The 288,358-nt window shown below is 46.5% G+C and overlaps 1 protein-coding gene and 2 pseudogenes across 1 annotated transcript; all 3 read left to right on the forward strand.

Moving 5' to 3' along the window:
• Window positions 1–40,831: 40,831 nt before the first annotated feature.
• GSR (glutathione-disulfide reductase) lies at window positions 40,832–186,557 on the forward strand. Its single transcript, XM_085641083.1, has 13 exons — window positions 40,832–41,335; window positions 56,665–56,691; window positions 95,667–95,755; window positions 99,418–99,487; window positions 116,617–116,764; window positions 126,635–126,689; window positions 143,606–143,705; window positions 144,627–144,713; window positions 161,870–162,028; window positions 162,943–163,054; window positions 169,352–169,483; window positions 171,291–171,424; window positions 186,152–186,557. Exons 1-13 carry the CDS (start codon window positions 41,075–41,077, stop codon window positions 186,299–186,301), a joined length of 1,524 nt encoding a protein of 507 aa, XP_085497209.1. The 5' UTR covers window positions 40,832–41,074; the 3' UTR covers window positions 186,302–186,557.
• Window positions 186,558–217,325: 30,768 nt separating this feature from the next.
• On the forward strand, window positions 217,326–218,575 carry LOC146861908 (18S ribosomal RNA; annotated as a pseudogene).
• A 33,579-nt stretch (window positions 218,576–252,154) lies between these two features.
• On the forward strand, window positions 252,155–253,570 carry LOC146861909 (uncharacterized; annotated as a pseudogene).
• Window positions 253,571–288,358: the final 34,788 nt, after the last annotated feature.

Raw genomic sequence — 288,358 nt, forward strand, 5'->3', positions numbered from 1 at the left:
TGACTTGGCTACATCTGTCTTAAGCAATGAAGTGCCATAACAACTCAGCTTGTTTCATCATATCAGCTAATCCCACATGGATGGAATTGAGAGTTATTTCAGAATACAGCGAATGATCAAAACGATATGCAGTTAATAAAATCTTAATTGGTACCAGGCAGTAATGTAAAATAAGCAAGACAAAAATGCATCCCATAATCAATTTAATTTAGAGAAACAAACACATGAGGGGTTGAAAAGCCAAAATATGAACCACGTTAATGTTCCATGCTCTGTACTGCATATCACATCATAAAGGTCAAGATAATGTCACATTCTCAGTATAAATAACCCTGGCTGAGAGAGCACTTCCTCTTCTTCGACTGCGGCTCCATATGGCTATATTCAAAAGTGTCCAGTAACCACATAAAACAAAAAAGATGAACCACAAATCCAATCGTTTGTTAACTTCCTCTGAGTTCAGAAAAATGTGAACCCAGGGGCAAAATCTTAACATCTTCCCAAGAAGCCACCAACAGGGCTTTATTGAACCAGGATCAGAATCATAGCATTTTCCAAGTATCTTCCAACAAAGGCCTATTTACCTGCAAGAAAAAGAAAACACAGCAAATTAATTAAGGGAGAGGTAGGGAGGAATAATCTTCGCCTCTGTGTCTTTAACAGAATCTAAACTTCCTGTTACAACAATGGGGGAGATTTTACATTCTACTACAAGACTGGAGACTTGATTATGACGTGTTTAAAGCTTATCCACAAGGCAATTGTGAAGCTGAAAGAGGGAGGAACGTGGCAATCGAGTTCTCATAACTTTTCAAACATTGACACACACATAACTTTTCATAATCTAGAAAAGAAGGATAAAACTGAAGTGGACATAATTGTTAACGCTCTAATTAATAAATGAAGAGAGTCATTAACGGTAACAGGGACTATCTGAGTCTCTCATAGATTTCTCCAATGCTATTCATAAACTGCACATGACAAGATTCTTAAAGATATCACCTTGTGTGTTTATATACATAAAACAAATACAGAAGATAAGTAGTTAATACATTAAATAGATTAAGAAGCAGACTGACATAATGTCTCCAAAGGAAAGCTCAAAAAGCTCTCAGGGTAGAGCAATACATCTCAAGTCAAAGGTCTCAGACAAAGTAAATATATCTGCTTTTAAAGCCTCTAAGCCAAAGTCTGCAGCAAATGTTTGAAAGTCTGTAAGCAAAAATCCCACAGCAAAAGAAAAGTATCAGCAAAAAGTTTAAAAGTCTGGCTCATCTCCAAATAGTATGTTATTTTATAATGTTCAGAAACAAAAGGCACACATGCTTCATGACATGATATTTCGTAGAAGAAATATTTCAACCATAATAGACAAATAATTAGTTTCGGTCACATCCCTGCAATACCTACTTCCTATTAAAGCCTTTTTGTTAGGCCACTGCATAATTAAATAAGTATGTGAGCTCACAAATTAGGAAACATAGGACACTAGCTTATTTTAACTACGGTGCAGTTTGGCTGAGCAAACCCAAGAATTGCAACATCAGCCAATCAATTCTGACCATGGATTTTCATACCTTGCTCTAGTGGCCAGAGCTCACAAATTACTGATGACCGATAACGTTTCCTTCCATAGGCTGGGATATTTCAGGATTCCCTAAAACCTTCCAAGCCATCAGAGGAAGGTGTTCTTTTAACACCAACTTGTGTGGACTGCCTGAGGTACAGGAGAGAACAAGTAGTAACCATGAAAAAAGTCTGGGAAAATCTACCAAGAGCTCCATAGCTCTAGAAGCTGAGAGAACCCAACTTGAGCTGTCCAGAGTGGCATCACCAAGACCAGAGTGGCCTTGTCATTCCTGAGCTGGAACAACTATTGCAAACGGAGAAAATGTATACCAGGTGTCCTCTCCAGGCATTGGGGTGAGGGCCCATGATGAGTATCTCGGTTTTGTCCGTGTTGAGTTGAAGGCAGGTGTTCTTCATCCATCTGGCGACCGCTTCCATTCTGTTGTGAAAGTTGCGTTTGGTGATGTTGGGTTCGTTGGATAGGGAGAGGATGTTTTGGGTGTTGTCTGCGTGATTCCAGTCGTCGGGGAAGGAGACGGTCTCGAAGGAGCGGTTGATGATACGTTGAAGTTGGGGGGCGATGATGTCTGCGGCTTTGCGGTAGATATGGTGGGGGCCCCGGAGTGGGTGGTCTTCATTATCTTCAGTGTGTCTTCGATGCTGAGGGCGGTCCAGCTGTCAAGTGTCGGCTGCGTGCTTCTGGGAGTGGTGGGAGGGGGTTCCTTGTGGGGGTTGTTGTCATTAAGTTGTCGTAGATGGTCTTGATTTTGTGATGGAAAAGTGCTGAGTCTGTCACAGAGGTCCGGGGAGGGAGTGATGTCTGTGGACTCGCTGTTGGGTTGGGCGAACTCTTTGATGATGCTGATGAGCTCCTTGGTGTTGAGAGCATTGGTGGAGTTTCTGTCCTTCAGTGCTTTCTTCTTGGGGAGTCTGATGAGCTTGTGGTGGGCCGCGGTAGCTATTTTGAAGTTGTCGAGGTCAGTCGGGGTTTTGGAGTTCCTCCACAGTTTTTAGAGTCATCTGCAGGTGCGTCTGGAGTCTCGGAGTTCGGTGGAAAACCAGCTGACTTTCTTGGCATGAGGCTTGGAGGCTTTCTTGAGGGGGTCGATGGTGTTGGCACAGTCAGTGATCCAGTTGTGTAGAGTGTGGGCGTCAGTGGTGGGGTCCTTCTTGTTTGTGGTAGTGGGAGCGGAGCTGGCGAGGGCAGCGGCGAGTTGGTCATCGGAGATCTTGTTCCAATTCCTGCGTTGGAGCTGATGCAGGCATCTGTGGGAGATGTTGGATTTGAAGGTGAAGTGGACACAGCTGTGGTCTGACAATGGGAGTTCGGAGATGTGGCTGAAGGTGATGGAGTTCCCTGCTGTGAAAACGGGATCGAAGATGTGCCCAGCAGAGTGCATAGGTTTGGCTTCGATCTGCTTGAGACCAATGGTGTGGAGGTTGTCCAGGAGGGAGACGGAGTTGGGGTCCTGGAGGTTGTCGAGGTGGACGTTGAGGTCTCCTAGCAGCGTGAAATCAGTAGAGGTTATGGCATGCGGTGCGATGATGTAGCTGATGGATGCGGAGAAAGGAGTGTGGGGTCCGGGGGTCTGTAGATGAGGGTGCCTCGGAGAGTGGAGGATGGGTTGGTCTGGATCTTGAAATGGAGGTGTTCCATCAGGTCTGAGGGACCCTCGGTATAGGTGCTCAGTCAGAGATTGGCCTTGTGGGTGATGACAATGCCTCCTCCGGGGCGGTTGGGGCGATCCTTCCCGGGGAACTTGTATCCTTCCAGGATGGCGATCACGATGTCTGGGGATTTAACATTCGCATCTGACAGTTTCCAACGAAGTGTGGTTACATCAAGTAAGCAATATAACGTGTTTGTGACCAAGCTGCTCCACATACATTGACATTTTTCCATTACTATTAGCGTATGAATGTGCTTAATGAATAGCATCAACAATCATGTAGTATCTTAATGCATTAACTAGGGATTAACAGGGAGGGAAGAGGTGGGAGAGGGAGTGAGGGGGCAGGTGGATGGGCAGCGTGATCGTGTCTGGGGCCTTGATGGCTTGGACCTGGGGACTGCGCTGGGGGGCGATCATTGGTGCAATGTAGTGAGTCGGCCGTAGGGGGTGCAGGCGGGGGGATGCCCGCCTGGGGCTTGGGTCATAAGCCGTCCATGTGGGTGTCGATGTCTACAAGCTGGCGGGTGCAGGGGAATCTGTGCATGCTCAAGGGGGAGGCTATCATTCCCCATCAGCTGTTGGAAATGCGTGAAGAGGGTGGCCCATTGTGGCGATATGGGTAGCTTATGCAGGCCACAGACTTCCTCATAATGCAGAGCGTCTTCCTCTGCAGCGCCCCATTTACGCGCTGCTCCCTGCCATGTGGATTCGGGTGGAGCAGTGAGGGACCGCCAGTGCAGCGTGAGTGTGCATTTGGCAAGGAGGAGCGCCAGTTCTGCGAAGCGGGTTTGCACTTTTTGTTTGCTTTGTGTCTAAACAGTCCCAATGCGCATGCCTACCACGAGTAACTGTCTGTAAATTCTGTGACTTCGCGCAGGGTGGTATGGACTGAGTGTCTGTAACTTTGGATTGCTGGGCAGGACCATATCATGTGAATGAGGTCTGCGTCAGGGGTATGGCAACATGGGTAGCCTATGTGTGCCTCAGGGAAGTTGTGATTCAGTTGCACCAGGGATAAGTAAGCCCTCTGTAGGATATAGAACTGAATGTTCTTGAATCGAGACTTGCGGAAGACCTTCTGGGGGAACCCCAACGCCATGCTCCAGTCCTTATCATGAAATGCCCTCCCAAATTCTTCCTCCCATTTCTGGCTCACCACTGTCAGGAGGTCTGCTGCTGGCTCGTGAATGGCTCTATATAGCCAAGTTATGAGGTGACGACCATCGCCCATGTTAAGGATTGTATGAAGTACAGGGTGTATGATGGGTTCCTCAGTCCTTGTGTACAGAGGGCGTGTCAGGTGTGGCGCCGCTGCCTGTGTAGAAGGAATTGGCGTGGTGAGATGTTGTAGTCTTTAGTCAGCTGCTCCAGCAAGAGAAGGTGACGGTAGTCATAGAAGTCTCCAAGGGTCAGTACCATGCACTCCGTCCAGATCCTTAATTCTCTGGCTGTATAGAACCGTGGGGGCCAGGGTACCCTGACTAAGGGTAAACTCAGGTATATATCGGGGAGCCAAGTGAGAGGCGATAAACACGGGTCATGCACGTCCGTGCCACTGCCACCTGTATGGGCCAGGAGCAGGTGGGGCACCTTCAGAAGGAGCAGGCCGTGTACCGTTGGTGCTGGTATAGGACCTGGTCCATGCAGGCCTTTCCCATATAGCATCCCATGGTCCAGTGGGACATCCACTGGAGTTGGGTAGCCAGATAGCAGGCTTCAAATGATGGAGTGCCCAATCCTCACTGGTCTATGGGTAGTTGCAGCTTTGCAAGGGTGACTCGGCGTTGCTTGTTGCTCCATATAAGGCTGCTGAGAAGGCTGTCTAGTTCCTGAAAGAAGGAGTGTGGCAGGACTACTGGCTAGTTTGTGAAATAATACAGGAGGTGGGGCAGAATGATCATTTTTGCTAGGGCAATGTGCGAAAAGCGCATTTGCACTCTGACTCCTGCTGTAGCCTGTGGCGGATCCCATTATAGAGGTCTGAGGGGGTGTGGTAGACCTAAATCCCGAGGTATCGGGCCACTTGGTAATGCCAGTGAAGATTAACGCCCCCAAGCTGCACCTCGCACTGCAGTATTTCGTGCCATAGAAGGTGGACCGCCGAATTCCCCCAATTTACACGGAGGCCTGCTGTTGAGGCATATTCTGTTGAGATGTACCAGATGGTCGACAGGTAAGCTGTTATATCCTGTAGATACAGAAGCCCATCATCCGCATATAGGGACACCGTGTGGGTCCTGTTCATGAGAGGGATACCCTGCCCTCCTCACGTAAATATATGGCCAGAAGCTCCATTGCAAGCACGAAGAGTAGTGGGAGATGGGACATCCCTGTCACGTCCCACGGCCAACTGGGAAGGGAGCCGATATGTATGAACCCAGACAGATCTGGGAGATGGACTTAGAGTATAGGAGTCGGTATATGCTAAGTGTTTTGGCACTAGTCCCATGCGAGTAAGGAAGTCGAAGAGGTATTGCCAAGTCAGGGTGTTGAATGCCTTCTCCAACTCTAGGATAAGGCAGGCAGCTCGGGGAATTGGCCCCTGACCAAGTCCTGCACAAGGAAGAAGCACAGGAAATTCTGGGAGGTGCTGCGGCCCGGCGCAAAGCCATTCTGGTCGACATGGACGAGTTCAAGGAGCATTTGGGCATATTTGTTGGCTAGGATTTTGCCTAGGATTTTATTATCTGCCCGGAGGATGGTGATGGGCCTATAGGAAGTCACTTGCTTTGAGTCCCTATCCGGCTTAGGGAGGGAAACCCAAGAGGGACTCACTGAGGGAATGGAGAAGTTCACCAGATTTCAATGCAGCCTCATACATTTCTGCTAGGTGTGGTGCCAAGCTGGATGAAAAGGTGTGGTAATATTCTAGGGGAAGACCGTCTAGGCCCGGCATTTTTTTGAGAGCAAGGATCTGGATAACCTCTTTGACATTGGCAGGTGTTATTGTGGCATCAAGGGACCACCTGGTGGTGACTGAGATCCGCGGAAGGGTAATATTGGCTAGGAACGCATCAGGTTGGTACTTTGCAACTCCTGCATGGTGCAAGAGAGAATAGTATTCATGAAAGGCCTATAGGAGGTTGTTTTGGGTGTGAGCAGTGGTGCCTGAAAGCACAGCCACGTCAGTGAGAGGGCATGCAGATGTTTTCTGTCAGATCAGTCAAGCTAATAGTCTGCCAGACTTGCCCCCTTACCTGTGGACCCAAGCCACATATGCTGCGAAATTGTACCAGCATAGGCACTCGAGGAGGGCTGAGTGTGTGGTCCTTGCCTGCGCTAACTACGGGACGAGTGCGGGACTAGTGTCAGCTGCCTTACCCAATGCTGTGAGATTGCCCTTAGCTGCTGTGATATCTTTCTCTAAGGTCCTGCATGTCCCCATTATAGTTTTGATACATACTCCCCTTGTCACCACCTTGAAAGCATCCCACTCCAACATGCAGGTGGAGACTGTGTGCTGGTTTGCAGAGAAATACTGGTCAATATGTGACCTCTGTTCTTCATAAAACACCGGGTCCTCCAAGCATTCACGTGGGAGCCTCCAAGTGGGGATGGGTGGACGGGGGGCCGTCCATCTTAGGTCTAGGATGTGTGTGTTGTGGTCTGAAAGAACACGACCCAGATAACCAGAGTGTTGAAAGGATGGGACTAGGGATGCGGAGCATGGAAAGCAGTCTAGGCATACTCAGAGGTTGTGAGGTACTGAGTGGAATGAGTAAAGCTGAGTCGTGGGGTTCTGTTACCTCTAGACGTCAGTAGGTGCCCACTGGTCTGCCCATTTCCGAAAGCATGTTGCCTGCGCATATGACGGGGAGTGGGGCAGTGGGGGTTGAGATCTGTCCAAGTGGGGATCAAGGACGAAATTGCAGTCGCCTCCTATGACCTAGGGCTAGTTTGTTCTATGGGGTAGTGCGACTGAGAGAGCATCCCAAAAGGATACATGATCTGTATTGGGGGCATATATACTCCCCAGGAAAAGAGGCGTGCTGTTCAGGCAGCTCTCAAGCACCACATTGGTTTCCTTAAAAGGGAGTCCAGGATGGAACCATATCAGTGCCCCTCGGGCATTGGCAGAGTAGGTGGTGGCATAGATAGAACCCCTCCAACACCTGCGCAGCTGTTCCAGTCCACCCGCTATTATGTGCATTTCCTACAGTAAGATTATTTGCGCTTGCAGGCGCTTGACATATGAGTAAATTGCATAGCGCTTCCTAGCTGTGTGCATACCCCAGACATTCAGGGTAAGGGGGAGGGGTCTTAGATAGGGCCCACCTCGGGACATCACCAAGCCCATTGTATCGGAGCCTTGGGAGGGGTCGGTCTGCCTGAGTACGGTGTGAGTAAGGTAAGGAGAAAACTAGGACGTTGCATCATTCCGGGGTAATTACAATTCCAACTTTGTGAGTCTACCACAACAGGTGGTACGACCAAACTAAGCATAACCAGTATGCTTTAGCGTTACTAGGGGGTGTGGCTGGGCGTTTGGGTGCAATAAGGCAGCCAAGTTGTCCTGTGTAAATACATAACTGACTGTGTCAGCATCAGGAGGAGGCGTAGATGTTGAGCATAACTTTCCCTGGGTGTGGGAAGTGCCCTAAGTCTAATGAGAGATGCTTGGTGAGTTGCAAGGTGCAGGCAGAGGGAGGGCATGGTCAGTTGGGCACTGAGGACAGATGTTGTGTATAGGCAGCAGTGTTAGCCATGTTGACTACTGTGTATGACTCCCTACCACATTCGGTCACACAAACCACTCATCGCTGGTTTACCAATTCGGAGGTTGCAGAGTCCCATTGGTCAAAGTAGGTTGTCCACTGTCTGCGGAGTAACCCGAGGGAGAGTCTGTGAGTACCCTTAGGAGTTGTCGCGTGGGGAGAGTCGTCTTCAGTCATGTAGGAAGCTCGCTCTCTATATACTATACTAAAATGAGGTATAGTGTGCAGAGAGACCAGTGGATCCCCATAGGTTTTGCAGAGGCTAAAGTAGATCATACTAATGCTCTCTTTTGTGATAGTGTGGGGAGCAGTTAGTCTTATCAGAGGGCAGTATTAAGCATTTGTTGTACACACAGTGGCAATAAATGAGACACACTCAATGAATAAATCCCAGACCAATTCATAAAAATACTTGGTTATATTTATATTGTAGAACCACAGAGCTTCGTCATAAGTAAATACGTTTTTCAAAAGAAATACTTTCCAGTTTAAAAAATGGACCCTTAGAGCAATTTTCAGACTTGGCAATGTTAACCTATAGAAGGAAGAAAACATTCAGCAGAAATAGGGATAACATCGACTTACAAGACCAGTCTTCGTAAGTTAAACCAAGTATTGGGCAAGGTTCCGTTCAGCACCAACAGTGCAACACCAGCAGCACAGGGGCTGCCGGTGCTGGGTGCAAGTTCAAGGTTGGACACCCAATACAAATCAATGGGGATTAGGGGCAATCGGTCAAAGTCTGCTCACAGGTAAGTCGCAGCGGCTTGGGGCACCAGTCTCCCGGGGTTGAAGCAAACACTGGACGGAGCCCAAAGCAGCACCAGCACTGCACCACCAGCGGCACAGGGGCGGCCGGGTGCAGGGTGCCAACACAGCATCAGGGGCCCAATGTAAAGCAATAGAGAAAGCCAAAATCAGAAACAGGGTGAAGGCTCAGGCCAGAAGACCGGTTGGAGTAAACCTACAGCTGCAGAGGTAAGTTGCGATGCTCGGGGATGTAGGGACACCTTTTGTCCTCTTCACCAAGGCACAGGATGGACGGGTGCAGGGTTGTCTTTAGGCGATTTGTAAACAGCTTACCAGAGCAGGTCGTGATTGGGGGTTCTCTGGGCAGAGCCTGCCAGCAACTTTGAGGAGTCTAGGAGAGGTCACTTGGGCTCTGGAGCTCTAGTGAACCTTGCTGGTGGGCCACTTTGTCTTGGGCTGGAGGAGTCGTGTGTAGAGGTGGAACTTGGGCAGGCTTTGCCGTTCTTCAGGTCACAGAGTCCTTAATTTAAAGATGGATGCTGTCTTGCTTCACCTTTCAGATAATATAGAATCTCCACACGGTGGCTCAACACTAGGCGAGGCAGGTGACATTAACACAAAACAAACAACACCTTTAGAAAAGGGTTTTATTTTACAAAATGCAAAGACTCTCTTTTTAGAATAACGTTTGGGGTTTCATTTTACACAATGCTCTCTAACAGAAAGGCCTTCCCAGATGCCAAATGCAGAACATTCAAATACAAAAAGAGATATGTATGTTTATATGCAAGCAATAATAACACACTTGGTAAATAAAACAGTTAAATGCATGAATAATACCATGAATAAACAAGCAGCAAATAATATGAGATAACACTAAAGAAAATATAATATGCTGGACGTCCTGCAAGAGATCAGAATGATATATACACACTAGATACATCAAATGATTACTTTGGATGTGCACCTCACTCAGTCACACATCACAAAGAAAACACCTCAAATGATCAAAGCCACTGGCCACACATCACCATGGCAATAATCAAAACTTAAGCACCTCAAATGATCAAAGCCACTGGCCAAACATCACAATGGCAATAATCAAAACTCAACACTTCACCTGGTACAAGCACTGCATCTTAGCCCACTCCTGACCAGGGGATTAACACCCAAGATTAAGAGCCCCAGCAACCAGGGTTCCACTGAAGTAGACGCGTCTGTCCCCATTCGGATTCCAAAATCCCAGTCTCTAAGTCAACAACCCTCAGCTTTATAATATCAAAACACACTAGAGGGTTCAAGAGAAACCTTCCCCCCAGAGCCAAAGGAATCTTACCAGAACTGGCCAGCTTCAAAGCAAGCATTTCCTGGCAGGAAGGAGTTCCCACGTCCCCTCTCCAATCTTGCAGGTTCCAGCCTTTATCTTGCCGAAGCTCACAAAAGCCTTCCAGGGTACATTAAACAATCCCTCACAAAAACAATCCTTGAACGTGATTAACCCAAACAACTTACAAGCGCGCTGTGCACGCAGATAAAGCTCAAGCCAAGCTGAGTCAGAATTCTGGATGACATGAGGCCATGTCAAAGCCAATAGTAAGAACTTCATAATACTTCCAATGTACAACACAATGCACATTTGTGCATCACTGCTCACAACACTGCACTTCGAGACCAAAAAGTACATTCCACACCTCACTCTCTCTCTCATGCTTTCAAATGCACATCCACAACATTCTGTTCTTGACAAGGCTGTTCTACTCTGTGACAGCTCCCACTGAAAGACTGCAAGATTACAAGAAATAAACCTTAAACAGAAGCAAGGCATATGCAGGACATCATACATTCAGGCTAGGATAAAATAACACACCAAAGTCAATTAAAATAATGGTAGTCGAAGGTCATCACAGGGTGTTAGACCACAAGAGTGCCTCTAGCACTACCTTCCACCCCCTGACCTTTGACTATCATCACTTACATATATCAAAAACTGAACTTCTTCACTGAAAGCACAACTATGATTGAAGCACATGTTAAAACAGTAACATTATAGACATATGTGCTGAACAGAAAGCACAAATATAATTAAAACACACATTAAAACAGTGAAATCATAAAAGCATGTAATAATCATTTCAAAGCATGTAAAAATAGCTCATGCATATCTGAATTCTCAGCAAGAATAAATGTATGATGGATACACAAAATAAATTATGCAAATAAAATCAAGCATATGATCTCAGTAATGCTCCTAATGTCACAAATGGCTAATACTGGAACTTCTACTGTTGAAGCAGCTAAACTTATATATTTAGTGCTTGAAAATAAAGGCAACATCAACACCTTTAAACTAAAAAAACATCTTCTTCAATTTCAATTGCACAATTATTGTTGTTCTTTTTTATTAAACAAATAATGTCCTTCTGTGTGAAAGACACACAGCCTTCTTGCATTCAAAATGATAACTGTGAACATTTTACTTCAGGTTTACGATAACGGTTCATGATTCTTGGCTTAGTAAGTTCGTCTGGTGTGTTCAGCCAAAGGATGTCAGCTTGCACCGTCTGGTGATCACTCCAGGGTTGGGGGAGAGGGGTCCCACACAGGGCCAGTCAGACCAAGGCACCCACTCAAAGGACAGGGACATCAACACGTTGCAGTATGAAGACCTGGAAAAGAAACAACCATCACTCTTCTCTCAAAAAATATTTTTCAAAAAGCGCCCGTTTTCCTTTCTCTGTTTTGGGTCTGAAAGCACAATATTGTCATTCCTGTCTGCATGGTTTTCTGCTGGCTTTGGGGAATTATCTGAGAATTCTACCCACACTATGGCCTCTGAATTCTTGGTATTAGGATGAAACTCTCCTTTTCCCTGCACAGTAAGAAGGGCTGGGACAGTCTCCTTCCTGACTATTTTTCCACTCACTGCTGAATACGAGCAAGCTTTATCAATTGGCAGAAGCCCAAGGCAATCCAGCCACTCGTGTAATTTTCCTTTCTTCAACTCGCCTCTCACCTTCTGTGGGACTGGTCTGCGCTGTGCATACTGACACATAGGAATCACAGTTCTAAGTAAGTCTAGGGGGATATGCATCCCTTCATTCTCTGCCCACGTGTTTGTATGGTCTTTCTCTCCTAGGTGCTTGCACATAGTCATGCTCACCAAATCTGAATCGTGTGTCACCACCTCTGTCTCCAAGATTGTAGCATTTTCATCTGTAAGGGAATTAAAGGTTCTGTCTGGTGAATGTATAGGACCATGAGCATACACAGTAGCTGCGCTTTGCAATAAAATCTGCCACTTCACTGGAGAATCATGTGTTTCAGGCACCACCCCTGGACTTTCTATTGGGACCTGCACCAACGGTTCATGCAAAACTGCAGTTTATGTCTGTATTTGCCATTTAATCACATTTGCTTCTTCCCACTGCATTTGAGAAAATTCAAAAGTCAAAATCACATTATGTCTTATTGTCTTCTGCCCAGTGTCTGTCACAGGGCATGCAAAATATTCTCCAGCATTTGAAAATGTTTCAGTCCACAAGTCTAAAAGCATACTCTTCTTTCCTTGTTTTTTACAAATATTAAAAGTAGCACACTGCCCCTGAACTGGCACGTAAAATGTAATGTCACCTTCCTGAATTGACCACACATTTAAAACACACTGCGCAGTCTGTTGTACAGATTCAAACGCACATTGCTGCATTTCTTTTTTCAAAATAGCAGGTTTATTATTCACCGACATGCCTGATTTATAACAGCAACCACCGATCGCTAATTCTGAGAGACTGGTTTGTTTATCTTCCTGCACGTTCACATTTTATCGGTTCAAATTGATTTCTGGTGGAGCAACGTCCTAAAAAGAATTAATTAAAACCTCCGGTGAAACTTGCAGATTAACTGGCAACATCTCTAAGTTCACATTTTTCACGAATGACTCAATCTGGCTATCTGAACAGCCTGGCAAAACAAACAGCTTCGGTGCTTGGTACATGTGTAACTCTTTTTTCAAAGACTTGTTTTCAAACTGAGCGTCAGCTAACTCTCTTTTCAGCTCACTACATTCTTCTTCCAAATGTTCATATTTGAGAAACATGTTAAGCAATACATTCAAATTGGCACCACTATTTCTGTCTGAAATACCAAGTTGTTTTCCCTCTTTACGAGCGGCAATCTCCCTCTCAAATAACTCAGTTGGCATCTGGGACTCTGCAACTGAAAACATTAGCATTTTAGTGAGCATCTTCCCCTTTTAATTTTCTTTTTGTATCCTGACAAGTGACACAAAAAATGTCTTGCTTCACCTTTCAGATAATACAGAATCTCCACACGGTGGCTCAACACTCGGCGAGGCAGGAGACATTAACACAAAACAAACAACACCTTTAGAAAAGGGTTTTATTTTGCAAAATGCAAGGACTCTCTTTTTAGGATAAGGCTTGGGGTTTTATTTTACAAAATGCTCTCTAACAGAAAGGCTTTCCCAGATGCCAAATGCAGAACATTCAAATACACAAAGAGATATGTATGTTTATATGCAAGCAATAATAACACACTTGGTAAATGCAACAGTTAAATGCATGAATAATACCATGAATAAGCAAGCAGCACATAATATGAGATAACAGTCAAGAAAATATAATATGCTGGACGTCCTGCAAGAGATCAGAAAGATATATACACACTAGATACATCAAATGAATACTTCGGATGTGCACCTCACTCAGTCACACATCACAAAGAAAACACCTCAAATGATCAAAGCCACTGGCCACACATCAAAAGGGCAATAATCAAAACTCAAGCACCTCAAATGAGCAAAGCCACTGACCAAACATCACAATGGCAATAATCAAAACTCAACACTTCACCTGGTGCAAACACTGCATCTTAGCCCACTCCTGACCGGGGGATTATCAAACGTGGTTAAGAGCCTCAGCAACCAGGGTACCACGAAGTAGACGCATCCGTTCCCATTCGGATTCCAAAATCCTGGTCTCGAAGTCAACAACCCTCAGCTTTATAATCTCAAAACACACTAGAAGGTTCGAGAGAAACCTTCCCCCCTGAGCCAAAGGAATCTTACCAGAACTTGCCTGCTTCCAAGCAAGCATTCCCTGGCAGGAAGGAGTTATCACGTCCCCTTTCGAATCTTGCATGTTCCAACCTTTATGTTGACGAACCTCGAGAAAGCCTTCCAGGGTACATTAAACAATCTCTCACAAAAACAATCCTTGAACGTGATTAACCCAAACAACTTACAAGCGCGGCTGTGCATGCAGATAAAGCTCAAGCCAAGCAGAGTCAGAATTCAGGATGATATGCGGCCATGTCAAAGCCAATAGTAAGAACTTCATAATAATTCCAATGTACAACACAATGCACATTTGTACGTCACTGTTCACAACATTGCACTTCGAGACCAAAAAGTACATTCCACAACTCACTCTCTCATGCTTTCAAATGCACATCCACAACATTCTGTTCTTGGCAAGGCTGTTCTACTCCGTGACAGCTCCCACTGAAAGACTGCAAGATTACAAGAAATAAACCTTTAACAGAAGCAAGGCATATGCAGGACATCGTACATTCAGGCTAGGATAAAATAAAAGACCAAAGTCAATTAAAATAATGGTAGTCAAAGGTCATCACAGGGTGTCAGACCACATGAGTGCCTCTAGCACTACAGATGCATGGTGAACAGGTCCGCTGTTCTTGGAAGTCTTGATCTTTATTGAAGACAGTCAGTCCTCCCAGGGTTTTGGAGGTCGCTGGGCTGCAGGATGAGTCATCTTTTGGTGCAGGATCGTTGAGTGCTGAAGACGGGCCAGTAGGGCTGGGGACAAGTCAGTTGGTTTCTCCAGTCTTCTCCGCTGGTGCAACACTGTAGTGTCCAGCTCTTCTTAGTTAGTCAGGGAACTGAAGTTCAGGGCTCTGGGGGCCACCAAAATACTTCATTTAGGGGTGTTTAAAGGGAGTGCCAGGCATTTGCCATTGAGCTACTTCCTTTAAGGATGACTACACCCTCTAAATGCTCACCCCATGTGGCCGGTGGGCAAATCCCTGATCTTGATTGGAGGAGTCCCACAATTTTTAAGATGGTGTGCACTGAAACGTGTACTTCACCTCGCCTCCAGCACCTAAGGGGTGGAGTTGGCAGAGGGGGGCACAGTTCCTATTATTTCTACCTTTTCCGCCTGTCCTCCCACCAAAAAGGGGGTGAGGACAGGAAAGGGGCCTGCTTCCTCTAACAGGAGAGGCTGGGGTCGCATTACAAAGGTGCCAAGGCCTTTGAAGTTCCAGCCGCGGAGGGCTCTTCCTGACCAGGCGTATGTGTGAACACCTCCACCAAGGAAAATGCATTGTTCACAGTCTCAGAGTACACAGGCACTCTCTCCATGAGGTCAGAACACTGTCTGATGGTAGCAGGCTGATTCAGGCCAGTCGGTGACCAAATTAGGGATTGGTAGGTTTCATGGGACCCCTCTAAGGGGTCCTCTGTGGGCACATTTTAATAAATCTGACACTGGATTCAGTGCAGTTTTATTATGCTGAGATGTTTGGCACCAAACATCCTACACTTCAGTGAAGCCCTCATGGAGCTGGTGAACTCGTAATGACTTTTGTCCAGCCCATGCAGTTATTATGGCTTCCCTGATCACGTACAATATCAAGGAATCGATAAGGATATTACTGGGGCATATCTGCTCATGCGGAAATGCCCTCACAGGAGATATAGTATACCCTGTCTTAGGGCTGTCTGCGAGAGGGGTGTCTTACCTATATCTTGTGCAGAGTCAGTAGGCATGGCACACAGGGATGTGTGCCATGTCGAATCTTCAGTTTTGTCTGCACTAAGACACACAGGATGCAGTTGCAGTGTGTATGTGCTTGGTGAGGGGTCCCTTAGGGTGGCAAAATTTGTTCTGCAGCCCTTATGGACCCTCTTTAACCACATGGCCCTTGGTACCAGGAATACCTTTTACTAGGGACTTATATGTGAGCTAAAGTGGTGGCATTGTGGTATTGGTTTAGGAAAAGAACACTGGTACTGGGAACCTGATTACCAAGAACTCAGTACTCTAAAGTCAATATTGCATTAAAAGACAGGCAAAAATTGTGGGGTGGTACTGCAACCGAAACCCACTTCCTACAGGATGTGAAGAGGCGTGGGATCCGCAGGATGCCTTCCTCGTCCGTGGTTTACATGATTTTGGGAGGCCTGAGGTAGGCCTGTCTTGGGGATGGCCAGGGCCTCCTTGGTATTGGTCAGCCCAGTCCCAGGCGTCTTTGGGGTCTGTGGAAAAGATGGTGGTATATCCGGAGATTACCCTGAGTTGGGCTTGAAACAAGAGGAAGTACTATACCTTGAGCTGGCTGAGGCAGCGTTTGACCTCCATAATGGAGGATCACTGGCATTGTACTGCTCTGGTATAGTTGGGGAAGAGCATTATAGTCTTGTCCTCCACTCTTAAGTGAGCCCGCCTGCCTGGCCACCCGGAGGATTGCATTGCAGCCTTTAAAATGCAGCAGTTTGGCCAGCATGGGGTGATGAGGTGTGCCTGGTAAGGGTTGTCGGGCTGGGACTCTGTGTGCCCTCTCGAGCGAGGAAGAAGGGGGTGAGATTTGATGGTTGGGTGAAGGACTTGAACTTAGTCTCTAGGTAGGTCAGGGGATCTCAATCCTCAATCCCATCCGGAAGTCCCAAAATGTGAATGTTGCTTCTATGGGAGCGGTCCTCAGGTCTTCTGCCTTGTCTCCAAGTTGCTGCACCTGCGCTTGTACTCTCGGATTGGTTGTCTTTCACTAGGGGTTGGAGGGTTGCCAGTGTCTTTTTGCTGTCTGAGACCCTTCAGTGAGCCTACGCTGAGTATCGTGCAAGGAACCAAGCTCCGCAACCAGGGAGCCAAATCTTGCCTCCATAGAGATCTGGGAGTGTTATATTGCCTCCAGAACCTTGTTCAGGTTATCTGTTGTTGAGAGGGATAGCATATTGCCCCTTTGCAGGGAGTCTGGGATCGTGGCAGGCATGGTTGCTGGCGCGGTCTCTGTGGCTGTTGTAGTGGACCGTAACCTGCCCATCATGGTGGCCAGCCTGTAATCGGTGGAGGGTGCGTGGTTGATGGTTGAAGTGGTGTACCCTGCTGCGAATGCAGTGATGTCGGTGTCAAGGCTGTTGTGTGCCAGAGAGCCGTCACCACTCCGGGATGCTAGGTGTTGCAGGCCTACGAGGTGCCTCCCGGTGGCAGCGCCACTGCAAGGATGTCTGGGTGCACAAGAGAAGGGAGCCGCCAGTACCCATGCTGTTGCAGAGGGCATCCGGTAATGTTCCCCGATGTGGGGGGTTCTTCGATGCAGTCTGGCAGCAGCGGCATGTCACGGGGTGCCTGGTGAGTACCCAGCATGGTCCAACTAGTGAGGGTTAGTATGCACCCCGCTGGTGGTTCAGGGGTGCAACACCCGATCTCATGCTAAGCAGGTAAGGATGGGTCTAAAGGTCGTCGGGGAAATCCTCAGGGCATCTCAGTACTGCCTGTGGTCGATAGTCTCTGTAGTGGTCTTGGCACTCTGCAGATCCGGTAGGCCCCCGGTGTATTAGACTGGTTGTAGAGCGAGTGGTGGGGTCCCCGGGGATGCGTATGCAGCTCTGTTCAGAGGGTGGGGATCAGCACATGCCTCGATGGTGGCGCTGGTGTGCCACGGCCAGTCTCTGGCGAGTTGGGCTGTAGGTGAACAGTTGCCGCTGCAGGACAGCCCCCTGAACGCCTCAATTATTCCAGCTGTCGAGAGTCCCAGTAGCGGACGCAACCTCCTAATGATCTGAGGGCCTCTTCCGGTGCACTAGGCCAGGTGCAGGATGACAGAGTCCCAGGGACGCCCCTCTTTTTTTGATGGCTGGCATTATCGGTAGGGAGCATGGCACTGAGGTTGCATATGGCTTCTCAGGGGACCTACCTGGGGGACTCACCGGCAAGTGCGCTATCTGTAGGCTGTCAGGACGCATGAAGCTGCCTCTGCCTCTCTCCTCAGCACGGTGTTTCTGGAGTGCCACCCTCTTGCTCGAGTTCTTGGTCTTCAGGTCGGTTTGGGGGGGGGGGCGAGCCACTCCTGCCAGGTGAAGCTCCTGCAACAGGTTCAGGTGATCGGGGCCTGTTATTGATTTGGGTCGTTTTAGGCCGGTCCTCCGCCTTGTGTCCCCTCGCCCCAGCTGCTGGTCCCGGATTCACCAGACCTTGGCCCGATCACCGGCGTCAACGCCGCAGGGCAGTCGTCAGAGGCTCACTGAGGATGAGAAGGAGTAGACCCCCTCCCGCGCACCTCGATTATGGGGCCAGTGCAGGGGGAAGCAGCTTCGGGGCCCACTGTCAGTGGCAGCTTGATTCTTACTGCTGCCCTCGATGTACAAAGCTAGTCCATGTAGGGGTGCGAGGGGCCAGAGACTATGGGCCATGGGCCAACAGGGGTGAGCCCACCGGGCGGGCTCACTGTGCCGCAGAGGTCCCGCCCCCCCTTGGACTGCGAGTCAGGTCCCACGTGGGCACTCACTTATAGTAGTTGGGTGGACAACAGCAGACCCACTAAGCACGCACCGATTATGGCGCCGACGCGGGGGAGTGGTTGGCCCCGTCACTGTCTGTGGCAGTAAGCTTGGAGATAGGTATTTGCTGCGGCCCACGGCGTGTCTCAGCAGGCTCAGGTGGGGACACAGTGAGCTCCCCCTACTGGCAGCGGCGTAGGAGGCCACCTCTGCCACTTTGTGCCTCAGGAGTTGCGGGACAGAACCGGTTAGCACCCGAGTCGGGTCCTACCTATGGTCGCTGAATGGAAACGAGCTGGCCCCTTCCCATGTGCCTTGATTATGGCACCGACGTGGAGAGGGGCCAGATCAGGGGCCCGAAGTCGGTGAAGGCAGGTCAGGGCTTGACACTAGCCACGATCCTCGGAGTTACAGAGTAGGCCCGTATGGGGGCACAGAGTGTCCCCTTCCGGCTTCCACTGATGTAGGGAGCCTCCGCGGCTGCTCTGAGCCTTATGTAGAGTCAGAGGTTGTGATTTGGGTTACACAAGGGCGCTAAGAGACCTCCAAGCCAGTTCCTGGATGCCAATCGCCTCTCGGTATCATCAGGTCATCTTGACAGTTTGTATGCCTCCCCGATGCTGCGACCGGCTCATGGATTGTGAAAGATTAGGCGGCCGGTGGACAGAGATCCTAAGAATCACTTCAGCCATCTTGGCTGGCTCGGCCACAAGTGGATACCTTATACACAATTCAGTTCAACCTCGTCATGCTTACACTCCAAATTGTTCAGGAACTTCTCAGAGGTCTCCAACATCTTAACATTTGGCAGAGTTCCAAAAACATCTTTCTCTTTGGAACTAGGGATTAAGGACTGGGAAATCTCAGGAATCTTTCAGGACTACTCTAGGGATACCCTGATAAAAGTGGAGGAGCTCCAACGCAACCATCCTCAGCTACCAAAATTGTGGAAGTTGAACCCAAATTTTCTATTACACCCCAATATTTTAGATCACCCCAAAAATATAACCTCAGAGGTTCCACTCTAGCACCAGGCCCAACACAGATTTAGCAGAGTAATTAAATAACTGGGTCCACTCAATAACTGAATTTGATCTCAGGAGGAAAAGTAAAGAGTTTTATCACAAAAATCTCAAATTAAACATTACAGAGAAAATGCCATAAAGGCTCTGATACAGAGTACATAGTAAACAATCATAATTATTCTAAGTCCCAAATGAACAGCAAAAATCATAAACACCACCTATAATGGAAGGAAAGTCTCTAAATAAATTTACAGAGTCCCTAGTAATCGGACAGAGTCTTCTGAGTAAAATGAAGAGTCTCTGGTCACCCCCAAAACCAAGGTTTTTTATACACATTTTATGAATCGGTAATAAGCAAACATTGTTCTTTAAAATAATGAAATGTTTCTTCTTTTCTTATTTTATTAAAACAATAATCAAAACAAAAATTCTCAATTATCTTTTCAGTTTTATTTTGTTCATTACAAAAGTTCACTTCAGATTGATTTTCAATTCTCTTTGTTTAACAGCAATCTCAAAAATCTTCTCAAAAAGTCTCTTTATTCAAATCAAGGTGGTTCTTCTATTTCAAACTCAGTGTCTGATTCACTCTCAAACTTGTACTGACATTGATTTACCATTGTGTAGTCATCCAGCACAATTTAATCTTCTTCTTCTAAAATTGTAGCTAACTGTACTGATTCAGGAGAGGCAAATGTTTGATTTGTAACTCTTTCTTGTTGATCTCTTTTTCAATGGTGATTCACTCCCAGTAGATTCAGAATCTATTTGTCTCTCAGGCTTTTCTTCCAGTTCACAGTGTTTTCTTTTGCAAGTTCTCTTACTTGGAATAGCTTCCTCAACTTTTTCTCGATCTGTTTTTGTCAGAGTTTCTTTATTCTCCGAGGAACAATGGCTTGAGCTCAAACTCAACTTGAACTTAAACTTGAACTTTGATCAGCTTTGTCTTCATCTTCTCTCTTCACTGAGAACTTCTTTCCGTGGGGATCTTTGAAACTTTGATCTTCAACTGCAAATTTTCACTGCTTGGATCAGAGACTACTACTTCTTGCTACCACTCATGCCCTTGTCTTTTGCTCTGTAACAGCTCTCCACTCTGATATCTGTAATTAAACTGGATTTAAGGAATTTCAGGTTCTTTGTCAAAACATTCACTAAACTGCAACTTCACCACTACATTTTGCTCCTTCTCCTCACCAAAGTTTTTACCCTGTCTGGATTCAGGCTGTGAACTTGAGCTTGACTATGAGCTTGACTTTGCACTTGACTCTGTGTGCTCGACTGGACCAGATGATTCATCCACTGATTCAGCCATTCTCACTTTGTTTATGTCAGCAGTGTGGATCCACTGTGGCATGCCAGCACACTTTACAGCAGTGTTTGTCATTAATATTATCTGATAGGGTCCCCTCCAGTGCTCACAGCATCTCTTACTGACACGCTTTCGAATTGCAATCCAAACACCAGGGCTAAGGTTATGGCAGACAGTATCTTTAGATTCTTCAGTTGCCACATTCACCTTATGGGAGACAAATATTACCATAGTAGCCAGACCTTTGCAAGAATCTAGCACAATGACATCAGTTATTAAAATTAATGCAGCTGTAGAAACAAGTGCAAGCCTCAATGCTCTTCCGATGGTAACCTCATGGGGCAATAGACCAGTCTTTTTGTCAGGAGTACTTCTCATACTCATCAAAACAAGAGGAAGGGCATCAGGCCATTTTAAACCAGCTGAAACACAAACTTTTGCCAGTTTGTTCTTGAGAGTACCATTAGTTTGCCCCACAATTCCTGAAGAATGAAGTCGACAACAGAAATGAAAATTTGGAAGGCACCATTACTGTGAAATACTCCCTGCCAACTCATCATTCAAAATCAAGGGATTCTTGTGGTACCCTGCACTATAGAGCATCCTGTTCCTCATGTTTGCTGCTGCTCTGGAGCTAAAGACATTGACATTTGAAAATACTCTGTATACCCTGTTCAGAATTTTGAATATTCGGAACCATCACTTCATTTCACATTCCTCTGCATCTTATTAGGAACCTGACAACACTCCTGTTTCCAGTGCCTGATCTTCCAACTGATGTGACAAGCTGTATTTTTTTTCATCATTTCATCCTTCCTACTCATACCATCACCTCTAAAGAACATCGCCTTGGATAAATCATGCGTGTTTCGTCGTATTCTTGAAAAGAGGTCCAGATGGGCACATCTTGAATATTAGAAGCTATTGTAAACAGCATGACACCTTACATGTGGATTCATAAAAGCACCAACAAAGCATTTGAAATATTGGAATTACATGCAAATTTAAACAGGAGTAAAATGGACAAGCATTGATGCAGAAGCAGCACTAGCATATTTGCTGTGCGACTGGAATTAACCTAATATGCCTGCCAGATGACGCCTTAACCACCGGCGAGGCCAATAGCCACTGTACCGGTAGTTGCGGCCCTCTGAGGCCCCGCGGCGAAAGGGACTGCAGGTGAGCCTGAGGGCGGGGCAGCGCTTCTGCCCAGTGTATCGGTTCCTGGTTTTCAGGTGTCCGGATGGATTTTGAGGACCTGTGTTGCTGTGTGATCTGGCTCCACCTCGACTTTCGGCAGGTACAGGTGGTCTGCTCCGGTCCCGGGGCGTTATGTAATGTTGTACCCTGCTTGCCTGCGGATCCAGATAGATGTCCGTTAACATATCTTTGATTCGCCGGCAGATGCCGCCCTTTTCTGCAAACAGCCTGGCTTTGAAGCTAAAGCGTGTGATGGTTGCCCCTCCACCAAGTCCACCATCAACCAACTTGCAGACTAGTCCACCGTCCTGAAGGCATGTGGTCTCTGTAAACTTATTGACTGCACACTGCAGTGTGAGGTCAGCCGGGACTTGATTGACGGCTCCCTCCTGAACATGTACGCGACCCTGTGCTTCTGCCCGATGTCTGCCTGGGGCTCCCTCTGCACTGCCCTGTCGCGGGCCCTCTTGGTCTTTTCGGCCTCCCCCCTTGGTGTGTGCCTGTGAACCATCTGCCCTATTTTGTATAATACCTGGCGAAGTAGTTCCTTCTGGCTTGCCCAGCGGCACGCGTACGAGTGCCTTATCAACATTACTTACCGTAAGGGCCTGCCACGTGGATGTTTTAACCCTCTGGGTACAGATTCCGCCAGATCCCCCTATTGTTAAGCAAAACTAGACATTGCTTGGGAAGGTGGCTTATTTTTTTCTGTCAACTAATTTATTATTTTCTACTGCTAACTGCGCCCACTCTCTGGGCCAAGAGGGGGCTGGTTGGTGGCTGGACCTGTTGGTTGGAGCCTTATTGTACCTACCCAGCCTGGTTGGTGGCTGATTTGTTCCTGCTATTGTACCTTGGAGCTGGTACACCGTGCACTGTGTTGATTGCACCATATTCTGGCTATCCCTAATTCACTATTACAGCGCTGCAATGGGGCGAAGAGACCCTAAGCAGCGACAGATAAATGTTGTCTTGACCAGAAATACCCATCACCAGAACTCAAAGGACCCAACTGAGGGGGACACCGGCTCATCCACGGCCAGTGCCCCCCCTCCCCCCTTGATGGAGCAGCTGCAATAATGTCTGAGCTCCAATCTAGTTTCAAGTCCATAGACTCTCGGTTTGACACCCACTCCATGTTGCTAGATGGTATGCACGAGTGCATGGAGAGGCATGAGACTAGATTAGACGCGCTGAGCAGCGGATCTGTGATAAAGAGGATGGGGGCACTGCAATGAATAAATGACTGGAAAAGATGGAGCAGATCCTTAAAGTGATGGCTGCAAAGATGGAGAATTTGGAGGCCCGTTCCTGCCGGAACAATATTCGCATTGCGAGGGTGGCCGAGACCATCAACATTGGGCACATGAATACCTTTGTTGAGAACCTGTTAGTGGAACTCTTTGGTAGACTCTTTCATGGCTATATTTGTGGTAGAGAGGGCACACAGGACTCCCAGTCCACGATCTATACCAGGGGCAATGCCTCATCTTATCGTCGTCAGACTCCTCCAATACTGGGACCGTGATATTGACCTTCGCCTTGCCTGTGAGAAAGGCCACTGCACTATCAAGGTATGACTGTGTTGCTATACCCCGACTTTACATCACTGGTGCAGGAGGCACGCTGCAAATACCTTGATGTCAAGCATTTGTTCTGGAAATGCAATGTGCGTTATGCAATGTTGTACCCTGCTTGCCTGCGGATCCATATAGATGTCCGTTAACATATCTTTGATTCGCCGGCAGATGCCGCCCTTTTCTGCAAACAACCTGGCTTTGAAGCTAAAGCGTGTGATGGCTGCCCCTCCGCCGAGCCCACCATCAACCGACTTGCAGACTAGTCCACCGTCCTGAAGGCATATGGTCTCTGTAAACTTATTGACTGCACACTCTATTCTCTTTCCTCACATGATATTCAGTTTGCAGTAATGTGGCACTGTATATACTTCGTTCAATTTATGCATTTTTTTTCTCTCGACTGATTTAATCTCTGTTTCCCACTACTGTTTCATCACGGCATTCCTCCTCATGAGTGTTGCCATACCCCAAGAAGTACTCCACCTGATTTGATCTGTTGTTTTTTCTGAGTATTAATGGGTTTTGCCTGGGTTTTTTTATTTTACATTCCGGTGTTGTGTTGTTTCACAGTTGTGAAGCGTTGTTCTGTATCTATTCTCACAGAGTATGCCATGACATAGATTATCTCCTAGACATATTCACAGTAATTTCCGCATTCTACTGTGTATGGGACCAATGATTAAGAGTGCTGGGGCGCTGTCCCTTGTATGTATACCATGGAACATTAGAGGGTTGAATAATCCTCGGAAACAGAGGCAAATCCTCACCCTGTTGTCAAGGCATGGTGTTCAGCTGGCCTTTCTCCAAGAGATATACTGTGCACCAAATCCTGCAAATCCTTATTCTTCTGCCTGAGGAGCTAACTGTTTCTTTGCCAGGTCATATTCCAGAGGGGTTTGCATTTTAGTCCATAAATGTATTCCCTTCATTGCACAGGAAACGATTACTGATCCTAAAGGCCACTACTTTTTTATAAATCGTTTTATTGAAGCATACATTGGTAAACAATACAATGCAATGCAGAGGGCCGTGCAAGTTATACATTACAATACGCATGGGTGGAAGGATACACTGACTTCACCAAAGAGAGGAACATCATGGGGATACAGGGTTATCGTGTTCAATACTTCGAGGCGGTACACAGATCTCTCCTCTACAAACATTCCACGGATACCAAATACGAGACCATTTCCTAGGACATCCTCTTGCCAAGTACACAGTTTTTTCCCTAAACATACACCAATCAAGGTTCTTCTCCCAGGCTTCCAGAGTGGGCGGTTGCGCTGCCCCCCAAAGTTGGGCGATGTTTTGTTTGGCCAACATGAACTCCAGTGTGACCCATTGCGTCTGAGAAGTGTTCAAATCCGTGGGCTCCCAAATATTTAAAATACATCGTCTCGCCTCCGGGCAGAGAGAGACACGTAACACCTCATTAATTGTGTCGTGGATTTGGAGACAGTAAGAGCTAATATGTGCGCATTCCCAAATTATATGCATGAATGTTCCGGCGAGGCCGCAACCCCTTTTGCATTCGCCTGTGGCAGCCCACCCCATGTGCACTAACCAGGGCCCTGTTATGTAGATCCTATGAAGGATTTTAAGCTGAACCAGTCGCAAGCGTGCCGGAATAGCCACCTCTTTAGGGGAGGATACTGCAACTTGCCAATCCTCATCGTCCAGTTCTATCCCATCCTGTGTCCACTTATCCCGCAGTGTCCGCAGAGGGTCTGCCATGTGATTAATTAACTTTTTATATATTAATGAGATTGTTTTGTCAGGGAGGTGACCATCTAACACTCTGTCTTCCAGGGGAGAAGCCTCCGGGGGATCGGAACCCTTAGGCAACAATGATTGGAGTGAGTGTGAAACCTGTGCATAACGAAAATATTCAGTGTCTGCAAGCTCATAGTCTCTCTGAAGCGTACTGAAGGACTTGACCCCTCTTCCCCCCCAGATATCCTTGATAGCCGAAATACCAATCAGATCCCACCTATCGAAGCCCTTCGTTTTCCACAGATCGCCCAGCATCTCCGAGTCCCAAAGAGGGGAGGCCAAGGTCAATTTACGTCTCCAACCAAGTGAGTTGGTGGCGTTATGCCAAATTTGGACAGAATGTTTCGTGGGGCCCGTCAACACAAATCGTTTAGGTCGGGAATACAAAGCTCTACCGAAATTGCCCCCCGGAAGGAGCCACCTGTCCATGGCGTAGCCCGGGTCGTCCGCACGACCATACATACAATGATTGATGGCCGCCAGTTGGGATGCCCAATAATATTTCTTGATATCTGGGAGGCTAATGCCTCCGTAGTACCAATTGAGCGTTAGTTTGTTCAGGGCAATTCGGGGTCTGCTGTCCCATAATAAGTCCCTCTGCAGGCTCTCGATCTCCCCAAAGTAACGTGCTGGAACTAAATCTAAGGAGTTTTGTAGGGCATAGAGGAATCGTGGTAGGGCCATCATTTTGAATAGGGCGGCCCTGCCCAGGAGTGAGATGGGGAATGTTTTCCAATTAGCAATATCACTTTTGAGTCTTTGAAGAGGGGGAAGAAGAGTTTGGGCATAGCGGACCGAGGAGTCAAGTGAGATTAAAAATTCCCAGATATTTAAATCCGGCCTTGTTGATTTGTATTTGACAGTTCCGGGGCGGAACAGGGGGGTTCCCGCTCAATACAAATAGTAGGGATTTTCCACAATTGATGGAGAGTCCAGAGAATCTGCCAAAGATTGTAAGGATGTCTAGCACTACTGGAAGGGACTTCCTAGGAGAGGACAAATAGAGTAGTATGTTGTCTGCATATAAAGATATGCAGTCCTCCCATCCGGGGGACCACCGCAGCCCCCGTATCATCGGATCCCAACAGATCCAAGCAGCAAGGGGTTCCAAGGCCAAGGAGAAAAGGAGGGGGGACAGTGGGCAACCCTGACGAGTTCCCCGGCTAAGCGAAAAAGTGGCCGAAACTTTGTTATTTACCACCACTTGAGCCAGTGGCTTGGAATATAAAAGACGCACCCAGTGGATATATTTCGGACCAAAACGCAACTTCGCCAAGACTGCCCATAAATAGGGCCACTCAATTGTATCAAAGGCCATGGTCGCATCTAATGATACGATTACCGCTGGCTCACGAAGGGTGTGGGCTCTATCCAACACCCCATGAACTCTGCGTAGGTTGAGAGCTCTATTTCTATGGGGCATGAAGCCAGATTGATCTGGATGCACTAGGCCACTGATCACTTTCACCAGGCGGTTAGCTAATAATTTGGCTAATATCTTAGGTTCTGTGTTTAGAAGGGAGATGGGCCTATACGAGACACAGTCTGTTTTAGCCTTCCCTTCCTTATGAATAGTGACGATAGTAGCTATCCTCTGCTCCCGGGGCAGCACTCCCGCTTCCCTAGAATCCTCGAACATAGCTTTCAAATGGGGGGCAAGTTTATCCGGCTTAAGTTTGTAAAGTTCAATGGGAAGTCCGTTTGGGCCCAGAGCCTTACCTGAATTTAAAGAGCGGATCGCTTGCGCAATCTTGTCAGTTGTAAGAGGGCTGTCCATAAGGTCTCGCTCTTCCAGGAAAAGACAGGGGAGCTTAATATCCCATAGTAAGTCCTGAGAGTCTGCCTCTGTGTGGGAGTTCACCGATGTGTAGACCGTTTGAAAATGACCAGCAAACCTATCTACTATTTCCTGAGGCTCCGTGAATGAGATGCCACCCTCTACTATAAGCTCCGGGACCAGCCGGCTCGCCCATTCCTTCCTGTCCAGCCATGCTATGAGCTTCCTGGCCTTATCTCCCAGATTGTAAAGTCTACCCTGCTGTTCCCCGCTTAGGGCCTTGGCCCTATCGGAGGCTAGTGTTCTGTAGTCATGCTGTTTCAGGTTCAGCAGATGGAGCCTCTCCGGCGTCACCCCCACCTCTAGGTTCCTCTTTAACCTGTAAATATCAGCATCGAGCTCGAGTACTTCCTTCTGCTTGTCTCTTTTGGAGCCAGATATTAGTAACAGTGCCTGTCCCCGAGTCTTGAATGCTTCCCATAAGGTCTGGGAAGAGGACACAGACCCCACATTATCAGAGAAATATTCGTCAATGGTCTTGATAAGGTCTTTACTAATCTTAGGGTTGCGCAGATACCAAGCGTTAATGGGAGCCAACCTTCCCACCATACCCGGATTTATGTGCAGATGGACACAGAGGGGCGAGTGATCGGAGATACCCCTAGCTAAGTGTTTGATTTCGTTTATGTAGGTGGCTTGTGCCGCTGGAACAAGACAATAGTCTAAACGGGAGAGACTGTGGTATGCCCCAGAGTGAAAGGTGTGTTGTATCTGGTCTGGATGGTATACTCTCCATCCATCAACCAGCCCCATCGCCTCAAGAAAATCAGGCAACCAATGAGCCAATGGTCCCGGCTCCCGGGGGGGAAAACCTGTCCAATGTACCTGAGACCACTGTGTTAAAGTCACCCCCTATTACTAGGTGCCCCTCCGGAATGGTGAGCAGGACTGCACCCAAATCAGCGAACGTTGTGCCCTGCAAGCCTGGGGGTACATAGACTGACATGAAGATAATAATCCGGCCCTCCCACATCCCGGAGACACCAATGTATCTGCCTCAATCATCCGCCCATGTGGAATTCACCGCTAGTGGAAATGCATTTCTCGTCATGATGCCTACCCCCCTGGAACCCGAGGTGAACCCACATTGTGCAACCATCTTATATCCCCCTCTGTGCATCGCCTTGCATAGGTTTCCAACCAGATGCGTTTCCTGGAGCAGAACTACATCTGGAGCATGCCTCTTAATGTACTGGAGAACAACACTTTGTTTGATTTTGTCCCCTAACCCATTAACATTCCAGCTCAAGATTCTGACGTTTTTTATCCCCCATCACGCCTGTCCTGCAAAGCGCAAAGCCAAATACCCTCCACATTTACCCCACCAGTTGTTTTTCTGAGGATGTATTCATATACTGCACCGATGTGACAAAGATCTCACCAAACCAACAAACAAAACACCCCGACCCAACAACCCCCCAACCCGCTGCCCTGCACTCTGGGCTTAGAACTGCCCATAGAAAACTTGCAGAGTGCCTGTTGCCCTAGAGAAGAAAGAGGGGGCAATAGCATGCTCCGTGTCCCCGTCCCAAACCATGTTCATTGTAGTGCCCCTAATAGGCGGGCAGCTTAAGGCCATACACAATCCTCGGCCCCTGCAATCGGACACCTGTGCCCCACCCCCCCGGCCCACCCCACCTCCATGTTCCCAGTTACTCAGTTTCAGGCTGCCGTGTTCTGATTCTTTATCTCAAGGAGGTATGAGCGCTGACAATCAGAAACAAAGAAAGAAAAAAGACAACCCCCCCCTCCCAGGGCCACCCCCATTCAGGCCCCATTTACTTAGTTCAGGTGCCACCTCTGAGCGCGTCACCGTCTCAAGCTGGCCGACTGTCCGCACTGTCTCTGCCGCCATGATCACCAGGACTCACTGTTCCGCGGCGCTCGATCCATTCTGCCGCGGCTTCAGGATGTTCGAAAAACCATGCTCTTCCCTCCGCCTCAATCCGAAGACATGCCGGGAACAACATGGAGTATTTCAGACCCCGCTCCCTGAGGTCTCGCTTGACTGACATGAATGACCTCCTCTGACGCTGTACTCTCTGCGTGAAGTCCGGGTAAAAGGAAATATCTACATTTTCATACCGGAGGGGCACCCGCCCTAGAGTTCTGAAGGATGACATCTCTGTCGCGATAATTCAACACCCTTGCCAGCATGGGCCGCGGGGGAGCGCCCGGTTTGGGACAGCCGCCCGGGACCCTGTGGGCACGTTCGATAACAAAGAACTTACTGAGTCCTTTGGGCTGCAGGTGTTTAAGGATTAGTTCCTCGACAAAGAGATCAGGGGATTGTCCTTCCGATTTTTCCAGAACGCCCAGGATGCGGAGGTTGTTGCGCCGCAGGCGGCCCTCGTTGTCGTCCAGCTTGAGGTCAGTAAGCTTGCGAAAGTCCTGAAGGTCGCGGATTTCCCCCTTTAGCTGGGCAACGTCGCTGACGAGACTAGTAGTGGTAAGTTCCACCTGTTTGACCTTTTCATTCAGCTTTGACAGGTCTGCCCTAATGAGGTTAAAGTCAATCGCCACGGTGTCCAGGGAGGACTTGACACCGATGATGGTGTACATCACATCTTCAAGTGAGATCTCCTGCTCCTCCTCACCCAAGCCCCCTGGAGCCGCATCTCTGGACAATCTGGCCTGCTGTGCTTCTTTAGGCACGGTGTACCGGTCCAGTTCGTTTGTCTGCGTCACCTTCGGCCCATGGGCCCCTGCGGCCTTGTTGCGCTCCATGGCTTCACTCGTTGACCACTCACAGCTAGTTCGGGTGCACCCAGGCCACACCGCCACAGACCGCTCTCCGACAGTTTACTGGGTGGAGAGGGTGCCAGTGCTCAATTATGGAGATCCAAGTGGCTCGCTTCAGGCCTGCTTCCCACCAACAAAGATGTGCCACCTGTTCCAAGCATAAAAGCGATGAATACGCCCAAATTTGTCCCGGTTGCTATGGGACCCTACGCTGGCCACGCCCCCTGCATCCAGTTACGGGTCTTTTCCCCTCTACGGTGGTGGGCCTCTTCCCCCCTCCCCGCACTGCTGTAATAATGCAGCTGCCCGTCCGCGCACCCGAGGCAGCGGGGCACCGCGGGGGTAGTGCTAGCGCGGCCGGGGGTCCTTTGAAGGTCACGTGCAGCTGGCGCGGCCGTCAATCACCGTTGGCAGTGCGGGGGAGAAGGTGAAGCACTACGGGGTCCAGCAATGAAAGGCGCCGCTCACCGTACCCGCTCGCCGATCCTGCCCACCGTTAGAGGCACATGTGTGAGTTTGTCTGCTGCGACAGCCAATTCTTCACTGGTCCGGAAACAAGCATCCTGGGACCGGTTTCTGGGTAACACCCTTCATCAGCCAGGCTAGCTTGAATCCAGTGGCAAAGTGAGCAAGGAACCCACATCTGGGCATACCCTGCCAACTTGGTGCGAACATAGCAAACACAAGGGGATGATGGACGGAGTGCTGAAACTTTTCAGACACTCACCCCCAGTCACAGATCTGGGTTGAATCCATCATCATTCTTTAGGTCACTTTGCCACCCCAGTTCAGACACAGCTATATGCAACTCAGTCTTGACCCTGTGCCTCATGGGAACAGTCGAGCCCGAACTGCCAAGCCAAATCTTCACTGGACCGGAAACAAGCATCCTGAGACCGGTTTCTGGGTAACACCCTTCATCAGCCAGGCTAGCTTGAATCCAGTGGCAAAGTGAGCAAGGGACCCACGTCTGGGCATACCCTGCCAACTTAGGGCGAACACAGCAAACACAAGGGGATGATGGAAGGAGTGCTGAAACTTTTCAGACACTCACCCCCAGTCACAGATCTGGGTTGAATCCATCATCATGTAAGTGGGCACCTTGCACCAGTCCAGACAACCTATATGGTTATTTAAGGGGTCTTAGACAACCTTAGAAGCTCTCTAAGTGGTAGCTGTAGAGAGCAGCCTTCGACTTAGTCCAGAAGGAGTGTAAAGCAGCTTGTTTTACCACAATGCAATCTTATGGTATAGTTTAAGTGAAAGAACCACACAAAGTATTCATATAACACTCTCTAACACATAGAAATATCTCCTACCCGGAGATGTCCACAATGCACTCAATACTTTTGCAAAGAAACACAGTAAATAGCACGTAATACACAGTGGGCCCCAGGGGGTGAGGGGACCAAACCTTTTACTAAGAAAGTGGCATAAGAACCACAACTCAGGTCAAGACAATGTTGAGAGGACATAGAAGTACTGGGGACCCAAGGAACGACCCAGGTGAGTAGGTAGGGACCCTACAGAGAGCGTGTGCAGTGTGAGAACACGACTGTGTGCTCCGTACATCTCTACGGGTAAGCCGTGGTTGGATTTTAAAGATTAAGGACCCTTCCCAGTGGACCCCGAAGAAACCCTGTGGAAGACAAAACGTTGGAGAGCCACTCCACCCGTGTGTACCCTAGTACCCACATTACCTACACCACGGAAGCCGGGTGCATACGTATTAAATGGTGTCGGAAACCGCACTCGAACCCAATGGAAGACTTCAGAAAAGTGTCGCTGCTGGAAGGGGAGAGAGTGTCCGGTGGAATCCGAAGGTTGATTCAAAATGAGAGGTACCTTCAAGCAGAGGGGACAGAGTCTATGCGACTCAGGAATGACCAGTAGACTTGGAAGACGAATGCCCTCTGATGGCGGGTGTTGCAGGATGGATGACAATGACCTTGACTCTGCAGCTGTGAGGACCAGGGATGCTGAGAAGGACCAGGAGCCATGCACAAGCTGTTCCACGAAGGATGTCGAGTGCTGAGGGGGACGGTGTCCAGCGGGAGCACCAACAAGCCTTGGCAAATGCAACCAAAGCAGGATTTGAAAAAGGAGCAACTTTAGGACCAGCAAGGTCCAGGGGACTCACCAAATGCAGGGGAGTCAGCGCGGGCCAAGAGCAAACAGGGGAGCCCAAGAGAAGCAAATGGACCCACGGGACGGCGGCACTGGAGTCACGAGAGGACCTCAAGCAGCTCACTAAAAGATGCAGGCCACGATGCACACGTGCGGTGTGGCTGAAGATTCTAGTCACTGTAGGTGCTCGAGGTTGGGGCTACTTGGAGCCGAAAGGTCTTCTTGGAAGGACGCCAACAAGCCTTTGCAACTGCAATTTGACGCGGTGCACAGGGTTTCGGTTATTGCAACCCCGAGGGATACTGGCCTCAAACTTGGTGAGAGGGCAGGGCAGGCCTCAGGAGCTGTGGAAAACCACCAACTGTGTTGCAGAACCTTACGGAGTCCGGAGGAGCTCAGGATCAGCAGACCGGTCAACTTAGTTGCGGTGCCTGCGAATGCAGGGGAGTGACTCCTTCACTCCAAAGGAGATTCCTTTAGGTGTGTTTGATGCCCACAGGCCTTGGAAGGTTCCTGTATGGTGCACAGGCACAGACGATGCAGCAGAATGGAAGGGGGACAAAGTCAAGCCCAAATGAAGTCCAGCGCAGTCTAGAGTGCCCAGACGGTAGAAGAAGAAGTGGTGTCTGATCTGAATCTCATCCCATGACAAATCTAGGGACCTACACCCAGGTAAGCTCTTATGTACCCTAGGGAAAGGGTTGGGACAATTATGGGGAGGGTCTGGACAGGGGGGAGGTTACTCCGATGTCATTTTTCCAGTTTCCTGCCAGAGCGGGAGCCAACGGCTCCCAGGACTGGTTTGAACTGGGCTATTCACAGGGACACTAAATGTGCCCCTCATGCAGACCCAGTGGCGCTGGCAAGCGCACCCACCCGGTCCCAATACACTAAATCCTGTCTAAGAGGTGGTCACAGCTCCCTGTGACAGGATGCCTATTGTTCTGCCTTCCCCTTCTCGTGCTTGACTCAGCAGCAGGAGGGCAGAAATGTGTCTCTAGTCAGCAGCAACCATTTTGTGCTGTCCAGGTCTAGAAGGTTGGCACCGGGAACACTGAGAGCCTAACGGAGGGCTCTTCCAGTGCTTGGAATCATACCTCCCATACCGTTTACGTTTACGGTGTGGGGGCATGATTCCAACATGTTTGATTCCAAACATGATAGGATTCGTTGCAGCCGTTTTTGAGATGGTCTTTGCGTAATTACGTGGTGCCCCTTTATACAGTATGTGGCTGCTTCACTGACAACCCGGGAGAATGGACTCCGTGGATTGCAGGGATGTCCTGCTCATGCAGGGGCATCTTCTCACTTAGAACCACACACCCTGCCTTCAGGATTGCAAAGGCCTGCTATAGGGGGTGACATAGGTTTTAAGTGCAATGACCCTAGATATCGGAAACCTATATCTTTAGTAAGTGGTGCTAGCATCAGCTTACACAAGCTGCAATGGCAGACCTGTAGTTCCATTTTGAATGGACATGAATTGACCACTGATACCTTTCCCCTGAGGTCCTTCTATGGCTCACGGATACTGCCTATTACCCCTGCATGCTATCAGATCACTCCCCAGTGATGGTTTCTCTGCAGATTCCCTGCTCTGTCCCACATGTGACATCATGGAGGTTTCTGATTAGCGCACTACAAGGCAAAGTATTTCGTACAGAGATCCGTGATGCAACTATTGAATATTTTGAGCTGAACACAGGAACGTTTTTTAAACATTCCAGGTTATGGGAGGACTTTAAGGCATACATCAGGGAAGTCTGTATAGCTAAACATGCAAGTATTCTTCACTCCATTATGCAGGAGTTGGTGAATGTTGAGGGGAAACTGCGGGATCTCGACCTGCAGGGTATGTTGCCGGCGTCCCCCCATGCCATTGCATGCACGCTCCATTATATTACAAGGATTCTGCGATTTGGCAGCCTGTGAAGTGATGTATTTGGGAAAATATGCTAGGGCGTGCGTTTAAGGAGAGGGAGAGAGACCCGGGCGCTCGCTGGCTGACTGCTCCGCCCTACAAGTCAAGCCACCTATATTACTGCTCTACAACTTGAAGATGGTTCCATGGTCACTGATAACACCACTATTCTCACTGAATTTACCTAATATTACAAAAGTTTGTATATATATCTCATGGTACTGCGACGGACGATAAGCTAGTAGAATATCTGTCAGCAAATCCTGGCCTCTCCCATTTCCTGTGAGGAAATCTTGCAGGGATAGATGTCCTTAGTGGAACTCGCGGCCCTGGGTCGGACGGCTTCACGGGTGACTTTTATAAAACTTACAAAGCTGTATTGGTCCAACATTTACTTAAGGTCTACATGGAATCTCTTGAACAGGGCTTTCTTCCCCCCATGCTGCGAGAGGCGACTATAACACTCCTGCTTAAAGCAGGTAAACCCCGCAAAACTGTACCTCGTAGAGACCCCTATCATTACTTAATCATGATAACAACATTTTAGCTAAAGTCATCGCTGCACTCCTCTCCTTGTTAATAGATAGTATAATTTCTCCTCTGCAGTCAGGATTTGTCCCAAACATTCCACTTCTGTGAATCTCCATACTGTATTTGCCATTTTAACCAGTTCTCAACAGCAGCTGCTATATTGCAGGATGCAGAGAAGGCATTTGACTCTCTTGAGTGGCGATTCCTGCGTGCTACTCTGCTGAAACTTGGTATCCCCAAGGGTTTTAGAGATTTAGTCAAATTCCTCTATATGGCCCCGTTGGCACGCCTCAAGCTAAATGACGCTTTGACGGACCAATTCATATTGACTCTGGGCACCTGACAGGGATGCCCACTTTCACCTTTATTATTCATCATTGCCATGGATCTCCTAGTTCCGCACTTTCAGGAGCGCCAGTTGGATCGTGGGTTGAGTTATCAACGAGGCCCATTGTTAGATTCCTTATATGTGGACGACATGCTGTTGCTCGTTAGGGACCCTGAAAATAATATTCCCCCATTAATTTGGGAGGTAATCCGATTTGGAGCCTTTCCTGGCCTCTCCATTAATTGGAGTAAATCCAAGGTTTTTCCGCCGACAGACGGTACGGTCCCTTTCACTATCGAATTTCCCCTGCAATGGTGTATGAACTCTCCTAAATATCTTGGCATCTACCTCCACAGAGGTAATTGTAATTGAACATCTACCCACATTGCTTTGCTCCACTGCAATGATTGAGAGCCAAACTTTTTGATATGAGTAATTACTCCATTCTTTTCAATTACCGCAGAGCAAGACAAGTCAGCTATGTGGCCACAATGCACAGTCGATGCCTCTTCACACCTGATTTAAGTTGTTTGAAGAAATACTAGGTCACATTTAAGTCTACTACAATAATCTGTTATCTTTTTTGTATTTCACCAGGTGATTGAGATCCTCGGTGTTAAGTCATATCACTTTCAAGGAATATATAGTATATTTGTCAGTACTAATGGCAAGGGTATTGGTGATCTGAGAGTTTGGACGGCGGGTCATGGGTAAAAGGAGAGCTGTAGAGCAACAATGGTCCACATGATTGGGCAGGAAGGGCAGAAGAGGATGTCAGAGTGGGAGATGGAGTAATACACAATCAACAAAGGATAGCTTGACTCCAGTGGCATGGAGAGCACGGGACCCACGTCTGGGCATACCCGTTGCACTTGGGGTGACAAATGCAAAAAGAACACTTGATGGACAGAATGCAGAACAATGTCATACAATCACCCCAGTACAGAGATCTGGGCCTAAATCCATTATTTTTTTGCTCACCCTGCCATTCCAGTTTGAACCCAGACATATGCAAATCAGTCTTGACCCTGTACCTCATGGGAACAGTCCAGCCCGAACTGCCAGGCCAGGTCCTCCCTGGACTGGAAACAAGCATCCTAGGGCAGGTTTCAGGGTTTCACCCCTCATCAGCCAGGATAGCTTGATTCCAGTGGCATGGAGCGCACAGGACCTACGAATGGACATTCCCGTCCCACTCGGGGTGACAAATCCAAAAAGAACAGTTGATGGACAGAATGCAGAACAATGTCATACATTCACCACAGTACAGAGATCTGGGCCTAAATCCATAGCTTTTTTGCTCACCATGCCCTTCCAGTTTGAACCCAGCCACGTGCAAATCAGTCTTGACACTGTGCCTCATGGGAACAGTCCAGCCCGAACTGCCAGGCCAGGTCCTCCCTGAACTGAAAACACACATCCTAGGACCGGTTTCGGGGCTTCACCCCTCATCAGCCAGGATAGCTTGACTCCAGTGGCATGGAGAGCACGGGACCCACGAATGGGCATACCTGTCCCACTCTGGGTGACAAATGCAAAAAGAACAATTGATGGACAGAATGCAGAACAATGTCATACATTCACCCCAGTACAGAGATCTGGGCCTAAAGCCATCGTTTTATTTTTGCTCACCATACCATTCCAGTTTGAACCCAGCCATATGCAAATCAGTCTTGACCCTGTGCCTCATGGGAACAGTCCAGCTCGAACTGCCAGGCCAGGTCCTTCCTGGACTGGAAACAAGCATCCTAGGACAGGTTTCAGGGTTTCACCCCTCATCAGCCAGGATAGCTTGATTCCAGTGGCATGGAGAGCACGGGACCCACAAACGTACATACCCATCCCACTCGGGGTGACAAATTCAAAAAGAACAATTGATGGACAGAATGCAGAACAATGTCATACATTCACCCCAGTACAGAGATCTGGGCCTAAAGCCATCGTTCTTTTTGCTCACCATGCCATTCCAGTTTGAACCCAGCCATAGGCAAATCAGTCTTGACCCTGTGCCTCATGTGAACAGTCCAGCCCGAACTGCCTGGCCAGGTTCTCCCTGGACTGAAAACACGCATCCTAGGACCGGTTTCGGGGTTTCACCCCTCATCAGCCAGGATTGCTTCACTCCAGTGGCATGGAGAGCACGGGACCGATGTCTGGGCATACTCAGGGTGACAATGCATAAGGAACAATTGACGGACAGAATGCAGAACAATGTCATACATCCACTCCAGTACAGAGATCTGGGCCTAAATCCATTGTTTTTCTGCTCACCATGCCATTCCAATTTGAACCCAGCCATATGCAAATCAGTCTTAACCCTGTGCCTCATGGGAACAGTCCAGCCCGAGCTGCCAGGCCAGGTCCTCCCTGGACTGGAAACACGCATCCTAGGACCAGTTTCGGGGTTTCACACATCATCAGCCAGGATAGCTTGACTCCAGTGGCATGGGGAGCACGGGACCCACATCTGGGCATACCCGTCCCACTCGGGGTGACAAATTCAAAAAGAACTATTGATGGACAGAATGCAGAACAATGTCATACATTCACCCCAGTACAGAGATCTGGGCCTAAATCCATATTTTTTTTGCTCACCATGCCATTCCAGTTTGAACCCAGCCATATGCAAATCAGTCTTGGCTCTGTGCCTCATGGGAACAGTCCAGCCCGAACTGCTAGGTTGGTCCTTCCTGGACTGGTAACAAGCATCCTAGGACCGGTTTCGGGGTTTCACCCCTCATCAGCCAGGATAGCTTGACTCCAGTGGCATGGAGAGCACGGGACCCACGTCTGGGCATACTGGGGGGGACAAATGCATAAAGAACAATTGATGGACAGAATGCAGAACAATGTCATACATCCACTCCAGTACAGAGATCTGGGCCTAAATCCATTGTTTTTCTGCTCACCATGCCATTCCAGTTTGAACCCAGCCATATGCAAATCAGTCTTAACCCTGTGCTTCATGGGAACAGTCCAGCCCGAACTGCCAGACCAGGTCCTCCCTGGACTGGAAACAAGCATCCTAGGACCGGTTTCGGGGTTTCACCCTTCATCAGCCAGGATAGCTTGACTCCAGTGGCATGGAGAGCATGGGATCCACGTCTGGGCATACCCGTCCCACAAGGAACAGGGTCAAGACTGATTTGCATATGGCTGGGTCCAAACTGGGGTGGTGTGGTGAGCAAAAGAATGATAGATTTAACCCAGATCCTTGTGACTGGGGGGTAAATGTTTGCATTGTCCAGCATTCCGTCCATCAATTGTTTATTTTACATATGTCACTCTAAGTGGGAAGGGTATACCCAGATGTGGGTCCCGTGCTCGCTACACAACTGGATTCACGCTAGCCTGGCTGATGAAGGTTGATGCCCTGAAACTGGGCCCAGGACGCTTGTTTCTGGTCCAGGGAGGACCTGGCTTAGCAGTTGGAGCTGGACTGTTCCCACAAGGAACAGGGTCAAGGCTGATCTGCATATGGCTGGGTCCAAACTGGGGTGGTTTAGTGAGCAAAAGTATGATAGATTTAACCCAAATCCTTGTGACTGGGGGTGAATGTTTGCATTGTCCAGTAAGCAGTGTTTCGTGAGGACTCCGTTTTACCAGAATACAATCATTTTTGGATCTTCTGTGCAATTCATATCACAGTTGACATGTTGCTAGAATAAACCAACCCCTTCAATCAATTGCCTTGACCGCCCTTGAAATTCTAGGGCGACCTCTCCTCCTCCACAGTCCTGATGAAGACCCACTTGTGACACTCCACCAAGCGCCCATAGGGTTGAAACGTCGACGATCTATTTTGGCACAGATTGCAGGACGTAGTCGCTATCAACTATATAATTTGTTTAACGTACTTGTCAATGCCTCTTGAATTTGGCCCTCCAAAACAAACCGCATCCCCCCACTACCACCTCACTGCACTGTGTATCTATATCACCACTGAGCACTACTATCTCACCTTTGTGTATCACTGTATGAATTTTGAAGTGCAAAAATTCTGCAATGTATTTTTGTTGTATATAATTTGGCTCGCATAACGAATGCTATCAATTCTGATACATAAATTAATGAAAAACCCTTTTTCTGTGTTCTTGTTCCTTCCCCCATTTGCTCAAGAAATGTTCTGGCTTTCAGAAATGTATCATATGTTATGCTGAAGTAACTACGGCTAACCGCAATACGCATTGTTTCTACCCAAGGGAACCATTGTTCTTTATATATGTTTGCATTGTCCAGCATTCCGTCCATCAATTGTTTCTTTTGCATATGTCGCCCTAAGTGGGAAGGGTATGCCCAGATGTGGGTCCGTACTCACTACACCACTGGATTCAAGCTAGCTTGGCTGATGAAGGGTGATGCCCTGAAACCGGTTCCAGGACGCTTGTTTCTGGTCCAGGGAGGACCTGGCTTGGCAGTTCGGGCTGGACTGTTCCCACAGGGAGCAGGGTCCAGACTGATTTGCATATGGCTGGGTCCAAACTGGGATGGTGTGGTGCAGAAAAGAATGATGAATTTAACCCAGATCCTTGTAACTTGGGGTGAATGTTTGCATTGTCCAGCATTCCGTCCATCAATTGTTTCTTTTGCATTGAATATGTTTGGGGCGCTTCCGCCGCTAACCTAAGACTTGTGCGAGAAGTTCTGCTAGGGTTCAGCATCATTGGACACAAACTGGAGCGGCAGGGTCGGCAGACCTCGGTGGAGCGTCCTCATCTTACACAGAGCCCAAGCCATGAACCCCCCCATACTACAACTTTAACAGTATCTTGGAATTGTTCTTATCTTGCACATGAATCTATGAAGCAATTAAACATCTGATGCATTACGTCCTTTCTTGTAGCAACCAAATTGTCCCCCCCAAACCCTCATTTGGTCTTTCTCTTTTAGCTGCAATTGCTGCCTCCTAGTATCACGTTGTGGTAATTATATTCTGTTATTACTAAACACTTGGGAATTCCTTTTACTGTATGCTCAAGTTAACAAAACGTAATAATATATCATAATAGACCATTTCACAAAAAGCTGAAACATTAGATAATGCTCAGTCTTGTAGCACCTAAGTATGTTTTTTTATGGTGATACACGCCCTAAAAATATTTCTGAGTCACCCCTGACAAGTCTGCTTTTTAAAAACAAATTTACCTCAATTGTTCTTCAAACAAATCTCCTCGTAAACCAAGGCTCTTAGAAGGCCTTTCCTTACCTATCAAACGATCAGTGAAGGTACTGTTCCTATCAGAAATATAGAGAGAAAGACAAGACGGTGGACGAAATAAGGAGGGGGAATCCTCAGAATTCTATCTTGGTGCTATCACACATCCCTGGGGATGTCATGCTCCATCGAGCAATGCTACTCGTAGGGCTGGCGCTGCACTGCCCAACGGGCCCTGTGAATGGTCGCTTTGTCAGAGATCTTTTATTGTATTTGCTGTATGATGAGGGGTGCAAGTATGAGGACGTCCTAAAGGTGTAGGATGGAATGACTGTGTATTTAGGAGTGAGAAGAAATAGGATAAAACTGTCTAGGAGATACCAGAAAACATTTTAGGGTGATGGTTCTCCAGGCAGGATTGCTGGGATCGCATAACAAGTTGCATGGCCATTCTTAGTTGGTGGAGCGATTTGTCTAGTTAATTCCGATAACGAACTAGACTCCTCCATGCTAACTAGTTATGCGGCCCCCAACTACGTACACGGGCATAATACAATCTCTTCAAAACAAACAAATACAGGTCATAGCTTTCATTGGTACTGCAGGTGCTGTAGCACTGGGATCGAGGGGCCCACTGAACCCGGATTCTGGTGTCTGAGAACATGTGGGGCAGCTCCTTATGTTTAGGTGGAAGGCAGTGCTTTAAATGGGCCATTACTGAGTACCAGCACTCTTTTATATTGAGAGGGAGAGTACCTGCACTTCTCTAGAAAAATGTAATACTTTTATTTGGAGAGTACCGCCACTTCTCAGAAACAAGCAGGTACTCTGGTACGGAGTACCTGCACTTCTATTTTTCCATTTCATGCACTAGTGGAAGGGGTGGTGCTGTCAAGAACACTCCCAATTTTTGATAATTTTTCTTCAGCTCTTTTGAAAGTGAAATATGCTGTGTGCTCTGAATTTGACTTATCTGCTCAAATGCAACGAACGAACGAACTGAAGATTAGATTGAGTGTTTAGGTAACTTCATATACGTGGGGGCGCTGAAGTAGATGAAAGCCGAGGGCGGGGCCCCATACAAGATGAAGGTCTTGTACCGTGAAACCCCTGCCTTGAAAATGCCTCGCGGGTGTAGCGGGAAGACTTTTCCTGAGTTGAGGCGCCGTTCCCGGTGCAGGGTGCGGCCCGTGTCGGAACAGGCTCAGCGCTGCCTCGATTCACAGTGACTCAGCACGCTGGCAGGAACCTCCTCCCCGGGGCTCTCTCCAATAAAACCAGAGCCCCGCTTCCGCCTCGGCATGGCAGTGCGGCCGCCGCTCTTCTACAGAGGCCTAACCGCGCACCGGATCCTGAGCACCGGCCTCGCCCCTCTCGTCCGGCGCTGCCCACTGCCCCCGCGCCGAGCCATGGCTGCGGCTCCGCCACCCGCCGGCCGACCGCTGGCTTTCGACTACCTGGTGATAGGTGGCGGTTCCGGCGGGCTAGCCAGCGCCCGCCGTGCGGCCGAATACGGGGCGAGGACGGCGGTGGTGGAGAGCAACAAGCTGGGGGGCACCTGTGTGAGTATGAGCGCCCCCTCCTCCAGTCCTCCTCGGCCCAGCTTAGCTCTATGTACAGAGAATATCCGTAGCACATCCTCCCCGTAGCCACCACCCCCTTGCACAATGATTCGTGCTTCCAGCTAACGTAGTTGAGAGCAATACATGTTGTATCTGCCAGTCTATCTGCCAGTCAAACGCATAGATAGATACTCGTACACGTGTGCCATAGTGGGCAATGTAGTGTTATAAACGTTTTTACCGGAGAATAAACTGTTGCCAAATGCATATTCATACATTTATTTTTACCACTAAGATTGAAAGTGTGGCAAATCTTCCCTGGTGTTTCGCAGATGATGGAGATTAGGTTGGGAGGGTACGCCTATCAAAGCCCACAGACCTTTCCACATAATGTGACCTCCAAGGATGTAGCACTTAAGGTTAGCACTGTGAGCGGTAGGTAGCATTCTACTCCGTTTTGGAATGAGCGGGAGTGGCCTTATTGTACAACCATAAACAGTGGCTGGTTACCATGGAAACTTTAACGTAATGTGCTGCTTTTGCCTACTAATGTGGCATCATTTGTTGGCAACAGAACATACTACAATATACACAAAGCAAAATAACATGACACATCGACTTTTCTTTTCATACTACGTTACCAAACGGTGTTTGAGCAAGCGCTGTTTTGTGGTTTAACTTGTTGCTTTATAATGACATCAGCTGATGACTCGGACTAGAAATCTAGAATTAGAAGCCGTGGACAGAGAAGGCTTTGAACACCAGTGAAAGCATCCCGGTACTCCGGTGCTGAATTTCATTACTAATAAATCATCATTAACTGATTGGAGTCCTCATCTTGTATCATGTGTAGCAAAGTTAACAAGTGGCTAGAAGTTACCTGCACATGGGGCAGATCTTACCACCTCCACTCCTGAGGGCTTAATTTGTTGTTCGTTTATATTTTTTTTAAAAAATTCTTTTTAATATTTTCTCACAAAACAGTGCACATTTTATGCAAAATATATATGCAGGTAGACAATAGTACAACATAATTTCCTACTTTTTCTTTTTTTAAAGCAAATATAGTTCAGCTTACCAAATCTTAACCGAGCGATGGTTTACATACTACGAATTTACCCTATCCCCTCTCTCCATCTTGCAAGCGGTTCCCATATTCTTTTACCCAGAGCCTTCCCTACTCTCCCCTTTTTTGCATATATAGGTTTTTCCAAATTAAATGTCGCAATAAGTTTTGCTAGCCATACCTGCATTAAGGGAGGAGTTTTGTCTAGCCAGGCCCTAGCTATAATTAATCTGAATACCGCCATTGTCATAAATAGAAACTCCTTAACTTCATCACTAATTCCATCATGACCTATTCCAAGCAGAATCCAACCGGGAGAGAGGACTATCCGTATCCCAAATGCCCTATCCAAGAAATTCTCTATATCCCGAAGAAGGGTATGGAGTTGGGGGCAAGTAGCAAACATATGGATTATATCAGCCTCAGGTGCGTTGCAACGAGGGCAGTTTATCCCAGCACTGCCCCCCCATTTGGCGATTCTAGCAGGTGTATGGTAAAGCGAAAATAGAGTTTTGTAATGTTGGGATTGCAAAGGAGCAGAGCGTAGGATGGTACAGCCCAATTCAAGCGACTCCTGAAAGTCCTCCGTTTCTCCCCCAAGTTTCTCAGCCCACTTGCGACTATGTTTATCCAAGTCATCTGCTTTAGTTTTAATTAATAATGCATACGCTGACCTGATTGTATGTAGACCCCCATTAATTAATATCTCCATAAAATCATTGGTGTTATATCCTGCTATACCACCACGTTTGTCTCCAAGAAAACTTCTAACCTGTAGGTATTTAAAGAAGTCTTTTCTAGACAAGTCATGCTTATTTACAAGAACTTCAAACTGTACCACTCGCTCAGAATCTCTTAGATCCCCAATTTGTACAATTCCTTTTTGGTTCCATGAGGCCATAACTGAATCTGAAAAGATTTCTGAGGGAAGCATCTTATTATTATATAATCTGACATATCTATTAAATGGGCCAAGTCCCATCCGCTTCTGAAAAATCTTCCAGACATGTATAGCTGCATTAAGAGTCCTAAACTGTTTCCCTCTTAAATACGCAAGATCAGTGTAATATAAGAAGCAATTTTCTGTCTCTTGTCCTAATAAAATTGCATATATGTCTGTAGATGAGGAACTAGCTTTCTGAAGATGTCCCACTCCTCCGATTAACCCCTGCATATATTGAAGAGCAGATGCTACATAATATAGTCTGAAATCCGGGGCTCCCCATCCGCCTCTATCTCTTGGTAGAGTCATGAATCTGTAAGCCCTACGAGTTTTCCCATGGGACCATATAAATTTGTTAAATATGCCTTCCAAAATATTGAACCACTTAGTTTCAAAAATTAGCGGAATTGCTCTAAATAGATATAGAAATTTTGGTAAAATACTCATTTTAAGTACATTGGTGCATCCAACTAGCGAGAGATGTAGATTATTAATTCTCTCTAGGTCTAGTTTTACTTTCTCAACCAAAGGGCTTATATTTAACTCAACGAGAGTATCCAAGTTTGCAGTTATTACTATCCCAAGATAACTAGCGGAAAGGGCAACTCTAGTGTCAGTACAAAGAACGTGTTTATTCTTAACTATCTGGGTTTTAGACCTGTTCAACCTATAGCCCGAAAATTGCCCAAATATACCAGCTTCCCTTTCAACCTCGCCGATAGCTAAATCCAGATTCGAAGTGAGTATGGCGACGTCATCTGCGTATGCCAAGATTTTGATTACCCGGCCATTTAAAACCATTGGGGGGATTTTATTGTTTCTCTCCAACCTACGTAAAAAAGGCTCGAGAAATAGTGCGAAGAGCAGGGGAGATGAAGGACATCCCTGTCTCGTACCCCTAGAGATTACCACTGTGTCTGATTGGCCCCTGTTTACTCTAATTTTGGCCGTTGGACCTACGTACAGAGCTTGTAGAGCAGTTATAAAACCATCTCCAATACCACACCATTTCAGAACCGCCCACAAAAATCCCCAGGCGACCCTATCAAAGGCCTTTTCGGCATCTAAAAATAGTGCTGCGATAGGGTCACCCAGGGACCCTGCGGCGTCAAACATAGTTATGGCCGTCCTGACGTGCAAAGTGGTTCCCTTGCCTGGTATGAAACCATGCTGCGAGGAACTTACTAGCTGCTCTATGTTTCCTCCAAGCCTCGTCGCCAGCATTTTAGAGTACATTTTTATATCAGAATTCATAAGAGTAATGGGCCTATATGATCCTGGGAGTGTTGGGGGTTTACCCTTTTTAGGAATAACTATAATATCTGCCATTCCCCAGGACTCTGGGGGTGGCCCCCCCCCGCTGTGTATGAATCATAACATTAAGCATATCCACCGCTATAATATCCTGGAACAATTTATAAAATTCAACCGGGATTTGGTCTGGCCCAGCAGCTTTTCCCGAGGGCAGGCCGTCCAAAGATCCCTTAAGTTCCTCTAGATGAAATGGCACATCGAGCTCATCTCTGTCTTGTAGTGGCAAGAAAGGAGCTGTAATGTCCCTAAGATACCGATCCATTTCCATTTCTACTGACGTACTCCCCTCTTCCCCAGTGTAGAGATTAGCATAGAACTTCCGAAACTCCTCCCTAACAAGGACGGGATCAGTGACTAAGTTGCCCTGACTATCTTGGATTTCCTTAATGTCGGCCATAGCTATGCGCTGTCTAGTTCTGACAGCGAGGATGTGTCCAACTCTCTCACTCAGCTCGTATGAGTCTTGTTTATGCGCTAAGTACTTTTCCGCGGCTTTTGAGCTAATGCCTTCAGTGGCGTCCCATTTAAGGAAAGTAATACTAGCTAGATATGTCTCTAGAGGAAGCCCCTGTATTATAGCTCTAGCAAGATTATCTTCCGCTGTCAATAATCTAGCCCTTATATCCTCCATATATCTTCTTTCACTTTTCCGTTTAGTCAGCACATAGCTCAATGTTTCTCCTCTGATCCCAGCCTTAAAGCAATCCCAGACCACGCCAGGAGGGGCAGTATCTCTATTGATCTCCCAGTAGCTCGTTATCCATGATTCCATTCGCTTCTGATAAGCAACATCCCTTAGCAGTATACGCTCAAAAGTCCACTGAGTTTTTGTAACACTTATCTGTGTAGTATTTAATGTTAAAACTAGGGGGCTGTGGTCTGAGATAATTCTAGGTTGTTTCTCAATTTTTACCTGAGTGATTAAGGAATTAGAAACTAGAAAGTAATCCAGCCTGACCAATACTTTATGCGGGGCCAAAAAATAGGTGCTACCATCTTTAAGGGGATGCAGCTTTATCCATGGATCAGTAAGGGAGTTGTGTAGAATCATGTTAGAAAGGGCTTTAAATGTCTTCCTCTTTCTCCCTAAATACCGTCCCCCGGATTCTAAAAAAGAGCTATTTGGAGCATGGATATTAAAATCCCCACAGCATATAGCTGGTTCTGGCCACTGTGCGAGTTCGATGTCCAGAGATCAGGGTCATCTTCCGTAGAACCATATACTGTGGCTAACGTCATCCGTATCCCTTTGAAGCTCAGCTCTACCATCACCCACCTACCCCATTGGTCCTCTTTTTTCCGATGCACCACCAAATCCCTTTTCCTTCCTAATATTGCTACGCCCCTTGTTCTAGTCCCTTGCTTACTTGCTGCTAGTACTTCATACCCCAGCTGCTTTAACAAATACAACTGTGTAACTTCAATGTGGGTTTCCTGAAGACAAACCAAGTCCAGCTGCAAAGAACTCAGCAACCCTGCCACTTTCATTCTTTTCCCAGGATTATTCAGCCCACAGACATTTATTGAAGCAATCTTGCACGGCATTACAGGAGATCACTGAAGTTCCTACTCCTAGACCGCCATACTATTAACAACCAAAACATACATCGAGCTATCACCCCATGATACTGTCTCCTACACCCACTTTGTGAGTACCAAGCTACCCACAAGAGTGTGTTAAACATAGAAATGTATCTGTGCAGAAAAATGTGCATTATCAAACCATCAAAAATACAAAATTTCACCCAAAAAGGACCCCCCCCACCCAACCCCCCTCCCCTCCCTTCCCCCCCCCACCCTCCCCTGGACAGGCAAATAGGTCCGAGAGACCTATATGTAGCCGGTTCTGAGCGGCTGTAGTCGTACCCCTCTCCCCTCTCCAGCTCTAAACTAGTGCTAGTTCTAGCTAACTAATACCCCCCTGAGACTGTGAATAGTGATTCTAAACACCTCATCTTCCATTGAGAACCAACAAGTCAGGTAAAAATATTATGTACCCTATTTTTTCAGTTCGTCCATGAATTGCTGGGCTTTGACCTCAGAAAAGAACATCCTAACTCTACCTTGAGTAATTACTTTCAGCTTGGCCGGGAACAATAAATAAGCTTCTGAATGTAGCGCCTGGAAATTTGGGATCAACTGCCTCAGCCTCCACCTTCGTTCAACCGTCACGTGGCAAAAATCCGGCCTAGCAAAAAATGTGACGCCATCAAAAGATCTCTTATTATTAGGCCTTGCCTTTTCGATAACTTCCTGTCTAAGGAGAAAATTCCCAAAATAAACTAAAATAGCTCTTGGGTGACCCGACTTTCCTCCGCCATCTGCCGTATACCCCTTTTTTGGCGTAAGAGGAAACCTGTGCGCCCTCTGGACCTCTCTGTCCCACTGCCACTCAGACTCCGGGAACGCCCCTCTAAGTAGCTTCACCACAAAGCACATTATGTCTTGACCTTCGATCCCTTCAGCCACCCCCAGAATTCTGACATTGTTTCGCCTTTGGCGATTCTCAAAATCCTCCATTTTCCAATGCAAGTCCTCTGTCGCTTTTTCCTGAGCTGTCTTAAATGTCTGCCAGCTGCTACAGTCATCTTCAAGCTTGCTCGTACGCTCCTCCACCTCCGTAACTCTACCAACCAGCTCGCTATACAGCTTATTAGTCTTCCTCAATGAAGATTGGATCTTTTTTGCGTCTTGCCTCGCCTTGCGGCTAACGACTCTGGCTTCTGTTTGTATTTGTTTTAACATATTAAACAGGGTGTCGAAAGGTGCATTCTGTTTCAAAGGTTCATTAACATCTTCCTCCTGACCTGCCTGAGAAGTTCCTGAATAGTCCCACAGCAATCCTCTCTCGGCCCCCCCCCAGCAAGCCAGGGCGCTGGGTATTTGATTTTAACTTAACTTGTCTCTTCCTTGTAGTTGACTTATTACCCACGTTCTGGCCAGTATCGCCCCCAGAGGAGCTAGAGTCAGATACTGAGACCTCTTCTGGATCATCATCTTCGTCTTCCTCATCCTCCTCTGTTAGGTCTTCGCTCGGCAGGACCGAGTGTGAGTCCGAATCTTCGTTAAGGGAGAAAAACCTCTCGCCATCCCCCGACCCCGCGTCACCTTTTCCCTTCAACGATGTCAGCCCCTTGCCATCTTGCAGCCGTGCCTCTGGTGTGAGGCACAAAGAGTTTCCGCCGATGGGCAACGGCACCTTCATGGACTTCAAAGGGCCTTCCAAAGGATTAGTGGTCTTAGACTCTCTCAACTCTGTTTCGAGCATAGTGATTACCACCATCATTTCCTCATCAGCACTCCGTGCCCCCCCCAAAGCAGCTTTACCTGCCTGTGAGACCTCGATGTTCGGGGGAGAGGCCCTTGCCGGAACAGAGGCAGATGTAGAAGCAGGCTCTGTGCACGTATCCGACTGCTCCTGCGCTCCGTCAGTGATACTGAGCTGCTGGTTCTGCTGTTGCTGGGCAACTGGAGCGTCCGTACCTGACGCGCCTCCAGCGTCCTCGAGGACGCTCCCGAGCTCGCCGAGATCGCCGCTGTGTTTGGATCTGCTAGATTCGTTTAGCAACTGTATACCTGGTGCAGCGGACTGACCTGCGAATATTTCGGACAAGGTAGGTTGCCGGAGGGAAGTCTCTCTGTCTTTAGATTTAGTATTCCCTGATCCACTGCAGCTTCCTATCCCCTCGTCGAGTTTTCCTGCCCTCTGCAACTTTGTATCTAACAGGCTGCCGGGTTCAGACGGGATAATCATATCGGAAGTCTCAGTTTTTCTTGAGTCAGTCTTCTTAGAACGCTGTGAAGGCAATATCTTCCGAGTAGCCCCTAGCTCTCTGATATGTGCCGCCGTTTCCCCCGCTGCATCTTTTAGAAAGGGTGTCTGTACTTTTGTTTTCTCTCTCGCCTTGTCAGCTTTGGCAATCCGTGGAGGCATGCTGAATAAGTGTAGCTTCCGTAGTTTTAGCTTTAAACAGTACCTCCAACATGCACTCCTCAGCCTCACGAAGCTCTCCCTTAATCGAGTCAGTTCCGTTATGCTTGGCGCTTCGGTCAGAATCTGGACTGGAGAATGTGAATCTTTGTACCAAGTATAGAGAAAAGCCATCAGGGTCTGATTATATTAACCAGTGCATCATCATCATTTACTACGAGGAGAGGGGGTCAGTAGCGACTGCTCAGCTCAGCTCGCCCGCGGCCATCTTGCCCCTCCGTCCTTGCACACCTTGTTGTTCGTTTTATTTTTATCAGATTCTTGTTTTAGTCTTTTATGTGGGTGGATTGTTAATAGCTGCATATTTCTATACTATATATATATATATATATATATATATATATATATATATATATATATATATAATCTCCTGATGGGTAAACTACAACTCTGGCGTAGTTCTACAAGGTTTGTTTCCCACCCACAGGTGAACTTGGTTCAATGCACCAGCGCTGAATGTGAAAGACAAATGTTATTGTAGACCAGCTGAACCCCACCCAATACATAATTGAAATCGAGTTACTACTATTGGGTTACTAGGAATCCCTGCAACAGGATCAGGGGCATAGTGGCAACAGAAATAAACCTATTTCGTTATTCACAATATTAACACAGATTTCGCTAAAAAGAATAGACACTCTTAAACAAAAATCATTTATCACAACAAGGCTGTTTCTCAGCACATCTAAAATAACTACACATGATATCATAAAAACAGCTAAAAGACATGTTGTGAACAACAAGAATAAAATATACATTTCTAACATGGTTAAAATGTAATCTAAAACCTAACACACTAAAACTCACATCTGTGCACTACACTAGGAGAGCATGGAGATTGGAACAATTTGCAGTATTGAGTTTATTAGGGAGAAGCAATGCACTGCATACCTTGTTGAAAGCAAGAGCTGTCCTTATTTGCGGAGTTGTCAAGGCAGTGTTCCCTGCCAAGGGCAAACCTCTGCCGCGGTAGCGGCCTTCCTCCAGGACTCTGATTTATCACTATCAGGCGATATTTAGCATCATCAAAGTGCACTGGTGTTAAGTGAGAGCATCTCTAACAGAATCTGGTGCGATAATTAGGGCAGAGGACCTCTCCTGACAAGTGATCAAGTGACAGCCCTTATATACCAAATCTTATCAGAGATAGGAATTTCAGATTAGGAATGTTCGACTAAGATTATGTCCAGCAAAAAGAACAAGCTTGCTACCATAACATTCAACTGTCATTCTTGGTCAATTAACTGACGTCTCAGAAAAAACATTCGTTGAAAAAAAAAAAAAAAGAACTCTCTCCCACCAACCTAGTCGGTGGCATGCTTCATCATTGGGTTCCCACCTAAGATGCCGAGTGCATCTCAGATGTGGTGCGACGCCTGATTACAGTGGAGCTGGTTTATTTTCTTTGTGATGTAATGAATTTGTGAGTGAAATTTAAAACTACCTCCAGGATATCTGCCCTTGAGAGATACATTTTAATAATGGATTACTGAGGTAGGGTGAAAAACAGTAATGGATGTGCATTGAGAAATTAGTGGTCTCTCACATCCTACATGTTTCAGCCAATGGGTCGTGCTGGTTGAGTCACAGTGGCTTTCTTCAGGACCAAGGTGTTAGGGCAAAAAAGCGCTATGTAGTGAAAGCACACCCACTAAGGCATGCAATCAATCAATCAATCATAGCATTTGTAAAGCACACTACTCACCTGTGAGAGTCTCAAGGCGCTGGGGGGTGGGGAGTGCTGCTACTTTTCGAAAAGCCATGCATGTATGAGGTTGTTTAATGTGACTTTAGATATTCAATCAACTTCTTGTAGTCTTCATGTTACTACTACCTAGGGCAATATGGATCCCAGGAGAGGCAGTGCCTATAGTCACACTTTAGTGAAGGTCGCCTACATGCCTTCATACTTATTGTGGTCCTGCTTGGGATTCGGATATTGACATAGATTATCTGCATCAAATGTATGTCCCAGATGTTTCCTTGTGAACATATAAAGTGAAAGGACGTAAATTCAGACGGCACAATTTTGGCTATATTTCTGTGTTTGTTCTTATTTCACCTTGACATGGTCATAATTAGACACTTGTCTTATGCTGATGCCGTATCAGGTGTTATATCTACAGAGGTGTAGCTTGGTCGGTAAGATTTTTTTTGGGGGGGGGGTGAGCTACAGATTTCCCAACTATATAATGTTAAAATACATTATACGACTATCAGGGCTCATGAGAGGGTCTTATGGGGCAGTAGAAAGGGAGAGGAATGTGGTTTGGTAGGGGTGCTAAGTGAGAGAAATCACAAAATTGTGTAAAATAACCAACATTTTGGAGGACCTTAAAAACAGGGAGAGTGTATTTGCGTTTTTGTCGGTGTGTATGTATCAAGTCCTGGTGAAATATACTACTCGCCAAACCCTACTGAAAGCATCTCTAACCAGCTATTTACCATAAGAGATAAAGGTTGGTTGTGTACAGCATCGCTTCTGCAAGTAATTTTGAGGTTGGGCAGATGGTAGTGTATTATACAGCTGTGTACATGACACATTCACAGTTGATGGTCTATGCTTTGTCTTCACACCTGGATCTGTCCTCGGTTGTTCTTTGTGAAAAGTGTATCCGTTCCAAATGGGTTCTCTTTTTAACATTCCTACTACATAAAAATGATACAGGAAGAAAAAAGGCAAAACATTTAAACTTTGTTATTGGCTCTACTAAACAGAACAAGCATTGGCATAGCCAATAGGTCTCGCCTTTGGGACTTTATAAGTGTTTAGCAATGCAGTACCACCTCTCACCTTTCCCATTGTAGCTTGGAGTTTAGGTTAAGTCTGTACCTTAGCTTCTCCATTTCATGTCTTTTGGAGGGTATGTTTATCCAAGCCTGTATCCTCCATCAACCTTAACTAAAGTTTTTTGTTTCAGTGAACAAAAATTAGATAAAAGAAGGAGCAACACATTTGTTTAAAGACAATAGATGCCTTTATAATTGGTAGATGGCAACGAACAACTGAGCAGACACTTAAGAGGCACAGCGAGGTTCACTGCAGAGATCACTGGTGTCCTGCGGTCGACCCCTCCTAATGAGGAGCAAGTGACCTGCAGCAAAGAATACATTTACGCATTAAGAAACTGTAAAGGAAAATATATGGATTGGTAAATGGTTTTTAAATGATGGTGTTTTATGTAAACTACTTACTGACATTAAAGGGACTTTTTTTTTTTTTTTTAAACCTCCTCCTAATATGTTGGCTCTTAAGTGTGAGGCAGCGGAGTAATGTGCAATGTTGTCGTCCCCCCCCCCCCGGCTCCTCCCCCGCGCAGAATGGGATGAGGACACCCTGAGCTTCCCATATATTACAAATATTCATTGGCCTGCCTTGGGCTTCATCTGGCCCAGAGGGGTTAGGTGCCCTCCTCCAGTCTGGGAGGAATAACTAAAAAGCAAGAACTTCCCAAAACCATTTCCAGATTTGGACTTCTAAAACACCAGTCTCCACACTCTGTCACCAACCTTGGCATGAAGAGGAAAAATAACCTTCCAGCCAGTATGATAGATTTTGCCACCCAAGACCTGTTGTCCCACACCAGTGGCGACTGAGAAACTCCTTTGTGACCGAGGGTTGTATTCACTGAGCTCCACATTCGGGGAATGTGCCGCCCCCGCTCTCAGCCCATAGATGAAGGCCAAACAGCATTGGCTAAAAACAAAAGTAGAGTGGCAAGCTTGGCAGTGAGGGGACAGATATGAACCTGCAAGCTCTGCATTACATGCTACCCAGAAGTGACCCTGGGAACAGGCAGAAAACGAGGGAGGGAAACTGGGGGTTATCCCAAGAAACCGATCAGACCGGTTTCCTCCCTGTGGGCTATTGGCCCCCTTTGGTATTGACTGTATATCACGTCATGTAGTGCCTTTTCAAGAACCTAGCTAAGTATCCGACTACTAGTTTTCTCCTGCACCGTGATTCATGTCTAAGTACCTGTATTTTATTATTTCACCCTCTGAATTTCATATGTACAGTAGTTTTGTGATACAGATAATCTTTTTTTTTCTTTTTTTTTTTTTTCTTACAAGTAAAGGCATTGCCTGAGCCAGGCCATTGAATTATTGACTTATCACATGTTTCGTTACATTCTAAGTTTCACACCCTACTCCATCTCTCGGAGTAAGCTGTGGACTGTGGTCAAGACAGCATATGGTGTTTAAGCCTGATGTCTGCATATCTAACCCCAGTTACCGGCAGTGAAGAGAGAAACAGTAATGTGTGTCTTTTCACCCGGTGGTGCTGTTGTGGTGCCAGCACCCATCCACCTTTGGTGCCAATCGACCTCACTTAAATAAAAGTACAGAACTGATGTCAAAACACAAGCGCTTCGAGATAGTAAAAGGGCAGGTTTATCTATTATATAACCGCTTATCGAACTGTGAGCTGTGCCGTATTATGTTACTGGTGCAGGCCATTCAGGGTGCCAAGAGCTGGCTGGGCTGCTGCTAAGACATGTGCTGTCCATATAAAGCCCAGCCCACCACACTGTACAAGCAAGGCTCATATGTATGAATAGTGCACGCTGCCGCCTGGAGGGAGGCTCTGAGGTGAGATCGCTGATATTGTAACCAAGTGCAGACTCGTGGGAGAAGAGAGCTGACTTCGGATCCCAGCGTCCACGCTACACCAAACTGTGCAATCTTACGCAAACCGGTTTATTACCCAGTGCCTGCCTTTCCTTATCTGCCAACAGTTGTGAGCGACAAAGCATTGATTCTGCTCACAGTGTACAGCATAAAAGATACTCTTTAAAGGCGGCTCTTGCAGCATTGTCGGCCTTGTTACATTTAGTCTCTCCATACTCCGCAAGCCCCCTGGGCACAGTGCTTCGGTGCCCATTCAATACAGTGCCTCTCTACTGTGATTGGCGCGGAGGAAGGGAGAGCGGGATGGGTGGTGGTGTCTGGCGGAGTGTAGGAGAGAGCTGCACGAGGTAAACTACATTGTTTATAATCATAGAATAAGGCAGCGTTGCCGTGGATACACTGCACTTTGCATACCAAAATGCTTCTTGGCTGTGGCTCCTTGTGCTTATTTTTTTGTGAGATCGGGACAAACCACCTCCCGTGCTGAAAAAAAACCCAGCAGGAGGGTGGGAAGGGAGGCGGGCAGGGACTTTCAAGGTGGCTCTCGGAGCATTGTCGGCCTTACATTTAGTCTCTCCATGCTCCGCAAGCCCCCTGGGCATAGTGCTTCAGTGCCCAATCAATACAGTGCCCCTCTACTGTGATTGGCGCCAAGGAAGGGAGAGAAGGATGGGTGGTGGTTTCTGGGGAAGTGTGGGAGAGAGCTGCTTACAACAAAAACAAGCATTGGCCGCGCGGCCGTAAAAGTAACACGGCCGTGCAAGTGAAAGTGATCGTGATCGCGATCAAGCGCGGCGAGCGATGCGCTTAATGAGCATGACGAGGAAAGCCATATGGCGCCTCTGCTCGTAAGGGCGCGCCTGCGTACATGCACGCAAGCTGTAGGCCGGCCATGGTAGCATTTTTTGAAGCCCTTACTAGAAGTCTTGCCAGATCAGTGCATTCGCTGGGTCAGGCGAGACCTAAAAACTGCTGTTGGGAGTAATCCTTTCAGTTAAAAATGACAGTTGTAATAATATCAATGAATAAGCAGTTCATAGGATTCCTTTCCAGTGCATGGCACACATAGATGGAAGTATTAGATGTTTGCGCTTACGAATACGTTATGGTAATTTGAGCAAGTGATTATGGGAGTAAGGAGCATGTTTATCTCGCAGTGGTGATAAAATCATGGGAATAACAGTTACTGTATAAATCTTTGGTATGGAGAGGGGACCATGTCTCTGCAGCTTTTCGTCTCCATCTCCTTGGTGAACAGTGTGCTTTCATATAAGGCCAAGTGCCGCAGTAGATGACTTGCTTGTTCCTGGGAATAGAAAAAAAGCTCGCATCTGGACTTTAGCAGTTCTCTGGATCAGGCTCACTCCTATTCCTGCACCACCTTAACGACACTTATATGCATACTGCAGGTAACGTACCTTTGTCGATCTTCAATTTCTCATAGTTTCTGCTGTCACAGCTGACAGTTTTTTTGTCACTGAGGATTTTTTGTGGGTCACCTGTTCTCCAGATGAAGCAATGCCTGCAATGCGAACGCACTTCCTCTTTTAGTTTCTAAATCTACTTGTTTTGAAGATCTATTCATTGATCACTTTCAGGAAATGTTGAAATAAAGCTTTACAATGAGGAACTGTATATCCACCAAGCCGCTTTGGCCAGAAGTCTTCCTGACATATGCAAGAATTACGAAGTAACTTGACTAATGATTGCATAATGGCAAGGCAAATGAACGTTTGTAGTTTTCTCTTAAAAAAGAATAATGCAGACACAATGCGCACAAAACAGGAAGGAATAGGAGGTGCTTCCAAGCGCATAAAGATTTTGTGAGCAATTCTGAGATGTGCAGGCATGGAATTGACCATCCCTTTTTGCAGTTCAGTAGAACTCGTTTGTCTCAGAAGAGACCCTTCAGAAATGTACAGCCTTCCTCCTTTTAGCTTCATATAACGTTGATGTTGGTGCCGAAGAGATAGGCGAGCCGCTCCCTGCTCAGCTGTCAATCTGCACACAATTCTTCTTGGATTCTAATAAAACAAATCCTGAAAAACTATAAGAGGGAGTAATGGAATTAGAAAAGAAGAAATTTACTGAATTTCCTTGCTCCTAGTGTTGAGCTTAATGTGATTACACAAAGTTACAACTCTTTCTCCTTTGTATTTCTCACTTCCTGTTTATTTTTACTAGAGCCGGTCCCTCTGTCCATGATTGTCTCTCCTTGCCCCCTTTTTCCCCCGTATCATAGACGTTTCCCTGCTGTCCATCTTCAGCTCTGTGTGTGTTAGTTATACTTACTGTGCTCTTGTTTCGGATCTATAGGCGTACTATGTTGCTTACCTCTAGATTCCTGGTAGATGCAGCTCCCTCTTTCAGCACACTAGTTCTTCCACACTCCCACATGCTTTGGTTCTGTTTAAGCGTGCTTCTCTGCCTTTATTCCAGCTCTCAGGCCACATTGACTCTCATGTCACACCTGGGTATTGCTACTCTTTAGCTCTTCGCTGTACTTCTTACCCCTCTTGAAGGGGCTTAGTAACAAATTGTGAATTATCAACTACGGACATTAATATTTTGAGAGTCCCCCCTTCTTTTATCTGGTTTTGAAAAGGTGTTAAACCAATACCTTGAAACTGTATCGTAGCCTTCATGGACACAATAAGTAAATTAGGGCATGGCTTCAAGTGCTGCAGCCCGGTTTCTGTCCGCTGTTTTGGGATGGTGAGCTCTTCCACCATGATAGCGATGGAGTGGAAGCGGGGTTCTTGTGGAACATCTATCTGTGTTTGTTTTGGATGGCTGAATTATTGCCATTCTCTGACGTCCGAGGCCATCGGTCCCACAAGTCTTTGGCTATAATATGCTGCAGAGGTTTTCCAAGCGTATTAAGACATCACTCCTATATTTTAGTGCAAATGTATCTCTCTTTTCTTACTTGTCTTTCGTGGAGATAATTGATTTAAATGTTAGCTGACCAGCCTCCCTACATTTAGAAGTTGATCCTACCATTCTTGACAGAATTGCCTGCCAACTTTGACAGACTTTATGGTGGGGCCACATGAGTCTTTGAATGCTGAATGTTCGTCATTTAGGAAACTCTAAATATGGTGGTAAGCTTGTCAGAAGTGAAAACAGAGACTATGCTGTTTTATGGCATAGTTCCCAGTACCATTCCCCTCAAAAGTGTTTCTGATAATCGCATGGAGTTTAAACATGTTTTTTACACAGTGCCAGGAAGTGTAGAGGAGCAAAGTCCAACAATTAACCAGGAAAAACCTGCTTTCTCCTTAGGTGGCCGCAATTACTGCCCATATGCAAATGTTATGAAAATCGATTTTTGTTTAAATATTTTACACATTTTGATGTTTCTCATTTCTCATCTCTTCTAGGTAAATGTTGGTTGTGTGCCAAAAAAGGTAAGTTTTTCTTTTTTTTTAAATACATTTTTTTAGCACTGAAGCTTATTTGTATATGTTGGCAAAATATTGTATTACTTCTTTCCACGGCTCACTAGATTTTCAACAGGTTGAGAGCTAAAAAGGCTGATGTATAAAAGATAAATTGGAGCGTTTTCTTTAATGGCAATTCCATTTGAAGCTTCTAAGACTTTCTTCTGTTGACTGTATTTTGAGTTGTTTCGGCTCAGTGAAGGAGACAATATTCCTGATCCAGTTTGAACAGTTCTGTTATCTTACAGTGTGGACACTTTTGTTTGATTGTGACTTGTGAAATTATGAAAGGTACACGCCTGATAACTCACAGACGATAGCCTCACAATAGTAACTGTATTATCCACAGATTAGAAAACGTTAGCTTCTTGCTAATCACTGTAAGCCTTTGCACAAAAACACTTTCCAATCCGAAATAGACTGCTGTTTGTAGAGGCCAATACGAATGAAAATGCAAAGTTTACAAATTCTTTCAAATCGCTGGATAAGGAGTTGTCAATATTTTACAGCTCACACAGTGTGCTTGGCCTTGGCAAGGTTGGAAACAAATACTTGTATGCTCTCCCCAATGCCAGATTCAAATGGTGCCACTTGTAGCATTGTGACCCCTGGTCCAGTAGGACTGAATATTTGCAGTTCAGGCTCATAGCCAACTCTGCATTTAGATCTGCTCTTGCGTACAAGTCTCCTTCACAGCCTTTGCAACGGGTTGCAATGAATTGAAAGCTTGTTGCCATTTCATTATCATTATTTAGGTGAGTGATTTGTGCTTTATTGAGGTCAGACCCTTTGCCTGTGAGTGATCTGAAAACCCATCACAAATCGAAAGGTGAGTGTGGTCGCCAAGCAGTGGCATCAATTGAGCTGCGGCCAGACTCTGATCATCAGACCCAGTGCCTCATTTGAGCTGGTGGGGGCCACCAGCTCTCATTTTTGGGACTGGCACTTATCATCAGACATTGACCAAGAGCAAGAGAGGGAAAAAAACATGAGGCGGAAAGACGGAGGAGGAGAAAGATGGAAAACTGTCACAAAGGCAGAAAGCAGGAGCTTGCAAGAGTGAGATAAAGGGGAGGGCTGGTGTGGAATAAAGGCGCACGAGGTGGATAAAGACTACACAGCTTTGGTATTCAGCATGCCAACGTTTAATTGCACGGGCTGGGGGTTTCTGACGAGAGCTTTGGCACCAGCACTCATTCTTTTACAAATTGAGCAGAGATCAGACCCTCTCTTTTTTAGATCTCTGTATCAATTTATCAATCAAAAATTTTCTTAAGAAGAAATAAAATCATTAAATGCAATTATTTGTCATAAAAGACAGTGCATTGGATTTCTCTATACCAGTTATCAAAAAGTGCTCTACCTTACATTATGTTCTTCACATCTCCTTTTAAAAATGAGTGCAGTACCTTCCACAACTGTTTACTTCTTAAAAATATTAGAAATCTGAGGTCGAGCCAGAAGCTACCATATGTTACACTAATGTAAAACCCTTGCGAGTGAAGCCCTGGTGATCGTCTTAGATAAATCTGATATTACAGTCACCTTTACCTTGATAATTCCTCAACAGATTTTTGATAGTGGCTTAGAGGATGACGCTGTCCTGCCTCCTTATCGTTCATGGGTAAAAAGATCTATAAATTGAATTGCACGGCCTATCATCTGCCAATTTGTACCTGCCACACACAGTTGCATTGCTTCGTCATATCTGAAAAGTGACTTTTTCTATTTAACAAGTTCTGTGTTAAGATCCAGACAAATATAAATCAAACAAATATAAATCAGAAGTAATAACAAATCTAATTTCACTCCACACAGACAAGAACCACATTTCGAGGCTGTCTTGCTTTTCCATGCTGCCCATATTTCAGCTCTTGTTAACAATAACAATTTGAACCTCATGAATTTCTGCTTTTTTACAAAATCTGTCAATAGAATAGTCTGGCAGGGTTATGTAAGTTTTTTGTGTGCATAAAATACACTCCTGTTGGAGTACTGAATTTCTTTAAATCTCCTTGAAAGGAATGGGCTTTACATTTCTCCTGTATCACTTTTTTTTTTTAAACCTGCACTTGAAAAAGTATCCTTCTAATCCAAGATAGTACCTATTTTTTTTAACCACACTTCTTTTTTTAACACACACTGCACCTACCTCTGCACATGCTCTAAGTTTGTAATTATCTCACTCCACACTAAGTTCTTCAGAGAGCCATTACTAGTAATATGAAGTCCATAGCAATATTTAATGAATGCCACATATAGTGTGCATGGCAGTTTCAGGAATCCCAACTCTAGTTTCACTTGACTTGGTGAGCATGACTGCGATAGAGTGAGAAAATATTTAAGGTTTTTTCCATAAAGCTTTTTCAATTCAGAGCTCATCTCTTGCTCAAAAGTCAAAGCACCATAGAAAAGCAATTGCACCTACTTTGCTTTTGCCACAATGATGAGGGATAGTGAGGTATGTTTGAATAAAATTGCATCTCTATCCATATTTTTATTCTCTTAGGGCCCTCCTCATTTACACTGGAAATTAGCTTTACTTTTCCCACTAGTTCCAACCACAATACTCAAACTGCCTATGTGTGACATTTCCATGTTTCCAGTGAATGTATGAGTGACATGCTATTACATGGGCTCCACTCAGATACTACAGTGAAGGTCCGACATGGTAACCATGGGGATAAAACTCGGTCTATATTGTCCACAGAAGGCGTCTGACAAGGGTGTATCCTTGCCCCTTTTCTATTTCTCGTTTACATTAACAGGTTGGAGGCTTACCTGCTGGGGAAAAACCTTGTTTTTGTCCAGATTGGAAGTAATTTTATTGCATCACTTTTATATGCAGATGATGCTGTCCTTATAGCAAGGACAGCTAGTAGTCTCCAGAAATGTTTGGACGCCTGTGTAGGTTTTATGGCCCCTTTGGATCTTCAAGTAAATCATAAAAAGTCGTTTATAATGTTGTGTGGCCCGAAAATAACAAAATCTAAAGTTTTTGTGGGACAGGGGAATGAGATCTAGAAGGTCAATAATGTATCTTATATGGGAATCGTTTTTAATGCTCAACTATCTTGGGATTCACTATTAACCTTAAGAGTTTTGCAAACAATGAGAGTATTAGAGACACTGTTTAGATTTGCAGCACAGCTTGGCCAGAAGCCAGTGAAAGAGCTAATAACTATATGGGGCTAAGTGTTTAGTGATTGCCACTTCTGGAGCGGGAGTGTGGGGGCATGCTAATTGTGCTAAGCTCCAAAGAGTCGAGAATGATGGCCCCAATAGTTATTCAACACTCTTTTGTCATCTGGAACATGGGCTAGAGCCAGTGGAAGAACGTGTAGGTCTAACACTGTGGAGTTGGATTTCACTAGATCCTGCAAATTGGATTGCCGCGCACACTCCAATGTTCAAAGTATTCCATGGTTTAATTATCTCGACTTTTTTTTTTAAAGCTGGGTTTGAGCAAATTATTCAGTTACCCTACAAACATGTCCCATCAAGCCGAAGCTGTTGTAACAAATGTCTATGGTCTTTGGTCAAAAGCACGTCATTTGCAGGCACTGAATCAGTTGAAATCAGCGAGCCATTTAGATTTAGCTATTGGGTCCCATCATCCATTTTTTAAATTTTTTTTTTTTTTTTTTTTTTTTTTTTTTTACCTTATGCACTTCATGAATTGTCAACACAGATTTTATCTTACGAGACATTACCTTTCCCCGGTCCACTTTTTGGTGACTTTTCCACAGCAAAGTACTCGGTCGAATAATTTATGTCCCTACTCATGTGACAACCTTACAGCACTGAGCACCTGGCACTTTATACTTTTGTGTCTATTATACAAATCTGTTAGAGTTGAACACCTATTACCAATTTTAAAACCTTTACAACTTAGTTCTTTTATTGAAGGTTATAGGTCTTTACTTTCTTGGGATTCAATGGCCATCTGCTGTGCAGTTTTAAACTTTATAAAAGCATCAATTGTAGTTCGAAAGAAATATGATTAATGGGGTAGGTGTCCTACCATGTCTTGTTTGACTTTAAAATGAAAGTGAAGGTTGTTAATTTAAAATGTAATTCTGAAAATTCTCTGTTTTAATGTTCTTTGAGATGAATTTTTGTATTTTGTGCTTTTATGATTTGTCTAAATCGAATAAAGTTTGATTGACAGTGACAAAGTGAGGTGCTACTGCCAAAAATGTGACACGTTGAGTGAGGTTTCTTGTGAGTAAAACCAAGCATAGAAGTCCATTTAAAGAGATAAATATCTGAGCAATGAAAACCTCTAAAACTGCTTTGAAACTGGCAATGCAAAACCCCTGAAATGTGAGGTCACTAACCTACTCCCCCTTCTATGGTGATCATACTGTGAACAATTGTGGCCCCATAATATGACATTTAATAAAGTCTTTGGAGGCAGTAATTTATTAAAGATGTATGGACATATATAATCACGTACAGTTATCCACAAAAGCCCACCTACCTATGACAGATACTTGCATTATAAAATAAGCAAGGTACAATTAAACTCAGTACATACATTCATTAAATGCTTAGACTGAGGACCACAGTCAGCTTAGAGCATTTAGTGTTAAGGTAAAAGTAGCAGAGTGCAGTGCCCTGTCACTTACAATACACTATATAAGAGTTTTTGTCTCCATAAATCTGAGATGAGACCACATTTTAATAAAATAATATGCAAGGCTAACATTTTATTTTGTTCTTCTATGTAACATTTTGTACTCCCGAGTCACAGTTCTGGCCTTCTTTTTGCTGTTTTCCATTAGAGAAGATCTAGAACATGCTTCACAATGAGGCCTGTTTATTTTAATATCCGTATATAAGACTGGGTTCTATTCAGTGATAAATTAGGGCAGAATTTGGTTTTAATGCCTCTGATATTTGCTTGAAATAAGGAAGAATTTACATCTCTGACTGACAACAACAGTCAATTCTACCTCAAGGGAATGCCAGATTACATTCATCTTGTAAGACACAACCTCAACAGTACCATAGTTAATTTTTTTTGCCACACTTTCTCTGGCCTTTCTAGATTTGTCCTCAAAATAAGTTACTTGGCATTATGCAAATTTATCTTCTAAGAAACTAAATCATGGTTGGTAAACTTTATTTAGGTCGCAAACCATTAACCTGAAAACAGCACGCTATCAAAACCATGTTTTTGTTTCTCAGAAAGGTTGGAAGACCCGTGCATGCTCGATTACATCACCTTAAAATGAAGGTCTTTCAGGGCATACTTTGCTCCATTCTCATGAAAACTGTGCACGCCTTCACAGAAAGCACTCTGGCTTCCTGGATCAAGATATTAACTTTCAAGCATACTCCTCAACTTCCCACACACAGGGATTCCAACACATAGATTTGAAACGGGAAAATGGCATTATTCAGATGTAGATGTAAGATCTCGTAAATTGTTAAAATGATTGGTTCACAGCAACATGAAACACTACTAAAGAGCACAACAATAGGATTGAACATGGCATCAAACATAATGAATGACCGGGTCATCCCTTTGGAGCAAGAAGTTAAAATAAACATACACAGGTAATTCAGTCTGAAAGAATAGTCATTGGGTTTGAGAGGAATTACTCTCACTTGTTGTCAAACTGAAGAATCAATCTATTTAAACATGTGGCCATTCCATGCTACCTCACAGAAATTCACTTCAGTGTCCAGTAATATTCTGAATCGACAAATTGACAAAATGCAGCATATACTTACGCTTTGAAGACTATTCTGATCTACAATAGACACCTACAAGCAATTCTTGTACATCAATGTCTTTACAAATGGAGCAGAAATCAGAAGCAGCAAGGGGTGCTGGATTTTGTGCCATATGAAATGGAGAAGCCATGAATTAGACCTTAGGATTCAAAGACAGTACTCTAGTTTTGATGAAGGTATGTCTTCCTTCATTCACTGAGGCACTATCTACACAAAAACCAACACATTTTTTAATGGAATTATTTTCTGGAACATCAGACACCACAGTGCATATACCTTCAGCTATACTTTTCTTGCTTAAGCACAGGTCAAGTAATCTGTAGCCTGCCAAACCCTGTTCCAAATAAAATATGTACAATTATGGGATCCATTTTTAAGTGCCTTGCTCATTGCTACCAACGACACACAGATATAAGGCAGAAACTGACATATCAGCCTCTAAGTCAGCAACTATCATGCAATTGCAACATTTAAAACGCAGGTTCTAGCACAAGCATAAGCCTACCCACTCTTCGCGTCTCAGTAACCGGCCTCTACAAGGCTGTCTAAATTATGTGCAGCAGCATAGGGCACAATGTATTTAGCCAAAAATCCAGTGAAATGTTTTCTTCTTCTCTGGCAGAAATTCTTACTGGAGTTTTTCCTTGTCAGGTGGCCTTAGATGGGTTTCATTTTCGTTGCACCCTGAAGGATTGTATGAACTTTACCAGTAATATAGTATTTCAGATAAAATCTTCCTTGATGTCCACAATAGAAATTCTACTCACAAATGAAGCAGCAGAAAGCTTTTTTAAAAAAAGATTTTATTTTATTGTATTTTAACAGACAGTACATTGCAACATCTGTACCTTCAATGTTTCGTATAAAACATAGCCATCCTTCCACATGTGCCACACAACATCAGGTAATCCATACAAGGAGGGTAATCAAGGCAAAGACATCACTATATATAGTAACCATGTTCCAAGTTTTTTCTTCCCGATTATCCCTCCCGCCTCCCATGAGTAAGAGAATAGTGTCATCAGGCTCCAGTGAGGGGTCCTCGTGCCCCTCCCCTGCTTCTTCAAATCCTGTAAGGATTAGGCCCCAAGTTCGTCAATCATCTGCCGCCTTCTTGTCCATCTTACACTGACTAAGACTTATTTCCTCTGCTGCCCCCATTCTTTAACATCCTTTGTCCAACTCCGTTCCCTAGGACCCAAGGGTCCCAGCCACGAAATGGCAACCCTTCTTTTTTCCAATAGGAGGACCAGTTGCATAGCATTCCATTTTCCTATCCTTTCGTTTCTTAATGCTTCCCAGGAGACACTTGGTCGGGGCTGCGGTCAGCGTCAAACCCTCAATATACCCCAGTCTTCGAACAACTTGGTCGCAGAACTTGTGCCAAGGGGCAGTATCAGGCCAAATTAAGGAAGGTAGCAGTGCCTTCTCGGTACAGGGGACACTTGTCCATCTTAGTAGGGTCTATTCGGTGCAACTGGACCGGAGTGATAAATGTACAGTCTGTGGAGTTGAAACGTACAATTTAAACCTTGCATTACAGGTCCCTTGTTTAACTATCGCACAAATGCCCTTCCACTGCGCTTCCTCCCGTGAGGCTCCAAGTTCCTCCTTCCAGGCCAATTTACCCCTAGGTATGGTCCTTAGCTTGTCAGCAACCTTTGCCCTATATAGGTGGGATATCAAGTATCTGCCTCCACCAAACTCCAGCAGTGCCCATAACCTGTTGGAGGGAGGAGGGACTGCGGGATAAGTCTGCCAAATTTCCCGTAGTATGTCCACGAAACTCTTGTATAGTAAGAACTGACCCTGATCGACATCAAAGGTTTCCCGAGCTGCTTCAAATGTAATGAAAGTGGTCTCCCAACGCAACGGCAAAACTGGGAGTGTATTAGGATCCAGTGTTGCAATTCCACCCAAAGGAAACGCAAGGGACAAAGCAGTGGAAGGCTTAACAGGAACACTGATCCCTATGAGCTTCAAAGAATTTACAAAATACTGATTGTCCGATATGACATTTTGGAAGATAATTAGCGCTCAGTGACTGTTCATAGGCACCCACTCTTTAATGGAGGCTGCAATAGAACAAGTCAAAATCTATGCAGATTTACTGTGCTCAATGTTTTTCATGACCTTTGTTGAGGGTTGAACCAGAAACTGTTTAGTAACAGACACCATGCTTTGAATTGAGCTTTCCAGTGTCCTTCTCTACAAATGTAAAATATAGAAGTCCAGTTCATGTTACAGTGTTTGTAAGTACTCCCACATTTGACTGAAAAGTGAACAGTACACAGGGATAAAGTGAAATGCACTAGAGCTCAATGTAGTCAAGTGTTGGGAGACCTTACTAAAATATTTTTTATCACTAAAGTCCCTATGTTCATAGTATAAAATTTGGCACATCTCTTCCTAAATAGTGTGGGAAACTAAAATTTGTAAAAACAGTTCTTCGTTGTTTTGCACTTACTCAAAAAGCATATACATCAACTGATGGCAGCATAATGATAATGCAATGAATAACATACAATAAAATTACAATACTTTTATTTGTCATCAAACTTTAAAGTACATAACCTGATTCAACTATCTTTGTATTGTTCCGTTTGTATCCAGACCAGGTCAAATTTACTTTGATAGTACTGTGGCCTAGATTTCTTCTCTCCTTCTGACTCCTAACTATTATGGCCTAGTGCTTCTCAGCGGGAGTTTCATTTGTCTCAAAGTTCCCTCAATTCTTGTGCACTGAAAATATCTGTCACTCGTTAGAATCACTCTTTAGAAGGCGCACGATGGTACACCGATCTACTGGAAAAAATAAAACATTACATTTTAAGACGTGCTGCCTATCTGGGAAGAAAAGCCATTCTGCTTTACAGTCAGCAGTGACTGTTGTGGTTCGCTGCGCTGCGAGGTTGAGCTCAAATGTCCCCCAAAAAATAATCAAAACACATGCACTTGAATTTTCTCTTTCAGAAATAATTACGGGTTTAAACTTAATGAAAGGGTGCATGATGTGATCATACTCAGTGTAGCATAATGAAGAATGCACGCCCAGCAATTCAAAATAAAATTTCAACGTGCGTTGTCAGCAAAGGGAGATTGTAGCAGACATTGTAGAAAGAGTGGAAAAAACACTGGGTAGTAAGAAAATGAAAAACTAAAAGTCTGAGGCATATTGTGAATCATGCACATGGTACCCACTGTCCCCTCCTCGTCACCCCGGGTGCCAGGGCTGGGCAGCACTACACAAAGGTAGAGACATTAAAAAAAGCAGTTAGTATTGCACAGGCAGAGAATTAACACCCACAGTACAATTGCAGTTCAGCCTGTGTGCACAGTAAATTACCCCTTGTGCTTAGTAAGTCCTTGCAGGCATTGCACGATTTCCTGTGTTAGTAAAGCGCTGAGCATGCGTAATTCCGTCACCTAGTACTACTGTTTTGTTTAGCCAAAGGCATATTACATTCTGGGACTTGTCGTTTTGTTTTTTATTGGCAAACATTTGTTGAATTTGTCTGTATCATAGTCTTCTCAGCATAAACAAGCTAGTAATAATCTGAAACGTTAAGCCACTGAGCTAGGGTGACCAGAAGATACCCAGATATTTTAATAGTTTGTGTATTCCCAATGCAGAGGTGCTTTATATACCTATACTAGCACCATCTTCTCACAAGTCAGCATTTTGGGGAAACTTTCTAATGTACTTTTAGCCAACAAACTCATGCATACTACATTTTTCTACAACAAACACATAACCTGGACAAGTTATCAAGGGTACTTTATAATTGCAGTGGCATAATAGCTCGTAGTGTGAACCACTGCCTCAGGACACAATCACAGGACAGCCATGACAGTATAGTTCACAGTAGCATATGCTTGTTGCAGGTGAGGTAGTCTGGGGGCAGATACAGGCAACAACAACCGTGTACATGTTTGACATCTCATTGTGTCACTGGTTGTAACAGGTGAAACATTGCCCAGGGCAGAGAGGCAACAACATAGTCTGCACCATGCTAATATGTTCGGCATGTCATCTGGTCAGTCTGCAGCTGGTTAAATAGAGCTTGGCCACCACATTAGTTCCACTGTGCACAGGAATTTGACAGCTCATCATGTTAGCTTTTAGAAGAACAAGCGAATGTCCTTGGGACACAACAAGGAATTTGATGGTATTTTCAGGTGAACGAGAGTAAAAATAATGAAAATATTTATAAACTCATAATTTTCCCCTTAAAACGCAAAGAAATTACTTGAAAAGCTATTTAAGATGTCACACTACAAATGAATAATTATTAAAGCATTAACATGTAATTGCAATGTTAATAAATGAATCGGTTTTCGACATTTTACCCGACAACGAGCACCTGGCCCTTCCAGAAGCTCAAAACATGAACAAATGGCCGGTATGTTTGCCTGAGAAATGTGGCAGCCACATTCAAGGTAGCCTACAGCAGCGTTCATGAATCATACGAAGTTACAGAACTTGGAGTACAAAATGGAAATAAAGAATGACAAGCTACAACAATTGTACATTAGAGTGATTTGATTACACAGTCCAACCCAAAAGATACCCTCCACAATTACCCTTTCCATTCTTCCTCCCCTCTGCCACTCACCCTACATTTTCGTCTCCTTTCCTTTTTTTCCAGCTTTAGTTTTCCCTCTTCCCAAAGATTAGCCAGCTAATCCCTCTGTTTAAGCTAGTGATGCATGTGCACGAACACTGCTTAGAAATGTATGGACTCTTAATGAAGACTGTAAGTGTAGTGACTGTGTCCACTAAGGCTTGAGACCACTTGTGCTCTGTGATGTTTGTGTCAGCTAGCGAGCTCGACTGACCAATAGCACTCAAGGAAGCTGCTCTTTGAATGGTGCAGTGGTCAGAGCTGCTGCTTTTAAGCCCATGCCCACCAGGCCTGCTCCACAAGGGACCAAGTGAGTCCTATGTGACGCATGGTCATGGCAGAGGTCTCTCTGACTGACTATCCTCATCTGCAATCTGGGAGATCCAGGGACATACCGCCCTAACCCACTGTCTGGCCACACATATCCTCAGCAAGAGCTGCAACATCTTGCCTGTGCATTACGAGAATATATGCTGCAATCATCCAATTCATTGCCAGGGCCCAGTGGTGCCTTTCTGTCTGGCCGGCAGCAGGAAGCGATTGTCAGAGCTTCCTACGGTGCCACACTACCCAGTCAGAGCACAGCCAGTGCTTAATTTGAGCTGGTGGTTTCCGGTGCTCATCATTAGCACTTATTCATCAACACTGGCGCTTTTCATAAGCACCAGTTAAAAAGACACATTCATTTATGGTAGGCACAGGGAGATTAAGCGATTTGCCCAGAATCACAGGATGTTGAGCTGATGCCGAGGCGTGAACCTGTTTCCCCAGCTCCGAAGTCAGCTGCTCTGACCATTACTCCACATCCTTTCCCCAATTTCATGGTTAGTAGTTGGTTCTGTTTGAGACGGCACTAACAGGAGAAATGAGCTGGGGTGCAAGCTGCCTACTGACGAGATGCCCGCCACGTATTTGTTTTTACAAATTAACCACTGGAGCACCCTGCCCTGGCGGGATGGATGCTATTTGAGAGGAGACTAAGGCCTCCTGAGGCAGTCCTCTTCCTCTGTGTTATGATGCAACACATTAAGTGTGTGTGTGTGTGGCAGTGAGCACCAGACATTAATTAAAACTGCCAGAGCCCAGGCTGAGAGCGCTACTCTATCAGTAGTAAACTGTCCCCTTTCCTCGACCTCGCTCACACTGGACTTATTGCCTGGACCAGTACAGCAGTGAGCGGGCTGTGCCAACACCATTCTGGTGCACTGCCTTGTCACGGACTCTGCAGTTAATGTGTGACATTGCATTTTTAGTGCAGAAATACAGAAGACTAACTGGTGATGTGTGGAACTTGGCAGGGTTGCAAATTGATGGATGAAAAAGAGGACTATGAAGCAACAGATCAAATCAGTGGGTCACAAATCCACTCCAGTAAAGCAGTCCCAAGACAGAAACCTGCCTTGCACTACGCCTATTAGGATTTGTCACAGGTCTCGATATTTACACTGGATTTGTGGGGTAATAGGTGTGTTTAAATGTGAAATATTAATCATATAACATTGCCTCCTCTTTGACTATGGTTAGTGATAGCTCAAGGAAAAAACATTCTTTAGGTTCTGTATTTGACTTATGGCCTTCTTATGTATCCCACACTTTATAGAGAAGAACACTCTCCTGTTGGAAAAGGCCTCTCATAGATGACCTCATTTATAAGCATTACTGCTCAGAAGTAATTTCACTGCATTGTTTGCTTACAAAATTATTGTTCAGAATAAATACCCCAGGGGTAATTATTGCTGGGAGGTTAGAAAACGCAGCTCTCTAAGTAACATTTTCTGCATGTTTAGCAATTAAATACGTTGAGCAGTAACTCTTGCCACTTGGCAGTAAAAGAGCCACCCACAAAATATCTGTAATTGTCAAAGGCAGCGATGGGTCTCATGGAGGATAAAAATACTTGGATAATTGCCGGAATATTTTTTTTAAATCTGTTTTTGGAGTTTATCATTTTTATGTAACAGTACAAGATATTAGTCTTCTAAAAGTACTTCTTCTTTAGGTCAGTTACGCATAGTATATAAATACTTTGTAGGTTGATGGCTCCAATATATTGCAGCAGCCTAAGACCGATGTAGGTATCAAGAGCTGATTGGCATCTAATCAGATTTAACAGTCACATGTAACAATTCAAAACAAAAACAACAACTTTTTGTGATTTCTAAGTATTACACTATTGTACTGGGTACTCAAGGCTCGCTTAGTTGTTAGTTAAATGGAAAATTGACAGTAGTTGAGCTCCTATGAACACTGTTTCTGTACCCCTGACTATTCTTGTTAGTTCGTAGAGGAGGAAACCGTCTTCTATGGAGTCCTCTTCTCTCCTCCTCATGTAATGACCGACTTTAGGATTTTGGCCCACCTACAATAGTCACATCGCCATTTATCTATTGATGGGTGCGGTCTGGCCTTCCAGTTCATTGCTATGTGTCAATTGGCTAAAATAAATCCAAAGCCTATGAATCATATACCCTCTTTCTGTGGTGCGGGTTTTGGGAACAATCCCAGCAAGCAATAATTGTTGTGAATAATCTCTTTTTACCCAGAGAAGACTCCATCTGCTCCACGACACCCCTCTGGCATGCTTGTATTTTGCAACCAGTCCAGACCCTGTGATAAAAGCCAGCATTACAACAGCCACATCTAGGACAAATAATATCCTCTGTGCCCATCTCCAAGGTAATTCACTTAGCAGACAAAAAGGCTATATGTAGCTTATTGAATTGGATATATTTACTTCTCATTCTCCTAGATTCATTTGAATTAAATTCTAAGGCTCTTTTCCCTTCTTTGCTTCTGAACTCTCTGTCTAACTTGGCCATCCAGTTAACCAACATATGTAAGATTTAGTCACTTCTAACAGGGAGCAATAGAACCCGATCAACCATTTACAGCTGTCATCCATTGTAAACGGGAGTTGCAAAACCTCACGTGTGTTCAGCTCACCATGACTAGATTTCCGCTTATTCTTGATCGTTTCTATTGATTCTTATTTCAGAAATTGAGAAGATAGACTCACCTCATCCTCCAGGATAGCGTGGGAAAACTATTCACCACCCTGGAATAAATCACCAATTGGGTCAGGCCTTCCTCTTCCAATCGTTTAACACTGAAGTTCTAAATCAGTCTCTTTTGGTTTGTCCCATTTGGGGTATGGTAGCAGTATAAAGTTGGCTAGACGCCATTTTTTCGTACACAGTGCACACAACATCTTAGCCCCAATCTCTGTCAGGATGTTAACCATGTTCAATTTTTTCTGCAGGCCCAGGATCCTTACTACAAACTCACCTCCTGCTATTGTTGCTCCCATTTGACCTAGGTCTCGTGTGAGGCTACTGTCCAACCATCTAGCCATCCACTGAATCTGGGCTGCCGAATAATACATTTCAGGATGGGAAACCCCAGTCCACCCTGCGACACTGGTACTTTTAGGGTTCTTAATGCCACAATGTCATCCTCCAGCCCAAATTAAGTTCCCCAGGGTCATTTGTATCTCTCTAAACCAAGGCACCAGTATGCATATTAGCAAATTACTAAAGTAATCTAGCAGTTTTTGGAGTGACCGCATTTTAATCTAGGGAGTCCGTGGTTGATAGTGGCGGTCATGATCTATCCAAGTCCACATCTAAAACACAATTAGTGTGCAAGTAGCAAATGAGTCTGGGGCCAGCTATCCAATTTTGCAGAGACCCTACCCACTTTGGGCATTTTCAAGAGTGCGGAAGTCTTTGGTCTCACTAAACTTCGGCTCTAAGTGTGTTTGTGTGTGTGTTTTGTTTATAGCAGTCTTCTCCAGCGAGTAGCTGTCTTATTTGCAACCCAGCCTACTAAATTTAGAAACTTTTCCTTGGTTGGATTAATATAGGCGTACCAAAATTGAGAGAGTATGTTAGAGACAAAAATGTGTCTATTTTCAGAACTCATAAGGTGCTATTTGGAGAAAAATGGCCGAATTTCCTAAATATATTTAAAGCTGATATTTTTGTGATAAGCATGTGACATTGGGCAGACATTTTAGAAATGATAATACCTTGGTGCTTGAGACATTACAGCTACGGCTGTTGTGTTCTCATATAGAGTCAGTCCATATTGTCAAAACCTTTTTTACATTCCTGCTGGCAACCATGCCTGATAAGCTAAGCAGATTGCTGATATAATCTTGCATTAAAACATTAATGATATTAGTAGCTCTAAATCGAGTTTCATTTAACATAATTAGCTGTTATTATGGAAAGTGTTGGAGACCTCTGGTGTGTAGAGTGTATTATGGTAATCCTAGTGTCCTTCCACAGCTAGCACTAAAATCTAGTTTGGGACAGTCATTGCACCCCGATTAAACACAGAAGCAGAAGTTTGGTAGGACAAACCAGGGTTTTCCAGCAACCAGACAGCGAATTCACAAGAATTATTTTGGCATCCTGCATCCTGTCCTTTTGAGTGTGTACCTCAGTGTTATATGTAAACCCCTGTCAAGCAAGATTTGATATGCCAGCAGGATTTAACACTTTTTTTGTCAAAGAGGCCCGCAGTGTTTGTAGCCTGCTTGGTTGGGGGTGGGGGGAGACCAAGGAAAGACCCTGCCCAGATGACTGGTAACATTTGTTTGTGATTGGTGATTCCTCTTTGAAGTTAATCCAGTTCCTGAGCTCAGTGCCATCGATCATCATGTCAGGGGAACAACCACACCTCCCCACACCCAGGCCTCTGTTGCCTGCTCTGGGGGCAATTTTCATACCCCTTTAAATACTAATTATTGGCTCGCGGCAGAAGTGATAGAACAAATGCAAATGGGCTTCAGGAGGCATTAAGCATGGAAAAAGTAACTTTCTAATTGTACCTTTTTCTTAATATTTTAAAAAAATCTGACATCACCATTGAATTGTATTTTTAATAACTATGAACAGTCATTTAATTATTTTTCTAGCTGTTTCCCAACCAACATTAAAATTATTGAATGTGATAATGTTATCAAGTATTTTCTTATGTAACACCCACTTTGCTACACTGAAAATAAGTTTTGGGGCTTTTTCACTGTAAGGACATGCTTAACATTACATTCCTATATGTCCTGCTTCTAAATACCATGCACCTTGCCTTATGGGCAATAAGGCCTAGAAAGTGGTGACTTAAAATGGTTTTGACTTCACAAAAAGGCTTATTTAGACAGGCTAAATTTGCAGTTTGAAACAGAAACAACCAGGCTAAATAATGTAGGCCTGCAATGATGGATGCATGACATTGTAGTGAATGCCACAATGGGTGCTGCAGTCCACTATCAAATCAAATCAAAACTTTCTTTATTCGGCCTTCCGAAGAGAGGTCATAAAAGATACAAGTAAAAATACCTAGTAAAATATCAGATAAAAATCCCATCATTTAAAATTCAACACAGACAAGAGTGCTCACCGTGATTTCATTCGCAAGCTTAAAGTGACAATGCATTCAGAGTATCTGGGTGAAGAGCATCAATTTGATCTTTAACAGTCAATTTTGACAATAAAATCAGATGAATAAAGTCAACCTAAGTTTGGTCTATGTCGCATGATGTTCTGTAGGAAATTAGAAACAATATAGACCAGCCCCTCCCCCTCCAGTGACTGTAAGAAGAGTAGAGCTGGGCGACAGGTACGAAAGCCCAAACGTTTTAACAAGGGGATAAGTAATTTTCTCCGTTGATCCATATAATATTTACAAAAAAGAATAGTATGGATTGTAGACTGGGAGGAACTCCCGTCACAAGGGCAAGGTGATCGTATTTTAGCCCAATTGTTTCTCAACGGAAAAACTACTAGACGGTGGAAAAGATTCAGTCTAAACCTAACTAAAAGAAACAATTCATAAGAAGTAATACCATAAGTTAGGTAAGGCTGAATCCCAAATACCGTCTGGACTGTTAGACTGTGCCTGACTGTTTGCTTCATAACCTCTGAGTTAAGTTGTAGGTCTTCAAGGTGATTAAGACATAGTTTATAGAAAACCTTCCTCGTTAACTCCTGTATCAGAGTAGGGTCATGGTAATATTTTACTAACCCTAGGTCACTTACATTTTTTTTGACATAGACTAACCACCTAGATCTGTGTGCATTATCAAGGGCCTTACAGTCTTGGATGATTTTTTGGGTAAAGACTGTTCTTTCTGACGACCAAATTCGGTGCCACAATAGCAGTGGCTGGATTCTCGCCAGGTCTGTCACGTACGGAAGACCCAGTTCCAGATGGCAGGAATAATTAGCGGCTGTACTTGGTAATGCGAGAAGGTATCTCAAGAAACCATTCTCTACTGCCTGAATGGGGCCCACAGCTGCATGGCCCCATACACCTGCTCCATATAAAGCCACTGAAATACATTTGGCTTTATAAATTTTGACCCTTTCCACAGGTGCTTTTCTCCCTAGTGTCCTAGAGAAATTAACAAGTGCGGAAGTGGTTCTTGTAAATTGGAGTTGTCTCACTTCAACTGCCGGTTTCCAGCTTAATTTTTGGTCGATCATGACACCCAAATAAGGGTATTTGTCAGTGGTCGATAGTCTTTCCTTATTCAAATAAATGGACCTGATTTTATTTTTCTTGCCAACGCCTGCCTTCATAACAAAAGTTTTCCCAATATTGACTTTAAGATCCAGGCTGGCCATAAAAAGTGCATAGCTACTTAGGGCCCTCTGGAGTTCGTTTGGGGTACGAGCCAATATCACCGCATCATCTGCATACAAAAGAGCCTGTACGCGGCGATTGGCCACCATAGGAAGGTCCTGGGCACCTCTCAACATCTCCCTCTCCAAACCATTAGTGTAAAGGGTGAATAGAAAAGGAGCCAGGACACATCCTTGTCTAACGCCCTTCTCCACCCCAAACGAGACAGTGAGTTCTCCACTGGTCCCAAATCTCACCCTGGCAGTTGCGTCGGCATAAAGTTCCCTCATATAGGTAACTGCAGTCCGATCCATCCCTAGATCTAATAAGATGGACCAGAGTTTAGAATGACTAACGCAGTCAAACGCAGCTGACAGGTCTACATAAACCATGTAGAGAGCTCCAGCCTTGATGTTTACATATTTATCAATCCAGAGTGATAGGTTCAAGGCTTGATCTATGGTCCCCAGACCTTCACGAAACCCATATTGTAGGTCGGATAAGATGTTATTTTCCTCTGCCCATTCCTGCAGACGGTCAAGAATTATTCGTCCCATCATTTTCCCCGTGGAGTCCAATAGGGAGATAGGGCGGTAGCAGGAAACTGAGCTCCTGTCCCCTTTCTTGAAGATCGGGACTAGTATAGATTTTTTCCAGGATTCCGGAATGCCGATGGTACACAATGCATTGAGGACCCTGGTCAAAAGAAGAATCCAAAGCTCAGTATGGGTTTTAAAGAAGTCTATTGGTACCCCGTCGGGGCCCGGGGCCTTCCCTTTCTTGCTTGCATTTAGAGCCCGGGTAACCTGGTCAAGTGAGATGGATAAGTCAATAGGAAAAGGCGAAGGCTGTTGACAGTAAAAATCATTCTCCCTGACGTTAATTGATAATGGGTTAATCATAAAATTTTTTAGAGAAATGCTCTACCCAGTCCCTTTCATCTATAGCAACCTCTACTTTTGGGAAGCCACCCCTATCAATCAAAAAAGGTGATTTTACCACTTTCCAAAAGGCAGCACTATTTTTACTGAAACAACTCTCATGTAGTTGGCCCCAGAGTTGTGTTTTTTAACTCCGATTTTCTTTCCTTTATAGCGAAGTTATAGGCCCTCCTCAGTTCGGATATTTCTGCGGGGACCCTGACTGTCTTACGTAAAGCAGATTTAAATTTAGAATACGCTGCTGTGCACGTGTGATTGAACCAGCCCTGTCTGTTCCTTGCGGAGTGGTTCTTTTTTGCCGTTAGGGCTTTTTTTACGGCCTGAATCACAGTGCCAAAATTAGGAATGACGTCAGCATCTGTGGTAGTCAAGTCCAGACATTTCATAATGGACGAATATACGTCCGTAACCAAAGTGTTAACAATTTCAGTGGGATCAACTAGGGCCCAATTAAGAGAGTAGCCATTAAGTCTGGATAGTTCTAAATTATTTTGATCCAGAAGACTGGAGGTTTTAGGGTTGGGCCTGTCGAAAAAATAAAAAGTAATACTAAGAGGATAATGGTCACTCAATACGATCTGGTGGGTGTTGAAGATGGTATCCCTTTTTATAGCTCCATTTGACATTAAAATGAAGTCAATGGTGGAATTACATCCTCTCCCGTGATAAGTAGGGGCCAGCACCGTATTTGAATCGTCTAGGTTATTGGTGATTCCCAGATCTAACTTAAACATAGTTTCGTTTAGGGAACTGCCTAGAGTCGAATGGGTGAAATGAGAAATAGGATTATCATCCTCGTCATTTAGACCACATAAAAAATGATTAGAAAAGCGACAGGAAGTCTGGTTAAAATCACCACCCCATATAATAGTCACCTCTCTGACTGATTTCTTTATAGTAGATAATATTAAAGAAGAAATGGAATTGACTATTTCCACTGCTTCTAGGTCAGAAAGATTGTTATAATAATTGACCAGGAGGAAAGAGTTCTTCGCATTTAGGCTAAAGCTGAAAGCTAGGGTCAAGTTTTATGACCCTTATCTCATCCATCTTGATCAAATTTGATATGTAGGTAGTTAAGCCACCCTTAGCCCTGCCAGACTTAGAAGGTTGGGCAGGTGAGAAGTATGTTCTGTAACCATCGAGATGAGTCACTGTTGTCAGCCACGTCTCCTGTAAACACAAAATGTTAAAATTTGAGATAAAGTTAATCCAAACGTCGTTCCCTAATTTGGAGCGTAGACCAGCTACGTTCCAAAATACAACCGCTATTTTTGATTTGCTGATCTCTTGATCATACGTGGTTATGGGATTTAATAGAGGTATTGAAGGTGTCAATGGTTCATCCGTCGGTTGAGGGTCAGTGCTTAGTGCCAAAAACAGTGGGTGGTTATTATCGGGTACAATATAAGTTAAAGGAGGAAAACAGAGATCCCTGTTTACTTGTACCTTCAATGCACCATCAGGAGGGACCCGGGTATAATCTCCAATATAAAGTCACTCGACGTCCTCTAACCCTCTAAGAGGAGAAAAACGATTGGAAATAGGAATATTAAAATTAGAGCACCCTAATTGGGGCCGTAAATAAGTACTGGGCTGTGTTGAGTTCTTAAGTAATATCTGTGGATAAAAATAGGTCCGGTCATGGGTTCTAATGACCCTCTGCTCTTGACCTTGAAACCAATAATTATGTGCCTAATTGCCCTGCGATCTCTGAAATTGACAATAATCACGTCACCTTGAATTTCCTTCGGCCAAGAGCCAACCCAACCAAGTCTGCGGACATTTAGGATTTCGCCATTGATGTTAGGGGGTAAGGGTCTATTCTGTCCCAGCCAATGTATGACCTTATTTTTTAGGTCATAATAGCCCTCTTTTTTTCCCTGTTTCTAATGTTGGAACTCCTGTCAAGACTACAACGTAAGGGACCGCCTCCGGGGGCAAATCTATATGATGCCAATTTGCACAGTCGATTTTTCCGGGAGCAATGGCAGCAAATACATTGCGTGTTTTGGAGTCGGGCCCATTAACTTGGGAGTTGGGAATTGTCTGACCACAGTCTAGCTCAATATTATTCTTTCGATTAGGTAACAGATTATTTGAGCTTGATGAAGATGGTAGAATTTTATTTGGCTCTAGGTTAAGTTGTCTGTCACCTATCGTTGAGGATGGTTTAGAATGAGTGGGACTATTTGAAGATACCAATCTGTTAGATGATCGCTCTTTTAATTGATCAGTGTTATTTAAAATCAGCTTCTCCATTAGCCCAAGTTGTTTTGACATTCCCTTCATTCTTTCGAAGAGTGGAAGAAGAAGTGATTTAACAAGTAACTCCAATCGACCCGTAATTTCATTCATCAATGAGTCATAATTATGGAGGTCCGAGTGGGTTACAGAGCCTTGTGTTTGTTTAACAGCTGGGGGAGCATGAGTCGCAGTGTTCTCCACTTGGTTGCACTTGTTATTACCAAGTGGATTGATTTTATTATGTTTCTTCCCTCCCCTCTTTCTTTCTTTTTTTCGGAGAAGGGCCTGCGTTAATAGTTCCCCTGCCCTTCTTTTGCTGAGGACTAACAACAATGGCCCTGGGAGACGGTAAATCCAGTGTTATACAATCAGAGGAAAGATCAGAAGGGGAGTTCGAAACAGACGATGTTAAATGGGTGTGAGGTTTTAACAGGAGGTTAGAGTCTCGTGTGGGCGAAGGAGGTCTGGCAGCACTCTGAGAGTCATTCATTAAACAGGGAACAGGTGGTGCAGGCGCCGGTGAAATAGCCGTCTGAATAGGTCCGAGCGAGGAGCGTTTGCTCTGTAAATGTTCAGCCAATAGGCGTCGCTCCACCAGGGCAATCTCCTTAAGAACAGAAGCGGCCCTAGTAATAAAATTATCCAATGTACCTCGCACTGAGCCTCCCAGCAATGAGGATCTACTTTTAGGAGTGCGTGTCGACATCATAGTAGTTAGATGGCGTAGCTCTAAACAGCTCTGTGGGAAGAGATTGTCAATATCCAGTTCGTGCGGAATAGACAATCATAAGCAAAATAAAAAATGCGGGGTGTAACAGTCACAAAGAGGAATTTACAAACAGTACCTTTTGTGGCAGTATACAGGTCTCAGAGAGTGGGCCCAGCCCTGCCTCCTCCTGCCCCGAACGGCCACAGACGGCCCGCCCTTTGCCCGGTCTTAGCACGCGCGCGGTCCCGCGACGCGGGGGCTGCTGCGATGTTTTATGCGCCTCCTGGCGCGGAAATCGGCGTCGGCGGCTCTCCTGCCGCTGGGGCTGCTGGGATGTGTAGTCCCCGTCTCCACTCCGCGGCCGCGATAGGTGGTGACGCGGCGGAGGGAGACGGGAACAAACTGAGAGCAAGTGCGATGTGGGGTCCGCAGTCCGCGAGACAAAGGCACTGGCAAGTGAAAAGAGAAGCCCGCTCTGCCGGGGCTGCTGCGATGTTTTATGCGCCTCCTGGCGCGAAAATCGGCGTCGGCGGCTCTCCTGCCGCTGGGGCTGCTGGGATGTGTAGTCCCCGTCTCCACTCCGCAGCCGCGATAGGTGGTGACGCGGCGGCGGGAGACGGGAACAAACTGAGAGCAAGTGCGATGTGGGGTCCGCAGTCCGCGAGACAAAGGCACTGGCAAGTGAAAAATGCAGTCCACTAGTTACATTTAACTTACAGGCCCTGGGTACCCTCTGTGCCATATACTAGGGACTTCAGGCAAGTTAAACATGCCAATCAGGGGTATGCCAATTTCACCATGGTAAAAGAGGGAGCACAGGCACTATGTCACAGGTTAGCTGCAGTAAAGTGCACAGAGTTCTACAGCCAGCAGCAATATAGGGTCTGGTGAAAGGTGAAAATTTCCTACACCCTCATTCAAGACTGATAGGTACTGATAGGTCCTTTTGCTGCTGATCAGTAGAAACTAATCAAGCTTCAGCAAATGCAGTCTACTGTCAATCACAGGTAATCAGTAGTCTGCTGCGTCTCAGTTGGCATGGCATCGCTCTCACCTTCATTATTGTCTTTATTTGAGCCTTCTTCACCATCACTAGTTGCAGATAACAGTTTACTTTTGGCGCCTTTCTCACTCTGGATCATCCTAAGCAATGCTGTCCCCTGTGCACTCGCCTGCTTCTCTGTAAGGTATTTCATAGTTCTCTGCTCTGATTGCACTTTTCGTCTCTTTGTGCATTGCTGTTTAGTCCCCTGCCAAGTACTACTACCCTTACCAGCATTGCATGTCTGGTTTTGTGAAAAATAATTTTATACCTTCAATCATTATCTTCGCTTGAGCAGGAAAGAAAGTAGCAGTGTTTGTGAGATCCCTGCTTCTTTCAAGGATTTTTTGACCTCCAAGAAAGAAGCTTATTTAAACTGGACAACAGGTATATAATCTGGAAAAATTAGAACTGTTCAGTTTTCATTTTTAAAAGTGCCAGTTCTGGCTTTTTTTACGATCACGCCCCTGTCTTGATAGTGCAGCAGCCTAGCGATTACAGAACTGTGAGGGGCCCACGTTATGGACTTCTGCACGAAACTCTATGGGCTCTGTCAAAAGCGAAAACTTTGAAAGTCCTGAAGGAGTCACTGTCTCAGTTATCCAGTTTTCCAGGTATGCTACCACGCCTGCCTTTGTGTAGCCCCACAGTTCTAATGTTTCTATGATGTAGCCCTCTGAGTCTTCTGCCGTGTGTTCTAAAAATCTCTCGCACTGTCCGATCCTCAATCTTCATCTGAATGGAGACTGCAGTTGGACATACCTCACCAAAAGCATCTTCTCCTAGTAGTCTCATATCCGTAGCAACTGTGTTGATCTTGGCCTCCAGTGCTTCAAAAGCGACTTTAATTGCCGCCAGGGTTTTTTCTAGTTTGTCTGAGGGTCCAGCCTCTGGTGCCACGTTAGGAGGGTTATTTGAAGTCCTCTGAGTATGAGGCCCTCTTAGTCTACAGGGTTAGTCTAGCCCTGGGCCTGCTGTTTCGTTGGCCCCTTGGTGGCTCCCCATGTTTATCTCTGTTTTGTTGTAGGGTCTAAATGTCTAGCTGATATCAATTCAGTCCCTTCGCTGACTCCAGGCCAATGGCCGGGATTCTATGTGGCCGACATAATTACTCAAACCCCCTTCCTGAGTTGTGAATTGTCTTCAAGTTGCACAGGTCTCAGCACTCAAGAGATCAATGTCTCAGATATAATCCAGCTATTACTTTTGCCCATCTAGACACTATATGGAATTACTAGCGCTCTTTCCCGTACCTGCAGGTCTCTCTCTGCAACAGAGCCCCTCAGTTGTATATCTCTCACAAGGCCCTCAGGACCATAATAATCCAATCCACAGAAAAGGAGCATTGTCTCCTTATCAACAGTTCATCTACTTATTGGCTGCCCCTCACACATGCAGGTCCACCTCAGGCAGGATCACCTTCCGTGTCTTTAAAGCGGCTGCCTCCGCTCACTCGGATGCGCCATCAGATCACAGGGCCAGGGAGCCATCAAAACATCTGCATTGTGCACCAGCTCTTCTTTCGGATCCACACTGTGTCTCCAGTTGGCCTAGGGAGATTTCCACATCTGCAGGGGCTGGTAGTGGAATAACTGCTCCCCTGTATTTAATTGGGCCCAACTGGGACCCAGTAGCAGACACAGGCTTTCTCTTTCAGTCTGACCCAAAGGGGCCTCCACCCCAGGTCCCCAGGGCTTGGTGCACGGATGGAGCACTCTCAGTGAGTGCAGGTCCCCAGCCCCTGTGGAATCATGAACTCTAAGGTGCGAGAGCCAAACAGGGGGCATTTACATCTCTCTTATTCCCAAAATGCCAGGGTTGAAGATACACAGCAGCCAAAGGCCTCTCTGCTCCGCCTGATCTAGTGAGGCCGCCACCATACGCTGTCAGAGCCTGTCGCTCCGTTGGAGCTTTCCCATAAGTCGCAAGACCTCTGCAGCCCTTATCAACCTCCTCCATGTGGGGATCGTCTGTTGCTCCTCTGATTGATCTTTGGTGGGGTGTGTGGAGCTCAAGTGGCCAGCGATGCAGCGGGATGAATGCCTTCTTTTCAGGAACTGGTAAAAACTTGCCCTACTCCATGGGCTGTTAACTGCATCCTCCAAGTGCCGGAATATATTTGACTACCGTGATTCAAACTGGGGGAGCTAGTAATGGGACCTACCCATTTTAAAACTATCCGATAGCCGATCTTACTTTTTCCAGTAAATCTAGTAATTTTGGGTACTTTTTTCTTTGTAACCACTATTGAAATTAGTAATGCAGTTATCACTAGCTGTAATGCATTCAACCCAAAGAGAGAATTGTATCCCTTTGGCAATGATACAGTTTAGGGACTTTCAAGCCAGTCTCCATTTTCTGTTTCTGTAATCGGTACCATTTGCTGTCAGTAGGCATAACAAATTGCTAATCATGATAGTCCTACCACCTGTTGCGGTAACATGACCTTCTCTGCTATACACTTCTAAACAATTTATGTAGTTGTGCTATAGGTTACACAGGTGGCCAAAGGTTCCCTTCATGTTTAATGGTGCACTGAACAGAGTATAAAAGCTAGAACCCCTTGTGAGCTTGTGATGGGCAGATCATACTCTTGAAGCTAAAGTAGGATATTGCTATCTGCCACAATTCATTCAGCATACTTCAGAAATCATCTTGATTTATTTGTCTTTTCTCCTACTTAAAAATTTGTTCAAACACATGCCCAGCTAATTTAGCTGTGAAAGATATACTTTACAGGAATGTGAAGACTGGTCCACCAAAACAGCTAAGCTGCTGCCTCCTCTGTGGCTGAGGATGAAGGCTATGAGCTTCATGGCCTTGGATAAAGATGTTCACTGTGATATCTTTCTGTGATAATGCTATGATTAATTTAGTACTCATAGTGATGGCCTTCCTTGACACAGGCTGTATCACATGCAGCTGAGTCCTCACCTAGGAGACAGACACTGTTATTGCTTCAACCGACACTGTGTCCTTGTAGACTCTTCTTCCTACATAACCTTGACCTTAGTCTTTTCCTTCTATGCTATTAGCTGCTGCCTCTTAATGACTGTAAAACCTCTGCCACAGTATGGCCTATGAATACCAAACCTTGGATTGGGCAGAAAAGAACTGGGGATCGGGCGAGGAGGGTCGCTGGAAATTGATGAATTACATTTGGAGAAGTGAAATTTACTGGTAAGTAATCGTGCCAGTACATCCTCACCAGCTCCATATTATAGATAGAGTGGCACCACTCTGGTCTGTGCCACGGTGCACTTTTAACTGGAAGTCTGGGTCAGTGCACCATACCCCAATTAATGCGCTGTCACCAATGGTGGTGTGAACTCACGCCTGCCTTGGGGGGCAGTGTAGTAGTGAAAGGCAGGCCAGTTGTTTGAAACTGCACCATTTTCCAGTGGGCTGTTGGCAGCCAGCTGGTATTTGAAATGGGGGCAGAGATCCCCCTACAGGGGGGTGTAGTAAGTGACTGGACACACCTGCAAGGGAATTTCTAGGGAATCCATTAGACCGCCTCACAAGGGGTACCCTCAGGGGGCTCATTGATGGTGCCAGCTCTTTGTGGCACGCACTGATTGCGCTCCTTCATGGCTTCCTTGCCTCTGCACCTATGTCTCTAATACGATGTGGGTGCGGAGCTAAAGTGTTTCCTCATTTGCATGGGTCCATTCCCGCAGCAAATGAGGGAGCACCCTCTTGTGAGATTGAGCTGGCGCTACATGTGTGCGGCACAATCTGTATTACATAAAGGGCTGCACAAGCATCTGTGGCCTCATCTATAATTTCAAATGCCCTATGGGTGCAAGAAGCAGGGGGGGACACCTTTGGAATACGAGGCAACTTTGATAATATAGCCTCAAGTCAGTCTCCTCATATTCCAACCCATGTGCCAACAGCCAAATAAAGCCAAGCAAGAAAAAGTCACAAAGCAATATTAGTGGGTAAATATGAAAGAAGACAGAATGTAGTTCGAGATCAGAAGTAGTTTTATTAACAAAACATCCAATGTACAGTGATTAAAAGTTTGAGGAGAGTCCTAAGTGGCTGCCTAAAGATTTCCGATAGAGGGGCTACCTGAGCTTCATTCAGAAAGAAGCCATCTCCCCAGTGGAGATGCCTAGGATTCCCAGAGGTGCGTCCTGCTGCCTCGTCCCTCAAACACTAGAGATGAGCAATTTGACCCACCTGCTAAAGGTGGACCTGAGAGGCTTCCAACCTTCCTCCCAAGCCCTGAAAATGAAGAATCGTGTGTATTTCATATAATTAAAAACAGCCTACCAAAAACAAAAAAGAAAAATTGAAAATGTTATATGAGTATATATTTTTGATACAAAAAAATCATGTACTGCTTTTGACTAAATAATAAAAACAAAGAAAAAGCATCTATGTTGTGAAGACAGTATATTTATGGGGTACATTGTGGGGTTTTGTTATATTAATTTAGAGATTTTTCTACCTAGTAAAATAAGATAGGTTGGTTAAGAGGTTTATACTTCAATATTCCTGACTCTTTCCCCCCTCTTGAACCTTAAATTAACCGGGGAATACCTTTCTATATAGTGCATGGTTTGTGATTGAAACATGAATTTGATAGAATCTTGTGCCTGGGAAAACGTGGTTGACGAAGGAGTCCGGTTACACAGTCAAGGCTCAGACAAAAACAAAGCTAAAATAGAAAGACAAACCGACAAATTAATAAGAAAGTATTCATGAGAATGCGGGCGCTAGTATGGGACAAAATGAAACAGCGAGCCAAAGCACCAACCACACCTCCCTCTTTGTCCCAAAGTCCTTAAGGAATGTTTTTTTAACCATGTGTACAAACACTGCACCTGCTGTTCCAGAGGTGCGAACAAAAGGTCAGAGATGCCCAAGAAAAATAAGTGTAGTGCATAGGCAGATTCAATGTTCAATATATAAAGATCAGTCTAATTAGTCATATGTCTTCCAAAATAGTCTTTATTGTTCTTTATGATATCATGGGACAGCCAGCGCGTTTCAATAACAACATGTGAAACTTACCAGGGCCTATAATCGCGTAGATCTCATGATCTTTCTTTTTTCTCTCGCACTAAGATGTATATCTCTTCAGATCGCATCAAAGTTATCATAGAGTCAATCCAAACTCTAGCACCAAAATGTTGTAATATGATCATCAGGGACATGTATAAATCCTTTAACCACCCAAAGGTATACTGGAAAGGAGGGTGCCGCCATGTCTGAGACCAGACATTTTGGCACCCCCTTTTACCTGGTATACCTTCAGTGAGCATTCTATTCTTTCTTTCATTTTTGTTTCTGATCTACGAGATTATAGGCCCTGATGAAGTTCACTTGTGGGATTGACAGCTAACTGGTATATTATTTCTGAGTCTCGTCTTCTCTCGAAAATTTAAAGATCTATTGTAACATTAATTCTGATTTATCTCCTCCTCAATCATTACTCAGTCTATTGACTCCAGTCCATTGGCCTAACTAACCCCTTAATGAATGTGCACACATCAGTGAGATGGACATAGCAGCCACCAGTATGCCCATCAGTTTTGCTGTCCTCTAGGTCCTTTCCTGGCAAATATCTTCTATAAGTAATGAACAATATTCTGCTCACATTTGGGTCTCTTGGTACCACATCTTTCTCCCAGGTCACAGCCCCTTCGTGCTGGAGAAAAGCAATTGTGATCCTCCTAGTGTGCAGGAAAATAGACACCTATTCTTCTAGCCTGAACAACCGTGCCTATTTCCGTTTTTAATTTGGTGGCAAAAGTGGCTGAAAGAGAGGTGTGCAGACAAACTATCATCCGTCATTGAAGCCATTACCATGGTAGGGGAGGCACAGGTGTGTTCTGTGCTCACCTTGGTACCGAGGCAGGTATCATTGCAGTGATGGAGGAACTGTGGATGATCCAGGATGATGGGGAGTGTTGTCACACTCATCGTACTGGAACTTTGCGTGGCATTTCACACCTTCTCCCCAGCAGTCCTTCTCACTGGCCTGCATCAAGTGGGCGTCGGAGGCAAGGCTCTAAACTGCTAAGTTCCTTTCTGATTGGTCAGGCCTGCTTTTTGTGATCTCGCTTTCAATGTCAGGCATGGCTCCTCTCTCAGCTTACTCTATTTAACCTCTTTGTCGCCCTGCTTGTAAAGTTGATTTGATCTTTTAATGTAGAGGTCATGTCGTATGCGGACAGCATACAGATTATTCTGACACTACATTTAGATTCCCATACGTCGCAATCCGGCTTTAGGGCAATCTGGTCCTCTGTGGCCACTTCCATGAAAAGTAATTTTTTGAAGCTCAGCTCTGGCAAGATGGAGGTATTGATAGTTTTTGTTGTTGTTTTTTTTCCCCGGAGTTTTATATAGCACAAACTTGACCCGAAATTGGGTATCAGAGCTCTTTACATAGCACCAGTTGCGTTACATGAGGACACACATTCGTAACCTGGTGTAAAGACTGGCTGGATCTTCGTCGGGCAGTTGCTGCTCACCTGTTCCTAATGTTTACGACGCAGGCTTTATTTTTGGTGATAATTTGGACTGCTTGGCAAAAATCTCTAAATTTACTTCTTCCTGTTTCTTACATCGGAAACGTTTGAGAAAGATGCTACTGTTTCTTCCCACAGATTCAGGGTTCATTGTCCTTCGTGCTACAATGGGATCGCGTCTTGACTACTGCAGTGCACTCTGTCTATTCCCAAGTAACCAACTTCAAAATCTTCAACCTATTCAAAACCTTACTGCTAGATTACTCTTAGCATTGCCCGCTGTGCACCCGTTTACCAATATCTGAAGCAATTACACTGACTTCTGATTGAGAAGCGCATTAAAGTCTAACGTTTGTGCAACACCATAAAGTTATTTATGGCAACAGTCCTAAATTTGTCTCAGATGTGATCGTCCCTTATCATACTCCTTTAAACCCTACGCTTTGTGGCATCCAGCCTGTTTGTTGACTCCGAAGATATGCAGATGCAGAACCTGAGATCTTTTTTTCTGGTTTACAGCAGCCACAACTTGGAATTTTTTGCTGTACTCTTTACATCTCACTTTGAAGTACGTTTTTATGGAAATCTTTGAAAACGTTTTCTCTATACTGATTAATGGATTTGTTTTACCCAGACCGCCTTACTGTTCTGTGCGTCCAGCAGCGTGCCCTTAATGGTAATAGTGTGCTTTATAAAACACAAATTTTAATAATGGTAATCCGTTCAACCACTCATTGTCTTTAAATGATTGGCAGGTTGTAATTCAGGTTGGAATTGGGTCAAGGCTTGACTGTTGCTATGTTTTCCCATAGGGCGTTCGTTAACAAACTAAAGATAAGGTAGAAAGATGGTTCACCTAATCTTGGACATCACTAAATACCAAAAAGTATGAGCAGAATTGAGGGTTGTTGGCTCACAGCAAGAAAAAACTATGTTGATTGAATACTGCGGTTTATAGTCCAAAGCTGGAAAACATTCAGCAAGTATTGTGCTGTTGCTCTTCAATAAGGTTTTTCTTTTCAGCTGGGAAAAGACATACTGCTGTTCAGTATATTTTGAATGCTTTCTCTTGTTGGCCATACTTATGTGTGCCAAGGTCCAGATGGAGGAATAGCTGCTTGAGATCAACATTTATAGATAGTTTTTCAAGATACAGTTATAGTGTTTGTCTAAGGATATTTCTTTCTCCTTTTGAAATTGTTCTATGAAAAGAGGTCCGAAGGTTATTGTCTCAACATGCAAATAGTAGGGATTACCTTATTACTGGGAATTTTTGGTTCTGCTGTAAATTAGAGCTCTGTAAACTGTAACCCTCTTGGTGACTCATCGGTGCCCACAGCCTGTGCCTTCAAAGAAATAGAGGCGAAAATGCCTCAGAAATGAAGAGAAATGTCAAGACAAGAAGATTTTCATTATGAAAAATAACTAAAACCAAAATCTTGCTATGCTATAAAAACAACCCAAAGCATCTCCATTAAAAGTATAGGAAATAGCTGATCAAGGTAGAACACAGGCTATCCTGGAAGTCCTTTATACTGGTTATGAATATTTTTTGAGTGTATATATTAAGTCACGTAAGATTCACTCATTTAAAGGAAAAGCTCTAGCCTTAGCTGTGCAGTAGAGGTTTTCTACATTTGCTCATGGACCAAGCTGGAAACCTGGAAGCAAATGCAGAGGGGGAACATGCATGGTTTTGCCATTTTATAGCCAATACTTGACTTTGGTGTTGGGTGTTCAGAGCAAAGGGATCTCAGGAGGTAGACTAGAAGGATTCCATACATAAACTTAAGATTAAGACCAGGCCAGAAGAAGAGCATCATGAGTAGGACCAAATTGTTTAAGAGGTTTTGTCGTACCACAGAGTGAAGCTGAGATTGTGTGTCAGGAAGATAAAGATGAAATTTGCTGGGCAAGATGACTAGGATGGGATTTATTCTCCAGCATTGGCTCTCAAATTCCAGAAGGAGCCCATACCAAAGAAATAGCTCTAAACCATTTGGGTCATCGTGGCTAGTAGAGTGAGTACATCCATCCCCTGCTGCTTATTGCAGCAGTGCGATCCATAACATCTGTAGATAGAGCTGGCACAGTTACCCTTCTGTCATAGAAGAGCTAAGTGGATCGAACAGATTTGGATGATGCAGAGCCACATTTACTTCCCACTCTTTTTTCAGAAAAATCTGATCAAGCAGCCTGAAACCCAGGGAGGCAGAATATACTTCTTCACAAGACACTCCTTACTATAGCTCTGCCTTGTGGCTGGACTAAAATCCTTATTTAGCACATCCTGGAAAAGTGTTACCAGAGGGTAGCTGTTACTGGCCAGTGGATTTTATTGTCTCATACCAGGAGCTGCTGTTCGTCAGTGTTATCTAAAAGCAATGGACTCCCAAGACTTTTCAGAGGAAGTGTACATTACGTTTGGTGGTATGTAACTTGGAAGACACCAAGTGACAGAATGAGGATCAGGACTTTACCATGCTTTGATAGTGTTCCTACGCAAATTCGTATTTCCATACTTTTTAATACATTTTTACCCATTGTGTTGTTTCCTCTGACTGCTGTTCCTGTCACACGCGCATGCGGTTTGAGCTTGTCACACTCGCCCGGTGATGGATGCAATGTTGAGAACTTTGGCAAGTTAGCAAAATATTAATTCACATTCATTCAGGTGATGGGTTCGGTTAGAACTGTGTATTTTGGCATGCCGCAAAGACCTATTGTACACAAAGTATAAGTTGCTAAACAAAGTAGAAGTACAAACTAAAATCAGTCCTCCTAGATCAGATAAATACTAACCTTCAAAAAATGTAACTTCACATTCTGTTTTTTCTTAATACATGTAATTCTTTAATTACTCAATAAGATGCACAAAACGTGAATATGGCACGTTAGTATGTTTATGTAGTGTTTATTATGTACACGAGTCGTTACCTATTTTTTTTTTTTCCAAAAGTATTTTTATTGAATTAAGGTAAAAAAAAACAAAGGAAACACGCGGCAATCCCGCCACAGTTCCCACGCAGGGGAGATGCACAAGGTGAAGGGGGCCGCTATCAATAGCAAAAGTCCTGTTGTCCGGGCCAGCTGGGCAACAAATCTAAAGGAGACGAAAAAGGACCAAGTCCAGGCCGCCAGTACGGAGGCTATACAAGCGTTTGAAGTCCGCCCTTCTAGAATGAGCAACAACAGGCAAGTTACCAGGGCCGGACCAGCCAATCTCACTGCCGCAGGCCCTCCCCTCTCGTCGGTTAGGACTGTCACAAGAATCCACCAAAACGAAAAATGAAACCGGGAAAACTTCCCCCCCCCCCCCCCCCCCCCCCCACCCCAACAACCACCCATCTCCCCCCCCCAACCCTCCAGTGGTGGCAGCACACAATCACACTACAACACGCTTCCGACACTATTCACATTTGAAACAGATGGAGAGCCCGGATCGACGGCGGGCACACCGCAGCTGGTAGCCCCCGAGAAAGGAAGCGCACCAAAGGCCCCCAGCGGAAAACAACATTTTTGAAGTCCCCCAGAAATATGTCCGCCATTCGCTCCATGCTCAGCAACTTCCACAACCTCGCATGCCATAGAGAAATCGCTGGGGCCTCCCTCTTTTTCCAGGCCGCCGCCAAAGTGATTTTAGCCGCCCCTATGCAGAGCCAGAAAATCTTTTTGTCCGCTCGCGTCTGATGTTCTAAAAGCGGTCCCTAAGGCCCAACAACACATGCTCCAGGGAATCCCTAATAGGATACCCCAGGATGTCCTTAATATGGGACAAGATCTCTTCCCAATAGGGGCGGATAACCGGGCAGTCCCACCAAATATGGCGGAAGTCCCCCAACAAACCACAGCCCCTCCAACATCTATCTGAGGAGCTAGGAAAAATGCGATGGAGCTTGGCAGGGGGGAGGTACCAATCCATCATAGTTTTAGTATGCGCCTCCCGAAGTTCCATCGAATGATTATGTCTGGCCATGTCCCGCCATAGATGGAACCACTCCTCATCCGTGATGTCACGCCCAACAAGGCCCTCCCTTTGACCCATATACCGTGGCCTAGGCGAGACAGCTCTGGTCAGGAGGTGACTATAGATGAAAGAGATAGCTCCACGCATGGTCGAGGTGCGGGAAAGAAAGGCTTCAAAGGGGGTAGGCGGCCGAGTCGCCGCCTCCCGAACCGATGGAGATAGGGCCCAGTGCAGCAACTAACCGTGATGGAACCTTTCCTTCTCGGCAATCCCATAGTTCCGCCCACAATTCGGGAAAGTCAGCGGGGCAGAGCCGTGGGACAAATGCGTGAGGGCTAGGCAGCCTCCCTCCCTCCAGGCGTCAAAGGGGCCTTCTCGAAGCGCAGGCGGAAAAGCCGGATTGAAATGTATGGGTGTGAAGGGCGATGGAAAAGTAGTCCATCGCTCGTCACCGGAAACTGCATCCCAAACCTTAAGGGTGGTGCCGGTAGGGGTGCTAAGATAAGCATTCTTGGGCCTGTCCCCCTTAGGCTTCCACACCAGGTGTCAGATCGTGCGACCCGCCACACTCCTATCCATGTGGAGCCAGTGCTTCTCCGAAGAGGGCTGGGTCCACTCCACCAAGACTCTCAGTTGCGCTGCTTTATAGTAAAGATGCATATCAGGGAGGCCCACCCCTCCCTCCGCCCGCGACCGCCGAAGAGTGGTAAAGGAAAAACGAGCCCTGCCCCACTGCCACACAAAGCGAAGCATGAGAGTCTTTATGCGGCGAAAAAAATCCCCGTCAAGTGCAATGGGAAGGGCCTGGAACAGATATAATAGCTTCGGAAGGAGCGTCATCTTGATTGCATGGATCCTGCCCAGCCAGGAGATAAACAGCGGCTTCCAGCGCTGCAAATCAGACTGGATAGACGCCAGGAGCGGAGGGAAATTGGCCGAGTACAGCTTGCCCACCGTGGGGGTCAAGTGGACCCCAAGATACAATAGAGAGGAGTGGGACCACGATGGGGCGAGAGCGGGCGAAGCCGGTCCACCTCCGCCGATGAGAGCGTGAGATTGAGGATGTAAGATTTGCCGTAATTGACCTGAAACCCCGCAACCTCCTCAAATTGCACCAGGGCCTTCTGCACATGGGGGAGGGAATGCGCCGGATCCGCAAGGGAAAGGAGGACATCGTCCGCGAACAGAGAAATCTTATGTTGCTCCCCCGTGAAGGGCAGTCCCCGAATGTCCGGGTGTTCCCGGATTGCCAGTGCGAAAGTCTCGATACTCAGGGAAAACAGCAAAGGGGAGAGAGGGCAACCCTGCCGCGTACCCCGCGAATGCGAGAAGAAGGGCGACAAGTACCCATTTACCGCGACCCTAGATCGTGGGCCGCTATAGTTGGCTTTAAGCATGGTCACAAACCTGTCCGAAAGGCCAAAGGCCTGAAGAGTGCGGAACAGGAACTGCCAGTCCACCCGGTCAAACGCCTTCTCGGCATCCAGCCCAATCAACACTGCCGGAATATGAGACCGGTTGGCCTTCTCAATAAGGTGGACCACCCTTCTGGTGTTATCATGAGTCTGTCGCCCCTTGATGAAACCGGATTGGTCAGGGTGAATCAGTGCCGGCATCAAATCCTGTAAGCGCGACGCCAGAATAGAAGAGTAGAGTTTAGCATCGAGGTTGAGAAGGGCTATCGGCCGGAAGGACGAACAAACCGAGGGATCCTTGCCGGGTTTGGGGATCACGGAGATGACCGCTTCCGCCATGGAGACGGAGGACACCCCCGAGTTAGCCATTTCATTAAACAGGCAAACCAGGAACTCGCAGACCTCCACCGCAAATGTCTGGTAGAAAAGGGCCGTGAACCCGTCCGCGCCAGGTGCCTTGCGGGGCTTCAGAGATTTAATGGCGCCCAACACTTCCTCCCTAGTGATGGGGGCAGAGAGCAGGTCATTCCATTCGGAAGATACGCGAGGGAGCGGAAGAGCGCGCAAATAGTCCTCCTGAGCTGTGGGGTCCAAGGCGTCCCCCGAGTACAATGCCGCATAGAAGTCCCCGAAGATTTCAGCCTTAGCCGTGTCGTTGTGCTGCAGCAAGCCGGCGGCATCCCTCACGCCCCCTATGTACTCTCTCTCCCGCTTGTGGCGTAGCTGACGGGCTAAGTGCCTCCCCACCTTATTCCCCTGGGAGTAAGAGAGATGACGGAGCTTCAGGAGAGTGAACTCCGCCCTGTTGTTATAGTGGGCCCGAAGCTTACCCCTAATAGCTGTAAGGGAGCGCAACGTTTGCCTGGACGGGTTGGCCTTATGTGCCAGCTCCAGTGTTGAGAGCTCCCTCTCCAGCGCCTCCCGCTCCACCCTCCGCAGCCGATTGAGTGCCGCATTGAGGGCCAAGCAGCTACCCCGTACCGACGCCTTGAAGGCCCGAGGTTGAGCTGAAAGAACTCCCGAATCACCTTACGGAGGTCGTTGCAAGAAGACTTGTCCCGCACCAGTGACGCCAGGAAAAATCATCTTCGCGGCGCAGTCCCCTCCATAGCTTACTGGCGCTGGGCCTCCAGTGGGCTCCGATCAGAGACGGAGAGGGGAAAGATCTTCGCTTCCCTCTGAGACCCCTGGAGGGACTGGCTATAGAAAACGTAGTCAAGGCGGGAGTAAGATCTGTGCACATGAGAAAAAAAGGTGTTATCACGAGAGAGGGGGTGCAGAGAACGCCACCCGTCCAACAGACCGAGCTCCTCAAACCGCTGACATGTCTCCTCAGAGAAGAGGCCGGCCTCGGCTCTCCGCTGGTGAGAACAGTCCAAGTCCCTGTCCCAGACCAAATTAAAATCGCCCATTAAAAAGAGACCGCCCTCCTCAAAGTCTTCCACCGAGCGCAACAATTCCAGGAGGAACCGATTTTGCCCGGCGTTAGGAGCATACACCACTAGGAACGTGCAGGTCCTGCAGAGGAGCACTCCCTTAACAATGAGCCATCTGCCCTCCTTATCGCCACGCACCCCCAAAGGTTGAAACTGAAGGGTCGAATGAAACATCAAGGCTACTCCCCTGTGCTTCGACGCCGCTGAAGACCTATAAATAAGAGGGAATTGCCTATGTTTGAGACGGGACTTGTCTCTCCGGGCCAGGTGCGTCTCCTGGAGCCCCACCACATCCAGGTGATGATCCAGGATGTATTTCCAGACCTTCCGGCGTTTCTGGGGAGAGTTCAGCCCCTTCACATTCCAAGTACCCAATGTAACAGTCATCCTACAGCACTCCCCTCACTCTTCTCCGCCAGATCTCCCCCCTCACACCACAGCACCGTCACCCATTTTCCAGCGCGATCAAAACTCCCTCTCCAAACTGGGACTGGTAGCGCACCTCGGGGCCATCGCCCCCGAATCACAGCACAGGGAAACTCCAGGTCAAGTTTTAAGTTGTCATGCGGCTCGTCAGACCCACCAGCCAGTTGTTGCCTCACGCCCCGCCATAGCAGGTAGAACAAGGACCCTAGCCACTTCCGCCCCCCACCCCCCTGCCTGCAGCCAAGTCGCGCACCCCCACTCACCCCGGGACCGCCCTCAATCCCCCACGCAACAAACAACCGCCACACAGCTCGCACGCCACCCCCGGCCGCCACCACTGGACCCTCCCTTCCCCAATCCCAACCGACCCCCCCCACCCCCACCCCCACCCCACCCCCCCCCCCCTCTCCAGGAACCCCCCCCCAACCAAGGTCCCACCAAAGAATAAACTGAAACACAAGAGAACCCAACAACCCCAAAGTCGGGACCACTGTGGTTATCCCCCAAGTCCATGAAGCGGGGTCTCCGCCCTCACCCCTCCAGTGAACAGGCCCAGGGTGTCTCCTCACAAAGTACATCAATACCCCGTGGTACCTGAAAGGAGGATGGCCCTCCGGCGTCAAGCAAGCAGAGGCCTCCCGAGAGGCTAGGCAGCCGAAGAAGAGTCCTGCAAGGCCGCCCCCGTCACAGTCGCCACTGAAGCAACTGCGGCATCTCGCTCCTGTACGCTGGTGTCAGGGTCCGGTCGGACCGGGGCGACAGGGCGCCCCACTCGCTGCCAAGGGAAGGAGCGACGGCGCTGCCTCACCGGCGAATCCCCAACCCCCAGCGGGGGGGACCCGTCGTCCAAACCAAGGAGATCCTTGGCAGCCTGCAGAGAGCGGACCTGAACCAGCCTGTTCCGCCATCGGAAAATAAGCCGGAACGGGTGACCCCATGAGTAGGCGATATTCTGGTCCCGCAAGAAGGATGTCACGGGGCGAAAGTCACGGCGCTTCTGCAGCGTCGACGCCGCCAGATCCTGAAACAACTGGGGATGGTGATCCCGGTACAGCAGTGATGGAATCCCTCTCCCCTTCCGAAGTATACGCTCCTTAAGTTGCTAATTGTGGACGCAAACCAGGATGTCGGGGGGAGGAGCCCCCGTCCCTCTTGGAAACCCCATGCGATGCACCCTGTCCATCCGGACTTCGCGGACGTCGTCCTCTCCAAGAATATGCAGAAACAGGCCCTCCACGTAGCCCCGCAGGTCCCCAGCCTCGCCATCCCATGGCACCGCGCGAATGCAGATATTGTTCCGTCGGGACCGATTTTCTAAGTCCTCCACATGGGCCTGGAGATCCAAGTTCTGCTCCGTGAGACGAAGAACATCTTGCTGGAGCTGATGGACGTCGCCGGCGAGCCCCAAGTCGTGCTCTTCCAGGGTCGCCACCCTCTCCCCAATACCATCAACATCCCGACGTACCTCCCGGAGGTCAGAAGCCAGCTGAGAGCGGAGGCTGGTGATATCCTCCTTGATGGCGTTGAAGAGATCCAGCATGAATGCCTTGGTGACAGGCGCGTCATCAGGTGGTTTAGAAGAGGCACTAGCGCCAGGCGGCGTCGAAGGGGAGGCACCCCGCTGCGGACCGTCCCGTCCGGGCTTGCCCCCCGTGTCTTGCCGGACATCGTGCGGCAAGGGTAGCTCTGCACAACACGCCGCCAGGCTACGCGTCACCACCACTGGCGCTGCCCCAGCACGTGTCCCCCCCCCCCCCCCAATCGGGGGCAGCCGGTCTCTGGGTAGGTCCCACTCCCCAGTTCGTGCCAAGCGTGGGGTATAGGCAGACACAGGCAGGCTTTTAACAGATCGAAGAGTCCAGCTATGGGGCCGCGCACTCGGCGACAGGGTGACTCCACAAACGCCCCTGCTGCCTCAGGCCCCCGTCCCCTCTCCACATCCAGGGACCCACAGCCAACCTCAAGGACAGTGGTACTATGTTTCCCCAAGTGTTCACCAGCGGGAGCCCCCCAGGGGGATCGCCCACACAACGGGCCCCAGACTGAGTGCACCGGGCCCACACGGGAAACGCCTGAGTCCAGGGGGGAGCCCTCCAATCCTCGGCGCCCCCAACAGTACTAGAGGCCGAAGCAGGCCTCACACGCTCGGCGAGGTTACAGGCCCTCCAGCACACCACGGGCGGAGCACGCTCTGAGCTCCCACGCCCCAGGCCCCTACGAGCGCCTTCAGGTCGTGTCCTCCAATGGCCGCAGCACCGTCACTGTCTCCGCTGCTCACCTCCTCGCTGGAACCCAGAGGGGTCCGAAAGCCACCCCGCACGCCGCGTCACCAGGGCGGCCCGGCAGGCTCAAGCTCCGGCGCTGCAGCGCTCCACTCTGGGGATCCCCTCAGGCCTCGCCCCCTCTGCTAAAGCGGGGATCCATGCCCCCAAGCGACCACCGCTGAGTCCACCCGCTGGACAGGCCGCGCAGCCTCCGCACGTTGGACGACTGTACAACGTCGCTACCTCCAGCACGTAGCTCCACCCCCGATGGGAGGCCGGGCTCAACAGCTTCAGCCCCGACTCGTAGGCGAGGTCCCGGCTCCTCCGCCAGCCGCGCCGCAGGCCGCAACCAGAATGGAACAGCCAGCACCACGGGAGGGCCCGCCGGCGATCCCAAACTGCCTCCGCTGCCGCAGGGAACCAGGCGCTACACCAGGCAGGTCGTAGGAGTCCTCGGGAGGCCGCTAAAACAATGCTTTGCAGGACTGGTGCCGGAGGGACCAAGGAGAACGTCCTACTCCGTCGCCATCTTGACTCCGCCCCGTTACCTATTTTTAATGATAGTTTGTTTAAGCTCTAGGATTCAAACAAGTGCATGCAATGGTTAACAGTTCTAACATATGACAAAGTTAGATCAAATGTCCAGATGAATGGCTTGGTTTCTAGAGTATTATTAACAAAGCGGTTACACCTCACAACATTGAGATTAACAAATCTGTAAAGGGGCCATCTGTTTGCAAGCATTTATTTTATAAGTATTGACCCTGTGAAAAATTCATGCAGAAGCAAATGTATTAACTTCACATCAACCAAATATATCCGTTGTTATACATTATATATCAGAGCTATAGTCCTAGTTAACAACCTTTGTAATCCATTATGCACAGCTTTTTAAAATAGAAAATCCATTCTAAAATAATTGACAAGAGTGTGATGGTGTTACTGTTACTCAACCTTGTGCTCAGCCTATACATTTCTCATAATTTACTTTCTATGGTATTTTTACACAGGTGATGTGGAATACTGCTGTGCATTCAGAATATATTCACGATCATGCAGATTATGGGTTCCAAACCAGTGACATTAAGTTTAACTGGAGGTTCGTACAAAGATGGTTTTCATTTTACATTGAATTACAAGTTCTCTGTTTATGTAGTTGTCGCCACAGTTTTCTGCACCTCTGAAATTCAGTTAGGAGTCTCCTTTGTCTCGTATTGTATTATACTTGCATTTTTATTTGATCTCCTACCTCTAACAAGGCTCAGAATAGCCTTTGCAGTTGGGTAGTATGCTACTTGAGTGTGTTTGGATGTAAGAGTGTGGGTTTCTAATGTGGCGTGTGTGTGTGGAGTATTTTAGTGCTGTGCGTGCGGTCCAACCATGTTATCTGATTATATTTTTGTGGAAACAGCTTGGTGTATAGTGAAGTGATAGGAAGGAGAGTCAATACATGGCCTGATTTTAGAATTTACGAACAGGTTCCCCCATTGCAAACCCGATAGAGTCCCCCATCCGCCAAAACCTTAGTCCCCCTGACTCATTTAGAGATGGACAGCCTTAAGTTTTTTGTCAACGGAGCTCCCGTTGACTCCTGATGAATTTATTTTTTCCAATGGCCCACTGATCTCCCTATTTAGAGTGGACATCATAATCTCTTTTTCTCCTGTACCCCACTGCCAGGAAAAAACAGGTAGTGAAGGTCTGAAAAATAAAATGACCCCCACACCCTGGGAGCAACCTCCCAAGGTGATGGGATAGCTAAATTTGTTTTTTTCAGAATAAAACTCTTGTACAGAGATCACTTTGAGATAATCTCTAACTGTGATGAATGGTCATTGGTCAGTGTGGGGAAGGTAATGTCCTCTACCCTCCTGACAGAGTACCATTTGTCAAATTATAAGACTGGACTACTGTGATGTTTCCTTGTTGAGTCTTCGTAAACATATTAAACACAATAAGATAAATTAGAGAAAATAATTTGCCTAGAAGAGAGTTGAGGGTTGTTGACTCGTGGCAAGAGCAAGAATATATTGATTGAGTGCAGCAGGTTATAGTCATACGCTGATAATTTTCAGCACTTTAAAGGCGCTAGTGTATGGCTGGAGAGAAAGTGTGATTGCAGTGTAGCGATTGTAGGGAGTGTTTAATGTTTTGAGTGCACAACACCAAAACAGCGGGAGCTGTTCATATGGTGTTGCATATGCATGCAGTGGAAACAAGCTTGTGGTTGCGGTGATTTGTTCCGGCTCAGGTGGAATGATCGAGAGTTTGGCTCTTGCATTCCTTCCTAGTGATAGTTATTGCTTCTGTCAACCGGTTGTGTGATCATCTTGGGAAGATCCAGGTCTTTATTGCCTTCTTAAAGATGGATTTGGATATTTTAGAAGGCGGTTTCACTTTGCTTTTCATCTTGGATTGATGAATAGCCATGTGGAATTCCAATCTAGATGGAAGGTTTTCTTCTGTGACCATATCTTTGTAGCTATACAAGATCTAGATCACAATGTGGCCAATACAGAATCTTAAAGGTAGAGCATCTGGCAGTTAATAGCCACTGAAATGTTCAAAGAGCATGTGAGATGTCGTCTCATTCTTTAAGGTGTAGTAGTTGTTTTTGCATTATTTGGAATAGAAAGAGCAGAGCTCCCAGCCCATTTGCATACTCAAGACTAGGTATGACAAGTTTGATGGTAGCCTTGCGCTTCTGAGTGCAACCTAGAGGTGGGAAGATTTGTCGTAGAGTTCAACTGATGTAGAAGGCACGTTTAATGATTTGGTTCACTTGCGAGGAAGGGGTGGCGGATGTGACGAGGGATAGGATGGAGTCTGTGATCACAATGAGGCTTCAAACTTGTGTGAATTGCCTTGATTGAAAAGTGTGTTCCTTGGACGGATGCTCATAGGTGGATAGTTATTCCATTCTTTTAGCTTGTTAAGATCTTTTTTTGAGACTAAGGTCATTTCTCTGTCTCATTTGGTTGATGCTGGTTTATCCCTGAGATATCTAGGTGCCTTGGGTTTACCAGCTTTAAGATGATCTCAGTTTTATTGGCTTCGTTTTCGTCTGTTAAGGTAAAGGACTTAATGAGCTCTGGTAGAAAGTTCACGTAGAAGTTGACGAAGAGTGGTGAAATGTTCGAGCACTGAGGTACATCAGCATTTGTGATGAAAGATGATTATCTGAATAAATGACACTGAATTGGTTGGAGAGGAAGGAGGAGATCTAATCGAGGGTTAGTTCCCTTATTGCCAACACCTTCTAGTCTCTGTAAGTGGGAGTTGCGACTAATGTGTCAAATGCAGGGGGCTGGTCAAGTATAAGTGGGAGTACTTTAATGTTCTCCATGTTGGTCTTCAGGTCATCCCAGATCGAATCGGAGCAGAGTTTGTGTCTTTGCAACGTCAAACTCTGTTTATGGGCCTGAAAATTGTTTGTGTTCTTCCACGAAGTTGCAGACCTGAGCAAATGCTGCTCTTTTTCAAATGTTAGGAAGTCTTGCGGTTTGATGGGAAGGTGCTTGATGATGGCGAAATGTTGATGATGATCCTATGAGGGATAGCGGTAACCATTGAGAGTAGAATATTTATGAAGGTTTGTCAGGATATTGGTTTGAGGATAAATTTCCAAGATAGCTAGATTTGAGCAGATCGCCTAACTGGGAGCCCTAGCATTGATTGAAGAAGGCTGGAATCTGATGTCTGGTGTTTTTGTGTAGTCTTTTTAATCTTGGTCTCACAGTGCTGGGTGATCCTTGCTCCTGAGATGTTCTTCTAGTATCTTTGCATTAGCCACTTGATGGTCTGCAATGGTGTTTCAGAATACTGAGACTTGGGTTTTGTTCTAATTGTACATGAAGTGTTACAGAATTCAGTGAGGATTCTGTGAAGTGCTTTAGTGGTGCATTTGGCCTCCGAGATCCTGTGTGAATAGTGTAGTCTTTAAAGAGCATGATTACGTTCTTCTGTTTCTCATAGGAGGAGCTTCCTGTACAATTTTAACTTTCCACAGACCTTAATGACCTGTCTAGTTTGCTTCATCTAGACATGAGCACGAAAAACTTTTGCAAGATATTTTTAAACATTATCGGTACTAAATCTCAACTTCTCATGTATTGTTGCTTTTGAAATGCACGCTTTGCTACATTGTTGTGCTATACAGCCTTTACAAAGCTGTGATTATTAACTCACAAGGTTTAGCATTGTTATCCGAGATGTAAAGCAGCTGTCGCATAAGAATAGCATATGTAAATAGAAATTTAACACAATAAAAAAAATAAAAAAAAATCCTACCCTTTCAGCGGCCTTTCATTTATTTTATGAAGTTCCACCAAGGAGAAATTAACAGTGCTAGTAAGTCTCAAATACCCATTGGTCTCTGTCATGTCCAGTCAGAATTTTCTACGACCTCACCTGGACCCATGCTCCAGCAGGGCTGACTTTTTTTGGGCTGGCTTCAGGTCCCGGGATTGGAAGACACGTCCTAAATGTCTTGTATGCCACCATCTTGCAGGATTAGTAGCTCTATCCCTGATCCTCAGGAAGATAAATAGGCGTTCCCTTTTAGATTCGGAGGGGAACTTTTTTAAATTTTGTACAATTTTTCATATAAGTAGGTTGATGAGAGCTTGGATTTGTGGAGCAGATGTACATGACGAAATCCACCTTCCTTGGCATTGCTTTAATTTGTGTTTGGCTTTTTTTGTTTATGTAGTTATCCAGCGGTAATCTGGCTTTGTAACGGTAGTTTGTATGTTGTTGCAGAACAATTAAAGAAAAACGAGACGCCTACGTAACCCAACTGAATGGCATCTATCAAAATAACTTGAACAAGGTTTGTAACCACTCTTGAAGATATTTTATTGTATTATATTTTATTTTAGGATTTTTATTGCACTCTTCTGGCCCTAACCATGCCACAAAGCACTTTTTGGTTGTTCGAGTAAACAGTAACTAACTTTGTTGTACAAGGTTGTGTGTTTTATAGTGTGAGTGATGTGGGAGGTATTTAATGTCATTTGTGTGGCTCGGAGGTATGCTCCAGTTATGTCTCGCCAAACTTGTTGCATCTTTTGACGTCATTCATAAAACCTGTGCGTGGGATAAAATAGTTTTTTCTGTGCGTACAGGGCAATCACCTGAGCCAATGAAGGAGGAATTGACTGCCACACTTTGCTTGTTGTGTGTCATATAACAGATTTTTCACTTGAGAATGTTTACTTCCAATTTCATTAATTCTGTAAGCAATATCTAGAGGACCAACGAAATAAGGATTAAAAAAGAGAATTAATAAAAAAAAATGAACACCTTTATTTCTGAATTTTACAGTGTTACAAAATGGAGAAAAGGGACATAAAAAGTACAGCTATACAAATTGCAGTAGTTTGAACTGGGGCTAAAGTCCCATATAATCCAACCCATTCATTACAGCCCCTGGAGACCAGATCACATTAGAATAGTTCCTATCTAGTTGACCCCCCCCCCCCCCCCCCCCCCTTAATCAGTGCTGGTGATCCAGCGAAAGGTCAGGGATAAACACTTCACAGTCTAGAAAAATTTAAAATGGGCCATATATACGTTCAAACTTCCTGGCTGTTTCGCTGGGGGTCAAGTTTTGTAATTTACTTTGATCTTGATTAGTTAACTCATTACTGACTCAAAATTATTCTTGAGCAATGTATTCAATGTCTAATCTTCACAGATCAACACTCTTCCTTTGGTCGATGGATCATTAGTTGAGTAGTTGATGGTGATATGAACAATTAACTAACTAATTTATTGATCTTAGTGAAATAATCACAGACTCTGGGTTAGAATCAATGAATTTTATCTAAATCTCAGTCATAAATGAACGCTCATTAGTACAAATTCACTGTGCAAACTCCAACTTTCCTGGGGGAGAAAAATTCATTTAGCAAATGCATTCAATTCAGACTCATTCAACAAACAATGCATTAAGAGTGGATAGATGGAGAGACAAAAGGCACAATAAATCATACATTTGCAAAAGATATGCACATTTTAAGACCGATTAATAGTTACCCAATGGTGATAACGGAAAACCAACCCTCTGGCCAAAGGACTGGTGGAGGTCCCCTGATTAATAATTAGGAGAAAAAGACTATAGGACAGGATCAGGACAGGGCAATACTTAGTAAACTTCTCTACAGACCTGACGCACCAGGGCGCATCCCTCTCTTACACTCTGTCCCTCCTCGATATTCTTCCGGAATCTTCAATCTAATCAGCTTGTCATTCAGGTATAAATCTTCCCAGTTTGTTCTCTACTTTCCACATCAGCAACAGCTCTTCTCTCTCTCTGTCTCTCTCTCTCTGTCTCTCTCAGTAAAGTTGACAACTAATACTTTGTCATACTAGTTATAGTCTTCATTTTTGCACGTCCCACCCTTAAAAGTTGCAAATATCGATGGTTTATGGACTTTGATTGGGCAATTGTCATCACCCCAAGCTGTCATATTCAATTTACTAATCATCTCGCGTCTCATCTCATGTCTTGACAGACCCTTCCCCTTTAGCTTATTCATGTTTTATTTTATTTATTTATCATATATCTAATGTTGCAAATCAAATAACATTTATATGCAATGTCACAGTCGAGAACAACTTTTGCACATCTCTTGTCCTTGGCAGCCTGTCAGCGACTCGATCAGGGGTTCACATCATAACTTTTCTGCGCATGCGTAGCTTGCCTCCATTTCGCCGCCATCTTTTTCTCTTGCATGTAACAGGCCCAAACGTACACTATTACCAAAGGAATCCTAAACCGATGTTCATTTCTCAAATATGTGATTTTCACTGTTCACCACCCACTTCTACTCTATCCCATGTTATTATCTCTTTCTTTAAGCAAAAGCATTAGCGGCAATAGCTCTCTTTAAATTCAGGCAAGCATATGCCGAGCATGCGGTATCACCAGACCTAATTTTAGTAATTCTTGCGCATGCGTGAGTTTTCCTTCTCAAAACGGGTTAGTCACGTTACTATTTACGTAATTCTAGTTCGCCCATGCGCAAAAGCGTTTTCCAGGTTAAAGCGGGTTTTAGTCGCGTTGCATTTTATTTTCATTAATTAAGCATGCATAAAGCTCTCTTCCCCATATATATCTATGTTGTGTGTGTATAATTAATTTTGTTTTCTTTACTAGTTCTAACAATTAGTACTGTTAATGAGGGATTGCTCCAAGCAAATTTCGTTTTCTTGAATCCTTGCTCCATCACTGGTGTCTGCTTCTGATCCATCCTCGCTCTCCCCATAGCCCTGAAAATGTTCCAGTACTGTCACCAGCAACGGCCAGCCCAGATCGGAGGTTGGGGGGCCAGGGCTGGATGGGGGGGATGCAGGGGATTCGGCAAAAACAAATATAAAATCAGAAACATACCTTCTCGCCTCTTCCTTGCCGTGTCTCTCCCCCGTAGTCCTCCCTCGCTGACCTGAACAGCAGTAAGCACACCCAGGCCCCCAGTCAGCCAATCACAGTGCTGCCTCAGCAGCATTGTAATTGGTCTGAGTGCCATGTTTTGGGAGCCTGAGCATGTTCTCAATGCAGGCTGTAATGCAACCTGCATGGAGAACATGGAAAGTGCGCAAGACTGATTTGGGCGGCCCAAGAGGGCCGGCCAAGCAGTCATTGCGCACTTAGGAGGGTGCTACCACTCCTGCCCTGCCCCTGTCCCCTCATGCAAAGTTGCAGAAGTAGGAGAAAATAAAATGACAATAACATGAGTTATCATTTTTTTCTCTTTATTTCACTGCTAAAAAGCAGTGGGGTGACTTTCCTTTGCCTTAGCGGAGGAGCCGCCACTGACCATCACCCACGTTTGGATTTCACCATGAACTTTGCCATCGTATCTAGTCAGCTTGATATGTTGCTCTTCATGAGAATTTTGAAACTATCTATGGAGCTATTCACAAGTTTCTGCATCTTTATTAATTAATTCTCTTCTTCAATATATTTTATATACAGAATGCACGTTACGTTTAGCCAGAATCTGCAGTATTTTGTAATCTCCTTATGATGCCTCCAATTCTCAAAGTATTTGTCACATAAGGCATTTGTATGGGCAAAGTTGTCATAGAATCAAGAATGGTGAGTTTTGCCATCTTAAATTGGCTTAACTAAACAAAAATGATTTTTCTGCCAGTGAATCTGCTTACAAAAACTGCTGTATGAGTGAGCCCATCTGCAAAATTCGGCTGACACATACAAACCCAAACGTTTTTGTAGATAGTTTTCCACCCTATATATTTCTGGAGATTTACTTCTAGGAAGAGCCGGAAGAAATAATTTTTAACGAATTCCCCCCAAATTGACTTGGTGAACGGAGTTTTTCCATTGAGCGATAAGGAGTACTTTGTGTTAAGGGGAAAAAGTAGCATATTAATTTTAACATCATCTTTCCACATACTGAAGTCAAACAGAGGTGCTGTAGGTATTTGACCGTATCAGAACAAAGATGTGGTTTGTCACATATATTCTAGTCATTAGATAGGCCCTCCTTACGAATATTGTGGAATTTGGCGTTTGAGTTCTGGCGGACCTCAAACTATGATTCTTGCTGGTATCCTCAAACCAAATTCCAGTGACTTTGAGTCCCTCCCCCAACCCCACCCTCTCCCGTATGAGGAATAACCACTTGAACCTGGTAATGTTAATGACGCGTCCTTTTGTAGGTAGTTTTTCTTGATTGAATGGGGAAAAACTGCTGATATTTTCTGGCTGCTCTGAGCAGGTGAAAAGTGTTGGTGCTAGGCCAGTTCAGGTTGTGAGGTGAAGAGGTGTGGGAGGAGGGGTGCAGGGCAGGCTTGCACCTGAAGGGGCTGCGATGCTGCCCACTGCCCCAGGCTCGGCAGCAGTACAGACAGGCCCAGTGTGTCCGTGTCTAGAATTATCAGGTCCAGACTTACAGGCCTGATAATTCCGGGCCAGAGAGACTTAGAATTGCTTGTAGAATTTTACTCATAATGGGGGCTGTTTGGGTGAGGTGAGATTCCTGCCGAGTCCTTCTGCGACAGAAGCCCAGTATTAATAAATACGGCAGATGGTGGATGTCTGCCTCATAATGCTGAACCCAACAGGGTCTGCCTGAGGTTGTGCTCAAAGAGGGACACTTGTGCCTCATGAACTACCTTGGAGGTGTTCTTTATTAGTATGAGCTATCCCAGGCAGTTCTTTGATCTGTATGCTTTATTCAACAACATAATTGATCAACCCATTCTATTATTCAGGCTACTAGACTTTGGCAGCGCTGGCTCTAATCTCAAATGGCTTACATTGTACATATAGAATCGTCATCAAGGAGTAGCTCGACTCTGTTTTGGTCTGAGCTTATAAAGTCTTCAAGCTTCGATGTCCCGCAGGGTTCAATCATGTTGCCCCTCTTGTTTAACATGTACATGCTTCCCTTGGCCAAGCTACTTCCTCAGGAAGGGGAGGGTGCACTTTTACATGCACTTGGATGACACCAAAACAATTTTTTGTCTCTCGTCATCCAAATGGTCCAAGACCTATCTATCCAACGAGGTTGTTTAACTTTTATAAACTGGTGGATGGCTAATAATTTTCTAAACCGGAAGGAGTCTAAGATAGAGTTTTTTCTCACTCCTGTTTAGTGTACAAAAGCCTTGGAATGGAATGACCTGATGGGCCCTGTACAATCTGCTGCTACCTCTGTCCGCGGTTTAAGCATATATATTAGTCCTGACCTCTGTTTGAAGACTACAATTGCAAGGGTAGCCAAGATTTGGTTCTGGCACATTAGAACGTTAAGACTACTCCTTCCTTTCATAGGTAAACTCATCATGTTCAAGTTATCAATGCACTAGTGCAGTCCAGAGTGGACTCTCCACTCCCCAGTCTTCTCTGTACCAGCTTCACTTGGTCCAAAATGCAGTGGAGGCTACTGATTAGAAGTAGAGTGGTTTTAAAGCCAAGGTAATTGTCCACAAGGCAGTATATAAAAACCCACCTGAATTTCTGGCCTTGAAATCCTACTGGTACTCTTCTCCTCCTGCCATTAGCTCAACCATAGTTAACACAAATGCCATTACCCAAGCATGGTGCAAAGAAACACCCAGACTCCGTAATAAGTATTCACAATGATTTGGTACAGTAAAGATAGGAACACTGCTCTTTAACACTCTCAGACTGGTTTCATCCATGCCCTCTAAACCATGAAGGACTACAAACCAAGGTCACTATACTTGGTTTAGTAGTCCTTCAGTTGACGTTCTTCCCAAAGCCCTCTGGCTTTTACTTCATACTTATGTCAGGTTAAAATAGCAAGCCGTTTCCAAATGCCCAGGGTTCAAAACCTCAAAAGTCTTCTCTCTTTCAAATTACAAAAACTCAGCAGCGTGAACAGCACAAACATTGGTAAAGTCAAATAAGATGGTCTGAGGACAGTCTTTGGACTGTATGTTGGTCTTTAAAGAATAAAAATGGTACCTCACTTGTGTGGGTGGGCCAAGTGCCTTTGGCAGGGAAGTGCCCAAAACGTATTGTGGAGTCATCAAATTTACCAATCACAAAACTACCTGTTTTTTTGAAGGGGGGGGGGGGGTCACCTGGGTTTTGACCCCGTGCTCGGTGGCCACCGGCAGCATTACACCAGGTTCCCTCACCATGTGTCTATGAGTCATGCAGCCGAACAGGCTTTGGAGTTTGTCTCATGGATCTGTAGGGAGGAAAGCCGGACAGGTCGGGGGCTACAATGTGATCGATGACCTGCATCAAGAGGTTTGCCGCAACTTTTGGCAGTATTTTAGTTTCAACGTTGAAAAGGGCTAATGGCCGACATACAGCACAGTCCTCCGGTGCCTTGCTCGACTACTGGATGAGGACTATGTATACCTGCCTGAGGTCCCTCGGAAAAATGCCTTGTGCCCTGGAACTATAAATTAAGGCTCTCAATGGCTGCAGCAACTTACTTTTGACATATTTGAAAAATTCTGGGTGAAAGCCATTTGGTCTTGATGATTTCCTGCTCTTCAGTTAGGGTTGGGCCTCTGCAGTCTCCCCTCCATGATGTCCTTCTCTAGGGAGTGCCAATCTAATCTCCTTAACTGGGGGACAGGGATGTTAGCGATCATGTCCCTCTCAGCCCCTGGGGAGAGGTGTGAAGTGTATAACTCTTGGAAATACTTTGCAAAGGTCCAAGCTATGACCTCATCAGAAGCGTCAGTGTGCCCCAGTGTACGGATCGCAGAGATCCAAATCTGGACCTGCTCCCTCTTGGCAAGCCACACAAATAACGTCCCTGCCTTGTTCCCCTGCTCATAGATTGTACTCTATTTTTGCCCTGAAGAGTGCTCTGGCTTCCTGTTGCAGTAGCTGTGGGTAGTGTTCCTTAAACCGTGACCCCCCCTCCCCCATTGTCGCATCTTGTGTATATATAGTCGGGTAGTCCAGTCCGCTAACTCCCAGGGAAGCAACAGTCAGCTGGCACTGATGTGCACTTCAGGGTGCCCACATGCACACTGGGAAGGGATCCAAAATACCCCGTGGGAGTTATGTCTTGTTACAAACTCTGCTTTGGTGATTTTGCAGTGGTGCAGGGGCAGCTTTCCTGCAGTGCTGCAACAACCCTGTCCCTACCCTTTTGCGCTTCAGTCTTAGTAGGAGTTGCCCTGGACCTGCGATGCGATGAGTTTGCCATCTGGAGGAGTGTTCTGTGCTTTGGGCAGTGGATTACCATATTGTTCCAGCCAGCCCCGCACCTCCCCCGCTGTGACAAAAAAGTGAATCTTAAATTCTATGGTAATTCTTCGGCCCGCCAGGAAGAGCAGGGCATATTTGGGGCAGAGTGGCGCATATGCCGTTTCACTGCCGAAACCGTCACCCGTTGGCGCTGCACCACTGTCGTATAATCCAGTACCAAGGACCATGGAAGCATGCATACTGGAGTATATGGTCTCAATGCCTGAAGTTCAATAAGCGTGCCACTATGGGCCTAGGTAGGCCCCCGGTGCTGGAGGTCTGCCGGATACCCTATTCGATCATTCTACTATGTGTAGGGTTGCAGCCTTTCCTTCCAGCACCATTGATGACAGCCATTGTTCCACAAACAGCTCTGCGCACTGGCCCTTTGTGCATTCGGGCACTTACAGCAGGTAGAAATTATTGAGTAGGGAGTGCCCTTCGGCATTGTTAAGTTTTGCTGTGAGGATTTCCCTGTCTGTGGTTTGCAAACGACGGTTGCAGCTGTGCGAGCGTGGCTTCCACAATATGCATTTTGTCCACGAGCTTCTTGTGGTCAGATCGTAGTAGAACCACATCAGTCACGAATGTCTTGATCTTCAGTTCTAGGGTGTCCTTGATGTGTCGAATGGTTTATAGGATTGCAATGGTGTGAGCTTCCAAGTCCCGTTCAGCCCATTTCTTGGCTAGGCCTTTGCCAGGAAGAGACCTCCCCCCACCCCCTACTGCCAGCCGGGGCCCTCATGCTTGGTACGCACCATTGGACAGCGGGGAGTGTTGACGGGCACTCTTGTCAGGATAGCTAACTAAGTTAGTCTCGCCTCACTGGGCCTCAGAGACTCTTTCCACAGCACCCAGCCCAGTCTCTCACTGCATCCAGCCTTCCCTGGCATGTCTTCAGGGCCTGTGGTGTCTCCATGCCTCAGTGGCCGCAGCTGCGAACAGGTCCACTTGCCCTTCACCAGGGAATAGCCTCCTCCATTACGGCCTCTTCCCCCGTTATCTTGAGGATAACCCAGCACTGCAGCTGAAGTCTGCCACAGGAATCCGGCTGCGGTTGGGGTACGGTCTCCACAGGAGTCGCCGCTCCTCCACACATCTCAGGGCCGCGGGTCGGCCTCTGGGCCTGTTTCACAAGCAGGTCTCACTTTTGCCCATCTGCCGCACCAGTCACCAGCTCTCCAGACACTCCAGGCTCTCCGCTCGGCTACTTCGGCATAGCAACCGTTTCAGCTGAGCAGGCTCTTCACTGCGGCCTATTCTTCCCTGGTATTTTTAAAGAAACAATGGTCCTTAGAACAATGAGGATACTAAAAGAATAAATATAGTCCAGAATCGATACTATATTAGGGGGGATGTCCAGCCGGACAAACCCTTTTAATTCTTCAATGTAATATTCACAATTATGAAAACATACTTTTTGTGGGACACAGTCCTGTATCCTTCAGGGAGAACTGACATCACATAAAGATCAATTACATACAAGTGAACAAAAAGGCATTTCAGGCAAGAAGGGCAGAGCTTATGTACATTATCCAATGTTAGAAGCTTTTTATACAACAACAGATGCACTTTTTCACACAATGGATTAATGTGCACGTTGTTTGCTTAGGTCGACGACGTTTCGATCCTGTCGTGAAATACTAGGATCATCATCAGGACAAGATAATTTGCTGGCCTGAGCATAAGAAATTGCCCAATGAACTCAGTAAAATGTATAGTCCGGTTGTAGAAGTACGGTGAGACCGTAATAAAAGGTATATGCTCGATGGAGGCTTATTTAAACCTGTACGTGGACAGGCCGGGAATTCAGGGCCATGGAGTGAATATCCAACGGGTTTAAGGCAGGGCGACAATGGACTCAATGCTGCATGGGTCCTTCAAAGTAGGGATTCCGAGTGACCCGTCCTTTTACTGAGTTCATTGGGCAATTTCTTATGCTCCGGCTGGACATCCCCCTAATATAGTATCGATTCTGGACTATATTTATTCTTTTAGTATCCTCATTGTTCTAAGGACCATTGTTTCTTTAAAAATACTATTACCCAAGGTCCTTGATTACCTCGTTTGGGTTCCCTTGTTTTTTCAAATAAATTCTTCCCTGGTGGCCACGTTGTTCTTTTAAGCTCAGACTCACTGGACCGTGATCAGGCGTCAAGGGCAAGTTTTAGAGGGACACCTGCCGTGAGGTTCCCCCCAACAGTTATCGGAGGGGGGAACTCTCACACGTTAGCGGGATTTATTTCATGGGGCTGCCAGGATCCTCATGCCAGTGGGTCCTTGGCACGAGGAGCTCGGTTTCAGGCATCCGACTCCATTGGTGCCTTACCCTATGAATTTGCAACTTGGACTTAGTACATGTGTTTGTCTGTCACTTGATAAAATGGTATGTGAAAGGCGAGGACTGAAAACATGGAGCCCTGCCTACACGCATCCGATTTGACAACTCTGCCATCAATGCTTCTCATCGCCGAGACAAAGAAGAGTGTTTGCCGTGAAAATACATTTAAAATTAGTGATGCTAGAGCAGGGACTTCAGTCCCTTGCATTGTACGTGACCGTAGTCCTACATTTTCAGGGAAATCTACCCTACCCAGGCTGGACGAGCAGGGGTGCAGTTTCAGGTGGGGTGTTTGGGGTGTGACACCCTTCAAATACATTCTTTTTTTTTTTTTTTTTTTTTTTTTGAAACCTTTTATTACAGGTCTTAAAAGTATACAAGTATGGGCCCACAACCTTCCAGCCGGCCGCTAGCAATGGTAGGAACATACGACATACATTTATGGACACGTGGTATTACAGGAGGAGCATTTCTCCGTAGGTAACAATGTCAAAGCCACATCATCCAGGCCCCAGTATGCGGTTTCATTTTAAATTAAGAACAACAAAAATTAAAACCACACCCACAAGGCAACCCACAATCAAAAATAGCAGCACGTGCTCCCCTAGAGGGGGGATCCCAACTATACACAGAAGTGTGAGGAGGGGGAAGAGAACAGAGCGAGGACTGGGGGAACCCAATGCCCGGCAGCGGAGGTATGAGTCGGCTACGGGGATGGGGCTGGCGAGGCACCAGGCAGCAGCGGTGGTGCGCAGATACCCCCTCGGTAGGCGTTCCAGGGGCCCCATACTTTCACCCATGTCCCAGGCTTACCCCTCGCCACATACACCACCTTTTCGCGAAACATGCACCAGTCCATGTGTTCTTTCCAGGCCGAGACCGTCGGGGGCCTCTGGGATCCCCACAGTTGAGCAATATCACGCTTGGCTATCATATATCCCAGAGTCACCCACCATGTCTGCGGCGCCGAGCAATCAGTCGGTTCCCACACATTCAACAGGCATCTCCTCGCTTCAGGCAACAACGCCACATGTGTAACCAGTCGCAGCACATCATGTACACCACGCCAGAACCCCTCTACCTCCGGGCACTCCCACAAAATATGCATAAAGGTCCCCAAAGCACCACACCCACGCTTACACAACCCATCTCCAGCATAGCCCATACGCAGAAGCTTTGGCCCCGTCATGTAGACCCGGTGGAGTATCTTGAGCTGGACGAAGCGAAGGCGAGCCGGTATGGCCACCTCCTTCGGGGAGGCCACCGCGGAGGTCCAGTCCTCGTCGTCCAACTCCAGCCCGTCGGCAACCCAAGCCGCACGAAGGGCAGTCAACAGGCCCGAGCGGTCGTTTATGAGCTTTTTGTATATAAGTGAGATCGTGCTGTCCGGGATGTGCCCATCCAGCATTCTATCCTCCAGGGGGGAATATTCCGGGATGGAGGCAGCGTCCGAGAAGACGGAGCCCAGCGCATGACGGACCTGCAAATACCGAAAGTATTCACTGCCCTGCAACTGAAACTCCGTCTGTAGCATATCGAACGTTTTAAATCCTCCCCTCGTCCAAAGATCCCCAACTTTACTGATACCTATTATGTCCCACTTCTCGAAGCCCTTAGAGGTCCACAGGGAACCTAACCGCTCAGACGCGTATAGTGGTGATGCCCGGGTCAAACGGTCCTTCCACCCCATAGCTGCATTGGCCGCGTGCCAGACTTGCACCATGACACGCGTGGGGCCCGTCAGACGAGCGTCGGGCGCGCTAGAGTAGAGCGCTCGATTGTAGTCGCCACCTGGCAGGAGCATCTTGTCCATTTCAAATGCCGGGTTTAAGGCGGGCCCGAAGAGGCCATGGTTAATGGCGGCGAGCTGGGAGGCCCAATAGTACCGTTTAATATCCGGGAGGGCAATCCCCCCGTCAAACCATGGGAGCGTCAGCTTAGCCAGAGCAATGCGCGGCCTCCCGTCCCAGAACAGGCGGCGTTGCAGACTCTCCACCTCACGGAAGTAGCGCGCCGGGACCAAGTCCATAGTGTTCTGCAAAGCGTACAGAAAACGCGGCAGAGACATCATCTTGAACAATGCCGCCCGGCCGAGCGGCGAAAGCGGCAGGCGCCGCCAGCGTGCGACATCTACTCGCAGACGCTGGAGGGGGGGAAGCAGATTCCGTTCATACCGGGCCTCCGAGTCCAGAGTAATGAAGACACCCAAGTACCGAAATCCCTGCGGGGCGATCTGGATCGGACAGCCCCGCGGGAGAATAGGAGCCTCCCCAGAGAGAACATACACACACGATTTAGCCCAGTTGATGACGAGACCGGAGTTACGACCAAACGAGTGTAAAACATCAACTAGCACTATAAGTGATTTACGTGGGGAGGCTAGGTACAGAAGGATGTCATCAGCGTATAGGGATACGCGGTCCTCATACTCGGGGGTCCAACGGAGACCACGGATGGAAGGCTCCCACCGCAGCCACTCCGCCAGGGGCTCCAAGGCAAGCGCAAAAAGAAGCGGCGACAAGGGACAGCCCTGTCGCGTGCCCCGGCCCAGCTCAAACGGGGCCGATACTCTTCCGTTCACGACCACCTGCGCCATTGGGCCCGCATACAACAATTTGACCCAACTGATGAATCCTGGGCCAAATCCGAACTTCGCGAGCATCGCCCAGATGTATGGCCACTCAAGCGTGTCAAACGCCATGGTGGCGTCTAAGGACGCCAAAATGGCCGGTTCCCGTATAAATGGGACGCGCGCAAGCACCCCATGCAAACGCCGCAGATTAAGGGCTGTATTGCGATGGGGAATAAAGCCAGACTGGTCCTGATGAACCAGATCTCCCACCACACCGACCAGCCGATTGGCGAGTACCTTAGCGAGAATTTTGGGCTCCGCATTCAGTAGTGAGATAGGCCGATAAGAAGTAACCCGATCCCGAGGTCTCCCCTCCTTATGGATCACCACGATTGTAGCCAGACGCTGGTCAGGCGGGAGGGAGCCCAACGAGTGGGCCGCGAGGAACATTGCGCGGAGGTGAGGCGCCAATGTATCCGGTCGCAGCTTATACAGCTCGATAGGGATAACATTCGGGCCCATGGCCTTGCCAGAAGCGACCGAGCGTATGGCGAGGGCGATTTCGTCGGAGGTGGGAGCGGCATCCAGCGACACCCTGTCCTCCCCGGACAGGGAAGGCAGCGCGATATCCCTGAGCAGGGCACGGGAATCCTCTTCCGAGCAAGAAGAGACCGGGGAATACACCTCGCGGAAATACTCCGCGAAACAGGAGACAATTTCTTCTGGCTCAGTTACACACACACCATTCGTTTTCTCAATCAGCGGGACCACACGATTCGCTCTTTCCTTTTTATCCAACCACGCTATCAGTTTACCAGCCTTATCACCCACATCATACAGTCGCCCCTGTTGCTCTCTACTAAGGCCCCTGGCCGCCTCCGTAACGAGGGCCCTATAAGCCGCCTGCTTGAGCTGGAGGACATGTAGTGCAGCGTCCGTCACCCCATCTTCTAGATTACCCTCCAGCTCCGCTATTTCAGCCTCCACCCGGGTCACCTCCTCCCGCTCGCGCCTCCGGGCGTGGGAAATAAGGGATAGGGCCTCCCCTCTAAGTACTGTTTTGAAGGCCTCCCACAGGGAGATAGCTGAAGGCACTGACCCCACATTCTCCTCAAAATAGCGCTGGAGGGATTTAATCAAGTCAGCGCGAATGGCGGGGTCGCGCAGGTACCAGGAATTGATTGGGACCACCCTGCTCTCAGCCCTCGGAAAGACATCAAAATGCAACAATAGCGGGGAGTGGTCCGAGATACCCCGTGCCAAATGGCGCACCTCCCCCACCCTCCCGACATGGGCCGCCGGGACAAGGACATAATCAAGCCGTGAGAGACTACCATGGGCCCCCGAGTGGAAAGTGTATTGCAACAGCGTGGGATGTTTTAAGCGCCAGCAGTCCACCAATCCCAGTGTATCCAAGAGGCCGGACAGCCACGCCTGTGCCCGGGGGAGGTCCCTAGGGGGGTGACGATCCACAGTCCCAGAAACCACCGCGTTGAAATCCCCCCCCACCACCAGAAGCCCCCCCGGAAGGCCAAGGAGGAGGCGTCCCAGATCTGCAAAGGTGGTCGACTGCAACCCCGGTGGGACGTACACTGACACAAAGACAACCACTTTGCCCTCCATTCTCCCCACCAAGACAGTGTAACGTCCCCTGTCATCGTGGAGCACCTCATCAATTTCTAATGGGAGCGAGTTCTTTACCATGATACCCACACCCCTCGAGCCTGACGTGAAGCCCGAATGGGCCACGAGGCGGTAGCCACGCCGATTCATGGCGCAGAAGGAATTGCCAATAAGGTGTGTCTCCTGCAGGAAGACCACATCAGGCGAAAGTCGCTTCAGATACTGTAGGACCACACCTCGTTTGATCCTGTCCCCCAGTCCATTGACGTTCCAAGACAACAAAGTCAATTCCCTACCCCCCATCATACACAGAAACCATCATTCGTCCCCCCGAGAGCACAGTAGAACCAACACAAAAAAAGGGTTGCCTTGTGATAATAACGAACAACACCCCATCCCTGCCCACCCACCCCAACAAAACTCCCCCCTCCCTGCACCCCTGCATGAGCCCAGACAGCCCCCCCAACGTGCAGTGTGCCTATCGCCCCATAGATAGTTAAACTAACTAAACCCCCAGAGGAGGAGGGAGAACCCCCAAGAGACCCCACACAACCTCCATAGGAGGGGAACTTAAGCAATCCGACATATAGTCAAAAGTGGCATCATTTTTGTCCCGAGCGAGGCATAATATTAGTCCCTCAGTCTTGATCCGGCGAGCCCTCTCCCCCGGCCGCTCCACCCCCGCCACCCCGATCCCGTTCTCCGGACAGAGTATCCAGCCAGTCCCCGGCCGCTTCGGGACGATCAAAAAAGTGTGTGCGACCTTCCACCTCCACTCGCAGCTTAGCTGGGAAAAGCATGGCGTATTTGAGATTTAGGTCCCGAAGACGGCGCTTGACACCAAGGAAGCTCAGTCTCTGCTTCTGGACCGCAGGGGTGAAATCAGGATAGAAATTAATGTCCATATTGTCAAGTCTAATCGGTCCCTGTAGTCTGGAGGATTGGAGGATAGCGTCTCTGTCCCGAAAATTAAAAATCCGGGCGATGAGAGGTCTCGGAGCGGCTCCGACCTTAGGCCTTCCCCCGGGAACCCTGTGGGCCCTCTCCACTGCAAAGAATGTACTCAGCCCCCGTGGCTGGAGGTGGGTAACAATCAGGTCTTCCACAAAAAGGTCCGCCGCCGCTTCCTCACGTCCCTCAGGCACCCCGATGATACGGATATTGTTCCTCCGGGCCCGACTCTCGGAGTCCTCCAGGCGACGATCCATCAGCGCACTCGCCCGAGCAAGCCGGCGCACCTCCGTTTGCAGGGCCGCCACGTCTGTCGTAAGGCCCGATGCGGTGTGGGCCAAAGAATCGACTCGGTCGTTGGTCTTGGAGAGATCGGCCCTTATCAGGCCAACATCTACGAGGACCGAGTCGATCTTCTGCGCCAGTGTGTCAAAACGCTGGCCCACAGAGGCCTTCATCTCGGCGATGGCGCCCATGACATCCCGCAGAGTCAGATCCGTGGGCAGATCGGGGGCATCAGTAGGGCCCTCAGGGGACCTGCGTGGCACCTCAGGAGATCCCTTCTGGAGGGTATAGCGATCCATGCTGTTGGACTGGTGGGCTGCGCCACGTCGGGTCGATTTTACCTTTGCCCGATCGCCATCTTGTTTCGTGGCCATGGTCCCAGTCTCCCAATCGCACCAGCCACGTCGTGAAGGGCGGGCAAGTCGGTCCACGGGCTCCGGGGGGGTGCTACCCCAGATCTGCGGGGCGGATCACAGCCGGCGGGCAGGCAGGGCCCCCCAGCGAGGCCACACCAACACACGAAGCCCCGCGACCCAAACTCGCATATACAGCAAGGAGGGTGCGAAAGTGAAAGTGCGGGTTACGCGAGCCACCAAGCCCTGTCCGCCGCTGTTATTCACTTCGTCACTGGATCGCCCCACAACGCAAATCCGGGGTTCGGCTAGGAGAAGGCCGCAAACCTCAATCGGTGCTAAAGTCGGTGTCCGAGGTCCGATTTGGAAGTGGAAAACGGGCGCCACCTCAGCTCGGGCTCACCAACACAGTCCCCTCATCTAGGACAGGATATGTTCAGGATAGTCATAGGAGGTCGCGGAGGTCCTCGGGAGCCTCGCACCTACGCGGCCATCTTGGTTGCGCGCTAGGCTCCTCTCAAATACATTCTTGGCTTGGTAATTGAGTCTCAGGGCCCTAAATCCTGTTTGCTTTATCTGTGTCTGTTTTCTCATGTTTCTTATTTTGCTAGAAAACTTCTAACTTTTTTATTTTTTTCATCAGAAAGATAATAAAATAGTAATGTGCACCCATGGACCTGCTCTTTGAATGGGCTGGGTGTAAATGTACTACTTTTTGGAATTCACAAGCATTGGGAGTATTAGACTTGGAAAGTTGCACAAGTCTCAGGTTTCCAGGCAAACTCCTTCCAATCAAACACCCAAAAGTTGGTGGGGTGAATGTTTGAAATACTCAAAATCGTGACAATCGCTTGGAGTTGCATTCCAACCCATCATTTTTTGCCCACTGTGCCACTCTAGGCAGAGATCCAACTAAGCAAATCAGTACTGGCTCTGTTCCTCATGGAAGCAGTCCATCCTGAACCTTGTTCATGTCACCCCTCCACCCTGCCGACCACTGCTTTTTTTGTTGAGAAATTTGAGATTTACACCCCCTAAACCACACTGACTAAGGTACACACCTGCATGTCCTGTTCAACAGTCCTACAATGGAATTTCTTGAGTGTTTTCTGTCAGAATATCAAGTTGAAATGTTTTCTCTGTTTCCTAATCTCCAGTGACCCCATGCCTTGTTTCACTTCTGCCTGCTGTAGAATCCTTCCCTCCATATAACTACTGTTAAATTGATGTTAAACTTGGCTTGGCTTCCCATTCTTTCTTTCCTCTTCTGCTGGAAAAAGGGTCCTTACTGTGGTGATAAAAAAAAAGTCTGTGGGGGTAGAACTCCACCCTCTGACCCAATTATTGAGTGTTCTAGGGGTGTGTGCTATCACCATCCCTTTGCTAAACAGAGCGTTCCCCACTATACCTGTCAATATTTGCATTCTTGAATTGATGCACACTCAAAAGTCAGATCAGCTTGTTATCTAATAATATCGACAGAAGCTTGAGCACTCCAATAGTTGAGATGCTCAGCTCAGCATGTCTGCTCATCCACTCAGCAGTCATTGGTAGTTGCCCCTGCCCTATGGTTTTGAAAGGAGAAAAGAGATGCTCCATCAACCATGTGCTCCTTCAACTTGGAGGATAATGCCCTAATCATTCCTGGTAAATATATTGTAATGGAGGCCAGAGAGAACAGGTAGTCCACCGATGACTACCTTGAGCTTCGTCTGATTTGGGAATCCTTATTATCAATATAGTCCTTCAAGATTCAGAGTAGAATTCCTGGGATAGAACCCCTATCCATGAGGGAAGCTGATTCAATGGGCTGCCATCTCTGTACTTCACAATGTCAAACAACACCAAAGGCCTCCTCCCTACTGTGAGCTAAAGGTTCATCTCCTGTTAAGAATTATTGAACATAGCATGGGTAGGTATCTTGTCCATGGTACCAAAAAAAGAAGCATGGGTGGGGTTGGGAGAGGACAACATTTGTAACCAATATAATTTAGTTTGGAACATATTTCCTCATTGATTGGAAAGCAAAATACTTTTGCTAAGTACGTTTTGAATTTGAAAAAATGCATACTGGTAACTTTTATTAGTATGTACTCTAACACATTTTATTTTTCTGTTTCAGGCAAAGATAGAAACAATTAAAGGCCATGCAATATTTACATCTGATCCAGAACCAATGCTGGTTGTCAACGGGAAAAGCTATACAGCACCCCACATCTTGATAGCCACCGGAGGAAGACCATCAATTCCGCTTGAAAGTGAAATCCCTGGTAGGTCAATAGATGTTTATGTGAAGTTAGACCGGATGTGCTCTTCCCATTCGAAAGCCGGCATGTGCAATTTGCACACTGACTAGTTTGCAAATGGGGCTATAATTGCTACAATGCAACATAAGTATTTAATGTCTGTCCAGTCACAGGGCATTACAAAAACACCTGATAATGAGTAGTACTTAGGCAGGTTGCAATTTGCAATAGTTTTTGATTGGCTTCAATTGAAGGGATAGCACCCTGCAATGGACAGCTTTTAATAAAAAAGAATTCCTGTTTGAGAAGTCATTGGGGGAGCAGGCAGTAATACTCAGCCTGCCCTTCCCGAGGCCACATACACAATGCCCAAAAAGGAAGATACCACTTCCCCTTGAGGTGCTTGGTATCTGATCAATGGTTTGCAAACCCAGTTGCAGTCACAAATTGATATATGCTATTCCGACCTGCAGATAGGTAGGGTACACCCCTCCGATTTGCGATTTGGACATCGTCATAAAACCTCTTTTGTGAGTCCCAAAGATTTTTCCGATTTGAAATAAGGTATTTTTGTGGTTGTAAAACCTATGACTTTGCGATTTGTTGGGTTGCAAGCGCAAAATACCTTTGTACATAAGGCCTTTAGTGTCTTTCTTGAAGCACAAAAAGAATTGTAGTCTACTGGATTCAAATAAATACATTTCAGGGCCTGCATGACAAATGAGACCACGCTGTTGCTACAGAGAACAATGAAAACAACTCTTTCCTTTCCCTTGATGTCCACGCTCCTTGACTTTTCATGTGATGGACTTGAGACCGAGTTGATTTAATTGGGGAGTCCAATAGCATGCTGATTTTCCTTTAATACAGACTCTTTTTATTTTAAACTGATGAATAACTGGCCATTCTTGGCGAAACCTCTGGGTCCTGTGAATGTCATTGTGGGCACAGTGTCCCTTCACATTTATGACCGCACTGATATACTGGGCTTGTTTGTTAGAACCTCCACAAAATCATCTGTGTTTGTTATAAGGGGTATTTTATTTAAAAGAAAAAAGTAACAATTTGAATCTCCATATGGAAACCCCATATTTTTACGGTTCACATTGGGAGACCACGCTGGGATTTCTGACCTGTCACACACATTTTCTAAGCATGGGTCTCCATGTGTCTGGAGATTGCAATGTAGGATGTTTTTCCGAGGTTGAAACGCTTAGCCTGTTCTGACATCACCTGTGAATTCGAGATTTGCAATTTGTGACAATTGAGTCCCTGCATCAGGAGCCACGATATATGTGCAGGAAAGCTCTTTTTCCCGTTTGGGATACATGGTTCAGCAAAAAACTGCCCTAGCTGGGTCTTGGTTTCACACTTTTTGCAGCCTGCAAACTACCACTAATGAAGACTGGTTGTTGCTAATTAAAGCTGGATCTACAAAGTCTAGGCCCTGATTCTGAGTATATCAGAATAGGGGGATACCCTGATATCGGAAACGAGGCCAACATGCTGAGTTGATATTTATCACATAGAAATTGCCTTTTTGCCACTCCTTTTCTCCCATTAAATTGTGACAGGTTTAACCTGATATCTGTTCGGAATATACCTGTAAACTTGGAATTGGGGCCGTTCTTTCCAGTGTGATTTGTGAGCACTCTCCAGTCTCCCTTGAAAGGGCCTGCTACTTGAAGACATAAAGAATCTCCTTCTGTGCCTTGCTTATGCACCCCACCACCATTTTAATTCGTATCTATTGATAACCTCACCAAACTTCAGCCCCATGGTTATTAGGGCAGTTGTTGGAAAGTGAGAGCGTGAACAATATTTCCACATTTAGCCAATTTATTACATTCTTATCTTCTGGTTTTCTTTTTCAAACAAAACAAATTAGAGCAACAGGCTATCCTTAAACCAGTTTCTGGAGGGGTTCAGATGCCAGAGCTCCAATTTCTTTGTAATCTGCCAAGGAAAGGAGGAGCAGTGGTTTGTGTCCTGCACAAGAGGAGGGCTGGTCTGACAGGTCAGTGTGTTGGCCGGTTTTTGGGTGCTTTTTAGGTCTCGCCTGAGCCAGCGCATGCGTTGCTCTGCGAGACATTTAGTAAGTGGGTTTTCAAAGTGCTACCACATGCTTTTGCTGGCCTCAAGCTTGCGGTTACGCACGCTTGCACGCGCGCAGCCGCCATCTGCCTTTCTTTCATGGCTCATTAAGCCTTACAGCGCGTGAATCATGCTCCTCCACCCCCTTGCTCTCTGCTCTCACTACCCCCTCCCTTCTCCCCCTCCCTCCTCGTCAGCTTCATGGCAGCACGTGAATCATGCTCCTCCATCCCCTTGCTCTCTGCTCTCTCTTTTCATTTCAGTGTTAGCCGAGATCAGACTCTCACACTACACACATAGCCGAAATCTCTGACACGCAGCTCTCCTCCTCTGTAGCAACCCCCTTCCCTGCCTAGCCTTTCCTCACGACCAACGCCCTCCCCCCAACACACAACCCGGCCCGCTCCCGCACACACACAACCCAACCCCCCCCCTCCCCCCCGGCCACTCACTGCCTATCAGCCTCCTCTCAGCCAGGTCCCTCGCCGCTTTTCCTCCTCACTGCCCCTGTTTGTTGTCTGGCCTCTTTTTACCATCTTTCCTCCTCAAATGCAGCGCACCGTTCACGGCCCGTCACCCTCGCAGCCCCCACATAACCAGCTCGGCCTGGCACCCTCGGAACCTGCCGTGCCCACAGCAGACGTACCTCTGACAGCTGTACTCTTTACAGCATAGCCCTTACACCTCACAGCCGGCACCCTGGCCCCTGCCCTCGTTACTGCCCATTCCTCACAGCAGCCCCCCCCTTCTCTGTCATAGCCTGGCACCCCTCATGCTGCCCCTTCAAAGGCTGCCTTCTTCACAGCCTTCCTCACCGCTTGCCCTGCTCGCTGGCTTTTCTTCTCACTGCCTACCTCCTCGAAGCCTGGCCTCATGCACATAATTAAAATGAAGTAAACATTTGACAGTATAATGCAGATTTTCCAAGCGAAAAAACATAATTCCTAATTTTATATTCAACAAGAAGGCTCGGTAAACAGACCGTGACCTGGTGTAGCCAAACAAAGTCCCCAGACAGAATCCATGCAGCAAATCCATTGTGACTTGGCTCCACTCATTGACTCCAACTAATACAACACATACCAGGACCCCTACTCCCCTCATCTGCAGCCTTCCTCCAGCTGCTATCCACTCTTTATCATCAAAGACACGACTGCACTCACTTCTGCAAGGAGGGAAGAAATCTGACTCTGGGTGTCATAAGGACTACAAGCAGGAACAGGCCGTAAATAGAATCTTGTGTCAGCTGTCAAGATTTCAAAGTTTACTGTTAAAACCTCATCACCTCCCTTAAACTCCTACCCTACACCAGTTTCACCTGCACAGAGCATCTTCATTAGTGTTTTAGCTGTTAGTAATCTCCAAAATCAACTCGATCTCACACTGTCCAGCTCCCACACTTGTTCACATCCCCATTACGTTCACATCCTGCCTGATCTATCCCTCTTCTTAAGACAGGTAGCCACTATGAGGTCCCCAAATCAATCCAAACATCAAGCTCTTAGCCATCTCATCCAGAGTGCTTCCTTTCCTTACCACTCTTTAAAACGCTCGCATCTCTGGTACTCATCGGGAATGTTTCAAAATCGGCAGCAGTCATTCCATAAAAGTAGCTGCCTGCATATGACTTCTCACTTCAACAAAAACAAGCATTGGCATAGCCAATAGGTCTTGCATTTGGGACCTTATAAGTGTTTAGCCATGCAACATTTGGTGTTGTTGCACCAAGGATATTCTGCTGCATAACTAAATACTTATAAGGTCCCTAAAGCGAGACCTATTGGCTATGCCAATGCTTGTTGGCTTTTGGTGAGCCTGTTTTATGGTCTGGTGGGATGATTCTTTTTCTCTAGTATTACCACAAACATTGCCTGCAGCAAACACAAATGTATGCAGTCAACATATCTTGAAAAGAACATACACAGCTTGTCTTTACAAGTAAAAAATTGCCCTGATTTGGAAATGGGGGGGCTATTTTTAATATTTTTCTCCAGGCCGATATTCTTCCCCAGTCCAACCCTGTCTGTAAAAAGCCCCTCTATACAGGATTCGGGTCAACCTATGATACCACAGGTTGTGCACTTTCCAGTACTTGTGTGCTAGGCAGGAGCAGGACTTAACTGCAATGCAACCTCTCTGCCTACTTCAGGTTCCACACTGTCTATAACTGAGTGAGTCTGGTGACGCTGCATTCACTAGGTTTCCAGTAAAATCAGACTGTCCCTGGACCTGGCTGCGACTGGTGCTTTATCTAACACAGGAGTAATCGAGAAATTGGTGAGAATGAAGGGTTTAATTATGCCTATGTCCGCCAAGACCATTTTCTAAGGTCTTGCGAATAACACTAATTAGGATAATTATTCCTAGTGGGTGGGGGTGTACTTTTGCCACCAGCGCAAATCGTCTTCCTAGGCCATATCTTTAGGATCTTTGCACTGAAAAGACGAGAATTGAACCAATCTGGTAAGTCATTCACGTTCAAAGGTGACTTTGGTAGAATCCAAATAAGGCAAGAGACTGATGTAGTGTGACCCTCTTTTGCCCAGATATTTCAACATTAGGAATGCAGAGCTCCTAATTGTGGATATCTCTGAATGGCAATTAGGAAATCGGTATTCATAATGTAGAAAGTACTTTTAATACCAAATAGCAATTCCTAATAGGTTGCAAATTGACCTACCTCATGAGATAGGTCGCTGTTTGCAACCCATAAGGAATCGCAGCCATCACAGGGATGATGGCCTGCTGGGGTCAGCAAACCACCATGTCTGTGATTGCTTTTAAATAAAGCACTTTTAAATGCAGCTCGTTTTCTTTAAAGGAAAACAGGATGTGTTTAAATAGACAAAAGTTTTACTTTGAACTTTCATTTTTAAAGAGTAGGCAGTGGTCTATTGTTCCCATCACCGAATAGGTTACCGCCACTTTTAAAATGGTGGTAAAGTATTTCTGTTTGGTGACCAGCATTCGGTCGCTAAATAGTTATACATACCATACCGATTTGGTATTTAGAAGGGACTCTCAAAATACGCCCCTTCCAAGTGCTGAATTGCAAAGGCAAGTTACCAAATTACATTTTGCATTTTGTACATATGAAAAGGCATTGTTCTGGCCGCACATGACCCGATTCTGCGAATCAGGCTGTTTGTGACCGAAAAAATGCTTTGTACTTTTGGCTATTTGTTCCAAAAGTCACTGGGGACCTGAAGACTGAAAGCACAGCCTTTCAGTTAAAAAAGAACACCAAGACTGTGAAGGTCACTAAGATGCCATTTATGCTTCTTGGTAAGGTCATGTTCCCTTGAAAAGAGTCTCTTCATAAGTCAAGGAAATAAATTAACCTGATCAGCCAGACCATGCCTTCTAGGAACTGCTCACTTCTAAACATGTAGGAATTCAAGCCCCAAAAAAAAAAAGAAAATCAGAAAAAACTGGGATCTCTTGCTCCTCTCCCTGTTCCTTATAATCTAATTATGGAAGGGATAACCCTCTTAGTTTAGGTCATGCGTAGTTGGAGGAATATGTGTTCAGGTCACCATTGATGTTTTATGGGTCTGACACAAGGACCAAAAACCCCCAAAGACTAGAAACTACTAGCTTAACTGGCACATCTTTTGGGAGGTGTCTGTGTACCTGCTGACTCCTGAAAAGAATGCCGTAAGTCCAGGAAATTATCTTGCAGTTTGAGCTCTATCTTCACTTTAAAATAAATTTAACAGAGGATAAAGTATAAGAAATTGGAGACTACTGTGGCCTTGTGCCTGGGCCACTAAATATTATTTACTCCAGTCTCTCCTCTTTACTGCTCATTCCACAGGAATCTTTACATTGATTTGAAGGTTAAAAAAAACAATTGTGTTGATACTGGAGAAGTATCCAGCTTCAGTGAGTTTCCTGAATGTCAGGGTAAGAGATCAGGTAAATGTGAACATCCGATCATGGTGGGGGGTTAAAAGTGTGTCATATTTAAGTGGCTATCCTGGATGCTTTATTCCCAGAAGAGGGACCAAGTCTTTTCTATATCTTGTGTGAAATGCTTCTACCAAGCATACATGTTGCAAGGTGGGGGAACGTTGTTTTTTTTCAGATCACAAACCACCCCATACCCTATTGCAACAGAGCTGTGCATTATTTAATCCACCCACAGCATCTGATTGGTTACTGCCTTTCATGGGCTAGCTACAATGAAATGTGCTTCTGTATCAGATCTAGAACTTGGCATATACAACCAGCTTGCTAGGCAAGTAACAGTCTGGTTTCCGACCCTGTCACAGAACAGAGTTGCTGACTCTCCCTGCTCTTGGAGACCTGCGTGAGCTTATCCATGGCAGCAAAGTCGAAATGCTCGCTCTCCTAGAACTGTACGCCGCCTTTAGTACCATTGATCATAACATCATACATACCTCACCATGGAAGAAGTTGGCTTCACAAGTACGGTTCTGAGGTGGGTTATATCCTTCCTCTCAGGGAGCTCTCCATTAGTTGAACTGCTACATTTTTCTTCAAAAGCAAAAACCTCAGGCTGTGGTGTACCTCAGTGTTTGTTTAACACTGTCTCCATTCATTTTTTCATCTGTACATACAACCCCTCGTCCAACTCCTTCATCAGGCTGGGGAGCATATCTACATGTATGCTGATTACACCCAACTTTTCTTTTGGTCTACCAGGTGCTAAAACCCAATTTCTACCAATTCAAGGCATTAGTCCACTAGGAGAACGCCTTGCCATCGTGCGCTGGTGGATGGCCAACAGCTTTCTGAAATGTACAAAACAAATACTGAGACACTGCTGACCTTGAGGGAAAGTTCAATGGAATAACTGCTGTCTCCAGATCTAGTGATTCTCCTCCCACCCTTCAAAGTTGGTGCTTAACTTAGGGTCTATTTTGGACACTACTCTTTTGTTTGATGCACAATACACAAATGTAGCTCGCACTTGCTTTGTGTAAATTCCACATTACTGAAACCTACTCCCATTAACTGATTCTACACTGCGTATTACTGTTATAAACGCCCAGTTCAGGCTCGATTGTGCCAGTTTATGTTACAGCTACAGACTAACACCTGCATTGTTTACAGCCGGTGACCGGGATGCCATGGCAAGCACAAGTGTCTCCGGTGCTCAGATGACTACACTGGTCGCCAATCAAATCTCGAGTAGGCTCTAAAGCTTACACAATTGTGCATAAAGCCTTGTATGGGAAGATATCTTCCGGCTGGCACTTCCTCTAAGATCCTCTAGTCTCTTTCATTCAGCTCTTGGTCCCCGGAATGAAAACAGTTACAGTAGCAAAACTGTGGAATTCTCTGCCCACTGGTCTTCACATAAAACCCAATTTATTCTATTTTAGGCGTTCTTTCCTAATATCCCACGTGTTACATGTTTCTCCAGTGCCAAGAAGGTCTCTCGTGTAATGCTATTTTATTTGTAAAGCCCTCATAAAACATAACATGGTAAGCGAAAATAAATTGTGTCATATTTTTGGACCCTGCTCCTGGGGCCTGCAGGGCAGGCAGGTACTACTGGCCTCAGCCGTGGTGATTGGGGTCTTTATTCTCCGGGGTCCTGGGGTCCGCCATGTGCCTCTGTGAACTGTGCCAAGTACAATTCTTCCTCACATGACTTTCATGGTAGCAAGAGCGAGCAGTCAAAGGCTTCTCTGATAAGTAATGTGGGGGCAAGAGCTCAGAATATAACTGTATAACAACTGCTTATGCACCCCACCAGATGGCAGTGCTAAACCGACCCTCCCCAGGACAGAGCAGTCTGATTTGCCAACTTTTGCTGCTGCAAAACAAGAAAATTGGAGCCGCCCCCCAAAAAACTACATTCACAGTATTTTTGCTACATACATAAATGCGATGTCACAAAAATACTGTGGCCCCACCAGCAAATCAGTACTGTGCAGCAAACGTGAACTGAGGAATGAGATGTCAAATGGGAGGGAGTGCAAAATACAGTTTGCGATGCACGCTCTCTCTGGCACCATCCAGATGTGTTGCTTCCCAGATTCACATACATGCTGCTGGAGGGAGCTTTTATTATGTCCCATGTGCCACCTGCCCATCTTAAAGTAAGGTACCAGGAGGGTGGAGGGGACTACTGTGGCAGACCACTGCAGCAGCATGGATTACGTGCTGTCCAGTGATGCACGGGTGGAGGGGAATAGACAGTTGACAGGGAAGTGGTGGGAAAGAAAAGGAGGACGGCTGCCAGGCGGGTGTGGTGAGAGCAGGTGGATGCATGATGGGAAGCTCAAAGAGGCGTTCCAGAGCAGGATAGAGCATGAAAACACTTCATGCGTGCCAGCCTCCTTTTAGCGAAGCCAGCACAGAAGCTAAAAGTCAATAAAAGGAGGTTCTTTTTTTTTTTTTTTTTCGGGGCTGTTGTGAACAAAAAAATAGCAGGATGTTTACAAAAGTCCCAATTTTGATATTTTTTTCTCCAAATTGTGACATGGCAACACACTTTAGAGTCAGGCTAAGGAAGAACAAATCAACCGCCTCTTGCTAACAGGATCTCATTGTATTTCCAAGGTTAGCCCTGTCTCCTCACTTCAGTGTCTTGATCTCCTCCTCCAGCCACCCGAATGCGGGCGGTATACTTCCGCTGCTTGGTGAAGCTGCGTCCACTCTCCATCTTGTGCTATGCTATACCAGGAGCATGCAACATCGATCTCACTGGTCGCAGCATTCAGACTCACCATAGACAAAATCTTTTTACCATGCTTTTGCAACACATTAACCCTACATGGCAGCAAGCACACGGAATGTCAGCGCAAGGTTCTGGGGGGTCACACTAAATTGGAACTCTACATGAATGGGGTCAGTAGATTGCACTCCAATCTGGCACAAGAAAAGGTCTTGTCAGATCTAATAATTAACAAATCTCAGTACAATACCACTGCCATTTTGTGATCAAACCAGGACATGGACAATAGTCCCATGTTGGTTATATCTGAACACTTGTTGCGGCTCTCCACGTCACAGAAAAGATTCTGGACCTCGGAATTATCAAGATTATCCCAAGGCTACAACATACATACTAGATTAGCTAGCTTGCCAAGCCAGTTAAGTCAGTATACCAGTTTCACTTGCAGTTGGGTCAGTCTGAGCCACGGTACAGGCCTGTATACCATGCAAGGAGTATTCCTGGCCCGAAAGGGGCCATTTACCTTTTCTGTAATACACTCCTTCTTAAATAGACTTGAAAGTTAAAATAAAAGAACTGCAGGAAGTATCCTGCATCCTTCCATGGATCTCTGGGCGCCTTCCATCATGCACAGGAAACGGAAGCAGTCTGATTTGCAGCTATTTTGATTGGTTGAAATGTTGGCCACTCAGATTGCCAAAAAAGCAGTCTCATTCAACACTCTAGTCTTAATGAAGGAAACTACGATTATTTTAGAGCCAATCTGTTTGGATGCCACTAGACTGTCAGAAAAGTCATGGTTACATGTAGCCTCCTTGGAGTATGCTTTGCATCCCATTAAGGCGGGGCAGCCCGAACACATGAATTGTTCAATAAGGCACAAAATCCACCCTTTTCTTCAGACCACCTCTATAGTGGATGTTGGTGTTTTTAAAACCAAACCCCACTTGGCAGGTAAACTAAAAAAAAACAGATTTTGTCAGTTTTGCAATTCAGCGAAGGTTTTTGCCTAGCCCTCATCACAACTAGGGTAAGATTAGTTCAGGTCTGTTTTTAATCATGTAGTAGATATGGCATGCTTTAAAGTGTCATGCTGATGGGGTGAGCATTATTTTGCACAGGTTGACAGCCATATCATTATTTTCCAGGTGCCAGTTTAGGGATCACAAGTGACGGCTTTTTTGAACTTGAAGACCTACCAGGGTAAGATGTTTCCTGTCTTTCTCATTGGCTGGCCTTCTCTAACTTTAGTCAACCTCGTGTTTGTGATAACTTGTGTGCAATTTCTGATCTTTGGTGTAATATCTTGTATAGGCACATGTGAGTGTTTTAGTAAAGGTTACACTCTGTATACTTCTGTCCACAAACATATAGGGCCCAATACACAAAAGTAAACTGGGACGAAAGTCTAACTTTACGACTTTTGGTATTAACAAAGGGAATTTACTACTCGTAAATGCCGTTTGTGAATACCAAAAATGTAACTTTACTACTTTCGGTATTCACAAAGGGCATTTACGAGTAGTAAATGCCCTTTGTGAATACCGAAAGTCGTAAAGTTAGACTTTCGTCTCATTTTACCTTTGTGAATCGGGCCCATAGTGTGAGCTATTATTTTAGTGGAGGAGGTGGGATCTCTAATGCTTTTGCAACATGGCATGCAACACTTAAGAAACTAAAAGCACCATTCCTGTAGAAGCCGCAGAGTGCCTGGTTAAATCACAAAGTTATTAGTGTAATCTATGTTTCTGAGCAAATTGATCTTTCTTTAGAGCGCATTACAGCCCTATTGTGCGTGCACATAGAAACCACTAGAAATACTATTGTGTATTTCTGTGTTCAGCTACTGTTTTCCTGCCATAACATCCAGTGTTCTCAGGTTTCCTTAACTAGGAAGTGATCATTGTTGCCTATAAAGGTGTTTTAAATAAAATTAAAAAAGCACAAGTAGTCCAGCATGGGCAGGCATCTGGGTAGGAGAAACAATGCAAAGAACAAAAATCAATTCATGAGATAGAAAAGTTGTCCTCAGATGTAAAACAATAAGTGAAGTCTTAGGGCCTGATGCATTAAGGATCAGGTCGCAAAGCAGTTACTGTTTTTGCACAGCGGATTTACTCTCTGGTTTATAAATGCGAGAGGCTGAAAACCTCCATACCTGCCTTTGAAAAAAGGCAGTCTTGCATCCCCATTCTTGTAGAGGGTTAGGGGCTACAGTTTATAAAAATGGCTAAGATGGAATGATCCCCTAAATCGCATCATGCGCTCCCTGATGCCCAAAGGTGACATTTACAAACTGGAACTATCCTTCATGGATCAGCTTCGAGTTTACGAATGCATACCACTCGCTTTCGGGCTCGGTACATATCTCTGTGACTGGTAGGAAGAAGCAAGACAAACCACACACCCTCGTTTCTTATGAGGTGCAATGTCCTACAATGTGGACATTCATGGCCTCATGTACAAATTGTTTTGACAGGTGCAAAGCCTCAAATTGTGACAGCTAGAAAACACTTTTTTGAAATGTACTCAACCTAATTAATCAGAAATATTTTTCTGAATCGTTAAATGGGTTTAGGAAACAGTAAGGAACTGGAATTCGAAATAGCCATCTTTAGAGCTTCCCTTGCAAATACTTATTTATTATGGTTAACATTAATGTTTTTTATGACTGGAATCTTGTCGGAATACATCAATATTTTACCACAAACTCAAAGGAGGTGGTAACCCGTTCACAAACAGGAAGGTTGTCCTCAAAAGGCATTTGTGAATATTGACAAAAACGTTTTTTAGGAGTAGGCAGTGGTTCATAAGATCACTGCCTACTCCTAAAATACGTTGATGTAACTTTTCTTTTTTTTTTTTTTTTTTTTTAAACGCATCCTGTTTTTCAGGCGACATTAAAAAAAATGATTGCTCTATTTAAAAGCAGTCGCAGACGTGGTGATCTGCTAACCTGGTGGTCTACTGACCCCAGCCTGCCACCATAACTGTGATTAAAGGTAGGTCGAAATGTCACCCACTGCAATTCTGTATTTTGTGAATGTAACCTGTCACTACATTGGTCAGTTCTCAAAATCTAAAATGATTTGCTCAAAGTCGGTGTGCAATTTGCAACCTCTTTTACACCGAATCGATTCTATGTACATAAGGCCCAAAGTACTCTGCACATGTTTTTTGGTACTTGCAAAGCCTACAGTTTTGTGCATCACAGGCTTTGAGGGTGCATAAACATTTTGTACACGAGGAAGATACATTGTCTCTAAGCAGATTCTTTGATATACACTGAAATTAACACATTGATGCTTGTGATTTTGGAATCTTTAGCCTGTATATACGAGCGCCTTTCCCTATAGTCACAGATGGGTAAAACCCTTTCATACTTCAGGCCCTTTGTGTCTACTAATGTGCGGAATACCACTGAATCCCTTCTTTGGATGCTAAGTTAACACTCGAAAGGTAAGGATCTGGATGGCACTTTGAACAGCCGCGGTCCGTGCAGGTAACGGCGGTGGGGCCGTGTAAGGGGGGATTCCGATGGATGATGCAGAGGGAAAATTATTTATTTAATTTTCCCTCTGCATCGTCCCTCGGAATCCCCCCTTACACGGACCTACTGTTACCTGCACGGAGGGCGGCTGATGCTGAAGCTTAACCATTTGGTACTGGAGAGCTGCCGGAATGATGGTGGCAGCAATTTGTCAAGACAGGCAGACAGAATTGTACACATCCCTAAGAATGTAGGCAAGGAATTCAAGAAAGGGGATGACATACAAAGGTGGTTTAAAGGGTACGAGGCAGCAAGCCACATGAATGGGGTCCCTGAGGAGAACTGGGGAGTAGGCTTGTGGCCTCTCTTCCCAGAAGAAGCAAGGGATACTTTAATAGCTTTGGGTAAGGGGTATCACCTCACCTCACCTATCCCGACATGAAGGACGCCCTTCTCACTAAGTTTGGCCTTACCCCTGAAAAGTACAGGGATCAGTTCAGCTCCAGTAAGAAGTCTGATGCCAACACTTGGTTGGAATGTGTGGGTGTGTTTTGCCGGTCACTGGGTGGCTGGGTGAAGGGCAGTAATGTGACAGATTTTCAGGGGCTCTACAATTTGATTACATGGGAGCACTTGTCTAGTCTATGTTTTGCAGATCTGCGCCAGCAACTAGTTGATAGTAAGCTGACTGACCCCAGGAAGCTTGCTATGGAGGCAGACTGCTGGGTGAGTACCAGGGTCCACAAGAAGGCGTTTGGGGGAGACTCAGCCAAGGGTGGGCAGGGTCCCCAGCAGAAAAGTGGGGGGGGGGCGCAAGGGTAAAGCACAGGGGTTCTCTAAAGGGCCCCAAACTAACACCCAGGGTAAAGGTTCCCATCCCCCTGGAGATAAGAAGCAAGGGGTCTCGTCAGGAAAGCCTGCTGAGACCTGCCCACAGTGTTTTGTATGTGACCAGGTGGGGCACATGAAGGGCTCAAAGGGGGCTCAGCCACCCACCGGTGGGCAGTCCAAAGTGTTGGCTAGTGTAGCACTTGGGGAGGAGGAGTACCCACAGGAGGGTGGGGACCCCACAGAAATGACCCTTGTCTCACTAAGGGACAGTGAGATGGCCCTAGTAAACCAGGTGCCCCCTAACACAAAGAAAAACAGCACCTGAGTGACCCTCAATGGTAAAAGGGTAGAGGCTCTCAGAGATACTGGAGCCAGTGTGACCTCAGTCCAGTGTCACCTGGTCTCTGAGAAGCAGGTAGTCCCAGGGGAATTCCACCAAGTAATTGCGGTAGACCATTCAGAGCACCAGTGTCTGGTGGCGCAGGTTCCCTTTGAGTGGGGGGGGGGGGGGGATGGCGATCTCAGGTCCCTTGAGGGTGGTTATGAGCCCTTCCATGCCTGTAGATGGTCTGCTAGGTAACGACCTAGAGCAGTCCTTGTGGAAAGATGTTGAGCTCAGGTCTCACTTGGAGATGCTTGGGTTGCCAGAGTGGGCATGCGTGTCCACTCGGTCAATGGCGGCCAGAGAGAGTGGTCAAGAGGACTTGGAGCCTGAAACAGGGGCCCAAGTCCCTGTCAGGAGAAAGGGCAAGGGGCGCGGGAAACCAGCCCCTGAAGTTCCCACGGACCGGAAGGAGGCGGACCTTGAGGGGGACGCCCCGGTGCCTACAGGTGAGCTGAATCATTGGCAGCAAGAAGGGGGTCCCACCAGGGAGGAATTCTGCAAGGAGCAGAAAGAGTGCCCTTCCCTAGAGGGTCTGCGGGGGCAGGCTGCAGACCAGGTAGCTGGTGATCAGTCCGGATCACCTTGGATCTACTGGGAGAATGATCTCCTGTATAGTGAGCCTAAGGTCACTGAGCCTGGGTCAGCCCATTTGCTGGTGGTACCCCAGCAGTTCAGGACCTTCCTACTGGGTCTGGCTCATGACGTGCCTTTGGCAGGACATTTGGGGCAGGACAAGACCTTTGACAGACTTGTCACCCACTTCTTCTGGCCCCAAATGCGAAGGCAGTCAGATGGACATTGCCGGTCCAGCCAAACTTGCCAGGCAAGTGGTAAGAGCAGGAGGAAGGTCAAAGCTCCTCTCCAACTGTTTCCAGTTGTTGGAACACCCTTTGAAAGGGTAGGGATGGACATTGTGGGGCCACTGGATCCCAAGACTGCCATGGGCAACAGGTACATCCTGGTGTTGGTGGACCATGCCATCCGGTACCCAGAGGCAATCCCTCTCAGGACAAGTACGGCGCCAGTGGTGGGCCGGGCGTTAATGGGGATCTTTTCCCGAGTGGGGTTCCCCAGAGAGGTGGTTTCTGACAGGGGGACCAACTTCATATCGAAGTATGCGACATCCCTGTGGAAGGGGTGTGGTGTGACTTACAAGTTCACCACTCCTTACCACCCACAAGGTAACGGTCTGGTAGAGAGATTCAACCAGACCTTGAAGGGCATGATTAAGGGTCTAACGGAACCCATGAGGCATAAGTGGGATGTCCTCTTGCTGTGCCTTCTCTTTGCATACAGGGAGGTACCACAGAAGTTTCTTGGGTTCAGTCCCTTTGAGCTCCTGTATGGTCACCCTGTGAGAGGACCTCTAAGTTTGGTGAAGGAAGGCTGGGAACTGTCATCCCTGACCTCCAGTGTTACTCACTGGTGTACCCATGACGTGGACACCGGTGACAGCCCGCCTGTGAAGCACAAGATTTACAGGTTGACTGACCGGGTCCAGGCCAGCATCAAAGAGGAGGTCTCTAAGATATTGGCGTTGGGGGATGGTCGAGCCTTCCAGCAGTCCTTGGGCCAGCCCTGTGGTCTTGGTCCCAAAGGCTGCTGCACCCGGTGCCACTCCAGAACTGCGGTTTTGTGTGGACTACCGTGTGGGCTCAATGCCGTCACCAGGACTGACGCAGACCCCATCCCCAGAGCTGATGAGCTCATTGATTGGTTGGGAGCTGCCAAGTTCTTCAGCACGTTTGATTTAACGTCTGGGTACTGACAGGTTGCCTTAACCGATGGGGCCAAGGAGAGGTCAGCATTTTCAACCCCAGAAGGACATTACCAGTTCCGGGTGATGCCCTTTGGGTTGAAGAATGCCCCTGCCACCTTTCAGAGGTTGGTCAACCAGGTGTTGGCTGGGCTGGAGGATTTCCGTGCTGCCTACCTGGATGACATTGCAGTGTTCAGTTCCAGCTGGGAAGAACACTTCAAGCACCTCAGTGAAGTGTTGAAGGTGCTGCAGAGGGCAGGACTCACGATCAAGTCCAGATTAGTGCCAGATTGGGCAGGGTTCTGTAGTGTACTTGGGACACCAGGTAGGAAGCGGCCAGGTGGCGCCCCTACAACCCAAGATTGACATCATTCTGGCATGGGAGCCCCCCAAGACCCAGACAGAGGTGAGGGCCTTCTTAGGACTCACCGGGTACTACCGGAGATTCGTTAAGGGTTATGGCACACTCATTGCCCCCTTAACCGAGCTAACTTCCAGGAAGCAGCCCAAGAAGGTGATCTGGACTGAGTCCTTCCAGAAGACATTTGATGCCCTGAAGGCCGCCATGTGCACGGCACCCGTGCTCAAGGCACCCGACTTCTCCAAGGAATTTGTCGTGAAGACTGACGCTTCAGAGCATGGGATTGGAACGGTGCTCTCGCAGCTGAACGAAGAGGGCCTAGACCAGCCTGTAGTCTTCCTTAGCAGGAGACTACTCCCCATGGAACAGAGGTGGAGTGCCATAGAAAGGGAAGCTTTCGCTGTGGTCTGGACACTGAAGAAGCTGAGGCCCTATCTGTCTGGGACTCACTTCCGGGTTCAGACAGACCACAGGACCTTCCGGTGGTTAATGCAAATGAGGGGTGAGAAGCCAAAACTGCTGAGGTGGTCAATCTCCCTACAGGGAATGGACTTTACGGTGGAACACCGTCCTGGCACAGAACACGCCAATGCAGATGGTCTGCCCATGTTCTTCCGCCTTAGTGAAGAGATCTCCCAGGAGGTTGGGTAGTTCTCCCTACTTTCAGCTGGAGGGGACATGTGTTAGACTTGGCATCTTTTGGCGTGTTTCCCCTGAGTTTTAGCTTTCTGCCCTCCCGGTTTTTACTGTCTTTGCTGGCGTAATGTTTCTGCACACTTTTCTCACTGCTGATCAGTGGTAAAGTGCAAGTGCTCCTATGGTAAATTGTGTTATGGATTGGTGTTTCCATCATTGGATATTTGATTTACTTGTTAGTCCCTAGGAAAGTGCACTGCGTGTGCCAGGCCTGTAAATCAAATGCTACTAGTGGGCCTGCAGCACCGATTGTGCCACCCACGTGAGTAGCCCTAAAAAGGCAACTCAGACCTTCCATTGAAGAGTCTGCGCACAGTTTGTAACTGCTATATCGAATTGGCAAGTGCACCCTAAGCCTTCCCTTCTCTACATGTTGACCACCCCTAAGGTAGGCCTAAGGTACCCCTGTGGGCAGGGTGCAGTGTATGTGAAAGGTAGGACATGCCCTGGTGTGTGTGGCATGTCCTGATAGTGAATTACAGCCCATTTCGTTTTTAGGTCTCGCCTGAGTCCGCTCATGCGCTGCTCTGGCAAGACATTGAGTGAGTGGGCTTTCAAAAGTCCGACCGGGTGGCATAGAGCGTGCGGTTACGTGCACAATGACGAGCAGAGGCGCCATCTGGCTTTCCTCTCTCGTCATGGTGCGCGCACATCGCACACCACTTGCCAGCCTGCTTTCACTTTTGACGCCGCGTTTTCACAAGCTTGTTTTCTTTCACTTTCGCGGCCGCGTCACTTTCAGCCAAGGAAACAGATTTTGTTTTTTTATGTATCCCGATTCCATTTAATTTTATTTCTTCCACCCTTGCTTTCCCCGTCCTCCCTTCTACACTTCCCCCTTTCCCCCCGTTCCCGGATTCCTTCGACTGAATGTTTTATGTATATCGGCCTTTTTTTTACTGTTTCGTGATGGAGGAAAAGTCAAAAAAAACAGCCCGCCCTCCCTCCCCCACCCATCACACAGTGACTGTGGCTTTGACCCTGCATAGCGCTCCGCTGCCGTTCGGCTGGATTCGCGCTATATAAATATAGCATACTTCCCTACAGTCCTGACTGTCTAGCTCGCTCTCTTTCTTATTTGCCTGTTCTTTATTCTTTCCTTCTTATATTCCTATCTTCGTTCGTTTTTACATCATTTCCCCCATCAATTTACTCCAACCTAAAATTACTTGACTCGCTTCCCTCTCTCTCTCTCTCCCCTCTTTCCTTACTTCCGTGCACCCTTTATAAATTATTCTCTCCTCCCTTCTTTCCTCCAAGCCAATTCTCTCTGCTCTTACTTCTTCCCATCCTTCTGGCTCTCACCCCCTGCTTCCATCTCTCCCTCCATTTCCTTCCCCTATTTTCATCTCTCCATGCCACGTCCCTCATCCTTTTAGTGCCTTTCCCTTCGCCCCCTTCCAGGACACGCACACACATCCTGCTATAGGGGCCTATATGTGATGCTTGGGGCGGGGTGGGGGGGCATTAGCAGTAGAGGAACGTAGGTATGCATACACACACGATCCTTGTACCATTGTACCATCGTGTCTGTGATGCCATCTCCGATATACGTACTAGTAGCTTCTCTTTCAGTGAATTCATGCCTCCGTTATTTTAACACACTCGCGCTCCTCACCCTTTCCCTGAATACACAATGTCTCCTCCAGCGGGAAGGCACAACCAGGTGCGAACCGGCCGTGTGGACATGCTGTTCCTGTCCCTGGGTGCCTTTACCCCATTACAGGCGCACACGCTCGCAGTAAAGCCGCACCTCGTGGTGCGATAAATCCGCCTCGTAAAGTGTCGAGCTCTGCAGAAAAGGCCATGTATATTTATTGGGTTCTTGTATTTTGAGGGCTCATGGCGGGGCTGGCCTCCTAAGGGGGCGGTCTCTTGATGTACGGAGGGAAATGAAAAATACATTTGAAGCCAAAAAGCAATTGGAACAAAAACCCTTGCCTTTATTTTATTTTTTTCGCTTCAAAATAAAGCGTGTCCTACACAGCAACCCCACTGTGTCGGCTTCTTTGTTTTTCAGGGTTTTGTTTGTGAAATATTTATGGGCTCCCGGTGATTTCTGGGACACTTTTGTACTCACTCAAGTTCGAGCTTGTTTTAACTAAGCTGATGGCAGCGCTTACTGGTCGGAGGGCAAGCCGTAACAAGCATTGGCATAGCCAATAGGTCTCGCCTTCGGGACCTTAGAAGTGTTTAACCATGCAACAGTTAATCTTGTTGCACCAAGGATATTGTGCTGCATAACTAAGTACTTATAAGGTCCCAAAAGCGAGACCTATTGGTTATGCTAATGCCTGTTCACTATTGCAAGGCTACCTGTTCCCCATAGGACAGAATGGGAAGTTTGTTTATAACATCTTATAAACATAACTGGCCCTGGGAACTAGGTGGAAAAATAAAGTTTAGTATTCCTGAACTCAAAATCTAAAGATGCATCTTTTAGTGAAGGTGATTTTTACATTCTGTGTTTGAAAATACCACTTTTAGAAAGTAGGTATTTTCTTGCTCAGTCATCCCATGTGCCTCTGTTGGAATGTGGATTGCCTGTCTGGGTTTTGGATGACAGAAGGCTGGGGAGCAGGAGTGGTTCCAGATAGTCTAGGTAGGGTCAGGAAAGGGCTGAATAGACCTGGGCTGTAATGGGGGAAGGGGGAGGAGATTTCCTTGCACCTCAAAGGTCCTGGTCTGCCTCTGACAATGCTGTCTCCACCTCCTGCCAGGAAATCACACCAGAGAAGGAAGAACTGGTTCTGGCTGGGCACAGACACTCTCTGCCTAAGAGATCAAAGGATTTGGGGATATAAATATTGGGGCTCAGACCCCTGAACTTTAGAACTCTTTTGGATCAAGAAGACTGCCAAGGAGAAGCTGTGAGGAGGACCTACCACTTTGCTGTGTGCTTTGCTGTGTTGGCCTGCAGTGGCTGCTTCTGTCTTGGGCACTGAAAGTACTGGACTGAACTTTCTGCAATCTACTTTGTGAGTTTCTCCAAGGGCTTGAGGTAGAGCTTGCCTCCTGTTCAAGAAGTCTCAGGAACATCAAAGACTTCAAGCTCTTCTGCCCGCAGCACTGGGGACTGTGTGTTTTGTGCTGCAACAGAGGAAAAGCAACTCGCCGACATCTACGACACTGCTGCCGACTCATTGTCCTGACGGCACCGCTGCAACGCAACCTTGGTCTCCCCGCCGCCGCCACAGAGCCGCTGATCGCACCGCGACCTGTGGGCACCGAACTCCTCATGGCCTCGTGATGACGCCTTGGTATCCCCGACGACCCTGCTCCACGCTGAAATCGACGCTGCTGCTTGCACCGTTGTTCGAGGGCACCGCTCGTAAAGTTACATGACGCACCGCCCTCATCCCGCACCACAGCCTTGGCCTGCCGGCGCCATCGACTCCAGTCCGTCAGCCGACGACAGCGCTTCAGCAACGACACCGACGCCTGCGGACGCCGTGTTTTCGGAAACTCAACGAAGACATCGCTGGCGCCCTGCATTTCTAAAAGGTACTGTTTTCGGGTCTTCCCGACACCGTAGCTGGCCCGCAACTCCACAGTCAGCCAGAACTGTTTGGATTTGTTTGCTCCCAACGCCGTGATACCCCCGGATGGAGCTATCCACATCAAGGAACTGTTTTTAAATGTTCGAGGCATGTGGGCTGCTGAATTCATATCTGTGCATAGATCGCCGCCTAGTGTTGGGTCCGGATGATTGCACATTGTTGTCCTGGAAGAGTCTTCGAAGTATCACGAGATAGGTGGCTCCTCCCCTGGACTACAGTGCGCATGGGCATCCTCTCCATCCTCAGATTGTTTTTTTCCGCCATTGGGTTTGGATGTGCTTATCTTAGCTCAAGTTAGGAAAACTTTATATAAGGCCAAAAGCCTTTAGGTATCGTCGGTATTGTTTGCGTTCGGTATCGATACTTTCTTATACTTGTTCTCGACTTATTCACCCTTCTCGGACCGAGTTTCGGTCCGAACATCGATCGACGTTCGAGGATGGAATCGAGGACCCCCTTCAAGTCAGCACCGAGGATGAAGACGTCGAGAGCGTCGAAGAGATAGACTCGAGCCATGCTTCGGAGCATGAATCCCAATATGACGACGATGATGAGGTGATCTTCGAGGACGAAGACGTCGTCGACGAGGTAGGAGACGACGATGAGGCCCTTGGGGCCGAGGAAGATAGCTCAGGCGAGGAGCTAGGCCTACCTGTCGATGCAGAGGCCGAGGGCGATAGTCTTGCTAAGGCTCTGGTCGAGGGATCGGTCGGATCGTTCTACAGCCCCGCCTGAAGGCCCGGCTTCGAACATTTCTAAAGAGCCGGAAATATCAAAACAGACTGGAGTCGATTAATCGAAATCGAAACCAAAACCAGCGCCGGTCAAATCGAAACCGAAAGTGCAACTGGTTCAGGTCGGATCGAAGGCCTCGAAGCCCTCCAATCCGTCGACACAGACGAAGGACGTCGGAGCCGACCAAAGAAAGAAGGACTTCGGTACCGAGAAACCGAAAAAGGACTTCGGCACCGAGAAACAGAAGAAGGCCCTCGGTCCCGAGAAGACGCAACGGCCTATGGCACCGAAGGTTGGGGCACCACCGACCAAGGTCACGGTGGTCGATCCGACTACATCAACACCGAGGAGTGCTGAGACTGCCAAACTATCGGATCAGCAGGGCGTCGATCCCAAACTTCGGATCGACAACCCGAAGGCTAGAAAGAAACCGGAGACAGCGTCGAGGCCTGTCTCCAAAGAGCCTATCGGTTCCAAAGCACCGTCGGCATTCACGTTGCAACAGGTGTCGGAGTCCCTAAAGCGCATCAGGGAACGGGCCACTCTCGAACCGAACACGGGTCCCGAACCGCACAAGGTCGGTAAGGCTTACTCGGCACCGGCACGATCAAGTTTGGATTGCCACCACCAGGGGCACCGAAGATGTTCGAACTTCGGAAGAGTATCGAACAACCGAGAACAGTGTCCACGGAAAGGACCGATGTCGAAGACTCACAGGACCAGTTTATCGACACCGACACTGGTAGGCTGTTGTTCCGCAAGCGGAGAATTGTTCCAGAAAAGGCTTTGGACTCATACAAGATTCCACTAAAGAGGAAAATGGCGTCCGGTTCGACACCAGTGCTTGTAGAACCTTACCACACCTATAATCAGGAACCACCATCCTTTTCTCCCACTCACTCGGAGCCGGATGCAGGAGAGGGCTATATTGGGGATGAGACCACTTATCCTGTGGATACTGACCCTGATGACCAACAGCAAGACCAAGATCAAGCATGGGGAGACCCTAATGACCCAGGAGACCCACAAAATGCTCCTGACACTCATCTTTATAATATCAAAACATCTCCCACTGAGGATGCTGCTGCTTTTAACGCCCTCATTGAAAGGGCGGCTGCCAATCACGGAGTGGAACTTCAATCTGACTCTGTGGAGGAGGATTTCTTGGTGGACACGTTCTCCACATCAGAAAGAACGGTCAAGACTCTACCAATGTTAAAGGGGGTTATTAAACATGGTAAGGACATATTTAAGGAGACAACCAGGGCACGGGTATTAAACCCGAGAATAGAGAAGAAATACAAACCAGCCCCAGGAGACCCACTGTACATTAAGGGTCAATTGCCGTTGGACTCCATGGTAGTTTCTAATGCTCGCAAGAGGGCTAACTCGCAGACTACAGGTGATGCTCCTCCTCCAGACAAGGAGTCCAAAGTGCTAGAAACATCAGGCAAAAGGATAGCAGCACAAGCAGCAAACATCTGGCGCATTGCCAACACTCAGGCACTCCTGGCCCGATACGACAGGTCACACTACGATACCCTAGAAACACTGCTAGAACACCTACCAGATGAATACAAAGATGGAGCGGAGCTCCTCATCAGAGAGGGGCAACTCATTACAAATGCGTCCATCAAATGCGCACTAGATGCGGCTGACACTGCAGCAAGGGCAATCAACACTAGTGTGATGTTGAGGAGGCACGCATGGCTGAGAATATCAGGTTTCAAACCTGAGATTCAAAATAATATCTTGAATCAACCAGTCAACCCAGACTTTTTATTTGGCCCCGAGGTTGACGCTACTCTGGAAAAGATTAAAAAGGACACAAACTGCGAAATCTATGGGGGCTCTACAGTCGCAGCAGTTTCGGAGTGGCTCCTTTCGTCGCCCCGGGAATAGAGGAGCAGCTAGAGGTCAGGGGTCCCAGCAGCAGTACAGTAAAGGACTTACCCAGAGTACCTATAATAAAAACAATAGGGGTGGATATCGTGGATCCAGCACCAAAGGCAGAGGACGTGGACACAACAACACCAGGTCCTCCGCCAATAGCAAACAGTGACGTCTTGTCACTGCCCCCTGCCCACTTGACACCGGTCGGGGGGAGACTCCAACAGTTCCTGCCAGTCTGGAGATCCATCACCACAGACAAGTGGGTCAGAGAAATTGTCCAGTACGGTTATTGTCTGGAATTAACATCCAATCCACCCAACATACCACCAAGACACCGTCCTATGTCCGCAGAGCACTTGACATTATTGCAGCAAGAAGTCCTAAGTATGCTGCAGAAAGAAGCTATAGAGCTCGTGCCTTTGGAACAGCGAGGGTCAGGGGTGTACTCTCTGTACTTCTTAATCCCAAAAAAGGACGGGTCTCTCCGACCTATACTGGACCTCAGACCTCTCAACCAATACATTCTGTCAGAGCATTTTCATATGCTCACCCTCCAGCAGGTTCTGCCGTTACTCAGTCAGGGAGACTTCCTAGCAACACTAGATATGAAGGATGCATATTTCCACATACCCATACACCCATCACACAAAAAATATCTCCGGTTCACTCTTCGGGATCAGCATTATTAGTTCAAAGTACTCCCGTTCGGGGTAACAACAGCGCCCAGAGTCTTTACCAAGTGCCTCGCGACAGTGGCTGCACACTTGAGGAGACAGCACATTCACGTCTTCCCTTACCTGGACGACTGGCTAGTTCAGGCAAAGTCAGCCCAGCAGTGTGCCAGCCACATATCCCACACCATTCACCTCCTTCACAGTCTGGGTTTCTCACTAAATTATCCAAAGTCACATCTTCAACCCGCCCATGTACGCCAGTACCTGGGCGCGACCATAGACACTCTGACTGCCAAAGCTCAGCCAAATTTAGTGAGAATCAACAGCATGCAACTGCTGATAAAAAACGTTCAGACTTCAACACTCCCTTCCAGCGCGAGTGTTCATGCAGTTGATAGGCATGATGGCCTCCTGCATCTTCATAGTCCCGCACGCGAGACTACATATGCGCCCGCTTCAGGAGTGCTTGGCACGTCAATGGAATCCGACACCAGGACAGTTGAAAGACCTAGTGTTGGTGAGCGGTCGGGCATACAACTCTCTGCATTGGTGGAATCCACAAAACCTTTGCAAGGGCCGACCGTTCCAAGAGCCTGTTCCACAAATAATACTGACGGCGGACGCGTCTCTCCAGGGATGGGGAGCTCATGTACTCAATTACACAGTGCAGGGACTATGGACGACACAGCAACAGAAGATGCACATCAACCTTCTGGAGTTGATGGCAATCTTCCTGGCAATGAAGGCATTCAAAGTACACTTGTGCAACAAAGTCGTGTTGATCCGGACGGACAACATGACTGCCATGTACTACATACAGACGCAGGGAGGAACACACTCTCCACAGTTGTCTCATCTGGCTCAGAGCATGTGGAGGTGGGCCATTCAGAGGAACATGTTCCTCATGGCAGAACACCTCCCGGGCAAGGACAACCAAATGGCGGATCTGCTCAGCAGACACAGCCACCAAATGCACGAGTGGGAGCTACATCCATCAGTACTCCAACCGTACTTCCAGCAGTGGGGTCATCCAGAGATAGACCTATTCGCCACAAGGGAAAACGCAAAATGCCAAAGCTTTGCCGCCAGGTTCCCGCATCCACAGTTGCAGGGCAATGTGATATGGATGAACTGGTCAGGCAGATTTGCGTACGCTTTTCCCCCAGCGCCATTAATACCGCTAGTGGCACGCAAACTAAAGCAACACTCACTGACACTCATCCTGGTTGCTCCAATGTGGGCGCGCCAGCCATGGTACACCACGTTGCTGGGACTTTCCGTGGTGCCGCATCAAAGACTGCGGCTAACACCCAAACTTTTAACACAGAACCATGGCGAAATTCAGCACCCAGATCCGCAACAGCTGAACCTGGCGATCTGGCTCCTGAACTCTTAGAGTTTGGCTACCAGAACCTACCTCCAGAATGTATGAATATCATCAAGGAGGCCAGGAGACCCACGACCAGAGCTTGCTATGCGGCTAAATGGAAAAGATTTGTCATTTACTGTAAAAACAATGACAATAATCCGCTGGATGCATCCATTCAGAACATCATATGTTACCTGTTACACTTATACCGATGCAATCTGGCATACAGCTCCATCCGTATACATCTAACCGCAATAGCAGCCTATCTTCAGAACAGGCAGCACCTCTCTTTATTCAGAGTGCCTGCCATCAAAGCCTTCTTGGAGGGACTCAAAAGAGTGATTCCTCCTACACACCCACTGGCACCGGTGTGGAACCTGAATGTGGTCCTCACCAGATTGATGGACCCACCTTTTGAACCTCTACATTCATGTGAGATTCAATTCCTCACCTGGAAAGTAGCTTTCTTAGTGGCAATCACTTAGTTGAGAAGAGTTGGTGAACTCCAGGCACTAACCATTCAAGAGCCATTCATACAGGTTCACGCAAACAGGGTTGTACTGCGTACCAACCCCACATTCATGCCTAAAGTGATATCGCAGTTCCACATGAATCAGACTATTGAACTGCCTGTTTTCTTTCCAAATCCAGAAAATGTCGCAGAGAGAATGCTCCATACACTGGATGTAAAGAGGGCCCTCATGTACTATATAGACAGGACAAAGGATTTTAGGAAAACAAAACAACTGTTCGTTGCCTTTTCTCCACAACACAAGGGCAGCGCCATTTCCAAAGCAGGGAAAGCCAGATGGATCGTTAAATGTATTCAAATTTGCTATGAAAAAGCTAAACGCACCTTAACGATTCCTCCCAGAGCCCACTCAACACGAAAGTTAGGGGCGTCCATGGCTTTCCTAGGGAACATTCCTTTAGAGGAAATATGTAGAGCAGCCACATGGTCCACTATACATACGTTTACTAAACACTACTGTGTAGATGTACATTCAAAACAGCAGGCAGCTGTAGGACAGGCTGTTCTCAAGACCCTTTTTCAGACTGCTGCAGCTGGCACGGGCAGCCGCCGCTAATGGAGGGACTGCTATATAATCTATGCACAGATATGAATTCAGCAGCCCACATGCCTCGAACCGAATATGCTACTTACCAGTATGCATCTGTTCTTGGCATGTAGGGCTGCTGACATTCATATCGCCCACCCTCCTCCCCGGCGCCTGTAGCGGCTGCAGCACTCAGAATTACTGTATAGCATGGTCATCACTTACTGTATCTACTCCATCACTGCCACAATGGCGAAAAACAATCTGAGGATGCCCATGCGCACTGTAGTCCAGGGGAGGAGCCACCTATCTCGTGATACTTCGAAGACTCTTCCAGGACAACAATGTGCAATCATCCGGACCCAACACTAGGCGGCGATCTATGCACAGATATGAATGTCAGCAGCCCTACATGCCAAGAACAGATGCATACTGGTAAGTAGCATATTCGCTTATTTTGACAACTGTAGATTTTTAGGTACTGTATTGTGGATTTTTTTATCGTTTTTGGTCTTGTCTTAAAGTATATAAAAATATTGGCTATTTTTCTAAACTGGTGTGGTGTCCTTTTTGTAATGCTTACACTGTATTACTGTAGGTTATGTGCAAATGCTTTACACACTGCCACTAAGATAAGCCTGACTGCTCGTGCCAAGCTACCAAGGGTGTGAGATGGGGTTGTTTTAGGAGTGTAACTCCCTTATCCTGACTAGGAAGAAGGGTCCCTATTTGGACAAAGGTGCAAGCCCTTGCCAACTAGAGACACCCATTTCTAACAGCAGGCAAGCTCTTTCTGCCTGGTGTGTTCACCAGGCAATTACAATGGTGTTTTTTGTCCCTGATACCTAGATATACTGTAACGGGGGGGTCATAAGATTTTGGGCAGGAAGATGAAAGACAAAATATTTTTTATTGTTCCCAATTCTTCTTTCAAATTCTTTTCATTCTTGTAGCACACATAGAACATTTTGCATACCTGAAGCTTTCGGAGGAACAATGAAAATCAGCACAATTCCAAATACATTATTCCATTTGGTCGTTAGTCAGAACTAAGCACGTGGTGCTGTGGAATGTGCTGTGGAATGTTTATTTGAAAAGCAAAAACTATCAGCATCAAAATGGCCTCCATGCGAATTGTGAGCCCTGGAAATCCAAAATAAGGGCACAAGTTCAGTGCTGTCATTCTCTTGTTTTTTTTTTTTTACACCTACGTTTGCTTCATTCTATGGTGCTTGGTGAGATCCCTTTCCTGTTTTTCCCATTTCCTCTTCCTTTTGAAGACCTTCCTGTCATATGTGTTCTCCTTAGGCGCAGTGTCATTGTTGGGGCTGGTTACATTGCTGTGGAGATTGCAGGCATCCTTTCAGCACTGGGATCCAAGACAGCATTGCTCATACGTCAGGATAAGGTAGATTTTCTGTTTGTTCCATCAGGTCGCCCCATATTAAAGTAGACCCTGAGAATAAAGTACACCTTTTTGGACTTGAAACACACAATTGGCAAGTTTCTTCATGCTCCCATATCTTCAGGATGTTTACATTGAGAGGCACAATTAAAATACAAGAATAAATGGTCATTCCAAACTTTGAAATAATAGCACCTAAGCAAACCAGTTCAAAGATGGACTTTAGTGAGACCCCCTAGCGTGGAACTCCAATATTCACAGTTCCTGATTGGATAAACTGGGTGGATCAAACAGCAAGTTAATGGGTCTGCAGGAATGGAGAAATCATGACATCTCATTGTGGCAGCATCTGTGGACGATATCGTCCATTAAGACAGAAGTGCTACAAACCAAAAACAAACTAACCTAAAAGTATATTATAGTGGCCCTATGTAGTCACAATCTTTTAGTTACTATTAAGTTTTGAAAGAGTGGTAGAAATAAAACACTGGGAGATGGTGTTTCAGTGTAACTACTTTTAAGGGTGCTCAGTACACAAGATTTTGAAAAAAAAATATTCACCTTGGCTTAAAATGATTGAACCATGCAATAGCTTAGGTGAGTTATTCTGTGTCTGGTTTGTTAGTGCATGTGTGGTGAACTTTTCTCGGCTGTGGCTTGTGCAGGTAAGAGCGGTGGGCCCGGGTTAGGGGTAGGGGGTGTATTTTGACAGACGACATAGAGGGGGAAATTAATTATTTACTTAATTTTCCCTCTCGTCGTCTGTATAAATCCTCCCCCCCCCCCGCCCCCAGCATGAGCTACGGCTGACTTTACTTTCAAATGCTTTCGGTCTAGCACCTTTTACCTACTGTGATATTTATGCACATAAAAAGTATTACCTTCTTCTCCTGACTGACATAATTATGGATTTATTTGGCATAGGTTCTGAGGAACTTTGATTCCATGATCAGTTCACATTGTACGCAGGAGCTGGAAAACGCTGGCATTGATGTCTGGAGATATTCACAGGTGGGCACACAGTGTTATTTAAATGGATGCAAATAAATAACCAACATTGCACTACAAATTAAATATAATATAATTTTGCAGAACGCTGGTTAGTAGACGTATCAGGATAAAAGTATGGTGAAAAAAGCATAATTGGTATGATTGAAGAGAGGCAGAGCAATCACATGGAACACTAAGTGGCCACAATCAAATCTGGTAGTTGAACTCCTGTCGCTGACATTAGTAATCAGGAGGCCAATAGTTCAAATCCCTGTAAAGCCAACTAGGGCTTCATCCTTTTGAGATTGTTAAATAGATTTATTGCAATTTGAATTAAACAATAATTGGTAATGAGGGTCTTAAGGAAAGCAACATGTGGTAATAGGCACTATACAAAAAAAAATCAAATGATTATTACAGTTATAGTTATTCTGATTATTAGTGCGCTTATAATGTCCTCAGGCTAGCCTGTTAACTCCAGAACACTTCTCAGTGTAGCATAGTAGTGACCTGATGTGTAAAGAAGTACTGTAAGGTGGTATGGTACATTCATATATAATTACTTAAAGGAGTGGTTTTATTTGATGTCTGGCAGAGAAACATGGCCACACACAATCAGCTTTAGTAAATATTTGATGATTCTATTTAATGCTTCTAAATCCGTGTTCTTTATAATACATTTTGATTAAGTTTAAAATTGTGTAGTTTCTATAAAATGCCTGTCACATATTGATTTAGGTTAGAAAAACATTACAGTGATATACAGTATTAAAAAACCAAGCCCACCCCCCCCCCGTTTACAGTGCACAGAGAAATTTGTATTTGATTATCTATTTAAGTTACTGTATAAATAAATAATTTGTGGAGTTCTGTTCAACGTGTTCTTTATAGATTGGGAACATATAATGGAGTGCATAAATTACTTCAGAAAGTTTTAGCACATTTGTGTAAACTGGTAGCTTTTTTCAGAACGCAGAGGCAATGCACAAATGCAAGTTAAACGATTGTCTGTATTTGTGGCGTCTAATAACCAGCATGAGAAGAACCAAAATAAATGGAGTTGCTACTTTTTGTGTCCTAAATGATTGGTGTGTTGAGTATCCCCAGCAAAGGCAAATTGATAAAATGGCATTGTGTACTTTTTGGACTTCACACAGGAGAGACTGAAGCGTCCAAGCCAATTCCCATTTCAGTTTCTTCGTATTTCTAGGAGCTACGCGGTGGTTCTTCTTTGAGAATAATGACAAAAAGCCCTCTCATAATTTGTGACTGGTTCTCTAGTGTTATCATATGCCACAAAACTCAATGATGCACAGAAATTACCTGATTCTATGATGCATATAGAAAACTATATTGCTCTAGGCAATCATCGGTGAATTGAATTCTTAAATAATTATTTTCCCAGCTAAGTCTTTGACCTAATGTATATAATCACCCCTGTTTTATTAGGTGCCTGATCATTTCCATGTGCAATTCCTTTTTTCTGATCATTACTTGTGTTCCTCTCTTGCTAAAACAAGTGTCCCAAGATCACAATATTTGTGTTTGTGTTCAAGGCATATGTGCTGTAGATACACATGCTTTGCATACTCCTGCCATCTAGTGTTGGGTTTAGATGTTTGCAAGTTGTTTTTCTTCGAAGAAGTCTTTTCCAGTCACAAGGTAGGGTAAATCCTTTCGGTGATACTGCGCATGGGCATCAACTCCATTGTTATATTATTTTCTTTCCGCCATCGGGTTATAATAATCCACATCCGGGTTAGGACGTGTATTGCTCCGCTCTGATTCCAAACGATCAATCGGTATCCCTTCAGTACTCAATTCACTCTACCCTCGTCTATGTTGTTTTCGATCGCCTCCTCCACCTTTTAGTGTCGCAATTTATGAAAGCTTTATCTAGATCATCGAAAAAACTCTAACTGCGGCCTTTGGTCCTACCTCTTTCCTCAGTTGGCTTCTACTTCAAGAACCAGTGTCTTGTCTTCTGTTGATGGAACAGACACCATTTCAATTCTGTCCTCGATGCCATTCCAAATATCCGCGCACCAACCAGCATATGGTCTGTAACCTCTGTCTCTCCCCAGAACATAAGGAGAAAGATTTTGACGCGTGTTGGTCGGTCCAATCCGAGAAGACTGCACAGTACCGTTGGGCTCGACGAAGAGAAATGCGATGAGAAGGTATCAAGGACACGCCTGATATCTTTGGTGAAGATATCGAGCAGGAAGAAATGGCAGCGGAAGAAGAGACCTTCTCCCCCCAGGACTCCGATTCCGAGTTGGAAATTGAACTAGAGTCCCACAACTTTCCAGCTGGATAGGGTGCCATGAGTACCAAAGCCCGTTTGCCCACCAAACCTACTTCAACATAACACAAGGCTATTGGGCCACCAATACCAACAAGCCATTGTCGGCACAGAGACTCTGGTTCAAACGCCGAAGGTGCGCCCAGTCTAGCGAACCTCTACATGCACGTGTTCGAAGAAGGTGTTGTCCTTGGTAGGGGCAATCCATTCCTTACACAGATAATTTTATGGAAGAGGTACATAGATGACATCCTCGTCATTTGGCGCGGAGATGACACTACCATCAAACCCAGCTAACCTGATCAAGAAGTCCTCGAAACGGGCCCTCAACAACAACAGGGAAGCCCTACTAGAACAGCCGAGTGAAAAAGAAAGCTCATCCAAATTGGTATGCGCCAATACCTACAGTACCTTCTCGAATACAGTCAAAAGATCCATATTACATATTTGGAACATTCTTAATAAAGGTCAGTTGACTCTGGAGAAACTTCTCTTTGCATATAAAAGGGGCCGCAAGTTGAAGGATACCTTGATCCACACCAGACCCCCACTCACAACTATACCGAGAATGAATACTTTATGGAACCTACCCAACGTCCAAGGCCACTACCCTTGCGGTTCTTGTGCTGTGTGCGCACAAACGAAAGTGACTAAAAACATAGACATAGGAACATCTAGACCATGGATATTGCAACAATACACAAATTGCAATAGTGAACGTGTTATCTACCTGATCACCTGTCCCTACGGGTTGAGGTATGTGGGGGATGACCAGCAGAAAGGTACGAACCAGAATCCTGGAACATAAGAGCACGATTAGGTGTGCCAAACAAATTACGAAACTAACTAAACACTTCTTTGACTTGCAGCATGGAGCTGACACACTTAGCTGGACTGTCCTTGACAATCCAAATTTGTACGCAAACACACCTAATCTGACAACCAAACTCCTTAAGTTAGAGCAGAGGAGGGTGTACAGGCTTTGCACCGCGAATGTGGGACTCCATGATGACATTCCCTGGTTGGCACTGGAATGATCACCCTCCTCCTCATACCCACAATGTGAGCGCAGCAAACCTCTGGCTGGCACTGGTAGGACTGTCTCCCACCACTCTGTCAACCCAACAGAGATAGACCAGCCGTTATCTGTGCCTGCCATCTGTTATAATATAAATAAGTCCATTAATGCCGAGATGTAAATCAAATGAAGATGGTTTATTGATTAAGATTGTAGATGGTAAGATCAGCATATATGAACCCCACCAGGAGCAGCTCCCTTGCTGCTCAGCCCATCCTTCCAACTGACACTCATCCACCAGGCATCCCCAACATTCCATTACATCACATGCACCAGCATTCTACAACACATCCACACAGAACACATGCACTCTGGCTGAGCAGCAAGGCAGAGAAGCAGGAAAGATGCATGGCAACGAATACAAGATACCACACATCTTCCCTCTTTACAAATCACAACAAGAAATACATGCTGCTCAACAATATCATAAGCAGAACAGCAAAGAGCATGTAAAGGGAAGAATCAATTAAACAATGGAATGAAGTTGTATAACAGATCACAATAAAGGAAGATAAAAGAGTGAAACAATAAATCAATAATGAATCAATAAAGACATGACACATCTCTTCCCCTTTAACGGAAACAACAATAAGAAAATACAGGATGTAAACCCTGGTTACAATGAGTGAATACAAATAATAAAATTGAAAGCTGGAGAGAACACTAAAAACAGAGACTGATAATGCAGCAAAATTCTGACCAACACAGTAAAGTAAACACACAAAGAGATAACAAAGGACAAAACGTCCAGAATACACCAGTACATACCAGTTGGCCAGACCAGTAAGTAAGGGAATAATGAACGAACGCCAACAAATGAAAAATAAAGTGCAGTATCCAACAAGGCAAAAAAAAGTACTTCCAAGAACAGAAACCAAAAAGGACACTGCTGAACACACAGTAAAAATTAATAGTGAAAAAATACACACGCCTCAAAAGTGCCTAAAATAATCGAGAATGTACCAAACCTTGGAAAAAAAAAAATCCCAAAACTAAGACAAATCCATCAAATACTATAAAGAAGAATAAGATGCACTAAACAAGGAAAAATGCGCACAAGGAAAAATGCGACAAAAGTCACATAGCTACAGAGCTATCGCATCACATACCTCTGCCAGAGGTAAATTCCCAACAAAGAAAACTAGAAATAGGTGACTAATGCATCAAAAATCATTTGAAGAAAAAGCAAAGTCACATAGCAAATGCTATAATCACAAACAAAACACATAGAAAAGGGGAACCCCTAAAGAAAAATTAGCTAGCTAGCAAAACAAAGTTTAAAATTCAAATTCATCATGTAAGTAACCTAAGTAATAATTCCACGCAAAGACAAATTGCAAGAGGTGGAAAGTCACATAGCCAGGGCTATATAAAGCATACCTCAAAAAGCAAAAATTCATGTAACTAAGCTTATGAAAACATGCTGTAACATAACGTATCATGGTGACACTGAAAGTCACATAGTCGAATAGACTATAATAAATCACACTTCAAACAGCAAGGAAATCACTTAATAAACACAAAGTACATTAATGTAAATAACATTCATATGAAAGTAGGTGACATATGAAGTCACATAGTCAAACGACTATCATTAACACTTTAAAGGGAAGAATTCCCAAACAGAACCATGTAGTAGGTGACATATGAAGTCACATAGTCAAACGACTATCATTAACACTTTAAAGGGAAGAATTCCCAAACAGAACCATGTAGTAGGTGACTAATCCACAAAATATTTAAGCAGAAAATGGAAAGTCACATAATGACTAAATATTATAGAAATAATAAAGTAGAAAGACCAATAAGAATGATAAGGAAAAACACAGTAAAGCATTGTACAGTAGAGAAAGTAATTAAACATTAGCAAAACATTTAAAATAAATGAATATTCACTCCGGTGAGCGACTTCTCACCCGAAGTCCAGGACAGTGGCAGGAAGAAGTGGTGAAGGAAACGCAAAGTACTGTAAATCGGGACAAGCAAGTTCCAATGAAAAGCTTGTGTGAGACACCAACAAAGTCTCAAGAAGAACTGAAGATTGCAAAGTCCCAAAATACATTGCTGCCTTTGAAAAAAAACTCCTCGAAGAACAAAAGTTCGATTAGCTTTAAAGCAAATAAATGAAGAGCACAGTACCGCCTTATAAATTGGTTGTCCACCCAATGGCACTGTTCCAAACGACAACAGGAACCATCAGCATGCTGCACGAAGCTGTTGTGAGAACTTGATAAGTGACATCGGCTCCGATTGAATACGAATACAAAACAACCTCAAAATGCCGGCACGTTTTAGACGTGGTTGCAGGGTGGCTCACGGTGCGCTTATGCACCAAAACGTCCAAGAGAAAGCAAAAAGGCAGACCTACGTCACAAAAGGTCTCGAGGAGCTGCGCAATATAGAGGTAAGAGTGCGCGCTCTACAGGGACTCATGACAGGAATTTTAAAAACAAAACGACGGTTGAAATGACAAAGAAATGGCTGTAAATAAAGTTGGTTAAAACTTGAAGAAAAGTTACCAAACAGCGTAGTCTCGCCGATGCGCCAATCACCTTTTGACCTGTAATTTTGAAATGTCACCGGGAGAAGTCAAAAGCGGTAAAAATGAAAGTCACAAATAGGTCGCGAAAAAAACAAATTAAATCTGCTTATGGTGCTCCAAATGCTCCTCATGCATGAAAATTACTTCAGATCCAATGCCCAACAAATCCACCCTCTGCCAGACGACAACACCCGACACTGCCGACTCCTTCAAAATACACCTCACAAACACCAAGGGAAAAGCAGCGATGAAGAAACTCTTGTGGGGTCTCGGTGTGTCACGGAACTTAGAAGTAGATAATCACGGCAGGAGAAAGCGAGCTTACAGGCAGGTAGTTGGCAGCAGCGTAAAGGCAGGCAGCAGGAGAATGAAATTACAGCAGGGACTGGCACTCTTAGGAAATGGGCGACCGGTGAAGAGGTCACTGGTGGGGTTCTCAGGGGTGCCAGTATGCTATAATAAATGTTTCAGGAAATTTTGAAATGTTCTTTACCTTGTCTTGGAAATCGTTTTTTTTAGTTTCAAGGGATACTTGCAGTTGGCTTGAAATTTCAAAAGGTTCTTGAATTTGCCTTGTAACTTCTTCAGAATTCAATTTTTGTAATCCATCAGGTACATGTAGGTGATCCCAGATCGTCGCCAAATGTTATAATATAAATAAGTCCATTAATGCCGAGATGTAAATCAAATGAAGATGGTTTATTGATTAAGATTGTAGATGGTAAGATCAGCATATATGAACCCCACCAGGAGCAGCTCCCTTGCTGCTCAGCCCATCCTTCCAACTGACACTCATCCACCAGGCATCCCCAACATTCCATTACATCACATGCACCAGCATTCTACAACACATCCACACAGAACACATGCACTCTGGCTGAGCAGCAAGGCAGAGAAGCAGGAAAGATGCATGGCAACGAATACAAGATACCACACCATCATTACAGCGCTGCATGACTAGCAGCTACGCACACTCGTTACCCCACACGGTCTTAGCGAGCCCTCCCCTACCAGCAACACCATGTCCACTTTTTATCCCTGACCACCCATTCCTGGACGGGCTCAGCACCTTTTTCGTGTGCCACACTGGACGCGGCGCGCCCCTGACACCTTGACTCTTGCCTTTGGAACCAGTGTTCCTAGCCTGCACTGGCTTGTCCGTTCCCGCTTTAGGCATTGCCATAGCGAGATTGCACCCTGGTGACGCTCTGCCCTGGAGCGTCCTTCTCGTGCCCATTCGGGCATATCCTCATCTTTTTAGTGCCCCCGTTCGCCCCCCCCCCCTTTTTTAGTGCCCTGTTCGGTTTCTGTACATCTCTTGCAACCGCGCGGCATATGCGCGTTGCCATGACTACCCACGCTGTAACGACATTTCCCAACACTCATCTGCTTCCGGCGGATATCGGCTGTAGTTCCACCCACATTCGCATTAGGCTGGTCAATCAGCTACTTAAGCCGCAGGTCCGTCAGCACTCTGTCTCATGTTCTTGGATGAGCGCTGCTTTCCACGACGGACTGCACTTTTGGCGGTAAGCTTTTTGTTAACAACCCTCCTTGCTTGGGGCCACGCTCCCGCTTGCTACACCCCGGTCCCCTTTGGCTTCCTGTTGACAGACTGTCTTTCTCATTCAACATTTGGTCACCACCCTGCTACCTTTAGTGGTACACGGCTCAGCCCTCTTTGCTGGGGGGTCCCGCTCCCGCTGACAACATCCCGGTCCACTTTGGCATCCTGGAGACATCACACAGCTGCCATAACGGCTCCGTAAGACTGTCTTGTTTTAATTATAATTATTTGGGCACTACCCTTCTATTTGTGAGGGGCGCACAGCTTTTTATAGCCCTTACCACTTCTTGTCTTCACCGCCTAGGCACACCCTGCCCTCACTGTGCATCGGGACCCTGTATCTTCCGATAGGGGTGTATCCAGCCATTCTGCCTTCCCGGTCTGTCACTTTGTGATCTGCGTTCCACAGCCTTTGTCCTGCGCGCCTCCAAGTCTCTGCTTTTGGATCCATTATGGATGCCTTTTTGTTAATTAATAGACATTTACATTCTGAGTCTGCGCTCATCTATGATACTCCTCAGAAATTCTCACATAGCGTTCTACTGCTTCACTCTACCCCCATTCCGTTTTTAAATGCTGCAAACCTTCTTTCACAAGTAGTGGCGCACGTACCATATGGCTAAGAAGCCGGGACAGATGTGGTGAACTCCATATACCCAGAGTGGTGAGTCACGCATCCTAGTGTATAAATACATTATCCTAATGAGAATGTTATAGAACATGGGTACTGACAAACTTTCTCTCGGGGGCCAAATTTACAGTGTGGTTTCTGGCTGAGGGCCGCACCGGTGGGGGCAGGGCCAGTGGGGGAGGGGGCGGGGCTAGAGCAAAAAAAAAACTATGACCATGAGGTTGAACACAGGCCCCTGCAGCGGACGCCTTCATCCACTGAGCCACAAGACCCGGTATGCACATCTGTCTGTCTGTCTGTCGCTCTCGCTCTCGCCCCCTCTCGCCCCCTCTCGCCCCCTCTCGCCCTCTCTCGCCCCCCCTCCCTCTCTCGTTCTCCCTCCCTCTCTCGTTCTCCCTCCCTCTCTCGTTCTCCCTCCTCCGTTCTCCCTCCCTCTCTCTCTCCCTCCTCCGTTCTCCCTCCCTCTCTCTCTCCCTCCTCCGTTCTCCCTCCCTCTCTCTCTCTCTCCCTCCTCCGTTCTCCCTCCCTCTCTCTCTCTCCCTCCTCCGTTCTCCCTCCCTCTCTCTCTCCCTCCTCCGTTCTCCCTCCCTCTCTCTCTCCCTCCTTGTCTCCCCCTCTCCCTCCCTCTTCCTCCCTCTGTCGCACTCTGTCTTCCTCCCGCTGTCACCTCACCCCCTGCTCTCACTCCCTGCTGCCCTCCATCACCTCACCCTGCTGTCCTCTGTCACCTTACCCCGCGCTGAGACTGCTTCCAGGGAACGCACACGGCCGCCGCACCCAAGTACTTCACAGGTCTTTTAAAGACCATTCACTTGTTAATGAGGCTTTGTTGTATTTCACCTCTTCTTAGCGCTCCTGCATCTCCACTCAATCAGAGGGGAGATGCAGGGGCGCTAAGAAGAGGTGAAATACAACAAAGCCTCATTAACAAGTAAATGGCCTTTAAAAGAATCGCCTGGCCTCACAGCTCCGTGCTGCTGTAACCTGGGGTGTTCGCTGACCAGCACAGGGCACAGGCACTATGTCTGCAAGGTCCGCGGGCCGCCAAGGCAGGCTTGCCGGGCCGCTGGCGGCCCGCGGGCTGTACTATGAGTACCCGTGTTATAGAAGATATGTGCTAAATGGAGGATCTAAATGTGTACTAGTAAACATATTTGTGTATATAAATGTGACATGTTGCTATTTGTCTCCATCATAGGGAATACGCTGAACATACTGAACAGAAAAATCCCTGGTTCAGTATTGTATCATTCACTTATCACGTGTTTTCTTTGTTTTTCCACGTATAAGTCACGTATTTATTGCAGTAGCTACATTACCGACCCTGAAGAAAGCCATGACACTGTTTTAGGTCTGATAGGCTGAAACATGTTGGTCTTGTAGTTAACACAGTGGCCTTGAATTCTGGCACCTGCGTTACAAGCTATATTCTGTTTTTAATCCTGACACCGGGCAGCTGAATAAAAGTTGCTTCATAGCTGACCCTGTAGCCAGTTTTAACCACCTATATCACAGCACTGAACTTCTTTCATCAAACCAAGCTCTCATAGGGTTTTAGTGCACCCGTCCTCCCTCTCAAAAAACATCCCTGAGCTTCTTCGCAGCGAGGGGGTTGTAGCCCGCGTGAGGACTAGGTTTTTCACGCGGGGAGGTACTCCCGTGATTAAGCATTACACCTCTGGTGTGTGAGGGGAACTGTCCTTAAAAAGGGAAATCCCCTGTTTTGCACCAAGACACTTCTTGATTCCCATGATAGACTCCCTATCTCTATGGACCCGGGGCTTCTTTTTTGACGTGAATACATGAGTGGGGAGTTGGCTCCCGCTGGTCCCTACACCTCCTCTAGCCCTCTTTTGTGATTTCTTTCTTGCTACCACTTCCCCCAACCATTCATCACCTGTTGGGGGAAGATTACAAAAGTTTCTTCCCACTTTGCTATCAATCACAACAGACAAATGGGTTTTGGGTATTATCCAACATGGTTATTGCCTGGAGCTTACCAGCAATCCTCCCAGTATTCCACCTCGCATTTACAAACTCTTGCTTCACCGAAAACAGCTTCTCAAACAAGAGGTACAAGCTCTTCTAACAAAAGGAGTTATAGAACCAGTTCCATTAAAACATCATGGGTCAGGAGTTTACTCACTTTTACTTCCCCAAAAAGCATGGGTCTCCACAACCAATCTTAGATCTCAGACCGTTAAAACCTATACACACTGTCGGAACACTTCCATATGGTTACCCTTCAGCAAGTGCCGCCACTTATACAACAAAGGCAACTAGACTTCAAGGACACATATTTCCATATTCCTATCCATCCAGCACATTGCAAAGATCTCAGATTTGCGATAGCAGGAAATCACTATCAATTCAAAGTACTTCCATTCGGAGTGACTACTGCACCCAGAGTATTCACAAAATGTCTAGCAGTAGTAGCAGCTCATCTAAGAAGACAACAATTTAATGTCTTCACATATCTGGACGATTGGCTCATCAAAGCCAACAGACAGAAAAAGTGTTTACAACACACTCAAGATACCATAAGCCTTCTCCATCAATTGGGATTTACAGTCAGTGCACAAAAGTCCCATCGTCAACCCTCGCAACTACAAACATATCTAAGAGCAACGCTAAACACTCACACAGTTCTAGCCTTTCCCAATGCAGCCAGAATACAAAACGTTCAGACTTTATTACTACAGTTTCAAAACATCCAATACCTAACAGTGAAGACATTCATGCAACTCTTAAGAATGATGTCATCATGCATTGCAATAGTGCCTCACGCAAGACTGCATATGCAGCCTCTACAGGAATGCTTAGCACTTCAGTGGAATCAATCACAGGGTCAATTAACAGATCTAGTGTTGGTAGACAGCTGCATTCATCACTCTCTGCAGTGGTGGAACACACAAAACCACAAACAAACATAAAAAAAGAGGCCGGCCGTTCATCGACCCCATTCCACAAGTCGTACTAACAGCAGATGCATCTCACAGGTTGGGGTGCACATCTCCAGCATATTACAATTCAAGGTTTATGGTACACCACACACAGAAGTTTCAATTACTTGGATCTTCTAGCAGTTCAACTAGCACTAAAAGCATTCCAACCACACCTAATAAAGAAATTTGTCTTAGACCGGACGGACAATATGACAGTCATGTGCTATGTACAAAAACAGGGAGGGGGACACTCTCTACACTTGTCACGCCTCTCTCAGACCATTTGGCATTTGGCAGTACATCACAAAGTTAATCTTCTGGCAGAACACCTTCCAGGAATAAACAACCAATTTGCCGACCTCCTCAGCAGGATGCAGCAACAAGTACACACATAGGAAATTCACCCCCAGGTTCTCCTCCCATACTTCCAGAAATGGGAATTCCCACAAATAGACCTCTTTGCCGCAGCAGAGAACTCAAAATGCCCAAACTTCGCTTCCAGATTCCCACACCATCTATCCAAAGGCAATGCTCTGTGGATAAACTGGTCAGGGATATTTGCTCACGATTTTCAGTCTCTCCCTCTCCTTCCATTACTGGTTCGGAAATTCAGGTAGACATCACTCTGATTCTAGTGGCTCCCACGTGGGCTCGTCAACCATGGTTCACCACACTGCTAGAACTGTTAGTAGTTCCACACCAAAAACTACACCTCACTTCCAACCTACTCACACAGAACCATGGAGAAATCAGACATCCAGACCCCAAGGAGTTCTACCTAGCGATCTGGGTTCTGAAGTCATAGAGTTCGGATACCTAAATCTACCACCAGATGGTATGACAATCCTTATAGGAGCAAGGAAACCTACCACTAGAGCATGTTATGCAGCAAAGTGGAAAAGGTTTGTTATACATTTCAATATTAACATAATTGATCCGCTAGATGCATCTATACAAAATATTATTTGTTATCTTTTGCATCTACAGTGAGTAGGCTTAGCCTACACATCCATGTGACTATACCTTGCGGCAGCAGCTGCATATCTACAAAACAGACAACATTTATCTTCATTCAAATTTCCAGTTATTAAAGCTTTTATGGAAGGACTTAAAATAATAATACCACACAGGGTACCCCCTGCACCAGTCTGGAACCTTAATATTGTTCTCACATGGCCTATGGGTCCACCTTTTGAGCCTTTACACAATTGTGCATTACAATTTCTTTCATGGAAGGGTGCCTTTTTAATTGCTATCACTTCATTGAGACATATTGGTGAGCGACAGGCATTAACCTCAGAAGAACCTTTCTTTTACCTTCACAAAGATGGAGTGGTTCTTTGTACAAATTCCCTAGAAAAGTAATTTCTGCTTTTCATATCAACCAATCAGTTGAGTTACCTGTGTTCTTCCTTCAATCGGATTCAGTAGCAGAAAGGTCTCTACACACACTTGATGTCAAAAGAGCACTATTGTACTATATTGATAGAACAAAAGATTTCCGTAAAACAAAGCAACTTTTTGTTGTATTTGCTCCACCTCGTCTAGGAAAACCTATTTCTAAATTCGATATTTCTAGGTGGATTGTTAAATGTATTCAAACTTGTTATATTAAAGCTAAAAGAATTTTAACTATACCTCGTAAAGCACATTCTATGCGCAAATTACTAGCATCAAGGGCCCTTTTAGGTAACATTCCCTTACCTGACAGATGTAAGGCAGCTACATCATCCACTCCACACACATTTACCAAAAATGACGGTGTCGATGTATTAGCACATCAACAAGCTATTGTCCACCGCTTTCGGAGGGTACTGCGATACAATCTATGCAAAGCATGTGTATCTACAGCACACATGCCTCGAACGGATTATGTTACCCTGTAAGCATCGGTTCTTGGCATGTAGAGCTGTAGATTCACATGCACCCTCCCTCCTCCCTGGACACCTGTGGTTGTTGCAGTTCGTATTCTTCACACTACGAACGAATGGACATCTCTATACTACACTCACTTACTCCATTCTCAGCCTCTTGCGGGAAAACAATCTAACAATGAAGTCGATGCACATGTGCAGTATCACCAAAACGAGGAGTCCCTTATCTCGTGACTGGAAAATACTTCTTCGAAGAAACACAACTTGCAAACATCCGGACCCAACACTAGATGGCAGGAGTATATAAAGCATGTGAACCTACAGCTCTGCATGCCAAGAACAGATGCTTACAGGGTACGTAACATAATCCATCTATGCTATGTTCTCTAACCTCTGCATCTCACATGCGTAATACTTTGTAAAGGGGTGGTCTATACATTTACCAGTGGTATGGTAACTTGACAAAAAGGAGAATTCCAACTTAATTCAGAGATTCCATTCTAATCACTAAAAAACAAATATTTTTATGGCAAACACTAGAATAGTTTCTTGATTTTGACGTATGATATGGATTCATGATGGTTGAATCAACAAAGGTGAAGCTATGGCCATTTAAGCTGATATCTTCTGATTAGCAGCTTGTGTGCAGCTGATCCTTTCCTCCCCTTGATCAACTTGTAAAAATAACATTCAAGTAGTATGTAGTTTCCAGATAGAAATATAATTGTTGTTTGTAAAATGAAGATGTTACTTTGTGTGTTTGTGTATTTTAAAGGTCAGTGTACCCATCCAGCTCTCTAGCAGTTTATCAGACCTACAAACCATGACCCGCTGCGTTAAGTTTTATTTTGTGTTACTAATTATTTTTTTATTTTTTTATTTCAAAGACCTTTATTGCAGCATTACACAGTATCACAGCCTCGCGCCTACAACCTCACGGGCCGGCTACAGATGATATTGTCCCCTTGTTACTCTCCACCATATACACAGCCATTTGACCGACAACCCGGAGGTCCGGCGGCAAAGCCCTGCAACACATTTCTTATATCATCCCTGCTTGATGCTCAGCAGCCCAAGGTCCATGACATTATTTTCTTTTCCTTTATGTACACCTACACTGTGTACCAACAGCGAAGGCAATCTTGGGGTATGGATGTCCAGAATCCCACTGCTAAACAGAAGTCCATAATTGTCATAGTCCTGATGGGCAGACAACTGTGGTACCCTACAGCTCGGGTCCCTAAGCCAGTTAGGCCCCACTCACATGAGCAGCCCCGCACCAGTAACCCTGAAAGCAGGCGGCAATAAAGGGTTATACGCCAATGAGTAATTCCAAAATACCTGCAGTGCATACTACGCCTCCCACCTCTGTGGTCTCTCCACCATGTCACATATGGAAACATTTATACCAGGTCCATGTACTTCCGCTACTCCCATGTCAGCCCCCTTGCTTTGCAACAGACCATCCAACACCTTCTCATCTTAAGTGTCACTCATGCCATAATACCCACTTCAGGTAGTACATCTCAACATTGTATCCTACTCTCCGACAAATTGACTTCTCAACACTGCAAATCCTTAATGAGCCGCTCCTAAATTGATGCTATATCTGCCGGTACTGTACCCGCTGTTACCCGCCTTCCATCTCCCGCTGAATTGGAATGAGCTGCCAGATATGCTCTAAACGGATCCCATATGTCCTTGGCCCTGCTACGCAATGGTTGTGTGTCGGCGTATATTGTGTTCTGTTCTTGACAGTACAGTAAATCATCTATCCATTCCTTAAATTTCGGTGCACGGCCCCTCCCCCACCTACATGCAACCCTTCGCTTTGCTAGTAAAAGTGCAATGATCCCAAATTTCCGATTCACCTTGGGTATCTGCATAGTATAGCCCAGTAGCATCATGAGCGGGTCCCGCTCAATCGTGTCGCCCAACATAGCCGTCAGTGCAGTGTGTACCTGCGTCCAGTAATCGGACACCCTTGGACACATCCAAGCCAAGTGTAAAAAAACCAGCTCCTTCCGAGTGGCAACACTCACATTTATCATTGTCCGAAAGTCAGAATCTCAGTTTTCTTTCGGGCGTGCAGTACAATCTCTGCAAAAACTTGTAATGGATAATCCGCAGTCTGCAGCTGGACGAGATCTGTGAAGTGAGCTCACAACAATACGCCCACTGTGCCTCCATTATGTCCCTGTCTATATCAGCACACCACTGCTTGAGCGCTCTACACTCTACACTCCCACTTTGCTCTCGAATACTACGGTACAGGTGAGAGACTAGATGCCTACCATCCGCAGAAGAAATCAAAACTTGCAAAGGCCTTACTATTTCAGGGTCATCCGGAAAATGTGGTATAACAGCCCTTAGCCCCTGCCGCAGCCGGATATAATAAAAGATGTCTAACGTAGTAGGCCGATACCCCTGAAACAATTGTTCTCTCGTTTTGAACTGACCATTCATAAAGAGATCGCCCCAATAACGGATTTTTATCTTAGCGCACATCCCCTGGAACCCCCCTTCCTGCAGCAAGGACGGATCCGGATGGTAGACTAGTGGCAAAGTCGGTGCATACAAGAACTTAAGTGCGACCCTTCGTAGGACTCGCTGCCACGCATCTATTGTGCACGTCACCGGAGTAGCCGGCGTCTCAATCACCCTTACTGGGCCCTGAATAATGCCTTTCAGTGGCAGAGGTCGAACTATCCAGTCCTCCACCGCCGGCTGCGGCATGAATGGCGTAGGCGCAAACCAATGGTATGCGAAATGGGCTTGTGCACTCAGATAATAAGCTAAAAAGTCAGGAACATCAAATCCACCGCTACTATATGGCTGGGTAATAATCGACCACGCCAGTCGAGGTTGTTTACCAGCCCAGAACAATCTTAATAACTCCGAACGTAGCGTCCGGAAAAAGAACGCCCCTGGATAGTACGGGATGTTCTGGAACAAGTATAAGAAGCGAGGTAACACCACCATTTTAATTAGGGAGGCCCTACCAGCCATGGTAAATGGTAAAGAGATCCACCGAGTTACATCCTCTGCCAATTTGGTGATGGCAGTACCATAATTCAATCGTAACGTCTCCTCCCTCAGCTTTGAAATCTGTATCCCTAAATATCGAAGATCCGAGTCACACCATTCAAGCGGGTAGTCCAATGAAAAGCGGACCACCGCAGGAGTCAGGGGAAAAAAGTGACTTCTTCCAATTGATTTGTATACCAGATAATCGCCCAAACACCAAAAATTCTCGGAGCAGCGGATTGAGGTTAGTCTGCGGATCCACCACATACAGCGTTAAATCATCCGCATAGAGTGACACATCTATCTGACGCTGGAAACACTTAAAGGCACTTTGCTTGTGCAACTGTCGGATACGGCACGCTAAAGGTTCAATCGCTATCGCGAATAGCAATGGGGACAACGGGCACCCCTGTCTGGTACCTCTGGTTAAGGAGATCGGGTCCGACATCTCACCATTAATTAATACTCTCGCTTTCGGTTCAGTGTAAAGCAACTTTATCCATGCCACGAATATTTTGGGAAACCCCATCCTGTACAAAATAGCAAACAAGTAACTCCACTCAACCGAGTCAAAGGCTTTGGTAGCATCAAGAAATATGGCCGCGACAGGCATTTCCGGCGCTATTGTGTGAATCAATGAGAATAGGGTTCGCAAATTACTAGCAGTAGATCTCCCAGGGACGAACCCAGCCTGATCTGGAAGGGCTATCTTAGTCATTAGCAGAGAGAGCCTAGTGGCAAGCATCTTCGCCAATATCTTAGCATTTTGTGTCACTAATTTCATAACGTTGACCCTTATTTTGACATTTCTGGTGTGTCTGTGTGTGAGATTGAATATAGACATCTATATATCTATATAATATTTAAATCATACGCAAACCTCCTCCCAGTTGCTGCGTTTGGGCTGCCATATTTCTTTTTAAGCTCAGAAAAATGATTAAACTTTGGCACGTCTAGTATACTAGTATCTGTCTTTGGCGAGTCCTACATTTGAAATGTTCTTTTATTGAATATTAAGGGCAACCATTTTGAGGCCAGCTGTAATCGACACAATTTGAAGACAATGAACCATGGCAGTATGGGATAGCTAGAAATCTGTGCCTATAGTTTCATAACTCTCATTTACTTTCCCATTTGCCTTTAAAAACTGTAAAATATTAAAGTAAATTAAAAGAGTTCACAATTAATTTGTGGTTTCGGGTCTCCAGGTGAAATCTGTTGCAAAGACCGCTGGCGGTTTGGAGGTCCGAGTGATGTGCACTGCTCCTGGTCGAAAACCTACTTTCACAACAATCCCTGATGTTGACTGTTTGCTGTGGGCTATAGGTCGAGATCCAAACACAGAAGAGCTCAATCTGGACAAACTGGTGAGACTGAACGCTTTACTTCTCTCTGCTCCGAGGAGCACTTAACAAAAGTTACTGTGATGTTTCTTTTCTAGATGCTATGGGAGCTGTTTTTGAATATGAATAGACGGATGTGAAGTTTAAGTTTCGTTTGTACAGTTTTAGCTAATAAGCTTTATTGGACATTTTCAGTGGTTTTTTTTCCGTGAACTGTCACTGGATGGAAACGCTATTCTTTTTATATAATAATGTGATGTTCGGTTCTGTAAAGCAGCAGATGTATATTTACGCTATAGATGCATAGGAATATATCAGTATGTTCTTAGTCCAATGTGTCGGAAGATAGATATGTTTAGGAATGATCATAATTCTAAATCAAGCTGCTGTTGCAATGTGAGTGATGGCACACTGACATCCCAGTGTGCATATCTAGTTGAGACGTAAACCATGTCCTTAGCAAATGCAACGTCATTACCAATATTAATCTGTAGAAATACAGGTAATGCTCCGTTGTTCTTGTATTGTACGCCCTATATATATAGTTGGAAATGTTGCAACTGTATGTGATGATAATTTTGTTTAAAAAAAAATGCAGAAAATGTCAATAAAGAAATTTAAACAAAAGGGGAGGGGGAAAAAATGAATAGACGGATGTGACCAGAAATTCCAAGGACTTTCTTTTAATACAAAGCGTGTTTTTTCTATTCCTGCAATTAATCTTTCTCCTATAAATGGTTATATACACCTTCTTTCTTAGTCGTGTATGAGGAAAGACGACTAACTACTACTTGCCTTGAGACCTAGAAATGGGCAGACATAATGACTCAATTACTCTCCACTAAATTTCATTACTGGCATTTAATACTACATCAGACATGTTTCTCATTCTTCTTTTGGGAGTGAACACTCATTTCCTACTTTTCTCTCTCACACAGAGTCTTCAGCTGGATGAAAAGGGCCACATTGTAGTGGATGAGTTCCAGAATACTAGTCGAAAGGGCATCTATGCTGTTGGTGATGTATGTGGGAGAGCTCTTCTCACTCCAGGTGAGGGGAAATATGTTCTGATGTGCTTTCCATCGTTAGGTCGTAGGCTTCCCTTCTCACCTTTATTTCAGCTAGTGAATCTCTTTTGTTTTGTTACCCATTGAAGAAGTAACTTTGGAATGTCTTTCCCTAAAATACAAAGGTAGAGTCTCAGAGATTTGCTTATACAGAATAAGAAGATTTATGTAGAGGTATAAATTGACCAAACCAACACTCTATTATGTAAGCTTTCTGAATTCTTATTTGCTTTTGGGTCCAGCTAGAACCTAATCAATTAGTAATTTATCGATCTTCCCTCAACTTCTCTTGTAATTAACTAACATACCTGTCAACTAGTTTCTTGTTGATTAATTGAAAGCACAAACCTAAATGTAAAATGCAAGAGAAAAAATAAAAACTGAAACAATATCAAACACATCAGTATCAGAAGGTGAAAATGTGACACTTTATATGTATTAAATTAAAAAAATGCTAAGAGGGCATTTGTTATCAGTTGTTAGTTGAACACCCAAAAATAAATAAATTATTACCACATATAAAACTCTTCAAAGTGCTATTTCAGTGAGAAGTTGCATTTACTAATGTTAATAACACCCTTCTCTAGTAGCTCGTTGCAGAGCTGCTTCTGTAAATGTAACTAAGCCAGCAGTGATTTGTAAGACTTCTCTGCTTAATGCAAATCAAATTGCGGCTAAGGCTTGTTGGGGACAGCCCTTTTTATTGACTAAGGCCTAAGCCATTTTCTTCATTCAGCCAATAAGAACAGGCAGGACGTACAATATGAAGTAATGAGTCCATCCAGACACCACATAATCAATAAAGTTTCGTATGGCTTCTGGACAGTGTTCATGAATGCCTTAATTCCAATAAAGGAATTGATAAAAAAGTGAATGTGCATAGAATGGCGCTTATCCTTTTCACCAATGGAACAGATTGATAATTTGGCAGTTTCATTTCCGAAAACAACCAGTAATGTAAGCTGAAAATTTATTTTTAGTGCATGCCTCACTATCTCCAGCAAGTAACAGTGATTTAACTTGTAATTATTTTCAGTTTGTTCAAAATATAAACGTTTTCAATAAAACCATTACACACACATTAAAATGTATCTTTCAATAATTAGATTATAAGCATTTTCACTTGTAAAAAACAAATCTGTTAATTGAAAATGGGTGGATAACGTAGGACTACACAGGTTTAATCCATGCCAGATTTTCAGGATATGTAGACAAGTTCCATTTAGATCTACTGAATCTACATACGAACAGGGAATGTACATTTCTTAAGTGTTATCCTGAAAAGTCTGGAATACTGTGGTTTGTCGTTCCATTGGACTTGAGGTTTGCTCTGCTTGCTCCTTTTTCTATGTCATATTTGACACTTAAATTTCTTGCCACTCTCCAAAATGTCTGTGAATCTGCAAGTGATTCTTTCTCTGTTGCCATAATATCTCTGTGGTGTATGCAGGATCTTGTTACTTTAGGCATTAGCTGGAAGTTTATTTGATTCCAATCGCATGGATGAGGGGACATTGCCTTTTTGTTCTGAACATTGATATTTGCAGGGCATTCCGAGCAATAAAATGTGCTGTGATTAAACCAAACCTGCCACGTGAATTCCCTTCGGTCTCTAGATTTCAGAAATGCTAAGGTTCGGCAGGGTTTCTTGGGTGCCAGCCAACCCAAGGTCCAATTAATGCAGCTATTCCACCTGGAAATTGTTTTTTTTTTACACAGAATGGCCTGTGAATGTCTAAAGAACATACTGGGATCTATGCAAACCACACCCCCTGGATTCCCTTGGCTCTTGAGATTTCAGATATATCCAGGGTTGGTAGGGTTTCTAAGTACTGGCTGACCCTGAGCTCAAATGCGGAAGTTGTATCCCAGTGAAAATGAGAAGAAACTAGGGTCTTTTTTTGTGTAGCAGTCATGAAATATTGGACGTCAGGGAGAGGATAAAGCCTCTGAGCAGAAAGACTGCATGTTTTCTTAGAGTGGGGATTGCAGCCTGATGCCATGATGGGCTGGTCCTCCATCCAGTTGATTATTAAAAAAAGACTCCCTGGCACATAGTGGGCTTTCTGTCCACCTGAGATGGGTAGATTCAGTGTGAATTTTGAAATGTGCCCCGCAGGGTGTGTGGAAATGTACCCCCGTGAAGGCACACTGGTGCAGGGTCACCCTCTCGTCCATGGGTCCGAAGACTAACATAAGAGAGATCGGCTCTGGAGTGGAGTAAAACAAACAAAGTTTATTAAATGCTCATGAGCAGGACTGCGTCTGAACAACACCTTCAAGTGTTGTGGGAGGAAGTACACTGAATTCACAAACCATCGTCCTTATATACAATTTTGTTGCAATGCAAGCATGTGGACAGAAATTAAAAGAGCGAGTTTAGACACAGAAATAACTATCAGCAAACAAGGGCAGGTGGATGACCACTTGTTCCGCAAATACGGAGGGGGAGCAGGAATGTTTATGACAGCAGAAAATGGTCAATAGATAGCCTCTAAGACCAGGTGCACCAGCAGCTACAAACCCACCAGCACGTATATTGCTTAGCCATGTCGAAAGAGGTCAAGTAAAGTTGATGACACAAGCAGGGTGAAAAGTCAAACAGCAGAGGACAGAAGAATTGCGAAGGAAGCGAAATAGATGCCACAGCCAAAATAGCTGTCGCTTATGCTAACGTAAAATATTACACGTTTCCACAGGGGCAGGTGAATGGCTGGGTTTGCCCATGTGGTGGTGCTAGGGGTGCTATCCAATACGTGGAAAAGCTGGCCATCAACATTGATTAAAAAAAGGAAAAGAAAAAAAAAAAGAGCAAGGAAACAATGCAATTCCTGGTGTTCTGGTGACATTTCTGAATCCACATGAGAGAGACAGAAGGACACCCCATTCATTACAAAAAGTACTCCTTGATGTCTAGTTGCAACGGTGACATAAAACCCTCTGAATTCCCCTCCCCACCCTCAAGAGGGGATGGGGATGGTTGCAGGGCAGGAAGACTTTGTTAGCCCCTCAAATTGGAAAAGGGAAACGGCACCGTGACTGAAAGGAGAGTCACCCCCATCCACTTCTTTGAAAAGTTGAATCCCTGGTGTACAAGTGGGCTTTCAGCCCCATAGAGTGGTCACATTACGGTCTAAATCTGCTCCTTCTCTCATAGAAGCAGAAATATTGGATGACCTCATATGGTGGGGAGCGTGTCCCAATGCCACGATGTGTCATCCACCCCGTTGATTCTGAAAAATACTCCCAGGTGTCTAGTGTCTTTTGGCCTCATCTGGGTCTGTAGATTGGGGATAATCCTTTAAAATCTGCCTCCCAAGAGAGCAGAACACTGTATTGGCCCCTCAGTAGGAGGGGGAAACTATTGGCCTAGCTTGAGGACTGTCCTCCCCTCCAGTTTCTTTGATGGTTGTATGGTGTGGGACTCTGAGCATTACTGTCCTGTGAGAGACACACACACACACACACACACACACACACACACACACACACACACACACACACACACACACACACACACACACACACACACACACACACACACACACACACACACACACACACACACACACACACACACACACACACACACACACACACACACACACACACACACACACACACACACACACACACACACACACACACACACACACACACACACACACACACACACACACACACACACACACACACACACACACACACACACACACACACACACACACACAGACACACAGACACACAGACACACACACACACCTCCCCCCTACAATTGGTTCTGTCGGGTGAGAGCAATTGCTTCAAAGGAACATGAATCTTAATCCTAAACCATACATATGGATAAGTAATATGATTACTCTTGAAAATGAGGTGGAACATAAACGACAAACAACTCTAAACAGAGTCATATGTGTTTACTTCTGTTACAAAATGGAGTCTTTTTTATACATATTTACATAGGGCTGTCAGCAGTTCAATAAAAATGAAGTGATGAAGATTAAAGTGAAAAAAGTGCTCGGTGACATAAGTGAAATAAGGGTCATTCCTACATGAGCAAGACAAAAACATATATATTGTTTTTACAAAGTGCGAGGAGGGAAAAAGGGGGAGGGGGAAAGGGGGGCAGGCACTAATCAGATTGAAAGTAGGCTGCCTTTAGGTTCTGGCTGATTTCAGTTTCACATTCAGTGACCAATACCCCACATGGCACACTGAAAACATCTCTGCCCCAAGTGGTGGTACTTGAATTTGAATTAAAATTATGTCAAAACCTTTTGAAAATATTACATTGTGTATTCCTGATCGCATGAGGAGCAGCGCAGTGAAAGGCTTTGCTAGAACTAAGCTGGTGTTGTGAAAGTTTTCTATTGCTGCAGTACCTTGCATTCTCTGTATTCACTTGCACTGCGGTACCATCTGTACCGTGCACCAAACTTAGAATCTGAAGAGTGGGACAGGAGAAAGTTGCACATTTATGTTTTTGTTTTCACTAGGATAATACAAGTAACAACTGCGGTGCCACACAGTGATAAACAATTTTCTTCATATTTCTGTGTTACATTTTCTTCCCAAGGTTTACAGTTCTCCTTTCTGGAACATACATATTTAGGCCCTAGCACTTTTAACACCATATGCTGTACTGACCCGAAATATACATCCATTGTAAACTTGTTTTCATTGTATGATCTGAGTTGTAATCAAGTTCTATCAATTAATTTAGCATGAATCTTGTTCAGCTTTCCTGGACCAATAGTACACTGTGAGCCCAAATTTAACACCTTCATTTTCGTATGATTCTCATTCCCTTCAGTGTGAGTTGGTATATTATGTGCACTGTGCTTGTATGCAATTGTTGGACCACTCTACATATCCCCAAGTTGATTAAGGGCCTGTGGTACAAGGTGTGACCATGCCGTTTGTCATAATTGAACTGTGTGCTATAGCAGACCTGTCCTTTGACCACAGGTCCATCTCAGTACGACTTTGGAGACAAAGGCTGCATGTCACAAACTCTTCTTATAGCAAGGCACATACCAATAATCTTTGCTTCATGGATATTTCATTGGGTATCTGCATATGTGGTCCCCCTGCATACTTGATCCACAAGGAAAGTGTTCAACTTGTGGTCATGTGATGTCCAAAGAGTTCTGTTCATCACTGGGATGCAATACCATTCGCTTTGACTCATCAGTGATGTGTCATGTACACTGAACAGTACCTCAAGCACCCAACTGCCATACACCTAACAACTTCCAACAGTTGACCTTACATGAACCTCATGCAGCTACTGTTACAGTTGTTGATGAATGTCATCACATTTGTCCCTAAAATTGTGAAAACAGCATTTTCATACTCCCCACAGTATGTTACACAAAGAGCCTGTTCCTTCCTGGAAACATCCTAGATCCTCATTACATTTGTGTGTCATGCAGTACCCAGTTCCCCAAAGGAAACCAGTGTATTTGGAAACACTAAAATACACATCCGAACAAGACAGATACACACACACACACACTCTCTTTCATCAACCACAAGCATTCCACAGAATGCAACATGTTATTCACATAAACTTTCTGTCATTTGTTTTACGATGGAAATTTTCACTTTACCAAATTCAAACCAATCAATATTTATATACATGTATGTAAACCAGGCCCACGGGTTAATACATTATTTTTTTTTGTTTAAATCGTTTTTATTAACATTTTGCACATTATTAGTAAAACATAAAGTCAGAGCAGCGCTCATGTAGCAGGTGGGAGAAGAAAGAAAAGCGAGTGTCAATAGCACGATGCACAATACCCAATAGTAGCAGGAAAAACAAAGATGTAAGTTATGGCGGGTATTTCCAACCATGAGTCAACGTCCCAGGGAGGATAGAGCAGTGCTGGCGAGTCATGGCACCGAGTAGCATGTACACAATTCAGGTATAGTGCAGTTCGAACCCAACTGGGGACACAGGGCACAACAAAATAAGGACAACATAAGTCAAGGAAGTGTAGGGTGGAGTCACCTAAGACCTGCTGATGTGTCTAGTGTAACCAGGGGGGCCAAAAACTGTCGGGACCTGGTAATAATGGGGCCCTGAGACAGAAGGGTTGGGTCAACTCGGGTGTCAGTGCTACTCTAAGGTTCCGCCAGCTGGGGATATACCTTGAGTAACGACCTCATGGAGCGCATTCGGGTACAAGGTTTAATACATTCTTTACAAAGTAAAACTACATTGTGACCAGAGTTTCTTGAGTTTTCTAATTAATTTTTGTCATGTTGGTTTCAGTGGCCATAGCTGCAGGAAGAAAGTTGGCACAGAGGCTGTTTGAGGGCCAAGAGGATTCCAAACTAGACTACAGCAACATTCCTACTGTGGTATTCAGCCACCCACCAATCGGAACTGTGGGACTCACTGAAGGTAGGTTACCACTTACGAGAGCCAAACACCATCTTACGTAAACATAGATAAGACGATGATGTGAAAATTGTTTGTCCTCTTTCAAAGAGAAATCTGCTTAATGTCACATCATGCCCAGCTATTAAATTTACCAGTGAAAAGATGTGTGACCTTCTATGGGTCCTAATGATTATCTCTTTATCATGTAGTATGGACTGTGTGGTACAAACTGTGTGTATTCAACTTGATCATACTGTGACAAAACAGGAGACCAAACTGTGGTGGCAAGCACATAGGATTTGCCCTACCAAAGGATTTGTCCTGCTGTAAAATAGGACGATAAATAAAATGTGCAATTTCACAAATACAGTAGTACTAGTCTAACCGGTACTTAATGGATCAGTATCTACTTCCAGTGAATGATGTGGGTTCCCAAGTAAGCTTTGGACTAGCACCTACTGGGCTCTGATGTAAAATAAATGTCAAATTAGTGGATATGCCTACAAGTTGTCTCTGTTACCGTGAAAAGAATACATGCTTTCCTTTCACCTGCTATTGTAATTTAGTACTTTAGTACAAGTACTTCAGTTGAAGTTCACAAAAATAACAACCCCCAAAAGCTTTTGGTTATTAAATGAAAGCCAAGGAATGAAGTGATTCCCTCGATGGTTTCATTCAGAGGAAGCACCAGAGCAGCTCAAGGATTGCAGAACTGTTGCAAAGGCTCATGACACGTTGATCAAGGTGATGCATTCTGCATTGCCATTTGTTGGTGTTTGAACTTACAGTACAGATGAAACTTGAATACTTAATATGTCAACTAGAAAGCCATCTTTGTTTGAGAGAGCAGCCTTAAACTTACACAGGGAACCATCATTCCTCAGCATACATCTAACCCCACAAATAGCCAGAGCACAGCAGAATAGACAGATCTTCTTCTGGCATAGTAATGGACTGTACTGCCCTGCTGAGGCCTGCCCAGTCTGTTGAAACAAGGAAACTGCTACAGGCGAAACAGCCTCCATGTAAGCTGGTACTGTGTGCCACCTGGGGTATTTTACACAACACCCTACTCAAGGTAGTTTGTTAACCACAAATCAACTCCACAAAGTTTCATATGATTCGGACAATCCTGCCAAACTGCTTTTGTAAAGTTTTAATAAACATTAGGTTCAATTTGCACTCCCACCTGAATCGTACATCTCCAGGGTTTGTAACATAGTTGATGTGGTGTGAGCAATTAGAAAGAGATCAGTAATACTATTATAATACCGTGCAAATATTAGGAAGCACATGTGTAGAAATTCTGCATGGTAACTGAATGGATGCCTAGCTATACGACTGTTGCACAATGGTTGCTACCTTCAACTGACCTTTTTTAGTTGGTAGCTTGGCCTAGCTAAATGATATTTAATAGGGAGATTTTGTCATGGATTCTGTGGGTCAGAACTTCTCTTTCTCTCTCTGTACACTCAGTTAATTTGTGTTGAATGACCTCAGAGTTTTAATATCATTATCTCCCTAGTGTGTATTTCCTTGCTGCCTTGTTCATTGGTGATGTGTACCCTTGTCCTCATTCTCTAAGTGCCTACTTGCTCATAACTGTTAACTTTTGGCTGTGCTAAACTAAAGTTGCCTCTATGGTGGGACCTCTTCTTGTAACCTACTGCCATCCCATGCAAATATTAGGAACTTGTTTTGTGCCACTGGCTTTATCGTTAGTGTGTGTATCTCTGTCTCCCGACGATACACCAGTTTTTTTTCCCAATGTGTCGGGAGTGCTCAAAACATTTCTTAATTTTTTTTATTTCTTTTCTGTATGTTTCAGAGGAAGCATTGGTCAAGTATGGTAAAGACCATGTAAAGACCTACACAACTTCTTTCACACCAATGTACCATGCGGTGACCACGAGGAAAACTAAATGTGTCATGAAATTGGTTTGTTCTGGCAAAGAGGAAAAAGTAAGTATTAGAAATTTAAAAATAATAGACATGGTGCTATTCAGCTTATCAGACACGTATGTTCAGTGTATTTTAACCAAGGAAGTGAGTGAGGGTTACAGGAGAAAGATCGATTTATCAGGATGAGTTCACCCTTCTAAGAGTCATGACGGAGGCCTGTTGTTTGGATTTAGTTATAGATTTTTTGCTATCGACACAGTCCCTCAAACCCCAGAATTATTTGGTGTCACCACCTTATTCTCTGGGATTCTAGTCTTCTCCAGCCTGAAGCAAGTGAAGCAGTAATCCTAGTAATTGATCAGACACATAATAAGGGAACTGCTGGAGCAGTGATAAATGGCAAATTAGATTATGCCAACTCATTGATGGGGGAGTTCACACTTTTTAAATTGACCAACTGCAATTGGTTCAGAATTCAGCTGTTCGACTGATCTTGACTTTTATGAAGTTTAACAGTGTGTCTCTAGGATTGGAGACTGCACTGGTTGCTAGTGGACTAATGAGTCGTGTTCTGCTTGATTTACAAGTCTATATCATTAAAAAGTGTCACCATTGTACTGTTTTTCTGATGTCTACTTTTAACCACAGATTCCCCACCATAGAATTCTCACCCGGCGCCAAACTGGATTAAAAAAACTTTTAATATAGCAGTACTCCCATGTGCCTCTAGGTGGTATGGTGCAGTTCCACACGAACTCCATAGTGCCCTGGAAGTGATTGACCTGAGCAGTTTATAATCGCCACTCCTACACGCTGACGTCAGTTCCTTTCTTTCTGTACGTTCAGACGCAGTTCTGGAACTCTGCTCCAAGTTTGTCCGTTTTCTGACGACGTCCTAAATGGGTTCACCTTAACACACTGTAACCTCCCCCCCCCCCCCCCTCCCCTTCTCGGAGGTTTCTAGCCATGCCTCGACTGTTAGAAGAAGATGTAAGTGATTGGACCTTCACAAAGTGTGTCTCTGGTGTCTGGGCTCCGGATACGACCGTTGTACGTCTCTGATCTTAAGAAAATGGTGCAGCTTATAAGTGTGCTTTAAGACATGTAATTCTGTGAGTGTTTCTGGGTGGCTTCAAAATGGGGCCCGCCTCTTGCGCTCATAGATGACGTCCTTCCTGTGAGTCCTGAAGGGACTACAAAAAACAAGCGGCATCATGGGGATTGTAGTAGACTGTTACCTGAAGTTGAGGTAATCCAAAATTAGACGAAGTGAGTCTTCGTTATTGTTGCTTGTTCTGGTAAAGGAAAAACGGCTAAGTGATCTGGCTGGACGGTGATGGTAAATCGCCTCTCACATAAATCATAATCAGCCAGGTCAGTTCCCACTTATTCATGTGCTTATAGGTAAAGTGTAATCAGCAAGTACAGTTAATCATAGACTGATCAGCTATCATTAATACTCAGGCATGAAGGTCATGCGGGGGACGACAGCAAATGATGCCGCATCAACGTGGTATCCTCGCAACATGATACAGAAATGAGGCTCTCTGGGGGGCCTGGAAATACCCATGCTAACTAATATATCTGTAGATGCACTAGATGGAAATGTATAATCGTATCATAGGGGTAATAGAGTAAGCACCTATATGTTTACATTTCAACTGAATGTCCCAAAGTTACGTAACCAATAGTCATTTTTGGTTTAGTTGATTCCATGGAATGGAATCATTCAGTCCCCGTGTATGGGTCTGTAATCTATAAATCCAGCGTTGTTCTCTTTCAAGTAGCCTTTTCGCTATGTTCGTGCCACCCTTTATTCGTTTGATTATGGTCCACTCCAGATTATTTTCTGTGTGGCCCTTCTCGAGATAGTGGGCCATGAGTTTTGTGGCTGTGATTGCTCTTCTGATTGTACTCCTATGGTTACTTATTCGTACTTTCGCCTTCCTGGTAGTCCTGCTAATGTACTTAGCTTTACAGGGGCATGTGATCATGTACACTATATTCTCTGTATTTCAGTTTGGGTGGCCTTGCTGTTCCCAGGGGTAGGCGAGGCCCAGTTCAATATGTGAAGTGTGAGTCGTGAACTGACAGCCAACACAAGGGCCGCATGAATAGTGTCCCTTTACATGTGGTTGGTTCCATAAGGTCACTTGTTTGTTCTGCTTCGATTTGTAACTGTCTGCATGGACCAGAGTGTTCCTGAGGCTTTTGTTACGTCATAAGGAAAACATAGGCTTATCAAAATCCAGTTGGTTTGACGTGAGTATATGCATTTGTTATTATTTTCTTAATGGTATTAGATGAGGAGTTGTACGTGGTGACACATATAAGTGCCTCAGTTTCTGTTTTAACGTTTTTCTGCAGCAGTGCGGAGCGCGGTGTATTGCGAGATCTCTTGCATGCTTGTTCTATCACCTTTTTAGGGTAGGCCTTTTCCTGCAGGTTCTGTAACCAAATTTAAAGCATTTTCTTTATTCCAGGAAAGGTTTATTAGGGGTTTAAGTCTTTCCTGGTATACTCTGTGCTGTGTGTGTGAAAAGCATACAGCTCGCAAAACCTTGGGCTCGCTCCCAAAAAATCACTAAAATATACCTGCAGTCCACCGTAGTAGAAAATCCTCTGATGATGCCTTACAGCTCTGATGAGTTCAGGGACGTAGATACATCAACGATGTGCCATTTATTGACCTAGCATCTCAGGAAAATGTAATGACCTGGCATGCCTAGTCAAGCATCTAAAATATCACCCGCTGCAAATAACCCATAGAACACTGAGCACATGAGTGTTTTTAGGGCTCGCTCTTGCGTTGCAGTGCGTAGCACTGCTCGTGCAGCGTGAGCCCTTTTGTAGGGGGTTTAAAACTGTACCTAGAAATTGCACATGCTCGTGCGTGTGCTTTTTCTTTTTTGTTACGGGATTGGCTTGTGCGTGCGTGTATTTCAGAAACAGAGCACGCAATAGGCCAAACGCGGGCGCGTTGCTCCGCCCATGGCCTATTGGTGTCTGTTCCCCGCACAGGGTAACATGTGGTTGGCATTATCGTGCGCAGACGCGTGCACGATAATGCAAAACACATGGCTCGCTTAAGTTGCAATGCTTTTTGGTTCAATTTGCCGGTTATGAACCATGTAGTAAACTACGTGCCATATTCAGCAAATCTTTATTTATACTGAATACACTTTGGTCGCTGAATTTCACATTCCCGGACCATACCTGCCTATGCGTAGTTTGAGCACTGACCACCAAGCAAGTTAATAGTCATTGCTTCCCGTAGTCAAGCATGTTAACCTGCCACAATCCTATTCCTACTTTTCTCATTTGCCGTGTTTAGACTTCCCTCAACACAGCTGTCCTTAGCTTGTCTTGCTGGGGTGCGAAACAGGTCTTTAACTGGCGTTCTGTACACCTTAAGTATGAGGCATCTGTACTATTACCATCCAGCTAGTGCTTTCTATACAACCAACATGCCTTTCTAGTAGAGCTCTTTATATTATGCGTGCTTCCAAGCTTCCTCTTTAAATAAAATATAATATTTATGCAATGAAAGGAAAAATAAATCGTCCAGTAAGGCATAATGTGCTGAATGCTGCCAAGTTTCCCAAATGGGCTTCCGATAGTCATTATATAATATGGTGATCAGCTAATCGCTCATTTGTCTGATGTGTGCTGCATGAGGATGGTGGATTTACAGAGCCATCTCCCTCCTTCATGCAGTGCATGTGAATGCTGGTTAGAGGACGAGCAGGCTACCCAGTGCAAAGCAAAGGGCAGTGAATGGACTCAAGCTTGGAACAGGCAAAGACTTCCCCAGGCATCTGTCTTCACCTCCTACTGGATGAGGCGCCATATGGCTCACCAATGAGGCGAGCAGCCAGAGACTTAGAAGGTGGAAGACGTCAATCAGGAACAGATGCTCCCATCGCTCATCTTATTTACCTCCCGCCAGCACACCTCTGTATTTCCTTATAGACCTTGTTAGAATCCGGGTTCTCTGGTTGGCACAGGTAGGTACTTGTGTCAAGCAGGGAACCTTTCCTCTAGTCAGGGTAAGGGGGTACACTCCTAAAATAACCCCTGCTCACCCTCTAGGTAGCTTGGCGCGAGCAGACAAGGCTTATCTCAGAGCGTTATAGGTTAAGCATTTGTGAACACATACAGTAACCCAGTGACAACACTACAAATGGACACCACACAGGTTTTATATTAAAAATAAGGATTCTTTATATAGAGTTACCACAAGACCATTAAACGACAAAAATACACAATACTGTTACTTTAGATGGTAGAATTTTGCTTAGTTCTCTTAAGTTCTTAAATGCGACACTTTAAGTCAGTGTACCTTTTAGATGCGACACGCAGGGCAACGAAAGTGTTGCAACGATGTTGATGCGATGAAGTTTTTGGTGCAAAGAAATAAAGACGTGAAGATCTTCCAGATGCGTTACGCTTCTCCGATGTTGCGAGAAGACTCGACGTGTCAGCTACAGCGGCATCACCCTTTACGCGATGCGACGACAGCAGCCTTGGCAGCGGCACTCTTCTCCGACTTTTGCGAGACGCTTCCGCTCGATGCGATGTTGCAGCGGCGACACCCCTTTACGCGATGCGACGACAGCAGCTCCGACGGCGGCATGCTTCTCCATGGATGCGAGGCGCTTTTTTTGATGCGGTGCAATGCGACAGCTACGATGGCGACACGCTTCTTCCTCGATGCGAGACTCTTCTCTTGAAGCGGTGCGATGTGCGTCAGCTACGATGGCTGCGATGGTGACCTGCTTCTTTGGCGTTGCGAGACACTTCTTGGATGATGCGAGACGCTTCCGCTCGATGCGATGGTGCAGCGGCGACACACTTTACGAGATGTGACGACAACAGCTCCGACAGCAGCACGCTTCTCTTCCTTGAGTCGCGCTTCCAGCTCCTTGCGACACGCAGTCCCTCAGAAGGCCCAACAACAGCAGCAGGCACTTCCAAAGAACTCTGGGGAGCTGGGGGGTGAAGTCTGTTGGTCCTGAGTCTTCAGCAGGAGGCAAGCTCTATTCCAAGCCCTTGGAGATCTTTTTAAGCACAAGTTGAAATAAAGTCTTTGTAGTCTTTCTCCTCTCCTTCAGCAGCAAGGCAACCACTGCAGGCCAATCCCCCTGGTCAGGGACAGTCCTCCTCCTTACAGCTTTCCCGGTTCCTTCTCCTCAGGCAGAGGTTCTTCTTGTCAAGCAGGATCTAATTTCTTGGGAGCAGGGCCCCAATACTTATACCCCTAATTCCTTTGTTCCTCTGGGGTAGAGGGGCCTTTGCCCAGTCCAAACCAGTTCCTGAGCACTTTGTTGACATGACTCTGACTTTCTTTTCAGGGTGCAGGGCAGAGACATCAGCCGCTCCACAGGAGGTGGAGCCAGCATTGTGGTGGCAGAGCACAGCCCTATTCAGTGTCCAGGTGCACTTTACTGGGGTCTGACAGTAAACCAAATAAGCCAATCATGGAATCCAACCAACATACATTTTAAATAGGGAGCACTTGCACTGTGGCACTGGTTGGCAGTGGCACAGTGCTCTGAGCAGCTAACACCAGCAAAACACATGAGGCACAGCGACAAAAAGTGGAAGGGAGACTCATGCCAAGGTGCCAGGTCTAACAGGCCTCGATTCAGGGAAGGGCTGGGTGTGCAGTGACAGACGGACATGGTGCTCGTTCTCCAGCAGCCCCACGGTTAGACCTGCACTATCCTGACAATAAGACTTAGAAGGAGGCGAACTGCGGCCATCAAACGTATGCTCAGTAGCGCATGCATCAGGTCCCACCCTGGTGTCCCCACTCTGACCCCATGGCTCAGCAGAACTGACTATTAAGGAAGAACAGCGAGGCCCACAAGGTAAGTGCCGAACCAACCTGTGAGTGCTGATGTGTGTGCCTTTTGTTTATTTAAGTATGCATGTGAGAGTCTGTCTGTTCTTGTATGGATTGGAGATTGTGTGTAAAAATGAAAGTATGAATGTCTGTGTATGTGGGTGTGTTGGTATGTGCGTGGGGTTGCCTAGAAGAGTAGCTCAATAGGAAATGTGAGGGACATACCAAGAGCATATATAAGACAGGTGGCTGGGTGGAGGAGGGGTGCGTAAAACACATCTGGTCCACTGACTGGTTTATAGCCAGAAAGATGATTAAGTAAGAGAAGTGTGGCGTGCTGACTAGTTTAGGAGGCCTGCATATCTCGTTTGAAATTAGACAAGACCAACACAATATTTCACCATCCATGGTTGATGAGATTAATAGAATTCTATCAGGTAATAGTGTCACCTTATAGTTACACATCTTACAAATGTCAAAATGAAATGCTATTAGAATCACGTGATACAAGGGTAAACAGTATTGCAGTGGGAAGCATATAGGGTCCTTCATGGCTATTAACAGCAATTCATTTGAAATAGGCTTTCACGGTTGGGGAAATTTGACTGTTAATTGACCTATTTGGCTCCTTCTAAAAATATCCTTGGAAGGCCCACTCTTAAATCCACCCAGGAGAGTGGGATTCTATTGGCTGACCAGGAGGTAATGGAATATTATTCACGAGTACCTGTAGAACTGCTTATAAGCTGCAACTTGTAGCCACATTTCTACTTGCTTTAATTCTAAAGGCGATTTGCTTACTTTTTTCTCAAAACATTTTCTGAGGGAGCAGGATCACCCCCTGAGTGGTTTGGGATAACAAACGTCTGTGTTAAAAAATTTGGGAATGCATATTTGACAAATTTGTTTTAAACTCAGGATCTGGCAGTGATTCCAATTACATGTGGTCTCTGGTGTGATGAACTTAAATCCAAATAGAAAAGAAAACTACATCTTGATGAGCAGAATCATTACCTCTTCTAAATCAATTTTCATATTAATCAGACATTAGATATGGAACAACCTCCTGAAGCAATTTAGAAAGTCCCAACCTACTCCCAACTCCAAGGGGCAATGAAGACATGGCTATCCCCACCGTCCTGTCATGACCACAATGTTGTATTTCATGACTATTGAGAACCAAACAAATTCCCGGTACAAGAGTATAGGAAAGTGCCCTTTTTGTATGGCCACCCCCGACTTTTTGCTACAATGCTGATGGTTATGACTGAAAGTGCACTGTTGCCTGCTGTCCAGGCCCCAATGCCAGTGCTCTCTCCCTAACAAGCATCTGCAATGCAATAGGTATCGCATTTACTGAAGTTCGAGCTATTGGCATCGTAAATGACAATGTCTTTTATGTATGTTTGATTTTTAAAACGTAAAAGGCATTGTCATTTGCAATGCCAATAGCTTAAACTCTCGTTAATGCGAGACCTATTGCATTCCAAATGCTTCGTCTTTACAGCGCAGCCCAGGGTCAAATGCCATGCACTCCTCTCAATAAAATCAATAGGTCTCGCATTTACGTGAGTTTAAGCTATTGCCATTATAAATGACAATGTCTTTTATTTATGTTTTAAAAACCAAAATAAAAGGCATAGCCATTTAGAATGCCAATAACTCAAACTTGTTCCTTTTTGAGTTGTCCATCTTTTGAAACAAATTGACACATTACCACATTCTTACACTGTGGATGTTAATTTAAACATAGAAGAGGAGCCAATGATGAAACATGCCTCAGGATGAGAGTGAGAGTTCAACGTCCTTTTAACTAAGGGCAGGGCTATAAGTGGGATGCAAAAACTGGGGGGGCCTATCAAAGGGACGTGGCCAATGTAATTAAGGGTGTGGCTTAAAAACACGTACGCTATAAATCTGTGCTTAGCATAGTATGCCGCCCGACTTGTATTTTGCGGTTTCAGTCATTGCATCCAGATATATGATACAACAAGTAACATCATACCTACAACAAGTCAGGACTAGTGGCTTTGTCAATGGTTGTTAGTTGCATAAGATAAATAAGCAGCAACTATGGTTTGTATATAGTATTGAAAAAGCTTCCACTTAAAACCCTGGTGACACCACCACAATGTTGCTGCTCCTGAGTTTCAAAAAGAGATGGGAAAGCCAGAGAAAAAGGACTCTCTTTAAAGGATTTCTCTTCCCCCTACAACGCTCACCTGGCATGACGTCATGCCGTAACTTCTCCACTAGTGAGAAGTGAGCAGTGTGAGCACGCGCACATTGATGTGCCTGCTGTTACTGCAGTTCTGCAGGGCACAAAACAGAGCCTGATTGAGACCCGTTTCGAGGTCCCCTTTAAACAAGCATTGGCAAAGCAATAGGTCTCGCATTACTGAAAGTTTGAGCTATTGGCTTTGCAAATAATGCAACAACAATAACTCAAACTTTTAGTAATTCGAGACCTATTGCATTGCAAATGCTTGTTTTATAGTGGGGTGAGGGCAGGATGTGGTGACTAAGAATAAAATGTCTCATATAGATGATCATCTGAGTGCATCTTGCAAAAAGGATAGGGTTCTTTCACATCATAGGAAAATTGGCATGCTGCAACTCTAAGAAAGTGAGTTGTTGGTATCCAAGGAAATAAGCATGTACACTGTTTTGTTTAATTGACATATGTAATGTTACATACCCTACACAAAAGGCTTGCGTAGACCTGAATGCTAAAATCAGCTTCTAACTTTTCCAACTGTAAGAAATACTCTGACAGAAATGCATTGACTGAAAATGCCATGCATATTTCTTTAATATTACTGCAGATTTTGAAATCATGTTGATGACCTCACTTACATTGTAGTACTTTCTAATGCTGTTTTAGCCCTTCAAATAGTAAGTGTGTATATATGTATGTATGTATGTGTATATATATATGTATGTGTGTGTGTGTATGTGTTTGTGTATATGTGTGCATATATATATACATATATGTAGTTCTCAGCTGTCTGTCTGTGCCTGCCGCCTGTAAAACGTTACCTGCCACATCTTTGAAGAATCCCTGGTGGGACAACGGTCCCAGGGGCTACGCCGCTTTTTCCCGCTATACCTGCACACTCAGGGGAGGACTGCAACCCCCAGAGTGCACCGCTCCACACAACAGCTGCCGCGAGTGAGGGGGAGGCGTGGCCAACGCGCTTATAGTGCAGCCTCTCCCACCGCTTCGCGGGACGCGCGCTGGACGCAGCCCAGGCGAAGCCCGGACCAAGGGCGGGCCCAGCTATGCCCGTCGGAGACTGAAGGAGACCGGGCTGGGCCACCCCACTGACATTACATATACAGTGTAAGCCGAATAGTTACTCATGTAATCTTGCCTATTCATTTATTCTCCTATTCAAAATTTGGGGATAATGACTAAGAATAAGCGCAAGGGGAGAGGGGGGTCAGGAGCAGTGGGAACTCTGGACGCGTTTCTGTCTCTCGCTGAATCCGTGTTAATGCACGAGATTCAACTCACAAAACGCAGACTTTCGTTAGAACCCCCACGACCCCTCACCGGAATGGTTTTAACTTCTGTACCCGAACAAAATGCAACTGTTGATTGTACTCCCCAACCAGGTCATACGTATCTGGTGCATGTGCAATCTGGGTCATGCATAGTAGCCAGTTTGGACAGCACTTTATCTTCACCGCCTGCTTCCCCAGCTAAGGTGCTTACCAAGCGGCAAAGGTCCACACTGGCTCATGGTGGGGAACCCTCACAAAAAAGAGGAAAGTACGTGGCTTACCTAAGACCAGTCATCAAGCATCCAAAATGGTTAAACGTAAGCCCGCAATAACTGGAAGTGAGGGAGGTTTTCAGTCCGCATCTTTATTTACAAATTTGGGTGCCGGCCATACCAGTATCACTGTTACGGAGGAACAGCCACTCCGTAATATTGAGGCTGATTTCCTAAACCGGGTTGAAGAGAAGCGTACAGCCATGATTGATCCTCTGATGTAGAAATTGTCCGCAATAGATGCGAGACTAGCAAAAATAGAGCAGCTTTTATTTAATACCCCTCAACTTTCTTGTGGAGATCGGCAGGAAGGAATGGTTGAAACCAGACAGGAGAGTAGTTCTGATATTAGACCCCTTACCAATGTAGCATTATGTCCTCCCCTGTCGGGGGTAGTCGTTTCAACGGCCACCCCTATGGTAACCCCCATTACCAAATGGCACACAGAGCAGGACAAGCGGGCCCACAGGCTTTATTGCAAAGTACGGGTGGGGTTACGAACACTAATATGTCCCTCCATCTCCCACCCAAAGCGACACCCTAAACAATTGTATTGACAAATGTTCCAGTGCTCCCAGCAAATGCACATGAACACTGGTCTTCCTTAAAGAATAAGGCATTATACCTCCTGAGTACTAGGACTGGAGTAAGGAACCATCTTCATTCAGAATTTAAGATGGTACGAAGAATCTCTTGGGTCGGTAAATCTCATAAGGCCTTTAGTGGAGGCTGTGTGGTTTTAAGCTTTAGTTCCCCGGGCCTGGTCCAGCTAATATTGGCTAGGTCAGGGTCCGGCTACCCTAGTAAGGACGATATCAACATACTTCCGCTGTTTTTTTTTTTTTATCAAACATGTGTCAACTGCGGAAGGGGAAGGGGAGTACCGAGGGAACCTGCATTTGAATTGGGTCCCTATAACTATGCGGTCCCTACTTTTAATAGATTTGAAGCCTTTGCCTCAATGGATGCAATTGATTGACTCCGACCCAATTCTAGTCCTGTTAGTATCGACACACACGTACAATGGGAGTTGTGTGTGGTCGACCCCAAAGTAGACACCCATAAATTACGAGGATCCCAATTAATATTACCAATTGCTCAAAGGGGAGAAACTTAACGCGGTTGAAAATATTGTGGGTGAAGTTAGGGATGGCAGGCTTTCTCAGACCAATGTTTCTTTTTGTGAGGGAGTCCTGGGTTGCGTCCACGTAACTTACAAACAGCCTATCACCCACAGTACAATTACGTGTTCCCTTAAACCTAATCTATTGCTAGCTTCTTGGAACATAGCAGGGATAATGTCAAAAATACCCTCAGCAGAATGGTCCACTTTTATTGAAGGCCATGACATAATGGCCTTTCAGGAAACCTGGGCCATGGATCACGTATATCGACAGGGTTTTCTAAATTTCTCTAAAACCGCTCAGGGGGGTCAGAGGGGAAGACCCATGGGGGGCCTTACCACATGGGTAAGGCAGTCAGAATGTTATAGGGTGGAGGAATTTCATATTGATAGTAGGGATATCTTAATAATTAAATTACAGATGCCAAATGTCCCCGACCTGTTGATCATTAATGTATATGCGAGAGGGATGCCAGGTGGAAAAGCCTCCAGTACTGTTGCCCTTTTAGACACTTTTCTAGAATAGTATAAAGATGCAATTAACTTGATAATTGCCGGAGATTTTAATGTTCCTTTGAACCATTAGACAATAATGACGTCAACCTTAGTTCTGAGGAGGACGCTCAGTGGAACATTCCGTCTCTGGACCTTCCTCCAATTAAAAAATGGACCAGAGCAGCGCTGCAGTTAAAAGTGTTTCGTTTGGAACGGGGGGTTAGGGCTGTAAATGGGAGGTCTGTACAGATAAGCAGGGCTCGCAAACTTACAACAATGGGCTGAGAAGCAGTCGCAAAGACTTTATTTTTCTCAATAAGGAATTTTGGCCCTCCCTAATAAATGTCAGTTCAGGAGCGGACCGAAAGCGATCACAACCCCCTAGTACTTTCCATGCAGCTTAAAGGTTTTACGGACGTTGATTGCTAGGCACCTGAAAATGTCTTTGAAGAAGTGCAGCTAACTAACGATACAAGGAGAGTTAAATGGACCAAAGTTATTAACAAACTAGCGCACCTAGCGCAGATGACGGAGTTGGTGGCAAGTGCAATAGTTACCCTTCAAAAATGTGCTACACAAGAGGAAGTTAATCTAATCAATTTACCGGTCCACAATGAATTGTTTAACAAGCTCAAAGGCTTTTTTATTACAAAGGTTAAAAATCCTCAGAAAAATGTTGGCCCCAAGGTGGCCGCTTGGTACGGGAAACCATGTAAAGAGGCTTATAGAACCCTAGCTAGGGCAATTAGATCAAAGAACATGGGAGACATTAAAAGGGCAAGGGCTGGGTACAAGTCAGTCCAACAACAAGCTAAAAGGGACTGGGATGAGCAACACTGGGATGAGTTGTTCAAGGCTAGCAAAGGGAGAACCATGGCTACTTTCTAGCATCTTGTGAAATGGGGCGGTGGCGAACCGAGCCAAGCTTTAGCTAACCATGTAGCCCCCGAGCAGTGGGTATCTCATTACAAGGCCCAGTTCGCCGTTGCGGAACAAGACCCAGAACAATTTAAAATGTCCCCATTTAATTCCACTCTGCACTTTACAAAGAAAGAGGTGGAAATAGCGTTAAAGTCAGTCCCGCGAGGTAGGGTGCCTGGGTTGGATTGTATTCCAGCTGACCTGTTCCTGCATGACAAAGCGAATTGGGTAATATATATCCAGCTCCTTGTGAATGCGATTTCCAGCGGAGCCCCTATGCCCGATACATAGTCAGGAGCCGAAATCCTCCCAATTTTTAAGAAAGGTGACCGCTCCAACCCAGGCTACTATAGGCCTATAAGCCTCATCGACTGTATACAAAAAGTCACAGCTAGGCTGGTATTAAGTCGAATCCAGGCGTGGATAGACGAATTTGATATCTTGTCTCCATTACAGGCTGGGTTCCGATCACACACCAGCACTATTGATCAGGTTTTTAGGTTTATTTTAATTTACTGGCGAGTGGTAATTATAGGAGGGGGTACCATTTATGCAGCTTTTATTGACCTTAAGTCGGCTTTCGATCTTGTCCACGTACCAAAATGTGGAGAGCATTTGTGGAACAGGGCATGCCATTTGAACTTTTGGCATTTTTAGTTACTCTACACAACTCTTATTATGTACAGGTACGTTGGGACCCGCAGGGGAGAGTCACCAATAGGTTTCCCATTGCATAGGGGGTTCGGCAGGGGTGCGTTTTAGCACCAACCCTCTTTTCTTTGTTCAATAGGGCAGTGCAGTATTTTCAGAACCACCCTACCGATGCTCCTACCCTAGCATTCATGAAGATTCCCCTGCTTATGTTTGCAGATGATACCCTGATAATTTCCAAAACACAAAAAGGACTCCAGTCGGCTATTGCTAGATTTGAAGAGTTTTGTCGGGAGCATGACCTGATGGTTAATGTGGAGAAAACCAAATTCATGGTTCTACATAAACATAAGGTTATAAAAGGTAGAGTTGCAATGAATGAAGTTATCTTGGAGCAGACTCGGGTATTTACATATTTGTGGATTGCCATAGGTAGTAAACTTAATTGGAAGCCGCAGATCGATCTTCTGGCCCTTAAACATGCTCAATTGTCCGGTGCCCTGTTGAAGGAGCAGCGCCTTTCCTATACTAAACCTGTTGCATCGGTCCTAAAAATATATAATTCTAAAATGAGCGCCTCGGTTTTATATGGGGCTGAATTATGGGGATTTGACAACTTAGTTCCCCTGGCTACAGCCCAAAATAAATTCTTGAGGGCCATAACTGGTCTTCCCCAATCAACACCATTATTGCCCCTCTTTTTAAGATTTGAGTTGCTATTGTATTGAGGACACAGCACGATTTAGACCAGTGACATATTGGAGAAGGCTCTGGGTTACACCAGAATTGTCCCGGTATGCCGAGGCTCTTCTTGAAGTTAGGGAGGCAGACCTTATGTGTAAAATTCCCTGGTTGAGACGGTTAAAAGCTACCTTGAGCGAGACGGGGATGAGTAGATTGTGGGAAAACCCTGCTGATAACCTCTTTCCTCCGAAGAAGAAATTTAAGGCGATATACTGGAATATGGTCAAAACAAAGCACTTTTCCACTTTAACAAGTCCATCACTAACAAGGGAATTTTTAGAGCATAAGCATGATTTGGAGTATGAAGGCTATTGGGATTTTATTACTACCTATAATGATAGGAAACTCTGCCATCAATTTAGGGTGGGCTCACTCCCAATCAATTCGTTTGTGAGTAAATGGCACGCCCTGAACCATAGTAAATGCCCCTTCTATCCAACACAGAACAAATCCTTAGCTCATATTTTATTTGTATGCCCTGTTTATAAAATTCCTAGGCAGAAATGGCTCAAACCAATTTGCCTAAACTTGGGCACTAGTTCTGACAATAAAGCATTCAGGATCTTAAAAACAGCTACTAATGAACCTATAGTGATTGCTGTTGTCAAATATTTAAGTTGGTTGTGGGTCACACGTGCAAAGAGGATGAAGCTATGATACTGTTTTTTGGATTTTATAATGAGGGAGAAGTACAAATAGTATTGAGATGTATTAAAATTCCGTGCACTCACCTGGTTATTTTTATACATAAAATGAGATTACTGGTACTGATTTTTGCGGCACCACTGTCAAGTTTTATTAGTTTTAAATGTATTATATATTAAGGCATTTTTTCATTGTGGATCTATCTCCTTCCCTTTTATTATTACCTTTAAATGCACAAACTTGTCAAAACCCATGCAAATGAAATTGGTTATCTTGTTTTAAATGTAAACGTCTTTCATGATTTTTAATCGAAATAAAGACATATTGAAATTGAAATGTATGTATATATATTTGTGTGTGTGTGTGTGTGTGTGTGTGTGTATATATATATATTAGTGTAAGAGCCATCTACAAATAAGGTAGTGTAATGCTTAAAACACCCTACACATCCATCCTGGAATAGTTCATATTCATGGGATAATTCTGGCAAGTTATTTATTGTGTGCAGAATATGTTAAGTAATAGACCCTTTAGCCTAACTGTATATACCCTTGGTAAACCTCTTGTGTTTCTCATTCTAGGTGGTGGGGCTGCACATGCAAGGATTGGGGTGTGATGAAATGCTACAAGGTTTTGCAGTTGCCGTCAAAATGGGGGCCACCAAGGCTGACTTTGACAACACAGTTGCCATTCATCCTACGTCTTCTGAAGAGCTGGTCACACTACGATGATATTGAGGCCACTGCTTTCAAGCATTGTTATTGAGGGCCAGTAGGATCATGTCGACCCTTCCAGAGAAAATAATCTATATATTTATAGACCTATTATAGACCCTGTGCTTTTTTTAATGAAGAGTCAAGTAAAACACACTCCCTTTTGGAATTTTGTACCTAATAGTAAAAAAAAGTTTAAAACTGTGCTTGTGGTGGAGGAAGGTGTCTAAATTCAACAATGAGTATATGCAAAAAATAAATGACATTGATTGCCTCTTTATGTTTTTTTTAACAGTGATATTTAGTTAAGAAATCTGAATCTCAAAACAGACATAAATGAAAAGGATCTTTGTAACTTTTATGTGTTAAATATGATCGATTTGGAGAAGATATGCAGGCAAATTATTTTTTTTTTTTACTTCTCGTCGTTTATTTTTACCTTTTCAGAAAAAGGAATAGGATAGTTTTGGACAATGTAAAGAGAAATATAAGAAGCTAGATCAGATGGAGTCGTAATAAGCAGTGACATTGGAAAATAATACTTCTGATAGACTTCTAACTGCAGTTTCCTCAACTTGCGAATTTCCCCCAGGTGCCAGACTTGATCTGTAAACTTTAAAACCATTCTCTCACGCATCAGTGGTTGCCATGGGCAGCTCCATCTGGCATATATATCTTGGCGTGGATGGCACTGTGCTAATACTATGCTTTAAAGACTTTGATAGAAAAGCATACATTTGAGGTGAGCAAATTTTGAGTGTCGCTGGTGTTGAGAGTGCTCTATACTGAAGCTGCTTCCCACCTAAATTTGAGAACTACCCAGAGTTCTCTGCTTCCTATTTTTTGCATAATTTATGCATCACTCTTTGCCTGAAAGGGCATTGTTTTGATATATATATATATATCACCTCCAAGCGCTGACGTCAGGTCGTTTCTTTCTGTGCCTCGACGGGGATCCAGAGATGGCACTGCTCACATTTGACAGATTTTTTTTCCCCTCAGGAAAGTTTATCAAATTACTCAAGTGTGCAGATATGGTCCTAAAAAGACAGGTTTCAAGCTGTGTTGTGACTGTCCCCAACAACTGTCAGTGACAGATACCCGCAACGTCCGCCTCTGGTGCCTCAATACCCCGCTCGACTTGGAGTCATGCTTCTGCTGCTCACAGATGGATTTAAAAGCCATCTGCGACCGCAAAGCCAGGTTAGCCATCCAAACTCCATCTAAAGAAGTGATCCTGATCAAGGGCACAGACACGCCTTTCTGCCCGAGCCCAATCTTCCGAGCATTTAAAAATGAATTTGCAAAGTTTTAGAGATTTCACAAAAAAAGCACAAGAAGTCAAAACACCGGTCTCCTTCGTCCCACGCACGACTCTAAAGTGTGACGCCCCAGGAACCCTTAGGCAGCAGAGCCATTCTGCAAAACTGACTCTACTCCCACTACTCCCACTTGAGCGAACTGCAACAGCAGATTAACTGCGTTAGCTCTGAGACCCTGCAGGGAAAATCTTTGGTACCCATCTAGTTCCCACTGGAGTGCCTGTGGACCTCACGGATCCTAGGTGGCTGCCTGTTGTGATCACTTTGCCAGATCCGTCTATGACGCCAACTGCACCACTTGACTCCAGATCAAGGTCGGCCACTTCCACGAGCACTGTGCCACTGGCTCGAGCCATGGCACAATGCCCGGCACCTTGATGCTGATACCAGTGACACGGATCCAATAGTTCGGTTGGGTCCCAAAGCTTTGTCCCTACTCTCTGGACCACAGCAGTATGCACAATCCAACCAACCTATACCTCACCAATATGATGACAATAGTGATTAGTATTCTGGACACCTCACCAAACTTTGGACTATCCTTCCCAAACCTGAACATGGCTACAGAGGATTTCGCCTCCTTTGCCATGGTGAGGAGGTGGTCAGAGGTTCTAGGTCTCTACTCACCCATGCAAGAGTTTAAAACAAATGTCCTCACTGAGGTTCTGAACCCAGCTCAGACAAACCAAGAACCTCTGTTGCCTTTTAATGAAGCCTTTATTGATGTCCTGGTGGTTACCTGGGAAAAACCAGGACCTTGTCCCCCAGTGACATGGCATGATGGCACAGGCCTGCTTCTCAGGGATCTGGATTTCTTTATTCAACACCCCGCTCTGAAGAAAGTAGTGGTGCGGGTGTCTACCAGTTGCCAGAATTCCAGGGCCTTCCCTATGACCTTGCCTGAAGAAGAATTCAGAAGAATGGAAACATGTTCAATATCAATGTTTTCCAGTGCCAATCTTGCCCTTAGGTTCGTCAACCCCTCATGCATTCTGGCTAGGGACTTGCGCATGTTGTGGAACAGGTTAGCGGACATCTTGCCAGCTGTTTCAGAAGACATTAGATTAACCTTACAGCGTATTATTTCTGATGGCCAAGATACGCTCAGGCCTGGAAACTATTAACTGCCTGGGAGGAGGCAGTTAGAACCAGCATTGTGCTGCAGCGCCTCACATGAATTTGCTTCACATGCTTTTGATGTCCAACAACCTCTAACAGTCATGCTTTTTGACAGCTCTGGACTGTTTGGAGTGAAGGCTGACTTGGCCTTAGAAAGGTTCAAAGAGAGCAAGGTCACCACCCACTCTCTAGGCCTAGCTCAGCCATCTAAGCAGTTCCCCCACAAAACCTCCCCTTTCGAGGCTTTGGTAGTGACTTCCAGCCGAGGCAACAGCTAGTGCCTTAGAAGCAACAGGCTTCCCAGTCTTTTCAAGGACGAGGCCGGAGGCAGGCCAACAGTGTTCAGGCCTCCAGGGCAACGCGCTACCCAAACCCCAATGTCCTTGCAGACGCCGCAAAACCACTTTAATTTGTCCTTGGCATTGCATGATCGCTCGGTGGCAGGTTGGGCAACCTTTTATCTCCTCAGATTACCGAGCATTCCACCAGACCAACGGGTGTTCCAGATCATCGAAAAAATATACTTCTACCCCCAGATATGCAACACATACTGAAACTCCTCCCGGAAGACGACTTATCCATACTCTGTGAAGAGTTTCAAGTGCTCTTGGCCAAGGGAGAAATACAGAAGGGGCTGGCATCAGAAATTCCGACTGATTGTTACTACAGTTACTCTCTGTTGCCAAAGGACGGAAGCCTCCCTCCTATCCTAGACTTTTGCCCTCTGAACATCTTCCTCCAGAAGATGAAAAATGTTCACCCTGGTCCAAGTGTTGTCTACCCATGATCCAGGAGACTAGATGGTAACACTGGATTTGCAGGACACCTATTTTCACATTCCCATCCTGCAGTCCCACATATGTTATCTGCGTTTTTTGATAGGCCAAGAGCACTTTCAGTTCACCTTGCTCCCCTTTGGCCTTACCAGTGCACCTTAGGTGTTTACAAAGGTCATGCTAGTGGTTGCAGCCTATCAGCAAGGGTTGGGAATACCAGTCTTGCCTTATCTCACCGACTGTCTGCTGAAAGTGGGATTGCCTCAAAGAGCTGTGAACCACTTCCTGTTGACATTGTTGGTGTTTTCCATCAACGTTCCGAAGTTGCACCTGACTCCTTCACAACAGCTTCTCTTCATTGAAGCCTTCCTCGATACCGTGCTTTTCCGAGCCATTCCTCCAACTCAGGGAGTCCAGGACATTTAAACTATGATCCCAATATTTTAACCTGCAGCCTGGTTCTCAGGTTGGCTCTGAGGCTTCTTGGCCTTTTGTCCGCCTGCATCCTACTAGTGGACTACACCAGGTAGCACATGTGGGCTCCACAGTGGGATTTGAAGTTCCAGGGTACAGCACCAAACCAATCTGCTGGATTCCATCCAGGTGTTGAAGGAGACCGTTCTCCTACCCTAGCCCAGATTCCATTCAGTTGTTGAAGGAGACACTTTCCCTACCCCATCCCTGGCACTGATGGATTGTTACTAGGTGGTTGAGGAGATCATCTGGGAGAGGTGGTGATCAGAGGATTCTGGTCTCCGGCATAAGTTTGCCTCCACATCAGTTTGTTCCTGAAGGTGTCCCCCCTCCCCTCCCCCAAGGGGGAACAGGTACAGATGCTCAGAGACAACACAACCGCCATGTGGTACTGCAACAAACAGGGTGGTGTGGGGTGAAGAGCACTGTGCCAGGAGGCTCTACGTTTCCAATTAGCTGGAAGTTCAGGGCGTATCCCTAATCGCACAATACCTTCATGATCTTTAAATGCCAGGACAAACAAATTCAGCCACTGTTGACTAACGGATCATGATTGGCAGTTACACTCTTTGGTGGTACAGGCGTCGTGCTCCAATGGGGAGAATCCTGGCTCAATCTGTTTGTCACCGCAGAGAAAGTGCAGTGTAAAATCGCTGCACGTTCCCAGGCCAGCCCACTCTAGGAGATGACTTCCACCTATATTAGGGTTTGAGGTTTCTGTACACCTTTGTACCCCTCCTTCTCCAGCTCAAAGTACGGAAAAAGATCAGGCAAGACTAGGCCCAAGTCATACTAATAGCTCCAGACCAGGCAAGAAGAGAGTGGTTCCTGGAAATTCTGGCAATGAGCATGATTGCTCCTTCGGAGGACCTCCTGTCAAACCAGCATGGTCAGTCAGGTCCTGCACCTGGGCCTGCATAATCTGCACTGCCATGCATGGAGGTTAAGCGGCTACAGTTAATGGCTTTTGATCTTCCTCCTGAAGTGGTTGGTGTCATCTTAGCAGGTAGGCATCCGTCAACCAAATCGATTTATGCAGGACACTGGGAGAAGTTTCTTGCCTGGTGCTCTTCCTAAGACATACAACTCTTGAAAGTATAGTTCTCGGATGCGCTCTTGTTTTCTTTGTCTTTGGAATAGTAAGGTCTTGCCATGGCAACTGTTAAAGGTTACCTCTCTGCTCTTTCAGGCTTCTTGTGTTTACCCGAACAGCCATCCCTCTTCAAGTCACCAGTTGTGATGCATTTGGGCTGGTTCATATGTTCCTGCTAACTCCATTTGTCATGCCGTAATGGCACCTTAATTTGGTACTCACCTTCTTGATCTGCATGCGCTTCGTATCCATAAACAGTTGCTCTCTTCATATTTTTACCATCAAGACAGTATTCTTCTTCACTATAACAAAGGCCAGGCGAGTGTGCGAAACCTAGGCATTGTTTGTGGTTCCCCCATATATATCCTTTTTCCTGGATAAATTAGTCCTCCATACAAAAGCACCATTCCTGCCAAAGGTAGTCCTGTCCTTCCACATAGAGCAATCTATCAACTTGCTTGCTTTTTATACTCTGCCTCACTCTTCCATAGAGGAAGAAGGCCTTCATCGTCTGGACCCTAAACAGGCACTTAGTTTCTATGTGAATCAAATCAGAGATTGCCAACAGGATGGCCAACGTTTTGTTGGTTTCTCTGTTACTTAGAAAGGCAGAGTGGTGCAAAAGAGGACCATATCAAGATGTATTCTGCTACGCATAAAGATCTGTTATGGGCTAGCCAAGGAGAAGCCCCCAGAAGGCTTGCACACTCATTCCACCTGGCTGCTACCACTGCGCTGGCGCACGGTGTGCCAGCCATAGACATTTTCCAGGCAGCTACGTGGACAGCCATCCATATATTCACAAAGCATTACCGCCTGGTTGGCCAGGTACAGCAGGATGGGCACTTCACCCATTCAGTCTCGCAGGATTTCCTGAACTGAGCCACCATCAGAGGAGGTGTACGGCTTTGGTATATATTTACAAGGCGAGGTATATGCTGTTAGAAGTCTCTATCAGACGAACAAATTACTTATGTTCGGGAATGCCTTTTGTGGTAGAGGTCTGTCTAAGGGCTGATTCCACACTGACCCACCCTCCTCCCCATTCTATGGAATGGACTCACATTGTCCTTTTAATAAGATGGCAACTTTAAAAAGATCTGCACTCTGTTCTATCTGATTTTCATGGCTCCACATCTCACAGTGCAGGCAGAGAGTAGAAAGAAACTGATGTCAGCGCACATACATATATGGTATGGTACATATATAGGGGTCCGATGTGACATCCCAGGTGGGACGGAGCTGCATGACGCTACTTCCCAACGTGCAAGGGAATTGCTTTAAAATTTCAGCATCTTGTCTGTTGCCTGGGGGGAATTCACAGAGTGAGGAATCGCTATCGCTATCCGAAAAGGCGTTACTAAAATAAGTAACTTGTTCATCTTGGCAAACAGTTTCGTCTAGATGGAGTAGGATGTATGAGAATTAATCAAGACTGGATCAACAAGAGGAAACTATATGAAAAGGCAGAGCAAATCCTAGCTATTCACATATTAATTACAACTGTGTAGTTGAGCGAAATCTTTGAATTTGGTGCTGCATGAAGAAGTATGGAATTTCCTAAATTTGCCAGAGGGCAGCGTAGTTAACCTATGTACATCTCTGCAGTTGATATTCCATCCAAAATGGATGGGCTATCTGACTGTAAGGATATATTTCCCCGCTGTCACCCGTGTGAGAGTGGGGCAGCAATGGCTGCAGCTGCGCAACTGCTTTCCCTCCTCCCTGATGATCCACATAGGACATTTTGGCATAGTGGAAAAGAGACAGAGCTTGAAGCCACCAAGTAAAAAAGTGAACAGCTACCCCTCCTGACCCTGTACGGATGCAGCAATGTTTCTACTGCAACACTGGGTCCCCTTCTTTCAATTGTTTTTTTAAGGACCCATTCTCTATTTCGAGTAATCATGCTTCCTAACTTCACACAGTCCTACAACCAGTTGTAGTATAAAGGACCAGTTAAGCAAAAGCTTGAGTAGGGAGGGAGAGCTCTTCTCTGAGCTAACATCTCAAAACACTACTCTGCACCTTGCAGTTGCGTAGTTACAGAATGCATTGGTTTAGTGTCCCCTGATTCCCCTTCTGCTGCTACCCTGCCTTCTTCTTATAGCCCAGCTTTACCCACCTCCTGGACTGTGACATATCCCGACTGTTGCCTGACCACCGTCCACCACCTGATGAAATCCCAGCCCCCATACATACCTTGTGCAAACCCATTGTTCATTGTTAAACCCCTCCTTTTACGCTCTTGGCACGTATCCCACTCACACCTCCCTGGTACAGCACTCCATTCCTTTGATGCTAGTCACATTACATAAATGTTCATGTACATGCAGGGCCAAAAGAACTCTGCATGCATACATGCAGGATCATTATAGTTCCAAACAAGCCATGTCCAGGTCGCTCTCCTGTAGGCAGAAGGTATGCCGGCTGAAAAAATTACAACTGTTTAAGTTCTTGTCTACAATGCACCAATTGACTCTGTAGGTTTGCATGAACTCTGTAGAATTTGAAACTCATATTAACCCTATATGATCTTTAAAAGCTTCCATGAACTATTCCTTGAAGTAGCATGAGGCGATGGAAACGAATTGCTTTCATTTAAATATAATCCATCTATGATTGCTTATGCCTACAGGATGTAGTTTAAAAAGGAAAATGGTAGAAAAAGATTTATCACAACTACTTTATCCAGAAAAAACAGCTAGCAGGCAAGATGCAGGATCCATGCTATTAGGTCTGCATGAAGATTCTTTTTTTTTTTTGGTCTGTAGAAGTGTTTGAGTGTTGTTCGTGGGGACTTGATATTGCTGCCATATTTTCTGTTGTCACCTGCAAGGGTTTAGAACCATTGCTCGGTAGCTCTCTGCTGGTGGAGCTATTTGGGCACGGATACGCTTCACTGATTAGAGCTGCTCGTAGGCGAGGACTTTGCACATTGTAATATTCCACTTCTGCCACTCGCTTGGAGGAGACATCGTGCCACAACCGAAGAGGGTGACTCTGTGACGGGGTGCAATTGCCGACGGGACTGCGAGGACCAGGGTGCTTTGCAGGACTGCTGGATTCCTGGCCGCCGCACCTGGGTCCTCTTCCCGCCTCCACCTACTAGCGTACTTAACGCCTCGCGGCCCCCGCTTCGCGGGGGCCGCTCGTAGGCGAGGACTTTGCACATTGTAATATTCCACTTCTGCCACTCGCTTGGAGGAGACATCGTGCCACAACCGAAGAGGGTGACTCTGTGACAGGGTGCAATCGCCGACGGGACTGTGAGGACCAGGGTGCTTTGCAGGACTGCTGGATTCCTGGCCGCCGCACCTGGGTCCTCTTCCCGCCTCCACCTCCATTACACGCCCATTTAAGGCACGCCTAGCGGGACGCAGTCCGGGGCGAAGCCCGGGCAAAGGGCGGGCCTGTTTAAGCACGGTCAAGCACGGTCAAGACCGGACCGGGCAACCCCCTTGTCAACTATCATCTGCCACATAGCCACCAATATACTTGTGGAGTTCCGTAAGTACTTCCCGCAACCAAGACTGTGCATAACAATATGGCTGTTTCCCATACCTGAAGCAGGGCTGCTCTAACAGGAACTCTTGATAGCTTCATTACCAGAGCTAATTCTGTAATTGACCAGGGGATAACGCTAATGGAGCGAAGAGTTTCACAAGACCTAGCCTTCGCTAAAAGGTCCTCTATGGGTCATATTGCCAGCGCGCGCGCACCGGATCCCATTAGGCGGGAAACTATAGTCCATGTCCTTCCAACTGTTGACAATGTACACACTAGACAGGATCTGGCTCAGTCTTCCCAACCTGAACAAGCCCTAGATTCCACCATAGCGTCAACCATGGCAAGCTCCCCTGAGAGACTAAACTTTCGCCAGTTGCGAGGCAAACGTGAGGGGGCGATGCCAAAAAGGAAGAGGAATGTGGATTCCGGGGCAGGTGGCAGAAAAGCTAAACTCGCCAAAGGTCATAATGGCAGTGATATAATAACCAAACAAATAGGAAAAGAACCTTCCAAGGTGGTTTCAGTCCATGCTCCACTATTACCAATTGAAACCCCGATAGGAGCACCTCCACAAGCCCTAGCCCCTAGGAGTAGTGATACTGTATCGGAGACACATGCCATTGTGAGTGCCCTATTAAGCGCCATTATCAAGCCCCTGGAAATGAGATTGACCCGTATCGAGCAGCAGCTCCTGCGGATTGAACATGTGACACTGGATATACAGAGCAAATTGAAGCCAGATATGACAAACCCAGGTTCTACTGATTCTGATACCAGACAGGGGGAGACTGACATAGTTACATCTAATAACCCTTTATTCCCCCATCAACAGCACCAATTGCAAAGCAGCCTATAACTGGAGTTGCATGCCCTATTTCCCCGAGGGAGGATACTCCTCCATATATTAGCTCGGGTGGCCAGATCCAGACCCCGGAGAACGCAGAATTAATTTGCCACCAGAATGTAGTCCTTATTTGGCAATTTTGGTTGGAGTCCCTGAGCTACCAAGCTCAAGTATAGAATCATTTTCGTCCCTTAAAAACAAAGTTATAGATTGGCTCAATAAAAACCGACCACATCCCCGCCCACATCACTAGCAAAATATTGATGGTATGTAGAGTACCTTGGGTGGGACATAGGCCAAAAACTATTATGGGTGATTGCATATTGGTTAACTTTAACGATCCGCGAACTGTTGAATACATCTGTAATTGGAGACATTATAATCAGGGAGCGAAGATACAACCACATCTACTGTCCTATTTCTACCCCCCAATCTGCCGGAATAATTTTGAGAGTGGCTGGACCCTGGTAGAGCATAGAGGAGGGGAAAGGACTGTCAGGGCTCCCTATGATCAGTTGTCATCAATGGGCAAAATATCAACCCAAAACAGATTTAGCTGTCTGGATCTGGTTGATTGACTTGACCAGACACTGGGAGGAACTCAAGTGTTTAATAATAGTAGGGGCAAGGCTACTTGTGAGGAAGAGTGCCCGCTAATCAAGGATAGCACCACAAGTACTAATTTTCAGCGCTGTACCCCCACTGTAGAAATCCCCCCTGAGACTGATGAGGTTCTATCTGTCGGCAGCTGCCCAGAAGCCTTATCGGTCTCCCAGCAGCTACTATGTGGAGAAAGTACCACAAGAAGGAGTGACTGTAATTCCATGGTAATCAGTATCACTAAACCCCTGGTAATTGCGTCATGGAATGTGGCGGGTCTACATAGTAAATTATCTTGTCCTGACTGGGGTACTTTTATAGATGGGATGGATATATGTTTATTTCAAGAGACGTGGGCTAGGGAAGAGGAAAGGAGAGTTGGATTTGCGGGCTTTCATATACCGGCACGATGGGGGGGGGGGGGGAAGGGACGACCGTCTGGGGGCCTCACTATATGGGTGAGAACCCACTTGGGCTGTACGGCTGAGTCTGTGACCACCCATTCGGATGACCTACAGTGTGTGGTCTTGAAATGGCCTAATTGTTTTAAGCTCGCTATTGTGAATGTTTACTCGAGACCTGTAGGCATAGCCAGCGAGTCTACTACAGTGGAAGATCTGATAAACTTTTTGTATTCCATTCCAACGGATACTTTTTTATTAATAGCGGGAGATCTGAACTGTCATTATGAACCCTTGCAGGGGATGGATGATGGTGCTCTTGCGACTTGAGGACGATTTTTGGTCTATACCCCCAACTCAATCTCCACACCCCAGGTCATGGTCTCCCCTAGCGATCCAGATAACGGCCCTAACATTAAGTCATTCTATCAGGGCCTGTAATGGACGCACCCGCTCTGACGTACCTTCGAGGTGCACATATAACAAAAAGGGCCACGAATCACGTATAGATTACATTATGGTTGGGACAAGATTGTGGTTTAAGGTAATTGATTTCGAGGTTATTGCAAGGGATGACAGTGACCACAATGCATTGAGGTTGGATTTGGTTTTCCCCGCCCCACGAGCGAAGGAACAAGGACATCTAGATGATCTTGGAGACAGGGCAGTTTTAACTAATGATCGGCGCAGGGTCAAGTGGGACAAGGTCGTGGCGTCCCACGAGGAACTCGCACATTTATACAATCTAATTCTTCCTTTCTTTATTGAAATAGAAGCCTTAAATTCCCAACAACCTCCTCCAGACTTTAATACCAAATTGCAGGCTCTGCATACGAACATAGTTAACACCCTACTTGTTGTTTTCAATCCACTGGTGACTAAGAGGAAGAAAAGGACCCCTGTCTCCTCCTGGTTTAATGCTGCATGTCGCCTGGCAAAAAAAGAGTTGATTCGGGCTCTAAAACTTTGCAGCGATAAGCCACTCATCTCTGCCAAGAGAACACAATATAAAGCAATGATGAAGCATGCTAAACAAGAGTGGGACTATGATAAATGGACCGATTTATCCTGTGCCCTAGAACAGAAAGATGCTTGCAAATTCTGGGCTATAATTAACACAGGAGGCGGTGACTTAAAAGCCGCAACTGAACCAAATATTGAGGCAAATGTTTGGGAAGACCATTTTAAGGCCTTGTATGCTGTCGAACCTAACGTGGACATGAAGCCGGTTCTCGAAGCATTTAAAGATTCCCATGACATCATAGAATTTACGCCGGAGGAAGTAGTCAACGCCATCTCTAAAATTGCAACAGGAAAGGCACCGGGTCTAGATAAATTGCCGGGAGATCTCTTCAAACACCAACCGGGGATCTGGGGACCATACTTGTGCATTATATTTAATGCAGTCTTGAGAGGAATGAAGTTTCCTTGTACCTGGCTGGGAGCAGAAATTTATCCCATCTTTAAGAAGGGTTCCCCTCTGCTACCAGCTAATTATAGGCCCATCAGCCTCATAGACGTCCCGCAAAAAGTCTTTGCGCGGCTCATCCTTGACCGACTGCAGGACTGGATGGAGGAGCACGCCGTACTGAGTCAATACCAAGCGGGGTTTAGGAGGAACACCTCTACCATGGACCAAATATTTCGCCTGTTATTACTATTCTGGAAAACGGCAAAGATTGAGGGTGGCAGCCTCTACATGGTATTCGTGGACCTCCGCTCCGCCTTTGACTTGGTGCCTTGGGGGAAACTTTGGACTGTGCTCCTCAGCCCGGGTGTTCCACTACCAATCCTGAAAATGCTGATGAAGTTGCACGAGGGGAATTTCGCTCGGGTCAGATGTGGGAGGAACGAGGCACTGTCATCAAAGTTTCCCATTGACAGAGGGGTTAGGCAGGGGTGCGTATTGGCACCTACCCTGTTCTGCCTCTATGTCAATGGTGTAATTTCCCATCTTGACAGTGCCCCTAACAATGATGCACCAAGTCTGGCAGGTAGCAGGGTGCCGGCGATCATGTTCGCTGATGACACCCTGCTACTCTCCAAGTCACCAATGGGAATCCAGCGTGTGTTGGATAGTTTTGAGGATTTTTGTAAAAGTCGCGGCCTTGAAATAAATGTTAATAAGACAAAGTATATGGTCTTTAACCCTTCGTTCTCTACTAGGCCGAATCCCAAACTAGACACAGTGAGACTGGAAAGGGTAAAAACTTTTGAGTATTTGGGGGTAACCCTAAGCGAAAGTCTCTCATGGGCCCCCCAAAAAGTAAAAGCGCAAATGAAACTAACCCAGTATGTAGGGGGTATTCTCAGGCTGTCCAACACGTCTACATACAAACCTATAAAACCACCGATGGAGATCTACAAGAGTCAGGCGAGGGCCGCAATTCTGTATGGTGGGGAACTATGGGGGCATTTAACAGGGAATGAATTTCTCAAAATAGAAAACAAGTTTATTAGGCAGCTACTGACACTCCCACAAAGCACCCCGCTGCATCCTTTAAGGATGGACCTGGGCCTGAGGTCTATTGAAGATGAACTGGCTTTGAAACCTCTCAGGTATTGGCACAGGCTGTGGACTACGCCTGAACTATTGCACTATAGGGCAGAGTTAAAGGGCAGAGTTAAAGGAAATACTGAGTAGCAGTGGTGCAGCAAAATCCCTTGGTTCAGGTTTTTAAAATTCAAATTTACCAGACTGGGTTTGCCCGACATGTGGTATGACCCTGAAAGGAGCTGCCCGGCGATGCCGCGGAGGCTGCTTACCAAGATTTATGTGGCTGAGCAACTTACTAGTGTACAGTCTGCCCCCAATATTGGAGTCTTAACTAAATCATTTTTAAGTTTTTAAGGATTTTTATCAATTTGAGAATGTTATAGATATCATTTATCCTATTGCATCAAGAAAATTATATCTCCAATGGAGATATGGTACTTTACCCTTGAGAGTTTTTACTAGCAATTGGTCAAATACTTCTATCAAGACTTGTCCTGGATGCAGCTGTGACAAAGAGGATGAGCTCCATGTATTGTTTTTTTGTCCTGCGTACACCAAAGCAAGGAAGTATTGGCTAGTACCTCTCTGTAAAAATATGGGCTTTCGACAGTGTAACTATGCTTTCAGAATTTTAAAGTCAGATACATCAAAATACATAGTATTTGCAGTTTCCGAATTTTTATTAGCAATGTGGAACAAGAGAAGGGGTTTGATTAACATTCAATGAAAATGCTACGACATGTTATAATACAATGTATGGTGATGTTTATGCATATGTTTATTTTTGTATTCTTTTTAAGGCAAATTGCCGAAATAAATATGTCTTTGATGATGATGATTAGAGCTTCATGACAAAGCCGCTGCCAAAGTGAGAAGCCATACTTTCATAGTGCACATGCACAGTTGTGGCTGAACTGTAGTTTCTTCTTTTTCTGTGACAGATGACCACCTGGCCATGAACTTGCCAACCGATCAGAATAAATGGACCGAGCTGCCAGCATTCTGTCCACCACTTCTTTAGGCTAGTCAAATCCACTCAGTAGGTTGTGGAGGTTTGGTTGCAGGACGCTGCACTGGATAGGACATTCTCTGAAAGAGATAGACTGAATTGAGGGCAAATGCTTAGGAAGTCAGAGTACCATACTTGTATTCTAATCCTGCCAGATCTGTTTTGTTCTGTTATGTAAGCTGTGAGAAGCCCCCTCGGGGCAGCCAAGCACTTTATAAATCTCTCTAAATATAACATGCTCTCCTGGGCCAATTTGAGGCTATAAGTATGAGTTGAGTTTGGTCACTCTAGACCCTCTTCAGAACTCGGGACAAAAGTGGCAGAGCTGGAAAGGCATATAGGAGACTGCAGTACCACTGTAGGCAAAATGTGTGTCCCAGGAAGTCTTCAGGGGATACTCCCAGCATGCAATATTCACCACACTAAATGTTCTTGCGGTGGCAAAAAGATCTATCCAAGGCATGCCTCATTGGGCAAAGATGCTATGAAGAACCTCAGAGTGCACACTCTATTCTTGGTCTGCTAGGTATCATCTGCTGAGCTTGTGTACCCTGGAATTTAGCGAGCTCACCAAGTGATTGGCATTCAGATAGATTCCTTAGAGGCTGCGCCACCTCCTCAGCCACAGTGTTTGCTGGTACAGCATATGAAACCCCATACTACCATATTGTAGCAATGCAACAGGCAATTGCGTTATTCATAAAAGACCTGGAACGGCTTCCCCTTGATTGACACGATAAAGCCCTTCATTGTCAGCCAAATGCAGGCATTCCTTGAAGGCTGATACCGTGCCTCTGCCTCACCAGTGACCAAAGGTCCCTGATTTCGACATCATCTCGGTGACTGCCCAACCCCAGAGAAAAAGCATCCCTCCTTTCCGTGAACTCTGGGGGGAGTAGGGAGACCAGCCTGCTACAGGTTCTGTCAGCCAGGTCTGAAGGTCTAAGATACAGATTTTGTCTGAGAGGCAGCGCCTGTGCTGAGGCCACTGCAGGAGGCAAAGGGTTCACTGCAAAACCCAGATATGCTCAGGCAAAGCATTAGGATGCATGAGGTTGAGAAGCCTCAGAACCACCCGTGCCGGAACACAGAAGAGAGCCCAAAACATATCGATCTTAACCGGAATGTCCTGGACTCACTGCGGGGATAGAAAGGCCCTGAAAGCCACTGTGTCCTGGATAGCACCTATAAAACAAGTGTCGGTTGCAGATGGGATTTTGGCTCACTAAGCAAAAACACTGAGGATAACAGGGAGATGATGGTCTACAGGTGTTCTGTGACTACTGTGTGCCAAGGTTTGAGATTACGTTTATCCCCAACCTGTGACTATGAGCCTCAACCCCTGCCATCACCTTTGTAAGCATCATGGGGCTGAGTTGAGGTCATAGGGTAAGAGGTAGGACAACAAACAAACCGGAAGTGGTCTTGATCCACCACAAATCGAAGGAAGTGTCTGTAGGAGATATCCTGGACTCCATGCTCCGGGAGAATGTGGGAGGAATGCATGAAACTGCATCCTGTCCAGAACAGCTCCAATGAAAAGGACTGATGGCCTCCATCATCCTGCGGGTCAAGCATGCCAGGTGGCATATGCGGGCTCTGCAGTGGGATCTGACATCCCAGTGGGCTCAACATCAAGGGAATCTCTCTGACCTGGTCCAGATTTCAGAGGAGACTGCAAAGGTTCTGCAGTGGTGGCTACTGAACTGCAATTGGGTCTGCGGCAGTCCTCTATCCCTTCCCCACCCAGAGTGGACAGTAGTGACGTCTGCGTCACTTCTGGGCTGGGGCGGTCACCTGAGAGAGGTGTAGATTAGAGACCTCTGGACTGCAACAGAGTCTCAGCTCCATATTACCTTATGGAGTTGAGGGCCACCCACTTGGTGCTAAAAGCCTTTCTACCATTCATCAAGGGGAGGCCAGTACAGATGCTCACAAACAACCACCGCCAAGTGGTACTGCAACAAACGGGGTGGGGTCACAGACCCTGTACCAGGAGGCTTTGCCATACTGGAACCTGCTGGACCACCAAGAAATCTTCCTGGTAGTGAACAATCTGGCAGACTCATTGAATGCCTGGAACAAGTTTGTGGTGTGGTGCGGCACACACCAGATTGATCCCCTCCTGGACTAACTGGCTAACGTCTTGTTTGTTTTATCTCTTGCCTGGCAAGGTCTTGCTTTGGGAACGGTTACGCGGTTAAACACTTCGCTGCTAGGCCTTCTCCCCCCCACCCGTGCTAAGCCCATTTTTGGCTATTTGGGGTAGTTCCCGCTTAGGCCCCTGTAACTTTTTGACCACATAAGATATCCACGCCAAATTTGCGTCCTATTCTTCCAATATCATGAGGATTCTAAAGGTACCCAGGGTTTGTGGATTCCCCTGGCGGGAATCAGAAATTATCCAAAATACAGCAAATTATTATTTTTTGGGGGGGAAAAATTGGAAAAAAGGGCAACAGATGAAAGCGTCTGTTTTTTTCCCTGCAAATGGTATCAAAAAAGGGGTTGTGGTGCTGGAATCACCATCTTCCCAGCTTTCAGGGACAAGCAGACTTTTGTCAGAAAACCCCAAAATGTTTTACACAGTTTTGGCATTTTTCTGGGACATAGCCTATTTTTGCAATTTTTTTGTGCTTTCAACAGAAATTTGAGAAAAAAGTGATTTTATTCATCTAAATTTGAGGTTTGCAGGCGATTCTGGGTAGGAAAACATTAGGGGACCCACGCAAGCCATACCTGGCTGGACTCGCCCTAGTGTCTAGTTTTCAGAAATGTGTGGGTTTGGTAGGTTTCCCTAGTTGGCCGCCGAGCCCGGGGCCAACCTCTTGCAAAACCAGGTTGTTTTGTGATCGGTAATTTTGATATTGTCTCAATAGGTTTTGGGTCCTTGCCTGTCGCAGGCACTAGGCATACCCACACAAGTGAGGTACCATTTTTCTCGGAAGGCTTTGGGGAACGCGAGGTGGGTGGAATTTTGTGGATCCACACAGATTACAAAACTTTCCACCACAGAAATGTGTTTTTTTTGTTTTTGTTCTTTTTTTAGACTAGTTTTTAGGTTTGCAAGGGATTCTGGATAACAGAACCTGGTGGGAGTCAGTCAAGTCACCCCATCATGGATTCCCCTTGGTGTCTAGTTTTAAAAAAATGTATAGGTTTGCTAGGTTTCCCTAGGTGCCAGCAGAGCTAGGGTTGAAAATCTACAGCTAAGCACTTTGTAAAAAAAGGGTCAGTTTTCACTGTGAAAATGTGGTGTGTCCACGTAGCGTTTTGGGCCATTTCCTGTCACGAGCACTAGGCCTACCCACGTAAGTGAGGTACCATTTTTCTCTGAAGACTGGGGAACGCGGGGTGGGTGGAATTTTATGGATCCACGCAGATTCCAGAACTTTTTACCACAGAAATGATAGGAACATTTGTTTTTTTTTACAAATGTTTTGGTTTGCAAGGGATTCTGGGTAACAGAACCTGGTGAGAGTCAGTCAAACCACCCCATCCTGGATTCCCCTGGGTGTCTAGTTAATAAAAATGTATAGGTTTGCTAGGTTTCCCAGGTGCCGTCAGAGCTAGGGTTCAAAATCTACAGCTAAGCACTTTGTAATAAAAGGGTCAGTTCTCACCGTGAAAATGTGGTGTGTCCACGTTGCTTTTTGGGGCGTTTTCTGTCGCAGGCACTACGCCTACCCACACATGTGAGGTACCATTTTTCTCGGAAGACTTGCGGGGTGGGTGGAAATTTGTGGATCCACGCAGATTCCAAAACTTTCCACCACAGAAATGTGAGGAAAATGTGTTTTTTTGGGCACATTTTTAGGTTTGCAAGGGATTCTGGGTAATAGAACCTGGTGAGAGCCTGGGTGTTTAGTTTTCAAAAATGTACAGGTTTGCAAGGTTTCCCTATGTGCCGGCTTTGCTAGGTCCCAAAATCCACAGGTAGGCACATTGCTAAAAACAAGTCCGTGCCTAGTCTGCTTTCTGCCGCCCTGCGGGGGGGGGGGGGTTGCCCTGAAATTACCCCAAGGGGGCAGAAACACTGTGGCTATTTTTTTTGGGGTGGCAGATTGGGGACTAATGCCCCCATCTGCCCCCAGGGGGGCAGAAAGCCCACTAGACGCCAGGGATTCTTTTGGGCAAATTTTAATTAGGGTGCGGGCTGCCCAAAACGGGCATGCCCCTACTAAAACTTTGCCCAAAAAAATCCAGGGCGTCTAGTGGGCTTTTTGCACTTCCGGGTGGGGGCACATTGGGGGCTAATGTCCCAATCTGCCCCCCGGGGAACAGAAAGTCTGTAATTTGTACGGGGGAGGGGTGGGGGCATTGACATGCCCATTTTGGGCAGCCCCCACCCTAATTCAGATTTGCCCCAAAAAATCCCTGGCGTCTAGTGGGCTTTTTGCCCTCCTGGGATGGCAGATTGGGGGCTACTCCGTCATGAGCACTGAAAGGGTTAAAGAGTGCCCTAGTAGATGGGGTTGGCTTAACCACTGAGCCGTACAGAGTTAAGTTCAGGGATACCCAGAAGGCACGAAATCAAGACTGGGTTGCTTTCATAGACAATGCTTTTAAGGCTCAGGAAGGCTGGCGTCATGGAAGCAAGGTACAGGAGTGTGAGGGATTATACGAATTGTTGGTGTGGAAGCACATCCTTAATAATTGTCAGAATCAACAACTGCACCAGTACCTGGTGGACTCTGATCCGACCACCCCCCAAGAATTGGGAAAGAAGGCAGACGAATGGGTCCACACCAGGACTAAGCAGAAATCCATAGTGGTGGAGGTGACGAGAAGAAGCAAGTTTCTTCTAAAGCCCAGGAGAAGGGTAAAGACAAAAAAAGAGTCTTCTCCAGGTCCCCAATACCGTGCATCTGGGGATGAGTCCCAAAACTCCAAGAAGGGTAAAAAGAAGGCTAATGCAAAGAGAAAACTCATTGGACAAGAGATGCTTATTGTCCTAAGGCCAACACCAAGGAGGCTACTACCACTGTCCCTAAGGGACCTACATCCCCTAGCAACAAAACAAGTGATAGTACAGCAACCAAGGTATTAGTATGGTTAACCTTGGGCTCTGAAGTGGGTTCTGGCCTAGTCAGAACTCCCACTTGGCTGTCCTTGTCTGTGATGGTGACATGGATCTTACCACCTTACTATTAAGTCCTACTAACTTGGGCAAGTACAGACAACAGCCTTTAATCAATGGAAAAGAAACAATGGCTTACAGGGACACAGGGGTCAGTGTCACAATGGTGACAGAGAAACTTGTGTCCCCTGAACAGATCATACTTGGTCAGTTGTACCAAGTGACCAACGCTAGCAATGTCAGGACTGATCATCCCTTGGAAGTTGTGAATCTCAGCTGGAGACGGGTAACTGGCCCTAAAAGAGTTCTAGTTTCTCCAGACCTACCTGTAGATGATTTAGAAACTTCAGCCTGGTCTGAAGTGGAGTTTAGGACACATGCAGAGATGATGGCAATCTCTGCCAGTGCATTTGCTGTCACCAAACAGCTAAGAACTGTGGGAGCACTGGATCCTGGAATAATGGACAAGCCACTCCTAAGAGGAGCAGGAAGGGTAAAGACTTATCCTCCTCCAAAGCTCCCAGTGAGGATCAGTCTCCTGAGGGAGATGATCCCAGTCCCTGTGAAGGAACTGTCCCTGAGGAACTTGGGCTTGAGCAGGCAGAGTTCTTAGGGGCAAGGGGCCTTCCAAAGCAAGCTTGAGTTTGGAGCAGAAATCTTACCCCTCTCTTGAACAGCTCATACAGCAGCTACTGCTGAGGAGGCAGGGAATGTCAGTGGGTCCCATAGTATCTATGGGAAGATGGGCTCCTGTTCTCTGAGAGTAGAGACACCAAGCATGGTGCCACCAGGAGGTTGGTAGTACCTCAGTAGTTCAGAGGTTTTCTTCTCTCTCAGGCACATGACATCCCCCTTGCAGGACATCTTGGGCAAAGCAAGACCTGGGACAGGCTTAGCCCCACATGTCTGAAGACACCAAGAGTTTTGTCGCTCCTGTGTTACTTGTCACACCAGTGGTAAGTCAGGTGGAACTCAAAGGCCCCCTTAATTCCACTTCCAGTGGTTGGGGTTCCCATTGAGAGGGTAGGACTTGACATTGTAGGTCCCTTAAACCCTCCAACAGCATCTGGACACAGTTATATCCTAGTGCTGGTGGACCATGCCACTAGATATCCACAGGCTATATCCCTTAAAAAAACTACAGCTCCTGTAGTGGCGAGGGCCCTCCTGCAACTCTTTTTCAGGGTGTGTTTCCCTACGGAGATCTTAACAGACAGTGGTGCCAACTTCATGTCTAGTTATATCACTGCAATGTGGAAAGAGTGTGGAGTAAACTACAAGTTAACCACGCTTTACCATCCACAGTGCAATGGGCTAGTTGAAAGGTTCAACAAGAACCTCAATGGTATGATCATGGGACTCCCAGAAAAGCTTAGGCGAAAATGGGATGTCTTACTACCCTGCCTTCTCTTTGCCTACAGAGAGGTTCCACAGAAGGTGGTTAGTTAAAGCCCATTTCAACTTCTGTTTAGGCATCCAATTAGGGATCCATTGTGTCTAGTTAAGAAGGGATGGTAACAACCTTTCAAACCTCCTAAACAGGATATTGTGGACTATGTCCCTGGCGTTCGTTCAGGTATGGCTGAGTATATGAAGAAGGCCAGCAAAAACTTTGAGGACAGCCAGGAGCTTCAGAAAGCTTGGCATGACCAAAAGGCTGTACTGACTGCTTACCAGCCAGGACAGAAAGTGTGGGTGTTGTAGCCTGAAGTCACCTATTTGGTTGACCTAGGTGCACAGGGAACTTAATGTGAACCGCCTCAAACCTTTTGTTGACGGGGCTGACATGAGCCTGCTCATGGCCACTGATGAGGGACAGGATAAGACCGTGACCCTCTCCCTGATCTCCTCTCTCAGGACCTTGTTGATGGGTCAGCTGATGGAGTAGCCTTGGCAGGCAGCCTCACTGACCAGCAGCAAGCTGATTGCAGGAAAGTCCTCAATCAGTTTTCCCACATGTTCTCTCTGTCTCCCAGTCAAACCACCTAGTGTAACCATGAAGTGGACACAGGTGATAGTCTGCCTGCAAAGAGCACGATTTACAGACAGCCTGACAATGTCAGAGATTGCATCAGGACTGAGGTCCAAATGATGCTTGAATTGGGCATCATTGAGCCTTCAGATCGCCCCTAGGCTAGTCCAGTAGGCCTTGTGCCAAAACCTCAGAGAGGGATGAGATTTTATGTAGACCACAGAGGCCTCAATGCAGTCACTAGGACTGATGCCCATCCAATTCCAAGGGCAGATGAGCTTATTGATACTCTGGCCTCGGTCAAGTATTTGAGCACATTTGACCTGACTGCAGGCCACCGGCAAATCAGACTTGCTGAGGATGCCAAGCCTAAAACGGTATTTCCAACCCCTAGTGAAAAATGCACCTGCCACATTTCAGAGGCTGGTGAACAAAGTCCTAACAGGTCTGGAAGGCTATAATGCAGCATATTGAGATGATTTTGCTGTCTTTAGTTCCACCTGAGAGGATCACCTGGTCCACCTCAGAAATGTTCTGGAGGCCCCGTAAAAAGGCAGGCCTCACTATCAAGACCACAAAGTGCCAGATAGAGCAGAGTAAGGTTATGTACTTGGGTTACCTCCTAGGCGGAGGCCAAGTTTAGCCATTGGAGAGCAAAATCCAGACCAAAAAGGATTGGGTTGCTCCCACTACCCAGACTCGATCAGAGCTTTCTTGGGACTGACTGGGTAATACAGGATGTTTGTTAAGGGATATGGGTACATTGTGACTCCTCTTAATGATTTCCCTGCCCATGAGAGACCACTCAAACTGTGACCACATGCCTGCCATTCCCTTATACCTGAGGTCAGTGCACTTAAAACCTACAAGTCACCCCTAATGTAAGCCTTTCAATCCTGAAGGCAGGGTGGTTGGTTCTAAGTGTGAGGGTGCCCTGCATGAGCAGGACAAATCCAGGAGTCAATCCTCCAGGCTTTGTAAGTGCGTTCAGCCATTTTTAGGTCTCGCCTGACCCAGCGCTTGCGCTGGTCTGGCGAGACTTAAAGTAAGGGCTTCAAAAAACACTACCGCCGGCCACAGCTTGCAATGCATGTGCTCGGGCGCGCGCTTGAGCAGAGGCGCCATATGGCGTGATTACTGCTGCGCGCGCACCACTCGCGCACATGCACTAAAAGCTGTGGCCGGCGGTAGCATATGTGGGTGCTTGCTTTGTTTTTTTCTGTTTATTACTTCTATGTAGTAATGGCGGTTCCCGTGCTTTAGCTTAAACATCTTAGGCTAAAGTCGGGAGCTCCGATTCCTTCAAAAGTAAAGAAATAGACAATTCTTTACTTTTGGAGCAATCTCGGCACCCGACTTTAGCTTTAAGATTTTTAGGCTAAAGCAAGGGTGCCGCCATTACTACAGAACAGTAATAAACAGAAACAAGCATTGGCATAGTCAATAGGTCTCGCTTTTGGGACCTTTTAAGTATTTAGTAATGCAACTGTTGCATGGCTAAACACTTATAAGGTCCCAAAGGCGAAACCTATTGGCTATGCCAATGCTTGTTTACATATAGTGGACATCAAGTCGAATACTTTGGGGCCGATTCACAGAACTAATCTAAGATAAAATCCTAAACTTACTACTTTTGGTATTCACAGAAGGCATTTAGTAGTAGTAAAGTCCTGAGTCCTAACTACTACTAAATGTCTTCTGTGAATACCAAAGGTAGTAAGTTTAGGATTTTATCTCAGATAAGTTCTGTGAATCGACCCGAGCTCTAACTATATATTGGCTGCACCGAAACCTGTCATGTTTGATATCAAACATGTTGGAATCTTACCTCAGCACGGATTCCAGTATCGGATATAGGATCCCATGTACTGGGGGGCTCCCCTAAGGAGCCCCCTGTATTTCCAGTAACAGCCTTTCAGGGTCTAACAGCAAGCTAGTGCTGCTGCCGACCATAAACACGATTCTGCCCTCCTGCTGCTGAGTGAGGCTCGAGCAGGGAAAGGCAGAAACGCAGATTTTCTGTTGCAGGCAGGTGTAACCACCTCCTAGACAGGACTTAATGTATTGGGCTGGGGTGGGGGCGCTTGTCAGTGCCACCAGACTTATTTTAAGGGCACAGTGCGCCCTACTTGCATACTACAGCTGGAACCAGTTCAGGGAGCCGTTGAATCCCGCTCTGGTGTGAAACTGGACAATTGACATGGGAGTATCCTCCCCTCTGTCTAGCCCCTAACCTGGCAGGGCTCCCTGATTCGTCCCAACCCTTTCCTTAGGGTACCTAAGGGCTTACCTGTGGGTGCCTCTTCAAATTCATCGTGGGACAATATTCAGATCCGAAAACACTTAATCTTCAACCGTCTGGGCACTTTGGACTTTGTTGGACTTCGCCTTGGGAACCGAGACAGAATCTGGAAGTCCCCTGCATCTCCTGGTCTCATCGTCCTGCCAGTCTTCTAAGTCCTCTGTGCCTATGCTCCATACAGGTGCTTCTCCAGGCCTGTGGGCATCAAACACACCCAAAGGAATCTCCCTTAGAGTGAAGAAGTCACTCCCCTGCATCTGCAGGCACCGCAATGAAGCTGACCGGTCTACTGCTCCTGAGCTCCTGCAGACTCTGAAAGGTTCAGCAACACAAGTGGTGGTTCTGTAACTCCCTCAAGGCTTGCACTGTTTTCTCAGCAAGTTTGAACCCAGTATTCCTCCTCAGAACAGCTGGATCAGTACCCCTGTCCTGTGCTTTGACTTGCCATTGCCAAGGCTTGTTGACTCTCTTCTCTAGAGATCTTTGGGCTCCAAGAAGCTCAAACCTCCAGCACCTCCTGCTACCAAGATCTTCATACTCACTGCATTCTCTGCACCATGGGCCTGCATCTTTGGTGAGCTGCTTGAGGTCCACCTGTGACTCCTCTGCCTTTGGCCTGTGGGTCCTCTCTAGGGTCTTCTTTTACCCCAGTGGGCTCTCCTGCTTGCTTAGGACCTCCTATGGCTCTCCTGCACTTGGTGAGTCCCTTGGACCTTGATGGTCCCAACACTGCATCTTATTTGTTCTCCTTGTCTGTTGCTACTGCCAAGGCTTGTTGGTGCCCCCACCAGACAACGACCGCCTGGTTCTCGACTTCCGACATGTGACAGCTTGTGACTGACTCCTGGTCCTCCACAGTGTCACCTGGTCCTCACAGCTGCAGCGACTAGGGCATGTCAACTCTCCTGCATCTTTGTCTGTCGGTGGTCATTGGTCTTCTGAGCCTCCTGGTCACTCCAGAGTGGCATGGACTCTGTCCCGTCTGCTTGCAAGTACTCCTCTTCAAGAAACCAACCTTGGATTCAACTGGACTCTTTCACTATCTTCTCCATCGGAATCTTCACTGAAGTCCTCCATTGTGGTCTACGGAGGTTTCCAACGTCACTTAACACCTATGCACCCGGCTTCCCTGGTGTAGGTATCCTTGTACCTGGGGTATACACGACTGGGGTGATTCTCCAACCCTCCAATTTCCATGGGGTTTCTTCAGGGTCTTATAGTAAGGGTCCTTCTTCTTCAAAACTGTAACTGAGACTCCCCCATTGAATTGTTTTCAGCATGCGGTTGTGTTTCTACTCGGCACACGGCCTCCGTGGGGTTACTGGGTACTCACCTTGGGTGGTTCATTAGGTCCCCAGCTCTTCTCAGTCTTCCGGGTCCAGTCTCAACTTTGCTCATGGTTTGCATTCCTCTTTATTAGTATATGCTTTGGTCTTCCTCTGGAGACCACTGTGTATTTGTGCTACTTACCTTTCCTATTATTGAAATATTGTGTGTATTGTGTTTATATCTCCGTGTAGGAGACATACCAATGTGTTAGTAAGTGTTTATAATGAATATTTTTATAACTACACGGTGTGGTTCTTTTTCACTTAACCTACACTTTATGATTAGTTCTGGTAAAACAAGCTGCTTAACACTCCTTCTAGACTAAGCCTGAAGGCTGCTCTCCACGGCTACCACTTAGAGAGCTTTCTATGGTTGTCTAAGACCACTAAAATCACCATAAGGGTTATCTGGACTAGTGCAGGGTGCTTCACTTAAATAAGTGTGCATCATATACTAAGCCAGCTTCCTATATGTAGTATTAACCCCTTCGGTGCTCATGACGGAACGGTTCCGTCATGAGCCACGGTTGAGCTGTGCTCATGACGGAACCGTTCCGTCATGACCACGCCCGCGCAAGATTCCGTCAGCACAGCGGCGGAATCTGCGCAGCATGGAAGGGGTTAAGAATGGAGGCAACAAAATATCTCTGTTTATTTAGTATCTTACATGTTACAATATTTGAAATAAAGTCAATGAATAAAACTCTCTGTGAGGTTCTCTTCTTCTGAGTCTTTGATACCTAAATATCTTTCTCTGATGTACTGGGAAAATTAATTTCTATTCCAATGACATTCAGTTCAATTAATTATAGTTTCATTCCTTTGCTTGTGGTTCCTGCAGAAGACTTCCTCTGATGACCCAACAATATAGGTCCGTCGAAGAAAAGACTTTATACTGTCTACCATATTTAGAGTAAAACCTAGCTGTAAGGGACAGGGGAAAAAATTAATGACTGGCCACCTTGGAAGAAAACTCGCAGAGTGTGGGACCATTAGCTTTTTTTTTGTTTTGCCAAAACAAACTCTCGCTTTGGGAGTTTATCTTTGGGAAAGCAATAAACGCTTGAAACGTTTGCTGGCCAGCCATCATGTGTGATGGTTCTCTACTTCAAATGTTTCATGCATAGATAGGAGCTGCCAGACAGCAGTTCCTGTTATTATAGAAGTTTCTCCACCTGCCAATGGGCAACTCTAAATTTGCCAGGCAGAGGCCGCTGTGAATGGTGGAGGTATTGTCCTCCGCCACCTTGCTGTAGTAAACTCCAGCCTCAAAACCCTAAACAGGCCCATTGTTTTTCTCCCTTCTGTCATGAGATTGGTATGAAACCTGTCAATTATACTGTGTTGTTCACTTCATAAGAGGCCACATACAATTGTTTCTATTTTGATAAATTCATCCTAAACATTAGATGGCTCCAATCACTGGGATACAACATTATCATTTCTGGTTTTTGCTTTTACAAATCATTGATTTCAGGTGTTTTAGTCCAATTTGCTTAATTGAACTGAACCAAAATAAATAATTCTAGAATGCACTGATTTGCTGCAGAAAAAGAGGTGTTCTGATAACATTGAGCCTTTTGGTAATTCTTTATCTGGCCATAGCTTTGTGAGTAAAAGCAAGTACATAACTTTAGAAGAGTTAACAGCTATAACTAATCTTGCAAATGTTATAATCATCTTTATCATTAGACACCTCTACAGGAAAAGATAAAAAAAAGTAGGAGCATCTGTGGAGCACGAGACAGCTCCATAAAGTGTCTCCTAAGTCGCTATATTGTGGCCCGCGGTGTAATGGAGTGGCATTTTGCCCCATGTCTGTCAAAGTAATTTCAAAGCATTCACACATTCAGGACCTTTAGATCTGTAAGTTAGTGCCTCCATCACAGACAGTTTTAGCACTAAAGTCCTCATGTTGCACAATTACAGGCTTTGTAACCACTAAAGTGCATATTATTATGTACAAAACCATTTCTACAAGTTAGAAAATAATTTTGACTAGCAAAATGACTTTTGAGATCGTTTCTGAATTGCACATAGGACAGTTCATGAATAGAGTTTCCTCCCTCCCCTTTCCAATTTGGAAAGAAAGTTTGTGACTGCAGTTGCTATCACAAGCCATTGATGTGCTAACGACCCCCGAGCTGGGGTTGCAAGTAACTTGCAATGGAGAAGAGACTCTGCTTAGGACTCCTTTCCCTCTGGGAATTATGTTGGCAGTCTTAGGGGGGAGAAGATTTTCAAAACAAAAAAAACATGTTTTTTAAAAGAGCACTGGTTCCTATAAGGAACACAGGCTTCTTTGAAAAAAAAGGTTTCCTTTTTGGAATGCAGTCATAGAGATGGTGGTGTGCTGACCCTTCCAGGCCACCATCTTTGTGATTACAGTCAATCACAGAGGGTCGCAAATAGGCACATGCCAAATCTATGTTAATTAGTCTGGTCATTTTGTAACCCCCTGAGATTCAGTATTTTTTAACTGACATAGGATGGTTTGCAAAATATTATTCCATTTGCAAGAATTATTTGCATAGTTTGCCAACAGTTTATGCAACTGAAATAATTATACATTAGGACCTTAACTTTCACAAGAAGTTGGATGCCAATTGTTTTCACTCCCTGTTTGCAGTTCAGACTGGTATAATTGCCTGTTGAAATCTGCATGAAGCATAATAAAACAAGAGTTAAGCTGTTTAGACAGCAGTCGGTGAAAGAGTGACTTTCCTCTGTTATTTCCATGGCTACTGGTCAGGTTGTGCACATTCTCTACTATTTAGCCAGCCACCAGGTAAACAATTAAGTCTCTTTTATAGCTGTTTGCAAGACCACCATGAATACAGTACATCATTTCTACTATTAAGCTAGCTGCCAGGTAAATATTGAAATTTCTTTGCTTCTTCCCAGGCTACTGGTCGAATAATACAGAATTTCTCTTATTTACCTGGCAGCCACATAAATAAATATGTTTATTTGCTATTTGCATGGCTGCTGGCCTAATTATGCATGTCTGCTGTTTTGCCAGCAGCTTGGTAAAGAGCGACTTTTTTTGCTTTACTGCTTGCCAAATAGGACAAAACCTCTAGTATTTAGCCAGTGGCTGAATAAATAATGAAGTTTCCTTGTTATTTGTATGACTGCCGGCCAGCAAAATCAGAATCCAGCGGCCAGGTTAATAGTGAAGTTTTTCTATTTGCATGGACACCAGCAGTACAGTGCAGAATCCTTACTATTTAGTCAGCAGCTAGGTAAAAAGTGATTTCTTTATTGCTAGTTGCATGGCAACCAGCCAAACAGTACAGAATGTCTACTATTTAAACAGTGGCAGGGTACATAGGGCCAGATGTACGACTATTGTTGCAACCCATTTGCTCATGCAAAAATGGAATGGGGTATGTACAAACCCTATATTGCGAGTCGCAAATTATTGCGACTCGCAAAATAGGGTTCTCCGACTTGCTATTAGGAAGGGGACATTCCCTTCCTAATAGCGAGCGCAACCCTATGTACAAATGTTTTGTGACCCCAATTGCGGTTGCAAAACTCTTGCAAATTACCACCCTCTTCAAGAGGGTGGTAATGGGGTCGCAAAAGGGAAGGGGTACCCCTTCCCCTTTGCAAACGCAGGGGAAAATATTTTTTAAGGGAGGCAGTGGCCCCAGGGACCACTGCCTGTCCTTAAAAAATGAAACAAAAACGTTTCATTTTTTCTTTTTAAATGCATCCCGTTTTCCTTTAAGGAAACCCCAGCTGGCCACCATCCCTGTGAGGCTGGCCAATCCCAATGGGGTCGCAAATTGCAAGTGGCTCATGAATATTGATGAGACTCGCATTTTGCTACACCATTGGGATTCGCTAACAGTGTCTCTGACACTTTTGTACATTGGATTTAGCGCCGCGCAATTTATCACAAATTGCGAGGCGCTAAATCCAATGGTCCTACATCTGGCCCATAGTGAACTGTTTCTGCTCCGTGAATGGCTGCCAGTCTAACAGTGCAGAATATCTACTATTTAGGTTGCGGGCATGTAAATAGTGAAGTTTTTCTGTAATTTACATGCCCACTGGCCAAACACTGCAGAATAGCTACTATTTAGCCACCAGCCCACTAAATAGTGACGTATTTCTGCTATTTGCACGTCCACCAGCTGAACAGTGTAGAATCTCTACCATTAAGCCAACAGTAGGTAAATGATGATGTTTTTCTGCCATTTGCATCACTGCCAGTCAAACAGTTAAGAATCCCATTCAAGGAGGGTCAACCAGGCCCCGGGGCCCTGCCAGTACTTGGGGTTGGCACCACTGGCCTGGGCTTTGTTCCCCGGTCTGCCATTCTGCTAAGTTTCTGGGACGTGGGTCAATCGGGCCTGGGGAGTCTTCCTCTGCTTGGCTAGGTTTGAAAGCGCTGACCAGGACCCCTGAGGACCCTTGGCTAAAACCTCCCATCCTGAGCTCCTTCCTTGGGCCCGTTATGTATCAAAGCGCCCAGGATGGTGTTTGTGACTTGGGGGCAGGCACTTCCACCCTGGGCTCTGTCCCCCGGTCTTCTGCTAGCAAAGAGCCTGGGATGGGGGTCTATCTGGCCTGGTGGGACCTCCCCCTCTTCTCCTGCATGTTACGGTGCCTGCTAGCCCCTGGTCGGAGCTCGGTCAGGGGCCCCCTTGCAGCTCCATACCTCAAGCGCACCCGGTCTTCTCCAGGAACATGAAGAAACATGCAGAAGGCCTTTTGTTAAGGCACAGCATGACTAGATGGTCATTCTTTGAGTCTGGCCACCTGGTCGCGTCGAGACCCTTGGCCATCTGGTCACATGCTACGCTTTCCAATGGCACAACCTGATGGCCGGGCTGCCCTGGAAGTCCAGAAGAGAGCTCATTTGCTACCCAGATCCCAGCCAGAGCTCCAGGTGGTAGAGGCAAATTTGTGCCTCCTGTTCCCTCTGTCACTTGGTGCGCACGGATTACAAGAAAGGGGGTATTTTTCCTCTGTATTACTAGGGAGAGGGTACCTCGGACCCCTTGAGGTCCAGTGATTCTTAGCTGGGTGAAGTCCGGGCCCAGGCCTACCTGCCGGGGCCCCCAGGGCCTAGGTTCACTCCTGCCTCCCAGCCCTGCCCGATGGGCCTTTCCTCCGAGCCTGCCTTGTCTGCAAGCAGGCACATGAAATGGACATCCCAGCTTCCCTGGAAGTCCTGATGAGGGCTCGGTTGCTTCCTTAAGCCTAGGCAGGGCTCTAGGAGGTTGAATGCCTTTGTGCGGGTGGTTCTCTCTGTCACTCGGTGTGCACGGAATACAAGCAAGGGTTGTAGCCTTCCTTTGGCCCCTGCATGCCAGAGCACCCAGGACAAGGTTCCGCGGGCTTCCTCTGCTTGGCCGGGCTCAAGAGATCCTACCAGTGCCCGGGCATACACCCCATCCGGCACACACCCCATCCTAGGCTTTAACCTGTGGTTCACCGCATGGCAAAGGGCCCAGGGAGGCCTTCCCTGCACGTCTGAGCCAAGGAGCTCTGATCAGGGCTCGCCAGGACCCAGTGGGGGCGCTCCCACCCTGTGCTCCATTCTCTGACCTTCCCCATTGGCAAGGTCCTGGGTCAGGGGTCTACTGGGCTCAGGGTGGCCACCCCTGCTTTGCCTGCATGATAAGGTGCCTGAGGGTTATGGGTCGGAGGACTGTCTGGGCCCCCCTTGCAGCTCTGTGCCTGTGACCAAGCTGGGGCTCCGAGCCTCCGGGTTGCAGAGCACCCATCCCTTCCAAGGATAAGTGGAAGCCCTGTTCGTTAAGGCACAGCACGTCCAGATGGTTGCACTCAATGCTTTTCAGTTGTGCTACCAGATGGCTGAGCCGCCCTGGTAGTCCAGCTGAGGCCCATTTTCTTCCCAAGCCAAGCCAGGGCTCCAGGATGCTGGGTGCGTTTGTGCCTTTGGTACCCTCTCTCACTCGGTATGCAAGGATTACAAGAAAGGGAGATAGCCTTACTCTGGATAGAGTACTCAGGAACCCCTTTGGGTTTGGTGGTTCTCAGCCAATGACCAGATGGCCCAGGACTTGATCACCTCCGTCCTGGACTCCGTCCTCAGGCCCCCTACATGCCAGATCACCCGGGACAAGGTTGCGTAGCCCGTGGAGGTTCCCCCTGCTTGGCTGGGTCCAGGAGCTCCAACCGGGGCCCCAGCGTGCCCTGAGGTGTGTACCACCCATTTTGGGCTCCGTCCTCTGGCCCACCACATGGCAAAGCGCCCGGGATGGGGTTCGGAGGGCCTGGGGTGCCTACCCTGCATGTGTGAGCCCAGGAGCTCCAACTGGGTCCTGGTGCCCTGCTGGACCCCCAAGGTGGGTGCTCCCACCCTGGGCTCCATCCTCAGGCCTGCCCCAAGGCCAAGGTCCCGGGTCCAACAGGCTCAGGGAGGCCTCACCCACTTCGCCTGCATGTTAAGGTGCCTGTGGGTCCTGGGTCAGAGGCTACTTGGGGCCCCCTTTGCATCTCCGTGTCTGAGGCCCAGCTGGGGCTTCGAGCCCCCGGGCGGCACAGCCCCTTCCCCTCCAAGGACATGCAGAAGCCGTAAGGTTAAGGCACAGCAGGACCAGATGGCGTCCTACAAGACCAGCCATCTGGTAGCATCGAGCCCCTCAGCCAGGTTGCGCACAATGCTTTCCAATGGTCCTACCAGATGGCCGGGCTGCCCTGGAACCCCCTATGAGGGCTCATTCACTTCCCCAATCCCAGCCAGGTCTCCAGGAGTTTCCCCTTTATCACTCGATGCGCACGGATTACAATAAAGAGGGATGATTTTCCTCTGGATTAATAGGGACAGGGTACCTCGGACCTCCGTGGACTCCAGCAATACTTAGCTGTTTTAAGCCAGGGCCCGGGCTGGCCCACCGGGGCCCCCTGGGTCCCGGATCCATGCTTGCCTCCCAACCCTGGGGGGTACAGACCATTTACTTTGAAAACGTTAGAGTGTTCAAAGCAGGATGGTCACCTGAATACTTCAGTTAGGAATAATGGGATAGGTCTCCGGTTCCATTTTGTTGGTTTTCGAAACTGGGGCCATGATTAAGTGGGAAGGTTGGGGGCATTTGTTTGGTGCCACTAGAGGTGAAATTCCAGGACCCGCACAAGACAAACCAAAGCGAAAGCATTTGCCAAGAATGTTTTCACTAAACCAGAACAAAAGCCGATCAGAGACCGTCCTAGTTCGAACCATAAACGATGCCGACTAGCGATCCTGCGGCATTATGTCCATGACTCACCAAGCAGCTTCTGGGAAGCCAAAGTCTTTGGGTTCCTGAGGAAGTATGGTTGCAAATCTATAACATAAAGGAGTTGACAGAAGGGCACCACCAGGAGTGGAGACTGCAGCTTAATTTGACTCAACACAGGAAACCTCACCCGGCCCAGACACGGAAAGGATTTACAGATTGATAGCTCTTTCTCGATTCTGTGGGTGGTGGTGCATGGCCGTTCTTAGTTGGTGGAGCGATTTGTCTGGTTAATTCCAATAATGAGCAAGACTTCTCCATGCTAACTAGTTACACGACCCCCAGCTTTTGGCATCCAACTACTTAGAGAAACAAATGGTGTTCAGCCACACGAGATCAAGAAATAACAGGTCTATGCTGCCCTTAGATATCTGGGGCTGCACACGTGCTACACTGAAAGGATCAGTGTGTGTCTACCCTCCGCCAACAGGTGCGGGTAACTCGCTGAGCCCTGTTCATGATTGGGATGGTGGATTGCAATTCTTTCCCATGAACAAGGAATTCCCAGTAAGTGCGGGTTATAAGCTTGTGTTGCTTAAGTCCCTGTCCTTTGAACACACCGCTCGTCATTACTACCCATTAGATGGTTTAGTGAGGTCCTCGGATCGGCCTTGCCAGCGTCGGCAATGGCCCTAGCAAAGTGCCAGGTACCCGTTTATACTGGTCCCGTACGGCCAGGCTGAGGGTTGTGCAGTCAGGAGCAGCGGCTGTGGGGCTGCTTGCTCCTGTCTCTCTGGGAGCCCCCCTTGGGGGGGGAGGAGATCGGATTCCCTGCTGAGCGCCTGGTAACGCTCTTCGAACCATGGAGGTAGACTCCCAGAGGGGAAGCCTTGAACAAAGCGTGGACAAAAGGAGGCCGCCTCCATTGGCATTACTTCACCGCATGTTCATTGGACACCTGGTGCTAAATCATTCGTAGACGACCTGTTCTGGGTCAAGGTTTCGTGAGTAGCAGACCGGACCCCCCTGCACAAGTCACTGGGAGGCAAGCAGCTCCAGGAGGGAGCCTCCCAATGACCGGCCTCATAGTGCATGGCTACTCTTGTCCTCGCTGCACTGGCGTGTGACTGGGTCCTGCATCTGGGTATCCCGACCCATCTGGTCGCTGGGTCATTTTGGGCCATCTGGTCACCATTCTGTGTGACCAGATGGCTGGGCTAACGCCAAATTTTGTACTACCCCCCCCCCCCCCCTTGGTGTCTGTAAGCCAAAGTCGAGGAAAATGGGCTTACCAGTCAGACCTTCAGGGAGGAAATGTGGCCTGGGCTTAACTCTCCTTGGCTCCCTGGGCTCTAAGAAGGTGGAAGGCACCCACCCAAGGCAGCACCCTGAGTCCTCTGTATGCAGTGACCCAGGGCAGGGTGGCTCAAGGCCTGGGGAGGACTTTCTTGCTCCTGCACTGGGTTTAGGGTAAAGCATGGAGACCAAACCTGCATGAAGGCCTAACTTCTCCCCAGGGCGGTGCGCTGGAACACTAGCCCGGGGGAGCTCTGAGAAGCCCTCAGCAGACGCCTAGGCCTGATCTCGAATGGCAGTGACTGTCGATGTCGATGTCCCGCGCTACCCAGTCCTCTGATGTACCGATGGCAGGCCCAAAGCAAGGCTTAGCGTTCTCCTAAGAACAAGAGGGGCCTGGCAAAGGGGAAGCGGCAGGTTCGGGGAACTCCTCTCCCCACTTCTCCGACAGGGAGGGTGGCCGTGGTTGCGCCCTTGGTCAGTGCTCAAGCAGGGCCCGGGCTCCATGCACTGGCCCTCCATGCTAACAAGCTTTTGGTGGGAGGAAAAGGTCTCCGCGGTCACAGACAGGGGGCTGCCTGGGGAAGGTCCAGACTGGACTCAGGTCGAGCTGGTTAAGCAGGGACTATTTGGCGACTGTAGGCTGCTTGGTTGGAAACACCTGACTGTGGCCCCGGTGAGGGCTTCTGAGACACAGAGGGAACAGGACTGGGCTCCACAGGGCCAGGGAGCCGGCAGGACTGGGTCTGTGAGCCCACAAGGGCTCTAGCTAACCTTCTCTGATTAGTGGTGTCATAAAGGGGGTGCTGCCCCAGCGTGGCCAGTTTCAGAGTATCTGAAAGGGGCCTGTGCCCCCTTCTGTGCCAAGGGGTAGGCAGCCTGGTCCGGGGCTCCCTCCTTTAGCATGCCACATCGCAAAGGGCATGGGACAGGGATCCCGTGGGCCTGGGGAGGATTTCCCTGCTTGGCTGGGTTCAGAAGCACAGAATGTTGCCAGGGCTCCCGTGGGTCCTGGGGTGGGAGCCCCAGTCCTGCCAAATGCCCAGGAAAACTTTGTGACCCCTTGCTGAATTCAAAATGTTGTCTACTTTTCAGAAATGTATTGCTTTCTTGGATCCACCATGGGTTTCACATCCAATTCGACCACTAACTAGAAGGAGGTTAACCCCTTCGCTGCTAGGCCTTTTACCCCCTTGGCTAAGCCTTTTTTGGGCTATTTGGGGTAGTGCGTGCTTAGGCCCCTGTAACTTTTTGACCACATAAGGTATCCATGCCAAATTTGCGTCCTTTTCTTCCAATATTATGGTGATTCTAACGGTACCCAGGGTTTGTAGATTCCCCTGGAGGGGTCCCAGAAATTAGCCAAAATACAGTAAAAAAAAAAGAATTGGGGGGGAAAAATTGGAAAAACGGGCTGCAAATGAAAGCGTCTGGGTTTTTCTCTGCAAATGGTATCAAAAAAGGGTTTGTGGGGATGAAATCACAGTTTTCCTAGCTTTTAGGGAATGACAGACTTTTGTCAGAAAACCAACATTTGTTACACAGTTTTGGCATTTTTCTGGGACATAGCCTTTTTTTGCTATTTTTTGTGCTTTCAACCTCCTTCCAGTTAATGGTAGAAATGAGTATGAAAGCAATAATGGATCCTGGAAAGCTATCCATTTTAGAAAAGTAGATAACATTCTGAATTCAGCAAGGGGTCATTTGTGTAGATCCATCAAGGTTTCTTTATAGAAACTAACAGTTAAATATAGGAAAAATTGAAAATTAGTTGAAAAAAACAGCCTTTTGTGTCAACGTTTTCACCTGTAACTTCTTCTAATTATGACAGCTCTTTGAAAGCAATATACTGTTACATCCAATGGACCTTCCTGGTTGTGGGGATATATAGGACTTGTAGATTCACAAAGAACCCGATGAACCCAGAGTCAAAAAGTGAGCAGCAATTTGCAATGGTTTTTTATTATGTTCCGGGTATATAGCAATTATTGTGGGAAAATGTATACATGGAAAAATCGGTATGAAAGACACCTATGTATTTCTGAAATGGGAACAAATTATAGAGTTTAGAAACAGTACATATTTACACATTTTCGAAATTGGGAATACTCAATCTAGCATGAGAATTATCTGTCATTTTTCAAAAAGACTTCTTTTTTACACAATGTCTTTCATTTGGAAGGCAGAAATGCATCAAAAATCAATAGGTAATTACAGTTGCTTTACAAATCTGAATTACCCTAAGTCTCTTGATAAAAATGGTACCTCACTTGTGTGGGTAGGCATAGCGCCCACGACAGGAAATGGCTCAAAACCCAACGTGAACACACCACATTTTCACAATGAAAATGTACCCTTTTTTGCGAAGTGTCTAGCTGTAGTTTTTCAACACTAGCTCTGCCGGCACCTAGGGAAACATAGCAAACCTATACATTTTTGAAAACTACACACCCAGGGGAATCCAGGATGGGGTGACTTGACTGCCTACCACCAGATGCTGTTACCCAGAATCCCTTGCAAACCTAAAAAATTGTCAAAAAAACTACATTTTCCCCACATTTTTGTGGTGGAAAGTTCTGGAATCTGCGTGGATCCACAAATTTCCACCCACCCCGCGTTCACCAAAGTCTTACGAGAAAAATGGTGCCTCACTTGTGTGGGTCGGCCTAGTGCCCGCGACAGGAAACGGCGCAAAACGCAACGTGGACACACCTCAATTTCGCAGAGAAAAATGACCCTTTTTTGGCAGAGTGCCTAGCTGTCGTTTTTGAACCATAGGTCTGCCGGGACCTAGGGAAACCTATCAAACCTATACATTTTTGAAAGCTAGACACCCAGGGGAATCCAGGATGGGGTGACTTAGCTGCCTCCCACCAGGTTTTGCTACCCAGAATCCCATGCAAACTTAAAAAATTAGTACCGACAGACAAGGGCCCAAAACATTTTTTGATAGGCAATGTTGATGTCGCCTCACTACGTTTTGGGCCCTTGCCTGTCGCGGGTACTTGGGCCTCCCACACAAGTGAGGCACCATTTTTACCGGGAGACCTGGGGGAACGCTGGGTGGTGTGAAATTTGTGTGAGCCCGGTGATGCCACAACTTTCCCACACAAAAATGTGTGAAAAAGTGATTTTTTCAGTTAAAATTGAGGTTTGCAGGGGATTCTGGGTAAGGAAACGTTAGGGGGTCCATGCAAGCCATACCTCGCTGGAAGCCCAGTCTAGTTTTAAGAAATGTGTTGGTTTGGTAGGTTTCCCTAGATGGCCGCCGAGCACGTGCCAATAACACAGGTGACCCCCCTTGCAAAACCAGATCGTTTTGACATAATTAGTTGTTTGTTTCTACAGCTTGAGAATTTCGGCACAATATTGCAAGGAAAATGTGACAGACAATTTGTGGTTTGCAGGACATTGTGGATAAAATAACTTTTTGGAATTCCCAAGAGAGACATCACCATGAACTCCCATGGGTTTACGACAATATCTAGAGTTGGTAGGTTATTCTTAGATGGAATGTACACCTTGGCAGAGAAACTAAAAAGACAGATTCCTGCACAGCCATCTATTCCTCAAACACACGCACATACTGGTTGGATTTGGCACGTGGGCGAGTGATGGTTCAGTATATAAAATTTTATTAACAAGAGATTTCACAAAAATGAAATGCACTGTCAATAATTAATGGGAAAAAAAACGAACCAATGACTCACAGCTCGTGAGCTGTAAAGCCACGGCAAGGCACCAACCGCTTTACAAGCCATTCACACACCTTTCATACGTGATACACACAAGACCATTCACACCACCAGGCACAAAAACAACACATTACAACATTCACTAAAAGGGACAAGGTACACCCTGCTTTCCAAAGACAAATATTACTGCACAGCCATCTAATCCTCAAGCACACACACATACTGGTTTGGCACGAGAGTGAGTGATGGTTCAGTATATACAGTTGTATTAGCAAGTGATTTCACAAAAATGAAATGCACTGTTAATAATTGAAAGGGCGAGAAACTGAACCATTGACTCACAGCTCGTGAGCTGTAAAGCCACGACAAGGCACCAACCTCTTTACAGGCCATTCATACACCTTTCATACGTGTGACACATACAAAACCATTCACACCGCCAGCCGCGGGCCCATCACATTACAACACTCACACCCGCAGACAGCGCCATTCAAGGGCCCATCACTTTTACACGCCCACATTCCTGACACAGCAACCACACAAGCTGATGGATTGCGTGGAGTGGCACTCAGCTATCAGTGTGTGTGGTGACAAGCAGTAAGTCACTACTCGCACACTGCCAGCCGAGCGCCAGTCCACGCACACCGCTAGCCAAACACCAGACCACGCACCCTGCCAGCCAAGCGCCAATCCACGCACACCTCCAGCCAAGCTCCAGTCCACGCACACCGCCAGCCAAGTGCCAGTCCACGCACACCCTCAGCCAATCGCCAGTCCACGCACACCGCCAGCCAATCCCCAATCCATGCACACCGCCAGCCAAGCACCAGTCCACGCGCACTGCCAGCCAATCGTCAATCCATGCACACCGCCAGCCAAGCACCAGTCCACGCACACCGCCAGCCAAGCGCCAGTCCACGCACACCGCCAGCCAAGCGCCAGTCCACGCACACCACCAGCCAGGCGCCAGTCCACACACACCACCAGTCAAGCGCCAGTCCAGGCACACCACCAGCCAAGCACCAGTCCACGCACACCACCAGCCAAGCACCAGTCCACGCACACCGCCAGCCAAGCGCCAGTCCACGCACACCACCAGCCAAGCGCCAGCCTACACACACCGCCATCACATTAAGGATTTTTTTAAGACAAAAATAGAAACACAAACAAATTGCAAATAGATACAAATCTACTAACACAAAATCTGAAGCTAAATATATTGCACTAATGCCAACCTTGAAACAATCACATTTTTAAAATAATACAGATCCGGCAGTTCACTTTACTACTCATGGATGCTCCCAAAAATTATTTTGCGTGTGGTACGCTTTAAAACAAGCAGAGACACACAGCCCAGGGTTAGAAGGACACTCGGGGCAGTACATATGAGTCTCCTTCCGCGTACCTCTTCGCCAACAGACTCTACATCTCCTAGTGGGAAAGTCTTTTGAGGATGTGGGAGGAATGAAATCAGGAAAGTGGCGATCTTTCAATCGAGCCACATCCTCCACCACGCCAACTCTAGGAACACTTGCCTGTTCCCCAACAACAAGGCTGCCTATCACAGATTGCTGAAACTGAACAAAAGTCAACTTTGATGCAAGAGAACACTCCTTGAACACAACAAAAGCATTGAAAGTTGCCAAATTAAAGAGATGGATGGCCAACTTCTTATACCAAACGTAAGCCTTACGAATAGCAGTGTAAGGTTCCAACCTCTGATCTACTCTATCAACACCACCAATGTGCTTATTGTAGTCTAAAATGCACACAGGTTTGCGCACTTCAGAAATCTGACCCCAAACAGCTACAGGTGAAGCACTCTCATCATGGATGGTAGTCAGCATGTACACATCCCTCCTGTCCACAAATTTCACAGCTAGTAGTTCATCAGTACGCAAGCAACTGCACTGTCCCCTCTGAAGTTTTTTTGCAAACAAGCTCTTTTGGATAACCTTTACGGTTAGAGTGGATTGTGCCACACGCAAAAGTGTCCACTTTGAACAGTTCCTTAAGCAATTGCACAGCAGTGTAGAAGTTATCAAGGTACAAATGGTGGCCTCTGCTAAACAGTCCTCCAGCAAGATCCCACACAGTTTTCTCAGAAACTCCAAAAGTGGACGGACAACCAGGGGGTCAATAGTGGAATCCCTACCAGTGTACACACGGAAATTTAAAACATATCCTGTCCTACTCTCAGACAACATATACAGCTTAATTCCATAGAGTGCCCTCTTGCTAGGGATGTACTGCCTAAAAACCAAATGGCCCTTGAACAAGACCAAAGACTCACCAATAGATATTTCTTTCCCTGGAGTATAGATCTCTCAAAATCGATCTACAAAGTGATCAAGAACAGGCCAAATCTTAAAAAGACGGTCACATTCAGGGTGATCTCGTGGCAACGCCAAAGAATTATCAACAAAATGCAGCATCTGTAGCAACAGTAAATACCGATCACGAGTCATAACTGCAGGAAATATGGCCGTTGCCATCATGGGACTGGTAGACCAATATGAAGCCATGGACGGCTTCCTTATCAAACCCATCAATAAAGTCAAACCCAAAAACTTCTTCATCTTTTCCAAATTTGTGGGACTCCACCGAGTAGCTCTAGAGTGGGGCATAAGTTTGTCACTGTTGTCCCTCAAAAACTGTTCAGCATACAAATTAGTCTGCTCAACCATCTCACCCAAAAATACATCATCCATAAACAACTTAAAAAACTGTATAGGCAAAAAATGTTCACAATCCACTCTACTCCCTGCATCACCACTAAAGGCAGGCAACACCGGCTGCACCATGTTTGGATCAACCCAGAGTCCAGCACTTCCAGTAGGAAGCCTAGCAGCCTCAGGCTGCAATCCAGATGCCTCTTGCACCATCGGCACAGCAGTATCCTCCTCTAAAACAGGCACTTCATCCGCACTGAGAGTAGCTTCATCTGCACTGAGAGTACCTTTATCATCCGATGATTCCATGTGGAGAGAAAACTCACTGCCTGAATCCTCTCCTCCCTCCTCTCCCTCATACGCACTGTCAGTCTCATAATCCTGCTCAGAGGGAGATTCAAGAAGCATACCAACCACCTGCTGAGCAGTCATTCTACGGCTAGCCATACTGCTGACTAATAAAAGTAACTTGTCAAACAAGTCAACAACAACAAACACTTTGAAAAGTAAGTAATAAACAAAATGCACCTTTATCAGAAATACCTATATACTCCAAAACGATACCACTCACTTGCCAGAAGCAGCTAAATTCAACACCACAAACTCTGCACAGACACAGTATGGATCAACAATATCCCACTAAAAAAGAAAGAGAAAAGAAAATTACACATAAGACAATACAAAACACATCGCAAAGAATTCCATGCACAAAACACTAACTAAATAAGCTGCCATTATGACACCACTTACAAACAAATTCATCCATACATGACAAAAATACTCATTTGGAGAAAATACAACAAAATGCAAAATGCAACTGCGCAAAGCTGCAGAACACCACTGTCGAAATCGCAAACAGGAATCAAAAGCTTTACACTAGAATGAAAAGGAGAATAAAACATTACAATCACATATGCAAATAATGCACCCGTCCACACACAATCCACCAGCCAAGGTAAGGGGTAGGTGGGCCTAAGAGTGTAAATAAAATATTCACCCCCGTAAAAAGGGAGCAACCCTTGCCCTTGAGGCCACTCCCAAACACAAAAAAAAACAAAAAACGGTGTCTAGTGGCTTCTGCCCCCCTAGATGGCAGATGGGCCTAAAAACATACTGCTATTCTGCCATCCAAAGAGGGCAGAAATGACCACAATCATCCTCCCATAAAGGGGAGCGACCCTTGTCCAAGGGGCCGCTCCCCAACATAAAAAAACAACATAGTGGCCCTCCAAAAAGCAAATCAGCCGATCTGCCCCTCAGGGTGGCAGAAACGGCCAAATAATGCTTAGCAAATGGGAGCAACCCTTGCCCAAGGGGCCACACCCCACAAAAAAATCCCTGGTGGTCTAGTGGGCCCAAGTTTTAAAAAAACATGGCGATCTAGCCCGCTGCGGGGTAGAAACAGCCACAAATAATGACCCCAAAGGAGAGTGACCCTTGCCCAAGGGGTCACTCTCCACAAATAACTCCCTGGTGTCCTAGTGAGCCCTACATTAAACAAGTATTGGCAATGCAAATCGGTCTCGCCTTTGGGACCTTATATGTACTACGCTATGCAGCACATTAGCCTGCGCCCTGATACATCTGCTGTTCTTTGACATGGAGGGAAAGCAAGCACCAAACTGCGTGACATGCCAAGTATTGGAACACACGGGGAGAAATATTGCCTTTCAGCGGGAAATGGTATAGTCCAAAGCTCTGTTATTATTATAAAATCTGGGCCTTCGGTGGTCAAATCACTGAAAATACAAGATTTAAAAAAAATATTATTGTCTATGGGTGCTGGTGGAAGACAATTTCTATGGACGGAAAACTAGAGAATGCTGAAGTGATTCTGCTACTTACTGTCCTCTGCTGCATTTTTGTTTTAAAATAAAGAAATTACATTGCCCCTAAAAAGGGGAGCGACCCTTGCCCAAGGGGCCACTCCCCACTACATCAAAGTTTTAAATGGCCAAAGGGCCGATTTTGATATTTAAAAAATGTCTGCCCCCCCGGAGGGCAGACAAAGCAAGTAAATATTGCCCCCCCAAAAGGGGGAGCGACCCTTGCCTAAGGGGCCGCTCCCCCAAACAGTAAAACATGGTGCCTTTAAAAAAGAAAAAATCCCTGGCGTCTAGTGGGCATTCCTGATGCATGATCGTGCAGCAGGAATGCACAAAAGAGGCATCGAGGGAAAGGAAAACCCTTTCCTTTCCCTCGATGTCTCTTTTAAAGAAAATCCCCCCCCCCTCCCCAGCCCCAAAACTCACCTCTTAGTTCACAGACGTGCAGGAAGCAAATGGCTTCCTGCGCGTCAGTGATCCAAGGGAACCCTCAATTACGTCAGCGCGCCTCGCTCGCTGACATCATTGATGACGCGAGGGAGGGGGGCGGGGGGAGGCAGGGGAAGGTCTTCCCCTGCCTTCCCCAGGAAAACAACCCCGATCGGCCGCCCACGGGGGGGGAGCGCCAGCGCTTCCCCCATGGGTGGGTGTCATGACGAGCTGGGCTCGTCATGAGCACACGGCGACTGTGTGCCATGACGAGCCCAGCTCGTCATGAGCGCCGAAGGGGTTAAACACACAAAAAAGCAAAGAAATGGGCTTATTTATGAGCCCCTATGTCACTTTTGTGCCCCTGTTACGTCACTTTTTGTGACACAGCAGCAGCGTAAAATATGCACAACGCTGCCCCTATTTACAAAGTAACGCATCCAGACAGATGCGTCACTTTGTAGAGCCCTGCGCCACATTATACCTGCATCAGGTATAATGTATGCAGGGTGGGCGTTCCACCATAAGTAAGCCTAGTAGAAGTGGTGGAGTGAAATCTATGAGATTTCACTGCGCCACTGCTAGGATGCCAATGCGTCAAAACCTTACACCTGCCTTATGGCAGGTGTAAGGGTGATGCAGTGCCATAGGCACAGGCCTACCCCATGCATTGCTGGAGTTGCGCTATTATTATGATGCTACTGCAGTAATGTGTGGGTTTTGCGCCGACAGATGTGCCAGGATTTCTGACGCACCTGTCTTTCCTTGCAACATGGCGCACCGTACATTAAATACGGCGCATCCATCATGTCGCAAGGAGGGCATAGAGAAACTGTTGCATTAATGCCGATGCACCAGTTTCTCATAAATGAGGACCTTTGTTTTTCTGATTCAAGTCTTCCTGTTCCTGAAAGCTGGAAAGTTTGTGATTTTAGCAACGCAAACCCTTCGTTAAAGACATTTGCATGGAGAAAAAAAACAGACGCTTTCTTCTAAAGCACGTGTTTCCCCAAAAACCGCAAATTCAGCTGTATCTTGGCTAATTTCTTGGTCCCCACTGGGGAATCAACAAACTCTGGGTACCTTTAGATTTCCCAGGATCTTGATAAAATACAATGCAAATTTGTCATGGATACCTTATGTGGACAAAACATTATAGGGGCCTAAGCGCAAACAACCCCAAATAGCCAAAAATGGGCTTAGCACAGGGCGGGGACAAGGGCTGGCAGCGAAGGGGTTAGAGTGTGTCTAAAGATGTACATGTTTTCTCTCCAAAATATATACTAGAATATGTAAATATTGTGGGGGTACCAAAACAGATTTACAGTCAGTGTATTTACCATGAATTGTTTTACTATATATATTGCGAAATCCGTCATTCGGATTTTGTTAAAACTTGCTTGTATTTGATATTATGGTGCACAAATTCTTATTTTGAGTAGTTCAGGTAAGTAGTGTAACTATTTTATAAGCTTTAATTTAGTTAACCTTTGCACCATATGTTTGCAAAATATGGGTGTATTTTGCTGTACTACCATGGTATAGAGGGCCAGATGTACGACCATGGCAATTTGCGACTGGCAAATTGCGCTCGATTGCTAGTCATAATATGCGAGTCGCAAAATGCCATGTACAACAGTGTCTGAGACAGTTTGCGATTCCCAATGGGGTCGCATTGCATGCCTCCTGAATATTCATGAGGCACTCACAATTTGCGAACCCATTTGGAATAGATGGCCCTCCCGGGGATGGTGGCCTGCTGGGCTCAGCAGACCTCCATGTCTGGGACTGCTTTTAAATAAAGCAGTTTTTATTTTAAATGCAGCCCATTTTCCATAAGGAACACGGGATGCATTTAAAAAAAGTAAAATGAAACATTTTCGTTTCAGTTTTTAAGAGCAGGTAGTGGTCCCTGGGACCACTGCCTGCCCCATGCAAATATTTCCCCCTGCATTTGCAAAAGGGGGGGGGGGGGTCTCCTGGGGACCCCTTCCCATTTGCGAGTGCATTACCACCCTCTTGAAGAGGGCGGTGAATTGTAAGTGTTTTGCGACCGCAATTGCAGTTGTAAAACATTCATACATGGGGTAGAGAGTCGCTATTAGGAAGGCACATCCTTGAAATGCCCTTTCCTAATAGGGAGTCGCATCTCTTATTTAGCAAGTCGCAAATAAATTGTGACTCGCTAAATAGGAATTGTACATGGCCCTATTCGTTTTTGCATGTGCAAACGGGTCGCTAACCCATTTGCGCATGCAATTTAGGGTCGTAGATGCCAGAACATTAGCTGATTAGCTATTGAATACCTCTACAAAAATTAAAGTCAAGCCTGTTGGTTTTAGGTCTGCTTTGCCCATGTTCTGCGTTAGGCCTTCTAATATAGGTAAGTATTTAGTTTGGCATTTTTGCCCTATCTATTAACACTTTACAAAAGTGGTAATAGCTTTTACACAAAATATTTATAACTTTCTTTATTTCTTTTACATAAATAGGGAGTAGTGTTGTACTACCGCAGTACCACAAAATTATTGTGTAAGATTACCATTTTTATTTCTACATGTATTTATATTTTTGTAGCACTCAACGGGGAATGGCATAGTTCTTTTAATAGTAAGTGAGACATTTTTTATAATTAACGTGCTACTCTGTACACTTTTTTTCAGCATATTTGAATATGTTATTATTAGAAAATACACTTTCCCTCACTATATTTATAAAATATACTGTCTTGTAGTGTATTTCCAAATGTTCATATTCTTTCCTTTCTCATTTTTTTGGTACCGCAGCAGTACCATATTACTCCGTTCTTTTTCTATTTCTTCATCAGTTCTGGTTTCTTATGCAGCCCCCACAAATTTCGATGGGAATTGGATACTGTTTTTGGTGCCCTCCATTGGGCACATTCTTTAGATTGTTATTGTTTGGTTTTTGAGAATTTTACCCTTGATGTGGGATGGCACTTGATCATTGGCTTTTTCAGTAAGATTGACGTAATGGGGATTGGATACTGATTTCTGGTGCTCTCTAACATAACAGGAGATTGACGCTGGTGAGATCAAAATTTGTTGAGGCTACAAAAGACTCCAAACCCGATGAGAAAATACAAACAGAATGTCTTTCACAAAGACAGTGTAAAGGGGACCACGGAATGAAACATTTGGCATGAAAGAAATCCGCGCCCACTTCTGACTTTGTAAACATATTTTTCTTTTACGAACACTGTTCACTAGAAATGTTAGAACACATTAAGAATGCATTATGTACATATGAGTACTTCTTTTATCACTTTTGTTTGTATTGTAACTAATGAGGCTAGGTCAGAGAAAGAAAAAAAATGCTCAAAAAATAGATATAAACAGTGGTGAAGGACCAGCGAACATGAACCCGTGATCAAGGTCTCTCTCACAGTGAGCCCTTTATGAAGTAGTGGTGAAAACATGGGAGGAGGAAAATATTACTTTTCCAGTTTTGTTGGTTTACTTCAATGCTATGGGACTAAAAGCATCATTTGTGGAAACACGTTTGAAATAAAATGACCACATTTTAAAATTAAAATCTCGTTTTCCTTGGGCTTATAAAGTATTACTGTCATCATATTTTCTGGCATAGAAATGTTGTATGCTGCAAAATGGTAATCTGCTCATGTTTTGCAAACATTGCGTGGGTGTCATAACCCATTTCAGAGGACCACGGATTAAGCAGGGGTTACTGGGTCAAACCGTGGGGGTTCAGGCCCTTTACTCATGATGTCCCAGGGCCAGACCTACTATGGATTCTGAGCAACTGGGGCAAGTACTCCTTCAGCAGTTGACTCTTAGGATTAGTGTGATCTGAGCAGTCCCAGGCTCCCCCTTGGGGAGGTGTTCACAACTCTAAATGCAGCAGCAGTAAATCATTGTCCAGCCAAATACTTATTTTTATGAAAAAATTGAAGTATTTTTTTGTACTGCTAGCAATACAAAGGAAAAATATGACATTAAGAAACTCCTGCACAGTCCTTCTAAGGTCAGGGCTCTAGTGTTTCATAAAGCAGTCCCCCGGATCCCACTCCCTCCTCACTCTAGCAATAGTTTTTATACCTCATTAATTATTTGCAACATTTAGGGTATGCCCCTCTAGTAGTCCAAGTCACAAGAGTCCACTTTGACTCTGTTCTAAAGTCGAAAGTGTTCCAGAGCTTACATGTTATTTTAGCCAGCAAGTTCCCCCAGAAATTAGGAAACCCTTCCCATGATGTACATTGTACAAAACAATGTCTGCTTTTTTATTAAAGTGTACAGAAAAGTGATGGATGGAATGAATACATTATTCTCATTCTCTGGTAATGATTCAGGGCTCATCCGCATCCATTATTATTTTCCAAACCATGTCACCTCAGTTTGGACCCAGTCAAATGCAAATCAGTCTTGACTGCTCCAATGGGAACAGGCCAGGTTCTCCCTCAACCAGAACATAAGGTACCCAGGACAGGTTTGGCCCTAGTTAGGACTCATCAGACAGGTATAGCTTGGTTGTTCCAGTGACACAGTATATGTCCAGATGTGGCTTTTGTGACACTGTGCCACTGGAACAAGGATGGAAAGCTTGTGGACAATCCCTTATTGAAGAACTAAGACATTCTCTGCATTTTCTTTAAGGATAATCCTGCTTCTGTTGTTTGTTGGAATTTCCCACACATCAGGATTCTCAACTCAGACTTTCACCCTACGCAGATTCTGTCTGTGACATCATCAGACATTGCCAGCTGCCGGAAAGATAAAAACATAACAAGCAGGTGGTTGCTGACAGTATCACAATGGCTCCATTCCTGCTGCCAAGGACCCTAAAGATGAGAGTTCTAGATCTCAGGTGCAGTGGACACTTTCCTTGGAGACTTGGAAAGAGGAGGTTGGAGTTGTGTTAGCTTGTGAGAACTGCAATTTCTTCAAACACTGATATGTATTATTGAGCTTGAAAACTACTACGACTAGTAAGTTCACTTTTACATTAGATTGCTTGACTGAGGGTCTTATTTAGAGTATGTGGATTGAATACTCAGTCAAAATGGGACAGATACTTCTTCCACCATAATACAAGTGAATTAGACTATAATATACTTGGGATACGATGGATGGGACATCTGTTAAGTTTTGACTCTAAATCATTGTGTTCATATTTAACTAAAATAGAAGTGAGACATTGTCTGTCTATAAAGGCCTATGCATTTTCAGAATCCATACACACTTACACAAACACACACACACACACACACACACATACTGGGGACACAAGATGAGAATTTACTTTAAAGTTAAGGGATTAGGGATTATGCATTAGGGGAATAGATGTGAGGGTATGGGGGTTATAAATGTGTGGTTTTAGGTTAAGGGTATAATAGTTAAGGTGTTGAGGTAGACGTTTAAGTATTAGGGGGTTTGGGTATAGTATTAATCATTTAAACGGTTAGGAGTTAGGGTTATGATGATTATAGAGGATAGGGTTTAATATTGTAGGATATACGGTATAGGTATTGATACTTTTAGGTGTAGGGTTAATGGGTTATAACAGAGTTTAACAAATTGGAGTATAAGGTATAGGGCCTAAGGATATGGCTTAAGTATTTAGGGGATTTTTTCATGGTTATGAGGAAGAAGATTAAGTATGTGGATTACATGATTAAAGAAACCCTGCTATTAAATATCTTTAATGATACAGATGGAAATGTTTTAGATATGAAGTATGCTAATGAGTGTTTGGTGAATTTATACCCCATCTGTATGAAAAATATGAAGGTTCACTTTTCACAGTAACATTGTACTCAATTAATATCAATGGCACACACTTGACTTTCCAGGTAATTCAATTAGAAGTGTTGCAAAATAACTGGAGCTATGTCTCGGTCAATAATATGAATTATCAAGGTACAAAAACACACATCTCTTGAGTACGTAGTTGTATTATCTATAATAGTTTCTTCGACAAACATGTTATTCTCTCTGATTCTCTTCTTTCTTAGCTTTAACCTCTTCAGCGCGGCGCGGATTTCCGCGCCACGCTGAAGATTCCGTGCGCGGGCGGGGCCATGACGGAACGGTTCCGTCATGCGCACAGCGCAACCGACGTGCATGACGGAACCGTTCCGTCATGCGCGTCGAAGGGGTTAAACTTAGTACCTAATGATATTTATTAATTGTGTACCAGTTTAGATGATTTCTCATTTCGAAGAAAGTGTATGATTTATGTTTGCATGTTAAATTTTCTTTTATGATTGATTGTGTTTGCTTTGGTATTTTTAAAACATCTAGAAATGTGGCAATTGAGCATGAAGTGTTTTAAGTGCTAAGGGTTGAAGTCTGTAAATGTTACATTTGTGAAATGTTTGGTAATCTATTGTCCTCAAAATTCTATAGGCGTCTCTATTTATAGTTTGCTATTGCTCACATTCAGGTTTTCTGGTAAGTTTTGTTGTTTGCTGCTCTGTTGGACTGGAATTTGAGAGCTGCCATATTGTGCATCTATGTTTGCAACCTAGATAGTGGTAGGGTACAAGGGTCAAATTTACAGGCTGAGGTAGAAAGAAAGAAGCATCACTGGTGTTTGGCTAGAACACTATACATCATATAGAGCCTTGAGTGTAGCCTTGAGTGAAGATACAGACGAGGCAAACAAAGTAACCAGCCGCTCCAAAGTGCCAAGATCGGAGAGACCGAGGAGGGACCGACTCAGAAAGTAATATCCGGTCATCACCGCAACCGAAAGGGCCCAAAGGAATCCTGTAGCTGTGCCCAGATCAACTTAAAAGTGCTGCAGAGCTGCCGGAAAGATCGAGGCCCACTCGCGAGGTAAAGCCTGGGCCTCGAGTGAAAATGGAGCTGAGGCTTACAACGCAGCCATCCTCTCACCAGTGTTGGCAAGAACGAGGAGCGTGTGCCACAGACAAGCAGCATCCGGCCATCGGAATGACCGGAGCAGGTCTAAAGGAATCCTCGAGCTGAGGAGGGAAGGTGAGCCCCCCCCCGACAGCTGACAATAGCCAAGTGGGAGAACCAGAGAGGGGGCATACCCAAGGGACACCCTGAACACTCACAGCCAGCCCTCCCGACCGCTGGGCAAGAGACCAGAAACAAATTAAAATAGAGGGAATAAGTAGAAAATAAGACATCAATACAAACACAGAAGCAGCTTAATAAAACACGCACCATCCGGAAGGTCATCACAGATCTCTTCGCTGCGTCCATTGAGGGCCGAAGTCAAACCCAACACCAAGCAGCACATTGCTGGGGGACAGAAATAAAAGACAAAGAGTTTGCAGGGACTCCTTACTCGGCAACATCTGTTATAGATGCCCCCAGAAGCCCTCCATAAAATCCAGACAACAGCAACCCCACAGTATAGCGTACCCCAAGCGCCACTGGGGCGGACATGACCGGGACAGACGGAGGGAAAAACACACCTGGTGAGGAAGGCCCATCCTAAATTGGAGTAGGGTGCACAAGGGACAGAACAAGGAAAGAAACCGAAAGTCTGCATGGGGCCACATTCTCCCACAGGCAGGCAGTGATGATTACTCCCGATCAGAAGCCAGCAACAATCGCCATAGTGACAGTCCCTAAAATGGCAGGGTTAGAGGGCCACGCAATCTGCACCACACTAAACTGGATACATTTGCATGGGCAAAGTACAACCAGATCCTACAGATCGAGCAACTGCCCAGGCAGAAGCCCAAACCCCTACAGAGGAGAAAGAAATCCCACTCCAAGACATCATGTCCACACTTGATAAAGTTCACTCCTCACTGGAAACCCGCATAGACTCAGTCTCCATAGAAATCGTGCTGGTCCGAGCGGACCTCAAAAACGTGAATGCAAGAGTCACAGAGGTGGAGAAAACGACCACAGCCCTGCATGAAGACACCGCCAATCTCAAACTTCAAATCTGACAGCTGCAGGACACAATCAAGATAATCACCGCCAAGCTAGATGACTATGAAGGCCGATCAAGGTGCAATAACCCCAAAATCATTGGGGTTCCAAAAAAAGCTGATGGCCTAGCTACAGACTTATTTGTGGAAGAAATAGTCCCAAAACATCTACAACTTCGTGGACTATTGAATTACTTCTCGGTGGAACATGCTTTTCAGGTACCAGGAGGCAGACCCAAACCAAGTACCCCTCCAGACCTATTATGACATGAATCCTTAACTTCAGTGACTGCAACATAATCCTTCAAACGGCTTGTGACTCTCCACCGCGGCACTACGCCCAAAGTACAATAACCTTCTTTCCAGACTACATAGCAGCAGTACAGAAGCAGAGGCACAGCTTCCTTTAGGTAAAAAAGGAACTGAGACAACGTGAACTCAAATATTCAATGCTGTTCCCTGCAAAATTGCGAGTAGAAGCAGAAGGGAAAGTATGGTTCTTTATGACACCAGAGGAGGCCCAGGACTGGCTAGAGGGATGGCGTCAAGTCACAAATCATGGCAGAGACAGAACAAATCACAACAGACAACCACTCATGCAGAAACACACAGAATCTGAAGAGAACACTACAGAAAACAACGAGGCCAATCGTGTGAACTCGGTAGCGAAAACTCTTATCAGTCCCTAAAACACCAATAAGATAAAGACTGGATGAACTCCCCTGAAGAAAATGAAGGTAAAGCACCCAAGGGTATGGAAGTTCCCACGGATGACAACTGGAACTGGACTTACAAGGTACTTGGGGGGCAGAACTAAACAAGGCACAAGGATGTGGGTTCATGGTAGACTTCAATATACTACCTTAAAGATAGCACTAACTGCAAGAAAGTATTCCATAATGGGGATGGGTCAAGGGGGGACAACCGGACTGCTTCCTTCAAAGAAGTATCGGGGAGGGAACGACAAGCACTCTGCATTGTTGGGTAGGCGGGTAGTTTCAGGTTTGTCATGCAGGGAGGGGGTAGGGAGTTATAGGAGTTATATCATTAGTTGTAGCAATGTGACACACGTAGCAGCAAGACATGAAAGGTGTTATCTGACAAAACAACATCCCTATTTCAACGATAATTCATCACCTGGGGAGCGGGCGACAACAGCACTCAGGGAGACCGGACTCATACCCTTCACACGCAATTCAAAATTCACCACATAGCTCACACCTCCAACTCCTTTTTATGGAATGTGAACAGAGTTAAGGACAAACTGAAAAGAGGGCTGGTATTAAATTACATCAAACAACAATTGCCTGATGTGGCCCTACTCCAGGAGACACACCTGGTAGGCAACTCATGTAAAGCCCTGGACAGATGGGGTTTTAAATGGGTGGCACACTCTGGTTTTATCTCCGGATCGAGAGGAGTAGGTATCTTAAGAAGGAAACAAATTTTACTAATCATAGAATTGACATGGCATTGCGAGCAAGGAAGATTTGCAGTGATATTGGGTTGCTGGCAGGGAAAGCCCATCAATATCATGTCTGTCTACATACCACCGGCACTACATAATATAGCTCTGCCTGCACTGAACACATTCCTACTCAAACTACCCCGTGTGACCAGATAGACAGTCTCCCCTTTAAAAAACAGATTTGCAACACAATACATTTCTCTGATTTTCTGCGAGCCTTGGGACTTGTCGAAGTTTGGTGAGCACACCATCCACAACTACGAAAATTCACGTTTCACTCTAGGGCACACAATAGCCTATCACGTATAGACTTTATTCTCACGTTGGCAGACACAGTCACTAGATTTACAGATATACATCATTCAGCAAGGGGTATTTTGGATCACTCCCCCATTTTGGCCGGATACGCCGCAGAAACACAAAGCCATCGCCATTACTCTGCATTCCCTCGCTCATTCTGACACGTATTCACTGATCACCTGGCTGCGATTGAACGTTTGAGAATGGGAAAGACTGACCAGCAGCAAACTAAATTACCATTCGTGCCCCAACGAACATCACGCCTCCCAGGCGCTACGGCCGAAACAGATCTGGACACAGACTCAGGATCAGACGCCAAGATGGAGGCTGCCCTCAATGCCATCCACCACAGTCGGCAGGCTATTGATGGTAAGATAGATGCACTTACTATCAGGATGGACCACATATCCACCCGAATAGACAAACATGGTGAGCGCTTAGATGAAGCCGAACAGCGGATATCGACGATTGAAGATGAATCCCATGCAACTACTTCTAAATGCGATTACATAGCAAAACTCCTAGAGGTTATACAAGCAAATAATGAGGATCTTGAATCAATGTCACGCCGCAACAATCTACGCATTGCAGGCGTACCACAGAGCACCAATACTGGCAAACTTGAAGACTATGTAGAGACAATGCTAAAGAACCTGATTGGATCAGAAGAATTCTCACCGATGCTCATTGTAGAAAGAGAGCACAGGTCCCTTGCGCCAAAACCACCACCGGGAGCTCCTCCGAGGCCTATAGTAGCCCGAATTCTGAAATATGGCGACCGTGATACAGCACTGCGACTAGCCCGAGATAAGCATCCCCTGGAATATAACAGCTGTGAGATAGCCTTCTACCCAGACTTCACCTTCTCTGTCCAGCTTGCTCGCAAGGAGTTCGGCCCGGTGAAGAAGAAGCTTCGCGACATGAGCATTCCCTATGCCATGTTGTATCCTGCCAGACTTCGTGTCACCCATGCGGGCAAAACTTGCATCCTGTCAACACCCCACGCAGCGCAGGAATTCCTTAAACATGCCAAGCAAAAATCTGCACGTGATAAACGCTCCATGGCACAATCGGAATCGGATTCACTCTTTGACATAATGGATGTCCTGGTACGTCTTACTGCTATACTGAACCCCAGAGCTTGGTGCCCTGCTTGAACAGTGACATAGGGTAAGACACTATGCCCATTACAAAAAAGACTGCGGCTTTCTATTATTTCCTAATTGGACCATAGAACAGATGCAGGTACTAAGAAAGTTACACCCACCTACTCTGCCGCTCCATTTGTAAACTAACTGTTATTTTCTGATACATGCTTTGTACCAAAAATGTCCAATATGGTGCCACTAACTAATCACAACACAATTGCTGCAGCGATATGTAATTTTGTCGCTCCGGCTCCCATCTGCATGCGTTTGGAATACCGAGCACCTAGCTGCCCCCGAACGGGTAAACCCCATCACAATTATATTACTGTTTAAACTTGAAGTTTGGGTTTGTCTTTGGTATGGTTGGGATGCCCAAGTGGGTAGGGGGAAAGTTGGGCTCTATGTTATGTTCCTCCAGGCAACCAATTAGCACTCAACACACCGCATAATACTCTGCATTATACTCAATTCCACGGCCATAATAGCAATAACTGTTGAAGGCAGATGGGGTACAATACAATGCTGGCAAGAATCGAATCTACTCACCCGATGCATAGTAAGATAAACGCCACGCCACTCAAACTAGTTACATGGAATGTGAGGGGACTTAATAACCCCCGCAAGATCAGGCAGGTCCTTACGTACTTAGACAGGCATCAAATAAGCATTGCTCTGTTCCAAGAAACCCATCTGCTCTAAACCAAAGCTGATGTACTAGGGAAAGGATGGGCAGAGATAGTGGCAGCCTCTTCCTATGCAACATACGCCAGAGGCGTCATCACGTTGATACGCAAAGGGACAAATTTTGTACACGAACAAACGCTCACTGATGGCAAAGGCCGGTATGTCATAGTTATAGGCGCCCTGCGAGGCTCCAGGGTGGGAATCATCAACATATATGGTCCCAATATTGACGACCCAGCCTTTTTCACTAACTTATGGAACACTCTCAGAGCTCTCCCACCTATGGAACTGATTTGGGGAGGCGACTTTAATGTTACACTTAATGACACATATGATCGTTCTCCTGCAACAACTGAACACCATCACCGCGCTGCCTCCGTTATACTTAATGGAATGAAAGAATTCCACATGCAAAATGTCTGGTGAATACGCAACCCTAAGACCCTAGAAAGCACCCACTCCTCCAACATACATGCTAGCTGGGCTAGACTTGTTTATTGGTTACTCACAGACTCCACTTGCGCATGGGCACACAACATACAGCACCTACCAAAAAGACTTTCAGACCATAAACCTGTCGTTTTGACTCTTCAAATCCTGACTTATCCTCCTCCGTTTATATGGTGCTTCAACGCCATCTCGCTGCTAGATCCTATCTATAAAGAAACTATACACAGAGCCATAGAAAATTTCTTCCATCTCAACACAAATTCAGTAGATAGTGCTGGTACTTTATGGGAAGTGTTTAAAGCGAACGTGCGTGGTGTGTGCATTAGCACAACGGCTGGTATCCTAAAAGATATACGCACACAACTAAGTAATAGGGTAGCACGGATAAAGCAACTGGAAACAGAATACAATACTACCCACAATGCGGCTTTTTTAGGGGCAATCAGGGAGGAAGTTACCCAATATAATAAACTTGCAGATGATGAACTGAAATACATCACTCGCCGGTACAAAGCTCGTAGAATGGGAGAAGGGGGCAGACCAGGTCACTATCTGGCACAACAAATACACACAGAACACAAACAGCATATTCTATTGAAAATGATAGATCGTGAAAACACAACGCATTATGACAACCAGTCCATGCTAAGTTCTTTCATGGACACATTCGGTGAGCTCAACTCTGCACGCGACACAGCAAATACACAAGAAATACTAGATTATCTAGAGGACATAGCACTTGTATGGCTCACAGGTGATCATCAAGAATTCCTAGCACAACCCATCACAGTAGAGGAGGTGCAAACCACCATAAAGTCCCTACCCAATGGCAAAACCCCTGGGCCTGACGGCTTTACTGGGGAATTTTACAAAGCCTACTCAGAGCTGATCAGTCCCCATATTGTAGAAATGTATGACGAAGCCTACCACAATCAGATTTTCCCCCAACATTACGGGAAGCATTAATCGTAGCACTGTTAAAACCGGATAAACAGCCAGAGCGTGCGGAATCATATAGACCACTTTCCTTAATCAGTACCAATGTTAAGATCTTAGCTAAGATCATTGCCACACGATTACAACCTTTTATGCAAATAATAGTCCTACCGGACTAATCCGGTTTTATACCGAATCGATCAACATCTCATAACATACGCACTATCTTTGCACTCTTGCATCAATTAAATCCGGAGGCAGCGACTGTCCTTTTAGTTGCAGCCAAAGCTTTTGACTCCATCGAGTGGGTGTTAGATTTGGGGGTCTCTAGTTGGCAAAGGTAGGTACCTTTTCCAAGTACGGGCCCTTGCGTTAACTCAGGGTAAGGGGGTACACTCCTAAAATAAACCCTGCTCACCCCCTTGGTAGCTTGGCACGAGCAGACAGGCTTATCTCAGAGGCAGTGTGTAAAGCATTTGTGAACACATACAGTAACCAAGTGACAACACTACAGATGGACACCACACAAGTCTTATATAAAAAATAAGTATTCTTTATATAGACTTATCACAAGACCACAAACGACAAAAATCAACAATACTGTACTTAAAATGGTAGAATTAGCTTAGTTCTCTTTAGATGTTAAAATGCGACACTTTGAGTTCAATGTACCTTAAGATGCGTAACGCAATACAACAAAAGTGTTGCAGGCAAGGTGATGCGTCGGTTCCTTACATGCAAGAACGGTGATGCATGGGGTCCCTACTGCTGCGCAGGGGATGCGTCGGTTCTTCTCTGCGAGGGGAGGTGATACGTCGGTTTCTTACTGCGCTTCCGTGGCGATGCGGCATGCAACAATGTGATGCGATGCAGATCCGGTGCAAAGAAACAAAGGTGGCGTCTTTTCTTGATGCAATACGATGCGGACTGTGACAGGCCCTGCGACGCACTTCTCGGTGATGCGGCGGTGTCTGCTGTGACGTCGATCCTCTTCTCCGGTGATGCGATATCGATCCTCTTCTACGATGGTGTGGGGCGCTTTGGCAACGATGCGAGCAGCGACAGGCCCTACGACACGCTTCCCGGTGATGCGGCGGCATCAGATGTGACGTCGATCCTCTTCTCCGGCGATGCGAGTTGCTTCGACAACGATGCGAGCCGCGACAGGCCCTGCGACACACTTCCCAGTGATGCGGCGGCATCTGCTGTGACGTCGATCCTCTTCTCCGGCAATGCAAGGCGCTTCGGGGACCCTGCGATGACTCAGCGGTTCTTCTGGGCCGCGACAGGCCCTACGACAAGCTTCCTGGTGATGCGGCGGCGTCTGATGCGACGTTGATCCTCTTCTCCGGCGATGCGAGCCGCTTTCTCGTTGTGAAGTGACAGCGGCAGTGCGGCGACACGCTTCTTGCTCGTGAGTCGCGCTTCCAGCTCCTTGCGACACGCAGTCCCTCAGAAAGCCTCGCAAAACAGCAGGCACTTCCAAAGAACTCTTGGGGAGCTGGTGGGTGAAGTCTGTTGGCCCTGAGACTTCAGCAGGAGGCAAGTTCCTTTCTCAAGCTATTGGAGATCCTTCACAAGTTGAATAAAGTATACAAAGTTCCTCTTCTCCTCTCTTTGGCAGTCAGGCAACCACTGCAGGCCAATCCCTCAAGCTTAGGGATAGTCTCTCCTCAGTCTCTCTGGTTCCGCTCCTCAGCAAAGGTTTCTTTTTGTTTCCCAAAGTGATCTAAAGTTCTTGGGTTTGGGTCCCAATATTTATACCCAGTTTCTCTTTGTTCTCTGAAGGCAGAGAGGCCTTTGCCTAGTCCAAACCAGTTCTGGTCAGTCCTGGAGCACTTTTTTGACAAGACTCCGTCTTTGCTTTCAGAGTGCAGGGCAGAGACATCAGACGCACCACAGGAGGTGGGTCCAGCATTGTGGAGGGAAGACACAGCCCTATTCAGGTCCCAGGTGCAACTCCTCCCACCCATCTAGATCTCTCTTTTCAGCCCTGTGCTGACTCACCCTGTCTCCTGGAATCCACCAGCCCCTGTCACTCAAGCTCCAGACAGGGAATACACAACCTAGCAATGGCAGGTTTGGATGGTTAGACAAGAAAATACCTACTTTCTAAAAGTGGTATTTTCAAACACAGAATGTTAAAACCAACTTCAGTAAAATATGTATTTTATCATTCTGAGTTCAGGCATACTAAACTCGAATTTCTACCATGTTCCCTGAGTCAGTTAGGATTATAAAATGTAATAATCAAACTTCCCATTCTGGCCTATGGGGAACAGGTAGCCTTGCAATAGTGAAAAACGAAAATGGCTGTAATTCACTATTAGGACATGCCACACACACCAGGGCATGTCCTACCTTATACTTACAATGCACCCTGCCCTTGGGCCTACCATAGGGGTGACTAACATGCAGAAAAGGGAAGGTTTAGGGACTGGCAAGTGGGTGCACCTACCCAGTCAGCATGGCAGTACCAGACTGCACACAGGCTCTGCAATGGCAAGCCTTAGACACACTTTAACAGGCTGCTTCTGTGGGTGGCACAACTAGTGCTGCAAACCCGCTAGCAGAATTTGGATTACCAGCCCTGGGCACTCCTGGTGCACTGTACTAGGGTCTGACAGGTAAACCAAACCAGCCAATCATGGAATCACTGATCCATACATCAATTTACCATAGGGACCACTTGTACTGTGGCACTGGATAGCAGTGGCACAGTGCACAAAGCATCTAACACCAGCAAAAACACATGAGGCAACAGCAAAAAATGGAAGGGACACCCACGCCAAGGTGCCAGGTCTAACAGTGGGTATATTTGTTTGCAATTTTGCAACGGATAGGACTGCCACCCATGCTCTTAAATTGGATTAAGTTGCTATATACCAAACTAATTGCACGTATAAAAGTAAACGGCCACATTTCAGATGCCATACACTTCCAGAGAGGTACAAGGCAGGGTTGCCCCTTATCACCGCTACTGTTCTCCATTGTAATAGAACCACTTGCTTGCAAAATCCGTCAAAGATATGCCCACACTGAGTTAAGATTTCACCTTCGCCCTGTTGGCATCTCAATGTATGCAGACGATATGGTGCTCTATGTCCGAGACCCAGGCATGAATCTAGAGCCGATCCTTAGAGAATATATCAAATTTGGCCGACAATCTGGCCTGCAGATCAACTGGAACAAATCTGCCATACTACCACTGACTGAACTCACTAAACCACAACCACTGGAGTTCCTATTGATTTGGCAAACAGACCCCATTAAATATCTGGGTATGTGGATACATCGCAAGCAAGAATTAGTAGTAAGAACCAATTATGGCACTGCTGTGCATCAACTGTTGTGTTTACATTTGTCACCCCGAGTGAGACGGGTATGCCTAGACGTGGGTCCCGTGCTCTCCATGCCACTGGAATCAAGCTATCCTGGCTGAAGAGGGGTGAAACCCCGAAACCGGTCCTAGGATGCTTGTTTCCAGTCCAGTGAGGACCTGGCTTGGCAGTTTGGGCTGCACTGTTCCCATGAGGCACAGGGTTAAGACTGATTTGCATATGTCTGGGTTCAAACTGGAATGGCATGGTGAGCAAAAAAACGATGGATTTAGGCCCAGATCTCTGTACTGGGGTGAATGTATGACATTGTTCTGCATTCTGTCCATCAACTGTTGTTTTTGCATTTGTCAACCCGAGTGGGACGGGTATGCCTAGACGTGGGTCCCGTGCTCTCCATGCCACTGGAATCAAGCTATCCTGGCTGAAGAGAGGAGAAACCCCGAAACCGGACCTAGGATGCTTGTTTCCAGTCCAGGGAGGACCTGGCTTGGCAGTTCGGGCTGGACTGTTCTAATGAGGCACAGGGTTAAGACTGATTTGCATATGGCTGGGTTCAAACTAGAATGGCATGGGGAGCAAAAAACGATGGATTTAGGCCCAGATCTCTGTTCTGGGGTGAATGTATGACATTGTTCTGCATTCTGTCCATCAACTGTTGTTTTTGCACATGGATAAAATTGAGACGCAAATAAATAGTTGGATTACACTCCCCCTATCACTAGCAGACCGAATGTCACTCATAAAAATGGTGATCCTACCCAAACTACTATATCTTTTCACAAATATCCCAATTACCCCCCCAGCTCCAATATTTCGCAGATTACATGCACTTCTTACACAATTAATATGGGCGGGCAAACAAGCAAGGATACGATTACAAACTCTAACCTTACCATACTCTTCAGGAGGATTCGCGGTTCCAGACCTGTTTTTATACTACCTATGTCCCCAAGCGCAATATGCCTACTAGTGGTTTCAACTGATCCGATACATGCCACATCTAGCGGAGGAAGACGGCGACGCAAACCCCATTAAATTAACAAGTATTTTGACATACAAACGACCACACCTCACCAAGCAGAAGATGAACACAATACGCACCATCACAGACGCCTGGCTGCGAATCGGTCATATAGCAAATAAACTCCCACTCTATGCACCGAACATGCGACTGGCGCAACACCCCTCCCTATCAGTCACTCAGGACAGAGAGAGTATGGAGCTACTAGAGCAAGTTGGCATCACCCTGATCGGTGATCGTTATATCAATGGGATATTCATAACACCAGATGATCTCTCATATGTCAATAACCAGACAATGCTATTTAAATTCACCTATCATAGACTCAGGGAAGCCATAAAGAAATTGTATCCCTCTCATCCAAATTAACCCCCCAAACTGGACGCATTACAATTACTCATCACCACTCTGAGCAACACCGACATAGTGACGAAACTTTATAGAACCCTACAATCTGAAATTGACGCCAACACATTAAAGGCACATGAAAAATGGAACCTGCTCCTGGACGCACCTCTTAACGAAGCAGACTGGCAATCTTGCTGTACACTTACTAACCTACTCACTCCCAACAGGAATTTACGTATTATTCACTACAAGTACTTGCATCAAGCTTACCATACCCCATTGAAATAGCACAAATATGGTCTACGTGAAAGCGTGAACTGTTAAAGATGTGGACTTGATCAAGCAGATTTTATTCACTTAGCTTGGGAATGTGGGCAGGTGCAGATTTATTGGAATCAAGTGGTAACTCTGTTGGGCAAAATTCTGAGCTGTACATTGCCATGCACACCGCAATTATGTCTGCTATGCTACGTGATACTGCTAAAATCTACAAAGAAAAAGTTCGCTGCAATAGCACTACTACTGGCGAAACGGAGAGTAGCGATGCATTGAGACAGTAAAAAATCACCCACAGTGAAACAATGGATAATGGACTCCATCTACTGTAAAGATAATTTTTTATTATATTCAGAAGAGCTACCAACTACTTCTAAGCCCGCTATTTTTTGGGAGCCTCTTACTGCTTCTTTGAACGCCCACCCTGATTTATTAACAAATGTTGTATGAATTGTGCCTTTCAATTGCCTTCAAACTATGAATCTGAGATCTGGTCATTATATTGTATACTGTACCGTGTTGAACTGTGTAACGATTATTGTGCAATATCAAATATGCGTAAATGTTTGTTATTCTTGCATTGTAATAATATAAAAAATTCAATTAAAAAAAAAATACATTGTTAACGCCCCCCCCCAAAAAATACAGAGGGAGTGTGGGTCATGGCGGTAGAGGAGGGCTTTTGCTAACTGGGTATCTTTGTTACAAAGAACTCCGAAGAGTTCATAGATAGGAACCTCCGGGAGCCCCTGAGGCATCTACTCAGTGATGCCAAAAACTGGCGCTCCCTCCCTTTGATGTTACTAGGGCACGCTGCGCTCTTCAAGATGATGGCACTACCCAGATTTCTACACACCTTCCAGAACACACCATTTTGAATACCACAGACTTACTTTCAGGCAATAGATGCTGAAGTATGTACCTTGCAATGGGATGGAAAACCTCCCCGCATAGCTACCAAACAATTAGTAAGGAGATGGCATGATGACGGCATAGCACTGCCGCACCTACAAGCTTATTACTGGGCATCACAGCTCACAGTTCTCAATTATTGGATACACCACCCACATACTGACAGATGGATAGATACATCTTGGGAGAGGGAGGAGCCGTGCGAGCTCTATACGCAAAAACTAGCAACAGGAGCTACACGGGGCCTACAGCACAAATGGTCCATCAATGGCACACAGTAAACAAAAAGCTGGGCTGGCACAACAAGCTGACGCAGTATACCCCACTTTGGGAGACCAAGAAACTGGGACAACTAAATAACTGTCCCGGATTCAGTAAATGGGATTTCATTGGAATCATAAGGGTGGGAGATCTCTGGGACAAGAGGAAAGTCATTCCATTCGCAAAATTACAACAGCAATACAACATGGCCATAATAGAAACATTCCTATATTTATAGATAAGACATGCACTTATGATTCCAGTGGGCATGACCCTCCCAGAGGCCTCACCGTTAAAGGATAGGCTGCTCACAAAAAGTATGGACCGCAAGGCAATATCCCTAATTTATCAAAAAACAATCCATATTTGCCAGACCCAATGCAAGGCCTACAAGAGAGATGGCAAAAAGACATAGGGTAACTAGACGACACTGACTGGCAGGAAGCACTGGAATGCCCCCCAGGAGGTGGTAATACCCTCCAGATTGAGAATAATACAACACAAGGTGCTCCACAGAACCTACCTACCCAGAGAGACACTAGCTAGAATGGGAAGAACTGATTCCTCACTCTGTTTGCGTCAGTGTGGGCAGGTAGGCACATTCTACCATATCATGTGGGACTGTCCCGAGATCAGGAATTACTGGACGATAAATATGTGCAAAATCACGGATATCTGATTAAACAACTATTGCCTAAACAACAAATTCCTTAACCACGAAGGCTAAACCACGAGCAAAGCCAAACCACTACATTGCTAGCAACAAGTTCCTAAACCACGAAAAGTATTCAATTTGCTCATTACCCGATTATACCACTATGTTCTTCAAAAAACGAATTTTTTAAACATGAAAAAAAAAGAAATTAAATTATAGATGAATTTTTCTATAAACAATTTCAAGTGAAGAATCATTAAATTAACATATTATCAAATAGATATTCGTTTTTTCAAATGCCGGCAGACTACAAAAAGACAGTAAGAAACACTTCGAAACACTAAAATAAAAGTCCATCATCTGTTTTTTCCACTATTGACTACAGTGCTCACTAAAATGGCAGCATAACGAACGGAAAAAATAAAAACAAATGCACTTTTAAAATCGATGATAAAAAACGCAGGTTCTCACAGAAAATAAAAATAATTTAAACATGGATTACAGAACATATTTTCATTTGTAAAATGATTCTACTTAAATAAACCATATAAAAAACGGACAGCCACCATTCTGTTACCATTTAAACTGTGACAGCCAGAGAGAACAGTTGCATCGAGCACGGAACAACACCACAGTGATAAACTAACCAACAGTGCCACCTACTGGCATAAAAAGGTAAATAAAATCAAAGTCCATTATATCGCCAGTTATTCAAACAAGACAATACGGGGGCCGATTCACAGAACTAATCTGAGACAAAATCCTAAACTAACTACTTTTGGTATTCACAGAAGGCATTTAGTAGTAGTAAAGTTAGAATTTGGCTTGTTTGACTTAAGACAGACTTAAGACAGACTTAAGACAAACTTAAGACAAACTTAGGACAGACTTAAGACAGACTTAAGACAGATTTAAGACAGACTTAAGACAGACTTAAGACAGACTTAAGACAAAATCCTAACTTTACTACTACTAAATGCCTTCTGTGAATACCAAAAGTAGTAAGTTTAGGATTTTGTCTCGGATTACTTCCGTGAATCGGGCCCACACAAATTAAATAGAAAAATAATATTTATAAATGTTTTGAGTACAATGGGAAACTGACTATGGGGACTATTACGATGGCGGCTGACAAATTCCGCCCGCCACCGTAACGGAATGCGGGACCGTCCGTCAGGGTTGCGGCGGTCCCGCACCTGCGATTAGGATGCCACCGCCACCTTGGCGGTGGCCTCCCCCATTCCCATCATTGTGGCGGGCGGAACTCACAGCACTGCCCGCCACAATGCTGGGAATGCACGTTGTGCATTGACATGCACAAGGTGACAGGCACCGCGCGGTGCCTGCGACTTTGTCCATGCCAATGCAGGGGGGTACCATGGGTACCCCCCATGTGCACCCCCCACACCCCCAACATCCTGGGGGCCCGCTATGGGTCCCCAACAGCGAAGACCGCATGCCTTTGCATGGCGGCTATGCCGCCATGGAAGGGCTGCTTTCTGCTATCATCATAATATGGATGGCGGTGTCTTGCAGACACCGCCACTATATTATGCATGTTTACCGCCTGGTCGACGAGTCGACCGGCGGAAAAGCGGCGGACGGTCTTTCCGTCCGCCGCGGACCCCCCAGCCATCCTAATATGGCGGGGGTCTTTGAAGTGTGGATGGCTGGCGGATCACCCTCGCTGGGCCAGGGGTGACTACCGCCGACACGGCAGGGGCTATCCCCCCGCCATCCTGATGTGCCCCTAAGTAACCTATTGAGTCAGGCCTAGTAAGCGATAACATAAAATAAAAAGTGTATCGTTTAAATGAATAGAACATGATTAATTAAAAAAATAAAAGATGTATACTAGTCAGAATTTAAAATTTCATGTAGGAAGAACACTGATCCGCCCTCCATCCACAACTTTCTTCCCTTTACCCTCTTCCACACACCAAATAAAAAAAAAGTCAAAAATAAATATATGTATATAAATAATAAAGATTTATTTGTAATACATTTCAGATACACTTCTAACTTCTGCAAGAGATTGAAGTTACCGAGGAGTATAGAGACGTCCATATACTACAAGTAAGTTAAAATAATTTTTCTATTTTATTTTTTTTAATTAGAAATTGGTAACAAAATATATCTTCTTAAAAATATATGTTCCTAATAAGGACTGGGAGAAAAATGGATACTTTCAAGAGAGAAAATAATCATTAGAGAACAGGGTACAAAATTTCATATTAAAGGTACTCAAACTACGAACCAAATATGGGAAGGAAAACAGTCAATTATGTAAAAATATATCAACTAAACTGTGTGATTCAAATCAAAAAGATACTGAAAAGTGACTAGATTATAATATAATATTACAACTCCCTAACCAAAAATAAAAGATGGTGAGTATTCAAAATTTGTAAAAATAATTTTCTAATTACAGAAATCTTCCACAATTGAACAATACTTTGAAAATACAAGCATCAAGGAGAGTGCACAACTTCATACCAAGAGATAAATATATGCACGGTAAGTTCATGTTAAATTGAAGTCAATTTCTCTTTAGATATAACAAGTGAGTACTTAACAAAAGGCAGGAGCTGAACAGTCGGTGAAGTCCAATTTTACAATTAAAATCCACTGAGTACTATCCCCTCATCAAATCAAACCAGAAAACAATTTCCAACCAATAACTAGACAGCAAGTCTAAAATACATCTCAACATACAATTTCCCTGAGAGAAGATGCTAGACAGTGCCTAAGATCCAAAATAATAATGCAACTCCTCCAGGAAATTAACACAGATTAGCTGTGAAAAAATCACTTATTGTACCGTTTCGTTTCTATTTACAGAAATCTAATCCTATAATATCCTTCATATCCTTGTTTCGGAAATCAAAAAAAGAAAGCAGCCTATACTAATCCGCAAAAAGTACAGCAACTATACACAGTAAGTAGCTGCAAACCTCTTAAATAATAAAAACACAGGGGTCCATTAGGATGCCAACCTAGCGGTGCTGGGACCGGCTGCCAGTGGTGCGGCTGTCCGGCACCACCAATTAGGATGCGACCGCCACCATGGCGGTCGCATCCCACATATGCAACATTGTGGTGGGTGGTGCTGTGAGCCGTACCCGCCACAATGTTGTAAATGCATGTTGTGCATTGGCATTCACAATGTGACAGGCACCGCGCGGTGCCTACCACCTTGTGTATGCCAATGTAGGGGGGTACCATGAGTACCCCCCAAGTACAGCCCCCCCGGGGGCCCACAATGGGCCCCCAAACTGATTCCCGCATGCCTTTCCATGGCGGAGTCTCTGCCATGAAAAGGCATGACACCGCCAACATCATAATATGGATGGCGGTGCCTTGCATATTGTGGGCCTTTTCCACCCAGTAGGCAAGCGTGACGATTGCCTACTGGCGGAAAAGCGGCGGACGGTCTTTCCATCCGCCGCGGTAACCCCCGCCATGCTAATGTGGCAGGGGGTAACAGGCCGTCCGGCGGGGTGTTCTGGCGGGTGGATCGCCACCGCCGGTCAGGCATGTGCGATCCGACCCCCATGCTAATGACTCCCACAGTTATCAAAGAATACTTGATGACGAATAAGGAAGAGCCGACTTTTAAAAACATTGTATGCCATTAGCACACTTTTTTTCCGTGCATGTTCTGAACATGCTTTTACAACACATACCATTACCACGCATTATCTTTTTATATAAAAACAATGTATTTGTGGGGGGAGACCCCCATCTTACCTTAATTACGTGGTAAAAGCATGCATTGTAAAGGCATGTTTGAGGTAAAAAACATGCGTGTTAAAAAATGCGTGGTAAAAGCACAACAAGATAAAAACCTCGTTGTGAAAGCTTTTTCCCATTCCAGAAGCAGAGAGTAATTACCAAACAAGCTGAAGCATAACAGTGACTATGTTCAAATGTACAACAAGCATATACAACGCAGATAAAGACATTGTATGTCTTTACCACGCCCTTTTTTAAGTGCATGTTTTTAGTTCCAACATGCTTTTACAACGCATACCATTACCACGCATTGTTTTTTTATATAAAAAAATTTATTTGTGGGGGGAGACCCCCACAACCCCATTTTCCCTCAAATACATGGTAAAAGCATGCGTTGTAAAGGAATGTTTGAGGTAAAAAACATGCGTGGTAAAAGCACAATGAGATAAAAACCTTGTTGAGAAAGCTGTTTCCCATTCCAGAAGCAGAGAGTAATTACCAAACAAGCAGGTGCATAACAGTGACTGGGATCAAATTTACAACAAGCACATACAATGCAGATAAAGACATTGTATGCCTTTACCATGCCATTTTTACCACGCATGTTTTTACGTCGAACATGCTTTTACAACGCATGCCTTTACCACACAATGTTTTTATATATAAAAACAATGTATTTGTGGGGGGAGACCCCCCATCTTCCCTTAAATGCATGGTAAAGGAATGCGTTGTTAAATCATGTTCAAGGTAAAAACGTGTGATAAAAAATGAGTGCTAAAGGCACAACGAGGAAAAAAGCTTGTTGTAAAGGCTGTTTCTCCTTCTAAAAGCAGAGAGTAATTACCAAACATGCAGGTGCATAACATTGACATGGATCAAAATGTATATTCCAAAACTTTTAAGAGTACTTACCTCTCAGCAATTAGTAATGAGAAATCAAAAAGAAACATGCACAAATATTTTTTTTATTTTTTTAAACAGTTTAAGCAACAATGTCAACTTACAAACAAGCAACGTATGTAAAATCTTGGACTGTGAATAACCTACTAAAATATGGTGGGTACTTCTATTGTAAAGATAAATCTGTAGAACCCAGAAGTCATTGGAGGTGTGTGCAATATTTCTCGTCCCATTGCACAGGCAGAGCGGTTACTCTGTAAGAAACCGTTGTTAGGACAACACACCATAATCTCTCTGCCTCTGCATTGGAAATAGAAGTACGGGAAAATGTCCAACAAATTAAACTTCTAGCGCACACCTCCAATGAAAACTGTGGTACAATTCTAAAGGAAGTGGCTCAAAACATACCTTCACATGTTGCAGCTAGTATGCCCTCCATCTCCAACCTTAGGCGGATGGTGCAAAGAGAAATAGTGACAAGTAATCCCCACCACATAACACCCCGCAACTTCGAAGACATTAACATCCCTAATCATTTATCACTAACTTTCTCTAATGAAAAATGTCTTTTGTATGATAATGGAAACTTTCTTGAAAGAATTTTAATTTTTATCACTAATCATAACCTTATAACCTTAGAGAACAGTCCAATTTGGATGATGGATGGCACTTTCAAATCAACACCCCATCCATTTTCACAAATTTACACTGTTCATGCTAATAAAAATAACACAACAGTCCCTTTAGTGTATGCGTTGCTGCCTGACAAACAATCTTCAACATACACTGAATTTTTATCAGTAATAAAAAGCAAAACCATGAATAAAAGTTCTGGAAAAGTAATCATTGATTTTGAATTGGCAATAATTAGTACTATTGCAAAATTATACCCTGAAACACAAATCCAAGGATGTTTCTTTCACTTTTCGCAGGCTTATTGGCGTAAAATTCAGAAATCATCCTTGGTTGAAGACTATTTAGCAAGTAGCAAACTTCAATTTAAATTAAGAAAACTAACTGCATTGTGTTTTGTACCGCCTGAGGGTGTAGATGAGTACTACACTGCAATTACAGAATCTGATTTTTTTACACAAAATGAAGAAAAATTGGCACCTATTCTAAATTACTTTGGGGATACATGGATTGGTCGTCTAAGCAGGTCGGGTCGCAGGAGGAAACCTAAGTATCCTATAGAATGGTGGAAATGCTATACAACCTGCATAGAGGGTGGTGCAAAAACAAACAATGCCATTGAGGGATGGCACAATTCTTTCAATAAACCTGTAGCTAAACATCATCCTAATCCTTATCATTTTCTGGAAATTTTGAAAAAAGAGCAAAGTTTCCAGAAAATGAGACTGGCGCAATCACTGTCAGGTGGTCTAAATCCACGGATTTCTAAAAAAAGTTAAGTAATGTCCAAGAGACTTTTGGCAAAGCTTCAACAATTTACGTTGATGGTGGCTTCTGACTACCTTGACAGTATTGCGTACATATTACATTACTGAAAAATACTAACATCATTAACAAATTACTTCAATTGTAATTTTTGAAAATATTTTTCACAAAAAAAAAGGAAAGTTGGGGTTCCTACCTTAAGATGCCTTTATTTTTTCAACTCAATGGGACTTCTAAATATTCCACGAGTCACCATGAGTCACCAACTCTTGTCACCACACTCTTTTCAAAAATCAATTTTTTTTAAAACTCCCCAGAAAATCTTTTTTTTTAAATCCACAAAACAGGGAAATTTGAAAAAGAGGCAACTACATTAGACTCAATCCATACCGTGACTGAAGTTCCATTTAAAAAAAAAAAAAAAACAGTCACCAACTATTTTTCCATAAGTTATATTTAAAAAAAATAAGCCATCTGCATGGAGGAAATGCATAAAGAGACATGCATCTGTGAAGAAAATCGGGGTAACTCATCGTAACTTGAAGAGTGAACCCGATTCAATCTTAAACACATCCCTAAGTTCTGACTTTACTTGAGAGGTATCCACCATGTTTTTAAATATGTAAAGAGTTTTAAAAACTTACCTGTCTGCGAAACCTCCGTCTTCTTGTCTTCACTGGAAGGCACTACAGAAAACAGAGGAAGACGTTCTACCGCATACGTCAGCAGATTCAACAGAAATAGAAGATGGACAAACATTCCTATTGAAAGTTATTGGAAAGCGTGGGAAAATATTTATATGCAATAAAAAAATATCTTTAAAATTTGTTAGAGCAACAATATTGAATTAAAATATTTTACATAAGTTTGAAATTAATTATAAAACACTGAATTTATTATTTTTCAAAATAAATATAAATATTTAATGTTTAAATATATTGAAGCAATGTAAATTGTTTATCAATATTAAAGGTTTATGATATTTTTTAATTATTTTTTAAATCAAATAAGTGTAATAATTCTTTATTATTTAAAAAAAAAATATCCCCCAAAGAATAAAAAAGGATACATGGGTATTTAAGTTATTTTAACATATGCCTTTATTAATTTTAAAATTAATTTACTATAATTAAAAATATTCTAAAATAAATCTGTAAATTAATAATTTAATACACAGGTAATGTAAATGTTACCTGGGTATTAAATTACTTCCCCACCCGTTACCCCTAACATCCCTACATCCCATCCCTAGAGGTAAGTATTTTTGATATAAAACACATTTCTAAATCCATTTTTAAATATTAATAAATGAATTGATTTTTTTATATTATAACAATCTAATCATTTAAAAAACATACCTGGGTATTAAACTACTTCCCCACCCATTACCCCTTGATTCCCTACATCCCGTCCCTGGAGGTAAGTATATAGGATAATAAAATACATCCCTTTAATAAATTTAAAAAAATTAAATCTATATATACAAAATAATATATATATATAATTAATCTAAAAAATAATTTAATACATAGGCAATATAAATGTTACCTGGGTATTAAATTACTTCCCAAACCATTACCCCTATCATCCCTACATCCATCCCTAGAAGTAAGTATTTTCAATATAAAACACATTTCTAAAACCAATTTAGAATATTTAAAAATTCATTAAAAAAAAACCACATTTTAAATCTGACAATCTATTGAATTAAAAAACATACCTTGGTATTAAAATACTTCCCCACCCATTACCTCTTGATTCCTTACATCCCGCCCCTAGAGGTAAATATATAGGCTAGTAAAATACATCCCTTTATTAAATTAAAAATTTAAATCTATATATACAAATTAAATATATATAATGAATCTAAAAAATGACCATTTAATACATGGGCAATGAAAATGTTACCTGGGTATTAAATTACTTCCCCACCAATTAGCCCTATTATCCCTATATCCCATCCCTGGAGGGAAGTATATTTGATATAAAACACATTTCTCAAACCATTTTATAATTTTTCTTTTTTTTCTTCTTTTTTTTAAACAATTTAATTCTGACAATCTAAACAATTAAAAAACATACCTGGGTATTAAATTACTTTCCCACCCATTACCCCTTGATTCCCTACATCCTGTCGCTAGAGGTAAGTATATAGGGTAATAAAATACATCCCTTTAATAAATTAAAAAAATTAAAATCTTTATATACAAAAATAATATATATAATACATAGGCAATACAATTGTTACCTGGGCATTAAATTACTTCCCCACCCATTACCCCTATCATCCCTACATCCCGTCCCTAGAGGTAAGTATTTTTTATATAAATATATTACCCATCCATTACCATCTATTTCCTGGATCCAAACCCTAAAAGTAAGTTTTAAGGTTACAAATTCCATAATACATTTAAATGGCCTACCTGAAAACCTTCAACAAAAGCCTCATCTGCCAGGAGTGAGACCCAGTCTGGAAAGGCTTGTCATTGTTATTACAATAGTGCCATCTATTGGCAAGTCACAAGGTCGTTGTTACAAAAAAAAGAAAGGGTATAAGCAGTGCATTGAAAAGATGTGAGTTACAGTTACAGTGTAGTGGCATGAAGTGCAGTAGCACAGAGTGGAGTGGCATAGAGTGGCATAGAGTCGAGCGGTGTAAAATGGAATAGTGTTGAGTAAAGTGGCATGGAATGAAGTGGCATAGTGTGGAGTGGCATATACTAGAGTGGCATAGAGTATAGTGTCAGAGAGTCGCATAGAATTGAGTAGATTAGGGTAAAGAGGAGTGGAATAGAGCATAGTGGCATAGAGTGGAGTGACATGTGGTGTAGTAAAGTATAGTCCAAAGAGACATAATGTGAAAGAGCCTGAACGGACGTAGATGAAATTAGGCAGGAATATACGTTATGACAGGAATATAGGTTTTTGGTGTTACCTGTAAAATTGGTTAAGTACTGTTAAAGTTCTAAGTGACAAAACACTTGGTTATTTATTGTACTTTAGTATACCGCAGTAATTTTGGGGGATACACAGGGGTCCATTAGGATTTAGGGCGGTGGGACCACCGCCACACTGGCTGTGCGGAAAAATGCAATTTTCCGCCTGCTAGCAGCGAACATCACGTCCGCCATATTAGTATGGTCAAACATAGGCCAATTCCCGACCGCCGCGGTGTGACGAGCACCGCCATGAAAGTGCGCCTGCCACTGCGGTGGTGGGAACCAATGGAGACCCTCCGCCGTACGGAATGACGTCCGCCCCGGTCCACAAATTAGGATGGCTCAAGCAAGAAGACGCACCGCAGCGGAGACAACGCCCAACCAGAAACGGCGGAAACTCGACAGCGGAGCGCGAAACCAGAGTCCCGGTCCACACCACCCAGACACGACCGCAATGGACCCAGCTCTACACGTCTTTCCGGTGCTGTACCTGCTACATCACCAGGAACTCATGGACCGCCGCGGACGCCGCCGCAGGTACGCAATAACACAACACACAACCCACAGCCTGACACAGGGCACAAATCCACATCAGACACCATAGGGGGGATAGGGACACATCCACAAGGGCACCCACACATCACCCACCTGCCACAAATTCACCCCGCTGCATTCTGGACACACAGCTACCGCCACCATGCAGAAATGTCCCGGTCATGTCACCGCAGCGGCGAACACAAGCAAATACATGCACAATGCAGAAGGCAGGGCCAGTGCCAGACATGGGCAGGGCACAAAGACCACAGGGCCACACCCACACACTAGCACATCTCATGAAGGCACATGCCATGTGCACCCCATGCCCAACAACAAACCAGGGCAATACATACCCTGAACCACACCACCAACAATCATGGAGACACACAATACAGGAGTGGCTGCACAGGAACACACAACACACAGCACAGTAACACAGGGCCAGGGAAACACACACTACACCACACTCAGGGATAAAGCAATGAGGACAAGCAACAAATGAACACACACAAGGAATCAACATCCAAATGGACACACAGCCTGCACAGTCACACATACATATCACAGACTGACACACACACACAAACACACCCCACATGCCAACAGAAATGGAGCACAACAAATAGGGAAACAAAAGTGGGCTGCGCACAAATGGAAGGCCATGGAGACACAACAAGCATGTGTACATCACATCAACACATAGAGAACAACACCCACACACCATCAAAGCACACATGGCTGGCACAGTCAGTGAAATCAAACCACAGACAGCTCAGTGCAACCACACAGGGAGACAGCAAGGCAAACCATGTATAGGCACAAGGATGAAAGGTTGAAAGGAAGGCCCTGAATTCAAACTGGGAACACCCACACATACATACAACTACTTCACAGGAGTACACAAGCAGCACTACACACAGGAACCATCCACACACCTCAGGACTGACAAACACCAGTAAGAATCTACACACATACCCCCCTCACACCAGCAGCACACAACACCAGTGCCAAATACACTGAAGGCTGCCAATACTTGACAGGCAATACACACACAACCACACACCCTGGGCTCAGCCACAAACATCACACACACACACACACACACACACACACACAGGGATGCCACCACAAATGTGGAAACACATACAACAGACAAACACATCACCCAACTGAAACACACACAGAGCCACAACAACAACAGACAGACATGCCCTGTGCAGCTAAACTGGGGAAAGGCAATGGGAGCACAGACACAACAGGAGTGCACAACCTCATCACCAAGGAAAAATGCACAGACAACATTCCACAACACACACAAGAAGTGCACCATCACAGAACAACACAGCCACAGCAAACAAACAACAGATGCACAGGCAGAACAATCACATAGCAAACATAGCATGACATCAGGGGATGCACAACAGGCAATCACAAGGCAACATACCCACAGCACAGCAAGCACAGCAAGCTGTGTGTGCACACCAAGCATATCAGACACACACCGACATCAGTGACAGAACAGCAACCCACACAACACCATACAGCACAGCACAAAGACAACAGCACACCCAGGAAGTGAAGCAATAACACAAACAACACACATACATCCAACACAACACACAATAGATGCACAAGTCTGGGACACAAAGGTGGAAACAACTTTCCCACAGGACTGGGCAGCACACACAGTTGAACTGCATAGCAGCAACCATGACTGACAAACAACACCAGTAAATCACACATGACCCATTGGGGAAATGCACTGAGTGACACATTGACCCTGGACAAAGAACTGCACCACAAAGCACAGTGGCACAAATGAAGTCATGGGGAGGCACACACACATACAAACCAAGGGGACAGCTCACACCAAAGTGAAGTGTACTGCATGTCAGTAGGGGACATGGCAGGAGTGTACCATACACAAAGAGAGGGAGTGCAGACCCACAATGGGTAGGCAGCTGAAGCACAGATAGGGGATGGCATGACAACATGCCACACTGGAGGCAAGAAGGCACCATGGGACAGCAAGGAATGAGAAAACACAACCACAATGGCAGTGGGGAGCAGCAGGTCTGCACAGACCCCACATACAGCCACCAGACACAGGGATGTGCAACAAAACACAACATTGAATTGCCAGTAACACCCTCTGCATGCTCACAAGTGACAAAAACAACAAGTAGGAGTCAGACAGAACTGCAAGGATACACCAACACACTGCACAGTGCACAACATACAACTCACACATGGGCATACAACTACATCCACAGGTATAAACTATCAAAACAACAGGCACACAACTCCTGGGTGACACATGTGTGTAGTTCACATTGCAGAGGCATGCACACATCAACACTCCCCACAAACTCACCCCCTTCACACTGCACACTACCTGGCCATCCAAGAGCACACATGGAAAGTAAGCCATGGGACTAGGATGACTGGCCATCACAAGATGACCTCACACATACACCAATGGGCACACATATATGAAGAACACACACATGATGACCCTGGACAGCCTGCCTGAAATACTGTGTGCAGAAACCCACCCTGTGCTGGCAGTGCCCCCCAACCTGACATGTGTACAATAGAGCCAACATGAACTAATCAAGTAAATGACTACTGCTAAACATTCGAAATTGACACCATTGCCACCACAAGTATCTGGGCCAAGAAGAACTGAAGCCCCTGTCACCCCTGAAAAAAAGAGAGCAAGTGAGCCCAAACATTGACCATGTTAAAATGCCACATGGACCATGTGGCACAGTAAACCATTTACACATAGCAAAAGAACTTTATTCAGTAAGGACACTGACAAAATAGACAACTGGAGCAACTGTTTTCATTCACAAATTGCACAGATAGGCACCATGAGAAGAGAAGAGTAAGGCACAAAATGCAGAGCATGTCCATAAGAAGCTGCTTAGGCAAGGGCAAAACAGCAGTGAACAACAAGGCCAGTGGCCAGGGTAGAGTGCAGAGCATGTCCATGAGAAGCTGCACAGGCAAGGGGGCAAAACAGCAGTGAACAACAAGGCCAGTGGCCAGGGCAGAGTGCAGAGCATGTCCACGAGAAGCTGCACAGGCAAGGGGGGCAAAACAGCAGTGAACAACAAGGCCAGTGGCCAGGGCAGAGTGCAGAGCATGTCTATGAGAAGCTGCACAGGCAAGGGGGCAAAACAGCAGTGAACAACAAGACCAGAGGTCAGGGCAGGGTGCAGAGTATGTCCATGAGAAGCTGCACAGGCAAGGGCAAAACAGCAGTGAACAACAAGGTCAGTGGCCAGGGCAGGGTGCAGAGCATGTCCATGAGAAGCTGCACATGCAAGGGCAAATCAGCAGTGAACAACAAGGTCAGTGGCCAGGGCAGAGTGCAGAGCATGTCCATGAGAAGCTACACAGGCAAGGGGGCAAAACAGCAGTGAACAACAAGGCCAGTGGCCAGGGCAGAGTGCAGAGCATGTCCATGAGAAGCTGCACGGGCAAGGGCAAAACAGCAGTGAACAACAAGGCCAGTGGCCAGGGCAGAGTGCAGAGCATGTCCATGAGAAGCTGCACAGGCAAGGGGGCAAAACAGCAGTGAACAACAAGGCCAGTGGCCAGGGCAGGGTGCAGAGTATGTCCATGAGAAGCTGCACAGGCAAGGGCAAAACAACAGTGAACAACAAGGCCAGTGGCCAGGGCAGAGTGCAGAGCATGTCCATGAGAAGCTGCACAGGCAAGGGGGCAAAACAGCAGTGAACGACAAGGCCAGTGGCCAGGGCAAGGTGCAGAGCATGTCCATGAGAAGCTGCACAGGCAAGGGCAAAACAGCAGTGAAAAACAAGGCCAGTGGCCAGGGCAGGGTGCAGAGCATGTCCATGAGAAGCTGCACAGGCAAGGGCAAAACAGCAGTGAACAACAAGGCCAGTGGACAGGGCAGGGTGCAGAGTATGTCCATGAGAAGCTGCACAGGGAATGTTAGAAGGCGACCTCAGAGGGGCCCGGAGGGGGCCCTGACTGCCCTGAGACCCACCCTCGAAGTATCGTAGCCGGGCACTGGTGAGAGATTCCTCCGGGAGGAACCTCGTATCTAGGATCGCACACTCGGCACCACACGACAGAGGGACACCACACAAGGAGTTCTTACGAGCAAATCTTTATCAAGTTAGAGTAGTAGGATCTTTATGATCTGCACGGCAAATATGTACAAGCAGAGCGTGGGCTCCCAGAGTCTTGGAGGGGGGTAGCGGGACAGTCTTTGGGGATATGGATCAAATGCAGGAGCGTACCCGGCGCACAGCTCACAATCCTCGAGCTGGGGGATACACTTGTCGTCGTGGGGTCCGGCGGGACCAAGAGAGTCTGCAGGAGCCGCGAGTCACTCAGCTAGGCTCAGATACCAGTTCGGTGGTCTTACGATCTTCGAGGAGCCGCGAGTCACTCAGCAGGGCTCACGCACAAGTTCGGAGGTCTTACGATCTTCAGGGAGCCGCGAGTCACTCAGCAGGGCTCAAACACAAGTTCGGAGGTCTTACGATCTTCAGGGAGCCGTGAGTCACTCAGCAGGGCTCAAGCACAAGTTCGGAGGTCTTACGATCTTCAGGGAGCCGCGAGTCACTCAGCAGGGCTCAGGTGTTCCAAGGCGAATCTGCCGGACGGTCCCCGAGCGCCCCTTGTTATAGGGCGACCCCTCTTTGATGTCCGGAGTCTGTGCAGGCAGGGGTCTTGTCACCTGGGGGGTTGCTTATTGGGGTTTCCTGCTATTGTCTTTTGATCCTTCCAGTGCCGGGTCGGGAGGAGTCCCAGACACCCAGCAGGCGTGGAGCCAGCCCTCGGGGAGGCCGGCAGGTCGATCGAAACCCATCGTTCCAGGGAAGCGCAGAGGTGTGATAGAAACTGCTCCTCCCTCTCTCATCCCAAGGGGAGCGCGATGTGCTCCAGCCGGAGTGGCGCCTCTAGGCCAGGGTCGCGCTGGGGCCGGGCAGCCATCTTGGTGCATGAAGTGGGCACGCGGGCCCGGTGTGGCCGAAGGGAGGAAGGCCATGGACGGGGATGTCCGGGTTGGGTGCGTGTGAGTTCTGGTGGGGAGGATCGGCTAGGCCGTGGGTTTGGGGGGCTGTGTGAGGTGCAGGGGTCGGGCCTAGCTATGGTGCGATGGCCGGGTCTAACATGCATCCCCCCCAGCTGAAAGCCGGAGAGAACTACCCATCTTCTTGGGGGTTCTCTTCGCTGAGGCGGAAGAACCGGGAGAGGCCATCGGCGTTGGCGTGGTCATTCCCAGGGCGATGTTCGACGGTGAAATCCATCCCCTGGAGGGAGATTGACCACCACAGTAGCTTGGGGTTTTCTCCTCGCATCTGCATGAGCCATCGCAAGGGGCGATGGTCGGTTTGGACCTTGAAATGGGTGCCGAACAGGTAAGGGCGTAGTTTTTTCAGGGCCCAGACTACGGCGAATGCCTCTCGCTCGATGGTGCTCTATCTTTGTTCCCTGGGCAATAGCCTTCGGCTGAGGAAGGCCACGGGCTGGTCTGACCTTGGTCATTCACCTGGGAGAGGACGGCCCCGATGCCGTGCTCGGAGGCATCAGTCTGTACCACGAACTCCTTAGAGTAGTCGGGGGCCTGGAGGACGGGGGCAGTACACATGGCCGCTTTCAGGGCCTCGAACGCCTCTTGGCAGGCAGGGGACCAGTGCACCTTCTTGGGCTGTTTTTTGGACGTGAGTCCCGTGAGGGGACCGACCAGGCTGCCGTAATTCCTGATGAATCTCCGGTAATAGCCCGTGAGGCCCAGGAAGGCCCGAACCACAGTTTGGGTAGTGGGTGGTTCCCAGGCTAGGATGGCGTCGATTTTGGGCTGTAGGGGAGCGACCTGGCCGCTTCCGACCTGGTGTCCCAGGTAGGTTACTGAACCTTGCCCAATCTGGCACTTGCTGGCTTTCACGGTGAGGCCTGCCTGGCGCAGGGCGGTCAGTACCCTCCGAAGGTGCTGGAGGTGCTCACTCCACTCAGAACTAAAAACTGCGATATCGTCGAGATATGCAGCACTGAATTTTTCCAGCCCGGCCAGGACTCTATTTACCAGCCGCTGAAAGGTGGCCGGGGCATTTTTCATCCCGAACGGCATCACGCGAAAGCGATAGTGCCCATCCGGGGTGGAGAAGGCGGACCGCTCCTTGGCTCCTTCTGTGAGCGCAATTTGCCAGTAGCCACAGGTGAGATCGAAGGTACTGAGGAATCGAGCAGCCCCGAGCCGGTCAATGAGCTCGTCGGCTCGGGGAATGGGGTGGGCATCGGTTCGGGTGACTTCATTGAGTCCCCGGTAGTCCACGCAGAAGCGGAGTTCTGGCGCGACCCCGGGGGCGGCTGCTTTGGGGACCAGGACCACGGGGCTGGCCCAGGGGCTATCTGAGGGCTCGATTACGCCTAGGGTCAACATCTTCGAGACTTCGGCCTGGATACAGGACCGGACCCGATCAGGGACTCGGTAGGCCCGGTGTCTCACTGGCGGACTGTCCCCGGTATCCACGTCATGGACACACCAGTCGGTGACCCTAGGGACCAGGGAGAAGAGGTCCGAAAACTGCCCTAGGAGCTGGCGGCAATCTTCCCGTTGCTGGGGAGTGAGAGACGGGGAGAGGTTCACTCCTTCTACGGAGCCGTCCTTCTCTTTGGTACACAGGAGATCGGGGAGAGGATCGGACTCCTCCTCGGCCCCGTCATCGGTGGCCAGCAGCAGACTCAGCTCTGTCCGCACAAAGTGGGGCTTGAGGCGGTTCACGTGAAGGACCCGGAGGGGATCCCGGGGGGACTGGACGTCCACTAAGTACGTGACCTGGCTCTTCCGCTCAACCACTTTGAAGGGCCCTGTCCATTTATCCTGGAGGGCGCAGGGTTTCACTGGGGCCATGACCCATACCAGCTGGCCCGGCTAAAATTCGACCAGAGTGGCGTTCTGGTCGTACCAGCGCTTCATCTCTTCCTGACTCGCCTCCAGGTTGGCCTCGGCCATCTCTCGGAACCTTCGAGTCTGATTTCGGAGGGTCAGGACATACCGGAACACATCTCGGGGGGGGCCTCGAGTCGCTGCCTCCCAGCCTTCCTTGACCAGGCTGAGGGGCCCCCTGACGGGGTGCCCGTAGAGTAACTCAAAGGGGCGGAACCCCAAGGACTTCTGGGGAACTTCGCGGTAGGCGAATAGGAGGCAGGGGAGCAGGATGTCCCACTTACGCCGGAGGGGCTCTTCCAGGCCCGCGATCATCCCCTTCAGAGTCCGGTTAAACCGCTCTACCAGGCCGTTTCCCTGGGGGTGGTACGGGGTGGTGAATTTATAGGACACCCCACATTGTTGCCATAAAGACTTCATGTATCGGGATATAAAGTTGGTACCGCGATCGCTCACGACCTCGCGGGGGAAACCCATGCGGGAGAAGATTCCCATCAATGCCTGGCCCACCACGGGGGCCGTGACGGTGCGCAGGGGGATGGCCTCAGGGTAACGGGTGGCATGGTCCACCAGGACGAGGATGAACCGGTGCCCTTGGGAAGTTGGGGGGTCCAGGGGCCCTACAATGTCGATCCCGACCCGCTCAAAAGGGGTACTGACGACAGGGAAGGGTTGGAGGGGAGCCTTGCTCTTCCCTCCGCTCTTCCCACTGGCCTGGCACGTGGGACAGGACTTGCAGTGGGCTCCTACCTCGGCTCTCATCCGGGGCCAGTAAAAGTGGGTCACGAGGCGACTGTACGTTTTGTCCTGGCCCAAGTGGCCTGCGAGGGGGACATCGTGGGCCAAGCCCAGGAGGAGGTTTCGGAAGCGTAGGGGTACCACCAGCACTCGGCCGGACCCTAGCTCCACCGACTTCTGTTCACTGTACAGGAGGCCATTCTCCCAGTACATCCGGTGTGTCCCCGCCTGGTCGCCCGCGGCCTGGGCCTCTGCCTGTTGCCGGGGCCCGTCCAGGGAGGGACAGGAAGCCTGCTCTCGGCAGAACTCTTCTCGGGAGGGGCCCCCCTCGTGGCGCCACTGGGCTAATTCGGGCAGATCGCCGAACTCGGTGACTGGGGTGGAGTCGGAAGGCGGGGGTTCGTCACTGGCGATCGACCCCTCTGGTGGGGTAATGGGGGGACCCTCTGCTGGGACCATCCTATCTTCAGGGGTCGGGGCGCCTTCGACTTCCCTCAGGGGGGTCAGTCGGGCCGCCATGGATCGAGTGGTGGCGCACACCCACTCAGGGAGGCCCATCATCCCTAGATGGGTCTTGCGCTCAACCTGTCTCCAGGGGGAACTTTCCAGGTCATTCCCCAGGAGACAGTCGACGGGCTGGGAGGTTCTCACTGCGACCTTCAGTTTACCGACCACCCCTCCCCACTCAAAGGGCACCAGGGCTACTTTACATAGGCTTTCTGTATTGTCGGCTGAGATGACAGGGCAAAAGACGTTGGGGAGGACCTGGTCTTCGTGTACTAAATGGCTAAGGACCCCGGTGATGCTGGCCCCGGTGTCACGGAGGGCTTCTACTTGGTGGCCATTGATCGTTACGAGCTGCCCATATTTCTTTGTGTTAGGGGGTAGGAGGCTCCCAGGGACCATCTCTCTATCTCCTAAGGATACTAGTGCCGTAGCGGCGGGTTCCCACTCCTCGGCCTCCTCAACCTCCTCCCCCAGGGCTACATTGGCGATCTGTCTAGCAGGGGGTGCTGCCTGGGTGGTGCGTGGGGCCATGGGGCATTCAGGGTCGTTGGCGTAATGCCCGGGTTTCTGGCAACGGAAACAAGTGACGTTTACCCGGTGCCCCCGTCTAAGGGGGGGGCCGGATACAGCAGGTGGGGGTGCCGGGAAGGGTGGAGATTGGGACTTCGGGGGACTAGCTTGGGACTCTCTCTGCCCTCCCTGGTTTCCCCCCCCTCTCTGGCGGGGTGGTCCCTGACTGGCTCGGGGGTACTCTCCTACAGGGCCCCGGGAGCCCGGGTGTTGGTCCAGCGATCCGCCTCGACAGCCAGCTTTCTCGGGTCCGTGAGCTTGCTGTCGAGCAGATGTTGGCGTAGTTCTACAAAGCAGTTGGCCGCCAGGTGTTCCCACAACATAAGGTCGGTTAGTTCTTCCAGGGTGGTTACCTTGCTGCCCTTAATCCAACCATCGAAGGCGCGGCTGAAGAAATGCACATATTCCACCCAGGTGGTACCCGGGATCTTCCGGCAGTCCCGGAACCGCTGGCGGTACATCTCCGGGGTGAGGCCGTACCTTGTGAGGAGGGCCGCTTTCATGTGTTCATAGGACGTTTGCATGGAGGTGGGTAGGTCGAGCAGGGTGTCTCTCCCTTCGCTCAGGAATCGTCCCCATAACCCAGCCCCCCAATCTTTCTGTGGGACCCGATGGGAGGCCATGGCGACCTCGTAGGCCCGAAACCACTGCTGAATGTCATCATTTTTATAATATTCTTTGACCACATCCTTGGGGATGTGGACCTTCTGTTCCGTCGGGCGGCTGCCTCCCGGTTCCCCGGGGGCCGCGCTTCTTCGCTCCTGGCTTTCAGTTCTATTTCCTTCAGGCTGCGTTCATGCTCCAGTTGAAGTTTCTTTCCCTCGTGTTCTCGTTGGAGTTTCTTCTCCTCCAGCTCTCCTTGTAATCGCAACTGTTCTACTGCTAGCTTTTTCTCTGCTAATTTCAGCTCGCCCTCAATTTTGAGTTTCGCTAATTCGAGCTCGTGATGGCGACTTTTTTCTCTGTCTGCGAGTTCCTCCGGGGATAGGCCCCCGTCGGGTACGAAGCCTCGCACCTGGTTGTTGCTGCGTTCTCCTTGGGACGGTCCAGCTTCGTCGCGGGGTTCCCCCGCTCCTTCTGGCCGGGAGGCCCCTGAATCCACCCAAGCTTTCAGTGCCTTTTGCATATCTTCTTTGGTGTTGAGACCAGTGGTAGCGATTCGGAGTTCCTTACAGAATTGTTTTAGTTCTTTGTGAGTGTACTCTTCCAGCTGTTCCACCTGGAACACGGCACTGGCGTCATCTTCTACGAGAACCACAGTGTTTCCTTCTGCCATCTTTGTCGGTAGTGCGTCAGCCGTTCACGGTACGATCTCTAGATTATGGGCCCGAATCCCGACGCTTGCCACCAATGTTAGAAGGCGACCTCAGAGGGGCCCGGAGGGGGCCCTGACTGCCCTGAGACCCACCCTCGAAGTATCGTAGCCGGGCACTGGTGAGAGATTCCTCCGGGAGGAACCTCGTATCTAGGATCGCACACTCGGCACCACACGACAGAGGGACACCACACAAGGAGTTCTTACGAGCAAATCTTTATCAAGTTAGAGTAGTAGGATCTTTATGATCTGCACGGCAAATATGTACAAGCAGAGCGTGGGCTCCCAGAGTCTTGGAGGGGGGTAGCGGGACAGTCTTTGGGGATATGGATCAAATGCAGGAGCGTACCCGGCGCACAGCTCACAATCCTCGAGCTGGGGGATACACTTGTCGTCGTGGGGTCCGGCGGGACCAAGAGAGTCTGCAGGAGCCGCGAGTCACTCAGCTAGGCTCAGATACCAGTTCGGTGGTCTTACGATCTTCGAGGAGCCGCGAGTCACTCAGCAGGGCTCACGCACAAGTTCGGAGGTCTTACGATCTTCAGGGAGCCGCGAGTCACTCAGCAGGGCTCAAGCACAAGTTCGGAGGTCTTACGATCTTCAGGGAGCCGCGAGTCACTCAGCAGGGCTCAAGCACAAGTTCGGAGGTCTTACGATCTTCAGGGAGCCGCGAGTCACTCAGCAGGGCTCAGGTGTTCCAAGGCGAATCTGCCGGACGGTCCCCGAGCGCCCCTTGTTATAGGGCGACCCCTCTTTGATGTCCGGAGTCTGTGCAGGCAGGGGTCTTGTCACCTGGGGGGTTGCTTGTTGGGTTTTCCTGCTATTGTCTTTTGATCCTTCCAGTGCCGGGTCGGGAGGAGTCCCAGACACCCAGCAGGCGTGGAGCCAGCCCTCGGGGAGGCCGGCAGGTCGATCGAAACCCACCGTTCCAGGGAAGCGCAGAGGTGTGATAGAAACTGCTCCTCCCTCTCTCATCCCAAGGGGAGCGCTATGTGCTCCAGCCGGAGTGGCGCCTCTAGGCCAGGGTCGCGCTGGGGCCGGGCAGCCATCTTGGTGCATGAAGTGGGCACGCGGGCCCGGTGTGGCCGAAGGGAGGAAGGCCATGGACGGGGATGTCCGGGTTGGGTGCGTGTGAGTTCTGGTGGGGAGGATCGGCTAGGCCGTGGGTTTGGGGGGCTGTGTGAGGTGCAGGGGTCGGGCCTAGCTATGGTGCGATGGCCGGGTCTAACAGGGAATGTGTGCGACTGTACCTTTCCATGGCCAGCAACACAGTCAGAGTGCAACAATGTGCAGTACAGGCCCTCCTGTGTGAGACACAGGTGTGTGAGGGTGACTACCACTCAGACTTGGCTGTCAGGCAGACTGGGAGCTGACTGTGCCTCGGGGACTGTCGGGGCACTTAAAGGGGGAGAGAGCGGAACAGCTGAGGTAGAGCGATCAGTGTCTTGGCAGGCTGGAGGGCTGCTTGGACCAGGTGGTGTAGTGGCACGTGGAGGTGGAGTCATGCAGACGGGAGTCACGGTGTGGCTGGGAGATTGTGGAGGGGTGCCATTCCACTTCTTGGGGATCCTAAATGGCTTGACTGACTGTGGATCAATGGGAAGTGGTGTGGGGACAACAGGCACACTCACCACCACTGCTGCAGCAGGTGCAGGCGCTGGCAGCCCCTCTGGTGATGTGCTGGACCCAGCGGAACGCTTTGCCTTGCTTCGCCTCTGTCCACCCCTTTCCCTGTTTACTAGGTGTCACCCCTACAGTCCCCTCTGGCCCCTGCTTCACTGGGCTTGGAATGGGAGTCGAGGTGGTTGGTGATACTGCCTTTGAGCCCTTTGCATGTGCACCCTTGGTATGCCCCACCTCCTTGGTGGTAACAGACACTGTACAATTATCTTTGCGCAATGCCTTAGGGACAGGAGAGTCCTTGGATGGGGATACCACTGAGGCATGTGTGCCCGAGGTCTGCTGCTTTGCTAATTGTCCCCTGGTGTCGCCTGACGGGCTTTTCTCCCTGCGCTCTGGGGTGCCTTTGGTCTTCTGTGGGGAGGGTGTCTGCGCATGGGACCGCTTGGGTTGCTGCTGCTTTGTGCTCCGTGTGCTGTATCGTGACTTTGATGTATGTGGACCATGGTCACTATCGTCAGACGTGGCCACTGCCAGGGGGGTGGACAAAGGGACCAGAGCTGGACTGTGAGAATGTGCCTGTTGCAGGGCAGACGTCACTGTTGATGACAAAGCCTGGGCTGTCCGGTGCAGCCCACCCACGTCGGAATGTATGCCCTCCATGAAGGCAACCACCTGGGCCAATTTCTTGTCGTGGTCAATGAAGGCATTTAGGAGAGCTGTCTGGCCTACACACAGCTGGCGCAAAAGGTCCACAGACTCAGCACTGATGGCAGCAGGGGGGACAGGGGCAGGGGCAGCAGTGCCAGGGGTGAAGGACACTCTTCCCCTCTTACTGAGGCGGACATGGGCAGCACCAGAGGAAGTGGCTGGGAGGGTGGGCAATGGCCGCTGTGTGGTGGAAGTCGATGCAGAGTTCCCGTTCCCTGTGCCCACCAACATGGATGCATCCCCGCTGGCATCGGATGATGTGGTGCTTTGTGTCTCAGACTGGGACTCCTCCAGCAGACTCCTGTCCCCCTCTGAGGCGCTTGTGACATCTGTGTCACTGGGCTCCTGGGCAGCTGTGGTGCTAGTTTCACCCCCACTGGTGTCCATCTCCTGTCCCTCCATAACCACAGGTGATGCTGCATGGGAGAGAGAGATGTAGGGTCAGGTCAGTGGCAAAAACAGAACCAACATATGCAAGCAATGCATGACAAAAGTTGAGCAAATCTACATGTTGCACACCACCCTGTGCAATCACATCGTGCCAACTCACTACATAGACTCAAGCAGTGCATGGAAACTGGAAACTCAGGCATGAGTGAGCCATGTGATGACCACACAGCACAACACCCTGCTTGTGGCTCTGTTCAAACAGACACACAGCTAGTTCTGAGCACACCTAGGGACATGATGGGGGCACACAACTTGTTGCCAGTGACAGAACTGGATGTAACAGGAGGGGTGTAGGAGAGTAGGACCTGCACTTATGTTGCCCCCACTTTGTTTCTGATGTTAACACTGGTTTCTGGCTATAGTCTGGTTGGGTCCCTGCTAATCAGGGCCCCAGCCTCTCTGTTCTCTCTAAGCAACTTGGAGTGCATATTAGATGCACTAGTGATTGGATACTGTGGTACCTTATGAGCCCCTAGTATATGGTACCTTAGGTACCAAGGGCATAGGTGCTTCACAGGCCTACCAGGAGCTAAAGCATGTATTATTCCACCTCTGGGAAGCAGACTAAATCTGACACCACAGGCCTGCTACTGCAGCCTGGATGAGGTAGTGTTAGCACTCCTCACTGAGGTATAGGTTCCCTATATCGCACCTTACACACACACATATAAACCTATCAGTCACCCCTAAGGCAGGCCCTATCAATCCTGAGGGTAGGGTGCTTGGTTTCCATGTGAGGGGGTGCCTCTGCCTGAGCAGAGCCCCTCTGCAGCTTGCAGAGTCTATTCTCTGTGGCTGTTTATGGATGCGGTTAAACCATACACTCTTAAGTGCATTATAACCTAGCGGTAAATGCTAACTTTGGGATGGCTGCATCAAAACATGTCGTGTTTGGTGTCAAACGCTTTGGAATCATACCCCTACACCAGTAACTGGTGTGGGAGTATGATCCCACCCTTCTAGAGAGATAGACATGTACCCACTGTGGAAACACGGTAGAATCCTGAAGAGCCCTGGCATCACAAAATGGATGCCACCAGCACAGACACTGGGCTGCCCTCCTGCTGCTGACCGAAACTCGCAGTGGAGGAGGCCCAACAATAGGCATCCTGTCACAGGGAGGTGTAACCACCTTCCAGACAGGATTTAGTGTATTGGGGCTGGGTGGGTGCACTCCTAGAGTGCTTTGCAGTCCTGCACTGGGGGAGCAGTAGGCTCCTCTGTGCATATGCCAGCTCAAACCGGTTCAGGGGCTACCAGCCCCTGCTCTGGCGCGAAACTGGACAAAGGGAAGTGGGTGTAGCCACCCACTCCCCTGACCCTCCCAGAGGAGTGGTCATAGAGCTAGTCCCTCCCTCCCTTTCAGTATAAGTTAGGGAACCCTTGCCATTGCAAACTAGATATCCCTGGATGACGCTCTGAAGAAGAATCCTGGACCTTCGACGTTCCACTACCTTTGGAAGACTGAAGAATCTCCCTTGGAGTCAAGGAGTGACTCCCCTGCTAGGCAGGCACCAAAACTTTGCATCAATGGTTGCAAACTTTCCCGCTCCCGCCGGAGTCCGAAGTCCCTGCAGCCCTGGAAGTGGATTTCCTGACTTTTCGACGGCCATTGTGAGTCCCCAGCAAAGCTGAGGCGAGTGGACACCACGAGTGACGAGGAACAGCCATACCCAGGTACCGTGCACTATTGTCGAGTGCAACCCCTTCACGACATTCTACGAACTTGTGCTTTGGTTCACGTGTGGCCCAAGCCTCCAGCAGGATTTCCCTTGAAAATCAGAGGCCTACCTTGTCCCGAGTGACCGTGGGCTCCTGTGAAGTGAATCCTCCCGAGGCGTCTTTGCGATCCCTTGCCGGTTGGCTTGTGGGTCCCCTGAAGACTTTTTTTTACAGAACCAAAGGGCTCCTCTGATTGCTGCAGGCCTGCCCTTACTTACCCTCGCTGGGTGAGACTCTCAGACCTTGCTGGTCTGCACCGCTGACTTTCTTCACTTTCCACGAGACTTGCTGTTGCCAAGGCTTGTTGGCTTCAATCCGGTTGCCGACACCTCAGTAAGCTGCAGACTTTATGGGACACTCCGAATCCAGCTCCCGGTCATCGTCTACACCTCCTGGACCTCGTGGCTGAAGAGTCAAGACACCCGTGATCACCTGAAATCACCCGATTACTGTGGGCATCCAGCTTCCTGGCCCCGGGTCACTGGCAATTGACTTTGAACACTGTCCCCTCTGCTTTCAGGTCTTCTTACTTCAGAATCCAGCCTTGGATTCCACTGCACACTTCTCCTGTCTTCACAAGCAGCAAGTCTTCTTTGGCTCCCATTGAAAACGATGCCGCGACCCGACACCAAAAGACACCTATGCACCCGGCTTCCCTGGGTGAGGTAACTTGAGTACTCCAGTGCTCCTGTGTGTGTTGACTCTAGAACTACTTACCCTGTAAGTGACTGGCTTGTAGACTCTCCCGAAGTATCCTAAAACTTTTAAATTCCAACCGCGACTTCCTCCTTCGAAGTCTATTGGGATCTGCGGCTATGTTCTCACACTGCATGCGTCTCCCGTGGGTCCTTTACTTACCTGCCTTGGGTGGATTAGTGAGGCCCCAGCGCTTCTGAAGACCTTAGGCCTTCTCCCTTCTCAAGTCGATATTCTTATACCTCTTTTTTAGTATATGGTCTGGTACGCCCCTAGGGCCCCAGCCATATAAGTGCTTAATTTGTTGTGAAATGTTGATTTGTGCATATGTCCTTGACTTCTAATCTCATAAAGAGATTAGTAGAGTGTGTCTAGTAATAAATACATATATAGTTTATATCTATACCTGTGTGGTGTCCTTTCATTTAGTGATTCAAGAGATTATAAGGTAAAACAAGCTGCTTTACATTACTCTGAGACTTAGCCTGAAGGCTGCTCTCCACAGCTACCACTAGGATAGCTTTCTTTAAAAGTTTGTCCTAAACCTATCTACCATAAGAGTCGAATTGTACTGGTGCAAGGTGGCCACTTTAACTAGTGACCAGCATATACCAGGCCAACTTCTCACAAGGGGACAACACAGACCCAGACTACAACATGACAGTTCACAATGGACATTAGCCCATGCCACCCACCATGTCGTACCTTGGGGACAATAGAATGCTGCACATTGCTGTAAGATATCTAGCCCTACCCAATATGGGTGCATGCAATGGACGCATTGATGTACGCACAGTCAGATTGGGCACACTGCCGTTCCCTCCCATGGGATTCCCAAGACTACACCAATGCAGAAGAAACATGAAGAGCACAACTCAGAATGTAATGTGAAGGCACAGCTTCCAAATCAACTTTGTAAGTACAAGTAGGGCAAATGCATGCCACAGACACCCAGGCCAGCAGCCACTTACATGCCACAGCATCACACTACCAACATCACAGAGGCCAGCGCTGGCACAGGCTCTGTACACATTCAGCCACTCCCATCTAAAGTCAGACTCCCCAAATGCTTACCCCTGGCTTGCTGCTGATACTCCTTCAAACGTGCATCCAGCTCAGGCTGTGTCACCGCCAAGATGCGCCTCATTAGTGGTGTCATGCTGTGCCGTGCCAGACGCCCAGTGCGAGGAAGCAGCCCCAGGGTCATCTCTGCCACATTCTTTGCCAGCCGGCTGATGTCATCCCATCTCTTGTGGCAGTGGGTGCGCCGTCGGTTTGAGACCCCCAGGGCTCGCACCTTCGCTGCAATGGCCCTCCACATGGCCTTACGCTGGTGTACCTTGAGCTGCAGGCATGGGAGACAATAGGGAGAAATGATTAGGTATACAGTGCCATGTAACGACATCTATCAGTATAGCTGCAAGATACACATATCCAACGTAGATCAATCAGAGACTATAGTACAGCACACATGTGACCCCTGCATGGGAAAAGCTGATGTTAAAGCATGCAGGTGTGAGGGGGAACACAGTCCCTGCACATCTCACACACATGCAGGATGCCAGCACTGAAACCTGCCTGCCCACATCTCCAGGCAATTGTTGGGTTGAGCAACACATACATCACATATCAACCTGTGTTGTCGGGGTGACCCACTGTGTCCAAGACTGCGCAGCCCTCAATGTCCCTGCCCTATGAATAGATAACGGTGTCATGGATGTCACATTGAGGGACATGATCTCACAAATACAAAATGCCCTTCACAAGGCCGGTTGTGTGCAATCTACAGTGCTGAGAGGGGCCACAGCTGGAGTGCAATGTAAAAGACTGATGTCATACTCTGTAAGTGAAGTGATGTGTCCTTGTCTTAGTAGACGGGGACTGTGCCGGCCAGCTGGGCTCACACTGAGAAGGACTACAGGGGCACACACAGCCATCCAGCCAAGCAATCACTGTCCTGACTACAGCATGAACAACCTTCTGTGTCACTGTATGGCTGACAACACAACACAGGTCACTCATACTTACATGTGCAGGTAGGGAAAGCTGTGGCATTGGGTACACACACCCTCCCACTGGAGACAGCATGTCAGGCAGTGCATTACACTACTCCACACTCCCAGGCACATACTGCATCAGTTCACTACATGTGTGGCCCCCCTGCCCTACCACAACAATGTTTAAGACTCACCACGACATTTGGGGCACCATATAGCCTTGGGTACTGTGTGAGCACCTCGTCCACCAGGACCTCCAGCTCCTCACTCATGAAGGGACTGGCACAGATCTTCTCTGTCCTTGCCATCACTGTGGACGTGAGACGACAGCAGGGGATTTTGGTGGTGAGGGTCCCTAGGCAGCAGTCCCTGGAAGCAGCATCAGGTGAAGGGTCTCAGGCAGCAGTCCCTGGAGGCAGCAGCAGGTGAGGGGTGTCAGGCAGCAGTCCCTGGAGGCAGAAGCAGGTGAGGGGGTCTCAGGCAGCAGTCCCTGGAGGCAGCAGCAGGTGAGGGGTGTCAGGCAGCAGTCCCTGGAGGCAGCAGCAGGTGAGGGGTCTCAGGCAGCAGGCTCTGTGAGCAGTGGCAATGTGAGGCTCACTCCCACATATATAGCCCCCTGGGGTCGTTTCAAAGGTGCCAAGCTGCAGCAATTGGTGGTCCATGTCTGCCTCATTCAAATGCAGCCAATGACCGCCTCCGCGGCGGAGGAGCATGCCTACCGCGATCTTCAAAATTGCATCATGCCACCGCTATCGAGCTTCCCATTGGCTCTATGGTGAACTCCATGGCGGTGTAACACCGCTGGGCCCCGGGGTTCGCTACCGCGATGGTGCATCTTTCAAATGCAGCCAATGACCGCCTCCGCGGTGGCGGAGCACGCCTACCGTGATCTTCAAAATTGCATCATGCCACAGCTATTGAGCTTCCCATTGGCTCTAGGGCAAACTCCATGGCGGTGTAACACCGCTGGGGCCCGGGGTGCGCTACCGCGATGGTGCATCTTTCAAATGCAGCCAATGACCGCCTCCGCGATGGCAGAGTATGACTACCGCGAACTTCAAAATTGCATCGTGACACCGCTATCGAGCTTCCCATTGGCTCTCGGGCAAACTCCATGGCGGTGTAACACCGCTGGGGCCTGGGGTGCGCTACCGCGATGGTGCATCTTTCAAATGCAGCCAATGACCGCCTCCGCGGTGGCGGACCACGCCTACCGCGAACTTCAAAATTGCATCATGACACCGCTATCCAGCTTCCCATTGGCTCTAGGGCAAACTCCATGGCGGTGTAACACCGCTGGGGCCCGGGGTGCGCTACCGCGATTTTAGTGGCGGAGCATGCCAACCGCCATATGGGCATGTCTCCATGCCTATGAGTACCGCACTTGTGTGAATGGGGGTGCTGGTGACACACCGCCGGTGCCAGGCGGTAGCTACCGCCATATGGGTGCCATGCATTGCCACGAGGCACCGCCTTTCAGGCGGCGGAGCATGCCAGCTTCCATATGGGTATGTCTCCATGCCTATGAGTACCGCACTTGTGTGAATGAGGGTGCTGTTGACACACCGCCGGTGCCAGACGGTAGCTGCCGCGATATGTGTGCAATGCATTGCCACTAGGCGCCGCCATTCAGGCGGCAGAGCATGCCAACCACCGTATGGGCATGTCTCCATGCCTATGAGTATCGCACTTGTGTGAATGGGGGTGCTGGTGACACACCGCCGGTGCCAGGCGGCAGCTATCGCGATATGGGTGCCGTGCATTGCCACGAGGCACCGCCATTCAGGCAGCGGAGCATGCCAACCGCCATATGGGCATGTCTCCATGCCTATGAGTACCGCACGTGTGTGAATGGGGGTGCTGGTGACACACCGCCGGTGCCAGGCGGTAGCTACCCCGATATGGGTGCCATGCATTGCCACGCTGTAGGAGAATACAATGGTTCTTAATGGCCTATGAAGGTCCAGGATAGCGAAAAGCCCGAGAGAGGGCAGGTGATTTTGTAAAGGTACAAAGACTCAAAGGGGAGAGAGATAATTAATATAGAGAAATTAATTAATATAGAGAAGGGACAAGAAAGTCAAATTATGACACTTATTTATTATACATAAGATGAATTCAAGTGCTCACATATTCAGTGACAACAAGCGTGACGTGAAGGTGAGGGTGAACTTTAAAAGAGAACATCGCATTGGCAACAATTGTGAACCATTTTTGTTAAATTAGTATAAAGGGTTCAAGTTGCGTAAGGTCGACGACGTTTCGAACTCAGTTATTCGAGTTCATCTTCAGGACAAATGTGAGCATATGAACTTTAGCATATGGAATGGATGATCACTTGCGGTGCAATCATTTAGTTAGCGAGTCACCGGAGTGGCCAACACTTCAGTGAGTGCCTCGAGGGTTGAAGGCTTGAAAAAACCGCTGTGTCCAGAATCAACAATTTAGAATGGAGCGGGGATCTTCTGGTGCCGGGAAATTAATTCGTTGAGGCGGCACAAGGTCCAATAAATGGGAGTCTCAAGGGGGGGTCTGTTCGCGTGCTAATCCGTGCCGCGAATGAGACATTGCCACGCGGCACCACCATTCAGGCGGCAGAGCATGCCAACCGCCATATGGGCATGTCTCCATGCCTATGAGTACCGCACTTGTGTGAATGGGGGTGCTGTTGACACACCGCCGGTGCCAGGCGGTAGCTACTGCGATATGGGTGCCATGCAATGCGATGTCTATCTGTCACACATCAACAGTGCATAGTGCCAACATGTTCAATGGCACATCATTGTGCACACAATGTCAATGTTCAATTTACTCCGCTGATGGCTACACATGCCATGTTTGTGTGTGTGTAACGTACATTTGTCTGTACCCACTCACATGTCACTTGAGGATTTGATGTTGGTGTAGGCAGGACAGTGTAGTCCTGGACTGTACAAAGTGTACACATGTCAATGTGTTGTGGTCCAGTGACAATCACAGCAATGCTCGTTTCGATGAATGTTGATCTAATTAGCATTGCCTCTCATGTCTGCTCATGAACACATTCATCATTCCAGCGGCGACTGTGGTCATTGTGTGGTGGATGTGTGCCATGTTGTAATGACGCATCAAGGTCTTACTGGTACAGCAGCCAAGTAGGAGACAGTGGTTTTGATTAGTTACACATATGCTGGATGCTAGACTCCCAGGCATGCACATGTGTACTGTGGCCATATCCCTATGTGCATTCACATAGCCAAAGGTGGTGTTTGAGGTACTTGTCTTGTGTAAGTTGACACATGTGCCCTTTGTGTAGCTGAAGGTGTCCCTCCATGTAAGCTGGTCTGTAAGTCACCCTAGATGTCAGTCATTGTTGTCGTTGTGTCATCCTGAACGTGATATGCTGTGCACATCTCTTGGTGTATTGTATTGACATGTGTCCACTATCAACTCCAATAGGAGGAGGCCAAATTTGATTCGTCACTTGACGGTGCTGGAGGACATGGAGGATGTTGCGATCATACGCAAATGCCGCCTGGGCAGAGCCACCCTGAATACCCTTTGTGATCTCATGGAGCCCCACCTGCAGCCATGCAGGACATATCCAACAGCTTTCACCCCTACTTATAAGGTGATGGCAGCCCTGCATTTTTTTGCAACAGGATCGCTCCAGGAGACTGTGGCCAGCGCTGGTGGGAAATCACAACCGATGTTCAGCATGGTGCTGCGTGATGTACTGTCCGCCATGATGCTATACAAGGCCAGATACATCCATTTCCCCAGGGGTGCTGAATTGCCAGCTGTGAAGGGAGACTTCTATCCCCTTGGACACATCCCCAATGTTGTTGGGGCCATTGATTGCACCCATGTCGCTCTTGTGCCACCACAGGCAAGTGAGAACATTTACCGCAATCGCAAGCATTACCACTCCATCAATGTGCAGGTGGTGTGCCTGGCAGATATGACCATCTCACAGGTGTGTGCCAAATTCCCAGGCTCGGCCCACGACTCCTACATCCTGCGGAACAGCATAGTGCCCCAGCTGATGGCTAATCTTCTTCCAGAGCGTGCATGGATTGTGGGTGAGTATGCCTAGTCGTGTGGCGTGCTGTGTGTGTAACCTGCTCCCCTGAGACTCTGCAACATTGCTATGTCTATTTGTGTTTGTCATACCTAGGTGACTCTGCATATCCCAACCGTCCCTGGTTGCCGAGCCCACTGCGGAATTCGTCGGTACCCACTCACATGTCACTTGAGGATTTGATGTTGGTGTAGGCAGGACAGTGTAGTCCTGGACTGTACAAAGTGTACACATGTCAATGTGTTGTGGTCCAGTGACAATCACAGCAATGCTCGTTTCGATGAATGTTGATCTAATTAGCATTGCCTCTCATGTCTGCTCATGAACACATTCATCATTCCAGCGGCGACTGTGGTCATTGTGTGGTGGATGTGTGCCATGTTGTAATGACGCATCAAGGTCTTACTGGTACAGCAGCCAAGTAGGAGACAGTGGTTTTGATTAGTTACACATATGCTGGATGCTAGACTCCCAGGCATGCACATGTGTACTGTGGCCATATCCCTATGTGCATTCACATAGCCAAAGGTGGTGTTTGAGGTACTTGTCTTGTGTAAGTTGACACATGTGCCCTTTGTGTAGCTGAAGGTGTCCCTCCATGTAAGCTGGTCTGTAAGTCACCCTAGATGTCAGTCATTGTTGTCGTTGTGTCATCCTGAACGTGATATGCTGTGCACATCTCTTGGTGTATTGTATTGACATGTGTCCACTATCAACTCCAATAGGAGGAGGCCAAATTTGATTCGTCACTTGACGGTGCTGGAGGACATGGAGGATGTTGCGATCATACGCAAATGCCGCCTGGGCAGAGCCACCCTGAATACCCTTTGTGATCTCATGGAGCCCCACCTGCAGCCATGCAGGACATATCCAACAGCTTTCACCCCTACTTATAAGGTGATGGCAGCCCTGCATTTTTTTGCAACAGGATCGCTCCAGGAGACTGTGGCCAGCGCTGGTGGGAAATCACAACCGATGTTCAGCATGGTGCTGCGTGATGTACTGTCCGCCATGATGCTATACAAGGCCAGATACATCCATTTCCCCAGGGGTGCTGAATTGCCAGCTGTGAAGGGAGACTTCTATCCCCTTGGACACATCCCCAATGTTGTTGGGGCCATTGATTGCACCCATGTCGCTCTTGTGCCACCACAGGCAAGTGAGAACATTTACCGCAATCGCAAGCATTACCACTCCATCAATGTGCAGGTGGTGTGCCTGGCAGATATGACCATCTCACAGGTGTGTGCCAAATTCCCAGGCTCGGCCCACGACTCCTACATCCTGCGGAACAGCATAGTGCCACAGCTGATGGCTAATCTTCTTCCAGAGCGTGCATGGATTGTGGGTGAGTATGCCTAGTCGTGTGGCGTGCTGTGTGTGTAACCTGCTCCCCTGAGACTCTGCAACATTGCTATGTCTATTTGTGTTTGTCATACCTAGGTGACTCTGCATATCCCAACCGTCCCTGGTTGCCGAGCCCACTGCGGAATTCCAGGTACGCGGCTGAAGTCTGCTACAATGAGGCCCATGGGATGACACGTCGTGTGGTGGAGCACACTTTTGGCCTGCTCAAGTCACGTTTCCGGTGCCTGGACAAGACAGGAGGTGCACTGGCATACTCGCCAGGGAAGGTGTGTCAGATTGTTGTTGCATGCTGCATGCTCCACAACCTAGCCATTCGCAGGGAGATTCCCCTGCTCCTGGATGATGGTGAGGACCCGAGGCCCCAGCCTGCAAACAAAGTCGTGTCCAGTGATGAGGACAGTGGAGAGGAGGAAGGTGTTGACCTGCGTGAACAGCTCATCACCCGCTACTTCACTTGACAGTGGGTGGCAATATGCAACATACCCATTGTCTGATGTGATTGCTGTTGTCATGAGGGGGCATGTGAAAATTGTAGCATCAGCCAGTGGTAGACTCAGTGGTGGTTGGAAATATTTCTAGGACATGTCATTTGGGAACATCAATGGGACGTGTATGTTGACACTTGGGGGCCATTGTGACATGTGCATGTTGGGTTATCCTGGTGTTATGGCTTGTGTGATGTCTGTGATGCCACACCCAGACCAGTGACAGTTGTTCTGTTGTGTTTCCCTAGGTGCCTTCGACTTCTCCTTGCCTACATACAGCCCATGGTCCGGGTACATTGTGATCATGTTGAAGACTGTACACCCTGCAATAAAGACGGAGCAGACACAACAACATGTGTGTGAGGATATTTTATTTACTATGGTGAGATGCAAGGGGGTGTACATTTGCAGGGGGGGTGAGTTGACAGTCGTGGTAGATGAGATGGTCGAGTAGTCACCACACTGCTGTGGTGACCCAGTCCAACAGGCAGATGCCATTCACAAGGCAGTGTAGGGAAGGACAGTCCAAAGAGTCAATGCAGTGGTGGAGAGGGTTGCCATCATGGCTGGCTCCGTGACTTGCGTCTGGCAGGTGCTTTGCCTCCAGATACTCCCAGGGTCTTCTTGGTACGGCCCCTTTGTCGTTTTGCAGGGGGGTCCCTGCTGCAGGGCCAGTGGGGTCTGAGGACTCACCCCTCTCTGTGGGCGCAGGGGAGGATGGTGAACTGTCAGTGTGCAGCCCACCAGAGGGGGTGGAGGTGTTGTCTGGGGCGCATGCCTGTCCCTCAGTACCGCCACTTGCTGGCCCAAGAGGTCCACGATTTGTCCCATGCGTCTGTCGATGGACCTCATCAGCAGGATGAGCTCATGCAACAGATCGTTCGACCGGCCCGTTCGTCCCTGGGCCTGTTCGTATGCGTCCAGGACTCTGGTGATGTGTTCCAGGGAGTGGGTCCCAGCCTCCTGGTGTCCCTGGGTGACCCTGCCCTTCCCACCTGCCCTGCTGCCACAGACCTGTTGCCTCACCACTGTGGGCACCCGCATCCTCTCCCTGCCCTCCTCCATGGGTGGTGTGTGCGGGGCATCCTCTGGGACAGGGAGGGTGTTGCCAGCAGCACTGGTGGTGGTGGTGGCTGTGGCTGCACAGGCCGTGACAGCAGGGGTCTGCTGTGGAGTTGTTGTCGCAGATGTGGGGGGGATGCTGGGGTCCTGGGACCTGTTGCTCGCTGGCACACCAGATGGGCCGGCCTCGAGCTCATCGTCCACGAAATCCTGGGAGTCAACATCCGAGAGTCCTTCTACCGGGGGTGGAGACTGGCTCTGCAGGTTGCTGGTGTTGTCCTCTGCAGTGAGTTCTTGGTCACCTGTGGGTCAGATGGGAAATGGTCATTTCAGTGCACCCGTTAAGCTTTGGGTTAGCTGTGTGTCATTCACATTTTATACACTGCACAAATGACATACCAATACATTGTTGACTGTGCAGTACTGTGCTCCCTGACATGATACAGTGGTCACAACCGTCTCAACACGACGGATACCACGGTACTACAGGCCCCCCATGGAAAGGATTTTACACACGAGACCTGAAATCGGAATAACCAGGATTCCTTGAATACTCAGAACTTCACTTATACCTGCATAAGCCTTTCCATTGCTTCAATGCCATTACATGGAAAGGTATACTTTATAAAAAGATACCCTTTTTCCGCGACAGCCTATGTGCGTCATCGTTTTACACCATCTGCCCTGAAGAAGCCCATGCTTGGGCGAAACGCGTTGGCTGTGACTGTGGTTGTACCGAATTGTGGATTAAAGAACACTTGAATCTTACGAGTTTTGTGTGGACTCTTACAATCAGCTTCAAACTGTATTAACACAGTGAATCCAGCTTTGTGTTGCCTCTCATACATTTGTGAATATATGATACAGTGGTACAAACATTACTTGTCCATGGTGCGAGCTGTCAGGGCATACAATGCGAACCGTGTCCAATTGTGGTTTACTGGGACTTGTTGCCATCTAGGGCCTTGCACAACATGTGTTTAATTGTGGACTCATGGTTTAGTTGTCTGACCTAGCAGACGTCACATCTGGCCATGGACTGGCCATTGTCATCTCCTGCATCCCTTTGTCCTGTCATGTGCATATCTTGATTTGTGCCACCACACATGCTTTCATATTTTGAGAATGGTCCTTGTTGCACTTGCACCATGGTGATGCACATGTAACTAGTTGCTGTGCATGAATGTGCCCAGGCTTTCTTCTACTTGTGCATTTGTGTGTCACACTTTGGTGGTTGGGACAGTTTCCTTGGCTTACCTGTGTGCACACTGTGCTTGGCAATGGGTAGGTATGGCTCTTTGTGCAATGTGAGGGCTGGTGTTATCATATGTCACCATTTAATTTGGGGAAAATGTGTGGGTGCACATACTGGCTACCTACCTGTGAGTTTGTTTGTTGTACTACAGTAGCTTCCAACAGCTTCTGGGTGGGGTGAGGGAGTGCTCCATCCTGCTGAGGTGTGGGACAGGGGGCATGGTGGGAGTAGTAGTGCAGGCCCTCCACCCCCAGACACCCTCATTGTAAAGATGGCTACCTACCTGTAAGTGTGTTTGTTGTACTGCAATGGCTTCCAACTGCTTCTGGGTGGGGTGGGGGAGTGCTCCATCCTGCTGAGGTGTGGGACAGGAGGCATGGTGGGAGTAGTTGTGCAGGCCCTCCCAACCACAAACACCCTCCCAGGGAAGATGGCTACCTACCTGTAAGTTTGATGAGGGTTCTGTAATGGCTGACACATGCTTCTGGGTGGGGTGGGGGAGGGATCCATCTTGCTGAGGTGTGGGACACAGGGAATGTTGGTAGTAGTAGTGCAGGCCCTCCCAGCCACAAACATCCTCCCAGGGAAGATGGCTACCTACCTGTAAGTTTGATGAGGGTTGTGTAATGGCTGACACATGCTTCTGGGTGGGGTGGGGGAGTGCTCCATCCTGCTGAGGTGTGGGAAAGGGGGCATGGTGAGAGTAGTAGTGCAGGCCCCCCACCCCCAGACATCCTCATTGTAAAGATGGCTACCTACCTGTAAGTTTGTTTGTTGTACTGCAGTGGCTTCCAACTGCTCCTGGGTGGGGTGGTGGAGGGATCCATCCTGCTGAGGTGTGGGACACAGGGAATGTTGGGAGTAGTAGTGCAGCACTCCCAGCCACAAACACCCTCCCAGGGTAGGTGGCTAGCTACCTGTAAGTTTGATGATGGTTCTGTAATGGCTGACACATGCTTCTGGGTGGGGTGGGGGAGGGATACATCCTGCTCAGGTGTGGGCCAGGGGGCCTGGTGGTTGTTGTAGTGTTGTCTGCCTGTACACATGCCCCAATGGTTATGTTGTTAGCTATGTTTGTGGTGAATGGGAGTGTGTTAATGTTGGATCTGTGAGCCATGTTTTTGTGAGTGTGTGGTGCAGATGGATGGTGTGTGTCCTAGGTGGTGTAGCTTTGTAGTTGTGCAAGACAGTAGATAGCAGAGTGGCGGTAGTCATTTGTTTGTATTTACCAGCCTCCACTCCCCCGGCTACTCCTGTGAGACTCTCTGGATGCAGTATGGCAAGTACCTTCTCCTCCCATTGTGTGAATGTTTTTAGTGGAATGGGAGGTCCACCGCCAGTCCTCTGAGCCAGCTCACGGTTCTTGCTCCTCCTCTCCTTGACCACCCTCTTCAGATCATGCCACCACTTCATGATCTCCTTTTTAGGTCTCGCCTGACCCAGCGCATGTGCTGGTCTGGCGAGACATTTGGTGAGGGCTCCAAAAAGTGCTACCAAGCCAGCCTAGAGCTACAGTGCATGTGCGCGGGCGCGAGCGCCGCGCTTGATCGCGTTTACTTTCTCTTACGCGGCCTAACGTCCGCTTTGATGTTTGATCGCGTTCACTTTCGTTATTATATTCCACTGCTGGGAGAGCAGGAGTCAGAGATGACGACCCAAGCAGCGGCCCCTGCACATGACGGCAGGTAACAGACTCCCCAGATGCCTCCGTCCTCGCTTTCCTTTCAGACTCTCATGGTCAAATGTAGCCACTACCCACCTTCATATGCCTTTGGTTTTTGTAATGTCTCTCTCTCTCTCGATAGAGACAAATAAGTGCAAGCGCCCAAAGTTTTCCATAGGAGCACACTGCTGCCAACTCGAGACCACGTCACGCCTTTTTCTCCTGCCACCCTACACTTCCTGTTCCCTTCCAACACTCTTGTAGGTTTTGTTTTGGCCCCGATTCCGTTTTTTGTCACTGTTTTCCTGTCTTCCGTTTTTCCCTTCATGCTCCCTAATCTGCCCTTTTCTCTTTTGCTGGGTCGAAGACTGGGGATGGAAAAGAAGTCTGAGTCCCCATAGAGGGTGTAATTCTGGTGCCTCAGCACGAGCACAAGTTAGATACTGGTCCATGTGTTAGTACCAGCGCTTGGAAAGAGTACAGTCACAATTGCAGAATCCCTGGGGGTGGGGCGTTCAGAAACGTTGCTGATAAACAGTCTTTCACGAGTTAGTTCTCAGTTAGCATGTCTTTTTACTCTGGTAGCAGCCTGAAGCTAGGATTTGAGAGCCCAACATCAAACCTATAAATTCTGGGAATACAGGCAGACATTTTGTGTTATAGTTTTAAATCTCTGGCCCCGTGATTCCCGGGATCTAGTCCACAATACAGCACAATAAGGATGTGATTCCGGTCAACTACATGCCTCTCAAACGCTTCTGCTGTGAGGCGAGTTTGTACTGTTGTTGCGTGTGCTCTATATATTTGGGGGCATATTTATAATAACTGACGCATCCCTACATATCAGCAGGGATGCGCCAGTTATTTTGCGCCCCAGCTCCGCCATCATGGATGCGCCGCATTTATAATGCGGCACACCATGGGGCAAAAACGGCACAGATGCGTCACGCATCTGTGCCGTAAAAGTGGCGCATTGCTGGAGTTGCGTCGCAAGCGCGACGCAGCTTCAGCAATGCTCTGGGGGGCCCTATCTGCAAAATGCTGCGTCAATCCTTACGCCTGCTTCAAGCAGGCGCAGGGTTTTGACGCAGCATGGGCTCAAAAGTGACTGAGTGAAATCTTGTGATTTAACTCAGCCACTTTTAGGAGGCGTTCCTGCGCCGGAACGCTCCCACCTGCCCATGAACGCCTACATGTGGCGCAGGGCTTTACAACATGACGCATCTCCCAGATCCGTCACGTTGTAAATACCCCGCACCATGGCGCAGGATTTGCGCCGCTGCTGCGTCACAAAAGTGACGCAACGGCGGTGTAAATGAGGCGCAAGTCAAACATAAATCTGCCCCTTTGTCTGTCCAAGTGAACCTTGGGGTAATGCTGACTGAAATGACGTACACCTGTAATGCAAGTGAAGCTTACACCACTGCTGCACTTGCTCTGCCTCTTCTGTGTGTGAGAGGAAGCCGGCACTGCTGCGGCTTAGTCACTGTTATTTGCATTTGTTTGAGGGCAGATTGCATTTCTCTTGCCCTTGCTGTACCCGTTTTGTGATGCAAGCTTGCTCTGGAGCTCTGTAGGTTGCACTTGTGTCTGTGTGTAAGTGAAGCTTATATTTCCGGTGCCTGTGTTGTGTTTGCCAGGAAAACGGATGCAGCTGCTTCCCAGGCTATGTCTGTTTTGTATAAGTGTGACTATTGCTGTACCTGCTTTGTATGTGTGAAGAAAGAGTATACTGTTGTATCCCCTCTTTGTGTGTGAGGGGGATGCTGTGTATATGTGTGTGTATGACGGGAGTTTGGTCTTCTGATGTCCGTGTTGTTTCTCTTCTTTGCACAAAGGAACTTGCACTGCTTCTTGCCTGTTTATTTGTGTCTTTTGTTTGAGAACACCTTACTCTTTCGGGGGCATATCAACAAGGGCTTTATCTCTGCTTTTTTGGCTTTAAAAGCCAAAAAAGCAGAGATAAAACTAGCACCCTATCAACAACAGGGTGCTAACACGCAAATTTGCATGTTAGCACCCTTTTACTCTACGCTTCCCCTTGCATCTCTAATGAGATGCAAAGGGGGCGTTCCAGAGTAAAATAATGGGAGAAATGTTGCTAAGCGACATTTCTCCTATTATCAAGAATGTCGCTAACCCTCTTAGAGACAAAAAAAGCAGCGCTAACCGCGGTTAACGCTGCTTTTTTACGTCTGCTAGGGGCATATCAACAACAACCGGCGATAATTATCGCTCAGCGCTCTTAGCGTGAGGAAAATTATCGCCGGCTAGCGTGAATTTTTATCGCTGAGATAGCGTGCTATTAGCAACGCTTATCTCAATAGCGATAAAAATCTACACGCTAACAGGCTAACGTGAGATTATCGCTGGAAACCCAGCGATAATCACACGTTACCTTGTTGATAGGGACAGGCAAACTTAGCCATGATATCCTCCTTCCATAGGATATCATGGCTAAGTCAGAAAAATACCAGACGTAAAAAAGCAGCGTTAACCGCGGTTAGCGCTGCTTTTTTTGTCTCTAACAGGGTTAGCGACATTCTTGATAATAGGAGAAATGTCGCTTAGCGACATTTCTCCTATTATTTTACTCTGGAACGCCCCCTTTGCATCTCATTAGAGATGCAAGGGGAAGCGTAGAGTAAAAGGGTGCTAACATGCAAATTTGCATGTTAGCACCCTGTTGTTGATAGGGTGCTAGTTTTATCTCTGCTTTTTTGGCTTTTAAAGCCAAAAAAGCAGAGATAAAGCCCTTGTTGATATGCCCCGTAATTTTCAGACTTAGCCATGATGTCCTATGGAAGGAGGATATCATGGCTAAGTTTGCCTGTCCCTATCAACAAGGTAACGTGTGATTATCGCTGGGTTTCCAGCGATAATCTCACGTTAGCCTGTTAGCGTGTAGATTTTTATCGCTATTGAGATAAGCGTTGCTAATAGCACGCTATCTCAGCGATAAAAATTCACGCTAGCCGGCGATAATTATCCTCACGCTAAGAGCGCTGAGCGATAATTATCGCCGGTTGTTGTTGATATGCCCCTTGGTTTCTATGCAGCCGACATCCTCTGTGACTGCAGTGCTTCGATTTCTGCCTTTATTCTGTTTGTGAGAGACTCTAATGCTGATATTGCTAATTCTGCATCTGCAAAAGTTTTCCGCCCTGAGCGCCGGGGCACGTCCGATGTGGGGGAGCGTCCAGGGAACAAGGGGGTCACCTGGGCGCTCCCCGCCGCTTTATCCCCCCCAGTGGCCCGCCCCCCCCTCCCTTCCGACCCGGATGTCGATTAACGACATCCGGGTCACGTAGGCAGCCAATCGGTGGTAGGGCGCGCCCCCAGTGAACACGCCCCACCACCGAGAAGTCCGGGGGAGGTCGCCGCACTGCCATGCAGGCGGGGGGGCCAAGAGCCCCCCCTTTCCATTCTACTTGTCAGATACTACACCGTTGTTGCCTATGCTGTATCATTTCTGTGGGCAAAGGATCATTTCTGTTGTTCTGTGTTTGTGTTGGTCTGCTTCTCTCTATGCTGTACATGTTCTTTGTATACAAGGGGAGTTTGCACAAGATGGATGAAAGTGCTACGTGCTTTCCATAAAATTCTCTCCTGCCACCTTTAATGAGTAGTAATGTCGCACCTAAAGTGTTTCTTTCTTAAATGTAAATATTTGTGCAGTGCATAAATTCCACTGTCCCAGCACAACTACCTTTCACCCATAAGAACAGCTGAGAATCTTGTGTGACGGCAGGGTGAGGTATGTCACACTGCCATGGAGAACTTTGACTTCCAGCACTCTCGTGTGAACATCTCTCATGCGTGTGATCCACAGTGTATAGGCACAACAGCCAGACAGACAGTGTGTGCAGTATAACTACTGTGTGTACAGTAACGCAATTGTCAAAGGTAAACAAAATTGTGTATTAGAGCAGATAGTAGAAAAGAGCACAGGTTTCGTACAGTAACAGATCTGTTCCGAGTAACAATTCTCTGTACAGTAGCGAGGGCTTATAGAGTGTAAAGCATGCACAATAAAAATTGTTTAAAAAAAACAACACAAGCATGAATGCATAAATATGGACTGTGGAACAAGAGAGTAAACTGCATTAACAGTAAAGTAAAACGTATATATACGTGTAGAGTAAAAATTAAATTTATTTATAAACTTTAAATTCAGCTAGGAAGAAGTGCAGGTTTGAAGTGATTTCTGCGAAAGCCCAATGCATGGAGTATTTCAATAACAAGATTACTTTAATCTGGAAATCCATC

Source organism: Triturus cristatus, chromosome 2_2 (assembly GCF_964204655.1).
Source record: "Triturus cristatus chromosome 2_2, aTriCri1.1, whole genome shotgun sequence".
NCBI classification, from domain to species: Eukaryota; Metazoa; Chordata; class Amphibia; order Caudata; family Salamandridae; genus Triturus; species Triturus cristatus.

Bases quoted from the DNA above. Each gene is read 5' to 3' on its own strand.
- GSR (XM_085641083.1), top strand. From the start codon at position 41,075: ATGGCAGTGCGGCCGCCGCTCTTCTACAGAGGCCTAACCGCGCACCGG. The intron at 162,029-162,942 runs GTGAGACTGAAC...TCTCTCACACAG, and splicing joins AGCTCAATCTGGACAAACTG to AGTCTTCAGCTGGATGAAAA. The intron at 169,484-171,290 runs GTAGGTTACCAC...TGTATGTTTCAG, and splicing joins AACTGTGGGACTCACTGAAG to AGGAAGCATTGGTCAAGTAT.